Raw genomic sequence first — 288,358 nt, 5'->3', positions numbered from 1 at the left:
CCCATCCATTTTATATACAGGAATGTATATATGTCAATCCCAACACGCTAATTCCCGCCCCCAACCTCTGTTCTCCCTTTGGTAACCATAAGTTTGGTTTCAAAATCTTGGGAGTCTGCTTCTGTTTTGTAAGTTCTTTTGTATCATTTTTTATTAGATTCCACATGTAAGTGATATCATATGATAGTTGATTTTCTCTGACTTACTTCACTTAGTATGATAATCTCTAAGTGCACCCATGTTGCTGCAAATGGCATTATTTCATTCTTCTTAATGGATGAGTAATAGGCCCTCGTATATATGCTTTGATTCTGTCTCTCCTGACTTCTCAACCAATGCTCACACCTTTGGCCAATGCAATATTCTTGATTCTTCTTGCGTGACATTTTCCCATGAACTGTGCTAATGAATTCGGCATTCTTGTTGTTGAAACCCACGTTCCAAGACTTTAACTGTTTGTCCACTTTTACCCACTAATTCATGGTGCCTGGTGCAATGTCATAACCTCAAGAGCATGAACTCTGGGGCCAGATTGCCTGTGTTTGCTGTTTGCTGAGTCTGCTCAGCTGTTATTAGCCACACGACTTCAGGGCAAGCTGTTGGGCCTTTTTGTGCCTTGGATTTTTTTCTATAAGACAGGATTTCACGGTTCCATGAGTTAACATATGAGGTGGAGAAGCCCATAACCATGCCTGGCATTCATAAGGGTTAACAACCATTTGCATTATGCATTCAGAGTTCGAACAAGTTGTAACTTCTCAAACATAGCTTTGGTTAAGCCAGATGTTATTTCTATCTATATTTTCCCCCCAGCAAAAAATGTATGCATTCTTAAGATTTATAGTTGTTATTTATAGCTTAATTTTTAAATTGTGTATTCTGCGCTAAAATTAAATTCATGCTAGTGGCAGAAGACACTTATTAGATCATTTTATTTGCCCTCCTCCATGCATGAATCAGGCTTAGATGAAAAGAACTAAAGCAACAAAATATTTTTTTCTGGGAAATTAATTTACTCTGAAATGTTATGTAACTTTCCATTCCTCCCATCATTCAATTATTCTCAAAAACACTGTCTTCTCTCCCTTTGCTCCACCCCCCCCTTTAATAATAACTCCTACAGCTGTGAGTTGACAAGCCGATTCTGAAGCATGTTCTAAGCAGTGGCCCGCTGGAAGAACTTCACAAAAGCACAGTTTTGGTTAAATTTAAATTTGAGAACACCACTGAGTCAGGGACAATATATTCCACCACAAGGAAGGGCAGATTACAGCAAATAATACAAATTAATGCACTTAAGTCATTTATTCCTTACATTAATTTCTCCTTTCCAAGAACAGTAAAACTATTGATTAGCACAATGTATACTTTTTCCGCAAACAGCACAATCATTGATTATCCCAGTTTAATAATCTAAATCCTTTATCTCTTATATTCATTTCTTTTTTCCCCAAACCACCGTCACTTCCCCAGAGCCAGGAACCTTTGCTGCAAATCTTGGATTTGAACAAAGCGTAGAATATCTCATTCAAATTGGAAAATTACAATTCTATATGACCTCAAGCTGTAATGTGAGCCACACAAATCACTTTTAATTTCATAGTAGACACACTAAAGAACCAAAAAAGAAGCAGGTAAAAATTCATGTTCGCAATGTATTTTTACTTCAATCTTTGCCAAATACTATCATCTCAATATGTAATCAATACGAAAAACTATCAGTGAGATTGTTCACATTCTTTTTGTCATACCAAGTTTTTCAACTATGGTGCTTATTTTACGTGCCCAGTGCCTGTCAATTCTAATCGTATATTATTTTTGAAATTTCATGGATGTACTGAAATGCCTGTGAACAAAAAGGGGGCAAATACGGTAGACAAGTGTAAGAACAAGAGCAGAGAGGTTGAGACAGCAAATTCCGGTTGAACTGCCTTAGAACTTCATCAACAATTGTTACTTGGACATTTCAGAGATTTTATTCTCAATGTGTCTTTGTTCAACGATAAGTAGGAGTCAGATGCATTCCTGGTTCCACCACCAACCAGCTGTGGGACCCAGAGTGTCACTTATTTTTTTCTACCAGTCAGTTTTTTAGACCAGATTAAGAAGATCACATGCCACTTCATGAATATTCTTTACAGACACACACACACACACACACACACACACACACACACAGAGCCCTGCTCTGTCTGACACTTACCTATTCTCAAAGTAAAAGAATGTCTAAACTGTTCGTGTTGTACTTTCATCGCTAAGAAACCTTATGTTTTTACTTACTGAGTTTCTCCATTTTTTCTTTTTTTTCTCAAGAGTTGTGCATGGGTGGTGTCTTATATAAGTGATTAAAAATAGAAGTAAGCTCATTAAAATACTGCTTTGGCCAATCTCGGAACAGAATGAATTACTCATCATGTGTCCTTCATGTTGAGCATCTTTCAAAAGGTTAAATATGTTATATTTCGTAAAAAACATGTTCCATGTTCATGATCATTTCCTCCTAGCTCATGCTTCCTCTCTTCCCTTCAAACAAAGGCGGCAAGCAGCAGATGGATGGGAAGGAATTGGGGGGCTGTTCAGGGGCGGGTGGGTGGGTCGGCCATCCCTTTGCTTTTGTGCATTGAGGCCCTGGATACACGCCAGGGGTATTTGAGGGGAAAAAAGAGAGCAGAGCGATACAGGCTTTTAGGCAGAGTGCTCATTCATAATTAAGTTGCTTAGTTGCAAGGCCATCAAAGGAAAACTTCAAATACCCTGACAGCAGAGCCACCTGTGCTAAAAGCAGGCACCAGATCATGCAGGGGAGCGGCAGAGCCAAAGGCAGAGCTCAGGAGGTACTGAGCAAAGAGACCAGTTTGAAAAACAAAAGCAAGAGCCTGGGCTGTGGGTCCGAGGAACCTGGCCAGCCTTGTTAGGTCTGAGACTCAGACCCTGTTGCTGGGGCCCGTGCTAATGCACCAGAACCTTAAGCCTTTCTTTGTTCGCTGTGTTGCCTGAAACAGGAGAGTCTGATTGAAAAATAATAAGCCCATGACGTCATTCATGGCATATTTATTCTACATCCAGTATTGTGCCAGACACGACGAGTGCAATGTCTAATTTAATCCTTTCACCAAGTGCGTTGGTAGGTGTGTTTTACAGACAGGGAAACCCAAGCTTAGAGACGTTGAATGATTTGTCCTGCATCTCACAAGCAGTAAAGGGGCAGAGGCAAACTAAGCACAGATCTCTGTCCACTAAGCTTAAGGTTCTTTTGCTTTTTGCTTCATCCCCTCTCTATCCCGCACCCACCAAGGCTTGAGCCTCAGCAGATACGTTCCCACTGGAGGACAGTATCAGAGGGTCAGGGATCAAAAGTCCGTCTGTTCCAGTGACATGCACAGTGTGGGGAATGTGGTCGAGAGCTAAATAATATCTTTGTGGTGACATATTGTAACTGGACTTACGTATCGAAAAAAAAAATCACTATGTTGTGTAACAAGAACTAATGTAATATTGTAGGTCAATTCCACTCCAAAAAGAAACACACACACAAAATCAGAGAAAAAAGGGCTCAGATGTGCAGTTACCAGAGGTGGGGGTGGAGGTGGAGGGGGAATTGGAAGAAAAGGGTTGAAAGGTAAAAACTTCCAGTTATAAGATAAATAAGCACTAGGGATGAAATGTACAACACGGTAAATATAATTAACACTGCTATACGTTATATATGAAAATTGTTAACGGAGTAAATCCTGGAGTTCCCATTGTGGCTCAGTGGGTTAAGAACCCTATTAGTACCCGTGAGCATGTGGGTTTGGATCCGGCATTCACTCAATGGGTTAAGGATCTGGCATTGTCTCAGACTGCTAGTAGTTTGCAGATGTGGGGTGGATCTGGCATTACTGGGGCCTCAGCTACCACTCCAATTGACCCCTGGCCCGGGAATTCGCATACGTCACAGTGGAGTTTTACCCAAATTTTTGGATCATTTTCTTCTGCTCCTTACAATGCTATAAAATAGAGGTATGGGACCAGATGGCCTATATCACCATCCCAGAACCCAGGGCCACACTGATAGTAGAACAGGAGAGGCCCCCTAAAGATAACATAGTTGAAAAGCCTTGTTTCATACCTGAGAGGATCAGAGAGGTTAAGGCCACAAACCTAGGAAACAGCAAAGCAGGCCTGAAGCCCCCATCCTCCCCACCAAGGCAAATGGCTATGGGATAATTGCCCAACCCTTCCTGCCCCTCCACCTGCTCCCCCACTGCGCAGATGGTCAAGGTCAGACTAGACCCACTGGCCGTCTGGGCTAAGGTACCTACAGCACAGTGAGCCAGCACAGGTTCTGATAAACGTGGCCTACTCTTTCAAACAGCTAAGTACTACGGATGCCGCGTGCCTCGCCAGGGACAGAACCATCCCAGACGCATAGCATATGTGCCATATTGGCCCACTGGGTCATTCTAGGTGCGCAACACTTTTCCCAGTGTCCGTTCTCCAAAGAATTATAGCCCAGCAAACAGCATTTGGAGCAGCGTTCACACTGGCAAGGCATTTGGTATGCAGCCTTTAGATGGTGCTAATGTTCTACTATTAACACGGAGGCTGCAGGAACCCTTTAGGCTCAGAATCAAGGAGGTAGAGGGGCCCTCCAGAAGCAATTTCAAACCTCCTGTGCCAGGCCCTGGGAACACCCCCGCAAACGTGTTGGGAGGGATCTTGGTTAAAAACAAAACAAAACACAAAAACCCTTTCTGGGGCATTCATCGCTCTGGTAGGGTTTGGATAAGGTGAAATGTACTGTCCTGTTCTAGGCGGGGGTCTGATGCAATCTGGTCCATCAGTCACCACCTTAAACGTGAACACACATCCTCCGAATTCAGATTCGTCTTGTATCTGTGCGCCCTGCCTAGAGCTTGTGGCGATCTCGGTACATAATGCCTGATTGTGTCGCCAGATTGTGTGATGGGGGCCATTCATTTTGTGAGAGGGTTTTCCTCAGGAGAGCCTCATTCATTCCCTTCAGAAAGAACTGGTGAAACTTACCATCATTCATTTTTTTTCCGTCTTTGAAAAGAAGTCGGGGTCGGTGGCGGGGGGAGACCCACATCACACCATCGCAACCTCTCTTCAGCACGCTTTGATGTCTTATTTCTTCTCTTTTCCACACATTCTGAGTTCCTGAGGCACCATTGGTCTCATAGTCCTGCCAAAGGAAACCAGGCTTTGCTCTCTGTTTTTTTCTGTGTCAACGCAGCGGGTGACAGGCTGCGTCCCAGTCGCCTTGAGAAAACCTTTGACATTGTCGGGGGTGGGGGGTTATGCAGGGAAGAAAACAACTCCGTGTCCATCCCACGGACGGCTCTTGCACAGGCGGGAGCAGACAGAGGTTCCCAAAGTCAGATGCCACACTCATTATACACACAGGGTGCGCGCAAACACACAAACACAGGGTGTGTGTGTTTATATCTGCCCTGAGGGGAGGAGAAAGGAGGATTAGGAAGCAGGGAGGGATAAAGTTCAGGAAGGAGGTGCAGTTCCCATCCAGATGATCTGGTGAGAAAAAGTCGGGGAGCATCATGGTATCACCCGTCTGATGTCTGAAATGCCACTGGGGTGGGGCAAAAAAATCAGCTTATCCAGAAAGATTATGTAAAGGACAGAAGTAGATCCCAGGAGAGAAATCTTTGGGAGACAGAATTTAATTCAATGTCAGCAAGAACGTTTTTCCAGTTCTTAAAATTAAAAAAAAAAAAACAAAACACGACAACAACCCTCTAGCTTACAGAAGAGTTGCAAGAAAAGTACAAAGAACACTCATATGCTGTTTACCTAGATTGTTCCATTGTTAATATTTTACCACATTTGCTGTCTCTCTCATTCTTTCTCTCTCGTGTGTATTTTTCCGCTGAATCATTGGAAAGTAAATGGCATATAATATCCCTATATTCCTAGATAGTTCATCATGTGTTTGGTAAGAATAAGGACATTCTCTTACATGACCTGAGTAAAATTATACACTCCATACTCAAATTTCAGCATTTATCTCCATGGTATCCTTTATAACAATGTTTTTTTCCTCTGATCCAGGATCCACTAGGATACATTTCTGGCGATGTTAATAAGAATGAAGTTTTTAAGGAGGTCCCATCGTGGCTGAGTGGTTAACGAATCCGACTAGGAAGCATGAGGTTGCAGGTTCGATCCTTGGCCTTGCTCAGTGGGTTGGGGATCCAGCGTTGCCGTGAGCTGTGGTGTAGGTTGCAGACGCGGCTCAGATCCTGCATTGCTGTGGCTGTGGTTGTGGTGTAGGCTGGTGTCTATAGCTCTGACTCGACTCCTAGCCTGGGAATCTCCATATGCCACAGGTACAGCCCTAGAAAAGGCAAAAAGACCAAAAAAAAAAAAAAAAAAAAAGGAATGAAGTTTTTAAGAGTTAGGGTGTTCATAAATGAAAGGGGCTGATTTTGATATCAAATATCAAATGTCAAATATCAGCTTGGCAAGCATCTCATATAGCACTTACCAGTTTGGGGTGGGGGTAGCAGAATAAAAGACCTATTTAAACAAATAATCTAAACAACCAAAAACCTTTGTGGGTTAAGGCTTTTCATGTCCTGTGGATGAAATTTGCCTGCCCCCAAATGGTAAAAATATCCTCTTATGTCTTCTTCTGGAAGCTTTATAGTTCTAGATTTTTTTTTTCTTTTTAGGGCCATACCTGTGGCATAAGGAGGTTCCAAGCCTAGGGGTCCAATCGGAGCTACAGCTGCTGGCCTACACCATAGCCACAGCCACAGCCACAGCCACATCCATGCCAGATCCGAGCCTCATCTGCAACCTACACCGAAGCTTGTGGCAACACTGAATCCTGAATCTACTGAGTGAGGCCAGGGATCGAACTCACATCCTCATGGATACTAGTCATGTTCTTAACCCACTGAGCCACAACGTGAACTCCCATAGTTCTAGGTTTTACATTTAGGTTTATAATACATCTCCAAATAATTTGCATGTGTGTGAAAGGAGTGAAAGAAGAGTGAAGTTTCTCTTTTATTTGTTTTTTTGTTCTCTACACGATTGTACCAGTTCCATTTCTTTAAAACATCATGCCCCTGCCAATCATCAGATGTCTTTCACAGAGGAAGAGATTTGGCCCAAAGAAAGTTTGGGGAGAGGGGACATTACACTAGGAGGGTGTGGTCAAATGAGGGACCGGGGGATGGCATTCCCCTGCCTCAAGCTTCAGAGGCGGGGGATTAGTCCTGGGAGTCTGAAGTGTCACCTGTGGTCCTCGTGCTGAATTCCAGAAGACCAGACTTGCTTGAGGCTTCAGAAAACACCTATCGGGGACCTGGCCAAATGGTAAATTAGCACTTGGGGAAGATTGTTACTGCCCGAGAAGTAGCCCCTGAGAGTTTGGGGCTGCCCAGAGCAATTGATGCACAGGTGGGAATTCTAAGGGGGATGTTACTTGCCGAGTACAGAATACCGTCTGAGTCTGTTTCAGAGAGGGCTTGGAAGAGACATTCAAGCTGAGACTTGAAGGACGGGCGGGAGAGAGCCAAGGGGACAGGAAGGTTAAGACGGCACCAGCAGGAGTTCCTGTTGTGGCTCAGTGGGTGGAGGATATGGCATTGTCTCTATGAGGATGTGAGTTCGATCTCTGGCCTTGCTCGGTGGGTTAAGGATCCGGTGTTGCCACAAGCTGCAGCATAGGTCACAGGTGTGGCTCAGAGCTGGCATTGCTATGGCTGTGGCGTAGGCCCCAGCTGCAGCTCCAATTCAACCCCTAGCCCGGGAACTGCCTTATGCTGCAGGTGTGGCCGTGAAAACTAAAACAAACAAACAAACAAATAAATAAAGCACCAGCAGGTGTAGGGGGTAGGGGAGATATATGTATCACCAGCAGGTGGGGGAGTAGGGGAGCTGGCAGCCCCAGAGACTGGGTACCAGAAATGAGGCAGAGGGTGGAGGATTATGGGGATGCAAGGAAAGGGATGCAGTGGCTGACTTGTCTCTCCTGGAACTTTGCACTGTGCTAAGGATTTTAGACTTGATTTTAGGTGCCTGCGAAGCCTTTGGAAACTTTTAAGTGACTTTTCTGTCTATAGTCTCTTGTGTCTTACTATTTAATTTAATTTAATTTATCAAGGAATAAATATAAAAACCTATATTTCTAAGCCTTTAAGCTCAACTTATATTTATAACCTTAGTGATTTTTGTATGAGAAAGAGAACCATCACTTTAATTGGTTATTTGATTAATGGGCACTCATTTCATAAATTCGACATATCAAATTCTCCTCCATAATTTAACACCAGTTTCAACTTCAGTCGAATTACCTTACATATTTCAAACTACATTTACAAAGTTCATGCATCTGATTTTCTCACATTTACCAAGGCAGGGTCACAAATCTAAAGCGAAAAACTCTCCTAAAATTTCGTAGATCAAATTCTTTTCAGCATGTCAAGGACCTTGAAAAAAGAAAAGAGAAGCCTGCTTGGAGCAGCATAAGCCTTCAACATTTGCCAGTACACTTGTGCAAACACAATGTACCCAGTGTGTTCTTGTTTTTAATACTTTCCTTGTGTTTCTTAGTCAAGCAAAGGGAAGACATTCACCAGGTCAATTTGGCTGAGGTTTGTTAGAAATGCTGGGCTATGAAATTCTGACCAGAATTCACAGGCCCTGTATTTTAAAATGTGCTTAGGATTTGTTTAACATAAGTAAGATAAGACACCCAGTCATGGAAATAACCGCTGTGAAGAATTAAGTTTTTACCAACAGATTCCCTAGATGCAGGAGGCATGCCGCAACATGTAGGACCACATGGGGAAGCACCAGACTCAGGCAGGAACCAAAAAAGAGTGAGGGGGACATGTGAGAGCCTGTATTGTAGGGGTTTTTTTGTTGTTGTTGCTTTTTTTGTTTTGTTTTGTTTTTGTCTTTTTGCCTTTTCTAGGGCTGCTCCCATGGCATATGGAGGTTCCAAGGCTAGGGCTCGGCAATGCCAGATCCAAGCTGAGTCTGCGACCTACACCACGGCTCACGGCAATGCCAGATCCTTAACCTACTGAGCAAGGCCAGGGATCGAACCTGCAACCTCATGGTTCCTAGTTGGATTTGTTAACCACTGCGCCATGACGGGAACACCTGTATCGTGGTTTTTGTGGGAAGGAATGCGCGAGGCAGGGTAGGCAAACAGAGCAGGCTTAGGATGGGATAGTTTGAATAATTTTGGCAGGCCTGGGCTATAAGCATGGTCTCTAGTTGGCAGGCTCCCCTAAGGAAGTGATTTTTGAGATGTCGTTTGAAAGAAAGTTGCCAGCTGGAGAAAGGCAAGACAAGTCATCTAGCCCACATATGAGTACAGAGGCATGGATCATATTACAGTTTGGAAAAATAAGCCACATTCTTATCTTGTTTATCCCAGACGTGAAAGTCTGGGCACACAGTTGGCATTCAATAAACATTTGGCGGATCAAATTGTAATACGTAGGAACTCTCTCGATTTACCAATTTACTAATATTCTAGATAAGGGTTTCGCAAACTATGGCCCTAAGGCCAAATCCCACCCACTGCCTGTTTTTGTAAATAAAGTTTTGTTAAAACATTACCATACTGGAGTTCCCATCATGACGCAGCGGAAACAAATCTGACTAGGAACCATGAGGTTGTGGGTTCCATCCCTGGCCTCTCTCAGTGGGTTAAGGATCCAGCATTGCCGTGAGCTGTGGTGTAGGTCACAGATGCGGCTCGGATCTGGCATTGCTGTGACTGTGGTATAGGCCGGCAGCTGTAGTCCCGATTAGATCCCTTGCCTTGGAACCTCCATATGCCACCAGTGTGGCCCTAAAAAGACAGAAAAGATTCGTTTCTGCTGAGCCACGACGGGAACTCCAAGACTCATCTCTTAAGAGGTGAAATTATGGCTGTCAATTTGGTCCTCGCAAATTAGGAGTCTCTAAAGATAAAGAGATATATGATTATGATCAGGAGGAAGATTTCTGAAGGATGCCAAAAACTACTTGAGGGGGAGTTCCCGTCCTGGTGCACGAATCCGACTAGGAACCATGAGGTTGCAGGTTCGGTCCCTGCCCTTGCTCAGTGGGTTAAGGATCTGGCGTTGCCGTGAGCTGTGGTGTGGGTCACAGACGCGGCTCACATCCCACATTGCTATGACTCTGGCGTAGGCCGACGGCTACAGCTCTGATTTGACTCCTAGCCTGGGAACCTCCCTATGCCGCAGGCGCCGCCCTAGAAAAGACAAAAAAAAAAAAAAAAAAACTAATTGAGGAAAGCAGAGGAAGTCAAGGAGCACCAAAGACATAATTACTCCTTAAATATATAGTAGGATTTTCATGGGGATGAATTGGGTCATTTTTCTTTACCTCTTAGAAGACAAAAATACAGTAATCATTTTAAATTAAAACTGCAGTATCTTTAGATCTTCATTAGAAAGAAATTATTTTCTTTCAAGAGAAGAAAACAATGGAGGAGGTGTATAGTGGAAAGGGTAGGGATTTTCTACTAGGGAACATTGAGAAAGGAACAAGATAGCAATCTGAGAGAGGCTGAGACAATTTCCCAGCCTTGAAGTGAGAGCCAGGCAAGCTGGACGATTTCTTAGAATCTCTCTTAATTCAAATACGACATGATAAGGCTCTGAGACTCAAGAATATATCATCTGTCATGGTCCTAACTCAAACTGTCATTGTTTTTGAGCATCACTGGGTAACTTAGAAAACGCATTAGGAGTTCCTGTTGTGGCTCAGGGGTAATGAACCCGATTAGTATCCATGAGGACATGGGTTCAATCCCTGGCTACGCTCAGTGGGTTAAGGATCTGGTGTTGAGCTGCAGTGTAGGTCACAGACATGGCTCAGATCTGGCGTTGCTGTGGCTGTGGTGTAGGTCTAGCTCCGATTAGACCCCTAGCCTAGGAACTTTCATATGCCATGGTTGTGGCCCTAAAAAGACAAAAACACAAAAAAAAAGTAAAGAAAGGAAAGAAAGAGAAAGAAAGAAAGAAAGAAAGAAAGAAAGAAAGAAAGAAAGAAAGAAAAGAAAGAAAATGAAGAAAGAAAGAGAGAGAGAAAGAGGGAAAGAGAGAAAAGAAAGAAAGGAAAGAAAGAAAGAAAAAGAAAGAAAGAAAAAGAAAGAAAGAAAGAAAGAAAGAAAGAAAGAAAGAAAGAAAGAAAGAAAAGAATGAAAAAGAAAGAAAGAAAGGAAGGAAGGAAAAGAAAAAGAACGAAAGAAAGAAAGGAAGGAAGGAAAAGAAAAAGAAAGAAAACTTCATCAAACCAAAGTATAAAGGAAAGCTTAGATGTCAAACACTTGGAAAGTTGCCTCCTTAGGTAGGTTCATTCCTAGGTATTCTTTTTCATGTAAAATGCAATTCTTTCCTTAATTTTCTTTCTGATCTTTCATTGTAACTGTATAAGAATGCAAGAGATTTCTGTGTATTAATTTCGTATCCTGCACCTGTACCAAATCCATTGATGAGCTCTGATGGTTTTCTGGTAGCATCTTTAGGGTTTTCTGTGTATAGTATCCTGTCATCTGCAATCAGTAACGCTTTTACTTCTTTTCCAAATTGGATCCCTTATGTGCCCACCGACAGAGGAAAGGTAAAGAAGATGTGGCACATATATACAATGGAGTATCACTCGGCCGTAACAAGAAGGAAATAATGCCATTTGCAGGAGCGTATCCTACTAAGTGAGGTAAGTCAGACAGAGAAAGACAATTATCATATGATATCATTTATATGTGGAATCTGATTCTAAAAAGATACAAATGAACTTACTTATGAAACAGAAACAGACTCACAAACTTCGAAAACATACTTATGGTTACCAAAGGAGACAGGTGGAGGCTGAGGGTCCAATGAGGAGTTTGGGATTAATGCATACACACTACTATATATAAAATATATCACCAAAAAGGACCTACTGTATAGCACAGGGAACTCTACTCAATATTCTGTAATAAACTTTATGGGAAAAGGAGCTGAAAAAGAATGAGTATGGGTATGATGTAAAACTGAATCACTTTACCGTACACCAGAAATGAATACAACGTTGTAAAGCAACTATATTCCAATAAAATAAAATAAAATAAAATAAAATAAAAACCAAGAAAGTTAATCTGCTTCCTTGGAAGGAAGGAGACAGGATGATGGAAGAAACACCTGCATGACTTCTTCAGTCTTGGAGGAAGCAGTTGGAGTTGGCAAAGCGTATGTTGGGTTTTGACCCTGCTGAGTGACCTTCAATGGCCGCTCCATGGACTGAACCTGTCTGAACCTCCGTTTTCTAATCTGCAAAATAGACATGACAATAAACATGCCAAAGAGTTTTTAGGAAGACTAAATGAGGGCATGTGAGCTAAGTTCTTCAAGGCGGGCCTACAACATGACAGACACCCAGTTAATGCTATATGTTCCCTCCTCCATGCAAACCGTGAAACGGGGTGTGTTTAATTTGAGATGTTCTCATGCAGCCCTTCGCGGGCCCTCTTTGCCTACCCTTTCTCCCCTCCGCCATACTGACATCTACACCCCAAGTTTCCGTTTGAGTGGCTCGTCAACAGAGGCTGGGTAGATAAGAGATGCTCCTACTCTCAGGGACGAGGAGAAAACAGACCAGAAACCAGGAGACCTCTGAGCGTCATGAGGTGCTTGGCAAGACGGCAGGCAGGCAGTCTCAGCCATCAGCTGGCCTTTCTGCTGGCCTCGCTGTGCTTCGATGGGGCGGGCCTGGGGACAGCTGCCTCCCTATTGCTAAATCCAAAGAAGTGATTGGAATGGCGAAAGATAAGCTACTGGCACTGACCGATGCTTTTGCATTCTCAGGCTACCCTTCTTGGTCATTTAATACACCTAAGAGGCACAGGGTGGCTCTCTCTCCAGGGCCATCTGACTTCATCCTAGAAAGAAATCTTCCTAGAAATGTTGTGAATTCCAGCTATGCCAGCAGAGAGGGCACTCAAGCTCAGTGCAGTGAGCCTGGCTTTGCCTGGCTACCACGAACCCTAGCTATGTCTTGGCTCCTTAGTACATATTTCTGAAGATCATTTAGATAAGTGAGTTATGGTTGGCTGGGTGCAAAAGAGTCACAAGTGGCCACAAATTCTTCCCCTCCCACAGCGAGGCGTAGCCTATTTCTGCACCCGTTGATTTTGGGTCGGCCTTGTGATTTGCTTTAGATAATGGAGAGTTAGGCAACAGGCTGCAAACAGAAGCTTGAAAAGCACTCGATATTTCAGCTGGTGCCATTCTGGTCCAGCCAGTCCACAGCAGACAAGCGACTGACCCCAGACCATAGAGAGGTTGGCTGGACAGTTGCCTGTTTTTGTAAATAAAGTTTTATTGGAAAACAGCTAAGCTCATTCATTGACTACTATCTATGGCTTCCTCGTGCTATATTGGCAGGGTTGAGTCATTGGGGCAGAAATTGGATTGCTCCCCAAAACTAAAATATTTACATCTAGCCCTTTACAGAAAAAGTTGGCTCACCTTTGCCTTAGACAAATGAGGAAGTCCAGTCAAGACCAACAGAAGCACCCCCCTAGCTAGTCCCAGCCTAAATTGCCAATCCATCGACTTATGAATTAAACAATGGGGAGTTCCTGTTGTGGCTTGGTGTGTTAAGAACCTGACATAGTGTCCATGAGAACTGGGGTTCGACCCCTGGCCTCACTCAGTGGGTTAAGGATCTGGTGTTGCCGCAAGCTGTGGCATAGGTCTCAGATGCAGTTCAGATCCAGTGTTGCGGTGGCTGTGGTGTAGCCCTCAGCTGCAGCTCTGATTCGACCCCTAGCCCAGGAACTTCCATATGCCTCAGGTGTGTCCCTAAAAAGAAAAAAGGAGTTCCCGTTATAGAGCAGTGGAAACAAATCCGACTAGGAACCATGAGGTTGTGGATTCAATCCCTGGCCTCGCTCAGCGAGTTAAGGATCCGGTGTTGCCTTGAGCTGTGGTGTAGGTTGCAGACGCAGCTCTGATCTGGCGTTGCTGTGGCTGTGGTGTAGGCCGGCGGCTACAGCTCTGATTAGACCCCTAGTCTGGGACGCTCCATATGCCAAGGGTGCAGCCCTAAAAAGACCAAAAAAGAAAAAAAAAAAAGACAAAAAATTGGTGGCTTTGGAGTTCCCTAGTGGCCTAGTGGCTTAAGGATCCAACATTGTCACTGCTGTAGCTGAAGTCACTGCTATGGCATGGATTCTATCCCTGGCCCAGGAACTTCTGCATGCCACAGGCACAGCCAAAAACTACACAAACAAAAAACAATGGTGGTTTAAGCAACTTAATCTTGGAGTAATTTGTTGTGTAGCAAAAACGAACTTGTGCGGTCGCATGAAGTTTTCTTAAAGGAGTTTGAGAACTACGTGTAGCTAAAGGAAGCTTCTGAAATCAGATGAAGGTAGCAAGATAGCTAGGCAATATTTTTTGCCTTTAGATTATGACGGTGTTTTGGAAGAGGAAATTGGTTTATTTTCATAATATCCTTGCACATATATGAACAGGAAGCAGAGAAATTTGTCCCAAGAGTTATACATGGGATTCTACGCCGCTCAATCTCTCAGCATCTAGCAGTCACCTCTGTCCCGTGCTAGTAGCGATCGTAGACAGATTAAATAACTGGACGTCACGGATGCAAGAGACAACAGAGATTTGCAAATAAAGACCCTCGGATATTAAATTTTGACAAAACTTTTGTTAAAAACGGCGAGACGCTGCTTTTCTTGATAACTATAAATATGGATGTGTTGTCATTAACGTGGCTCACTTTCCCATCTGAATGCACTGAACCCCCAAGTTAAATAAAGGTTTTTGGTTTTTTTGTTTGTTTGTTTGTTTGTTTTAAGTCTGTGAAGAAGGCATCCTCTGTGTGGTAAGAAGAAGGAAGAATTTCTTTTTAAGCCCCAAAGAGCAGATGTGTTCTTTCTGTGGGAGCAATTGAAACTATATTTCCCCTGCCCCATGATTCCAAGCCTCCAAACTCTGGAACACAGAATGCTTTTTATTTTATTTTATTTTTAAATGTTTTGGCCGCACCTGGAGTATGTGGAAGTTTCTGGGCCAGGGATCAAACCTGTGCCACAACAGTAACCAGAGCCACAGAAGCGACCACACCAGGTCCTTAACCCACTGAGCTGCCAGGGAACTCCCCAGAATACCTTTGAGAAAGAGGAACACCTCATCATGTTTATATGCAAATTGCTTATTCTTAATTATTCTTTGTGTCTCGTTTGAAAAAGCTCACATAAACCAAGGGACCCCATGTGCCTAGAAGGCTCAAAAGAAAATATTTTTGATTGGTGGATTGCCAAGATTTATGTAAGAAAATAAGACATGGTGGTTCCTTCCACTGCGTGAAGGAACTAAAGCCAGAAATTACATAAAGCTATCCAATGAATCATCATTAAATCTAAATTTTGTGCACACAATTTCTTGGCACCCAAACCTCGCTCAAACTAAATCTTCACTCGCTCATAAACATTCCAAAAATTAAAACTGCGAAGATTTTTAGTCACTTATTATAGCCTGGGTTTCTATGGATATTTTTCTTCTGAAAACATATGATTCATATGATCATCACAGCCTTTTACTCTTGGAAGAAGTCGGAGATTAAATTTGCTTTGTTTCATCTGCTAGGTACCACCTTGCTCACTTTCTGATAAATTCTTAGCAAGTATTTTGCTGTTCTGATGAACGCAGGATATTTGAAATCACTGGATGATAATTCACATTCCATTTTTCAGACTCAATTTTAATTTAAATGGTCTCAAAGAAAAAGCCAGAAAGAAAACATCTTACCTTAAGAGACTTGGCCCAGAATCTTTTCCTTTGTCTGGAAAGAAAAAAAGAAAGATCCCTTCATAATTAAATATTTGCCACCAGGGCTTATATAAACAGTCACTGAAGATGGTCTATATTGGAAAAGAATCTGAAAAAGAATGGATATGTGTATATGTATAACTCACTTTGCTGTACAGCAAAAATCATCACAACATTGTAAAGCAACTGTACTTCAATAAACTTTTAAAAATCCAAAAAATATTCACCCGAATTACCGAGATAATACGTTGCATCTAAGTTATGAAGAAATTATTTGATGATGAAGTAAGACTTCTAATTTAAAAATTAAAAATCAGGAGTTCCCGTCGTGGCGCAATGGTTAACAAATCCGACTGGGAACCATGAGGTCGTGGGTTCGATCCCTGGCCTTGTTCAGTGGGTTAAGGATCTGGTGTTGCCAGGAGCTCTGGTGTAGGTCGCAGATGTGGCTCCCATCCAGCGTTGCTGTGGTTCTGGTGTAGGCCGGCGGCTACAGCTTCAATTAGACCCCTAGCCTGGGAACCTCCATATGCCGAGGGAGCGGCCCAAGAAATGGCAAAAAGACAAAAAAAATTTTAAAAATTTGAAAAAATAAAAATAAAATAAAATAAAATAAAAATTAAAAATCATCTATAACACCCCACAAAAGCACCTTGCTTCTGCAGGCCCCAATGTTTCTTGCCTAAATACTGGTAAATAGCGCATAAAAGGTACAGATATTTTTGCAGAGTCTTGGACATGTAAACGGGTAGGTTAAAAAAATAATAACTCTATTTGTAAAAGGGTCTTCAGCTAACACAAGTCTTTATCTGAGTACACAACTACTGATCTTTTCTTTCCCAGGTCATCGTTATCTTTGTGAAAGAGAGCAAACAGTAAAGCAAGAAATAAGTTAAACTGTAATCAACATCTTAAAAACAAATATACCCTGATTTGAGCCAAAGGCATATATCTTATCTTTGATGTAAATAATAAGTGGGCAGGCATCCAGTTAATTGGTGACATGGAATGGTCCAAAAGTGGCCTGCTTTCAGAACAAGCACATGCAGGTTAAAGCTGTTTATATGTACACAGGTGACCTGAGCTTCTTTGTGCTAGATGTGACGTGTCCTTGCAGGTCAAAATAAATATCTTGCTATATTTCAGTTGATGTGATTTATTATGTAAAAGTATGAGGAGGATTTTTTTTTTTTTTTTGCAATTTCATAGTCATTGAATCATGAAACCCCTGTTTTTCTACTTGCAACATCGGCATAAAGTGTTAGAGTTATTAAGTGTTATTATGTAATTTAAATACAATAATTAAGAAGATGAGGGTGAAAAGAAGGTATAAAGGGAGGACAATCCATTTGGATCAGCACTGAAATCTCCACGAACACGAGGAAGTTTTTCTAAACCCAACATACATGCACATATAACGCTGGTATTTTCCCTATGTTGTCTGCTGGTTTTTAATCAACCTTATTCTCTATCCTCTTCTACTGTATCCTTTGTTGATTCATCTTCCTGCTTCTTTCCTTTCTCCCATTTCTTCACTCATAAAAAATTTCCCCATGAAAAGGGCACAAATGACCAGGACCTGTTCTAATCAGCAAGAAGAATCAGTGCCAAAAACTGACTAATTACTTCATAAAAGGAATGAAATTGCCATGTATATTAGTTTGCTCAGGCTGCCACAGCAAAACACCACAGACTGGGTGGCTTAAACAACAGAAATTTACCATCTCACAGATCTGGAGGCTGGAAATCCAAGATCAAGGTATCTGCAGGTTTAGTTTCTTCTCAGGCCTCTCTCTTTGGCTTGCAGATGGCCACCTTCTCATTGTGTCCTCACATGATTGTCCCTTTGTCTGTGTAATCTGTGTCCTTACCTCCCTTTTTCTTTTTCTTTCCTTGTCCTTTTTTTTTTTTTTTTTTTGCTTTTTAGGGCTGCACTTGCAGCACATGGAGGTTGCCAGGCTAGGAGTCCAATCAGAGCTACAGCTGCTGGCCTACGCCACAGCCACAGCAATGCAGGATCTGAGCTGCGTCTGAGACCTACGCCCCAGCTCATGGCAACGCTGGATTCTTAACCCACTGAGTGAGACCAGGGATGGAACCTGCAACCTTGTGGTTCCTAGTTGGATTCATTCCTGCTGCACCACAACAGGAGCTCCTTTACCTCCCTTTTTATAAGGACACCAGTCGTATTAGATTAGGGCCTACTCTTGTGATCGCATTTTAATTTATTTACCTCTTTAAAAGCCTTGACTCCAAATAATGGCACATTCTCAGGTACTGCAATTTAGGACTTCAACATACAAATCTGGGGGACATAATTCAGCCCATAACACCGTGCTAGCATAAATCAGTGTCCCTCTGTAGAATAAGGTGAAGAGAAGACTTTATGCATATGCAGTACTTCTACTTAGCAGCAGCAGCATCACCACTGTGACCATCTTCCTTTTCTCTCACCTACTTATATTGAAATACAGCATCAGAGAATGTTAGACTAGAAACCACAAACCCTGATCTGGCTTCTGGTCCTGCCTCTGATGCTGTAACCTGGGGTGATTCCTTCAGCTTATTGGGTCTTGGTTTCCCTCTCTGAAGTGCTGGTGGCAAGGAATTCTAGATTTTGTGAAATGCACATCAAAACTACAATGAGGTATCACCTCACACTGGTCAGAATGGCCATCATTAACAAGTCAACAAATAACAAATGCTGGAGAGGAGGTGGAGAAAAGGGAACCCTTCTTCAAGTTCGGTGGGAATGTAAATTTGGTACAACCACTGTGGAAAACAGTACAGATGTTCCTCAGAAAACTAAATATAGAACTACCCTAAGATCCGGCAATCCCACTCCTGGGCATATATCCATATAAAACTTTTATTCCAAAAAAAAAGATACATGCACCCTATGTTATTGTAACACTATTCACAATAGCCAAGACAAGGAAACAACGTAAATATCCATTGACAGATGAATGGATTAAGAAGATGTAGTACATATATACTATGGAATACTACTCAGCCACAAAAAGGACAGAATAATGCATTTGCAGCAACATGGATACAACTAGAGATTACCATACTGAGTGAAGTAAATCAGAAAGAGAAAGACAAATACCACATGATAACACTTATATGTGGAATCTAAAATATGGCACAAACGATCCCATCTATAGAACAGAAACAGGTCATGGACAGGAAGAGCAGACTTGTGGTTGCCAAGGGAGGAGAGGGGAGGAAGTGGGATAGATGGGGAGTTTGGGGTTGGTAGATGCAAACTATTACATTTGGAATGATAAGCAATGGGGTCCTACTGTACCGCACAGGAAACTGTATCTGATCGCTTGGGATAGAACATGATGGAAGATAGCATGAGAAAAAGAATGTACATATAGGTATGACTGGGCCACTATGCTGGACAGCAGAAATTGACATAACACTGTAAATTAACTATAATAAAAAAAATTTGGTCTCTACCTGAAAGTTCATGTTTTCATTTTTTTTCTTTGTCTTTTTCTTTTTTTTTTTTTTTTTTTTTGCCTTTTCTAGGGCCGCTCCCCTGGCATATGGAGGTTCCCAGGCTAGGGGTCCAATCGGAGCTGTAGCCACTGGCCTACGCCAGAGCCACAGCAACTCGGGATCTGAGCTGCGTCTGCGACCTACGCCACAGCCCACAGCAACGCCAGATCCTTAACCCACTGAGCAAAGGCCACAGGGATCGAATCTGCACCTCATGGTTCCTAGTCAGATTCATTAACCCCTGAGCCACGACAGGAACTCCCTCATGTTTTCATTTTTATATTTATGGCCACCTCCATCGGCAAAGTAAGGAAGATTGAAAGTTATTCCAGGATGATTCCTGTTGCTCCCAAATCACGTCCTAGCTCACTTACTACACTATTAAATTGTGCTCTTAAAAATTCCTTCTCGCCGAATGAAACAAGCCAGACAAGGACAAACAAATTCTGCTCGATCTCATATGTGCAGTCTAAATTAATTAAACATGTAGAAACAGAGAATAGAATGGTGGTTGCCCAGGGCTGGGTGGAAGGAGAAGTGGGTAGTGTTGGTCAAATGGTACAAACTTTTAGTTACACAAAATAAGTTCTAGAGATCTGTTTTAAACATAGAGCAGGAGTTCCCATTATAGCTCCGAGGTAACGAATCCGACTAGTATCCGTGAGGATGCAGGTTTGATCCCTGGTCCTGCTCAGTGGGTGACGGATCCAGTGTTGCCATGAGCTGCAGCGTAGGTCACAGATTTGGCTCGGATCTGGCATTGCTGTGGCTGTGGCTATGGCTGTGGCCGGCAGCTGCAGCTCCAATTCAGTCCCTAGCCTGGGAACTTCCATATGCCGCGGTGTGGCCCTAAAGAGACACAAAAAGTAAATAAAAGAAGAAGAAGAAGAAGGTAGATTATATATGGAGTGCTCTTATAAAAAGAAAATAAAACACAAAGGGTGCAAGAGGAAACTTTCAGAGGTGGGTCATAGGTTTATGGCATTAATAATGATCATGATTTCACAGGTGTGTATTTTCCCCAAACACATTAAACTGTATATATTAAATATTTATACATTTTTGTATATTAGTCATACCTCTATAGGGTAATTTTTTAAAGTGCCTTCTTTGGGTGAAGATTTTGCCCCTCTAAGCATCTTGTTAAAAATAGTACTTTTAGGAGTTCCTGCCATGGCTCAGCAGTTAACGAATCTGACTGGTATCCATGAGGTTGCAGGTTCGATCCTGGGCCTCGCTCAGTGGGTGAAAGATCTGGCATTGCCATGAGCTGTGGTGTAGATCGCAGATGCAGCTCGGATCCTACCTTGCTGTGGCTCTGGTGTAGGCTCTAATTCGACTCCTAGCCTGGGAACCTCCTTATGCCACAGGTATGGCCCTAAAAAGACCCCCAAAAAAGTTAGTACTTTTAGAAGGAGCAAGAATGTAAATAATAATGCATAAATAAACATGTAAATAATAATGCAAATAATAATGCATAAATATGTAATGATGCAAATAATAACACATAAATAGCAATGCATCACTCAGCAACAAATGTCTATTTAGCCCTTACCCTACAAGCTATCACTACTAATAATTACAGTGAGAGCTAAAGTTCATTGACTACCCACTCCGTGATGGGTTTCCGTATCCCCTGGTTCTACCACTCAACAGTCCTAAGAAGTAGGTTTTATTATTTCCATTTTGTAGGTAAAAATCATGAGGCTCAGAGAAGTTTATTAGCTTTTCCGGATGTACACAGCTAGTAGATATAAATCATGGTCTCCTTGATAGCACTTTGTCTCTCTGTCATGCCTCGTTATTTCAGAACGGATTCTGACAAAGCTCGTACGCCTAGGACCTTGCAGATTAGGACATGAGCTAAAAGAATAGAAATGAAGTAGGACACGAAGGGGGCAGGAGGCAAGAACTCTACTGTCTTAGAAGCAGGTTGCTGCCCAAACATTATATCACTCATGAGGTTTTATCATCAGCTCCAGAAGGTGATGAAACTACTGACAATATTGACAGTCATGATGATTGCTAGATCAGAAAATCTGAAGAGTTTCAGGATCTCTATGACTACCCAGAGGACCCCAAGCATGAGATAATTTTAAAATAGACCTCGTAGGGAGTTCTTCTTGTGGCTCAGCGGTAATGAATCTGATTAGCATCCTTGAGGACGCGGGCTCAACCCCTGGCCTTCTCAGTGGGTTAAAGGATCTGGCGTGGCTGTGGCTGTGGTGTAGGCTGGCAGCTGCAGCTCTGATTTAATGCCTAGCCTGGGAGCTTGCATATGCCATGTGTGCTGCCCTAAAAAAAAAAAAAAAAAAAAAAAAAAAAAAAAAAAAAAAAAAAAGACCTCGCGAGAAATTTTAAATCCATCTTGAGGACTGGCCTTTTTAGTGCTAAGTTGTTGCTGTTTATAAAATTAATGTATAGTCATCATTGGAAATTTGGAAAGTACCGAAAAGTATGAGGAAGAAAATACAGTAGCCTGTATCCCTATTTTCAGTGATAATAAAGTATTTGTGAATGTCATTCTGGTTATTGGTTCCATGAAATTTTAACATTGGTTCCATGGAATTTTAACATATACTTACTATATGTTTGATTTTCTTCCTGCGTTTTAAACTTAAAAACGGTATTTTGTCTCTAAATTCCTTGTGAACATTATTAATGATTCGATACCCTTTTATTATTGAGATATATCATTTAGTTGACCAATGTTAGATTGCTTCCATTTTTCACGTACAAAGAGATGTTTGAATTTAGAATGATTACTGCGGAGGATACGTTCCCAGAATCAGAAGAGAGGAACATGCTTAAGACTGGTGGTAAATATTGCCAAATTGCTCTCACAAAGAGAAGTCTTATTTTTATTTCCACTGGCAATGTAGATAAACACTCATTCCCTTTTCTTGCCAGTTTGGGGTTTCATCGCTTCTCATCTTCTTTAATTTGATAGGAAAAAACAGATTCTAATTGTTACTTTTAGTTTGCAGTTATTAGATTACTATCGCAAGCGTACTTAGTAATCAAATTTAGAATTTTGAAGAATATATACTCATAACATGGACTCATTTAGGTTTTGAGGTCGTATTTCTTTTTGTGTTCCATTTCCATTTCTCCTTAATTTACAAAAATGTATCCACATGCTGTGTATAAATGTTTATTGAAAATAATTTTCTCAACTTGTCTCATTTGTATATAATGATTCTTGACATGCAGCTTTTTATTTCTATCAATCAGATCTGTGTTTCCAAGCATAGTTTTAAATTTAAACTTAGAAATTCTAAACATGGAGGGATTAAGTAAATATTTTTGTCTCATTTTTTGTATCTACTTTCTGTGTTTGTGTGTGTGTGTGTGTTTGCTTGGTTTTGATTTACAGTCATTCTTTATTCCAATTGAAATTTATTCCAAATGTTTGGGGTGGTAAAGATATAAACTGATTTTGTTCCCAAATAGCAGAGCAACTTTCCAGCCCATTTTAGTGATTAATTCCTCCTCTTGGCCACTGATTTATGACGCCACCTTTATTATACATTACATGACTACCTGTCAATGATGTACAGATGTATTGATCTGTTAAGGAATTCTTGCATCAGCTTAAAAAGGGGTTTTAATAATAGAACCTTTACAATGCATGCTAAGAAATTATTTTAGATTTCTGTGTCCATTCAAAAAGGAATCACAGGGACCTAAAACAATTTTTCGACAGGAAAAAATATATGAAGCAACAGTTTTCAAACACTGGACCTCAGGCAGTGGAGGCCTGAGAGAGGATAAACAAAAGAGTTGAGCAAGTTGGGCTTGCTGCTTAAAAAGAATTTCCTGGCAGCAATTCAGGGTGGGAGAACCCCGAGGAAGCTTGGTGATTTCCCTGAGTTGAGTTTTCAGGACATTTACTGAAGAGGAGCACGTCCAAAGAGAGCTTTTGAAGAGATCTGCGTAGGGGCCCCTCAACTCTTCAAATGAGAGGTGATCAGTGTATGTACATAAAAGAACTGCCAGAAATTCAATGGAACTACCCCAAAACAGCGGAAGGAACAATCTCTAGAACATGCACTAACTCATAGTCTGTGTTCCTAGTAGCCCGGGAGCAAAACCTCCCAATTCACAGGATATCCAAGAGCATAACAGCGTGGATATTGACTGAAGCGTGAAATAAAAATTAGACCTTCACTCAAGGCTGTTCAGATCTCATCTGACAAAACTGAAAACATAGCCTTAAAATAATCAAATTGTTTTCAAGTAGGTTAACTATATCTTAGAACAAAGCATGATTTTTTTTTTTTTTTTGCATTTTTAGGGCTGCACCTGCAGCATGTGGAAGTTCCCAGGCTAGGGGTTGAATCAGAGCTGCAGCTGCAGGCCACAGCCACAGGCACAGGGAAGCTAGATCAGAGCCACATCTCACGGCAATACCAGATCCTTAGGCTTAACCCACTGAGCAAGGCCAGGGATTGAACCTGCATCTTCATGGATACTAGTCAGGTTCGTAACCTGCTGAGCCAGAACAGGAACTCCTGAAATTTTTTTTTAGGAATACAAAAATATGCAACTACCCACAAGGTAAAATTCACAATGTCTAACAACCAATCCAAAATTATCAGGCTTGCTGGGACAATGAGGCAAGAATATACAATAGAGAAAAGACAGTCTCTTCTATAAGTGGTGCTGGGAAAACTGGACAGTTATATGTAAAAGAATGAAATTAGAATATTCTCTAACACCATCACAAAAATAAACTCAAAATGGATTAAAGACCTAGATGTAAGACTGGATGCTCTAAAACTCTTAGAGGAAAACATGGGCAGAACATTCTGACATCGCACCAAAATCTTTTTCTTTTTCTTTTTTTGCCACCCCACGGATTATGGCATTCCCAGGCCAAGGATCAGATCCGAGCCGCAGTTTTGATGTAGGCTGTAGCTGTGGCAATGCAGGATCCTTAACCCATTGTGCCGAGCCCAGGATAGCAATATCTTTTTTGGTCCACCTCCTAGAGTAGTGAAAATAAAAACCAAAGTAAACAAAATGGACTAATTAAACTTAAAAGCTTTTGCACCACAAAGGAAACCAAAACCAAAATGAAAAGACAATCTACAGAGTGGAAGAAAATATTTTCTTTTTTTTTTTTTTTGTCTTTTTGCCATTTCTTGGGCCACTCCTGCGGCATATGGAGGTTCCCAGGCTAGGGGTCAAATCGGAGCTTCAGCTGCCAGCCTACGCCAGAGCCATAGCAACGCAGGATCCGAGCTGCGTCTGCGACCTACACCACAGCTCATGGCAACGCCGGAACCTTGACCCACTGAGCAAGGGCAGGGATCGAACCCTCAACCTCATGGTTCCTAGTCAGATTCGTTAACCACTGCGCCACGACGGGAACTCCAAGAAAATATTTTCAAATAAGGATAACATCCCAAACAAAGGATTAACATCCAACATACCTCAATAGCAAGAAAACAAACAACCTTATTAAAAAAAAAATACAGGCAGAGAAACTGAATAGACACTTTTCCAAAAAGAAATGTGGATTGCCAAGAGGCACATAAAAATATGCTCAACATTACTGATCATCAGGGAAATGCAAATCAAAACCTCAATGAGATATTACCTCATACCTGTCAGAATGGCTGTCATCAAAAAGACTGCAAATAACAAAGTTGATGTGGATGTGAAGAAAAGGGAATCTTTTTACACCGTGAGTTGGAATGCAAATTGGTGCAGCCATTGTGGAAAACAGTATGGAGGTTTCTCAAAAAACTAAAAATAGAACTAATGTATGACCCAGCAATTCCATTCCAGAAAATATATCCAAAAAAGAGAAAAACACTAATTAAAAAAGATACATGGGAGTTCCCATTGTGGTGCAGCGGAAACGAATCCAACTAGGAACCATGAGGTTTGATCCCTGGCCTCGCTCAGTGGGTTAAGGATCCGGCGTTGCCGTGAGCTGTGGTGTAGGTCACAGACGCGGCTCGGATCCCCAATTGCTGTGGCTGTGGTGTAGGCCGGTGGCTACAGCTCTGATTGGACCCCTAGCCTAGGAACCTCCATGTGCCATGGGTATAGCCCTAAAAAGAACAAAAGGAAAAAACAAGCAAACAAACAAAACCCAAAAAGATACATGCACCCCAGTGTTCATAGCAGCATTATTTACGATTGCCAAGATGTGGAAGGAACCTAAGTGTACATCAAGAGATGAATGGATAAAGATGTTACACACACACACACACACACACACACACACACGCACACACACACAATGGAATACTAGTAAGCCATAAAAAGAACAAAATTTTGCTATTTATAACAATATAAATGGACTTAGAGGACATCATGCTAAGTGAAATAAGCCAGAAAAAGAAAGAGGAATACTGTATGATATTACTTTATGTGGAATTTTAAAAACATAACAAACTAATGAATATAACAAAAAAAGAGACTCAGAGATTTAGAGAACAAATGAGTGGTGACCTGTAGTGGGGACGGGCAACATAGGTGTGAAAGAATGGAAGAAAGAGAAAAAAATTAGAATGGTTGTCTTTTGTAGTATTAGTTATATATGGTTAAGACTAATAAACTATTTGGAATATTAAATAAATATTTGGTGATTTTTATAATACTAAAAAATGAATATGCAGAGTTTCCATTGTGATGCAATGGGATCAGTGGTGTCTCTGGAGCACTAGGGCCAAGGTTTGATCCCTGGGACCTGGCACAGTGGATTAAGGATCCGGCAGGTCGCAACTGCGGCTCAGATCTGTTCCCTGGCCAGAGAACTCCATGCGGTGTGGGGTTGTGAAAAAGAAAAAAAAATTTTTTTTAATGCACATGCTCTTTTTTAAACCTGAGTAATATTCCAGTGCAGATATATATACCACATCTTCTTAATCCATTCTTCTATTGATGGACACTTAGGTTGCTTCCATGTCTTGGCTATTGGAAACAGTGCTGCCATGAACACTGGGTACATGTATCTTTCTGAATACATGTTTTTGTTTTCTTTGGATACATAGCCAGGAATGGAATTGCTGGATCATATGGTAGTTTTATTTTTAGCTTTTTGAGGAAACTCCATACTGTTTTCCAAATTGGCTGTGCCAATTTACCTTCCCATCAGCAGTGTACGAGGGTTCCCTTTTCTCCACATCCTTGCCAATACTTGTCATTTGTGTTCTTCTTGATGACAGCCATTCTGACAGGTGTGAGGTGTTGTCTCATTGAGGTTTTGATTTGCATTTCCCTGATGATTAGCGGTGTTGAGCATGTTTTCACATATCGGCTGGCCATCTATATGTCTTTTTTGGAAAAACATCCATTCAGATCTTCTCCACATTTTTAATAGGGTTGTTTGTTTTTTTGATATTGAGTTAATGAGCTATTTATATATATATATAAACCTCCATATACTCCCTAATATTATAACCGTGGCATATGGAGGTTCCCAGGCTAGGAGTTGAATCTGAGCTGAAGCTGCCAGCCACAGCCACAGCCACAACCACAGCAACACCAGATCCAAGCCGTGTCTGCGACCTACATCACCGTTCACAGCAACAAGGGATCCTTAACCCACTGAACAAAGCCAGGGATTGCATTTGCATCCTCATGGATGCTACTCAGTTTCATTTCCGCTAAGCCACAATGGGAACTTCCACTGTTTATATATTTTGGATATTAACCTTTTATCAATCATATCATTCGAAAATATGTTCTCCCATTCAGTATGCTGTCTTTTTGTTTTGTCAACGATTTCCTTCTCCCTGCAAAAGTCCTTAGGTTTAATCGGGTCCCATTTGTTTATTTTTGCTTTTGCTTCCCTTGCATTAGGAGACAGGTCCAAAAAATATTACTACAGTTTCTGTCAAAGAGTGTTCTGCCTGTGTTTTCTTCTAGGAGTTTTATGGTTTCTAACCTTACATTTAGGTCTTTAATTTATTTTGAATTTATTTTTTATATGGTGTGAGAAAGTACTCTAAGGTCATTCTTTTACATATAGCAGTCCAGTTTTCCCAGCACCACTTACTGAAAAGACTGTCTCTTCTCCATTATCTGTTCTTGCCTTCTTTGTCATAGATTTTTTTTTTTTTTGCCTCTTTTGCTTTTTTTTTTTTTTTTTTTTTTTTGAGGGCCACATTCGTGGCATATGGAGGTTCCCAGGCTAGGGGTCAAATTGGAGCTGTAGCCACCAGCCTACACCACAGCCACAGCCACAGCCATGCCAGAACCTTAACCAGCTGAGCAAGGCCAGGGATTGAACCCACAACCTCATGGTTCCTAGTCGGATTCATTTCCCCTGCGCCACGAGGGGAACTCCCTTTGTCATAGATTAATTGACAATAAGTGTGTGTGTGCTTATTTATGAGCTCTTTATTCAGCTCCGTTGATCTGTGTATCTGTTTTTGTGCAAGTGCCATATCATTTTCATTACTGCAGCTTTCTAGAATTGTCTGAAGTCAATAAGTATGATTTCTCTATCTCTATTCTTCTTTCTTCCAATTGTTTTGGCTAATCAGGGTCTTTTGTGTTTCCATACATATTTTTAAAATATTTGTTCCAGTTCTGTGAAAAATGCCATTGGTATGTTGGTAGGGATCACATTGAAACTGTAGATGCTGTGTCTAGTATGATCATTTTAACAATATTAATTCTTCCAATCCACTCATGTATATATGTTTCCATTTTTTGTATTGTCTTCAATTTCTTTTATTAGCATCTTAGTTTTCTGATGATAGGTATTTTACCTCCTTAGATTTATTTCTTTGGTACTGTATTCTTTTTGATGCAATTGTAAATGGGATTGTTTCTTTAATTTCTCTTTCTGATAGTTTGTTGTTAGTGTATAGCAATGCAACATATTTCTGTGTATTAATTTTGCATCTTGCAACTTTACCAAATTGACTGATGAGCTCTAGTAGTTTTTTGGTGGTGTTTTTAGGGTGTTCTATGCCATGTTGTCAGCAAACAGTAACAGCTTTACTTCTTCCTTTTCAATTCGGAATAACGTTTTGTCATTTGCAACAACATGGATGGATCTGGAGGGTATTATGCTAAGTGAAATAAGCCAGCCAAAGACAGACAAATACTGTATGTTATCACTTGAATGTGGAATCTAAAAAAATAAAAGAAATGAATGAATATAACAAAACAGAAACATACTCACAGATATAGAGAAGCTAGTGGTTACCAGTGGGGAGAAGGCGGGGGGAGAGGCAAGATAGGGCTAGGGGATTAAGAGGTACAAACTAGTATATATAAACTCAATAAGCTACAAGGACATATAGTACAGTATAGGGAAATAGCCAATATTTTACCATAACTTTGGAGTATAATCTATAAAAATGTTGAAAAAAATGTTGTGCACTATAACTTGTACTGAAATTAATACAATATTGTAAAACAACTATATTGTAATAAAAATGCAAAAAAAAAGGCACATGCCCTTTGACTGTATGCCTGTCTTGGAGACCTCCTTCTTACAAATAAAATATAAATATAATATTTGTACCAAAATGCTTGTTGCTATGTGGTTCATAGAGATAGAGCACTAGAAACAAATGGAATCAAAGAGAGAATGGTTGACTGTGTTATGTCCATCAACTGTAGACTATTATCCCGTCATTAATAAAAAAGGTACCCCTTGATTTGAAGGGATTTTTATAGAAATGTTGAGAAAAAAGCTGCAAAAACCTGGTGTGTAATATGATCCACTTAACAAAAATAAACTATGACAAACACCCTGAGGTGTGTACGTATATATATGATTATGTAGCTTGGTAAGAAATGTGGAAGGATACATAGGAAGTAGTCAACATGGTGTGTGAGAGTGCACTTGCACGTGTGTGTGTGTGTGTGTGTGTGTGTTGAGAAGTGGTGTGGGTGATAGTGGAGCGAGGAGGTGGATGGAGGTGCCAAGCGAAAATGAGAAAGGGAGCAAAAAGTTTGCACTATTGAAATACATGTACATGAAAACATGTATGTTGTCACATAAAATGTGTAAAATACCATATGATAGCAATTATATCTGGAATCTAATGCAGCCCAAATAAACCTGTCCACAGAAAAGAAACTCATGGACTTGAAGAATAGTCTTGTGGTTGCCGAGGAGGAGGAGGGAGTGGGATGGACTGGGAGTTTGGCGTTAATAGATGCAGACTATTGCCTTTGGAAGGGATGAGCAATGAGATCCTGCTCTGTATCTAGTCACTTATGATGGAGCATGATAATGTGAGAAAAAGAGCGTATATATGTGTGTGTGACTGGGTCACTTTGCTTGTACAGTAGAAAATTGACAGGACATTGTAAACCAACTCTAATGGAAAAAATAAAAAACATTTAAAAATAAAATAAAATGTATTTTAAAAGAATATTATATGGAGTTCCTGTCGTGGTGCAGTGGAAACAAATCCGACTAGGAACCATGAGGGTGCGGGTTCGATCCCTGGCCTCGCTCAGTGCGTTGAGGATCTGGCGTGGCCGTGAGCTGGGGTGTAGGTGGCAGATGCGGCTCAGATCCTGTGTGGCTGTGGTTGTGGTGTAGGCTGGCAGGTGCAGCTCCGATTGGACACCTAGCCTGGGAACCTCCATATGCCGAGGGTGCGGCCCTAAAAGGACAAAAGCCAAAAAAAATTAAAAAATAAAAGAATGTTATAAATAAAGTTTTGTGTGCTTCATATCCAGACTTAAAACACCTTTGGAATGCGAAGCTGGCTCTTACAGATGTCTTTTGTTTTGAGAGCCCTGAGCTAAATAAAGGAAGAATTGTTTTCCTCTAGGAAGGAAGGATTTCAGGATCATTCATAACTTCTGATCTTACTGCCAAGAAAATATCAGAACCTCAATCTATGAAATCCATTCTTTTGTTTTATGTCTATATACACACGCCCCCTCTCCACTGCTTTATCTCAGGCATAGACATCTGAGCAACTTATTTTAAAATATTTGTTGTTATCATCAGAATTAGATATTTTACGGTTGTTACGGAAGCAACTAGAGGCAAATATAATAAAATTTGCCCCAGATAAAATTTTTTACTGCCTTGGATGGTTTGGGTCTGAGCAATTATCTTCAAAAATCAAATAAACAAGCTGTGTTTCCCCTAGAATTTAAATAACATCTACTTTTTTCTCAGGACAGTGGGTTCGAGCCTTGTCATATGCTATTTTACTATAAAGGGGTCCTAGATATCCAGCACCTTAGGAAAAACATGATTCAGAATGACTTAAAGGGCACCAGCTAATTGAAAAGTTGTGTCTCGAATCAGCGGATGGGCTCAATAGCACAGGAAAAAAATACAGGCAGTATTTAAGGCTGAAGCACACAGGATAATGGACAAGCTGCTGCTCCCTACCCCTAAAAATCAAGTGAACAAACAAGCAAAACCAGAAGGCTTCTTTTGGAGAAGCGACATTTTCTGGGGTACGTAAAAGAAATAGAGGGACTATCTTCGGTTGTTTTTATATGAAAATGAGAGAAGAATGTGGCCAAGAAAAATAAAAATATAGTTCAAGCACAAGTTTGAAAAAATCTAACAACCCTAGAAACTTGTTGCTGTTTGAAATTAACATGTATTTGAATCTCAGCCTCTAGGAATTTTATAGAAAGTTAACCTCAAGCTTAATTGTTTCTGATCATACTGTAGTGGATACCTTGCCTGCACAATCGAAATATGCGGGACGTCACCACTCAAAATATTAATTTTGTGAATTTGTTTCTAAGACCAAACTTGAATGTGTCTGGATTGTGTGTGTAAATGAACTGAGAAATTACATGCACTTGCTTCCTGGTGGGACACCTTGGTTTGTCTTTATGCTACCAACTGCACTTATGCTCAGAAAGAAGTGGATGTAATTGATCCCCAAAGAGGACATTTTGCGGGAAATGAACAGTTAAAAGCAAACTCTTTTTTTCTGTTTTGGTTCTTTTTTTGGGGTGGGCGCACCAGTGGCACATGGATGTTCCCAGGCTAGGGGTCGAATCTGAGATTGCAGCTACTAGTCTACAACACAGCCACAGCAATGCAGGATTCGAACAGCAGCTTCAACCTACACCACAGATCATGGCAATATGGGATCCTCAACCCACTGAGTGGGGCCAGGGATCCAACCCTCATCCTCAGAGTCAGGTGCGTTACGGTTGAGCCACAATGGGAACTCCCTAAAAGCAAACTCTTGAGTGAATGGAACCATCACTCAAAATGCTCCAAATTCTGGACATTCCAAGTAACTTATATTCCTTTTGATTTTTTTTCTTTTTTCTTTATTTTTATTATTATAGTTGATTTACAATGTTGTCAATTTCTGCTGTACAGCAAAATGACCCAGTCAAAGTGACATTCCTTTTTATATTCTTTTCCATCATGGTCTATCCCACGAAACTGAATATAGTTCCCTGTGCTGTACAGTAGGACCTCATTGCTGATCCATTCTAAATGGAATAGTTCGCATCTACTAACCCCAAACTCCCCGTCCATCCCACTTCTTCCCCCACCCACTTAGCAAGCGCAAGTCTGTTTTCCTTGTCTGTGAGTCTGTTTCTGTTATGCAGATAGGTTCATTTGTGTCATATTTTAAATTCCACCTATACGTGCTATCATATGCTCTTTGTCTTTCTGACTTACTTCACTTACTATCAGAATCTCTGGTTGCATCCTTTTGTTTTTAATTCTGTATAATTTTTTTGTTTTCTCCGAGACCATTCTAAATAGTAGTATTAAGTAAATTTTAGCTGGACCAATAAATGGGTCCCCTTTTGAGGCATCTGATGGTGTGACTCTGCTTTGATTCGGACCCCTCCACTCCTTTCCGGATGATGGAAATCCACAGTCTCTTGACAGTTTTAGGGTCCCCCAAATTCCATTAGGTGGCTGGAGTCAGCAAGATCAGTGTGAAATACAAATTCTTTTCCAGCTTAAGATTATTCAGTGGCTTCCCTTAATTTTTAGAATAGGTTTCAAATTCTTTGTCCTTGATATGCAAGGTGCAACACATTTATGCCCTTGTTCATCTCGCCACCTGCCCCTCCACCTCACCCTTCAGATTCCCTTCCTTTTGGGAACATTAAGACATCCTGAATATTGTGTTGCATCCATAGAACTACTGTACCCCTCTCGCACCATCTGAGTCTCCCCAAAAGATTCTACTCATCTCATAGACTCCTATTTCTTCAAAAAGTTTGTCTGTAACCTCCTCCAAAAGCCTTCCTAGTTAAAACTTAATTTAAAGTAACAGATACCTTTGAGAGGTAGGTCAAGGGAGAGGGGGATTTTTAATAAGGGCCCAGAAAAGGACGGGAAACAAACTACGAAACCATTTAAACCTCTAGGAGTCCAGGCATATTTTCACCTCTCCTTGCGTGTCTATCCTACTTCCTCCTTGCCAATTACTTCTTCCGTCTTTTCAGTCCTCGTGGAGCATGAAACATAATTTCTAAGTCCCAGTTTTTCAGCTGTAAAACGGGATAATAATAGTAGTTAACTCAAAGTGATACTGAAAGACATAAAGAAAATGATGCTTGTAAAGGGGTGAGCTCATTCTTTGGCACACCATAAATATTAGTTACTATATTATCTAGACAAATGGATTGTTAGAACACTAAGGTTCTGGATACATTCTAGTCAATTCCAAAGATATTATAAGAATGCTGTACTAAATTAAGCAACCCTCCAAAACAAGATGAGCAATGCATTTTTTACCAAAGTTTCCTTCGGGAAAAGAGTAGAACACTAAATTAATCTCTTTTAGAGTTGGAATAATGTTCCTGTTTTCCAAAGAGGAAGACAAGTAGGTTCTGGAAACCAGGGAAGAATGAACTTGAAGGAATTGCTCAGCAAAATTCTGAAACAGGGATGTTGCGGGGGCAGGGGCGGGCACACATAGAAGTTGTGGCCACTGTGTTGGAGTGAGTTTACCCATGACCAAGCCAAATCTGGTTTCCTTTGATGATCAGCATTAATGAAACTGATAGATAAGGGATTTTGTATGTCTAGTGAATCTTAAAATCAGCTAGGTATTTGACAAATCGTTTCATGACAACTTGGGTGGACAAAATCGTTGCATTAGTTGTTAATTAAACGGCTTTTAATCCATGGATGATGAACTAGTAAAAATAAATCAAAATACTTTGGTCAGCAAATCATCACCCAGGAGAGAGGTCTAGCTAAACTTTTAAGATAGGAGAGGGTTTAACTAGGAGAAAAGACACAAGCATTCTTAGGCAAGATGGAAAGGCCCAAGCAAAAATATTACAAGAGAAGGTTCTTATGCCAGCTTATGAACAGAAAGGTTTTGATATTTATTCTGTTCCCAGTATTACAGTTTAGGAGTTGATATTCATGCTTGCCCTCTTTAAGTTAAAGTATAGGCATCATGTACCTTTAAAGATTATTAAGTAAACCTATAAGGTAATGTCCTAAGAAGATAAGCTTGTGTTATTACAGGGTAATTAGAAACTTCGCAGATTAAAAATAAGGACAATACATACTAAAGAGGGGACAGGGAGATTAAGTAAAATGGATATTAGAAATGCAGCGAGAACTGGCCAAGAAGGAACTTTAGACTTCAGTTCCTTGAAATGTAATACACTTTGCTCTAGGTAAGATCTATGGCCTGTGTGTTTTATGGCTTTGCGTTCCTAGCAAAATACACCTAAGGCAAAGCAGAAGGATAACAAAGAGAATGCGTTTAAAGCCAGTCTTTGGCAAAGGAAGCCCTTCAAGGTGCTGAGCGCAGGAGATATTAGTGTCTAGTTACCAAGCAGAGGCCTTGGGACCTCAGCGGACTTAACCATGGATAGTGGTAAAACTATGTCATGATTTGAAGTAAGCTACATTATCGAGAACCAGCAATAAAAAGTCATTTTCTCCACCTTTTTTTTTTAACTTAAAAAAATGTAGTCATAAAATACATAGGGATGAATGAAAATGCACAGGGAGTAGTTCTTTTTTTTTTTTTTTTTTTGGTCTTTTTAGGGCGTCACCAGTGGCTTATGGAGGTTCCCAGGCTAGGGGTTGAATTGGAGCTGCAACCATCGGCCTATACCACAGCCACAGCAACGTGGGATCCGAGCCGCATCTGCGACCTACACCACAGCTCAGGGCAACGCCAGATCCTTAACCCAGTGAGCGAGGCCAGGGATCGAACCTGCCTCCTCCTGGATGCTAGTCAGATTAGTTTCCGTTGAGCCAGGACGGGAACTCCCAGAGAGTAGTTCTTCATCCCCAAACGGAGCAGGACCCTGCTAAAACGTCCCATCTATTCCATGCTTTTTATTGCAGGGCAGTTCTGAAGACCTAATAGCTCAAAGGAGAGTCATTTTGCCCAGGAGAACAAAGTCCATAATAAAAATGTTTTTATTTTTGCCTGAGAATGAAATGACCTGGGGGTCGACTAAATAGTACTTTAAATATACAAAGCACAGGTTGATGAGAGAGAAGTTTGTTTTTCTATTTCTTTGAAAGAGGAATCAAAGCAAGACTTGAAAAGAATGAAGGTCTTAGGTAAGATTGAAAGGAAAGAAAGACTTTTTGAGAATAAGGATTTGGTACACATTTGAATGGATTACTTAATGAGCTTGGAAATCTTCCATCCAAGTCTTCCGTAGACGAGAGTGCTGTGCTGGGGATCAAAAGATCTTTCATTACCCTTAGTCACTAATGAGTTCCATGACCCTGGGCAAGTTACTTAGATTCTCGGGATTGTAATTTCTTTATCTGTAAAACAACAGCTTTGGACTAATAAAGGACACTTTTTTTCTTATGACTGGGTCACTTTGCTGTTGGGTAGAAATTTGATTGAACACGGTAAATCAACTATAATGGAAAAAATAAAAATCATAAAATTTATATATATGTATGGAATATATATATTCTTTTTCTCATATTTTGATTCTTAGCTAGATTCTCTTCTTGGGGTGATGATTCCTTTCTCAAGTCAAAGAAATGGGCCTCTCTAGGCTAGCTAATGGCTTACCTCTTAATAATGCTTTTCCAGAGTTCCCTTGTAGTGAAGTGGGTTAAGGATCCAGCGTGTCACCTCTGTGGCTTGGGTCACTGCTGTGGGGTGCGTTCAGCCCCTGGCCTGGGAACTTCTGCATGTTGCAGACTTGGACAAAAAAAAAAAAAAATAATAGTAATGCTTTTCCTCTTTTTTTTTTTTTTCTTGTCTTTTTGCTATTTCTTGGGCCGCTCCCACGGCATATGGAGGTTCCCAGGCTAGGGGTCTAATCGGAGCTGTAGCCACCAGCCTATGCCAGAGCCACAGCAACGCAGGATCCGAGCCTCGTCTGCAACCTACACCACAGGTCACGACAACACCAGATCGTTAACCCACTGAGCAAGGGCAGGGATCAAACCCGCAACCTCATGGTTCCTAGTTGGATTCATTAACCACTGAGCCACAACGGGAACTCCCATAGCATCTTCACATTTTCTTATCATTTCATCAGCACTTGATGGACAAATGCAAAATATGCTTTTTTTTTTCCCTAAAGTTTCGTATCAAACATATACCTACACTGAAAAGTCAAAACTTCTATGTCGTTTGAGCTTTGATGCTTTGCAGAGTACTGTATGATTTCTTGGAGCTCTTTGCAAAAATTAACCCAGTACCAGAGACAATGTCACAAAAATGTTCTATATGCTATGACGGAAACACATATGTGAGCCCAGAGGTGCCCAGAAGAAGGTATTCAGGCCAACCATGGGTTCAGCGAAGGCTTCTTGGAGGCTAGGACATTTGAAATATATCCCAAAGAGTAAGAAAGTATTCTAGTTAGGGCGGCCAGGTATAATATAGATACACTGTTAAAGCTGAATTTCACACATATTTTTAGTATACTTTTAACACAAATACGTGCCAAATATTACATGGGGAACACTCACACTAAAAAAAAAAAATTATTTGTTGATTTGAAATTTAAATTTAATTGGGCATCCTGTAATCTTTATTTATTTATTTATTTATTTAATTTTTTTGTCTTTTGTCTTTTTAGGGCTACACCTGTGGCATATGGAGGTTCCCAGGCTAGGGGTTGAATCGGAGCTACAGCTGCTGGCCTATGCCACAGGTCACGGCAACGCCGGATCCTTAACCCACTGAGTGAGGCCAGGGATCGAACTGACAACCTCAGGGTTCCTGGTCGGATTTGCTTCCACTGCACCATGATGGGAACTCTTTTTTAAAAAATTATAGTTGATTTGCAATGTCGTGCCAATTTATGCCTACAGGAAAGTGACCCAGTCATACATCCGTTTTTTGTTTTGTTTTTTGGTTTTTTTTTTTTTTTTTGTCTTTCGTCTTTTTAGGGCTGCACCTGTGGCATCTGGAAGTTCCCAGGCTGGGGGTCGAATCAGAGCTAAAGCTGTCAGCTTACACCGCAGTCACAGGCACTCTCGATCTGAGCTGTGTCTGCAACCTACACCACAGCTCATGGCATTGCCGGCTCCTTAACCTACTGAGGGAGGCCAGGGATCGAACTCACATCCTCATGGATCCTAATTGGATCCTTTAAACACTGAGCCACGAAGGGAACTCTTAAATGGCCATATTCTTATTTGCTAAATCTGGCAACCTTAATTCCCAGCCTCTGTCAGCTCTTCTATGCCCCTGACCTACTGCATCACTCATCTCTCTTCAAGACAGATACCACTCAGCATCTGACCAGTGTGCGCGACTCCCGTTAAAGCTAATTACTCTCTATTTTGGGCCAACACCTTTCTTTAACATTAGTCTCTGTATAAAGACATTACACTGCATTGTAATTACTTATTTGGTATCTATGTGACTCTTAGAACCAAAGCATCTGGAGGACCATGTCTTATGCCTCTTGGTATATTCAGACCACTTGGGCGTAGATGAGATCTCTGTGAATATTGTTGCCTAAATGAACCTACAGACATAGGTATGAATGAAAGGTCCATGTAGCACTGATTTCCAAACTCATCAGAGAACAAATAGGAATGACACCTTGAAAAAGACTGTTTATATGTGTTTTTCAATTTTCTTCTGCAAGTCGAAGGTATCGGACATTTATCATAGAGTGGACACGTTTCTCCCTTTTGACTACCCACGATCTAAACTTCCTTCTTGCATTTGGGGACTCTGCTATCGAATAAACACAATGACATGGTGGGAGACAGGTCCTGGCATCTGAGGCGTGGTCATGCGACCCGAGCCCAGTCAATGAATACAGATTTTTGAATTCAGAATGCATTCAGGGCTTGGAAATTGGAACGAATGAATGATGAGGGGAATTTAGGCTTTACTCTGCCATTGCTAGTGGTGACCAGCAATGCCCAGGGGTGACGTGCTAACCTGGGAATTGTCCTTCTCCATGCCTGTGATAGTCCTGAGTGCTGCTTGTCATCAAGGAGTTCTTTCCTTCTTCTGGGAACATGGCACACTCTCATTTCTTGGCTGCCTTCTGGTTGAGTGGAACCGAACCATGTGACCGTTTATGGCCATTGAAGTGGGTTAGAAGTGATACCTGTTACTTCAGGGCTGAGAATTTAATTGGTTGAGGGAGACTCTCCAGAGTTATCTCTGCCCTCTAGTAGGGCCCCTGGCAAGGTTTCAGATGGGGGCTGTCGTATCAGCCCGGGGCTCTGAGTTGACCAGGCCCTCTGTTAACCCAAGAGGGATATGTGGATTGAGTCAGAAATAAGCCCTTATTGATTTAAGCTGCTAAACTTAACCTAGCCAACCCTGTAACTTTGGTTCCTGCTTATTTATTAGCCTAGTTCTTTCGTCTTCCCACCGATTCTGTTAGCCAGCCTCTATCTTTCCAACACGTTCTCTCTTTCATAAAATAGATCAACTTGATACCAGTTGTTTCCTCCCAGGAGTATGAAGTGGCCCACTGGCGATACGCTGACAGCTGTGACGGAGGATGGTCTTTGCAATGTCCTGCCTTTAATGGGCAAGAAGAAAGCTGTTTCGGCCTAAGAGCTCTTCTTGCAAATTGTTAGGACCGAGGAGTAGACTATTCAGGAGGAAAGAACACTGTCAGAAATCCTAACAGTCTATGACTTGGTGGCTAAGCCACCTCTGGAATGCAGCTACTACTTTTACTGTTTGAAATCTATTCCTCCAGGGTTGATGGGAAGGTCAAACAAGAAATGTCATGTGAAAATGTTCTGTAACTTTAGCAGGGTTGTACAAGTGCGACAGCTTATTCCTGACCCAAGCTGGGACTGAGCCAGTCTGGGCCATGGCGGATTTAGGGAGTCCCGTGGCAGGAACGCTGGAGACGGAATTATTAAGTAATTATGCAAAGAACAGATCACTGCAACGGCTGTGTAAATATGAAAGGAAATCAGGGACCCTGGGAAGGAAGAAACTCTAAGACGTCACCTGTAGCTTCAGCTGGGCTTGGGTACATGGCCTGTTAGAAGAACATCTGTCTGCCCACCCACATCGTCTCTGGGTTGAGGCCAGAAGGGCTGTAGGCTAACGGGAAAAGGGTTACATCCAACTGAGGTTTCACTTGAAAGCTTGTTTCTTATGATGAGGCAAATGCTTCTGTGCATTGCCTCGTGTCCTCCTAGCACAAATTTTTGGTGTACATTTTCTTTATTTTAAAAATATTTGTGGGGAGTTCTCCTCATGGTTCAGCAGTAATGAACCCAACTAGTATTCATGAGGACGTGAGTTCGATCCCTGGTCACGCTCAGTGGGTTAAGGATCCAGCATTGCCATAAGCTGCAGTGTAGGCCGCAGATGAGTCTTGGCTCCCGAGGTCCTGTGGCTGTGGCATAGGCTGGCAACTATAGCTCTGATTCGACCCCTAGCCTGGGAATATCCATATGCCCCTGGTGCAGCCCTAAAAAGACAAATACAATACAGTAAAATAAAAATTTGTCGGAGTTCCCATTGCGGCTTGGGGGGTTAAGAATCCAACATAGTTTCCATGAGGATGTCGGTTCGATCCCTGACCTTGCTCAATGCGTTAAGGATCCGGGGTTGCCCTAAACGTCAGCATAGGTACAAGATTTGGCACGGATCTGGTGTTGCTGGGGCTGTGGTGTAGGTCAGCAGCTGCAGCTTCAATTCTAACCCTAGCCCAGGAACTTCCATATACCGCAGGTTTTGCGGTAAAAAGAAAACAAAATTATTTGTGGCTTGGAATTTCTGGTTTTTTTTAATATTCTTACTACTTTTAGCCATTTTTAATTTTTTTTTCTATGAGTACCTTATTTTCTATTCCTTGATTCTCTAACATTTATGCTCTTAAAAATTCTTCCCTTCTCCCATCATGGCGCAGTGGTTAATGAATCCAACTAGGAACCATGATGTTTCGGGTTCGATTCCTGGCCTCACTCAGTGGGTTGAGGATCCGGCGTTGCTATGAGCTGTGGTGTAGGTCGCAGACTCAGCTCAGATCTGGCGTTGCTGTGGCTGTGGTGTAGGCCGGTGGCTGTGGCTCTGATTGGACCCCTAGCCTGGGAACCTCCATATGCCGTGGGTGTGGGCCTAAGAGGACAAAAGACAAAAGAGAAAAAAAAAATTCTTCCCTTTGATTAGCTCTTCATTTTACACAACGTTTTATTTTTAACATCATCTTTATAATATTTGCCTTCTTTTCTTTTTTACTTCCAATACACTAACAGACTCTTTTGATCTCAACTCCTTACATTTGTACCGTTTTATTTTTATTCACTTGTTTAATATAATAAATATCTTTCTGAATTATAAATCTTTAACTGTTACCTTGCCCCGTCATTTCTACCCTTCATTGTAACTATAACCTGCTGTTACAGTTTTTTTAGGAAGAAACCGTTTTGTTTTGTTTTTTTCACATCCAAATCCCACGCTGAGATTCGTTCTTTTTGTCCACCTTTCAGGCAGGTGGCTTGCATTCAATGAGCCCTTTCACGGACGCATTCCTTTTAGTGTTTGGGCTTCACCCAGCGGTCTCAGTTCCAACATCTCAGGCTGCATGAGTCCAAAGCACTGCCTCCTGTCCTGTGCTGCCCTTAAAAGCCAATTCCCTTGGTTCAGAACATCATCAAAGCCTCACTACAGCTATAGTTTCATGTTCGCTTACATTTCCATCTGCCTCATGATTTATATCACTTTTCTTCTTCTTCTTTTTTTTTTTTTTCCACTTTTTCAGCCGCCCCTGGGGCATATGGAAATCCCTGAGCTAGGGATCAAATCCAAGCCAGAGCTGCAAGCTATGCCACAGCTGCCGAAACAATGGATCCTTAACCCGACCCACTGCACTGAGCCAGGCATCCTTGATCCGGCGCCTCCATGAAGACAACACCAGGGACTTCACCCGCTGCGCCACATGGGGAACTCCCTCTATCCCATTTTTATTAACCTGGCCATACATTTAAAAAGATGTTTGTTATGTCTCTGTGTATTTTCTACCTACAGAGGTGACATTCGCATAACATGAAATTAGCCATTTAGAAGTGCACGATTCGGGGACATTTAGTACATTCACAATGTTGTTGTCTATCTATTTCCAAAATAGTTTCATCACCCCAAAGGGAGACCCTGCACCCAGTGGAAAGTTAATCCCACATTTCCCACCCCCAGCCCCTGGCAACCACTACGCCTGCTTTCTGTCTTTATGGATTTACCTATTCCGGGTATTTGATATAAATAGTAGCATCCAATATATGACCCTTTGTGTCTGGCTTCTTTGATTTAGCATAATGTGATGTTTGTTATATGTTATCTGGAGTTTATAGTTGTTTTGTATTAGGAGGATTTTCAGGACCTCTACTATATCATGTTGCTGGAAAAAGAAGTTCCATATCTTATTACCATGAATAGGAAATTAAGGGACTTTATTGGAAATCCCTTTGACTGATACTTATCTCTCGGAGTTCTGAAACTTTCATTCAATGTCTTAATTTTTTTTAAGTAAGGATAAGAGAGTTTTCTCTAATTTTTGGTCACTAATTCCCTAAAACTGTGGGCATTCAAAGTATAAATTCATTTTATCCATATTTTGAATCCACTAAATTTCACTCGATAAATGGTTATTGAAAGTGATTTTTCTCTACCTTCGCCGCAGGAAAAAAATAATTTTTTGAATCAGGAAAAACGCGTTGTGAATACATCTTCTTGCTTATTTCTCCCATAGGGATCAATTGGTTTTTTTCTTTTTAGGGCTGCACCTGTGGCATAAGGAAGTTCCCAGGCTAGGGGTCAAATCAGAGCTGCACCTGCCAACCTACACCACAACCACAGCCACACAGGATCTGAGCCGCATCTGCCACCTACACCACAGCTCACAGCAATGTCAGATCCTTAACTCACTGAGCGAGGCCAGGGATCGATCACGCATCCCCATGGATACTAGTTGGATTCGTTTCCACTGCGCCACAACAGGAACTCCCCATGAGGACGGATTCTTCATGAGCTTCCAAATAGTAGTTAGAAGTAGCGATTGTTTCTCAAAGTGATGAAATAAAGTCCCTAGGATAGGCTAGCCAGAGGCCAACAATAGGGCACCTACCTGTTTTGGTGGAATAATTTTGAATGTGCAGATTTTTCAAGCATTTTTGAACTGATAGAACACAGTGTTTATCTGCTGAGTCCCTCTTGGGAGGGACTCCAGATTTTCAAGAGTCTTTCTCCTCTTCCTTTATCATGGGCAATTTTTCTTCTCCCCCAAAACTGCAGATGCAGAACCATTTATTACAGGTAATCATCTCTATAATTAGCCAGTAATGATTTGCCCTTCACTGTCAGGTGTACTTATTTCTTTTTTTTTTTTTTTTTAGGTGTACTTATTTCAACGAGCGAATCTGATGAGGTCTACCCAGGACCACTGAAGTCCAGATCTTTGAAGTGAATTTCTATGATCTTAATGGATATAATTCATTATTTGCCTTTTTATCCTCTGGCATTCATGTCTAGCAGCCTTTATTCGTCTTAGAGATGGGCTTCTCAAATGCATAGGATTTATTTGCTCAAATTATCCCCTATTTGTCTCAGTTGGATAGGAAAAGAATTACAGCAGAGACTTCTTAGACATCTAATTCAACTGGTATGAAGTGCTTTCATCTATACTAGTGGTTCTCAGAGGGTTTTTTTGTTTTTTTTTTTTTCTCCCCTCCAGGAGATGTCTGGCAATGTCTGGAGACATTCTTGTTTGTCCCAAACAAATGGTGCAGGGGGTGTGCTGTAGTGGTGCTACTGGTATCCAGTGGGCGGAAGCCTGGTGTATCTTTTCGGGTTCTCCAGAGAAGCAGAACCAGTAGGATGGAGATACAAAGAGCGTGAGGAACTGGCTCACACAACTGTGAAGGCTGAGAGGGCCCACAATCTGCCATTTGCAAACTGGCAACCCAGGAAAAAAGCCAGGGGTAGAGTCAGTCCAAATCTGAAAGCCTGAGAACCAGGGAAAGCCAATGGTTTAAATTCCAGTCTGAGAGCCGGAGAAGGTCTGAGAGCTGGAGACAATCAGATGAGCTGTTGCAATTCAAGTGCGCAGGCAGGAAGCCCTCAGGGGATTGGATGGTTGGGGAGGGCACCCTTCATGGGGGAGGGCAATCTGCACAGATTCACATGCTAATTTCATCTGGAAATACTTTCACAGACACATCTAGAAATAGAATAAGGTTTAATCTGGGTACTTTGCAGCCAGTCAAATTGACACATAAAACTGATCTTTACACCAAGAGTACTGCTAAGCATCCTAAAATGCTCAGGGCAGCCCCCAAAACAAAGCGTCTTCCTGTCCAAAGTGTCCACTGCACGGAGGTTGAGAAATCTTGATCTAGCCTGAGGCGATTGCAGAATTTAAATCTTAGTCCTTCTTGGTCTCAAATGATTTTTTTTTTTCTTTTTGCAGTCACACCTGCGGCATATGGGAGTTCCCAGGCTAGGGGTTGGATTGGAGCTGCAGCTGAGGCCTATCCCACAGCAACACCGGATCCAAGCTGCATCTGCAACCTACGCCACAGCTTGTGTTAACGCTGGATCCTTAAACCGCTGAGTGAGACCCGGGATCAAACTTGCATCCTCACAGACACTATGTTGGGTTCTTAACCCACTGAGCCACAACGGGAACTCCTCTCTGCTATGCTTTATCTATATAGATCTTGGTCTTCCTTCTTGATCCACCTCTAGTTCCCTGACACTGATGGATGAATTCATTCATTTGTCCATTCATTACACACATTGAGAATCTGCAAAATACCACTACGAGTGTGCTAAGGGCTGAGGACATAGAAAAAGCTCCAAAGACAGAATTCCTTGAGTAGCTCACTGTTGGAGCAATTCTGACCTCTCTCCACCCTTCCTCTCCTTTGCACCGCACAATTTAATACTGAATTATATCCGGCTACTTATTATTCTCAAAATGACTTTTTTGGTGTGTCGACTTCTTCTGAACCAGAGCAAAACATCTACTCAGGCTAGGATTGTCAGATAAGCATGGCCCATCCAGTTAAGTTGGAATATTGCATCATCAATGTCTAATGTTTTCAGTATGAGTTTGTTGCAAATGTTGCATGGGATGCATTTCTACTTTCAAAGATTAGTCAAATGTAACTGGGCTTCCTGTGTCTTTATTTGCCTAATCTGGCAACTCTGTTTAGAGCCAGGGTTCCCTAATATTTTCCCTACATCTCTAAGGACACATGAGAAAGGCCTGAACGTGCAGTCAGCACCCAAAGAAGCAGTGGTCTCATCCCTTTGAGGAACACAGATAATTAGTCTTCCTCCAAAGGTAGGGACAATGCTTTATTTGTTGTAGTGGATATTTACATCATAGTTAAATCACTTGTGATCTGAAGGAGGAGCGGGGTTCCAGGAAATGATGGAGTTTAGGAAGCAACTTCTAAAATGTTAAATTAGGAGAGAAGAGGATCTGGGCCCTAGGGATTTTTTTCCCCCCAGGAAGATAGGGTGGCTAAGAGTCTGTCTTTTACTTCCATCCATTCCAGGGTGAGTTTGGCATACGGATGCTGCAGGAAACGACTTGTTTCAGTCTCAGTTCTTTGGCTAATTCCTCATGGAAATGTAACTGCAGATGGCATTTTTTTTTTCCAATCGAGCACTTTGCTATCAATGAACATGATGCTATTTCTTTCTTTCTTTCTTTTTTTTTTTTTTGAAGCACATGGATATTTGATTTTACTTTGTTTTATTTGTTGTCTTTTAGGGCCGCACCTGTGGGATTTGGAGGTTCCCAGGCTAGGGGTCAAATCAGAGCTGCAACGGCCTGCCTATGCCACAGCCACAGCCACAGCCACGTGGGATCTGAGCCTCATCTACCACCTACACCACACATGATGCTATTTCTATACGCAATGGTGTAACTGAAAATACCAGGAGCTATTCCTGAAACCTCAGCATGGATGACATGACCTGACTTCAATGCCCAGAAAGCAGAAACAGCCATTGCCAAAGAGCTTCCATTCCAAGCCCTGCAGGTCAGAGTTTCCATGTGCAACCCCAACTACAAGTATTGCTTTTTGGAGCCTGAAAATGCCCTGCTATGTGGAATTTGGCAGTAAATGCCACACACATAGCAGAGTATTATATAAACAGGAACTACTGTCACACAAAATGCCATGACAGCGTCACAATACGTGAGCTTGTTCATACTTGTTGTTTTATGGCCAGTGGTCCTGCATTCTAATCTTGGCTGTATAAATGGGTGCTGTTGTTTGCAGGAGGAAGCGGTGACACAGATGAAATTACTTCCTGTTCCTATGTAGAGCTTTCTCTCTGTCTCACTACCTCACTATTAAGGCCTAACTGATGCCAACCTTGCTCCTTGGTCGCAAAATTTTAGGTGGGCTGCTATAAGGGATGTGACAGTGGCGATATAGACCAAATAATTCCAAAGGTCTTTTCCAGCTCTGTGGCCCACAGCATCCTCTTAATATTAAAAGGTATTGGAGTTCCCTGGTGGCTTAGCCATTAAGGATCTGGCATTTTCAGTGCTATAGCTTGGGTTGCTGCTGTTGTGCAGGTTCGATCCTTGGCCCAGGAACTTCCCCATGCTGCAGGTGCAGCCAAAAAAAACCCCAGAAAAGTCAGACTGTGATTTAGAAGTCTGGAATAGAGAACTTCTCCCTAGTGAAACACAAGAACCAGAGTGAGAACATGGCCTTTGTCACATAACTTCTTTTAGAAAATGTGTGAAGGATTTACCTGAGCTTTGCTGACTCTGTTGTCCAGGTGTTTTAGTAACATTTGCCAATTGAAAACAAATACCCCCAAAATACTGTCTTATGTCAAGACTATCTATTAGATAAATCACGGTAAAAAAAAATTTTTTTTTTTGTCTTTTTGCCTTTTCTAGGGCCGCGCCTACGGCATATGGAGGTTCCCAGGCTAGGGGTCTCATCAGAGCTGTAGCCAGTGGCCTACGCCACAGCCACAGCAACACAGGATCCGAGCTGTGTCTGCAACCTACACCACAGCTCACGGCAACGCCAGATCCTTAACCCACTGAGCAAGGCCAGGGATCGAACCCGCAACCTCATGGTTCCTAGTCGGATTCGTTAACCACTGCACCATGAAGGGAACTCCCACGGTAAAATCTGAAGACATTTCTACTGCAGGATTTTTATGGGAATCAGGTATTTCAAGGAAGAGCTAATAGGTCATTTGATTCACTGAGACAGAAAAGATACCACTTCTGGTAGTATGGGAGGCTTCACCAAAGCAGTTAGGTAGGCTCGGGCAATTGGTTAAACCACATGGCAGGGGACCAAGAAGGAAAAAAAAAGCAAGCAGGGGTAACACAGAAGGTAGATGAGGCTTCAGCAAAGTGCCTCAGAAAGCATAGCATAAAATGGTAAAAAAAAAAAAAAAAAAAGGGAGTAGCTTGAGGAGGGTTAAGAGTAGAGGAGAAAAAAAAAATCCTGACATTGTGCCTTAATTTGCCATAACAAAATATCATAGACTGAGGTATGTATACATGTAACTGGGTTACTTTGCTGTACAGCAGAAATTGACAGAACACTGTAAATCACCTATGATACATTTTAAAAAACCCAAAATATCATAGACTGAGTGGCTTAAACAGCAGAAGTTCATTTCTCAGTTTTGGAGGCTTGGAAGTCTGAGATCAGAGTGCCAGCAAGGTTGGGGTCTGGTGAGGCTTCCTGGCCTGTACATAGTCACTTTCTCACTGTATCCTCATGTGGTAGAAGGGGTGAGAGAGAGAGAGAGAGAGAGAGAGAGAGAGAGAGAGAGAGAGAGAGAGAGAGGGAGCTCTGATGTCTTTCTAATAAGGGCACTAATCCTCTCATTAGGGCCTCACCCTCATGACCTCATCTGAACCTAATTACCCCCCAAAGGCCCTACCTCCATATAGCATCACACGGAAGAAAGGGCTTCAATATGACTTTCAGGAGGGACACGATTCAGTCCATAGCACACAGGAACCAAGGGGATGGAAAGGAATGAAAGGCGTATTCTATTCTTGCAAATCCCAACCTAGTGCCAATTGTCTCAAGACACGGGTGCCAGTCTTCTCTTGGGAAAAGCAAAGGCAGAAAGTATAATTAACAGTCTTCGTACCCCTGAATATGAAATATAACTTACTCATGCCTTGGATGGAGCAGGGAAAAGTGAAAGTGGTACTGTAAGAAGTATGATGCTGACTTATGTAAAGTACAGGAAAGCTCAAGAAAGGCAGGAAGGGAATTCCTGCTGTGGTGCAGTAGGTTAAGGATCCAGAGTTGTCTCTGCAGCAGCTCTCGGGTTGTGGGGGGTTTGATCCCTGGCCCGGCATAGTGGGTAAGGATCCAGAATTGCTGTCGCTGTGGCATAGGTTGCAACTGTGGCTCAAATTCGATCCCTGGCCCGGGAACTTCCATATTCCAAAAAAAAAAAAAGAGAGAGAGAGAGAGAGAGAAAGAAAGAAAGAAAGAAAGAAAGAAAGAAAGGAAGGAAGGAAGGAAGGAAGGAAGGAAGGAAGGAAGGAAGGAAGGAAAGAGAAAAAGAAGAAAGAAAGAGAGAGAGAGAGAGAAAGAAAAGAAGGAAGGAAGGAAGGAAGGAGGGAAGGAAGGAAAGAAAGAAAGAAAGAAAGAAAGAAAGAAAGAAAGAAAGGGAAGGAAGGAAATGAAGTCAGGAAGCTCTTTGGATTTTACAACTAGTTTGGGGTACAGATAAAGTTGCTGAACAACTGGATTCAGCAAATGGACTTAGCAAGCGGCTGAAAACTAGGTTGAAAGCTCTCTAAGCACGGGATCTAGGTCTCTCCATCATTACCGTCTTTAGCACTTAACAGAGCAGCTACCCTGTGAGGGGTACTCCATCCACACATGAATAAGTGAACTACTTTGTCCTCATGGCATTCAAGTGACATGTGCAATGGTTACTATACACCTGCCAGCTTGGCTATATCAGGAGGTATGAGGATGTGATGACCTGTTTCCTGCCCTCAAGGTAGACATGTACATCAACAAACAGAGTTTAAATGGAGTGATAGCATTGGTGTTTTAAGGATTCAGGGGAGGTAGAGGTGAAGCGAGCCCCCAGGGAGGTGAATGGGAGCAGAGAGACTGATCTAGACACTGCAGGAGAGGCAAGGGGCTTGGGGAAGCAGAGGGAAGACAGGGGAGTCTGGCGATGGGGTGGCAAAGACAGAGAATGGGGGGGAAGCTGAGGCTGGAATGAGCTTGGGTGATGGTGAGGAGGCTTGCTCGAAAGGATTTGCATGTGGAATTGTGGGAGGGCTGCTAAAGGCAGGGGGCCTAAGGTTAGCTCCAGGGAGGCCACGAAACCAGGTGAAGGGTCCTAGACATCACGTGACCACCACCAGGGCGAGGTCCACCGCAATTTCTCATCTTTTTCTCTTATATTTCTGCATTCAAGTCACTGTTGGGAAAGTTTCCCCTACTCCTGGTTTACAAAGGATTGCTTTCAGGGCTTGTAGCGTTTAAATCTTTTACTTTTACATTCCTGACCTTTTTGAATATATCTTGGTATTTCGGGTGAGACATGGATTCAATTTTATCTTCTGCTTTGGGGCTATCTAATTGTTTCAGTACCATTTATTAATAACTCCATCTGAGGGGGGATGGGTCAGAGAGATAAAGAAGTCAACTTAGAGGGGTACCCACTGGCCAAGTCACAGACAATTTTAGCATGGGAAAAAAATAAGGATAGTAATGGATTATAACCCACTGAATAAAATAAAGATCCAGGAGTTCATCTTGCTATAAATAATAAGTGAATACATTGAAGGTTTGATGAGGAATGAGATATTTACACAGTCAGAGTACCTCTCCACAAAACAGTTATTAAGCACAAAAGAAAAGAAATAACTTTGTAGAAGATGCCTGGAAGGTACCACTTTCACCAAGATAGCAACCTTCCCATCGCTAGTGTTACTAGCGATTTTAACAGGACCAGTTAAAATTGTCCCGGATAGGATGCAATTACGAGAACAGAGATAGACTTCTGTGGTATTTCTGCCAACGATGCATAAAATGAATCTAATCACAAGGAAACATCAGACAAACCCCAACTGAGGGACCTTCTGCGACCTTCCTTGACGAGGGTCTTCTAAAGTGTCAAGATCATGGAAGTCAAGGCAAGCTTGAAAACGGTTCCAGATCCAAAGAGTCTGAAGAGCCAGCACAACGAAATGCTGCATATGATTCAGGACTGAATCTTTTTGCCAGAAAGGACATCACTGGGACAACTGGCAAAGCTTGAATGGGGTCTGAGGATTAGATCGTAATTATTGACAGTATTACTCTTCTCATGTTAAAGGCTGTATTGCGGTTTTGCAGGAGAGGGACTTTGTTCCTGGCAGATACACACTAAACTATTTGGGGATGGGGGTCATGCGACATCATGGTAACAACTTATTTTCAAATGCTTCAAGGAATAAAATTTTCTTTATACGGTACTTGCCATTTTTCTGTAAGTTTGAGATTGTGTAAAACATGGTTACAGACAGAAACCAACCTCCATCTTTTCCTGACTTGAGATTCGCCTTTTATCACATGGTAAATTTCCACGGGTAATTGAATGAACATATGCCCTTGGGCTGTCTGCTCATGAATTAATGCCTTCTTAAGGCTGTCTACTCCTGAATTAATGCTGCTCTGTTTTAGTCACAAAAGCTGTTATAACTATTAAAAAACTTAATTCAATGAGTAAATTTAAAGATCTAATTGGCTTTATTCAATGATTCATGAATCAGGCGGGGTTCCATCCCAGCGAGCTGAAAGGAGCTCTGAGGAACTCTACAAAATAGAAGGAGGCAGGGGGTGAGGCAAGTGAATCATAAACAACAACAAAAAAAAAAATGAATTATTTCGGGCAAGGACACCTTCTTTTGGGTGAAGGCAGGGTCTATTAGGCAGACTTCCTCACTGGTGCTGACCAGGAAATCAGGACATTCAGTTGAGGTTACATTCCTGGAGAAGGTAGAAATTGCAGTTAGAACACTGTAAATCCACTATAATGGAAAAAATAAAAATCATTATTAAAAAAAAGAAATTGCAGTTAGGTTAGGTATTAAGTCTTGATTTGGTGATGTTGGCTAACACAAGTGACTCCATTTTGGGAGTGTTGTTTCTTTTCTTTTCTTTCTTTCTTTCTCTCTCTCTCTCTTTCTTTCTTTCTTTCTTTCTTTCTTTCTTTCTTTCTTTCTTTCTTTCTTTCTTTCTTCTTTCTTTCTTTTGTCTTTTTTTTGCTATTTCTTGGGCCGCCCCTGCGGCATATGGAGGTTCCCAGGCTAGGGGTTGAATCGGAGCCATAGCCACCGGCCTACGCCAGAGCCACAGCAACGCGGGATCCGAGCCGCGTCTGCAACCTACACCACAGCTCACGGCGACGCCGGATCGTTAACCCACTGAGCAAGGGCAGGGACCGAACCCGCAACCTCATGGTTCCTAGTCGGATTCATTAACCACTGCGCCACAACGGGAACTCCTCTTTTCTTTTTTTAAAATAGTACCTAGTAAGTTCAGCTCTCTGCTTCCCTTTATTTTCTTCTTTTTAAGGATTTTCCTAGCTATTCTGAGGTAACTCTCTCTATTTGCACATCCTTTGTGTAAAACTCAAATCAATAGAAAATTCTGCAAGTGACAAGAGATTTTAATAAAATAACAGGTTATTAAATATACAAACATGAAAGTCCTCCATTAAAAAAACAGTATTATATTCAAAGATGTAATGAAACAAAAGGCCTCATTCACAATAGGAAAAAAAAACACACACAAAGCATAAAATTAACAAAGTACATCCAAAACATATATGAGGAAAAATTATAAAACAGTTTGGAAATACACAGGAGTATCTTTGATCAAGTGGGAAAATATTTCATGTTCTTGGATAAAAAGGCAATACCATAAAATATATTGGTTTTTTCCAAGTTAATTTTATAAATTTAACAGATTCCAGTAAAATCTGTCAGCCCCCTTCAGGGCTTGCCTCAGCTGTTTGTTTGTTTGTTTGTTTGTTTGTTTTTAGGGCCACACCTGCAGCGTATGGAAATCAGAGCTGCAGCTGAGGCCTAAGACACAGCCACAGCTATGCCAGATCGGAGCCTGATCTGCAACCTACACCAAAGCTTGGGACCACGCCAGATTCTTAACCCACTGAGGGAGGCCAGGGATGGAACCCACATCCTCATGGATACCAGTCAGGTTCTTAACCCACTGAGCCCCAGTGGGAACTCCAGATTGCCTCAGCTTTAGAAAGTCAGGTCACTGTCCTGAGGTAGCCCACAGCCAATGAGGGGTTGAGGCAAGGGTCCAAAGGCCTTGGACCCTGTTGCAAGGAGGAATAAGTCTGCAGGGCCATTCCGGTCTCAGAACTCCCTGCACAGTTGGTTGCGCTTCCCATTAGGACTGAATTACAGGTCAACTTCTTCAACTTCCCATTTCCTTCCTTTCCCTTCTGGATCCTGTGAGCCCTCACTAATAAATCTCCTGTTCACCAATCACCCTTAAAGTCATTAAACACTCTGAGGCCTCGCTAGCCTACGTGAGCAAACCGAAACCTCGCCCAGTCCGTGCACTTGTGTCTGAGAAATAGAAATTTAAGAACAACCAATCACAAACAGCCAGCTAAGTTTCCCCAGGTTAAGTTCTAGCCAATCAAATAATTCCCTTGCTTTGCTTCCCTCTCCGCTCTGTCAAAGCCTTGCCCCTAGCTCCTGTCATCAGAGTGCCCCCAACCACTAGGCAGCTGCTTCATTCAAATGGATGTTTGCTCAATTACATTCCTGGAAATGTTCATGAACCTCAGTTTATCAGACTCTTTCAGAGTCTGTTTGGTGAGTACTCTAGACCTGGGCTCTTGGATTTGGCTTCATCCGCGAGCACAGAATCCTCGATCCTGTGGGATTAGAGACAGTACTCTCAGCTCCGGGCTTTAGGCATAAGGCTGCTCTCTACCCCTGAAGAAAATGACCTCAATGTCATTATGATACCGCTACTGTCCCTGAGAAATGGTAATTCCCACAGGGTCTCTAGTTTGTGCTCTCTTGTGGAATATTTCTCTTCCCTTAGAGACATGGATACCTGACTTAAAAAACTGTGATGCTATAAATCATCTGAAGAGGCCCCTTGCCATACTCGGCTGCTGGTCACAATCCTGGCTTTACCACCTCAGGCAAATGCGTCTCAGTGGGAGCTGCCAAAACCTGTAATTATATCATATGTTGTACATACTGAATATATTATTATATATTTTGCATGTTAAAATTATGTAATTAATATGGCATGTGTTAACATATGCATGTGTAATGTAGTTCTATCATATTCGATATCACTATGTCTTATATTTCAGAGGTATGCTCAGGATTTCTATTGTTTGTAATACATTTCAGGTTTTTGCAGTCTATTGCTCAAGTCCTACTTCACTTATTTTTACCGTTGTTCATAATTTAAAGCCCTAAGAGTCACACCATCTACAGTGAAGAGTAATTTTTTTCCTTCAACACCTTCATTTCCATCACCTGGTAGAAAGTCAATTTCTATTACTTAGAAGAGTTCAAGTCAGCTCGAGCCTCAGCGATCAGCATCGGTTTGCAATGTGTAAGCCTTCCCACCAGGAATATGTCTGGCCGTGGTAGCTGTCTATACACAGAGCTCCGCATCTTATAACCATGGTCGCCAGACACAACTGCAACTGCCATCTGGCATCTACATGACACAAATGTCTACTTATAAAGAAAACACGGAGGAGTTCCTCTTGTGGCGCAGTGAAAATGAATCTGATTAGTATCCATGAGGATTCGGGTTCGATCCCTGGCCCCGCTCCGTGGGTCTGGGATCCGGCGTGGCCATGAGCTCTGGGGTAGGTCGCAGACACGGCTCGGATCCCGCATTGCTGTGGCTGTGGCGTAGGCTGGCAGCTGCAGCTCTAATTTGATGCCAAGACGCCTAGCCTGGGAACTTCCATATGCTGCGGGTGTGGCCTTTAAAAAAAAAAAAAAAGAGAGAGAGGCCATGGAGAGCTTAACTCAAGACTACATAAAGTAACCCAAGGACTGATTCTGCATCTGTGACTTCACACCATGAAACAAGAATCATATAAATAAGAATAATTAGTTGAAAAGAACATTATTCCACAACCAATAATTAGTATACAGTGGAGCTCTAATATTAATTTCTAATTTCTTCTTCCCCAAAGAACTGGTAAAAACCCTTAACACAGTGCTCTGGGGAAATGTTCTGAGCTTTTCTTTTTTCTAAGCTGAATATTTTGCAGTTTGCCTTTCCTCTGTGTGTCCCATTGAGTCCTTGTCATGTCACCTGATACATCAGCCTTTGTTTAGGAAAACTTACTGTGATTTGTAGAAATGTTCTTAGTTTCATAGGGAACAGACTTGGGGTTGCCAAGGAGGAGGGGGAGGGAGTAGGATGGAGTTTGAAGTTAGTAGATGCAAACTATTACATTTAGAATGGATAAGTGGAGTTCCCATCGTGGCACAGTGGTTAACGAATCTGACTAGGAACTATGAGGTTGCAGGTTTGATCCCTGGCCTCGCTCAGTGGGTTCAGGATCCGGCATTGCCTTGCGCTGGGGTGTAGGTGGCAGACGCGGCTCGGATCCCGCGTTGCTGTGGCTGTGGTGTAGGCTGGCGGCTACAGCTCCAATTAGACCCCTAGCCTGGGAACCTCCATGTGCCACAGGTGCAGCCCTAAAAGGACAAAAAAAAAAAAAAAAGACTAAATAAATAAATAAATAGAATGGATAAGCAATGAGGTCCTGCTGTATAGCACAGGGAACTATACCCAACCTCCTGTGATTAGACCGTGATATAAAAGAATATAAAAAAAGAATGCATATGTATGACGGAGTCACTCTGCTGTACAGCAGAAACTGGCACAACATTCTAAATCAATTATACTTTAATTAAAAGATTTAAGAAAATAAAACTTTATTCTTAATGGTGTTTAAAAAAATATTCTTCATCTCAACATGAGTCATTGTAAAAAAAAAAAAATCACTTTGGGTCCAGTTGGTTTAGCACTTATGTTGCAAAAAAGATTTGTTTTGTTTCACCATGTTCTGGAACATGTCTAGGTATGACCTCTCTCCTTTTTTTTGATTTTGCTTGTTAGGACTGCACCTAAAAAGTTCCAGGTCAGGGACCAAGTTGGAATTACAGCCACTGGCCTACACCACAGCCACAGCAAGGCGGGATCTGAGCCGAGACTGCGACCTACACTACAGCTCACGGCAACACCGGATCCTTAACCCACTGAGCAAGGCCAGGGATTGACCCTACATCCTCGTGGATACTAGTCAGGCTCATTTCTGCTGGGAAATCTGACTTTTTTTTTTTTTTTTTTTTTTTTGGCTGTGCCTGTGTCATTCAGAAGTTCTCGGGCCAGGGATTGAACCCGTGTCACTGAAGTAATCAGAGCTACAGCAGTGATACCTGCTGAGCCACCAGGGAACTCCTGACCTCTATCTCCTGACCTCTGTCTTTCTGAAGCGTTGTGGCTTGGAGTTTTTGCTTGGAGTCACATGTTCTGGGGCCCTCCCTTCTGTGTTGTGTCCCTTGGTCCCCTTCCTGTCCTAGATGTGGCAATTAGGTTGTAAAGAGCCATCGTCTAGTTCTTTGGGAAGAAAGGATCACTTCTCTTCCATCTCCACCTTGTATCTATAAGCCAGCTCAGCACATCCACCTAGTTCTTGGCCTGTTAAGGCACGTCACCAAGGAAGTCTGCCTTGTCCCTATCAGCTCTTCCTTAATTCAGTTCCTGACCAGGCCCCTGGCCGTGGGGCGGGTCTTTCCTTTAGCATCCTAAAGCAGTCTATGGACTTCTGAGTCAGATCTCACGCTTCTAGCCCAATGTCCTATGAAGGGCTTTGACCTGGATTGAAGCTGGGTGCCCCCACCTCTTGAGGGCTGCTTGAGGATGTTATTTCCCTCTAAGCAAGTCCTTGAGGTCGAAAGTATGGACTTGGCCCTTTGAAAGGTCCCCTACTGGGATCCAAGCTGATGATGGATATTTCACCAGCCAGAACCCAAGGCTCTATAACATTGAGCACTTGTTAAGTTGTTAAAATTCCGATTTCACATTGTTAATGAGCTGTGATGGCTGAGATCCTTTCATTCTTTGATTCTTCAATGTATGTTTCAAAAAAAAAGATTCACAGAGGAGGTGGGCAAAAAGAAACTGGTAAATTAAGAATCTCATTTTAAAACCAATTTTCTATCCCCTGTCTTCCAGCGTTCAAAAGAGAAAAAGCAAAAGCAAATGTGCAACTTAGATAATATCTGGTGAACTCTGTTCTGCACAGCCTGCCTCTTTATTGAAACCTAAGAGACTCACCGAGATATCTGTTAATGAAAAGCTGGATGGCAAGAAAGAAGTAATAAGGCTATTTTATCTCTTTGGCAGTCTTCTAATAAAAAAAAATGAAAGGAAAGTAAGTTCATTTTAATTGAAGAAAGAAACAGGGATTTCATCACGTCGGAAAGGCAAACAAACACTGCTTGGGGCAAACAGCCTTCTTCTGTGCTTCTCAGTTGGAGATGTCGTCTATTGGAACATGAATTAGGTTCATGGGAATTGTTTTCGTATTTGGCTTTCCTAGGATGCGCATCATTTGTTACTGATAAGGGCATATTCCCAGCGATGAGTGCCCTGTCTGACACAGAACGAGTGCTCAATAAATCACTCTGGAGTGGATGAATAAATGCTAATGCATGGTCTCATCCTACAAGAATGTATTATCTACTTGGGAAGAGAAGCCACACACACACACACACACACACACACACACACACGATGTTCCCTATCATGTTATTCATTGTTACTATTTCACAATTATTATCTTATTATTCATGATTAGTCCTAAAGGTGGTCAAAATACATTCTTTGTACCCTGGACCATGTCTGGTTTTTCCGATGTTCCAGCCTCAAGCCTGCCTCCCACCTCTCCGCCTGGCGTGGGCTCGTCCGCCTTGACAGTTGATTAAGTTCATCCTTCAAGGCTCAGCCTAGCTGATGGTCCCTGAACGCTTGCATAACGAGCAGACATCATTCGGCTCACTTGAGACAGGTAAGGGGCTCTGGACCATGGAGCCGGTTCTGAAACTGATGGGGAACAGAGGCCTGGCGTAGAGGGAACTGTGTCCAAGGTGTGCGGGCCACAGACGGCCTCAGTGGCATCACCCGGAGCTTGTTGGAAATGCAGCTTCTCAGGCCCCACCCCAGACCTGGGTGGTTGGTACACACAGGCAAGTTTGCGAAGCACCGCTTTTAAGAGGCTTCATCTGGCTTCATGAGGCCAAGGGAGGGGAAGACAGACTTTGGGACTTAGCCCATCTCAGAGACGGAGGACCCCAAAACAGGCCTGGAACACGGCCTGGATGTGTCTCTAAAGACTCCTGTTTCCCCTACAAACTAAGGCTCGAGTTCGAATTCAACCCATTTTTGACCTCATAGAGCACAAGATAACGGCTTCCTTTTGTCTGGGGAAAAAAAATAAACACTGTGTGCCAGTGAGATTTCTCCGTAAACATCACGGAACTGTGGTTCTTCTCCTGCCTTTGTTGCCAGCTGGACATCAAGAAGGGACAGTCAGCCCGTGTTGGACTCAAAGCTTTATGTGCCCAGGCCTCTGGATGATTTTGCATGGCTGGAACCAAGCAAAGGACCTCCTGAGCAGATCTTACAAGTATCGGCTTCGCCCATCTCAGCCCACCCTCCTGGACATGTGATTCACTTGCAGGCTAGCTGAGGGGACAGAGTGTCACAGCTAAGGAGCCCGCAGCTTCAGGGACCTGTGGAGGTGAATGACTAGGACTTGAGGAGGCCAGCAGAGGCAGCCTGCTGGCTGAGGCAGTGGGGACGTGGGCTCGACATTCAAGTACCGGGGCTGTTTTATGCCAAAGCAGGAGAGATGCAAGCTCCTAGAACTCACCTTAGAGTTGGACCAAGACCTTCCCCTGTGACTTTTCAGTCACAGACACACCAAAACCCGCTTCTAATCTGAGGGCAGCAGAGGCTCAGAATTCTCTGGCAGCACGGGCTGGGGGGATGAGACGCAGGTTTACTTCAGGCTGTCATCAAGTCACCACACCCGGAGCCAGCCCCCGACCAGGCCCACTGCTTCCCTGGTCTGAACAGAAGCCCTTCACCCTATTACTTCTTGAAAAGCCATTGCTTCTTCCACTTGATTCTCAGAGCTGGCTTTCCTGGTGGTCTGAGGAAATACACCTCTGTTTTACTTGGAGCTGCCTCAGCTTAAACACCTGTTACGGTCTTGAATCACCCCTACGTTTGGCAGAGCCAAGGCCCTCTTCCCAGGGCCATAACTAGCTCCCCTTCCTGCTTGGGGGAGGCTCTGAATTCTGCCCTGCCCCTCCAAGGCCTCCGCCTGACAACACCCGTTCCCTGGATTCCTGCTTTGGCAGCTCACAGGGCAGACCCACTGAGCTGTTTTGACTCCTTGCAAACAGGAGGCTTTGTAAAATACTCTTTAGGTGTTGCATGGGCAATACCAGGCAAGAGCCTTCTTGAGCTCCCCGTGGGCATAGGGCAGGGAGCGTGGGGAAAGAAGTGGGTAATCGGAAGGCAGATGAGAGGGGGTGGGAAATGCCACTCAAGTATATGCCAAGATATTGGCAATACCGGGGAGGGTAGATCAAGGTGGGTCCTGGACTCTTCCTGGGTTTTTTTCTTTTGGCAATTATTATTTCTGGCTTTTTATCTTGCCTTTGTCCCTTTACCTCACTTTCCTCATCTGTAGAGTGGGTTGCCATAAGGTTGAATTGGAATCACGCATGTCAAATGCCCGGTACGGTGTGCCCGCTACCAGAAAAGCCCTCATTTACCGCTTGCTATTGTATTGCACCTTTCCAGGGAGGCACTGGGGTGCTGGAGGAAGACACCCCAATCTGCCACCCTCCCAGCCCCCAAGCTGAACAGCGCCTTAGGAAGCTGATGGGAAAATACCCTGCAGCGCAGAAGACCAGAGGGTGGTGGCCCTGGGGACGGCGTCTTGGAGGCCCCAGGTGATCTCTCTGTCCCTCGCGTCGCCCTCCCCAGGTTTTTGAGCTGCTGCGCTTCGGGCGGGGGCGGGGGCCGTGCGCTCCATCCGGCCAGCGCGTAGGCGGGCAGGCGGGGCTCCGCGACCTGACGCCCTGGGCGGGCAATATAGCCGCTCGGCGGAGGCGCGAGCGCGCGGGGGCAGCGCAGCGGGCAGGGGCCGAGATCCAGACACCCGAGCAGCTGGCCACCGGGGCGGCCCAGAGAAGGGCGAGCACCATGAGCAGCAAGTGCGACGTGGTCGTGGTAGGGGGCGGCATCTCAGGTCAGTGGCGGCCGCGCGCCCTCCTTCCTCCTCCCGGGCTCCGACAAGTGGCCGCCCCCGCGAGGTGCGCGGGGCGGCCGTGGGGGAGGGGAGCCCCTGGACTCTCGGTGCGCGGGCCGGGATCGAGGGGGTCTCCAGCGCCGCACACGGAATCCTCCCTCCGGGCAAGGATTTGGTGCGCACCCCGGTAGAAGCCGGCGGTTGCAAGTCTGCGGAAGGTCTGGGGCTAGACTTTGAACTTCTCCCCAGGACTGCGGCCAAGCCTGCCCTTGTTGGAATTTCTGAAGCGAGGAGGGGAGAAAGTGGGCAGGCGAGGGACTTTTGCCAGGGGGTGGCAGAAAGGGCAGTCATTTTGCCCCAACCTGACCTGAACACTACCGCCTCAGCTGGAACAGGTGTGCCTCGGTCCGTGTTGTTATTCTGGAGCCAGGAAAATGACCTTGAACAGCTCCCGGTTGAGAAAGAAGGAATTGGACCCGGGGGCAGTTGGTTACCGATGACCCCCCTGACCCCAGTTCTGACCCCAGTTCTGACCCCAGTTCTTTGTGGTTCCCTGATTGCCCTGGGTCCCCTTGGGGCTGCAGGGCCATCTTGTCAAATGCCCCTTCTCCTCTCATTCCCCTCCCCCCCCCCTCCACTCAGTGGAGGGTGACCCAGAAGCCCAGTAGGAATGGGGACAGAAACTGCCCTCTTAGACACGGGGAAGGTGGGGGAGGGGGGCTGGGCACACAGCAGGGCCCCCGAAACAGGAGCCAGAAGACAGATGGGGTCCGTGGGAGAACCCACCCGTTGGGGGAGGGGCCAGTGGAAATAAGCATTGCTTCCAGAACAGCCTGTTGAACAGACTCGTGGGGATGCCTTACTTAGCCCAACACCCCCCCCACCCCCCCTCCGGACCTCCTGGTGCTTGAGCCGTGATTAGGACACTTCCAAAACCCATGAATGTGTTGGCTAAAGATGTGCCCTAACCACATCTCAGGAGCAGGGCTGCACCTTGCTGCCTGTGAGGTGGGCAGGGCAGAGGTGCTCTGACTGGCTTGAGCCAGGTGAAGAAACCAAGATGTTGAATGTTGGATGCTGCCCTGGTTCTGGGATGCTCCCTCAATCTGGCCCTCCTCACCTTTGAGTCAGGCTGCCACTTCTGCCTACCCAGTCCTCCTGAGCTCACCAGTGCCAGGCTGTGTGCCCGGAGCTGTGGGCATGCGGATGCATAAGCACGACAGTGCACGGTGGCGGGCCAAGGCCATAGAGCTTCCATTTTTCTTTCAGTATTTTTGGCATCTTCATTCCTCGAGGAACTTGGATTTAAAAGCACATCTACCTCGCTGTTTTAGAAAATATTACGATGCTTCTCCATGCCCCCTTGCACCGCACGCCTTCTTATTGGAAGCTGAATTTTCTCTTTCCAGGCCTCAAATGTCCTTTTCTTGCCCAAAATATGTCTAATGGCTTCAGATTCTTCTATTTTCCCCTTCATTTTGGTCTTTCTGATTCGTACTCCAAACCTTCAAGCTCACTCAAATTATTCATGTTAGACTCATCTGGGAGGAAGGATAAGGGTTTAGCTATTTTCACAACAGTTGTGAATCTTGACTTTGCCCCCCCAAACTCTCCAAACAAGGAACTGATAAGTAGATCTGCCTTTTCTCCAGACTGTGATAGACATTGTTCTCAAAACCAAGAAAGCAGGGGTTTCAAGGCCTTACTCAGTTGTTTCATCTGGTACATGGGGATAGCACCAATTAGTCCCAGCTAGATGACAAGGTCCTTGCGGAAGGTAAGTGAAGCAATGTGTGTGAAAATGGCCTTGCAAAGTCTAACATAAGTATGACACAAGATCTTGACCAGAGTTTTGCTCATTTATTCAAACCATAGGCATGAGGGCAGGCTGCGGTAGAGGATGCAAAAATAGACCCCATTGTCCTTGTCATGGAAGATTTGTCCATCTGGGAAGGGAGATTGGGTATCCAAAGATAGTACTGGGTAGAAAGCGGTGGGTACCATAAGAGAGGTCTAGTCCTTAATTCATTATCCACTCATTCAATGAACCTGCGCTTCCGGTCCCACATTCTTAGCCCAAAGGGAAGGAAAGATGAATTACACAGAGCCATAGCCCCAAGCCGATGTGGGAGGCAGTTAGGAGCAACGAACAGTCCTGTTTGGGCAGGACGTGCAGAAAGTTCGAGGAAAGGTGAATGTCGAACTCTGCCTGAGAAAATCCGGGCAGGCTTCCAAGAGGAGGTGACATCTGAAGTAGGTCTTAAGGAATGGATATGAATTCACCAGGAGACTGGATGAAGAAAGTATCTGAAGCTGAGGAACAGCTTATATAGAATCACGATGAGTGTGTAGAAACGTGGTAGCATGCTTAGGAAACACAAAGAACTTCGGGGAGTTCCCGTCATGGCTCAGTGGTTAAGGAATCCGATTAGGAACGATGAGGTTGCGGGATCGGTCCCTGGCCTCGCTCAGTGGGTTAAGGATTCACTTTTGCCATGAGTTGGAGTGTAGGTTGCAGACGCAGCTCAGATCCCGCGTGGCTGTGGCTCTGGCGTAGGCCGGTGGCTACAGCTCCGATTCGACCCCTAGCCTGGGAACCTCCATATGCCGAGGGAGCAGCCCTATAAACGGCAAAAAGACAAAAAAAAAAAAAAAAAAAAAAAAGAAGAAGAACTTAGGTGTGGGGAGTTGGCTGGGGGGCTTGTCAGAAACCAAGCTACAAAGGCCTTGTATGTCATCCCCCAAAGATCTAGTTGCTTCTGTGGTCCAGGCACAGCCCCTGAGGGTTTTTCATTCACAGAGTAACGTGGGTCAAACGATGAGAATATGGGGATGCAAAGGAGGGGGCACGCAGCAGAAGAAGAGTAGGTTTGGGGGGAAGATGGAAGATGCCGAGAGGATGCCCAGGGAGAGGAGACTAGCAGCTGTTGATGTGAGGAAGAGGTTGGGCTTCCAGATTTGTGTGACAGAGAAGTTTTCGTGGAAGTCACTGAAGTCCATGCAATGACCCAAACCAAGAAGAGTGGGTGCCGAGGACTGAACTGAATGGGGAAGGGGGCGTGCTTACCTCCTCCACAGGGAGGAAGCTATTTCAGTCATTCTTTATGGTTTGATGAGAGCGATGAGGATACCGAGAAACTGAAAAACACGTCGTTAACCTCAGACCTTCGCTCAGATATCCTTCCCCGGGACAGCCCTCCTCGGTCCCTCCAGACGGGCTTAGACGCCTTTGTTTAATGCTCTTCTGCCGTCTTGTCCTCTTCCATGAGTTTTTAATTGTTCACCTATTAGTGTCATTTCTCATTCAATTATCTTTCTCCTCCACTAGGCTGTAAACCTCTGGAGCCCGGGGAGGTGTCTCTTTTTCTCCCTGAGAATCCCCACCCCCCCACCCCCCACCCCCGGCTCCAAAGTTCTGCCTGGCCCAGTTAGCACTCAATAAATGTGTTGCATTAATGAACTTCAACTTTACCCCAGCAAAGTAGCGAATGATTGCATCTGCAGTGCACATCCGTTCACCACCAGTCCTCTTGCATTTCCTGCCAAAACCATATGGAGAATGGGAAAAGCGGTAAAATCAGAATTTTAGCATTAGGAGGTGACTGGTGCAGTGGCTTTAAAAAGGTCTGAAGTAGACTCTGGATTTTGTTTTTTTAACTTTGTTAATTATTAAACTGGGGATATTCTAGTAATTCTCTGATAGTTTTTGAGGCTGTCAGCAAATTTTAATCGCTCCCTTCAGCATAAACAGAGATGTACTAGGGTATCAGCTGGTTAATATATAACTTTCTTTTTTAATCTTTGAAAAATTCCAAGGAAGCCGTAGAACAGCTTTTTTGGGGAAACGTGTGTGGTATATAAACGCACACCTATGGAAACCTCTTCACCCAAGGGGCAGGTCATCCCTGGCGACTTGGCAGCGTCATGGCATTTCCCACACGGAGCTTCTGTCCTGAGTCTCAGTTTTGATGTTTGGTTTGGTCGAACCATGGAGACTATCTTTTGCAGTTCTGGAATGGCTCTTGCCCAAGCCTCAGAATAAAAGCTAAAAAAGGGAGACTTGAAGCAGAAAGGAGGATATTTTTTTTCCAAGCTTAACAGAGGGGATCTGGCCATCTCAGAGTGGCAGGCGCTTGGCTAAGAGCCTGGAAGAGTGGGAACCGAACAGTCGCTAACACCTGGGAGGTGATCTGGGCAGCCAGGAGGCAAGCCTGCTGCAGGCTGGATCCAGAGTTAAGGGCCGCCGTAGGCGGATGTGGCCTCTCCCTCCTCGCCTTTGATGAAGAAAGATGGAGAACCTCCCTGGGCTCCTGTAACCCACCTGCAGGTGCTAAAAAGGAGTGATCGTCTGGAAACCCTTGGAAGTTTGTGTATCCCAGTCAGGGACAGGCTCTAGAGAGGCACTGTGACAGTGTGAAAACAGCACACATCCCGCATCAAACACACATGTTACGAATCCCACTTCCCACACTTAACCTATTGTGTCACCTTAAAATTTCCCTTCCCTTCCTGTCCTTCAGCTGCTTTATCTTTATTTCTTTTTATTTTTATTTTTTTGTCTTTTGAGGGCCGCACTCGCAGCATAGGGAGGTTCCCAGGCTAGGGGTCTAATCGGAGCTACAGCTGCCGGCCTACACCACAGCCACCAGCCTATGCCACAGCCACAGCAACGCGGGGTCCGAGCTGCGTCTGTGACCTACACCCCGGCTCACGGCAACGCCGGATCCTGAACCCACTGAGCAAGGCCAGGGATTGAACGTGCAACCTCAGCGTTCCTAGGCAGATTCGTTTCTGCTGCACCACGACAGGAACTCCCAGCTGCTTTATCTTTAAATGGAGACTCCTGGAGTTCCCTGGTGGCCTAGCCGTTAAGGATCCGGTGACTGTCCCACCTGTGACACGGGTTTGATCCCTGGCCTCCCGGGAACTGGTGCATGCGGTGGGCATGGCCAAAACAAATGAGACTCCCAATGCCTCTGTGGGCAGAGAGATCGTTGCGAGGATTAGAAAGAATGCACAGGAAAGGCTGTACACGGTGGTCATGGTGTCTTCAGCGTGTACCCTTTGGGACATAACAGCCATTTTCAGCTTATAGGGTTTTTCCATCTGGGGGAGCAGAGGCAGGCAGCTCTATGTAATCACTTCTACCTCTGTCCTAACCAGTGATTTTTCTTGCTGTGCAGCATTTAGAAGGCGGCAGCAGGATGCAAGGTATACGTGCGGGCATGGTTCTGGCCTCATCGTGCCCCATGCCATCCCTTTATTTACCCCCGACCCCCACCCTCCCAGAGAGGAGTCAGGGGAGCACAGGCTCTGTATTTCCTTACGACCCCAGCCTGGCTGCCGTTCTCATTCTGACCTCGTCCTCGTTTTAGCCACCTGCCTCCTGTCTTAATTATAAGAAATAATACATGGGACTATTATTTATTTCATTAATAATACTATTTCCTACTACTAATAAAAGAGCTAGCATTTTGAGTGTGGTGTCCATGCTAAATTGAGTGACAGCGAGGCGAGGCGACCCTGATATTAACATCTGCCAGGCACCAAATGCATTAGAAACCTTCACATAGAAATGGGTTCTGGATTTCGAATTTCTGATATGTTTCTCCCTTAAACATACACTCCCAAGAACTGGAGTTTAAGATTTGTCTTTCAGTTTAGCTGCTGACCTTCTTACATCATCTGTGTTAGTGAATCATATACAAGCTGAGAAAGTAGGGCTGTGAAGCAGCGTCTGTGTTATGAGATAATATTCCATGAGTGTGTGTGTGTGTGTGTGTGTGTGTGTACAGCCATTAGATACCTCCTTGACCCAAAGTTGGACCATGGAGTCAGTCGGCCGGCACACTGATACTTCAGATCCGTTTGTGCTTTGTGGCCATTTTGTCAACCTACTTAACAATAATGGTGAAAGTCCACTGTGTGCCTGCCAGATGCCAAACCCCATTTCAAGCCCTTTATATGCATCTTCTCTTTTAATCCTCTAACCCACTTTTGGAAGTAGATACCTTTATGATCCCTGTTTTCCAGATGAGAAAATTAAGGCTTGGAAAGATTACCAATTTAGCTTAAGGTGGCACAGCTAGTGGTGGAGCCAAGGTTAAACGCCATGCTCTTAATCTCCATGCTCTACCACCACTGGTTTCTTCTGTTCCCGGTGAAACTGGCACTGCAGGAGCAGTTGGTTCCAGTCTCTTGGCTTTTGCCCACTATCAGAGCAGCCATTTCCTCTGTAACAAGGACTTCGAATTTCTTTTGATATCATTTGCTCACACTGGAACAATGGGAAAAACATACACGTTGAGTAATGCCACTGATATGTGTGTCATCGAAGTTCGAAAATAAGCTGTTTTGTGGCTCGTTCAGCTTACTATCAAAAAAACACAAACAACCCAATCAAAAAAAGGAGAGAAGACCTAAGTAGACATTCCTCCAAAGAATACATACAGGTGGCCAACAGGCACATGAAAAGATGCTCAATATCACTAATTATTAGAGACATACAAATCAAAACTACAAGGAAGTATCGCTTCACCCCAGTCAGAAGGTCATCATTAAAAAATCTACAAGTAATAAATGCTGGAGAGGATGTGGAGAAAAGGGAAGCCTCTTACACTGTTGATGGGAATGTAAATTTGTGCAGCCACTATGGAACACACTATGGAGGTGGCTTAAAAAACTAAAACTAGAGTTATCATAGGATCCTGCAGTCCCACTCCTGGGCCTATATCCAGAAAAAAAAATCTAATTCAAAAAGATACACCTCAGTGTTCATAGGGGTGCTATTTACAATAGCCAAGACATGGAAACAACCTAAATGTCCATCGACAGAGGAATGGATCGAGACGATGTGGTACATATACACACTGGAATACTACTCAGCCATAAAAAAGATGAAATAATGCCATTTTGCAGCTACATGGATGGACCCAGATATTGTCATACTAAGTGAAGTAAGTCAGAAAAAAAAACACTATATGATATCACTTATGTGTGAAGTCTGAAAAAATGATACAAATGATTTACGGAAGAGAAATGGATTCACAAACAAAAACCCCCCAAAATTATGGTTACCAGAGGGGATAGTGGTATTGTGGGGGGGGGGGGGGAGATAAACTAGGAGTTTGGGATTAACACATACACACTACTATATACAAAATAGAAAAAAAAAACAAAAAACAAAACCCAAAAAATAGATAACAAACAAGGACCTACTGTATAGCACAGGGAACTATATTCAATATCTTATAATGGAAAATAATCTTAAAAAGAAAATATTTATACATATATACATACATATATATACATATAAAACTGAATCACTTTGCTCTACACATGAAACTAACACGACATTGTAAATTAACTATATTTCAATTACGAAAATGGTTACGAGAAAAAAAGAAAGAAGAAAGAATACACACAGATACACAGATTATCCCTGGGGAAAAAATCTGCTTTTAAATGAAACGGCAAGAAAAAAAAATCAGCTGTTTTAATGATTCCTGCATTAAATAAATACAACAAATACACAGGTGGCCTCTGGCTCAAATTTATCTTAAGAACTTTAAGAGATAATTTAGTTTCTAACTTATTTCTCTAATATTTTGAGTCTCAGGAGCATTTTTATGTTCTGTGGACATGGTCAAATCCATGTAATATTCCAGTGTCAAGTGTTTCTCCAGGGAGCAGTAATCACAACTAGTATTGCTATCACCAAATTCTAATGTTCCTACATTTCTTAATTCCCTTCAAGATTCAAACTCCATATGCATATGCACTTGACTGAAGTGCATTGAATTACAATGTCTGCCATTTAACTACCATTTAAAATTAGTGAGTAGAAGTTCCTCTTATGGTGCAATGGGTTAAGAATCTGACTGCATAGCTCGGGTCACTGTGGAGATGCTGGTTTGATCCCCTGCGTGGTGCAGTGGCTTAAGGATCTGGCATTGCCGGAACTGCGGTGTAGGTCGAAGCTGCAGCTCAGATGCACTCCCTGGCTTGGGAACTTCCATATGCCATGGGTGCAGCCATAAAAAAAATAAATTATTACAGGCGACAAGGTCATAATAGAACGGCAAACGTCAAGTCAGCACCTGAGACAAATGAAACTTGACTTTGTATCAGAACTACCACTAACTTTAGTTTCATCTTTGGATTTTATGGCCATTATACTTAGAGTCTTGGTAATGTTCCCTGTGTGTGTGTGTCTCTCTCTCCATCCCTAGACCTTATTTACCATATTTAATTTAAATTGCCTGTTTAAGCATCTGCGAGGCCTCACTTGATCATAGGCTCTCAAAATCAGGGACTTCATATAATATATCTCCCTTGCTCTGCAAAAAACCCAACTCACCCCAGCCCCCGGAGACTGAATTAAATTGATAGAATCCCTTGATCAAGATCATGGGTCCTCTCAGGCTTTGGACTGAGAGAAGATAAGCCTTAACAGCCAGAAATCTATTCAAACAGTGGGACTAACCTTTCACTTCCTGGAGGAAGCAGAATAACACAGAAGTTAATTAAACACAAGGACTCTGAGAGCCTAAGACTTGGGTTCAAATCGTACCTGTGTCCCTAGCTGTATAGCTTGGGCTAGTTCTTCAGATCTTCACTTATAAAGTGGAGTGGTGGTCCTGGGGCTAACTTCTGGAATGCTCGGTAAATGTTAACTCTGCTATTTTTACAAGTCAGCAGGCAATACTTAACTGAGGGATCCTGCAAATGTACAAAAATGAATACACTTCTAAGTCCAAAAAATGGGCCAAACTGAGGGGCTATGTTCAGAATGCGTATTTTTGTCTGCCTAACAGAGTACTTTGGAAGTTTGCTCAGGTTAAAAGTGCAGCGTTAAGGAGTTCCTGCTGTGGTGCAACAGGATCTGCGGCATCTCTGGAAAGCTGGGGTGCTGGTTTGATCCCCAGCCTAACACTGTTGCCTCAGCTGTGGCGTAGGTTGCAACTGCGGCTTGGATCTTGATCACCCCCGCCCCCGTGCTGCCCGGGAGCTCCATATGTGTCAAGGTGGCCCAACAAGTAGGAAGACAACGTGCAGCATTACCATTTTGCAGGGGCCCCGAGTTTGTTAGGCTTAGCTTTTCAGGAATGTCTCTGAATAAAAGGCATTATTTCTCTTGATAATGGTATAAAATTCTTTCCTGACTTTGAACCTCCAAATCCCATACATTTCTTCTGAGCTAAAAAAAAAAAAAAAAAAAAAAAAAAAAAGTATGCTCTCATATTGGTGACTGAAGATAGAAACATCTTTAGTTTTACCTGCTAGTAAGAATACCAGGTTTTCCAGCCAAGGAAAGCAGACCAAGAGAGGCCAAAGGGCTGGCTCTAGGCCTATAGCCACTTCTTTTGAATAAAATCACTGGCCTGGAGGATGAACCCTCAGCTTTAGGAAGAAGGGCAATTGGAAGAAGAACATGACCAAAGGATACTGAGTGGGAGATAAGCACTAATGTTTCAGATGCACTGTTTCTGCTTTCAAGTTCACAAAGTGGATCCATCTTCAACCTCTTCTGTTAACTCAGTAAAGTAACTACAGGAAACCAAGTCCCAGTAAGCAATGATCTCAAGTCAGCAAGTGTTGGTTTTCCATTTTATTTTATTTTATGTTCCTTTTTTCTTTTATTCCTTATGGAAGCTGCCAAGCTAGGGGTCCAATCAGAACTGCAGCTACAGCCTACGGCACAGCCACGGCAACACTGGATCCTTAACCCACCGAGTGAGGCCAGGGATCAAACCCATATCCTCAAGGAGACACTCTCGGGTCCTTAACTTGCTGAGCCACAACAGGAACTCCTTTTCTTTGTTTAAATTTTATGCTATTAAGGTATAGTTGACTTACAGCATGTTTTTGCAATCGGAGACACAAGACCAGCACATACAAGCAATAAGAAATGACTAGAAATAATGAATAATTGAGTTCTGTCCCATGGGACCCAAGGACTCAGGCAGAAGAAATCACTCAAGACCCTGGGAGTTGGAGAAATTCTCATTAAGGGAGTGGAATTCAAACAGGTCCTGAAGAACAGTCACAAAAAATAATATTTTCCCATTGAAGTTTTATATGTGAATTGAAGGACTTGAGTGTCTTTAAAATTTTCCTTAAAAAATAAAAGATCAAAGTGATGTTCTTTCTAAGGGTTGTGACCCAGCTTATGAAATGACAAACACACGCCTTAGGCAATCTCACTCACTAGTGGTTCATCCTATTTTGTAACATCGAAGTTGTCATTGAAACGTGTCGCTTTGGCAGAGGGCAGACTCAGAGGGCAACTCAGGTAGATTCAACCTTCCTGAGGTGAGTCATGTCGCCATAGTCTCCAGGTGATGGCATCTTAAATGTCGTATTCTAGTTAATTTCCACTTCAGGCCGGAAGGTTAAGCTCTTGACCTTATGTTAGTCACCCCTTATCTGGGCCGTTGTTCACGCTGGACCCGTTGTCATCATCGTCACCACTTAGCAGAATTGCACAATGTCAAAGGGGCCCTTCTAGATCCTTAGTTTTGTTTGCACTCGTTCCCGTCTAAATAATACCCCCTTTCTGTTTACCTTGCACACATCTCCCATGATTCTTTTAGAGTGAATTTTGAGTCCTGACTTCCTTCATCTTTTGGAGCTGGAGCTACTTTTTAGTCCTGTGATCCCAGTTGTGTTTCTATCTTAAATTGTGTCTTTATAATCATGTTTCATTCTATCTCATGTCTTTGGGTTGGTTTCCAGTTTTTCACATGATAGCAACAAGCTCTTTGGAAGAGTTTTGTTATCCAGCCGGGCCTCTTTTTCAGATAACTTAGGGTACAGTGAGGAATTAATAAGCAAATTAATGAACAACCACAGTGTCCTGGAAATTTTTAAGGAAGAAGGCCACTGCTGTAAATGAAAGATGAAATCACATTCTTTCTTGGTTATTTACAGGTTTTTTTTCTGGAGAGGTGGGAACTTTTTTTTAAAATGCGAATTGCAGAAATAATACATATTTATTGTGAAAAATCCGTAAATTATAAAATAAAGCAGAAAGAAAATTAAAATAATCTATAATGATCCCTACAAAAAAACCAGTCACTATTACTATATTACTATTGTCACACATGCATATATATATATGTATATATATATATATTTTTTTTTTTTTGCAAACCATCTACTGTATTTATCATACTCACTGGTAGTCTAACAGGTTATGCATGTTTAACCGTGTCTTAAATGCTCTTCTTTTTTTTTTTTTTTTTTTTTTTTTTTTTTTATTAAATTTTATTTTCCCACTGTACAGCAAGGGGGTCAGGTTATCCTTACATGTATACATTACAATTACAGTTTTTCCCCCACCATTTCTTCTGTTGCAACATGAGTATCTAGACATAGTTCTCAATGCTATTCAGCGGGATCTTCTTGTAAATCTATTCTACGTTGTGACTGATAAGCCCAAGCTCCCGATCCCTCCCACTCCCTCCCCCTCCCATCAGGCAACCACAAGTCTCTTCTCCAAGTCCATGATTGATTTTCTTTTCTGAGGAGATGTTCATTTGTGCTGGATATTAGATTCCAGTTATAAGTGATGTCATATGGTATTTGTCTTTGTCTTTCTGGCTCATTTCACTCAGTATGAGATTCTCTAGTTCCATCCATGTTGCTGCAAATGGCATGATGTCATCCTTTTTTATGGCTGAGTAGTATTCCATCGTGTATATATACCACATCTTCCGAATCCAATCCTCTGTCGATGGACATTTGGATTGTTTCCATGTCCTGGCTATTGTGAATAGTGCTGCAATGAACATGCGGGTGCATGTGTCTCTTTTAAGTAGAGCTTTGTCCGGATAGATGCCCAAGAGTGGGATTGCAGGGTCATATGGAAGTTCTATGTATATATTTCTAAGGTATCTCCAAACTGTTCTCCATAGTGGCTGTACCAGTTTACATTCCCACCAGCAGTGCAGGAGGGTTCCCTTTTCTCCACAGCCCCTCCAGCACTTGTTATTTGTGGATTTATTAATGATGGCCATTCTGACTGGTGTGAGGTGGTATCTCATGGTAGTTTTGATTTGCATTTCTCTTATAATCAGCGATGTTGAGCATTTTTTCATGTGTTTGTTGGCCATCTGTATATCTTCCTTGGAGAAATGTCTATTCAGGTCTTTTGCCCATTTTTCCATTGATTGATTGGTTTTTTTGCTGTTGAGTTGTATAAGTTGCTTGTATATTCTAGAGATTAAGCCCTTGTCAGTTGCATCATTTGAAACTATTTTCTCCCATTCTGTAAGTTGTCTTTTTGTTTTCTTTTGGGTTTCCTTTGCTGTGCAAAAGCTTTTCAGTTTGATGAGGTCCCATGGGTTTATTTTTGCTCTAATTTCTATTGCTTTGGGAGACTGACCTGAGAAAATATTCATGATGTTGATGTCAGAGAGTGTTTTGCCTATGTTTTCTTCTAGGAGTTTGATGGTGTCCTGTCGTATATTTAAGTCTTTCAGCCATTTGGAGTTTATTTTTGTGCATGGTGTGAGGGTGTGTTCTAGTTTCATTGCTTTGCATACAGCTGTCCAGGTTTCCCAGCAATGCTTGCTGAATAGACTTTCCTTTTCCCATTTGATGTTCTTGCCTCCCTTGTCAAAGATTAATTGACCATAGGTGTCAGGGTTAATTTCCAGATTCTCTATTCTGTTCCATTGGTCTGTCTGTCTGTTTTGATACCAGTACCACACTGTTTTGATGACTGTGGCTTTGTAGTATTTCTTGAAGTCTGGGAGAGTTATGCCTCCTGCTTGGTTTTTGTTTCTCAGGATTGCTTTGGCGATTCTGGGTCTTTTGTTGTTCCATATAAATGTTTGGATTGTTTGTTCTAGTTCTGTGAAAAATGTCCTGGGTAATTTGATAGGGATTGCATTGAATCTGTAGATTGCTTTGGGTAGGATGGCCATTTTCACAATATTGATTTTTCCAATCCAGGAACATGGAATATCTTTCCATTTTTTTACATCTTCTTTGATTTCTTTGATTAAGGTTTTATAGTTCTCGGCATATAGGTCCTTTACCTCTTTGGTTAGGTGTATTCCGAGGTATTTTATTTTGTGAGGTACAATTTTAAAAGGTATCGTATTTTTGTATTCCTTTTCTAATGCTTCATTGCTGGTATACAGAAATGCAACTGACTTCTGAATGTTAATCTTATATCCTGCCACTTTGCTGAATTTATTAATCAGTTCAAGGAGTTTTGGGGTTGAGTCCTTAGGGTTTTCTAGGTATAGAATCATGTCATCTGCATACAGTGACAGTTTGATCTCTTCTCTTCCTATATGGATGCCTTTGATTTCTTTTGTTTGTCTAATTGCTGTGGCTAAGACTTCCAAAACTATGTTGAAGAGCAGTGGTGAGAGTGGGCATCCCTGTCTTGTTCCAGATTTGAGTGAGAAGGCTTTCAGTTTTTCCCCATTGAGGATTATATTTGCTGTGGGTTTATCATAAATGGCTTTGATTATATTCAGGAATGTTCCCTCTATACCCACTTTGGCGAGGGTCTTGATCATGAATGGATGTTGAACTTTGTCAAATGCTTTTTCTGCATCTATTGAGATGATCATATGATTTTTGACTTTTTTTTTGTTAATGTGGTGTATGATGTTGATTGATTTGCGTATGTTGAACCATCCTTGTGAACCTGGGATGAACCCAACCTGGTCATGGTGTATAATTTTTTTGATATGTTGTTGGATTCGGTTGGCTAAGATTTTGTTGAGAAGTTTTGCATCTATATTCATCAATGATATTGGGCGATAGTTTTCTTTTTTGGTGGTATCTCTGCCTGGTTTTGGAATGAGGGTGATGGTGGCCTCATAGAATGTCTTTGGGAGTATTCCTTCTTCTTCAACCTTTTGAAAGAGTTTAAGGAGGATGGGCACCAATTCCTCTTTATATGTTTGATAGAATTCACCTGTGAAGCCATCTGGTCCTGGGCTTTTATTTGTAGGGAGTGATTTTATGACCTCTTCAATTTCATTTCTAGTGATCGGTCTGTTCAGTTGGTCTGTTTCTGCTTGATTCAGTTTTGGCAGGCTGTAAGATTCTAGAAAATTGTCCATTTCTTCCAGATTGTCAAACTTATTGCCATATAGTTGTTCATAGTATTCTCTTATGGTTTTTTGTATTTCTGCTGTATCCGTTGTGATTTCTCCTTTTTCATTTATAATTTTGGTGATTTGGGTTCTTTCTCTCCTCTTTTTAGTGAGTCTGGCCAGGGGTTTATCAATTTTGTTCACCTTTTCAAAGAACCAGCTCTTGGTTTTATTAATTTTCTCTATTGTTTTTTGAGTCTCTATTTTATTGATTTCTTCTTTGATCTTTACAATTTCCTTCCTTCTGCTGACTTTAGGACTTCTTTGTTCTTCTTTTTCTAATTCATTTAGGTGGAGGGTTAAGTTGTCAATTTGGGATCTTTCTTCTTTTTTGAGAAAGGCCTGGATTGCTATAAATTTCCCCCTGAGCACTGCTTTCGCAGCATCCCATAGATTTTGAGAGGTTGTGTCTTCATTATCATTTGTTTCAAGATAGTTTTTAATTTCCTTCTTGATTTCCTCATTGACCCATTGGTTTTTTAGTAGCATGTTGTTTAGTCTCCATGGAGTAGGTTTTTTCTCTTTCCTTTTCCCATGGTTGATTTCTAATTTCATGGCATTGTGGTCAGAGAAGATACTTGAGATAATTTCTATGCTCCTAAATTTATTGAGATTCGCTTTATGTCCCAATATGTGGTCGATTCTTGAGAATGTTCCATGAGCATTTGAGAAGAATGTGTATTCTGATTTTTTTGGATGTAGTGTCCTGAAGATATCAATTAAGTCTAACTTTTCTATTGTTTCCTTTAGGATCTCTGTTGCTTTATTGGTTTTCTGTCTAGAGGATCTGTCCATTGATGTGAGGGGGGTATTTAGGTCTCCTACTATGATTGTATTCTCATCAATATCTCCCTTTATGTCTGTTAATATTTGTTGTGTGTATCTGGGTGCTCCTGTATTTGGGGCATATATGTTGATGATAGTAACATCCTCTCCTTGGATGGATCCCTTAATCATTAAATAGTGTCCTTCTTTGTCTTTCTTTATGTCTTTTGTTTTAAAGTCTATTTTGTCTGATATGAGCGTTGCAACTCCTGCTTTTCTGTCATGTCTATTGGCATGAAATACTTTTCCCCAGCCTTTCACTTTCAATCTATATGTATCTTTTGTCCTAAGGTGAGTTTCTTGTAGGCAGCATATTGAAGGTTTTTGCCGTTTTATCCACTCAGCCATTCTGTGTCTTTTGATTGGGGCATTCAGTCCATTGACATTTAAGGTGATAATTGATAGATGATTATTTATTGCCATTTGATCCTCGTGTTCCAGTTGATTCTATGGTTCTCCATTCTTCTTTTTTTTTTTTTTTGGTTGGATGGTCTCCTGTTATTATCTGCTTGAGTGTATTTTTTTTTTCATTTTTTGCAAATGCAATATTTGGTTTTGGCTTGTGGTTGCCCTGTTTTTTAAGTATGCTAACCCCTTCCCATAATTGTGTGTTTTAGCCTGATGGTCCTGTAAGTTCAAACACTTCATTATTATATTAAAATTAAGAAGAGAGACATACATACAAACAAAAAGGATTATTTACCTCCTAACATCCCTTGCCCACATTTTATGGTTTTGATGACTCTTTTATTTTTTTCTTTTTAATTTTATTTTGTTTGAAGCATGTTCATGATTAAATCTGTATGCTGGCTTATTTGAGTGACTGCTCTCTGATTGTATCTTCCTCAGTCCTAGTTCTTCCTCTTCTTCTTCTTCTTCTTTTTTTTTTTTTCTTTTCTTTTTTCTTCCCTTTCCTTCCTTTCTTTTTGGTTTAGAGAAGCCCTTTCAATATTTCCTTTAACCTGGGTTTTGTGTTGCTGTATTCTTTAAGTTTTTGTTTATTGGGAAAAATTTTTATTTCCCCTTCTATTTTAAATGATATTCTTGCTGGATAAAGTATTCTAGGTTGCATATTTTTTCCTTTGAGCACTTTAAATATCTCTTGCCATTCCCTCCTGGCCTGTAGTGTTTCTGTAGAGAAATCAGCTGATATTCTTATGGGGGTTCCCTTGTAGGTAACATTCTGTTTTTCTCTTGCTGCCTTTAGGATCCTCTCTTTATCACTAACTTTTGCCATTTTTATTATGATGTGTCTTGGTGTGGGTCTGTTTGGGTTCAGTTTGTTTGGGGCCCTCTGTGCTTCTTGTATCTTGAATCCAGTATCCTTTAGATTTGGGAAGTTTCCAGCGATAATTTCTTCAAATATATTTTCCATTCCCTTATCTTTTTCTACTCCTTCTGGAATTCCTATTATGCGTAGATTGGCCCGTTTTATATTATCCCATAGGTCTCTTATATTGCTTTCCAGTTTTTTGATTCGGTTTTCTGTCTGTTGACCAGATTGAGTGATTTCCATTATTCTATCTTCCATATCACTGATTCGTTCTTCTGCATTATTCATTCTGGTTTTTACTGCCCCTAGTTCAGTTTGCATCTCTGCAAATGAATGTTCTAGTTTTTCTTGGCTCCTCCTTATATTTTCTAGCTCCTTTCTGAGGGTATCTGCATTGCTGTTCATATCTTCTCTTAATTCCTTCAGTATTTTCACTATTTCTCTTTTGAACTCCAGGTCTGTCAGACTGCAGAGATCAGTTTCATTGTTGACTGTTTTAGGTGAGTTCTCCTGTTGGTTTGACTGGGGGTGGTTTCTCAGCTTCTTCATCTTGCTTGTTGTCTTCTTTCTCCTGAGGGAGTTGTACTCTCCGTTATCGGGTAGTGTTTGCCTTGTCACTGCCCTGGAATATTTCCTGAGGGCTGTCGTTGTTGGTCAATCTTTTTTTGAGGCAGTGTGGCTTTTCTGGAGTGTTGATGGGACTAACAGTGTTTCTTTGAAGCAAAGGAGGACTTCCTGAGGGCAGACAGGACTGGGAGGTCCACCCCACGATGGTAGCAGATTTCACTTGGTTCTCAGCACCCCCTGGGGTCTTGGGCGGGTAGCAGGGCCCTTGGAGACTCAAGAGGTTCCTCCCCAGGGCAGCCCGACTCAGAAAGACCGTCTGAGATCTTTTCCCGATTCCGCCAGGCTTGTTGCAGCTTTTCTGGGCTGCAGGGGGTCCTGCCTGGAGCTGGCAGTCCTATGCAGCTGGTCCACTAGGTCTCAGCACCCCTTGGGGTCTTGGGCGGGTAGCAGGGCCTTTGGAGACTCAAGAGGCTCCTCCCCAGAACAGCCCGACTCAGAAAGACCGTCTGAGATCTTTTCCCAAGTCGGCCAGGCTTGTTGCAGCTTTTCTGGGCTGCAGGGGGTCCTGCCTGGAGCTGGCAGTCCTATGCAGCTGGTCCACTAGGTCTCAGCACCCCCTGGGGTCTTGGGCGGGTAGCAGGGCCCTTGGAGACTCAAGAGGCTCCTCCCCAGGACAGCCTGACTCAGAAAGACCGTCTGAGATCTTTTCCCAAGTCGGCCAGGCTTGTTGCAGCTTTTCTGGGCTGCAGGGGGTCCTGCCTGGAGCTGGCAGTCCTATGCAGCTGGTCCACTAGGTCTCAGCACCCCTTGGGGTCTTGGGCGGGTAGCAGGGCCCTTGGAGGCTCAAGAGAATGCTCTTCTTCTATATGATCTTGATAACTTTATATTATTTCATACAATTGTATTTATTTACCAATCCTGAAGATTTCTGCTGTTTCCAAATTTCTGCTATTTTAAACAAAACTATTATAAATATTCTTATGCCTAAATCTTTGCACATAGTTCTGATTTTTTCTTTAGGAAATTCCTAGAATTAAGTGTTGGGAACCCTTTGAGGGCATTTAGTAATGATTGGAAAATTGTCACTCCAAGAAAGTTTTATTAATTTAAGGTGGAATTTTCGTAATGGGCTTCTTCGGTACTTCAATAGGAAACCAGTATTTTTGCATCTCTGACACAATACAGAGAAAATCATGATTCTTCACTAGTTTGGAGCTGTAATTTAATGAAGTTGTAGGTACTAGTGGGTTTTTTTGTTTTTTGTTTTTTGGGTTTTTTTTGGTCTTTTTGTCTTTTTAGGGCTGCACCCGAGGCATATGGAGGTTCCCAGGCTAGGGGTCTAATCGAGCTACAACCACCAGCCCACACCACAGCCTATGCCACAGCCACGCCAGATCAGAGCTGAGTCTGCAACCTACACCACAGCTCACTGGAATGCCAGATCCTGAACCCACTGAACAAGGCCAGGGATTGAACCTGCAACCTCATGGTTCCCAGTCGGATACGTTTCCACTGCGCCACGATGGGAACTCCAGTAGGTACTCGTTTTTATAGACTGTCTTTAGTTGTGTAAAATTTCGGTGGTGCTAAGTCATTTTTGCTCTCTACAGTATGTAGGCGAACCCCTTTTGCAATTAATACTTTATGCCTACCGTCATTTACTAGGAACATATTTTTTAGCGTGCTTTAAAATTTTTTGAACACCATTTATCCTGTGCTTCCAGAAGTTTGACTCAGTGCAAAAGAGAAAAAAAGAATAGTCGTGTAGCAAACCATGCTTGAATTATTTTTACCCATCGAGATAAGACATGAATGTAGCCTTTGTCCGCCATCTATTGCAAAAGCTGTTCGATCAGCTGTTTCATGTTTTACATTTTAATTTCCTCTCTAGTTTGCATTCAAGTCCTATGACAGATCTGGGTTTCTTTAGGAGTCCTAGAAGATACAGTTGACTGTTTCAGAATAGCCCTTTTATGCTATGCCAGGTGAAGCAAAACAGCCCTTATTAAGTGCTGATAATAAGCACACATCAAGGCATATATTCAAATGGGTTGGCCTCACTTCATCAAATGTGTGCTCTTATTTTTTTTTGTTTCTGCAGGGGAGAAAAAGCAGTCAAGTTTGCTCATGCGTGGGTTCATTCATTCATTCCATAAACCGTTATCGTTATCGAGTGCCTTGTTTACCAAGCATTGGGCTAGGTGTGGGAATAAACAGATGGCTGCTATGTATTTCCATCTTTGAAGAGTACACCAAACAGAGGGAGGCACGTATGGCTATATACAGCTGAATGCTCTGAGGGGTGGTGGGTGTTGAGACAGAGATGGTTATTGGGTTCAGATGACCCAGAAGAGAGGAAGATGGCAGCTTCGCCTCAGGGCCTCAGAGGACCTGAAGGAAGACTTGGTGATAGGATTACTTGGAGGGATAATTAGCCAATGCAAATGTTCTTCCTTAAAATATAGCCTTATGTGGTTGAAACTTCAATCTGTTGTGTAATATACATGGGGCATTGAAATGTCAGTTTTGTTCCTCTTACCATTGACTCTGAAATGGAAATTACCCTTGACTGGAAGGAGCTGACTTCTCTGTAACAGATAATGAGGGTGTAGAGGCTTTGCCCCCTTGCTTCAATTCAGGTCAACTCTGAAGGGCCATCTCTGCTCTGGAGTGCCCTGTAGGATTTACTGGAGCCTCTGTTGTGACTGCATCTCAGTTCAGCTTCACCCTCTGCCCAATCCTTTTCTCCTTGCTTTTTTTTTAGTTCTGTTGAAGCTCCTAAAGCTTCTGTATGGAAGTCAGTCTCAGAAACTTCTTGCCAAGCATGGACCCTAAGCTAGACAGACCATGATTGAACAGCATCTTTGTTCTGCACATCACAGGGTGTTCTAACCACAAAGCTTCGGTCAGTTGGAGGTGGAAACCATTCAAGGACTTGGCCTTTTCCAGGATATAAGAAGCCAACAGGGCTGGGGAGGGTCCTGAGCCTCCTCAGTTCTGAATAACCTCTCTTAGGTGCCATGAGAGTCCTTGGACCAGGGGCGGAGGGTGGAGGCTGACCACGACACTGGCCCAAACACGCTCCGGGGAATTCAGTTCTTCTCCGACCACTCTGTGGGCCGATTTAGAGCTGGAACTCATAGCCTCTGATCTGGAATTGCTACAAAGACGGATTTCCTCCTTTAGTGGAGAAATGTGTGGCAGTGCAGCCAAGGGATACATTATGAAACAGACACCCCTCATCTGTGAAGACTGGATACAGGTCAGAAGCATCCCTCTAGTGTAGGCTACCATTTTGGATCCAGCTCAGATTCTGGGTTCTTGGCAACAGGGTACTGTTGGTGTCTACTGCTATTCCTCCCCTAATCCTACAACCATTCCATGCAGCTTCCTGTGGGATTTCTCCCAGAGAATTGAAGATAACCGAAGGCGATTATAAAAATGGTTGATGGAACGCCAGATGGACCAAGGAGAAAGTGAGGCCATGAGGAGAACTGTGGGTGGTATTTGAGTGGAGAGGTTAAGAGATTCAGGGTCCTTAGTTAAAGGACATTCATATCAGGTGGGTTTGAGCAAGTGACCTAGAAGAATAAAAGATCAGGATTCCAAGGGAGGCTGCTGTAGAGTTTTGACAGGTAACATTTTTTTTTATTTTTAAAAAGTTTGTATGAAGTATAGTTGATTTACAATGTTGTGTTAATTTCTCTGTACAGCAAAGTGTCTCGGTTATGCACACATATACATTCTTTTCCATTATGGTTCATCCCAGGATACAGAATATAATTCCCTGTGCTGTACAGTAGGACCTTATTGTTTATCCATTCTGTATATAATAACTTGCATGTGCTAAACCTAACCTCCCAATCCTTCCCTCCCCCACCCATCTCCCCCTTAGTCACCACAAGTCTCTTCTCTAAGTTTTGTATATAAGTTCATTTGCATCCTTTTTTAAGATTCCACATATAAATGATATCATATGGTATTTGGTTTTCTTTGTCTGACTTACTTTGCTTAGTATGGTAATCTCTAGTTGCTGCAAATGGCATGTTTTCATTCCTTTTTATGGCTGAGTAATATTCCATTGCGTGCATAACAGGAAAGCTTTTGATTGTACTTCTTGGAAATGATCATTAATGGCATTTAAATGAGTTGCACCATTTTGAATCAGCATGTCCAGAAATATGATTCTCTGTGTGATTTGACAAATGATTTCTTAAAAAAATTTTTGGCTTTTTAGGGCCACACCTGTGGCATATGGACGTTCCCAGGCTTGGGGTCAAATTGAAGCTACAGCTGCAGCCTACACCAGAGCCACAGCAATGAGGGCTCCTTTAACCCACTGAGCAAGGCCAGGGATCAAACCCACATCCTCATGGATACTAGTTGGGTTCGTTACCACTGAGCCACGATGGGAACTCCAGCAAATGATTTAAAAGCCAGAAAAATTAATGTCTTTTTTTTTTAATAGTAATCTGCTGTTGGTTTTATAGTTGGGTAGAGGAGACAACCATTCATTTAGTCTACGTTTAGGGATGACCAGAAGGCCCCTCTGCTGGAGGGAGAAAGATAGGAATCCTGTGCTTTGAATCCTGAGGGTTCTGAGTAGAGGCCTGTATTCACATTGCACGCACATCTCTGGAGGGATGACCCCTCAACTGCTGACTCATGTGTGACTGATGTACACAGAATGGGAAGGGGACCCAGAGCAAGGGACTCAGGGTTCATCAGTGAAGAGCAGCCAGGAAACACAGAACGACTTTCCCTAGCAGCTCTTTTTTTTTTTTTTTTTTTTTTTTTTTTTTTTAAAGATGATTGGAAAAGGGCAGAAAAAGGCAAGGTTAGTATTATATAAAGTCCAGTAGGGACAGCACGTTGTCCCATTCCATAGCAAAACAGAGAAAGGAGAGAGCCTGGCCTTCCCAAACCAAACGTTACAGACGTAGACTATTAATATGGTGATGGCTTTGAGGATTCTGTTCTCAGACTGAAAAAGACGAAGCATTATTACTTATGGAAATGTCTGTAAAAGGAATTGTGGGCTATTTTTTTGTGTGTCTTTTTAGGGCTGCACCCTCAGCATGTGGAAGTTCCCAGGCTAGGGGTCGAATCGGAGCTACAGCTGCTGGCCTACCCCACAGCCACAGCCACGCCAGATCCGAGCCGCATCTGCGACCTACACCACAGCTCACGGCAACCCCAGACCCTTAACCCACTGAGCAAGGCCAGGGATCAAACCCACATCCTCATGGATGCTAGTCGGATTCGTTTCCACTGCACCACGATGGGAACTCCATGGGCTAGTTTTCAATCCTGTGATCCAGCCTCTTATATTTACTATCTCCCAAAGCATCTTGGCTGGCAGCATGCCAGTCTGTCTCCGTCCATCTGCTGTTAGCCTTTGATCTGGAAAACATGAAGCGAGCAGCTTCTACGTGCCGTGTGCAAGGAATGAACAATTGAAATCAGGATACGGGTCCAGCTTAACATGGGCACACTCACGCACCAGGAACAATGTTCAGTTACATTTCTTGTGCCTATTTATTGTTGACGCAGGCACCAAAAAGTGTCCTTTTGGGGAGATAATTTAAATACTTTAATATTATCACATGTATGATTTTATTTCCCAAATCCAGTATTAATCCCATCAATTTCATTCCTTCTGTTGACTGTGTTTCACATCAGAATGTGGGAAAATTATATTCCACATCTGACCTGTGTCCTTTTTCCTCTTTTTCCCCTTATTTATCATTTTTAATTTCTTTTTTTAAGAGTTATTTTATTGGAGTTCAAGTCCCCTGCTAGCTTTTTAAAGGGCTTACTCATAGATGGCGTGACACATCTAGCCTTAGGAGTGGGTAAGGAGGACATCATAAATGCCTTTTCTGTCATCCGAAATTGGGTTGCATGCAGGAATGGTCACAATCGAAACAGAAATCACACAGTTCGCCCTCGTTGATAAAGGCAGAACATCCAAAATACGCTGCCTGCAATCTGCTTTTCTCTCCTTGTTCCTTTCTCTCTGATTTCACGAAGCGTATGTCCAGAGGGAAATGAGTTTTCTGTAGATCAATCCGCCTGCCAGTCCACAGTATGGAGCTTCCAGTGGACAGGTCTGAGAAATGGGGAAAAGTACAAAGAGGTTGAGCTGGCTGCGAGGTAGCGGAGGCAAAAACCCTGTGTGTGCAAAAGAAAAATCGTTTGGAGCTTGTGCTTGGTTTATTTCTGGGTTTTAGTTTGTGATCAGAATGCTATGAGAAGCCGATGGGAATGAGAGTGCCTTTTTTGTTCTCCTACGGTGTCCTTTTAAAGGTATGTTTCAGTACACAGATAAATCTTTTAAATCTGGCTTCCTTTCCCATAGATGAATTAATTCCTTTGGAAGGAGTTTGTAGATGTAAAGATTGCCTGAGAATACGTTGGAAACCAATTTTTAAAATTCAAAGCATTAGTGAACTTTAAATTTCCAGTGAATGTGTTAATATGTATGTGTAAGCTCTTTGAATAGTGTTTCTCTGAAAATAGGGACTGAAAAAGTACTAGCATTTAGAATTTAAAGCAGCCTTCAAAGCATGCATTCTATATATACATTCTTGGCATTTTTTCGCACTATTTTTGAAAATACAGTGGATGAAAACCTCCGTGACAGTGAAAAATGATGTCTGCAGTTTTCAAATTACAAGTAATTTGTAAAGTGAGAACTCATTCAATCTTGCTGTTGAAACCCTTGCAGCTATATGTGTGACGAACAAACAAAACGCATGTGCAAGAGATAGTAACAAAAACATCTGCCTGATATTTCTAAAGGACCTTGGTTACATATAATTCTGTATACACAAGAAAGGCAGTATTCGTTTTTTTTTTTTCCTCCGCAAATACATTCTTCCTGTAAGGTGGTGCGCGTAGTATATTGATTTGTATAGTTTTGCATGAAGTGGAAAGTCGGAGAGAGATACGGAGTGTGGAAACACATCAAAAGCTTTTATTTCTCTCACGCAGTTACTTGTCTAGTTGAATATTGTTTTCTACATTTTCGGCATCTGAGCCTCGTAGTACAGCCCAGCCTGAGGGGGGTTGGGTCCTATAAACTGTTATTTAACTTATGTTGTTTTCCATAGTTCCCACTGAGAAAAGGTTTTTCAGCTTGACACAAATGAACCTATTTACAAAACGAGGAGAACAGATTCCTGGTTGCCAAGGGGGAGAGGATTGGGGGGGGTGGGTGGAGTGGGAGGTTGGGGTTGGCAGATGTCAGCTATACCTGGAGGGTATGAACAAGGTACTACTGCATAGTACAGAGAACTGTATTCAATATCCTATGATAAACCATAGTGGAAGAGTTCCCTGGTGGCCAAGCAGTTAAGGATCCAGCATTGCAGTGGCTTGGGTCACTGCTGGGGCGCAGGTTCAGTCCCTGGCCTGGGAACTTCTGCATCCCGTGGGGGTGGCCAAAAAAAAAAAAAAAAAGGAAGTTCCCGTCGTGGCTTAGCAGAAACGAATCTGGCTAGCATCCGTGAGGACACAGGTTTGATCCCTGGCCCCGCGTGGTGGGTTAAGGATCCGGTGTTGCCTTGAGCTGTAGTATAGCTCACAGACAAGGCTCAGATCCTGTGTTGCTGTGGCTCTGGTGCAGGCCAGCAGCTACAGCTCCGATTCGACCCCTAGCCTGGAACTTCCATATGCTGCAGGTGCAGCCCTGAAAAAAAAATAATGGAAAGGAATATTTTTAAAAAGAGTCTATATATATATATATATATATATATATAACTGAATCACTTTGTTTTATAGCAAAAATGAACACAACATAGTAAATCAACTATACTTCAATTAAAAAAAAATTTTTTTTAGCTTCTAGTGCCATGTATTAACCAGGCATTGTAAAGCATCACTTCTTATCAGTTCCACGATCCCCCTGTTTCCTGCTTCCTTCCTATTTCTCTAGCTGGTCCTTCAGTCTCCTGTGCCCCCTCTACCTCCAGTGTCCCCTGTTTTGGGAATCAGAATCACTTTCAGACAAGTTTTCAAGCCAAGACCCTTGACATTGGGAGCAGTCGTCGGAGGGGTGCCAGCATCTCCCCTCGGCACCCATTCCCACGTTCAGGGACCTGTGGCTTCTGGCTGTTGCACGTTTTTGCCTGAGAGCTTTCCTTGGTCGCTGGAACCCATACGGGCTTCCACTCAGGACAGGCCAGCAGTGGGGTGGGGTTGATGCCCCCAGGAGCAACCGTCTTCCTAAGACTGACAAGATCAATCCGCTCTCATTTGGAATCCTCAAGGCGTGTTCCCAGTCTCCCAGAGGTCCCGAGTGGGAAGAGTCCTCAGTAGCCCACAGTGACAGCCTGCTGGATCCTGCACCTTCATTGCCTACCCTTTCCTTTCGCACCTCCCCAGAGCCCTCCCAGGGCTTCTGGAGGTCACCACCCCTATAAACTAGTGGCATCTGACTCCTCGTTTCAGGGTCTGCTTTAGGATAGTAGCTTCTTTCTTCTTTTCTTTCTTTTTTTTTTTTTCATTTTCTGTGTTTTTTACCCTTTATTTTTTCATTTTTTAAAGTTTTATTCAAGTATAGTTGATTTACACCGTAGTGATCATTTCTGCTGTACAACCAAGTGATCCACTTATGCGTGTACACACATCCCATCATTCTCTTTCAAGGCGCAGCTCGGATCCTACGTGGCAGCTGCAGCTCTGATTCAACCCCTAGCCTGGGAGCTTTCATAGGCTACAGGTGCAGCCCTAAAAAAAGAAAAAAAAAAGCCATTCTCTTTCAGATTCTCCTCCCATATGGGTTATCGCAGAATATTGGCTGGAGGTCCCCGTGCTGTACAGCTATTCATTCCACCCACCGTCTCTGCGCCGCTCTTGACCTGGGGTTCTGCTCGTAGACCGCTAGTTCTCAGCATCTGCTCATTTATGTCCTGACGTTTGGTCCAGCCCTTCTCCGATCCATTCTTTTGTCTTTATTACTGTGATAAAATATATCTAATGTAAAGGTCACCATTTTAACCATTTTAAGTGTCCCATTCAGTAGCATTAGGTACATCGACACTGTTGTGCCACCACCCATTGCCAGAGTGTTGTCATCGTCCTAAACTGAAAGTCTGTCCCCATTCAACACTAACCCCCTGTTCCTCTCTCCCCTCAGCCCCTGGTAACCACCATTCTCCTTCCCGCCTCTACAGATTTGACATTTCTGGAAACATTCTGGAAACCTCAGGGGGTGTGGAAGCCTAGAGGAGGTCTGAGAGTCAAGAAAGGGGGCCTTTTCAAGCCTGTTTCCACTCTGGGTGATGGGACCTCAATTCCGCCGGGCACCCCGGGGGAGACAGTGTGGGATGCTCCTCAGTTATCCCCCCTGCCTTGCGAGGCAGCTGGGGTACTTGATGGGCTTTGGTGGCACCTGCAGCCAGAAACAAGCCCTCGGGCAGAGTCAGTCAAGGGCTCAAGTAGATGTGAATGAGGACAGAGTTCCCGTCATGGCACATCGGTTAATGAGCTCGACTAGGATCCATGAGGACATGGGTTCGATCCCTGGCGTCGCTCAGTGGGTTGGGGATCTGGCGTTGCCATGAGCTGTGGTGTAGGTCCCAGACGCGGCTCAGATCCCACGTTGCTATGGCTGTGGTGTAGGCTGGCGGCTACAGCTCCGATTCAACCCCTAGCCTGGGAACCTCCATATGCCAAGGGTGTGGCCCTAAAAAGACAAAAAAAAAATGCGGATGAGGAGGCAATGTGGGTGGAGCATGGATAACACCTGCTGTATCAACTTTCATCAAAACCTCAAAATTGGAATTCCCATTGTGGCTCAACAGGTTTAAGAACCCGACATAGTCTCCATGAGGATGCAGGTTCGATCCCTGGCCTCGATCAGTGGGTTTAGGATCCAGCATTGCCTTGAGCTTCGGTGTAAGTCACAGACGTGGCTTGGATCCAGCATTGCTGTGGCTGTGGCATAGGCTGGCAGCTACAGCTCGGATTCAACTCCTAGCCTGGGAACTTCCATATGCCGCACGTGTGGCCATGAAAGGACTAGAAAACACCTCAAGATAACTTTTAAAAGTAATAATAATAATAAACCTTATTGAGTTCTAAAAATTCATCTTCTTAAGGTTTTTAACTAAGAGCTTCATTGATATATATAATTCACATGCCATACAAGTCACTCCCTTCAAGTGTACAATTTAATGGTTTTTAACACGTTCACAGCGTTGTGTAATCGTCACCCCAGTGTAACTTTATTTTTTTGTCTTTTTAGGGCTGCACCTGGCCCTGGGGCATACCGAGGTTCCCAGGCTAGGGGTCCAATCAGAGCTGCAGCTGCCGGCTTACACTATGCCCACAGCAATGCCAGATCCGAGCTGTGTCTGCGACCTACACCACAGCTCACGGCAACACCATATCCCTAACCCACTGAGTGAGGCCAGGGATCGAACCTGCATCCTCATGGATGCTAGTCAGATTCATTTCCGCTGAGCCACAGCAGGAAGTCCACCAGTTCCTGTTGAATGCCGCCCCCCCCCCCCCGCAAAGGAATCCCTGCACCCATTTGCAGCCATTCTTCTTTCCCACCACCCTCACCCCCACCACTACCCACCTCCCCCCAGCCCCTGGCAACCACTCATCTGCTTTCTGTCTCTAGATATTTGCTTGTTCTGGATATTTCATGGAAATGGAATCGTACCATGTATGACCTTTTGTGTTTTTTTTCTTCTTTCACTCAGTCACTCAGTTTTCATGTTCATCCACATTGTATCAGGTATGAGTCCTCCACTCCTTTTTCATGGCTAAATAATGTTCCATTGTATGATACACCGTATCAGTTTATCTCTTCATCAGTTGATGGACATTTGGATTGTTTCCACTTTTTAGCTATTGTAGATAGTGGTAGTGCTGCTGTGAACATTCATGTACAAATTTTTGTGGGGACGTATATTTTCATTTCTCTTGGGTAGATACCTAGGAGTAGAATGGCTAGGTCATATGCATCAATAGAACGCTACACTTTACCTTTTGAGAATCATCTTCCTAAGACTTTAAAATGTCACCTTCAGGGAGTTCCCTGGTGGTCTAGTGGTTAGGATTCCATGGTATCATGACTGCAGCCCTGGTTCAATCCCTTGTCTGGAAACTGAGATCCCATATCAAACTGATGCCTTCCACTCCCCCCAAAGTCATCTTAAGTGGTTTTCTGCATACCGCATAGTGTGGATGCACCTAGGAAGTTGGTATTTTGTGGTGCCTTCTGGGAAGAGAAGTTGACTGTGTTCATCAAGGCGATTGGAAGGAGATGGGGGGGCCTCTAGTTGTAATAAAGGCACGTGAGTAGAGGGTCCTGACCAGCCGGCCTGCCTGCTTCTCTCATATGCTTTTCCCAGATGGTTGGGGCTGGAAGAGATCCTTGGGGCAAAATGCCCCAACATTCACAGGAAAACCTGACCAAAGAAAATACTTACCGGGAGTTCCCATCGTGGCTCAGCAGAAATGAATCTGATGAGGAACCATGAGGTTGAAGGTTCGATCCCTGGCCTTGCTCCGTGGGTTAATGATCTGGCGTTGCCGTGAGCTGTGGTATAGGTCCCAGACAAGGCTCGGAACTGGTGTTGCTGTAGCAGTGGTGTAGACCAGCTGCTATAGATCCAATTCGACCCCTAGCCTGGGAACCTCCATATGCCGTGTTTGGGGCCCTAAAAAGAAAAAAAAAAAAAAAAGAAAATGCTTATCTGTGTGTGTAAGTATAAGCTTATATCTAAAATGTGTATATTTACATGAATATATTTATGTGTATGTTTAGGTATTATATTTAACACATAAAAAGTATTTTCCTTAGTTATAGTTTTCCTATAAACATTGGAGCATTTTAGTTGGCCCATGAGCCTGAAATATAGATCGTGGTGCCAAATTCAATCCCTTGATGGGTGAATGATAATTACATTGTGTTCTTCAGTTTAGGAAGCACAATATAAACAGTGTTATTAAGTTCCAAACTTTACAGGGTAATCTAATAAAGATGTATTGGTGGTGTTCAAAGAAAAAGCAATTAAGGGAAACAGCTCCTGAGCCTCGAAAAAAACCATGTACATCCTTCACTCCTTTCCCCAGTCTGATCATTAGGTTGTAATTGAAGTAAATTTCATAAAATATCAAGGCGTTGAGCTTATTTTTATTAGACTTTATATACAGTTGACCTTTGGGAAAGCAGTTCTATCAATTTACTTGTGGAGATTTTTTTTTTCTGAAACAGGGAGGGTTTAGTGGCAATATAAAGGCAGATAGACTGTGATTTATAGAGAAGTTTTGCAGTTATGTAACTCTAAGTTCTTAATTTTAGGTGTTTAAAAAGTATAAATTTAAAACAAAAAGTCAATCATGTGTATAATGAATCCTGGAAACAGTCCAATAAATGAAACTACTCATGTGGTATCATGACATACTTTTTTTTTTTTTTTTACTAATTTTGGATGACTTATTTTCATAAGTTCATTTTTAAGTCTTATCCGAAGACAGTGGCTTTTGACATTTAGGTATATTTTCTTTCGGCCTCGTTTCATGCACTTATTTGTTTTCTCTTCGTGTGTGTCGGGGGCACATTTATATTTATAGTTATAGTACAGACACAATTTTATATCTTTTCACCTTATATTAAAACATAAGCATTTTCCACATTACTACAGTCTTTATGAACACAGTTTATTTATTTTGTTTTTTAATTTTTTGTCTTTTTGTCATTTCTAGGGCCGCTCCCTCGGCACATGGAGGTTCCCAGGCTGGGGGTCGAATCAGATCTGTACCTGCCGGCCTAAACCACAGCCACAGTAACACCAGATCCGAGCCACGTCTGCGACCTACACCACAGCTCACGGCAACGCCGGATCTTTAACCCACTGAGCAAGGGCAGGGACCGAACCCGCAACCTCATGGTTCCTAGTTAGATTCGTTAACCACTGAGCCACGATGGGAACTCCATGAACACAGTTTAATATCAAATAAGCTTGCCATAGCTCTCTTAACTACTATGGCCATTATATATTATGTTTGTGTTGTTTAAATGACATTGCATTAAAGATCTTTACGAATAATATTTTCCCACATTTGATATTATTTCTTGGAATAGAATCATAAAGTAATAGTTTCCCATTTAAAGATATGGACACTTTAAAGGTTTTGACAGATACTGCCAAATTGCTCTTCGCAAATGTCTCACCAAGGATTATTCCAGTCAGCTTTGTTTCATCACATTGTTGGCAGCATTTAATATCGTCCTTTTCCCCCCACTCTTTCTCAAATTGAGAGGGAAAACGGTATTTCTCGGTTTCTCACATTGAGAGGTGAAAATTCTTGTTTTTAATTTTAATTACTAGCGACGTCGAACGTTTTTCTTGTGTCTATTATTCAATTACATTTTCTGGGAGTGCTATTTCTATTTCATGTTTTTCTTGACATGTGGTTAGACTATGGGGTGGGAGCTATTCTTTTTAGATAAACCAATATTTATATATAGTTTTTATGTATACTTATGTATCTAGACTGATAAGTATTTTAAACCAATATTTATATATAATATTCATGTAACTTATGTATCTAGACTGAAATATTTTAGCCAAGATGTTTCAAGGCTCCTTGAGGTGTTCCCTGGTGGCTCAGTGGGTTAAGGAGCTGGTGTTGTCAGTGGTGTGGCTGTGGTTACAGCTATGGCGTGGGTTGGATCCCTGGCCTGGGAACTTCTTCATGCGGTGTGCGGGGCCCCAAAAAATCAACCTGAAAAAAACATGCTCTTTGGGAACCCTTCTAATGCATGTAGCCTTCTCTGAGCCTCTCAGCCACTTCCAGTGTACAGATTTCACACTGGGGGTCTGGCCAGTAGCCACAGGATGATCCCGACACTGCAACTACAATGATTTAATCCAATGCCTAGACTTCCTTTGCAGGTTTTCCTGGTGGTACTCTTCTATGCCAAGTTTGCATTGTGATTCAACTTGCTTTCACATACTCCGAGGGAAAACATAGTGGTTTCAGACTTACCTATGCTAAGAGGTCTCTCCAAATTGCTCTGTGTTTTACCCCAAGTCAACAAGTGGGAAAATAAATAAATAACTATTGGCTTTGTAGTTGGGTCAGTTATGAGAGACAGAAGGAATTGCACTAAGGGGTATGGATGGACATAGTAAGACAGAGCCAAGAATGTACATGGAGACTCCCATGAAGATATGTTTACAGAGAGTAAAGGAACCCCAGAAAGAGACTCATTGGATCAAACAGAAATCCAGAGGGATGAAGGGGCACAGGAACATAAATCACAGTGTGACTTTTGAGACTTGGAATTTGGTTACTCAAGGCTGTTAAATGCATGTTTGCAACCGTGGGTGTAAGCGTTGACATCGGTGTTTTCAGCTCCATGTGCTCCTTTGTCCGGAGGAATTGGTCAAGGACGGCAGGACCCCCAGGTCTGGGTTATACCTCCTTTCAACAAGAGGCAACTGGCCTCTCCCTTTAAGTTTGTAATTAATCAGATATTTGGAACCGAAAATTTGAGGTTGGTATTTTTAAGGGCACTTGTGATCAAATGGTCACATTGAAATTAAGATAAGTTTTGTGAGGCGTTTTCTGGTGGTTCAGCAGGTTGAGGATCTGGCATTGTCACTGCTGTGGCTTGGGCCGCTGTTGTGGTGCAGGTTCGATCCCTAGTCTAGGAACTTCTGCAAGCCATGGGCACAGCAAAAAAAAAAAAAAAAAAAAAAAAAAAAAAAAGGTTTTGTGATACATCAGATTCTGAACAGAAATGCATTCCGATAAACCCACCAGAGTAATTTCATTACAAAATAAGCCCCTCTTCATCCTTTGCAGCTGAACTAATTGACTTGTCTGAGTTGTTTCATGCCAGCAGCAAATATTTATTGAGGATGTCTACATGTCAGATATCCTCTCGGGTCCTGGGGATAGAGCAGGAAACAAAACAAATAAGATCCCTGCCCTCACAGAGCTTGTCATCTAGTGAAGAAGGTCACATGATAAATAACCAGTAAATCAACCAAATGAATACTTGCCTACAGAGATTCCTTTCATCAATAACACAATCTGGGAGTTCCTGCTATGGTGCAGTGGGTTAAGGACCTGGTGTTGCCACAGCTGTGGTATAGGTCGCAGCTGCAGTTCAGATTCAGACCCTGACCCAGAGAACTTCCAAATGCTGTGGGTGTGGCCAAAAAAAAAAAAAAAAAAAAAAAACAAACCCACAATCTGGGCACTGATCAGAAAACTATTTCCTCGGCCGAAGCAAAGGTTACTTGAGCATCTGCTATTTTTAAGAGGTATTTTAAAGGCTTTCTTAGTTCTTCACTCCTCCGGGGCATTTAAATCCTAAACCCACACTGATAGACTGTGGAAGAGAAAGGTACCTGGTCTGTGTTGCACTAGCTACTTGTAGAAATTCCTTATACATTCAACGTGCTTTTAATATTATGCTCTAGCTGAAACTGTGCATGCACGTGTGTGTGTGTGTGTGTGTGTGTGTGTGTGTGTGTGTGTGTAAGTACCTTAAACAAACTCTCTGGACTCCCAAGCGTTGGGCATAGCCCCAATTGTCCTATCCATCTGCATTCCAAGTCAAAAGGTGAAGCCACCTCTAAAGGGAGAGGCCAGTTGCCTCTTGTTGAAAGGAGGTATAACCCAGACCTGGGGGTCCTGCCGTCCTTGACCAATTCCTCCGGACAAAGGAGCACATGGAGCTGAAAACACCGATGTCAACGCTTACACCCACGGTTGCAAACATGCATTTAACAGCCTTTAGTGACCAGGAATTGTCCTTGATTCGTCTTTCCTCTGGCCACTCCAGCCTCTAATCAATGCATCAGTAAGTCACCTCTGCCTGACTACAACCATTTCTTAGCACTGATACTGCTACTACCTAAGGTCTCCTTTGGGCTCTTGCAGTTGTCTTGCGGCTGCTTCCATTCTTGCTTCTCTGAGTTTTCAATATGCACAGGAAAGAATATCTTTTAAAGCAAAATCAAATTCACAACAGTACCCTGTTTCAAATCTTCCCATGACTTACCTGCAAAGAGGAGCTGCTACCTTATTACTTAACTTCCAGGGCCCTATATGAACTCACTCTTGCTTACATATCTTGCCTTACTACCCACGTCATCCCACTCCAGCCGTATTGATTTTCTTTCTGTTTCACGAACACATCAAAGTTGTGTTATGGGCAGCCATAAAAAAAAAAACAAAAAACATAGAGACGCAGAAGGAAGGAGTTGTGGCTGAAAGGAGATACTGAGCCACAGTTAAGTCTTTTGAAGATGGGAGATAACACTGCAGGTTTGTGAGCTGATGTCGGTGATCCAGGAGAGAGGGAGAAATTGATGCTGCAGGAGAGAAAGAATGGGATTAAAGGATCAAAGCCCTGGGTGGGGGGGCGGTGGACAGGATCCAAAGAGAACGAGGAGGGTTGGCTTCCTTAAAGAAGCCACTTCATTAAAGTCATAGGCGGTAAAGCAAAACATACAGGCGCAGGCGAAGGGACATTGCTGGATGTATTATGGAAAGATGAGCGAGTTCCTTCATTTTCTCAATAAAAAAATGAAGCAGAGTCATCAGATAAAGAGGGCTGGGGGGCAGGAAGTTTAAGAAGCAAGGGTATGAAACAGCCATTTTGGACAGTGGGCAATTACACACTAACATTCAAAAATGTTATTTATGTAACTGCAGGAAGGTATCAGTCAAATGCGGTGGTCTTAATTTTAGAAAAGAAGTAGGAAAAGGTTCTTTTTGAGGATCATTAATCCAAAGATATTGCTTAGGAGTTCCCGTCGTGGCGCAGTGGTTAACGAATCCGACTAGGAACCATGAGGTTGCGGGTTCGGTCCCTGCCCTTGCTCAGTGGGTTAATGATCCGGCGTTGCCGTGAGCTGTGGTGTAGGTTGCAGACGTGGCTCGGATCCCACGTTGCTGTGGCTCTGGCATAGGCCGGTGGCTGCAGCTCCGATTGGACCCCTAGCCTGGGAACCTCCATATGCCGCAGGAGCGGCCCAAAGAAATAGCAAAAAGCCAAAAAAAAAAAAAAAAAAAAAAATAACCTTTGGAGTTCCCGTCGTGGCGCAGTGGTTAACGAATCCGACTAGGAACCATGAGGTTGCGGGTTCGATCCCTGCCCTTGCTCAGTGGGTTAATGATCCGGCGTTGCCGTGAGCTGTGGTGTAGGTTGCAGACGCGGCTCGGATCCCGCGTTGCTGTGGCTCTGGTGTAGGCCGGTGGCCACAGCTCCGATTCGACCCCTAGTCTGGGAACCTCCATATGCCGCGGGAGCGGCCCAAAGAAATAGCAAAAAGACAAAAAAAAAAAAAAAAAACAAAGATATTGCTTAAAGCAATGAAGTCCTGCGGTACAGCACAGGGAACTATATCCGATCTCTTGGGATAGAACAGGATGGAAGATGATATGAGGAAAAGAATGTATGCATATCATATGACTGGGTCACCATGCTGTACAGCCGAGATTGACACAACATTCTAAGTCAACTATACTTTAATAAAAAAAAATGAAAACACACACACAAGATATTGCTTAGATGTTTCCACATCTGTGATGAAAATGTTATCAGCAGAGAAAGCATCACTTTAACCACTTGTCCGCTATGGTCGGTGGGCATTCGTCCAATCTGAGATCTAACACATCCATGTGTATTCTTATAGGTTAAAAAGAAGGTAGTTTAAGGAGTTCCTGTCGTGGTGCAGTGGAAACGAATCTGACTGGTATCCATGAGGACGTGGGTTCTATCCCTGGCCTCACTCAGTGGGTTAAGGATCTGGCGTTGCCACGACCTGTGGTGTAGGTCGCAGGTGTGGCTGGGATCCCGAGTTTTTGATTTGGGATGACTGAGTAGATGTCCTAGAGTGAATGGGGAAACCAGATCCCACCTACAGACCTCCTTGAAATAATTTGCCCAGACAGCAATAGATGTTTTGTTTCTCTGTAAATTTTATTTTATTTTATCTTATTTTAGAGTGTAGTTGATGTATAGTGTTGTGTCAATTTCTTTCTTTTCTTTTTTTTTTTTTTTTTGTCTTTTTGCCTTTTTCTAGGGCCGCCTCCCGAGGCATATGGAGGTTCCCAGGCTAGGGATCCAATTGGAGCTGTAGCCACCAGCCTATGCCACAGCACCGTGGGATCCGAGCCAAGTCTGCAACCTACACCACAGCTCACGGCAACGCCGGATCCTTAACCCACTGAGCAAGGCCAGGGATCGAACCCACAACCTCGTGGTTCCTAGTCAGATTCGTTAACCACTGAGCCACGATGGGAACTCCGTGTTGTGTCAATTTTCTGCTGTACAGCATAGTGACCCAGTCATACATAGATATACATGCTTTTTCCCATGCTATCTTCCACCATGCTTTAATCCCAAGGGACTGGATATAGTTCCCTTTGCTGTACAGCAGGACCTCATTGCTGATCCATCCTAGACGTGCTTCTCTGTAAATTTTTGCCTTAGTGTTCATTTTTGTGTGGTGGGTCCTCTTCTGATGCTAACCTGACGACTGAGTCCAGGGCCTCTCACTGAGATCTAGAGTTACCCTTTTTTATTTTTATTTTTGAGAGTATAATTTTCCCTAAAAGCATTAAACCTAATGAAGAATAGAAGTAATTTCAGCTGAGTTCCATTTGAGGCCTTGTCTTCCCAAACATTGCCGGCTTGTTTTGGCTTTCCGGAAGCCTTTTATCAAACCACAAGCTGGGTTTTGGCCAGACGGTGGAGAGCTTTCAGCCTATCTCCAAACTGTTGGTATGAAATAACAGGAAAAAGCCTCTTTCCAAAAATAATTTGAGTGAGAAGGTTAAAATGATAGGGCTCCCAAAATATTCTTGTGGATTTAGATGCGAAGTCTGCCTCTGTCTACCTTCTTCTGGCCCATCGTGGTTGCCTCATTCCTATTGGAGGGGGTCTAATATGCAGTAAGGTATTCATTGCTCTGAAAACCCTGACTCAGAGCTCTTCACACACCCTGGTGGAGGGTTATTAGGGCAAATCGTTTAGAGCTTGAGCTATATTTGAAGGGATGAGATGGGAATTAAGTAAAATCTTCCCAGCAGAACAAAAGCTTGGAAGCACTAAATGGTGTGAATACTGAAAGAACCACAGACCTATTTGACATTGATGGGGTATAAGGTGCAGGGTGGGGAGCAAAAGGATAAGGCTGTAAAAGGTGGCGGGGCTGAAGTCATGCTGGTTCTTGTAGGGCATTAAGGGCGAGATGGGACAAGGGAGCAGGACAATTCCCTGGATGAATTCCAGGTTTTAGACCTGAGCTCCTGGGCAAATGACTGGGTCCACGTTATGAGTCAGAAAGAAACCCTGAGAAAATGGATAGGATTTGATCATTCATTAGTTTCAGATTTGTCCATTATCCTTACATTGTAAATATGCTGAGAACTAGGGATTTCCTTACTGATTTGGCAAAGAGCCCTGCTTTGAAACAGGAAGAGCTGCCATCTTGGAAGCCATGCAAGGAACTGACCTTTCAGTGAGGACGCAGGAAAATGGTACCCTCTGCTGAAGCCACATCCCTGTTAATGAGATGAAACCCAGATATCAGCTTCTAAACTGGTAGCCCGTGGGACTTCCTGCTGTACTGCGTGTCTTAAGGGAAGAAAGAAGGAAAACTTCTGGTTTCTTTCTTGGCAGGACACTGTCTTTTTCCTTCTCGTTTCACCATTGTCCACTTTCTCTAACTTGGCTGAACTAAGTACACTTTCAGCCTCCCCAGGATGCTCCCTTTCCAAATACATTATGGTCACCCTCTTCCTACCCCTATGATGCCCCTCCTGTTAGGCTTTGCTCTCTTCTAGAAGCAAGTCAGACTTGGACATCAACTCCTTGATAATGTGCAGCCTAAGGGCAATGGTGTGGTTGAGAATGTTTGATTTGTGGGGGGAAGAGACGAGGGTTTTTTGTTGAGAGGTGGGGGGGGGTTAGTGATCCGTCCACCTCCAGTTGTAGCCCCATTGACCAAATGGACCGCTTGCTTTAAGGAGTGTTTCTCAAAATATGTAAGGAGACATTTCTGCCCTTGAGGAAATCACCTCCATCCCCTTGTCCCCCAATATAGAAACTAACACATTATGTCAGTAGTATAAATAATATCTTCTGATGGAGGTATACAATGCATTAATTAAAGGCTCTGAAAGTCCAGCTGAATAGAAACCAGTTTAACTTTTTATGTGTGTTTATTTTATCTTAGAGCAGCTTGGTAGCATATTACTAACCACCGTTGTCAATACAGAAAAGGTCAGCAAACATTTGAACATTTATATTTAAACAGTGCTTCATTCATCTTTAAGTTGGGTAAATCTTGAGTACTTTGCAAGTAAAATGTATATATAATCTAAGTAAATCCAACTATTTCAATTCCCAAATGGTCATCTTCATAATTTTGATTCTGTAGCAAATTTAAAAAAAAATTGAGATATAATTGACATATAACATTAGTTCCAGGTATACAACATAAAGATTCAATATTCGTGTATACTGTGACCTGATCACCACAGTGTGTCTAGTTAACATCCATCACCACACATGCTCATAAAAATTTTTTTCTTTTGATGAGAACTCTTCAGGTCTAGCAATTTTCCAACATATAATACAGTATTTTTTTTCAACTTGATCTAAATCATACTTATAAAACACTCCACAAGGGACTTCAAAATGTACGTGGGTTTAAAAGCACACATGAAACATATGACTGATCATAAAACAAGCCTCAATGAAATTAAAAGAAAAAACATATATATAATGCAGTATTATTATTATTATTATTTTATTTTTTTTGCCTTTTCTAGGGCCGCTCCCATGGCATATAGAGGTTCCCAGGCTAGGGGTCTAATCAGAGCTGTAGCCGCCGGCCTACACCACAGCCACAGCAACACCGGATCCTTAACCCACGGAGCAAGGCCAGGGGTCGAACCTGCAACCTCATGGTTCCTGGTCAGATTCGTTAATCATTGCGCCATGACGGGAACTCCCCAAATGTGGTATTATTAACTGTAGTCACCAGGCTGTACATTACGTCCCCAGGACTTATTTGTAACTGGAGGTTTGTACCTTTTGACCACCCGATTTAACTTTTTTCCCAGAATTTTCAAAGAGTTATTCAGTCAACACTCATATACCTACCAACTAGATTTGACAGTTAACATTTTGGCTAGATTTGCTTTATTCCATATTACCCCATGTATCCAGCCCTCTCTTTATCTATCAGTCCCTCTTATTTGGGGGCATGCATTTCAAGGGAAGTCATAGACATTAGGACCTGTTGTCTCTAATTCTCTTAGCACAGCTAAGGGTGCGGCCCTTTTATTTTCTTGCTTTTGTGTTTTAGGGCCGCACTCTTGGCATATGGAAGTTCCCAGGCTAGGGGTGGAATCAGAACTACAGCTGCTAGTTTACACCACAGCCACAAAAACACCAGATCTGAGCTGCATCTGTGACCTACACCACAGCTCACGGCAATGCCAGATCCTAATCCACTGAGGGAGGCCAGGGATTGAACCCGAGTCCTCATGGATACTCTTCAGATGCATTTCCACTGAGCCACGATGGGAACTACCAGCACAGCTATCCTTAATCAGCTTTCTCTGCGTCCGCATTTCCTTGTCCTACATGAGCACAAAAATCCCATGTCTTTTATTAAGATCTATAGATGTCACTCAAATTTCATGCTCCACAGGGTGGATTTGGGGCCACTGCTTTGGGGTCATGAAGACACACCTATGTGATGACAGCTCAGATTATTTAAAATTGTTGTCCTGTCTCATATAGATTAATCACAGAATGGAAGAGGGTTAATTTAATCTCCTCATCTTATAGATGGGAAAAGTGAGGCCCCAAAGGGTGAGGACTCTTGTCCAAGGTCAGACAGCCTATGAGCCCCAGGAAGCACAGAGCTTTCCTACAGAATGACAGTGCTCTGCCTTGACCTTGAATGACGCCGTTTTCCTTTCACTCTGGTCCTTGCACACCACTGACTGTCTTGGTCTACGGCTGACAAGGGTATTTCAGGAGCAAAGGAAAGCTCCTGGGCCGGGCTCTAAACGAGGCTCCCAAATGATAGCTTTGTGACTTCAGTTCTTCCAGTTACTTGTTGCCTCTCATCCAGATTTCTTTTCCTTGGCAGGGCCCACATTTATTTCTGTTCTTCTAGGGGTCCAAATTAATCACCTCATTTTTGGCGAGAGGGGATGTTTAAATGCACATGTCTTCAAAGCGTTCCACAGCAGGCCTCGGACCCTCTTCCAGATCTTTCAGAGACTAGGATCCAAGGAGTGGGTGGGCCAAAAGGCAAAGGGTATTTCTGTAATTTTATATTCTACCTTAAAGGTGTTTGTGAATTTCAAAATGGTGTTGGTCATCCATAGGACTACTGTCATGGCCATGAGAGATTTCACCCTTAAATCACAGTCAGGGAAACGATGGTGGCATCATATGATTCTTTTCGATACTTAAAAAAACAGTATTCTTGGAGCTCCCATTGTGGCTCAGTGGGTGGAGAATCTGACATAGTGTCTGTGAAGACGCAGCTTTGATCCCTGGCTTCGCTCAGTGGATGAAGGAACCAGCATTGCCCCACCCTGCAGTCTGGGTCGCAGACACAGCTCAGATCTGGCGTTGCTATGGCTGTGGCGGCTCCGATTCAACCCCTAGCCTGGTGGCTTCCATGGGCTGCAAGTGCGCCCTTAAAGTATATGTGTATATATGCATATGTATATATATTCTTACAAGAGTGTATTTATTTATTTATACATATTCCACTGACTTTCCAAAAGGATTTGCGGCAGGTGAATTAAAAGATTCATTTTACATCACAATTTTTAAAACGAGGATTAGCAACACACACTTTTGACAACAACAAAGCTGTAATTTCTGGGTCTGCCTCCTTTTTTCCCGGGAAGCCCATGTTGAGGTAAAGTGAAAACAAATTTTGGCGACCGCGATTATAATGCACAAAAGACCACCCACTCCCTTCACACAACAGAGAAAGACAAGAGCTTGGATGTGAAACAAGACTCATTATGACTGCTGACATTTTAGGAGAATGCAATTATTGACATATAAAGCCTGATGAAACCATTTTTATGGCCTTAGACATATTCTGAAAGGCCTTGCTTGGAAGGCAAGCTCATTGTTGTAGCTCAGAAGCAGCCGCATCTGGAGAAGGGTTTCTATGGCAACTCATGAAAGCTTGATGGTTTTTTTTTTTTTTTCCTCCTTTTCAAGAGTGTAAATCATCCCACAGCCTGAGGCTTCAGTAAAGGTCTCCTTTATTTTAGAAGCTATTGCCATTTGTTTTTGTGTTGTGTGTTCTGACCGTCTAAGAGAAAAACAGAGCAAAGGGCTCCCAGGAAAGCCTGAAGTCTCTCTTTTTCATATTTGGGGGCAAGATGTGAATGAAGCGTAATCCTAGACTTTGCTCCTTGATGATCAAAATGATGGTAAACATTTGGTATGTTTGGTTTATATCATGTGGTGTTTCAGTTTTTTCAAAAGTTGGGATGGGTGCGTTCACTGGAAAGAGGGGTCAGTCTGGACTTAAGGAGGAGGAACTGTTTGGCCAAAGCATCTCCTAATGAGTAGTTCAGTGGCGCTATCGTGGAGGGCAGTGCCATGCTCCAGATGCCTGCGGATCTTCCTGTAAAGGATGCGGTCCCAGGGTCTGGGGCATTGACTGACTGTAGGTGGTTTTTTTATCAATCTCTTCCTTCCAAGAAAGCAAATAAAGAAATAGTCTAATTTGAAAACTCATCATGCTTTGCGTTTTGTTTTGTTTTGTTTTTTTTTAAAAAAAAAAAAACAGCCTTGGCCTTTGTATATTATAGAAAGTGATGTGTCTGATGAAACACACATAGGACACAAAATAGAGCTGGATTTTTTTTTTTTTTCATTTCTGGCCACCCCACGGCAAATGGAATTCCCAGGCCAGGGATCAGATTCGAGCTGCAGTTGTGACCTATGCCGCAGGTGCGGCAACGCTGCCCGATCCTTTAACCCACTGTGTTGGGCAGGGGCTGGAACCTGCGTCCTGGTGCTGCAGAGATGCCACCGATCCCGTGGCGCCACAGTGGCAACGCCTAGATCTGGATTTTAGGACTCTGCCATCCATAGTTGTATGACACTGAACAAGCCCTTGAATCTGGAAAATCAAAATAACAATGCGAGCCTCAGAGGCTTGTCGTTAAAGAGTAAATGTGTGTGAATATTGGAAACTGCAGTGCTGCCCAGATAGAAGGTAGTGATTACTGTTGGTTGGCCAGCTTTCTTCCCATTTCCTTTTCTCTGAAAAAGTCAAAGAAATCCTTTACCATTGCCAGTGTGGCCAGGAGAAATTGGTTTCGGCGAGTGTAAATATTTTAGTTTCTTATACCGTCATTAAATATGTTTATAGTAGACCCCATTGCAGCCACTCATTTATTTCTGGACTAAGTAATTAAATGTCATCTTTGTTGAAAGGTATTAAATGAATCCATTCAACAAACATGTAAGTGCCAGCCGCGCACTAGCATATGGAGGACACAAAGAAGGGATAATTAAATTCTTATCGTCCAGGAAATAAGTTTTCAGAGTGTCAAGGCCACGGCATCCGCTGTTCAGGCTGATGCAGTGAAAGAGGAATTGCAATTCAGGGCACACTTTGCCAGCCAAGCAGCCATGTGAGCTGCATTCACCTGAAAGAAGATGCCTTTTTAAAATAAAATTTATTTTTTATTAGGGTACAGTTGATTTATAGTGTCGAGTCAGCTTCTGCTAGTGTGCGCCGCCTTCTAAAGGCATGGACCGTGCTAGCAGTGGCCCTGATGTTTGTATGCGGTTCGTGATGCTTTCAGTGCTTCACCGTTTGGTATGAGGAAGGCTGCTGGCCGGGTTTGTCATCTGGGGTCAGATCGCCTGCATTTGAACACTGGCTCTGCCATTTGCTAGCTGTGTGACCTTGGGGACATTGCTTGGCGTCTCTGTGCTTCACTTTCTACATCTGCCCACTTCACAGAGTTTTTGGGTGGATAAATACATTCTTACATGTAAAGAATAGAATAGAAGCTGGCAGAGTCAGTGCTCAAAATGTTAACTGTTTTCAATAACATCTTTCCTGCCCCTCTGCATTGAAGTGTTCAACAATCAACACCCAAATTCGACCTACAAATGCTGCTTTTGAGTAGTAATAATAATAAGTAAAAATGCTGCTTTCCTTTAATGAATTTAATCTCACCTTGGTGAGATTTTTCTTCTTAGCCCAGACCCCTTGTGTGTGTGTGTGTGTGTGTGTGTGTGTAGGCGTGTGTGAAATAACTAAAAGTCACTCTCTTAGAGACATCAAAGAATTCCAGTTCTTTGATCAGAAGGTCACTTAGTGGTTTTTATAATTTTCTCATAAAACTATAAAGTAACGGAGGTGATGAGGGCTATTTCCCTTTTTTCTTTTTTCTTTTTTTTTTTTTTTTTCTTTTTGGCCTCACCACGGCATATAGAAGTTCCTGGGCCAGGGGTTGAACCCGTGCCTCAGCAGCGACCTGAGCCTCAGCAGTGACCTGAGCCACTGCAGAGACAATATTAGATCCTTAACCCACTGTGCCACGAGGAAACTCTGAGGGCTATTTTTATATTTTTGGCTTTTATCCTTCCTGGGGGAATGTGTATATGGTTTACCAGGGTTATAAGGTTAGAGATGCTTTGAGGGACAGGGAATTTTTTTGGGTCAGTTTTGGTTAACATGGTACTTTTTTTTTTAGTAACTTTGAGAAAAAGTCCTTATGTAGTATTGAAGTACTGCTGTTTCATAATGTTTTCAAAACAATTAACTTGGCATTTTAAAACGCTGAAAAAATTCTGTTAAATATCAGATTTTAATATAAAGTACATGAGACAGATTGACAAAGCAAAGAGGGAGACAGATGGTGATTTCGATTTTTCCCCTCCCTCCAAATTCCAGCCTCTCCACTGTTCCTAAGACACTGAGAAGAGGCCCCTTCGCTACCTGCATGTGTGCTTTCCAACCTCCTACAGCATCTGACTCTCAGGCCATTTTCCGTGGCACAGAACTGCAAGCATGGAATGTTAATGATGCTGCAAACCACTGATTTCTAGGTATTTAAAATTGGATATCTCATCCAAATTGAAATATCCAAATAATTGAGATCGTCATCACTTCGATGAAATGTTTTCCAAGTGAACGAACTACCTGGGAAGGGAGATGCTGTGTTTTAATCATTTCATGGCATCAGGCTAGAGTCTGCTCTAAGGCGGATGTGCCACGCTAGGCTTATTTCTCCAAGGGAGACTCCTGGGGTCAAAATACTATGGATCCTGCACCATTTAGAGGCAACACATGAGATGATCTTCTGGGGACCTGTCAGGGACCCACAGGGGCTGCTTCTGCAAGTGCCAAGTGATCATTTATTTGTGAAATATGTGTTGATCCCGTGTGTCAAACTCAAGTTTAATTAGCTTGTTATAAGTACAAAGTGATTGTATGCTTTCTTCTAAATTGGTTGCAAAAATTAAATATCTGTTTAAGAGAGAAACTGATATTTTAAGATTCTTCTATTTAGATGGAGAGCAGAATGTTTTAAGAAACTTTGCATCAATCAGTGTACTGCATTTTAAAATTTTTCCTTTGTGGTCCAAGGGCGGTGGCTAACAGTTCAGGTTTGGGGCTCAACTCTGACCATACCATTCACTAACTGGATAATCTGTGGCAAGTCAGGGAATGTCTCTAAGCCTCCTTTTTTTTTCCTCTGTCCCTTTAAAATGAGGATAATACCATTCCGCACTGTGGGGCAAATCAGATGAGCTTTGTGTGTGCAACACCACTTCTTCATACAGAGCAAAGCAGAGCTCAATGCTTTATGATGATGGCCGGTATCATAGTGGATATTTTCTTTTTTTTTTTTTCAACTGTTACTGCATTGTGTCAGGAAATGATTGCCTAAGCATTTCAACAGCGCCAGTTATGTCGTCAAGCGTTTTCAGGGCAAATATAATTCTGCTTCTGTATGATTTTTTTTTTTTTGACAAGAGTATTGCATTTTAAAATTTCCAGTCTTCTTGGAGTTCCCATTGTGGCTCAGTGAAAACAAATCTGATTAGGATCCATGAGGACACAGGTTCGATCCCTCAAAGGGTTAAGGATCCAGCATTGCCATGAGCTGTGGTGTAGGTTGCAGATGCAGCTCGGATCTAGCATGGCTGTGGCTGTGGTGTAGGCCAGCAGCTGCAGTTCTGATTTGATGCTTAGCCTGGGAACTTCCATATGCCACAGGTGTGGCCCTCCAAAAAAAAAAGGACAAAAAAATTTTTTTTAATTAAAATGTCCGCTCTTCCCAGGGAATGCACCATCTCTCAGATTTTTGTTCTCTGGCAAAAATGTGTTAAAAGTTCCAAACGACTTGACGTAAACACAAACTCTTGGGAAACATCCCTGTTGCAAACGGGGTCAGCTCTGTATACTTAGTGGTTTGCTTATTCTTCGATTAATCAAACCATTGGTCCTTTTGCCAGTCATCACTGAAGAATCCATTGAGAGCTGCATCTTCCCAACCTTCATCACCTCCGGACCAGACTCCACCGTGTCAGTTTCTTTGGTACCCTATAGTTCCCTCTTCCTAAGCTGCAGGAGACTTCCTTCTGCCATGGATATTTGGGTCAATTATTTTTCAAATCAGTTTTTGTCAATTGAGGAAGTTCCCATTGTGGCTCAGTGGTAATGAACCCAACTAGTATCCATGAGGTTGCAGGTTCAATCCCTGGCTCTGCTCAGTGGGTTAAGGATCTGGCGTTGCTGTGAGCTATGGTGTAGGTCGCAGACACAGCTGGGATCCCCGCGTTGCTGTGGCTGTGCTGTAGGCCGGAAGCTGCAGCTCGCATTTGACCCCTAGCCTGGGAACTTCCATATGCTGCAGGTATGGCCATAAAAAGAAAAAAAAACATTTTGTCAGCTGATGTCTAGCAGACATTTTCTTTTTTTTTTTTTTTTTTTTTTTTTTTGTCTTTTGTCTTTTGTTGTTGTTGCTATTTCTTGGGCCGCTCCTGCGGCATATGGAGGTTCCCAGGCTAGGGGTTGAATCGGAGCTGTAGCCACCGGCCTACGCCAGAGCCACAGCAACGCAGGATCCGAGCCGCATCTGCAACCTACACCACAGCTCACGGCAACACCGGATCCTTAACCCACTGAGCAAGGGCAGGGATCGAACCTGCAACCTCATGGTTCCTAGTCGGATTCGTTAACCACTGCACCACGACGGGAACTCCTAGCAGACATTTTCAATATCAAACCCCTGCTCCATGAACATTAGTGAAACAAGTTGTGGTATTACCCTGTTTAAAGATACTTTGGGGAAGTTCCCGTCATGGCTCAGGGGAAGTGAATTTGACTAGTATCCATGAGGATGCAGGTTTGATCCCTGGCCTCGCTCAGTGGGTTAAGGATCGGGCATTGCTGTGAGCTGTGGTGTAGGTCACTGATGCTGCTCGGATCCTGTGTTGCCCTGGCTGTGGTATAGGCTGGCAGCTACAGCTCTGATTTAACCCCTAGCCTGGGAACCTCCATGTGCCGTGGGTGCAGCCCTAAAAAAAAAAAAAATAATAATAATCATTTAAAGATACTTTTGTAATTTCTGTTTATGCCTTTTTAAGGCACATGTGCGTAGAGGACTCTCTTCAGTGGTTTGATAAGACCCTGGCTTATTGTAGTAAATGTTTCTGTTCAGCATCAGATGCTATTGGGTAACTGCATTTTCCCAGTATATCTTTTGTGGAATATAAAATGCTAGTGTCTCTGAGTGATGTTGTGTTTCGTGCTGAGCCCTTTTGTTTAAGCCTCAACATGCTCAGCAAGTCTATCTGAATTCCCTGATAACAGCTATTACTATGGCTGCATGTTATTTCACAGGTCCTTTGTTCAAGTGATGCTTGATAAGAGAAATGGCCTGAAATTGTCTGCAAGTTTGACTCTAAATAGAAAGGTTTTCTTTTTTTGCTGTTGTTTCCTTAGGGAGGTAAAATTAGGGAACTGGAGTTAAAAATCCAAGGCCTGTATTTCTAAATTAGGGTTGTGCAACGCTTGTGCACACTGCCTGGGGGGCTGTGGACTTTGGGACCATCACCCCACCACCAACTGGAAGTCCCGGCCTTGCCCCCCAGGGCAGGGATCGGAAGATGGATGAACTCAAATAATGAAATGTCGTCACATCAGCCTCTAATGGGTGTCTTTTTTCAGGATGGCCCATCGAGGTCACAGCATAGCCTCAGCTTTTCATTAGCATGTTCACGGTGGGCTTATATCTTATTTTCTGCAGATTCTTATCCAACCACACAATACAAGTGTGTCTTAAAAATACGTTGATTCAAGAGTTCCCACTGTGGTGCAGTGAGTTAATAATACAGCTTGTCTCTGTGGCATTGCGGGTTCGATCCCTGGGCCCCTGGCCTGGGATCTGGCATAGGTTGCAGATGCATCTTGGATTCGATCCCTGGCCCGGGAACTTCCATGTGCTGTGGGGGGCGGCCGAAAAGGGGGAAAAATGCTTTTGATCCAAACAAAGTGAAAAATGCCTTTCGAAATGTAATGTCTCCCTGAAGCCAAATGGAGCCATGCGATCCATGAAAAGGATGGGGCCCCATAGAAAGCAGTACTTGTAGTGGTTACGCTGGAGTGAAACTGTCTGGCTTTACTGCTGGCTGGTTAGATGACCTGGGACACCTCTCTGTGCTTCAGTTTCCTCAGCCATAAAATGAAATATCAATAGTCCCTTTTTTTTATATTGGATTGCTGTGAGAATTCATGGAATTCATCGAAACGCTTAGTACAGCATCTCCTGTATACGGAGGGCTGTATGAATATTAGCTATTTTTTCAGTATTAACTATTTTTATAGGAATCTTTTTTTCACACTAGTGGGATATAAAAGCCCCAGAACTATTATTTTTAAAAGATGAGATGGTTTTATTTTTTTTGTCTTTTTGCCTTTTCTAGGACTGCTCCTGCGGCATATGGAGGTTCCAGGCTAGGGGTCTAATCCGAGCTGTAGCCACCAGCCTACACCACAGCCACAGCAATGCCGGATCCTTAACCCACTGAGCAAGGCCAGGGATCGAACCCACAACCTCATGGTTCCTAGTCAGATTCGTTAACCCCTGAGCCACGACAGGAACTCCCTAAAAAGATGAGACAGAAACAGTTTTATTTGTAAAGCCCAGCATCTTGGCATTTCCATGATTTTATTTGGTCTCCTAAAGCAAATGAGTAAGGTATTTGGAACTGAGAAAATTCAGTTCATCATGATCAGACACCAGAGTTATGTTGTCTGTGAGAACTGAATCTGTAAGTTACAGATGCAGAATTTTAAGATCTGTGAGGTCAAAAAAAACTACATCCAGGAATTTGCGTCGTGGCTCAGAGGAAACGAATCTGACTAGCATCCATAAGGACTTAGGTTTGACTACTGGCCTTGCTCAGTGGATTAAGGTTCTGGTGTTGCCGCGAGCTGTGGTATCGGTCCCAGACACGGCTCAGATCCCGAGTTGCTGTGGCTGTGGTGCAGGCTGGCAGCTACAACTCCGATTCAACCCCTAGCCTGGGAACCTCCATATGCCTCAGGAACGGCCCTAAAAAGACAAAACAACAACATCCAGGATGTGCTTATACCAAAAACTACATATTAGAACTCTACACTAAGCCTTATACTTGATCAAAACTTATTGAACTCATTGGGTAAAGTTTATTGTCTGTAAGTGTACCTCAATAAAACTTTTTTTTTTTTTTTTTGGTCTTTTTGCCTTTTCTAGGGCCACTACCGAGGCATATGTAGGTTCCCAGGCTAGGGATCAAATCAGAGCTACAGCTGCCAGCCTACACTACAGCTCACGGCAACGCTGGATCCTTAACCCACTGAGCAAGGCCAGGGATCGAACCCGCAACCTCATGGTTCCTAGTCAGATTCGTTAATCACTGAGCCATGACGGGAACTCCTAAAACTTTTTTAAAAGTTAAATTCATGGTGGTGAGAATGTAGAAGGCATTCAGCAAGTATTTTTGACTATATTAATAATTAAATGAAGGAATGGAGTCATTTCATTCTTCAGTGATGGATCATGTAGGGAATTAGGACAGTTAAGTGGGTTGAATATTATGTCCTTGGTTTTGAAACTTTACATCAACTTCCAAAAGTTGGTTGTAACAGTTAATCTTGGAGTTCCCGTTGTGGCGCAGTGGTTAACAAACCCGACTAGTATCCATGAGGACGTGGGTTCGATACTTGGCTTCACTCAGTGGGTTAAGGATCCAGCGTTGCTGTGAGCTGTGGTGCAGGTCCAAGCCACGGCTCGGATCCTGCGTGGCTGTGGCTGTGGTGTAGGCCGGCGGCTACAGCTCTGATTCAACCCCTAGCCTGGGAGCTTCCATATGCTGCAGGTACAGCTCTAAAAAGAAAAACAAACAAACGGACAGTTAATCTTAGGTCCTTTGACTTGTTTTGAAGGCCTACCCCCCAACCCCGCCCTGATTTACTGGATTTTCAGATTTGCCGTGAGAATGAAGTCCATGGCTCCATTTGGTCCTATGTTTGCTGGGATTCATGCATTTCTCTTTCATGTGACCTTGTGTTTTCTTTTGTGTTGTCACATAATCTTGTAATGTAGACATTTTGATAAAGTAACCAAAGATGTGTTTAAGATTTGAGATCTTGATCAAAAATGAAACTGCTTTCCTTCTTTCTGGAAATAGCAGTTGGTTTCTCAGACTTGGAATCTGGGTCTCTTTTGAGAAACCCTAGCACCTGTAAAGTGATTAAGCTGAATGTAATGATAAGCCACATGTATGAGCCAGCATGGATTTCTCATTTGCTGTTAGCTTGAAGAGCTTATCTGGAGTCCCTGGAAAGTGTTTGATGCTGATTTCTTCTCGTATCTTCTCCCAGGTATGGCAGCGGCCAAACTTCTGCATGACTCTGGCCTGAGTGTGATTGTTCTGGAAGCCCGGGACCGCGTGGGAGGCAGGACTTACACCGTCAGGGTAAGAGAATAAGCATGGGCTGGAGAAACAGGGCCTGGACGCTGAGTTTCTTTTTTCTTTCTGAAAGTCGTGAACTTCATTTGACTCTTTTTAAGAGTGATAATTACTTTGAACTGCTCTCTCTCAATTTGCTTCCTTTTCAACTCTTTCTTCTGTCCCTTCTCTCTTCCCACCTATGACACTTTGGCACCTGCCCAATAAATAGGTATTTGGAATACATTCGTGAATCAAACAGAGATCCCTGCCTTGTGAAATGTATGTTCCCCTTTTTTAGTGGGGGAGTATATAATAAACAAACTAACAAAAACAGCAAAAGAGGGCCTGCTCTCATGTCTCTGACTATTAGGTATCCAGTTAGGCTTTGGTCATGTCTAATCATAGGGAATTTTTCTAGTCACTTTTTCAAAGGTTGGTCCTTAATCGTTGCAAGTGAAGCTAATTTGTAACCATATAGAAAACTTTCTATTGAATGTAAGAGCAATTTCAAAGGTCGAATTAGGACCAGATATTCCCTAATGCTATTGTTCCAATGTCTGGATTAGCAAACCACATAATAAATATAGTAAGTGAAGTAAGTCGCACAGAGAAAGACAAACATCATCTGATATCACTTGTATTTGGAATCTAAAAAAATGATACAGGAGTTCCCATTGTGGTGCAGTGGAAATGAATCCAACAAGTATCCATGAGGATGAGGGTTCGATCCCTGGCCTCGCTCAGTAGGTCAGGGATCTGGTATTGCCGTGAGCTGTGGTGTAGGTCACAGACGTGGCTCGGATCCCTTGTTACTTGGCTGTGGTGTAGGCTGGCAGCTCTAGCTCCGATTCCACTGACCCCTAGCCTGGGAACTTCCATATGCCGCGAGTGCAGCCCTAAAAAAGCAAAAATAAATAAATAAATAAATAAATAAATAAGTGATACAAAAGAACTTATTTCCCAAACAGAAACAGATTCATAGACAGAGAAAACAACTTTATGGTTACCAAAGGGGAAAGGGGGTGGAGGAGGAATAAATTAGATCCACACTATGATATATAAAATAGATATAAAATAGATAAATGAAAAGGACCTACTGTATAGCACAAGGAACTCTACTCAGTATCTTATAATAACCTATAAAGGGAAAGAATGTGAAAAGATTAAAAGATTGTATATATATGTATATAATACATAAATATAAAGAACTGCTATATGCCTGAAATATTGTAAATCAACTATTGAAATATTGTGTTGTACAGGTACAATATTGTACTTCAATTTTTAAAAAGTGGTCATTTCCTTTCTTGCTTTTCCTCTAGCATTAGGTGCCTCAAAATTAGCCCGAAAGGCTAAGTCAAGAGAAATTCATCAACAATTCATAGCTTACAAGTTCAAGGCACTAAACCCCAAACCATGTTGTGATGTGTATGGAGAATAATGGAGTTCAGAGGGCTCTTGCCGGTTTCAAGTTCAATCAGTTTTGCTTTGTTTTTTTCAATTTTTTTTATTTTTTCTTTTTAGGGCCGCACCCAGGGCATGTGGAGGTTCCCAGGCTAGGGGTCAAATCGGAGCTACAGCTGCCAGCCTACACCACAGCCATAGCCACGCCGGATCCGAGCCACATCTGTGAGCTTCACCACAGCTCCGGGCAACGCCAGATCCTTAACCCACTGAGCAAGGCCAGGGATCGAACCACATCCTCATGGATACCAGTTGGATTTGTTTCTGCTGCGCCACAACGGGAACTCCCCAGTTTAGCTTTAAATTAAGGAATGATTCAATAACTGCTAAGTTGCTTGAATGAGGTAGAGTGAAGAACAGAATCCAGTTTTCCATGGACTCACCCCCAGGTGTGTCTATAACCTGTGAAATGCCAATTTGCTTATTTCCAGGCTTTTTTATCTTAGGAAAAGCATTTTCACAAATATGTATTTTTCTTTTTTTCCCATGGAAAAACAGAACCAACAAGTTAAATATGTGGACCTTGGAGGATCTTATGTTGGGCCAACTCAGAATCGCATCTTAAGATTGTCCAAGGAGCTAGGATTGGAGACCTACAAAGTGAATGAAGTGGAGCGTCTGATTCACTATGTAAAGGCAAGTAAGGCTGGACCAGCCTTTGAAGGTTTCTCTATGGGTATTTCGATCTGTGAAGTCCAGATCTTTTCCTCAGACAGTCCCTTCATTTTTAAATGGTGCTTATCTATTTTATAAGTATATTTCAACTATTCTGAGATTTTTTTTTTCTTTGTTTACTGTTATCAAAGGAGAATTCCAAACCTGTTTGGGAAAGGTATTGATGACACGGTAGTGCTCATTTGGTAAAAAGTTTAACAAAACCAATGCAGAAAAAAAAAATTGTGATTGATTTATTAAATACCTCTATTAAAATAACCAGGTAAAGCAAAGTGCAATCAAGCAAAAAAAAAAAAAAAACAACAAAAAAAAACCCCAAAAAACAACCTGGGGCTTTTTCATGTGATACAAAAACCTGTGTAGAGTTATGCAAATGCCACCCTAGACTTTACATTCTAAGAGTATTTACAATATCTCTAATGTAATATTTTGAAATTTGGTCATATTGTCCTATATATCTGCTAAACTCATTCTTTTTTGGAGATGTACATAAAATTAGCTCAAGTCTCGAATTCCATCTTCTGTGGGGAAGCTCCATCGATCTCCCCCAAATTTCTGTGGGCTTACTGGGTCTTCCATTCCCATGATTTTTGTGGCTCATGGTTCTGCTTCCATGACAGCTATGCTCATTCACACGTCATGGCCTGTGACTCTCTTTCCTTTGTTTTCTGTCAATCTGGATTCAAATTCACTTCCTTGTCTTGATTTTCTTCAGACCACCCCAAGCATTTGTTTTTCTGTGCATTGGTTTTGCTTTGCTGTTTTTTTTGTTTTTGTTTTTGTTTTTGTTTTCTTTTTTGGCCGCCCCAAGGCATATGGAAGTTCCCAGGCCAGGGATTGAATCTGAGCCACAGCTGTGATCCACGCCACAGCTGCGGCAATGCCAGATCCTTTGACCCACTGTGCCGGGCTGGGGATTGAACCTGCATCCTGGCATTGCAACAGCGGGAACTCCCAGACCACCCCAAACATTTGTGTGCCGCAGACTTGATGGAAGTTTTGAACAGTGGGGCGGAATGGGGGGGGGGGCGGTGAGAGGTTTAATTGCAGAAACATAAACTTCACATTGAATATTGGACAGTGATTCTAATAAGCTCTTCAATGTGCTCTGGGCATTTCTAACTGGGCTCATTTCTCTGCGGATTCCAGTCTCCTGTGTTTCTGTCTTCAGACTCCTCTCACATCGCCCTGATCCTTAGTTTCCCAGCATTGTCATCTGGGTCCAAAATGTCCCTGATGTTCTCTGACAAGCAAAGAGTCACCTACCCTGGTCCCCCCTCTGAAGTCCCAGAGAACCGACAGAGGTTTTGCACGGCAGTCTTTGCTCTCTCTTCCTCGCTTGCCTCTGTAAGTGGAGGCCACCAGCATAGAGACACATTTCTCACTGGAAGAAATCATCCCCTTAGGAGACAGAAGAAACCAGCCACAGTCCGTTTTGATTTGCGTAACAGTCTCGATGCTTGTATATTATTTGTGAGTGATAATATCAAGAAGGACAAATAATAGACTGTGCATTACGAAGCATTTAACAAAACAGGAAATAAGCATCAATCTAATTTGGTATAACGCGAGTAACATTTAGACGTCAGTTTGGTTGACCTTCAGATTTTGTTTCGTGAGCCTTTTCATCTTGCTTCCGAATGTGTCTAGCAGAAAAAGAGACACATGAATTAGAAAGGAAAACGTAGCATGGCGATAGAGCATGGTTTGTTGAACATTAATCAGCAACACTTAGTAAACGAGTTGCATTGCGTTCCTTGCTTTTAAATGTAGGTCATCTTGACTGATGTCTTCTGTCTTCCTTTTACTAACATTTAAGACTTAAGAGAACAGACTTGTGGTTGCCAAGGGGGAGGGGGAGGAAGTGGGGTGGACTGGGAGTTTGGGGTTGGTAGACGCAAACTACACTTAGGATGGATAAGCAGTGCGGTCCTGCTGTGCAGCTCAGGGAACTCTATCCAGTCTCTTGGGCTAAGGCATGATGGAAGATAATTTGAGAAAAAGAATGTATATCTATGTATGACTGGGTCACTATGCTGTGCAGCAGACATTGATACAACACTATAAAGCGACGATACTCTAATAAAAATTTTTTAAAAACTAGGAGTTGCAGAGACTGGCTTTCCCAGAACACCACGACCTCCAGACAAAGGAGATGACTAGTGATGATATTCACTTTCATGTCTTTGTGTGAGTGGGGTTTCTTGGCAGTCAGAAGCGATGTTCAGGACGTTTTGTCTTTCTGGAATTCTTATGGTGTCATGAAGTTCCTTGTTTGAAAGCGATTGCTCACAGTCATTAATTATGGAAACGAAGTTGTCCTTAAATCTTTCATAGTGGTGATCAAATATACTGCTTTCTTAGGGAGTTCCCGTTGTGGCTCAGCGGCCACGAATCCGACTGGTATCCATGCAGCTGTGGGTTTGATCCCTGGCCTTGATCAGTGGGTTAAGGATCCGCTGTTGCCATGAGCTGTGGTATAGGTCGCAGACGAGGCTCGGATCTGGCATCGGATCTGGCGTTGCTGTGGCTGTGGCGTGGGCTGGCAGCTACAACTCCGATTTGACCCCTAGCCTGGGAACTTCCATATGCTGCGGGGGAGGCCGTAAAAAAAAAAAAAATACTGTTGTCTTAGACTATGTCACATAATCGATGTGTAGCTAAGAAAATATTAGTAATTAAGCAGTATCTCTGGCTTGATACAGGATAAACACTTATGCCCACATGCCCGTGGCACGTAGAAGTTTCCAGGCCAGGGATCGAACTCGTGCCACACTTCGACCCGAGCCACTGCAGTGACAGATCCTGAATCCACTGTGCCACAAGGGAACACCTCTTCTTGGTCTTTATGAAATTCAAAATAACTGTTACTGCTTTTTCATTATTATAAAAGTAAAGCATAATTATTGTAAAAATGTAATAAGAAAATGTGAGTAGAGGAAAGCAATTTAAAAACTCCTCCAATAATCCTATCTGGAGAAAATCCCTCTAAAATATTCTTTTAGTAAACAGATTGTCATATTCCTGGATTGCTATTTTCTGACCTCTGCTGGAGGAAATGAGAAATATCAGTACAACTAAAAAATACTGTGCACGTATGAATATGCATCTGTGTGTATGTTCATTATACTTACTCTCTGATTCTCGTACTGAGACAATTAAAACACCACTGAATTTAAGATACAAAGTTTTTTTTTCAGTCTTGATAGACATGCTGATTTGACCCCTTTGTGCTCATATCCAGTGAAGAGTTACATGAAAATAAATAACAATGAAGACCTTACAAAATCACCATAACAAATGCAATCATAATGAAAACATTTGAAACAAAACCAAAAAAAGACCTTATAGCTAAGAAGTCCTCCCCAAACTGAATATTTGCTCTCCACCATCATCACCACCACGTCGTTGCTCCACTGTCACTTTTCTTATTTTGAACCTGTAAAAAGCATCTTAGAGGGCCTCATCCGTTGCTGGAACTATTCACCAGAATTCTGACATTCGATCTCCTACTACATTCCAAAGAATGTAGTTCAGAAATTCGTCTCCTCTGTCATGGTAGGCAGTACTTTGGCCATTTGGACATTTCTCTCTATTCCCCATTTTAAGAAGTACTTTTCCCAAGTGCCAACAATGGTTCATGCACATATCTGCTATATTTGTGCCTTATTTCTTCAGCGGACTTGCCCCTATTTCTGTACCCAAAGCCCTCGTGGCTCAGTGGTTAATGAACCCAACTAGGATCCATGAGGACACGGGTTCGATCCCTGGCCTTGCTCAGTGGGTTAAGGATCCAGTGTTGCCATGAGCTGTGGTGTAGGTGGCAGATGCGGCTCGGATCTAGTGTTGCTGTGGCTGTGGTGTAGGCTGGCGGCCACAGCTCTGATTCAGCCCCTAGCCTGGGCACCTCCATATGCCAAGGGTGCGGCCCTAAAAAGACAAAAAAAAAAAAAAAGAGTAGAAGAGTATCAAGTGTGCTACTTACCACATTGTCAGCTCCTATTATTCAAATCAGCCTGCTCAGGAATTCTCTTTTTTCCATTTCTTACACGGTCGTTAAAGGGAGACAGTTTTATGTGCAGCCTTAATAACAATAAGCTAAGGAATTTGGATGTGATGGTTGGAATAAACTGCTGAAATGGAGCTGCCCACAAAAGGGGGCCAAGGGTGGGGCTACAGCAGCCCATGATAGGCTAGCTGTCCAAAGGAAGGGTGTCTTTCCCAAGAAACGAGGACTCTGGGTATCGACAGTTCTCTCATACTTCTAGAAGAAATGGGTGGCCCCATAACAAGCATCCGTAAACACTTAGTGAGTGGGCTGTGATGTGCCGGGCCTTTTGCTGTCTGCCTCTGATTTGCTAGAAATGTTTCTATCTACTGAGTGGCAGTCATCCTCTTTTTTTTTTTTTTTTTTTGTCTTTTTAGGGCCACACCTGCGGCATATGGAAGTTCCTAGGCTAGGGGTGGAATCTGAGCTACAGTTGCTGGCCTATACCACAGCCACAGCAATGCCAGATCTGAGCCTTGTCTGCAACCTACACCACAGCTCAGGGCAACACTGGATCCTTAACCCACTGATCGAGGCCGGGGATCAAACCTGTGTCCTCATGAATACTAGTCAGATTCGTTACCGCCGAGCCATGATGAGAACTCCCATTCATTCTTAGTACTACAGTAGGTCTGTCTCATGTTGCTAAAATGTGATTTTCCAAAACCTTCTTGTGAGTCAAAGATGCAGTACTAAGGAGTTCCCGTCGTGGTGCATTGGAAACGAATCTGACTAGGAACCAGGAGGTTGTGGGTTCTATCCTTGGCCTTGCTCAGTGGGTTAAGGATCTGGCGTTGCTGTGGTTGTGGTGTAGGCCAGCGGCTACAGCTCTGATTGGACCCCTAGCCTGGGAACATCCATATGCCGAGGGTGCGGCCCCAGAAAGACAAAAAGACCAAAAAAAAAAAAAAAAAAAAAAAAAGATGCGATACCGAGCTGTATTGGGATTTAATTATCGGTGGGAAAAAGTGATCACTTCAGCTCAAATCTGTGTAATTTAGAAGGTGTTTTCCACACTTCTCAAATCAGTGGTGCAGTCCTTGGTGCTTCTCAATTATGGTTAAGCATCTGCTGAAGTTTTTAATCCATTTCACTAATAGTCATGCTAATTTCTGCTACGATAGTTTAGCAAGCAGCTGTTTACGAGTCTTGGAAGTAACTTGTAAAATTGCTCCCTTTTAGAGACTATCTCATAATAAAAAAGAAAAAGATAAAAAATTAAAACTCCTTAAAGAACCTTCTTATATTTTGACTTGTGCCTCTTCCTCTTTCATCGTGTGCATGGGAGTATCTGTGTGTGTGCATATGCTCACATGTGTGGTTGTTTTGTTGTTGCTTGTTTTATTCTTTGGCATTTTTACTTTGAAGAGTTGGAGAAAATCCTGAAGTTTGGGACAATTTAGGCTTGGCAAATGAAGTTCCTCTGTCTCGGAAGCTTTTATAAGTCTGAAATTTGGAACCAATGTCTAGTCAAAATATATGCATTGACTAACATAAAACTAACTCTGTGTTATCCACAGTTCTAGTCATTGTTAAGTTTATCCAGATGTGTGTGCTTGTGTGTTTGTGCATAGAGAATCTTTTTAATCATTTTAAACAGATTATTAAACAGATAGGCTTTAGGCCTAAAGGCTGAACTGTTAAGAGTTTGGTGGATGTGGAGTTCCCGTCGTGGCTCAGTGGTTCACGAATCCGACTAGGAACCATGAGGTTGTGGGTTCGGTCCCTGGCCTCACTCAGTGGGTGAAGGATCCCGCGTTGCTGTGAGCTGTGGTGTAGGTCGAAGACGAAGCTCAGATCTGGCGTTGCTGTGGCTGTGGCCTAGGCCGGCGGCTACAGCTCCAATTCGACCCCTAGCCTGGGAACCTCCATATGCCTCGAGTGTGGCCCTAGAAAAGCCAAAAAAAAAAAAAAGAGTTTGGTGGATGTTAAGACGTAGCATGACTTCAACTGAAGAGCCCAGCTTCATATGATCATTATTTCCAAATGTCAGCAGCTCTCTGGAGAAACAGGAAAAAAACCATGATGCTCTAGTCTTAGTCTGCTTCCCAGTGGGCTGAAGCCAAGTTCACTGTCAAAGTCTCTTTTGTGTTGTCCGTGGTCAACCTCAGTACTTATTAAAGAGGCATATGAGTGAGGAGTCATCTTGCAAATATATTGCCTACTTGTTGCTACCCCAATTGCTATTGCTCCAATAACCTCATGGTGGTCGTACCATTTGACACAGCCCCTCGGTTTGCTGAGAACTCTAAGAGCCAGTGGAAAATACAGCACACCCAAAGCACATAAAGCCACAGAGCAGCAACTAGATCTCTAGTGACAAGACCAGTCGAGTGAAATTCTTGGAAAGGATCACAAGGCGAAACTCACTCTCAGTATTGGGGAACAGCAACAGAACCAGAGGCAAAATGTTGGGAAGGAAACTGTTCAAATTTTGATTGCATTTGGCCAAAGGAAACCGTCCTGCCGTGATGGTCGTCTGCATCTCCCAGAAATCAGCAGCACCAGGAGCGTCCAGTCTTCTTTCAGCTCTTAAGATCCCCTTCTCCTGGCCTCTCCCTCCTCTCAGGTTCATCCAGAGAAGCCTAGATCAAAGTCCATGATGCTCTTGCTTCTCTCACGATGATAGACGTCTCCAGGAACAGGTTAGACAAACTCTTGTTTTTCCCCCAGGGATGGCTGCCCCCTTTCCCGTGAATGCCACGCATGCTGCCCAGAGCTCACTGGGTCTGAGCGTCCCCCCTGGCTGAGATGGGCTTCTCGAATCTCTTCTTCCATCTTCACCCCCACTCCATGTCATTTCTTATTCATGGGAAACAAATATGTCTTCTCATCATGGCAGATTCCCCCCCCTCCCGCCAAATATGTAGAATAGTAATTTCCTCTTCAGCAAGTGAAAGCCATTTGGCTAGTACTCATTCTGAAGCTGATGTTAAGTTATTCCGAAAATCAAAGGGCTCAATTCTGTTCTTTGGAAAACACAGGCAGATCTTCAACATGGAATAATTTGCTGGAAATTGTCCTTTCCCTGGCTGGATGTGGAGCAATATTTGGGTATGGGAGATGACTTATTCTAGGCCTTCCAGGTTTCCTTTTAGAATTTAAAATATGATAAAAATCGGAGCTCCCATTGTGGCGCAGTGGTTAACGAATCTGACGAGGAACCATGAGGTTGTGGGTTCGATCCCTGGCCTTGCTCAGTGGGTTAAGGATCTGGCGTTACCGTGAGCTGTGGTGTAGGTCACAGATGCGGCTCAGATTCCGCGTTGCTGTGGCTGTGGTGTAGGCTGGCGACTACAGCTCCGATTCGACCCCTTGCCTGGGAATCTCCATATGCCGCAGGAGAGGCCCTAGAAAAAGGCAAAAAGACACACACACAAAAAAAGATAAAATTATTAAAGAGATTCTCTATGCATAAATGCATAGGCACACACATCTGGATAAACTTAACAATGACCAGAGTTGTGGGTAACACAGAATTAGTTTTAAATTATACTGGGGGTGGAGGGTAAAGAATGTATAGAATTCAGTTATGATGGTGAAATTCATGAAGGGCAACAAGCCTGCAGCTTCAATCCTACATGAAATTGTATTGCATCTATATCATGTCATTATGGGTATGTGGCCAAATAAGTCCGAAGGAGATGGAATGACAGGGGCCCAGCTCATCAAAGGATGGTGACTGATAAGGGTGATCATAGACCAGGTCAAAGCTTCAGCAGCCTGTACGGATTGGCAGGAAGTACAAAGATGACCTAAAATGTGTTCGCCTACCTTGCCACGCTCAGAGCCCATGCCTTCCTGTTGGCCTCTGCTTCAACCAGTAAATAATAACAGTGGTACCATTACTCTGGTATGGACATCTAGAACCTTCCGAGTGCTTTCCACACATATCCTGTTTGGACCTCACAAGTGTGAGTCCCAAATAACTAGACATGATTTGGTTGTAAACTAGAAGTTTTGTCCCCATTTAACAGATGCGGATGGAAAGGCTAAAGAGATTGATTGCATATGGCAGGAAGCGTTGCAGACAGAGCATGAAGCGAGGTGCCAAGAATACATATTAAAGAACCCACTGTCCTCTGGATGGGAGGCTTTCTGTCACTTCCTTCTGAGCCCTAGCACCTGCCTTATCCCCCTGCCTTCCTGCCTTCCTGCCAAACGTATGCTCTCACATCGTGGAAAAATCCAGTTTAAGAACCTCCTTTCCTTAAAATTTTCTGCAATTGACTATGCTTATTCCACTGACTCCTTCCCAAGTCCTGCATCCTCCTCACTTTTTTTTTTTTTTTGTCTTTTTAGGCCCACACCCGCAGCATATGGAGGTTCCCAGGCCAGAGGTCGAATCAGAGCCGCAGCCGCAGCCACAGCACCACCAGCTCTGAGCCGCGTCTGCGACCTACACCACAGCTCACGGCAACGCCGGATCCTTAACCCACTGAGCGGGGCCAGGGATCCAACCTTCATCCTCACGAATACTAGTCAGATTCGTTTCTGCTGAGCCACGATGGGAACTCCTCTCCTCACTTTCTTGATTACATTTTGTAAAAACTTGTTTGGAAGGAGGAAGAAGTGTGTTATTTGTACTTTAATATTACACACACACACACACACCGCAGAGAACATATTTTGTTTATATTTGACATTTTGGGATCCTTATTTTTATATTTTCACATAACGAAAGTTTTTAGGTTTGATTTTTCACTTAGAAATAGTTCACAAATATTTTCTGATGTAATAAAATTTCTTCGAAGATATTTAAATAGAGATGTAATATTCTGTCATAAGAATATTCTGTAATATGGTGGATATTTTGCCAACTGGTTACTATTAATTAAGCTTCTACACTCTATTCAAATCATTTAACGTTTATTGCACATTTAATATAAGTTACTACTATGCAAGGCACAGGGCTCAATAATTGAATTTGAGACAATTTGGAGTAAAGTCAGTGTGGGATTTGTGGAATCAAAGATTCTTCTTATCTTTTATTTAGAGTATGGTTGATTTACAGTGTTGTATCAATTTCTGCTGTACAGCGTAGTGACCCAGTTATACATGTATATACTTTTTTTTTTCTTTTCTTGGAGATATATATATATATATATACACACATTCTTTTTCTCATACCATCCACCATCATGTTCTACCCAAGAGACTGGACCCAGTTCCCTGTGCTGAGAAGTAGGACCCCACTGCATATCCTTACCAAACGTAATAGTTTGCAAGAAATAAACCACAAAATGAAAAATGACTAAATAAAGAAAAAAAGATTCCCATGCCACAGTTAAACCAGGAAAAGTCAGCAGCCTTAGATCATAACATTTGAGAATCGATGGCAGGGAAAGGTTTCCAATCTTGGCGATTCAATCCCAAAGCTACTCCATTGCTGAAAGCAAATGTGTTATAAGGAAAAGCCAACAATCGCTAACACTCCAAGAGTTTCTCTTAGAGCTTCAAGGTTGATAAGTGCCTGGTCTACCTTTCTAAATCATCCAGGTGACAGCTTTGCCAATGCTTTTCCACTTCTCTACCTTTCAATCCTGGGACATCTCTTTTCTGGCCACTTTTGCATCCTGTCCACCAAGGTAATGGCATGCAATTTAAAATTTCGTCATGACACCACTTCGGTTCAAGGTATCATCAAAGGATGACTCAAAATAAAGAACTCAGGAATGAGTCAGCTTTGATGAAATTGGTGCCGAACATTATATAAATTGAAGCAAAGATTAAAAATATAAAGAATTGGAAGAAGAGTTCCCACTGTGGCACCGTGGGTTAAGGATCTGGCATTGCCACAGCTGTGGTTTAGGTTGCAGCTGCAGCTCAGATTTGATCCCTGGCCCAGGGAACTTCCATATGCTGTGGGTGTGGCCAAAAAGGAAAGAAAAAAGAATTGGAAGAATTATGATTGTAGTACAGGCTGTACTGTAGATCATTCTTTAAAAAATGCTTTAAGTGGTAAAAAAAATTATATAACCTATAAAATCAGAATGTAGGCAAGGTGAGAAGGGAAGAAGTATCAGAAAGGCGAGTGCTACTGAAATCTTCCTTCATAGCATGGAATAAGTATACACTAAAATTATACTTATATACCAAAGGCTCAAATCTCAATGATTTTTATGATCTTTTGACTATGCTACAGGGCTCTTTCAGAAACTATCTCTTGGGTTATGCAACATTTATTTAAAGTTTCATTCTTCCTTCAGTTCCCTTCAGTTTATGTTTCTTCTGATAAATTCAAGTACATTTATGTCATTAAAAAGAGCAAATATAATTTGACTCTCAGATATTTGTATTTCTTTTTTGCCCTTTCTTTCCTCCTTCCTTTCTTACTTTTTGGTTTCCAACTTCTTTCTCTCAATCATCTATTTATTCATTTGTCCATCCATCCCATCCATCCATCCATCCATCCCATCCATCCATCCATCCCATCCGTACCATCCATCCATCCCATCCGTACCATCCATCCATCCATCCATCCGTACCATCCATCCATCCCATCCATCCATCCATCCATCCCATCCATCCATCCCATCCATCTATCCATCCATCCATCCATCCATCCCATCCATCCATCCATCCATCCATCCCATCCATACATCCCATCCATCTATCCATCCATCCATCCATCCATCCCATCCATCCATCCATCCATCCCATCCATACATCCCATCCATCTATCCATCCATCCATCCATCCATCCCATCCATCCATCCCATCCATCTATCCATCCATCCATCCATCCATCCGTACCATCCATCCATCCCATCCATCTATCCATCCATCCGTACCATCCATCCATCCATCCATCCATCCATCCGTACCATCCATCCATCCCATCCATCCATCCATCCATCCGTACCATCCATCCATCCATCCATCCCATCCATCCATCCATCCATCCATCCATCCATCCATCCATCCGTACCATCTATCCATCCCATCCATCCATCCATCCATCCATCAATCCCATCTATTTATGTTGTAGATGCTTACAAAGACATCTGGAATGTCATGCACCAAATGTTATTTTTCTAAACCCGAACTGACACAGTTGGAGGAATTTGTTGCCTTCCTCATTGTATTTTTTTTAGTACTGCTCAAGCTTTTTATGAAGAGCTCTTCCCATTAAAAAAAAATTAGACAAAGATTCTATTTTTTTCATATTCTCTTTCATTTTAGCTTATTACAAGATACTGAATATAGTTCTCTGCGCTATAAGTAGATCCTTGTTGTGTATCTATTTTAGGTACAGTAGTGTGTATCTGCTAATCCCAAACTCCTACTCTCTCTTCTCCTTACCTTTAGGTAACCATAAGTTTCTTTTCTATGCACAGACTCTCCTTTTTTTAAATTACTCAATGAATTTTATTACATTTATAGTTGTACAGTGATCATCACAACCCAATTTTATAGCATTTCCATCCCAAACCCCCAGCCCATCCCCCACCCTTCAACCTGTCTCATTTGGAAACCGTAAGTTTTTCAAAGTGCAGACTCTACTTTCGAGAGCTCATGGTCTATGAGAGGCCTTAGGCCCAGTGTCTCTAGCAGATCTCTGTGACTCTCACCTGCCTGGGCAGCAGTCTCCTGGGTGACACATTTATTAACAATAACCAAACTGCTTCCAGCCAGGCTTAGTGACTGAGCTTCAGCCCTTTGAGTTTAGACAGTCTGGATCCCAAAGCAGCTGTTCAAATGCAGAACCTCAAAGGCTCTTATCCTGGGTATTACTGGGCTGCAGAATTTTCTCAGTGTCTGCCTCAGATACACACACACACACAGTTCATCATTGACTTTTTGTGTGCCCCTGGCCATGCTACTTAGGCTTTTGCACCTTCATTTCTCCATTTGCAAAAGATGGATATTTGCACCTGTCCTGCTTAGTGCTTTGAGATCTTAAAGGGAAAAGACAGAAGACAGTGATTCACATTTTTTTCTCCCAGAAGGCCGCTCTGATACGCTGAAGATACTAAGGATGTTTTGATAGAATCTGTTTCCTTTCCTTTCGAAAACAAACTTTTCTAAAAGGCTCTGAGGGTTCTTACTACCAAGTGAGAATTTAAATGGTGAGACATCAGATAGGATAAAGCTTTACAAATTCTTTTCAAAAGAGAATCAGGCCCATAAACTCATGCTGAAAATATTTTCATGGGCTCCTTACACACTGAAATATAATTTCTCCCTCTTTTAAATCCAGTCTTCTTGTTTATTTATTTCCCATATTACGAATAGGCCAGGACATCAGCGTTTGGCTGCATCTAGACTCATATTCAGACAGAGTAAATAGATAATAGAAAGGAGAAATTAAAATTTCTTTTTTTTTTTGTCTTTTGTCTTTTTAGGGCTGCACCGGCGGCATATGAAGGTTCCGAGGCTAGGGGTCCAATTGGAGCTGCAGCTGCCGGCCTACACCACAGCTCATGGCAATGTCGGATCCTTAGCCCACCGAGTGAGGCCAGGGATCAAACCCATGTCCTCATGGATGCTAGTCGGGTTCGTTAACCACTGAGCCACGACAGGAACTCCTAAAATTCCTTCTCAAGTTGTGTTATCTTCTGAATGTCCTTCAGCTCTACACTTATGTTTTCAGATCCTGGCATAAAGGACAGTGGTTATTACTATTTGGCTCAGTCGATACCCTTCCCTTTGTGTTACTAAATGGCAGTGCTGATGCTCTTATAGAGCTGTCAGGAGACAGTGGGCATGTCAAAGTTTACTAATCTCTAAATAACCTAAGTTCAGGGACTCAAAATACATGAATTTCCCCCTTTTTGACATATACATGACATCTGGGAATATTCATTAAAATAGATGAAAGAAGCACGGTCCAGTAGAAATATAAGATGTGCCCCATATGCCATTTAAGAATTTTCTAGTAACCATATCGAAAAGCAAAAAGAGGAGTTCCCTGGTGGCTCACTGGGTTAAGGTTCCAGTGTTGTCACTGCTGTGGTTCTGGTTACCGCTGTGACACAGGTCCGATCCCTGGCCCAAGAACTTCCACATGCCACAGGTGTGGCCAAAAAAAAAGTAAAAAGAAACAGATGAAATTAATTTTAATAACATTTTATTTAATCCAGTATATCCAAAATATTATTATTTGAACATGTATTCAACATAAAACATTGTGGATATTTTACGTTATTCTTTTATACTAAACTTTGGAAATTGGATGTGTGTTTTATACTTATAGCACATCTCAATTTAGACCAACCACATACTAAGTGCTTTGTAGCCACATATGGCTAGTGGCTGCTGTATTGGACAGCAGAGGCCTAAGAGATTAGTCTATGCATTTTTGCAAACATTTCTAACCCATCTTCAGTTTTTTAAAACCCTGTATAAAATGCATGTCTAAGATCTTACAACATAAACCCTACACTATGGCGCAGATTAATTTCACTTCCTCTGGCAACTCCAAATAGCTGGCATCACATGGAACTTGGAAGTAAACAGAGTGAAATTCCTTCTGTGCCCGTGGCTTCCTAAGGGCAAACCACCTTTGAATCCGTTTTGAAAAATCCTCCTAAGGTGCTCAGGAAGTCGCCATGTCCCTGAGATGCACGCATAAGGCAGTGAACACGTTGGCACTAAATGAGGTCCAGGTGGTCAGAGATGCTGCCCTAGAGAGCGCGCTGGACCCTTCTCAAAACCCTCGAAGGATATCGCTCAATAAATTGAAGGGACTAACTTTGCGGAGAGTATAACTGCTTTTCGTGGGCTGTCATTATTTTTAATGAAGTTGTTAAATTGTCTCTGACTGTGACCGACTCAGGAGGAACTGGTCCAGAGCATTATACGTGATTGCTGGCTGTGCATGTAGCTAAAAGGGATTGCTGTAAGGAATGCGTTCTAGAGAAGCTAAGGCTATAGTTCAGGGGAAGATGTTGATTCATTTCCCCTTTTAGCACGCATGTTCCATGCAAAACTGGGAGCGAAAGGGCTGCAAAGTGACCTGGAGCCTTTCACTGCTGACATTTACTGTTTTCTTTTTTTTTTTTAAGTTGGCAAATGTTAAGGGCAGCTGCTCCAGACAGCACGTAGTCACGTGCAAACCAGGAAAAGAAAACCACAATTCGTAATCGCCTAGAGTTGCGGCTCTCACACTGAACCAAACACACATGTGCGTTGTGGTTGCCAGAGACTCAGTTCAAAGTTGAATTTAATAACAACAATAGCCCACATCTTTTGAGGGTTCAGTATATGCAAAGCAGCATTCTAAGCATTGGATACGCATTATCTCAATGCTTAGAAATGCCGAATGGTTGTTATTATCTCTTGTTTACAAATGAGGGCATTGAAGCACAAAGCATCAAGAGCCCCAGTTAGTAAGTGATGGAGTGGAGACTTGAACCTCGATCCACCTCATTCCAGAGTTCTTATATGTGGTTCCTTAGATGAGGTGCTGACCGACACAGAAATCCTACTTAAGAGCTGGGAAGGTCTTGGAGTTCCCGTCGTGGCTCAGTGGTTAACAAATCCGACTAGAAGCCATGAGGTTGTGGGTTCGATCCCTGGCCTCGTTCAGTGGGTTAAGGATCCGGCGATGCCGTGAGCTGGGGTGTAGGTCGCAGATGCGGCTCAGATCCCTCATGGCTTCGGCTCTGGTGTAGACCGGCGGCCACAGCTCCGATTAGACCCCTAGCCTGGGAACAGCCAAGGGAGCAGCCCTAGAAAAGGCAAAAAGACAAAAAAAAAAAAAAAAAAAAAAAAAAAAGAGGGGAAACTCTCAAGAAAGGCAAGGAAAGGGGTGAGGGTATTGAAGACTGAACTGTGGGGTAGGACCTCAACTCTCCTCTTTGTTTTGTTCAGCTTCTTGTCCCCTCTGCTACATGTTTTGTGCCTTCTGCCTCACTGCTGATTTTTTTTTATCCCCACTTGACCTCCTGAGATCCCTCTGATCTCCTGGTGGTATTAAGGAGCCCACGGAGGCAACTGACATGAACTTTCCATTTGGTTAAATCACGGGCTTTGGAGAGACACTGAGCCATCTCAGTTCATTCTTAATCCAGGAATTTAAAAAAGTATTAAAGCTGCTCATTCTGGTAAGACTGCTGGAACTCTGTTACACCGGATAAATGAGAGCGCAGACGGCCATCCAGTACCTCACATTCGTTTCATTTTTCCATTGCGGGTTGTAAACGTAATACAGTGAGAAGAAGCATTGCTTTAGGTACAACCTCACGCTTAAACAGAAGAGAGAAGACGAAACTATGTCTTTAAGGGTGACTTATGCAGAGTAGATGCTTTGGCCCTTGAAGGAGGACATTCTGATACCTAATGACATTGATCCTTTGGATTAGAAAGGATGAGTGTCCATCGAAAAACAACAGGTTGTTTTAAGCTGCTACCTCTCTTTCTAAGGCCAGGATTGTTGTACTGCTGCTATTTTAGGGACCTCATATTCCTCCATGATTACTTCCAGGCATTTCTCCCAGATCATTGTTGATGTCTTATCTATGTATAAAGGCTAGAGCTAAGGTTTCTTGATTGGAGAACCCCAGAAGGAAAAAAAGAAAGCAATAAAAAATAAATTAGAAGAATGAATGAAACTAAAATTTGATGATGCCTACAAGTGCTTACCTGACCTCTTCCAACCTCCAGACCCAGCTCACTGTAGTCCAGGCACACTGGCTGCTCACGTGCCAAGTTGAATTCCTACCCCAGGACTTTTGCACGTGGAAGCAGATTAAAGATGGCCAAACACGGAATCTAAAAAAGCATGCAAATGAATTTTTTTACAAGACAGAAAGAGACTAATGGTCATAGAAAACAAATTTATGGTTACCAAAGAGGAAAGGCAGGGGAGGGATAAATTAGGAGTTTGGGATTAAAAGGTACACACTACGATATATAAAAGAGATAATCAACAAGGACCTGCTGTATAGCACAGGGAACTATGTTCAATATCCTGTAATAACCTATAATGGAAAAGAACCTGAAAGAGAATATATATATATATATTACAAATATGAGATGAAAAATAAAAAGAGTATAAAATATGGATGTTCTTAAAATGAATTTAATTCAGATGTACCAAAAATTCATATTTTCCTTTGTCTAAAACTTTAAAAAATGTTCATTTTTAATTTCACACTCTCAACTCTAATGGGTTATGTGAGTTGATTTTCACATACATTTTAGTGTTAAAAATTGGTTAACTGCCAAGTTGTGGAATTAGGCAAAAAGCTTTGGCTTTTAAAAATCCGTTACTTTTCCCATCTCAGGATTTAATAATTTCTACAAAGAGTTTGAACTTTTTAACCAGGTCTTCTAAATCTCCAGTATACATTAAAGCAATGTATAATCAAATATCAGCTCAGCCATATTTTTTAAAAATATAGTGTGCATATGTATATATACTATATATATATATATTATCAAAAAGTCTTGGAGTTCCCACTGTGGTGCAGTGGGTTAAAGATCCAGCCTTGCCTTTGTGGCAGCACAGGTTCGATCCAACCCAATGCAGTGGGTTAAGGATTTGGCATTGCCACAGCTGCAGCTGGGATTCGATCCCTGGCCCAGGAACATCCATATGCCGTGGGTTCAGCCAAAAAAAAAAGAAAGTCCCGAGTGCTACAAAGAGTGGGAGACGTGGGAGCATATGAGAAGGTGGGAACGAAGAGAATAATCAGGTAGGGTCTCATCGAGGAGGTGACATTTCAACAAAAACCTAAGTCTCATCTGTAGGGTTTGCATGGTGCAGATTTTTCACCGTGGCTCAGGTCATTCTGCCAACATATGGTTGATTATGCAGTGTTGGGCAGAGATGAGCACAGTCGGTTCTCCTGAGCCAGTAAGCACGAGCCCCAGCACCACTGGAAGGAAGGTCAGAGAGGTTCCACTAGATAGGCAGTTATAAGAACATTGGCTTTTAGTCTGGATGATACGGGAATCCATCGGGAGAGTTTTAAGTAGAGAAGTAGCATGATCTGACTTTTGTTTTAAAAATTGTATTCTACAGAAGTTCACTCATGAGCAAATAGATACTGTTTGGGGGGGCACGCATGCACGTATACATAATGAGCCATGGTTATGTGTATATTTCTTCTTCTTGGCTATCAATTCACCCAGCCACCACTCTCCTCTTTCCTTTGGGTAGACACAAAAGAAGAATACACATCCTTTTCTGTGAAGGGCTGATCCTCTTTCTTCATTGAGGCATTTAACCAAGAGCCTGCTGAAGTCAAAATGCCATATATTATCATGGCTTTTGAGAATATGTGGCTGGGGAGTTCCCGTGGAAGCACAGTGGAAACAAATCCAACTAGTGTCCATGAGGATGCGGGTTCAATCCCTGGCCTTGCTCAGTGGATTAAGGATCTGGCATTGCTGTGGCTGTGGGGTAGGCTGGCAGCGTCAGCTCTGATTCGACCCCTAGCCTGGGAACTTCCATATGCCGTGGGTGTGGCTCTAAAAAAAAAAATAGCAAGAAAAAAAGAATATGTTGCTTATCCAACCCTAGAGCTTCTCATAAAAATGAAATTCAGCAGAGGTTGTGAAGCTTTAAGTTGTCATCACAATTAGCCATATTACATCATCTCATTAACTGGTGATGAAAGTATTTTTAGGATCCTGTTCTGCCCTCCAACCCTCATGGCATTTTATTCAAGCTAATTTATGTACATTGAGGAAACAAGGGTTGTCAGCAGACATTCAATAATTTTGAAGGGGAGCATTTTGAAACTATTGTGCTGCATTTCTCATTACCCCCCGTCATCGTTTAAACCTACTGTGCACTGCTTTGGAATTTAAAGCAATTGTATGAGATGATACCCCTGAATGGAATTTTACAATTGAAGCTCTGTGTAAGACTGGTGCTAGAGGTATTTTAGGAGCCTTTTAAGTTAATAGATTAATTTCAAGTGAGTCTGAAGGATACGGATCAAAGAAAGAGAAAATATTTGTGTGGTGATAGACTTCCTGGGCATAAATGCATAGACTTGAAGATGAAAAAAGTGAGATGGTTGAAGATAATGTCCAGGAGTTCCTGTCGTGGCTCAGCAGAAAGGAATCTGACTAGGATCCATGAGGATGTGGGTTCGATCCCTGGCCTCGCTCGATGGGCTCAGGATCTGGCATTGCCGTGAGCTGTGGTGGAGGTTGCAGATGCGGCTCAGATCTGGCGTTGCTGTGGCTGTGGTGTAGGCCGGCGGCTACAGCTCCGATTTGACTCCTAGCCTGGGAACCTCCATACGCCACGGGTGTGGCCCTAAAAAGACAAAACGAACAAGAAAGAAAGAAAATAATTTCCAGAAGAAGAAAGAGGTAAATGCTTATAAACTTAACCATGAATACATCTGAAATATAGTGCGTCTTAAAGCGCTTCTCTCCTGGCTGTGAAAGACACAAACAGCCTTTGTCTCAGCGGTCTTTTGCTAATGTCTTCCACCAGCCTGAAGATGTGTCGGCAATATCAATACTAAAGTTCCTCATAGCCTTGAAAATATATGTTCTCAGTTGTATTTGGGGGGAAAGTCAAAAGATCAACCAACTAGCCCATCTGTAATAACATCAAGATTGGGGATCACAGGCTTCGAACCCAGAGGGCCTGGATTTGAATTTCCGACTCGCTGCTTCTTAGCTGTGTGATTCAAGGCAAGTTTCTTAACCTCTCTGTGCCTCTATTTCTTAATGTAAAAAATGAAGATAACGGTAACACCTTCCTCAGAGGGTTGTTGAGGGAGATAAATGAATCGGATCTGTAAGATCCTTGCAAGAATTCCTGGTACACAGCAAACGTACAGAACGTTCTAGCCATGCTGAGGATAATATGATAATGATGGCAGTGGTGGTGGCGATGGTAATTGTGATGTTTGCCTATCACAATCCTTATTTCTCTGACCCACCTTCTTCTTGCTCATCATGTCTTTGCAGTGGTGGTTTTTGTTTTTTTTTTTAAAGCATGGGGTGTTGATCAAAAAGTACCCATTCAGTGAATTGCTTTGAAAGCTCTTTCCTGCCTGAAAAGAATTCTTTCAAATAAGCACCTGCCTCTGGGATATTCCTTTCATCTCTGTCCAGTTGGTAAAGTTTGAATTCTCTAAAGTATCTTCAGGGTGTCTTGCATGTAAAATTCACAAGTTGCCTCTCGGCCAGACTTGCCTCTTCTTCATCTGAATCTCACTCCAGGTTTCTCTCACCATGTCCCTTCTCTGCTAGACCCCAGAATATTCCTCTAATTGGGATCTGCTCAGCATCCCTCTTTCTGCCTCAGCAAGTGAGCCCCTTAAATCAACACTCTTCCACCACCAGGGAATAGCTCACCAGCAGCAAGGCTCATTGTGTGATGGGTGGGGGAGGAAGAACCTTAAAGTCTCTTTTGATTTATTCCAAAGTGGAGTTCTTATTTCAAAATGTTGAATTTCTTTGGGGGTGGAGGGAGTCTTCTGACTCATCTAAGTGAATCATCGTTTTGGTCTGTCCCATTAAAGAAAGTAAACACTTTGCCCCATGCAGTTTATGGAGTGAAAAAGTTGACCTCTACTGGCATTAATCAAAGTGGTCAACTTTGGAACTGGGTCAATTATTCAGTGCAAAGTAGAATACAAGTCGTGTTGGATACATTCAAGGCTATGAATTTCCATGTTGTGAGGACGTCTCTGTAGAGCAAGGCCAACAAACTCTGAAGTCACTGCCCTTTGTTAAACTCCTGGGCTTTTGGTAAATTTGCTCTGGCCCCGGGGGCATGTAATGAATGGACTGCTAATTAGAAGCTGCAGTTCCTAGTTTGTAAAGTGGGACTATTAGTATTCACCTCCCAGTCTTGTCAGGAAAAAGTAAGTAAGATGATATATTTTGAAACTTCATCAGGGAGTTCCCATCGTGGCTCAGTGGTTAACGAATCCGACTAGGAACCTTGAGGTTGCGGGTTCAATCCCTGGCCTCGCTCAATGGGTGAAGGATCCGGTGTGGCCGTGAGCTGTGGTGTAGGTCGCAGACGTGGCTCGGATCTGGCATTGCTGTGGCTGTGGTGTAGGCTGGCGGCTACAGCTCCGATTCGACCCCTAGCCTGGGAACATCCATATGCCGCCGGAACGGCCCTTAAAAGGACAAAAAGACAAAAAAAAACAAAAAAAAACAAAAAAAAAAACACTTTCTCAATATTAGGTACTTTCATTATTTCAGAAACATGTGGTGGAGAAACCCTTCAGGAGGGAACAGTTTTTGGTCATTTGCTCTTTAGACACAGTTCTTCCAGACCTAGATCATCATGTATCTCCAGATTTCAAAATGACAGTCTGGTAACCCCAAGAGGATGGTAATTGTCATCTGAGGAAAAAAATCATTTATTTTTTTAACTTAATTTTTCTTTTATATTGGAATATACTTGATTTACACTGTCGTGTCAGTTTCAGGTGTACAGCAAAGGGATTCAGTTATACATGCGCACACTTCCATTCTTTTCCCCGAGTCTTTTCCCATGTAGGTTAGTAAGCAAAATCACTTCTTTCAGTCTCAATCTCTCCCTCGTTCTCTCTGTCCTTCCTCTTTTATATTGTTTGTGCCCAGTTACAAAGAGTGTTTTCATCTTCTCGTCACTCTTTATAGTTTGGGGACATCAAAAGCATTGGGATAATATCTCTGGAAGACTAGGGATGCACCTGTCATCTGGCACCTGTGACCGCAGTGAGGCTGCAGTTGGACTGGGAAAGGGGTGCAGTTGTTGGGGATTAACTGAGCTGCTCTCTGAGGCTAGAGTTCAGGGTCCAGATCTGGAGGTTCAGAGAGTACTTGACAGAGAAGGTGGCTGGATGAGCACCTTCCCTGACAAGGATGTTCTGGGATCAACAGTTAGAGACTGATTTTTTTTTTTTTCTGCCAGTAAATCCCAGCATGCTGAGTGATACGGTAAGGGCAGGCAGCTTGGCACCCTCTGCTGCAAAGACATCCCTGGGCTGACACAGTGGAATCCCCTTAGAGGGCCCGGAGAGCCTCCCACAGGAGGCTCAAGATGCGTTTGTAGAGGGACATTGTGGTATTTATTAAGATAATAATAGGAGATAATCAACAAGCACCTACTGCATAGCATAGTAGGTGTAATTACCTTTATGGGAAAAGAATCTGAAAAAGAATGCATGTGTGTGTATGTTGCCCCTTCCAGGGCCCAAGATTGGGCTCTCATCTGACACTTGCACATGAACTGTCCGAGGAAACACACGCACGTGCTGACAAAGCAAGAGTTTATTGGGCAGGGGCGCCCGGGCGGAGAGCAGGGTGAGGGAACCCAGGAGAACTGCTCTGCCCCGTGGCTCGCAGTCTCCAGGTTTATGGGAATGGGGCGAGTTCCCAGGTGGTCTCTGGCCAGTCGTCTTGCTCGGCCTGTACTTGGTCTGGCTCCGGGTCCTTCCTGGTGGCGCCTGAGGCTCTCAGCCCTGATGGATTCCAGAGCCAAGGATCCCGGGAAGTTGGTCATCTCCTCCTTACGATTGGCCCCTCCCCAGTCCTCCCGGTTAGGGTTCAGGGCAGCACGGAGTTCCCTATCAGGGCCTCCTGCTGTGAGACCACTCATGCAATCGGCTGCTGTCACACACGTGGCCAAGGAGGGCCGGTTCAGTCCGTGGTCCCCTAACATATATGTTTAACTGAATAACTTTGTTGTACACCTGAAACTAACACAAAATCGACAACACTCCAAAAAAAAAAAAAATGAAAAAAAGAATAACATCCTTCTGCGAACTCCACATACATGATCTCATTTAATCCTTGCTTCAGCTCTTGGAGGTAGTACTGTCCACATGTACAGCGCATCCCCTTCCACGACCTGGATGCATTCTAGTTCACCAATCCCGATGTTCTCTGAACTCTCCTTCTTAGGGGGTTTTATGGAGGTTTCATTCTGTAAGCACAATTGATGAAATCACCAGCGCTATCCCTTCCTAGAGGTCGGGAGGTGGGGCTGAAAGTTCACCCCCCCCCAACCACGTGGTTGGTTCCCTTGGCAACCGGCCCCCATCCGGAAGCTCCAGAGGGGCCCAAGAAGAGTCCCTTCATTAGCATTAACTCAGGTTTCCTTGAAAGGGGCTTGTGAGGAACAACAAAAGATACTCTTCTCACCCCCTCACTCAGGAATTTCCAGAGGATTCAGAAGCTCTTGTGTCAGGAACTTGGGATAAAGACCAAAGAGATATTATCACAGCATCACACCATTGAAGTAAAATTTTCCAAACCGTAACGTAGCTGTAAGAGCATGCAATTTTACAGCTCTTGAAGTGTGGTTCTTTTAATGAGCAGTTTGTCCATTTTTTTCTATGAAAAACCACAGTGTATGTATTCATTAAACACTTAGAGCTCGGAAAACTATCTTTCATATAGATTATTTATGGACGATTTTATGAAGTATTTAGTGAGACTAAAATAATCTGTTCTCTAATTTAAGATTCCATAGAGGTTAAGGCAGCGGGCAGAGCATGTTAAACATGCGTACAAGGGAAGAGCTCAATATTTAGACTTGTTTAAAATGTATTGGAACTTGAAGACCATGTGGATTTAACTCCAAGGTCCTTTCCTAAATAACTAAAACATATTGTAGGAATTATTTCTTTAAGGTCCTTGGAGGCTTTTTTTTTTTTTTTTTTTTTTTTTTTGCTTTTTAGGGCCATACCTATAGCATATGGAGGTTCCCAGCCTAGAGGTCTAATCGGAGCTACAGCTGCTGGCTTATGCCGCAGCCACAGCTACGCCAGATCCGAACCACATCTTCGACCTACACCACAGCTCACGGCAATGCTGGATCCTTAACCCCCTGAGCAAGGCCAGGGATGGAACCTGCAACCTCATGGTTCCCAGTCGGATTCGTTTCCTCTGTGCCACGATGGAAACTCCTCTTGGAGACATTTTTAAGATGGCAAATTCACTCTTGCTCCTGGCACAAACCTTTGTATGAGCATTAATGGGATTTTGACATTATGACCTAAGATGTAAAAGTGAGATGTGCTTTGTAGGCCCTAGATTTGATTATAAACTTTCTGTTCTCAATAGCCCCCATCAGTCTGTTCACCTATCAGAGTATGTCTGTAGCAGCTAAGGCCATATTCCTCACTGCCTTTAGCAAGTCTTGTTGCCAGAACTTGGCCTCTGTCCACCAGTGCTGAATAGAAATTCGGAGACTGAGTTTTGGATAAAGGAGAAAAGAACAGCTCTTATTGCTTCGCCGGGCAAAGGAGGCCACAGCAGGCTAATGCCTTAAAGACTGTGCCCTCCCTTGGGAAGGAGTTCCCTTATAGTAAAAAGGAGAAAAACAAGGTTCTGGCTAAGAATCAGGCTTGAGGGCAAATATGCATTCTTTTTCTTTGGGGGAATCTTTAGTCGATGAAGTTGGTGTCGTGAGAGCTCAGCATGATCCTCCTGGTCTTCTGGGTTCTTGTATCTCAGTTTTTCCTAAAATAAAAATACTCATGAAAAGGGCATGTTGATCAGAGATTAGGGCCATCTAGGGAAGTCCCCGAAAAATAGGCGTCATCAGAGTTCCCGTCGTGGCTCAGTGGTTAATGAATCCGACTAGGAACCGTGAGGTTGCAGGTTCAATCCCTGCCCTTACTCCTTGGGTTAAGGATCCGGCGTTGCCATGAGCTGTAGTGTAGGTCACAGACGCAGCTTGGATCCCGATGTGGCTGTGGCTGTGGCTGTGGCATAGGCCAGCGGCTACAGCTCCGAATGGACCCCTAGCCTGGGAACCTCCGTATGCCACGGGTGCGGCCCTAAAAGGACAAAAAAGAAAAAAAAAAGCATCATGTGCTTATAATCTTTGACCCACAGGCAATTGTGCTCCAGGTGCGTGATCTGTAGCTCTTGGGTGATTGTGTTTAAGCCAGGGAGAAGCACAAGGAAGCGCTCTAAGCTACTCATTTTTACACTAGTTGTTTCCGAAAGGAGCATAAGGAATGTAACTTTTCTCTTAGGTATATGAGGTGCCTGCATCACCAGGAACACTCCTAGCAGGTGAAGAAATACTCCCCTTACTTCTGAATGGGGAGCTGGGCAAGCTCATCGTGGTGTCCACCATGCTGAGCACTTGGGTAGACGCCTCTTCCCTTTAGCAGCTCTAGACTAAGCTTTACTTACTGGGGCTTTTGTAGACCTTGCCACGTGGCTCATGGAGAAGGATAGGGGTGTCTGGGGTAAGAGAGATACCGTCACGAATCCTGCTAACTGCACACACTCCATGAGCTCCCTTTGCCCAAAGACCGGGGGTTCCATCCAGGGGCTTTGCAATACTCAGCCATGTAGCCAGGTGATTCCGTGAAGCCAGCCACGCACCAGGTTATAGCAGTGGTGCTATATTTCTATCTCCGTGGACCTGCCTCTCCAGCTAGACTTTGGAGCTTCTTGAATGTGGCACTGTGCCTAATTTCATTTCTGTGTCTTTAGAGCATCCCGTGATGCCTGTCTCATTTCTGTGGTTAGCATGTTTTTACTGAATGAAAGAACTTGTCCAAGTGCTCGTAGCACTTAAAAGTATGATGCCTGGAGACTTTTCCCATCCAAGCCTGTCAGTAAAACAACCTTAATTCTCTTCATCATGTAGCTAAATACAGCGTCAGTTCTAATTTGATAGTTACCTTTTGCTTAGGGCTCTTATTTATTTGGGGGGGGCGCACCCACAGCATATGTAAGTTCCCGGGCCAGGGATCAAATCTGAGCTGCAGCTGTGGCAGCACCGGCTTCTTAACCCACATGCCACATCGGGAACTCCTTGCTCAGGGCCTTTAGTCACAAGTATATTTAAGCGGACAGAGTGTCATGGTGATGAGGTGGGCCATGTAGGTGCCAGCTATCAATGTGCACCGGTGACCATCCAGATCTTGGCTCTCCTGCTGCACGAGGGGTGGCAGGAACTGGGGAAACAGCTTGACATTATGCACGGCTGAATTTGAACCCCTCTCATTAGTCAGGTGATCCTGGGAAAGTTATTTATCCTAAGACTCAGTCTCCTCATCTGTAAAGTGGATTAATACACAAATACTCGTGCAGCATTTTCCTAATAGCCAAAAAGTGAAAACAACTCAAATGTCCACCAACGGATGAACGAACAAATAAAATGTAGTCTATCCATACAATGGAATATTATTCACCCTTCAAAAAGAATGAAATTCGGAGACATGTTACAGCATGGATAAGTCTGGGAAATATGCTAAGTGAAATAATTAAGATGCAAACTCCACTTGTATGAGGTCCCTAGAATAGGCAAATTCATAGAGACAGAAGGCAGAATGAGACGACCAGAGGCTAGTGGGAGGGAGAGATGAGGTGTTAGTATTTAACAGATAGGAAGTTTCTATTCAGGATGATGAAAAAGTTCTGAGCAGGGATAGTAGCAATGGCTGTACAACATCGTGGATGTGCTTCATGGCACCAAGTTGTACATTTAAAGATGGTTAAAATGGTAATTTTATGTTGTGTATATTTTACCGCAGTAAAAAAGAGTATTATAAACTATGAATTATATCTCAATAACGCCATTATTAAACAATAAGGTTAGGAGTCCTTGCCATGGTGCAGTGGGTTAAGAACCTGACTGCAGCGACTCCAGTTGCTATGGAGGCAAAGGTTCAATTCCTGGCCTGGCTGGGTGGGTTAAAGGATCCAGCATTGCCTCAGCTGTGGCTCACATTCAACCCCTGGCCTGGGAGCATCCATATGCTGCAGGTGCAGACATTAAAAAAAAAGAAGAAGAAGAAGAAGGTGGAGTTCCCATCGTGGCGCAGCGGAAACGAATCTGACTAGGAACCATGAGGTTGTGGGTTCAATCCCTGGCCTTGCTCGGCGGGTCAAGGATCTGGCGTTGCCGTGAGCTGTGGTGTAGGTTGCAGACGAGGCTCGGATCCCGCCTTGCTGTGGCTGTGGTGTAGGCCGGTGGCTACAGCTCCGATTCGACCCCTAGCCTGGGAAGCTCCATATGCCCGGGGGGTGCAGCCCTCAAAGGACAAAAAAAAAAAAAAAAAAAAAAAAAGAAGAAGGTTAGTAAGAGTACCTATTCCACAAAATATTTGTAAGGATTAAAAATTATATATGAAGGATTTCCTGGTGGCACAGCAGGTTAAGTGTCTGGTGTTGTCACTGCTGTGGCTTGGGTTCGGTTCCTGCCCTGGGACCTTCCACATACTGTGGGCACAGTCCCAAAAATAAATGATACATGAGAAGTACTATGCACACGGCATGGACTTACCAAAACATATGTTACTAAGCATGACCTAGAATTTAGGCATTTGTTTTATGCAAAGGACCTCATCATTCTAAAAGGCACCAATGCTTAAGGACTGGGGTGTGCAGCTCTTTTTCTGGCCTCACAATGCATGCAGGAGTCTTCTCCAATCGTAATCCATGTATGTGTATGCAGTTGGGTGAGATCTGTCCTTTCCCGGAGCAGTTACGATTCCCCTCTGCACCTTGCCCCCCTCTAACAGAGAGCATGTTTGACACTGGTCCCTGTGGTCGATGAAAACTTAATCAGTCCATCTAAGAAAGAATTGGAGGGAGTTCCCGTTGTGGTACAGCAGAAACAAGTCCTACTAGTATCCATGAGGATGTGGGTTTGATCTCTGGCCTCACTCAGTGGCTTAAGGAGCTGCCGTGAGCTGTGATATAGGTTGCAGACGTGGCTCAGATCCCACGTTGCTGTGGCTGTGGTTGTGGCCGGCAGCTGTAGCTCCTCAACCCCTAAAAAAGCATTGGGAAATTTTTTTCGAGCCCAATTTGAGGATGATCACCCAGGAAGAGCATCTCAGAAAGCGCTGAGAACTGTGCTGCCAGTTAGAAATCAAAGCACGGTCATGTACGTTTTTTGAGACAGAGGGCTGTACGTCAAATGACGTCTTCTTGACTATTTCCATAATCCAGATCTAAGCATCATCCTGGTGGGACATGTGACCCTTTACAAGAACAAGAAGGAATGCTGTCTTTTTTTTTTTTTTTCTTTTTATGACCCCACCTTTGACTTATGGAAGTTCCCAGGCTAGAGGTTGAATCAGAGCTGCAGCTGCCGGCCTACACCACAGCCACAGCAACGCTGGATCTGAGCAGCGTCTGTGATCTACACCACAGCTCACAGCAATGCAGGATCCTTGGCCCACTGAACGAGGCCAGGGATCAAACCTGCCTCCTCATGGACACTATGTCAGGTTCTTAACCCACTGAGCTACAATGGGAACTCCAGGAATGTTATCTTTTAAGGGGTTGTCTCATTGATGCTGGGAGTATGTTATCTTTAGGGTTGGAGAGGTATTCCTGCCGACAGGGAAGGTCTGGTCCATGTATAATGCAGATACACAGTGCACGGTGCAGGGACAGGGGTGACCAAAGGGCAGGGAAGAATCTTCATGTTCCAGTTTTTCTTGTCTTGCCATAAAACATGATTTTATTTCGCACGGCTCTTCCACTAGCCTGAGCCTCCCTATGGTCCATGGTAAATGTGGTCAAGACAGACTCAGTGGTATTTCAGTTCATCACCGTGGGACAGTGAGCTGACCTCACAAATGAAGCATGCATCATGAACACCTTCCAAATACATGATTAAAGAAGGACTACCCTCTTGGCATTGTTACTGTTTGTTATGAATCTTCTCTGGCTTCTAAACATGGTAAACACAGCATTAGATTTGTATTTGCGGGTAGCTGTAGATCATTCGTTATCATGGCTGTATAGTATTCCATTGTGGGGAGAGACCTTGATTTGTTTGTCCCTACTGCTGTTAATGGATGTTTAACATTCTTGTGCATGGGTTTGTAGAACATTTTCTTGAGCCTCTCCCTAGAAGTGGGTTGTAAGCTGTGTGCATATGCGTCTTTAGTAGATACTGCCAAAGAGTTTTCCAAAGTGGTGATACTGTGTCACACTCCCAGTAGCAAGATTTGTCAGTTCTGGTTGCTTTTTTTTTTTTTTTAATTTTATTGGCATATAGTTGGCTTACAATGTTGTGTTAGTTTCAGGTGCACAGCAAAGTTAATCATGTATCCATTCTTTACATATATATATATATATATATATATCCATTCTTTTTCAAATTCTTTTCTCATATTGATTATTACAAAATACTGAGGCGATTTCCCTGTGCTGTATAGTAGGTCTTTGTTGTTTATCTATTTTTATATATAGTAATGTGTATATGTGAATCCCAACCTCCTAATTGATCTCTCCCTGTCCACATTTCCCCTTCAGTAGCCATTGTTTTGGTTTCTAAATCTTTGAGTCTGTTTTTGTTTTGTAAGTGCTTGTGTATCATTTTTCTTAGATTCCACATACTAGTGAACTCATATGATATTTGTCTTTGTCTGACTTCCTTCACTTAATATGATAATTTCTAGGCATGCACCCCAGTGTTCATTGCAGCAGTATTTACGGTAGCCAAGACTTGCAAGCAACCTAAATGTCCATCGACAGAGGACTAAGTAAATAAGATGTGGTACATATATACGATGGAATATTACTCAGCCATAAAAAAGAAAGACATAATGCTCTTTGCACCAACATGGTTGCTTCTTAATCCCACCAACACTTGGTACTGCTGTCAGACTTTCTCAACCTGAAATTCATGACTCTTGGGAAAGGACCCAAGATAAGTTTGAGTTATACTCCCTGGTTTTATGTACAGAATTTACTGGAGAGATTACATGGTTGTCTATAGGACTCTAGAGGGCCCTTATCCTAGAGAAGGGCAAGGGCCACTGGTTCAAGTTTTTGGCTTTCTTATAATCCCTAATATCATGATGGTACAGCCTTTTATTGGAGCCAAGATTTCTCTTGGGAAAGTTACCACTGCCGGGGAGCTGTCTCTATTTTTGAAAAGCACATCATTGAAGGCCAGGGCACTCTGAAATTTTGCTGGTGCTGGTGCATGTTGGGTAATATGTTGGGAATGTTCAAAATTACATGCCCTAAAAAAAGGGTTGATATTTATTGGGCTATTTTAGATGCCTATGCTAATTCGATCAAATAAACATGTGTCTACAAATTGAATGAGTGAAAAAATTGGCACAGGAAAATAGATTTTTAGCTGTGGGCATTATTCTGCTTTGGAAACAACCTTTTTTATTTTTTTATTTTTTTAATTTTTTATTACTCAAATGAATTTATCACATCTGTAGAACAACCTCTTTTTTAAAGAAATTTTATTGGTATAAGTATAGTTGACTTATAAGGTTGTGTTAGTTACAGGTGTACAGCAGAGTGAGTCAGTTATACATCTATATCCATCCATCCCTTTTCAGATTCGTTTCCCATGTAGATCACTACAGAGTATTGAGTAGATTCCCCTGCGCTGTCTAGTAGGTCCTTGTTATTAATCCCTTCCATATGTGGTAGTATGTATACGTCAATCCCAACCTCCCATTTTATCCATTCCCCCAATGTGGAAACAGCCCCTGACGTCAGTGATGTGTCCTGATGGTTTGCAGTGTGCCACAGATGGAAATGGCTGCCACAAGCATCAGAGGATTAGGCAGCACAAAGTCCAGGTCCTACATCCTTCTTGACACTCTTATTCTTTGAGGTAAATATATGGGCTAATTTTGGAAACTCTCCCCTATGGCGGCCCCCTGCCTCCAATTCCAGGTGTATTTACAGCAGGTGATGATGGTGACGAGGGCCAAGATAGTGATTTAGTCTTTGGGGGGAAGGATGATGAATTTCAGCTTCCTAGTTGAAACACTTAGTTTAATTTGTTTCAAAAGAAATTCATTTTCATTGTGTCTAGAAAACATTCCATCTGACTTCTGTCTCAGACCCTGAAGAATTCCTCTTCTTCTTTTAATACCATTTGCCTTAGTCAGTTTGGGCTACTGAAAATATCACAGACTGGGTGACTTATAAACTACAGGAATTTATTTTTCACAGTTCTGGAGGCTGGGAAGTCCAAGATCAATGTCATTGGCAGATTTGGCGTTGCTGTCTGCTTGCTGTGTTTTCACTTAGCAGAAGCTCTTTCATAAGGGCACTGATCCCATTCACAAGGGCTCCACCCTCATGACCTAATCACCTCCCCCAGGCTCTTCCCCTCCAAATGCCATCACACTGGGGGTTAGGTTTCAACAAATGAAATTTAAGGGGAGGGGCGTGAACATTCAGACTAGAGCCCTGTTCATCCAGTCAATCGTTTATCTGTCCACCCAGTCATCAAACCGCTTGTCAAAAGTGATACCAGTTGTATATGTATCACTTTTTTTTTTTTGTCTTTTGTCTTTTTTAGGGCTGCACCTGAGGCATATGGAGGTTCCCAGGCTAGGGGTCCAACCGGAGTTGTAGCTGCCAGCCTACACCACAGCCACAGCCACGCCAGATCCGAGCCACGTCTGCAAACCGACACCACAGCTCACAGCAACGCCAGATCCTTAACCCACTGAGTGAGGCCAGAGGTCGAACCCACAACCTCATGGTTCCTAGTCGGATTCGCTTCCGCTGCACCATGATGGGAACTCCTGAATATGTATCACTCTTAAGCATTATGGGAGGAGGAAAATGATTGACTCTTTTCCTGAAGGAGCTGGAGAAAGAAGAGATACCCACGTGGAACACTTTGAAAATAATGTCAAGATGACCTGGGCTACAGATGTGATAAATTCATTTGAGTAATAAAATAAATAAATAAATAAATAAAACAGGTCCGCATCCTTAAAAAAAAAAAAAAATAAATAAATAAATAAATAAAAGATGACCTGGGCAAGTGTAAGCTGCTGTCGTAAGGACTCGAAATGGAGTGAACTTTAGGTTTGGGGCACTGATGGGGGATGAAGTGACTTTGGGAAGGCTTGAAGAAAGTGACTCTTGAGCTGGGCATAGAAAGACTGATCCTTGCCTGGGAACAGGAAGGAGAGCCACAGAAAGATCTCACTGGTCATTGAACCCATCTTGAGCTTCTACCTGGTTTGTAAAAATCTCAGGTGATTACTGGATCTAAAGGTCGTCCAGAGATCTTCTCCTTTTTTTTTTGTTTTTTTTCTTTTTTTGGTCTTTTTGTCTTTCTAGGCCCATACCCGTGGGGCATATGGAGGTTCCCAGGCTAGGGGTCAAATCGGAGCTGTAGCTGCTTGCCTATGCCAGAGCCACAGCAACGCCAGATCCTTAACCCACAGAGCGAGGCCAAGGATCAAACCCGAGTCCTCATGGATGCTAGTTGGGTTCGTTAATTGCTAAGCCACGACGAGAACTCCCAGAGATCTTCTTTAAACCAACTAAGAGTGGCTCACAGAGCAGAGATCTAAGTAAGAGCTAGAGCTCTGAATGCACAAACCTGAAGTTAAATTCTGCCTCTAAGCTGTGTGACCTTTGAACAAGTTACTCAACCTCTCTGTGCTTCAGACCTCACTTGTATCGTGAAACGTACAATTAGCAGCTTCCTCACTGGCTTGTTGTAAGAATTAAATAATTAAATTCAAGCCATCAGCCTGGGCGTTCCCGTCGTGGCTCAGTGGTTAACGAATCCAACCAGGAACCATGAGGTTGTGGGTTCGATCCCTGGCCTCGCTCAGTGGGTTAAGGATCCGGCGTTGCCGTGAACTGTGGTGTAGGTCACAGACGCAGTTCGGACCTGGCGTTGCTGTGGCTCTGGTGTAGGCCGGCAGCTGAAGCTCTGATTCGACCCCTAGCCTCGGAACCTCCATATGCCTCAGGTGCGGCCCTAAAAAAGACAAAAAAAAAACCGCACACACAAAGGTGTCTGACACATGAGGTTCAGTAATTATAATGAAGAAGCTGGAGCATTTCATGATCTAGGGCCTTTGAATATCTGAATTTCAATCCTGCTGCCCCTTAGTTATTGTGAGGCCTGGAGCAGATGATAATTATTTCACCTCTGTCCCAGCTTCTCCATCGGAAAGGGTGGCTGTGAAGATGAGTCAATAACACATGCCAAGTGTACAGAACGAGGCCCGAACTGCGGGTAACGCTCGCCCTTAGCTGTCGTCACTACTATGTGTTATTATTACTCTGGCAGGGCTTTGCCTAAATTTCTCAGCCACTCCCACCTCCATCCTCCCCATCTTCTCCCTACATGGACCGTCCCCAGGCCCTTCCCATGCTCTAGTGCTGCGGATAGGTTCCAAAAACATTGCCATTGTCTGCCCTTCCCCGCAGCTTTGCCCCTGCGGTGTTCTGGCAGGCAGAACACAGTGTTGATGCCAGGCTCCGGGATTCTTAGAAATGAGAACACAGAAACTGAGGAAGAAAGCCCTTTGCCTGAGAAGCCCTCCCTCCCCTCATCCCCCCCCCCCCCCCAAGATTACATTTCTTTTCTTGCAAACTGGAACTAGAGATCAAAAGTTAAGCTCGGTCCCCCTATTTGGTTTGTGGTCCAAGCATAGCCCTTGCCAGTAGCTGTAAAAATAATGGATTTCTCGAGGGCCGGGTGGCCTGCTCCAGCTCCCCTCGGCGAGAAAGGCGAAATTCCCATGAACGGCAGAGGAGATGCTGCGAGGGAAAGGTCGCTGCCGAGAAGCTGGATCTGAGAAAGACCAGGCCACCTGTTCCTACTGCAGAGGTTGGGGCATAAGGTGGCAGAAGGGCTTCCCAGATGGCACAGAAATCAGGCTGTGGGGTCTTTGCCTCCAGAGAACAAGGGTCGGGAAAAGAGCAGGATATCTGGAGCATCGAAGTTGACATGAGTGATGTGCCTGCTGCCAAGCCAACTGGGAGCCCTGGCCCACTCGTCGTGGGCAGGGATTGAGAAGGCAGATGTCAGATGCTTTTACTGAGCCTGCCGAGGCTCACAGGCTACACAGTAAGGCTCTGTGCGAATTGAGATGGTTGCTGGTTTTCAGCAAGTCCACTTTAAAAAGTCCAACATAAATCTTCATGCCCGGAATTCTGATTCCAGGAATTTACCCAGAGGAGATTAATCAAAAATGTGGACATGGATTGATGAGTTAGAGGTGGTTGTATAAACGATGGGATATTCATCATGATCCCAGAACGGGCAGCAACATCCATTTAGTGAGTTCATCTGGTTCGCTGTGTATGATTTTGGTTAATTTTTCCACCACCCCTGTGAGGTGGGTGCCATTATTCCAAGTCTAAAGATAAGAGAACACAAATGGTGAGCAGCTTGCCTGGAGTCACACAGCTGTCAAGTTTCAGAGCTCCTTTGAATCCGCTCTTTGACCTTTTGAAAGCCATCCTGAAGTTCCCTGGTGGCCTAGCAGTTAAGGATCCAGTGTTGTCCCTGCTGTGGCTCAGGTCCCTGCTGTGACGTGGGTTCTTTCCCTGGCCAGGAAACTTTTGCATGCCGAGGGCACAGCCAAAAAAAATAAAATTTTTTTAAAAAGCCATCTTTCATCCCTTCTCCTGTGGTTCTGTTCTAGCCCTTCTCGGATTTTTACAGTTTTGAAAATTATTGGGAACCTCAAGTAGCTTTGACCCAAGAGACTGTCTCCACTTGTATTTACTATATTAGGATGGAAGTGGAGACTCTTTAATGTCTATTAATTCACCTAAAATAACAATAATAACCCGTTAGAAGTTAACCTATTTTTTATGAAAAAATAGTTTCTAAAACAAACCCATGGATGAATGGCATTGATTTACATTTTTGCATCTCTCTTTCCCATCCAGCTTGAGGACAGACAGCTGGATTTCATACCTGCGATGACATTCAGTCTGCTGCCATATTTTTCTTTTTTTGGTTGAAATATATAAAGAAAATCTGCCTTCCCCCATGATTGGAAAAAGGAGACCCTCTGACTTTCCGAATGTATTTTTAGGAATTCATTGGGGGTCCTCAGATCACAGTTTGAGAATTGCTGGTCTATCCGTGGAATATTATGCAGTAATCAAGAAGAGTATGCCAGAGGTCCCATAGTGGCTCAGCAGGTTAAGAACCCAACATAGTGGGTTTGATCCTACTGACAGGTGGTAGCCTATCACTGGCTCAATGCCAGTGGCATCAGCCTCAAAATGTAAAAAGTCATTCCAAATTGCAGTCAGGGAGTAGATAAAGAATGACTACAGAAAAAGAAAAAGGAATTTGGAGTTCCCGTTGTGGCTCACTGGAAACAAATCAGACTAGTATCCGTGAGGTTGCTAGTTCAATCCCTGGCCTTGCTCAGTGGGTTAAGGATCCGGTGTTGCCTTGAGCTGTGGTCATAAACATGGCTCGGATCCCGCATTGCTGTGGCTGTGGTGTAGGCCAGCAGGTGCAGCTCTGATTTGACCCCTGGCCTGGGAACCTCCATATGTGACAGTGTGGCCCTAAAAAGGCCAAAAAAAAAAAAAGTTATATGTAATTAGACTTTGTAACTTGGGAGCACCCTGAGCTGGGTGCTGATGTCTTCTTGTGATTTCTTCAGAGGATTCTACAATAGCCAAATCTGAGGCACAAAACTCACAGTACCTTTGGTCCTGTCTTTTTAGGGCCACACCCGTGGCATATGGAGGTTCCCAGGCTAGAGGTCGAATCAGAGCTGTAGCTCCTGGCCTACACCATAGCCACAGCAATGCAGGATCCCAGCTGCGTCTGCAGCCTACACCATAGCTCACGGCAACGCCGGATCCTTAACCCACGGAGTGAGGCCAGGGATCCAACCTTCATCCTCATGGATGCTAGTCAGATTCATTTCCGCTGAACTGCAATGGGAATTCCATTGTCAAATAAATGTAGACATTCCCTCCCTCTGCTACTTATTCCCCAAACTTGAAGACTTGAGATTTTTATGGATCTAAGGATAGTTCTTTCCTGAGTGTATCAGAAGCTTTCCCTAATCTTATAAATTCACTTTCTTTTTTAAAATTTTTTCTATTAGAGTTGATTTACAGTGTTGAGTCACTTCTGCTATACAGCAAAGTGACCCAGTCATATATACATATACATTCTTTTTTAAATATTATTTTCCACCATGGTCTGTCCCAGGGGATTGGATATAGTGCTATACAGTAGGACCATTTTGTTTATTCTTTCTAAATGTAATAGTTTGCATCTACTAACCCCAAACTCCCCATCCATCCCACTGTCTCCTCCTCCCCTTGGCAACCACAAGTTTGTTCTCTATGTCTGTTAGTCTGTTTCTGTTTTGTAGGTAGGTTCATTTGTGCCATATTTTAGATTCCACATGGAAGTGATATAATATGACATTTGTCCTTCTCTATCATACTTCATTTAGTAGAGTTATATCCATGTTGCTGCAACTGGCAACATTTCCTTATTTTTTATGGCTGAGTACTATTCCATTGGTATATGTACCACATCTTCTTCATCCACTCATCTGTTGATAGACGTTTAGGTTGTTTCCATGTCTTGGCTATTGCAAATAGTGGTAGAAGTGTATTAGTTAATTTTATGTGTCAGCTTGGCCAGATATTTGATCAAACGCTATTCTAGATGCTTCTGTGAAGGTATTTTTTTAGATGAAATTAACATTCAAATTAGTAGACTTTTTTGTCTTTTTTTTTTTTTTTTTTGGCTCTGCCCATGGCATGTGTAATTTCCCAGGCCAGGAATCAGACCCACACCACAGCAGTAGCAATGCCATATCCCTAACCCTCTGAGCCACCAGGGAACTCCTAAATGAGCAGACTTTGAATAAAGCAAATTACCCTCCATAATGTGAGTGGGCCTCATTCAATCAGTTGAAGGCCTTTAATAGAAAAACACCAAGGTAGACAGAATTCTGTTAGCAGATGGCCTTTGGACTTGAACTGCAACTCTTCCCTGGATCTCCAGCTAGCCAACCTACCCGGTAGATTTTGGACTTACAACTGTCTGAGCTAATTCCCTAAAATTAATCTCCCTCTCACTAACCCACCCCTATCTATCTATCTATCTATCTATCTATCTATCTATCTATCTATCTATCTATCTATCTGTGTATCCAAGCACAAATACACGTGCATACACACACACACACATGTATACACACCCTATTAGGTCTGCTTCTCTGGAGAACCTTGACTAATACAAAAAGAAAAAAATAAGCCTGTTATAACTCTTCCCTGAGAACCTTAGGGCCTTGTTGGAGTGAGAAGAGCTGTGTGATCACAGAATTAATAGAAGAACAAACATGAAATCTGGTTTCATCTTACAGCTCCAGTTTCTGTACCTGCAGAATCAGTATGAGATGAATCTTTGCTGAATGACTGAGAGGGATGGTGAGATTGTAGTTGACTGTGAACCTGGAGTTAATCCAATTGGCTGGCAAGACGCTGTCAGAATGCACATCCTGACCTTGGACTCAGATTGTCTGATGGATCTAGAGTGGTTTTTGTGCATGTCCTGAACTGCCGTCAACAAGTTAAGCCTCCCAGAGATGACTTAGAGGCGGCCATATTAGTAATCTTTGGAAAAGTATGTGCCCTTATCTCTGTGTCAAGATGTCCCTGCCCTTCTGAGAGAAGCACATAGTACAGACATGTCTCCAGAGGAGCCTTGAGCTTGTCTTGTCTTTCTCCTTTGTCCTTGTTGATTCCTGGGAACTCCTGTATGGCCCTAGCACATCTGATGCCTTCGGAAAGCTGGCTGGCTCCTGTTCTGTGGCCCTTCCTGCAGATGCTTGCATTCCTGTCATTGGTTTGTCCTCCCCTTCTATCTCATATAGTATTTCGAGTTGTCATTTTCTGACCTTCTAGGCCGACAGGGTCTCCTCGCTGTGAGATATTTGCAAGTATCCTAGGCAAATGAGATGACGTGAAGTAACCCCACTTCTGTACTGGCATGTACATGCAACATGGTAAGGGTTCCAATTTCAGAGAGAAATTTTTCTCTTGTGCTTGGTGTGGCACCAAATTTATTTAGGTAACAGAATTTTGCCGGAACTCTTCATGCTAACACGTTAAGTTGGGTTCTGAGGACACAAGGAACCAAAACACTTGAGTATGCATCACACACCCTTAACATGATTTCGCTTGCAGGTGTTTTATTTTTTTCCCTTTTCGGCCACACCTGCAGCATATGGAAGTTCCTGGGCCAGGGATGCCATCCAGGCCACAGCCGCGACCCACGTCACAGCTGCAGCAATGCCTGATCTAAGGATCGGCCACTGCGGGAACTCTTGCCTGCAGATATTGAATAACGTGGCATATTTAACTACTTTTCCATTGTTGTAAATATTTCCTTTTAAAAATGTCTTGTATCTCACAGGGCAAATCCTACCCCTTCAGGGGCCCATTACCACCTGTGAGGAATCCGATTACCTTCCTAGATCTTAACAACCTTTGGAGGACGGTGGATGACATGGGACGAGAGGTAAAGCTTCCTAAAGCTTATTTGACTACGTCTGTATTCTGCATAAGAACTTTAGTCCTGGAATTCCCCTCGTGGCTCAGTAGTTAACGAATCCGACTAGGAAGCATGAGGTTGTGGGTTCGATCCCTGGCCTTGCTCAGTGGGTGAAGGATCCGGTGTTGCCGTGAGCTGTGGTGTAGGTCACAGACGTGGCTCAGATCTGGCGTGGCTGTGGCTGTGGTGTAGGCCGGCAGCTACAGCTCCAATTCGACCCCTAGCCTGGGAACCCCCATATGCCGCGGGTGCGGCCCTAGAAAAGACAAAAAGACCAAAAAAAAAAAAAAAACGTTGTTTAGTCCTTCAAAGAAAGAAGGTGACACGTCATGCACGCCTAGCATGCTGTGTAGTATATAGTGCCTCTCAGCAAAGATTTGTGAGATGAATGAATGAACTTATATTTTATTTTATTTTATTTTATTTTATTTTATTTTATTTTATAATGATGAACTTAGTTCTAACATCTTAAAGAACGAGATGTCCAACAGGCTTCTATTTGCATATTGCTAATGAGAGCGGGCAAGAGCTTACCTCATTCGGCCTTCCTGGGATGATGTTTCTAGTTTAGAAAATCCTCAGGACATAGCAAATAAGACCTCTGGGTCTTGGAGTCACCATCATGCTCAAACCTGCAGCTCCCAAGTAAAGCTCACTTAGCTTGACCTGCAAGTCCAACTTGGACATGGTTTGGTGAAGCTGCCTGACCCTCATTAAGGAGCTGAATGTCTGAATTGTTCTCTCTTAATGAGCAACTTAGTAGTTGGTATTTGGAAACACACCCAGTTACAACATAGCCTCCGTTTATGGTACAGGGATCAGTGGCATAAATTACATATGGATTGTCTGAATAGGAAAGCTACGCAGATAACATTGACTGTGCAGTAAAATCCACTATTGGTTGGGAGGGGTTGGAAACCTTGAATTGTCCTTCTTTGAGTTAGAGTTATTAATACTTTTGAAATTGTTACTTACCAAGGGAAATTCCATTTGTTTTTTCTCCTCGGAATTGTCATCTGGATGTAGATTCCCAGTGATGCCCCATGGAAGGCGCCCCTTGCAGAACAGTGGGACCAGATGACAATGAAGGAGCTGTTGGACAAGCTCTGCTGGACTGAGTAAGACTCGCCATTAGGATCAGGCATTGACCGTGACCTTTTCCAGTTGTATTTAGCTGCAAGACAGGTAGCTGCTTTGTGTCTAAAAACCACACCATTTGGCCAAGTGGAATGCTGAAAGATATTAGAACCGTGCCCTTCCCTAAAGATATCTGTACATCATACCTACTTCTTTGGAATGGTTTGGCATCACAGAGGTGGTATTACCCTATAAAGTCCTCAGGACAGACCAGGAATGTGCCACCTCCTTTACTTAGAACAGCTTAAAGGCCATCGGCTTAAAGATCTCATTTATCAGGTTGTTGATATAGGGATGCTTGGGTCCTCGTTAGTGGTCAGGTCTGGAGATAGTACATCAGTACATGCATTTGAAACGCCTACGGGATGGAGTGCAACTCTTCAAGGCTTTGAAGAGGAGCTTTTAGAGGCATTCTCTGCATAATTCACAACTGTCCAGGCAACAAGTATAACTGGACTGCTTCCCATTAGAGAGAAACACATAGCATTGAAAGAAAGCATTCAAGAGGCACGCATTACATTACAGTTGGCAGAGTTGGGAACTTAGAAATTGTGGATGCTATAGAGTCAGACAACATGGAGAGACCTCACAGCCCTTGGACAGCAGGGGAAAAGGAGAAGATTAGAAGAGTTCCATCTCAAGCACATGGTGAATTCGTGGTACGCAAAGGAAGAAAGTGGAATTGCAACGAGACTGTTCACCCATGCTCAACAGCATTAGTTGGAAATATGATTGGCTTTGGGGTTGGAGTCTCCATTCTCTAGACATTGAGGAGGGAAATTGGAGCACTGGCAACTAATAGTAAAAAGTGTTTAGGGATAGCTGAATCTAAGATAGGGAAATATCCAAATGACATAAACATGCATGTGCTTCTTAATATAGAAATTTAACTTCTTAGAATTTCCCTTAAAGGAGGAGAGAGAAAAAAAAGAGAGGGAGAAAATTATACAGAGAGGGAGAAAGGGAGAGAGAGAGAGGGAGAGTCAAACGTGATTTTTATTTCTTTTTAGAGTTTCTTTTCTATCATAGTTGATTTACAGTGTTTGTTGTGTTGGTTTCAGGTGTCCCGCAGAGTGATTCAGTTATACATATATCCATTCTTTTTCAGATTCTTTTCCTTTATAGGTTATTACAGAATATGAAAGCATTATCTTTAAAAGGACAATCTAAATGTCCCATAATAGAAGATGGGTTAAATGAATTATGGTGCATCTGAAAACTGGAATATTCTAAAATCTTTTAAAACCATGCTGTAGAAGAATACATAATGACTTGCAAAAATGATATTATTAAACACATAGAAAAGCAGGCCGTCATCAAGTATGTATGGTGTGAACTATGATCTCATTTCTATGAAGGAAATTGTGTGTGCACTGCAGGCAACGGACATCCATCAGAATGTTTTTTTAACATTTAATATTACCATGCAAACATTTATCCACAGCATTAAAATTCTTTATCAAACCTATTTGATGGTTGCGGAATATTCCATGGAAAGTGAATACCAAAATGTGTTTAGCTATTATCCTTGCACATTTTGGCTACCTCCAGTTTTTCATCGTTATTGTTATTATTATAAAATACTCTACGATAAACACGTGCTTCTCCTATGGCTTCAGCCTCTGAAAGCAAGCACGTTTGGAGGAGTGAAACCCTTTTATTGTCACGAAATCACGGCCTACTATTAATCACATCCTCTTCAACACTTGCCTGATGCTTTTCATCACTTATTTCGAGAATGTAGTTAGTAATACACAACTTAGATGTTTGTAAAACATTGCAATATTTACTTCTAAATTTTATACATGAGATTTTCAAAATACCGTGGGTTTTTCATTATATGCATTCATTTTATAACATCTGTTATAAAAACCTTTTAATAAATGCACTTAGATCTTCTCTCCCCAGAGAGCTTTGAAGCTTATTGAAGACAGGACTTTGGTCTCATGGAGATCTGACTTCTTCTGCTATAGTCCTTGGCCTAGTCCTCCCCTGAGTGAATAGTCTAGATTGTTGGCTGACAAAATAAAGTATTCTGAGATGTTAGGAGTATATAAGCACGAGGTAATTTTTTAACTTTCCTAAGCAAGATAAACATGCTATCATTTCCTGGTTTGAAAGGTCCGAAATATCCAACCTATCATGATTCAAACTAAAGCACAATCGTATATTCAAAAACTAACGTTGATGACTCTTTGTTATTATCATGTATAAAGTGCTTTTCAGAAACACACATTAAATTTGCGATGTGTTGGGAGTTCCAATCGTGGCACAGTGGAAATGAATCCGACTAGGAACTATGAGGTTGCAGGTTCGACCCCTGGCCTCGCTCAGTAGGTTAAGGATCCAGTGTTGCCCTGAACTGTGGTGTAGGTCGCAGACTCGGCTCGGATCTGGCATTGCTGTGGCTGTGGTGTAGACCGGCACCTGCAGCTCCGATTGGACCCCTAGCCTGGGAACCTCCATATGCTGTGCCCTAAAAAGACAAAAAATAAATAAGTACATACATACATACATACATACATACATAAATTTGCGATGTGGTCACACCTTTGTAAATACACTTTTTACAACCTATAACTAGAGAAAATGCACAAAATGAGTCTAGTGATTATCTTTGGCAGGAGGGGGTACAGAAATATGGAAGACACTCATTCTCTCTCCCTTTTATTTGATGAATTTTCCACACTTTATAGAATATGTATATATTTTTCAAGTAGCACACATAATAACATTTATCTTTTTAAAAGTCTGTGGGGCAAAGAACACAAAAATGTTGTTGCATTAGCTTCCTTGACCTTCCATCCCTCTGATAGTGTTCTTCTCATTTCTTTTCTCACTGAAGCTCCCAGAGTAAATGAAATAAACAATTAGGAGTGGCCTGGCCCTCCAGAGAGAATTACTTTTAGATCTCCCATGATTTCAAACCAGGGTTATTCCGCTCTCACCAAATTGACAACAGTAACGGCTGGAATCACTGCCCTATTTTTATGTTTGCTATTGGCTGTCTACCTGGGGCCACATTAGGTTTAGTTATTTATTACGCCCTTTACCTCACGCCATCCACATTCACCTAAAAAATAAAGAACATAGGAAACAGGACATCAGGAAATAGCAAAGGATGTTTTCACTTTGAAGTGGTATTTTAAACCAATGCTTGGATATTTGCTTGAGATACATGCCAAAAATGCCTCTGCAAAGAATGCATGAGTCAGCAATTTCTATCCCTTCAGTTATCAGGAGGAATCTTACAGAACTGACATGTCTGTGACACTATGTGCAGGCTTAATGGGGATTGTCCCAAAAGTGCTACCCGGGGGCCGGGGTGGGGGGGGGGGATGGTTGCAGCCATTGTCACAAGTAACTGGTATGTGTGTTAGTGTGATTCTACAACTTCCACTGGAGTACACCAGAGGGGTGTCCTTGGTAAGTAGCTGTACCTTCAAGGTTGTCAGCTGGTTAATTGTAACCTATGGTGACCAAAGCGGACAGATGGAGGGGGCAGAGGGATGGACTGGGGGTTTGGGACTGGCATATGCAGTGATGTATCTTGCATATATATATTGCATATATTAAGATAGGGAATGACTGGCCAACGGGGACCTGCTGTAGAGCGCAAGGAACTCTGCCCAATGTTCTGTGATCATCTATGTGGGAAAAGAATCTGAAACCGAATGGATGTGGGTGCATATGTCATGGAATCACTTTGATGTCCAGCAGAAATGATCACAACCTCGTAAATCAACTCTGCTTCAATAAAACTTTAGAAAATGGAAAAAAAAAAACTAAAGCACTTTGAAGTATGAAAAGCATGAGAGTTGGAGTTCCTGTCATGGTGCAGCAGAAACGAACCTGACTAGGAACCATGAGGTTGCGGGTTCGATCCCTGGCCTCGCTCAGTGGGTGAAGGATCCCGCGTTGCCGTGAACTGTGGTGTAGGTCACAGACACGGTTCGGATCCCGAGTTGCTGTGGCTGTGACATAGGCCAGCGGCTACAGCTCCGATTTGGCCCCTAGCCTGGGAACCTCCATATGCCATGGGTGTGGCCCTAAAAGGACAAAAGACCAAAACAAATTTTTATTTTTTAAAAAAAATAAAAGCATGGGAGTTGAATCAAGTATGATCTGGCTTGAAGTTGTACCATTTAGTGAGCTGTATGCTACATATTATTAATCTCCCTGAGACTCAGTTTTTGGGCTTGCAAACTGGGGAAAAATAATAACTTATTTTTATGACAAATTACTAAGACAATGGGTTTAAAAAAACATGAAATATGAAAGAGCTCAATAAATGGAAGACACTATTATTTATGCCACCCATTGTCAGCCTTACCAGGTGGCAAATTCTGCCTCATATCTAACCAGATTAAACTTTATGTCAAAGTCAAAAGGAGGGATTGATCCTAATTAAAGATACCCCAGAATCCACTTTACTATGCATGAATTTTAGGATCTGTTAGATTTCACTGAGTTGTTGGAATTGCATGAGGTAGGTCTTCCATTAGGTAGTGAATTAACTGAATAGCTAACTGTGACTAGTTCTGTGCTTGGTACAGTACCCAGCATATTCTTTGTGCATTATGGATCATTTAAAAATAATGTTTAGGAGTTCCCTGGTGGCCCGGTGGTTAATGATCTGGTGACGCCACTGCTGTGACTTGGGTCACTGCTGTGGCACAGGTTCAATCCCTGGCCTGGGAACTTTCATATGTCACAGGCAGGGCCAAATAAATAAACATAAGTTGATATTTCTTGATATTAAGAAATTAATATTGAAATTAATTTATCAAATTTAGTTGCTATTGCTCATCAACCATTTATTCATTCAGTCATCTAACAAGTAATTTATTAAGCGCTAACTATGTGCCAGACACTATTTTATTAACGAGGACACTATGGTGAACAAGCAAGTTAATCTAAGCTCCCTATCTCATTGGTTGTTATTCTGGGGAGGGGGGGGAGACCGCCAAAAAACATCATAAACCAATAATTAGGATAATTTAAGACAGAGTTTTAAAGATATTACACTATGGTAAAATAATAGAGACTTCCAGGGTGCCAGGAATGTGGGAGCTGGTGCTCATTTTCATAGCCATATAAAAGTTCATCTTTCTGAGCAGGTATCAGAATAAGTAGAGAAGGTACAGGATGAGATGGAGAAGCTGGGCCAGGGCTAGATCACTTAGGGCTTTGGAGGCCATGGTAAAAGAGCTGACTCTTATTCTGGTTTTGATAGGATGCCCCTGGAGAGTTTCAAGTGAGGGAATGACATAACTTGGTTTGTTCTTTAGAAAGAACATCACGGAGGGGAGGCCAATAAAAAGCTTTTGGCTTCAAGTGCAATACGTAGCTACCGGGAGGACAAGTAGAACCAAAGCGACTAGTCTAGAGGAAATCATTGCAATGATCCTGGCAAGAGCTGATGCCAAATTGGCAGTGATGAAGGTGGAGTGATGTGGTGAGAGACAGCAGGACTTCCTGATGGATTGGGTGGGGGGAGCGTTAGGAAAGGGAGAAATTAAGGTTGATTTCTAGAGTGTTGACCTCAGCAAGTAGGTGCATGGTGATGCCTTTTACTGAGATGGGGATGACTAGAAGAGTAGCAGGTGTCTGGGGACCAATCACGATAGCACGGATATTCAATACAAGCTGATTCTGAGTCAGGTATTTGGATTAAGGGGAAAATAAATCTCATATTCTCCAAATCTCTGATGCCGTGTTTCATATTAGATTCTAGTGACAATTTTTGGCAACTTGCGCACTTGTGCTCCACTTTGCCAAGTAAGTTTATTGCTTGAATAAATTCCCAGAGAATGAAGAAGGTGTTCACCTGTATTTGCCAATTTTGCTCTTGTTTCTTCCTGAGCAGATCTTCGAAGCAGCTGGCCACCCTTTTTGTGAACCTGTGTGTCACCGCGGAGACCCATGAGGTCTCTGCTCTCTGGTTCCTGTGGTATGTGAAGCAGTGTGGAGGCACCACCAGGATCATCTCAACAACTAACGGAGGGCAGGTACCCATTCATACCCCTGCTGTTCCAGAAGAAAAGCACCAACTGCCTAAATGAAAGATGGGCATCATCCTTCGATCATGAAGGGAGAAAGTGGGAGGCAGGCTGTGGGTTCGATCCCTGGCCTTGCTCAGTGGGTCAAAGATCCTGTGTTGCTGTGAGCTGTGGTGTAGGTCACAGATGTGGCTCAGATCCTGCTGTGGTATAGGCCAGCAGCTGAAGCTCTGATTTGACCCCTAGCCTGGGAACCTCCAAAAAAAAAAAAAAAAGAAAAAAAAAATGGAACCCAATGTGACAGCCCAGTGGCCAAGGTAATTTTAAGATTAGGCTTGTCTCAGAGTTCCCATCGTGGCTCAGTGGTTAATGAGTCCGAGGAACCATGAGGTTTCGGGTTTGATTCCTGCCCTTGCTAAATGGGTTAAGGATCTGGCGTTGCCATGAGCTGTGGTGTAGGTCGCAGACGCGGCTCAGATCCCGCGTTGCTGTGACTCTGGTGTGGGCTGGTGGCTACAGCTCTGATTAGACCTCCTAGCCTGGGAATTCCATGTGCCGCAGGAACGGCCCTAGAAAGAGCAAAAAAGAAAAAAAAGAAGAAAAAAAGATTAAGCTTGTCTCTTTTTATGCATTTTTGCACCTTTCCCTTTGGATAGACACCCAATTATTATTTGGTAAGTTTGTAAGAGACCATCTGATGAACACAACTTCTCAGAAAGCTCAACAGAGAAAGTCAGAAGTGCATTTTCAGGGAGTTCCCACTATGGCACAGCGGGTTAATGATCCGGCTTGTCTCTGTGGAAGCACCAGTTTGATTCCTGGCCTGGCACAGTGGGTTAAGGATCCAGTGTTGCTGCAGCTGTGGCATAGGTCGCAGCTCTGGCTTGGATTTAGTCCCTGGCCCGGGAACTTCCATGTGCTGTGGGAGTGGCTGAAAAAGGAAAAAAAAAATGTATTTTCAATTTAAAACCCACACCACTTGGAATTCATTCATTCGTTATCTATTTCCTGAGCCCTAGCCTTGTATAAGGCACTGTCCTAGGCACAGTAGGAAATGGGTTAGAATTCTTAGATAACCCGCTTGATAGTCATTCTCCTTTCCTCTCCCTCCTCTTCCTCCCCCTCCTCCTCCTCATCCCCCTCCTTCTGCCCCTCCCTTCTCTCTCACCTTCTCCATGACCTTCCTCTTCCTAGAACTGTTTGAAATAGTCTTTTTAAAAATGGCTCAGCAGTAATGAACCCGACTAGTATCCATGAAGACGCAGGTTCGATCCCTGGCCTCGCTCAGTGGGTTAAGGATCTGGTGTAGATTGCAGACACAGCTCGGATCCTGATTTGCTGTGGTGTAGGTCAGCAGCTATAGCTCCGAGTTGACCCCTAGCCTGGGAACCCCCATATGTCGCAGGTGCAGCCCTAAAAAAAAATAATAATTAATTTAAAAAAGTAAAAATCAACTGAACTGAAAATTGAGAAGGAGGCCGTCGGCTCCGCTGTATGCACAATCATGCAGAACATTTGGAAGCTTTAGCAGGGCTCTGGATAGGTAGGTGGAGTGAGGTGAAATGACCTTGGTGGCCACAGAAACAGCAGATACCTGGCCCTGGCGTGAGACAGACAGCCTGTAACAAGGACTAGGCTGGCCCCGGCGTTGAGGGGTGAGTGGATCAGCCAGGTTCTGAGCCTGGGTAGCGACAAAGGGGGAAATAAGCCTAGGTGTCCCCAGGCAAGTGGTGGCCCAGCAACTCAATCAAAGGTTGCAGGGAGGTCAGAGAGCCAGGGTAGTGGCCAGGCAGGTGGGACATGGGGGTCAGGCCGAAGATGTCCGGCTGACTTTGGGGCCTGGGGGTCCACGGGATTTAGCCTGGAAGGTGACTATTAGAAAACCTGTCATTTCATTGAAAGCCAGCAAGCACTAGTTAGCCAACAACAGTGCCGCCTACTGTTCACAAGAGCAAAATGACACTGCCTACCTCTCCCAGTAAAGATAGATGAGGAAAACCAGCAACGGAGCAATTTCTATCCATTCTTTTATTTCCTACCCACCTCTTGAGTCCTTTTTTTCTTTGCAGGAGAGGAAATTTGTGGGCGGATCTGGTCAAGTGACCGAGCGGATAAAGGACCTCCTTGGAGACCGAGTGAAGCTGGAGAGGCCTGTGGTCCACATTGACCAGACAGGAGAAAATGTCCTCGTGGAGACCCTAAACCACGAGGTGTACGAGGTAACCAAGAGCTTTAAACCAGGGGGAAGAGGCCAGCGTCCCAAAGATGAAGCAGACCTTAAATACAGCCAAGACTATTCCAGACTTCATAGATGATGCCTTTGCCAAACGTGAAAAAGCCGGGGAACTAGATCCAATCTCTTGGGGTAGACCATGATGGAAGACAATACGAGAAAAAGAGGAGTTCCTGTCGTGGCTCAGCAGAAACGAATCCGACTAGAAACCATGAGGTTGCGGGTTCGATCCCCGGCCTCGATCAGTGGGTTCAGGATCCAGCATTGCCATGAGCTATGGTGTAGGTCAGAGATGCTGCTCAGATCCTGAGTTGCTGTGGCTGTGGCGCAGGCCAGCAGCTGTAGCTCTGATTGGATTCCTAGCCTGGGAACCTCCATATGCCGCGGGTGCAGCCCTTAAAAAAAAAAGAGAAAAAAAAATATGAGAAAAAGAATGTATATATACGTATGACTGGGTCACTATTCTGTACAACAGAAGTTGACACGACACTGTAAATCAACTACACTCTAATAAAGAAAAAAGTGAAAAAGCTACCTCTATCCTTTCGGAAAGAACCAAAATATTTCTGCGTGTAAAGGAGGGTGGGGAAGATTTATAAAAAACATCTTATCACCGTCTGTATTGGGTTCCTACATAATTAGAAAACCAAAGAATGTATTTATTTGATAAATATCAAGTGCCTCCTATGTGCCTGGCATTATTCTGGGAGTTGGGAACATAGCAGTGAACAAAACAGATTAAATTCTCTCTGCCTCCATGTGGCTTAGATTCTAGTGAAGGAGAAAAGTTGTAATCAAATAGAGAGTCGAAAAACAGACTTAGGCCAGTTAGTGATAAATATTGTGGAAAAAGCCAAGCAGGGAAGTGGAGGGGGTGTACCGCCAGGTGGGGTAGGATGATTAGTTGTGCAATTTTATTTTTTTTCCTGTATTTGAAAGGTTTTATTTTTGAAAATCTTCCTTTTCTTCCTTCCTTCCATTTTTTTTTTTTTTTTTTTTTTTTTTTTTTTTGGCTTTTGAGGGCTGCACCCACAGCATGTGGAGGTTCCCAGGCTAGGGGTCGAATCGGAGCTATAGCCACCGACCTACGCCAGAGCCACAGCAACGCCGGATCCTGAACCCACTGAGTGAGGCCAGGGATCGAACCCGCAACCTCGTGGTTCCTAGTTGGATTCGTTTCTGCTGCGACATGACGGGAACTCCTCGGTTTTATTTTTTTTAATTCAATTTTATTGAAGTATAGTTGTCTTAACAATGTTGTATTAGTTTTGAATGTATAGCAAAGTCAATCAGTCATACATATAAATATATCCATTTTTTCCCCCATGTAGGTTATTACAAACTATTGAGTAGATTTCCCTGCGTTATCCAGTGGGTTCTCATTAATCCTCCTCCTCTATTTTATACAGTAGTGCGCATATGTTGTTCCCACCCTCCCAATTGTTCCCTCCCCCAACGGATAGTAACCATAATATTGGTTTTGAAATCTCTGAGTTTGTTTTATTAAATAGGTTCTTCTGTGTTATTTTTATTAGATTCCACATATAAATGGTATCATATGATATTTGTCTTTCTCTTTCTGACTTACTTCACTCAGTATGATAACCTCTACGTCCATCCTTGCTGCTGCAAATGGCATTTCATTCTTTTTTATGGCTGAGTAATATTCCGTTGTGTATATGTATCACATCTTTATCCACTCATCTGTCAGTGGACATTTAGGTTGCTTCCATGTCTTGGCTATTGTATATGGTACTGCTGTGAACATTGGGGTGCATGTATCTTTTTGAGGTATAATTTTCTCCGGATAGATTCCCAGGAGTGGGATTGCTGAATCATGTAGCAGCTCTATATTTAGTTTTTTAAGGAACCTCCACACTGTCCTCCATAGTGGTTGTACAAATTTACATTCCTACCAACAGTGTAGGAGGGTTCCCTTTTCTCCACACCCTCTCCAGCCTTTATTGTTTCTCGACTTTTTGATCATGGCCGTTCTGACTGGTGTGAGGTGATACTTCATTGTGGTTTTGACTCATGAAATTTTAAATAAGGTCATCTAACAGCAAAGTAGTCAAAATTGCAGAACTAGGAGGACTGAGGGGAAGAGTAACAGAAGATGGAGTCAGAGATGTCACAGGGGTCCCTTTCATGTATGACCTTGAAAGTGTCTGTGAGGAGATTGGCTTTGACTCCAGATATGATCAGAAGTCATTGGAGGTTTTGAACAAGAGATCAGTAAGAGCTCATTTTGATTGTAATGAGACCCTTCTAGTCTCTAGGAAGAGACTGAGTGGGGGACGAGGGTAAAGTGAGGGAGAAACATTAGAAAAAGAGGAAAAACAACCCAGCACCAATGTTTAACCATGCTCTTTTGCTTCCAGGCTAAGTATGTGATTAGCGCCATTCCTCCTGTCCTGGGCATGAAGATTCATTTCAGTCCCCCTCTGCCAATGATGAGAAACCAGCTCATCACTCGTGTACCTCTGGGCTCTGTCATCAAGTGTATAGTTTATTACAAAGAGCCCTTCTGGAGGCATAAGGGTGAGTACTTTTCTTTTTAGAAGGGCCAAGACATTTAGTGCAAAGTCACCCATTTGCATGTAACTGTTTTTCTTAGAATGCCAGGCATACAACATTCAGCCAGGCTCTAAGTACAATTCCATGGTACATCAGCACAAACTCATGGAATTAACTTCCTTTAGAATATGATCAACTCTTGGAGTTCCTGCTGTGGTTCAACAGGATCAATGGCGTTTCCGCAGCACCAGGACACGGGTTCGATCCCTGACCTGGCACAGAGGGTTAAGGATCCGACATTGTCACAACTATGGCATAGGTCGAAACTGCAGCTCAGATCTGATCCCTGGCCCAGGAACTTCATATCCTGTGAGGTGACCAAAAAAGAAAAAGGAATATGATCAACTCTTTTTATCATTCAACATAGTTTGCTTAACCCTTTCACAAGATCTTATGAAAACAGGTTATTAATATTTTCTAATACAACTTAACATATGAGTTTATAGAGCCATTCACAAAGGTGGGGATTCTGAAAATTTCCAGGCAACGTCTCGGTCTTATCAAGACTCTATAAAGAGTTCCCATTGTGGTGCAGCAGAAACGAATCCGACTGTTATCCATGAGGATGCGGGTTTGATCCCTGGCCTCGCTCAGTGGGTGAAGGATCCCGTGTTGCCCTGAGCTGTGGTGTAGGTCGCAGACGTGGCTCAGATGCCGCATGGCTGTGGCTGTGATGTAGGCCAGCAGCTGCAGCTCCTATTCAACACCTAGCCAGGGACCCTCCATATCCTGTGGGTGCAGCCCTAAAAAGAAAAAAAGAAAAAAGAAATTTAAAAAGAGAGAGACTCTATGAAATTCCATTTGTTTGTTCATTCATATATATTCAGTAAGTGTACTGCTGTCCTGGGTAGGGCATTACCAGGATGCCCGCTAACGTGCTGGGTTCTGCAGCGATGGAAATGTCCCAGCGTGGCTCTGTCCAGTACGGCAGCCGCTAGCCACGTGTGTGGGCATTGAACACTTGAGATGTAGCTAGTGAGAATGAAGACCTGGATTGTTCAATTTTACTTTATTTTAATTGCTTTACATTCAAATATATATAAAAAAAAATCACACATGGCTCGCGGCTACCCAATTGGATAGCACAACACCAGAGTCTTAGCGCATTTACTTTCATCGCATCTATTTTCTTCCAAGTGGAGGACGTAGGAGAACAGTATGCTTGGGACTGAGGGCAAAGGAAAGCATGGACTGAAGCAAGGAGCTAGATTGCAGAAGGGAGAGGAAGGTTTCGTTTTATTCCTACCTTAGGGCAGTTCTTCCTGTATCTATTCTTTCCCAACACATTGCAGCCTCCGAATTCTCCACCTTTGCAGGAAATTCTATTTAGGGCTATTATTGGGTTGGCACATCCGTTGAGCAAGTAATCTACCTTTTGCAAAGAACGGTGCAGTGACCCGCCATGACGAGGTTGCTGGCGCTAAGCTCAGGTCACCTGATTGATGGATAGATTTACGTATTTATTTAGTTTTGTCTTTTTAGGGCCGCACCCACGGCACATGGAGGTTCCCAGGTTAGGGGTCAAATCAGAGCCACAGCTGCCGGCCTACACCACAGCCACAGCAACTTGGGATCCGAGCCACATCTGCCACCTACACCACAGCCCAATGCAACACCGGATCCTTAACCCATTGATCGAGGCCAGGGACCGAACCTGCATCCTCATGGATACTAGTCTGATTCATTTCTGCTGAGCCACGATGGGAACTCCCCCAAAGCATTTTCAATTTCTTTTGTGTTACCGTATTTATCTGTTTTTTTCAACAGACCCCTATAGAGCGCCTATTGTATGACAGGTGCTGAGCTCAGTGTTGGGAATTCAAAGGCATGTTTCCTTACCAGGAAGATCCAGACTTGGGAGGAAGACAGTCTTGTAAACTGAGCACTGCATTACAGTGTATTGAGTACACTGTGGCTGTTACCTAGGCTATTATAGAACTATAGGGGAGGGCTCCAAAACTCACATCCGGTGTGATTCCGGTTCCGTTGATAAGTGATTCAATAACAATATTGTAAAAGGATTCTGCAAGGGAATAAAAGCCGAGGAGGTTAACTCATAACAGGGTCTTTGCTTTGCATCAGATTTTCAATGCCATCCCCAAAGACACTGTGGTGGTTAGGAGTTCCTGTTGTGGCTCAGGGGAAATGAACCTGGCTAGTGTCCATGAGGATGCAGGTTCCATCCCTGGCCTTGCTCAGTGAGTGAAGGATCCGGCGTGTGGCCATGAGCTGTGGTGTAGGTTGCGGATGTGGCTCGAATCTGGCCAGCAGCTACAGCTCCAGTTCAACCCCTAGCCTGGGAACTTCCACATGCTGTGGGTACAGCTTAAAAAGACATACATACATACATACATACATACATACATACATACATACATACATACATAAATACATACGTAAATAATATTTGTATGCAAATATAATTTAAATAAATGTTATATATTTTCCCCAAAGCATTATTTTTTCAAAAACACAATACATGTTATACTGAAATTTGCTCTTTCCCATTAATGGTATGTCATAGACATTTCTCCACATCAGTGCATTTAAATCAACCTCACTTTAACAACGATGAAACCGCATTTCACTGGATGGCTCTATCAAAAGGTACCCAGTAGGTATGCTGATGATAGGCATTTCGATTGTTTCCAAGTTTTTGCTATTACTCACTCGGCTGCAGTAAACAGCTTCCTTTGAATGGCTCTGAAGATTTGAATAGGAGCGTTTCTTTTTGATAAATTTATAAAAGTAGAATTATGAAGTCAATGGACTTGGGTAGACCAGCTAATACTATTTTTAACCTTCTGCCAATCAGTAGGGGAAAATATCCCACATCTATGATTTGTAAGTTTTATCATTAATAAGGCTTCACGGCTATGTTAAGTCGTTTTGTAAATTATCTGTTTATCCTGTGCTCTTTAATTTTTTTCTGGATGTGTTTCAAATTTTTAAAAATTTGTGTTCGTTTTTAAAAATTTGTTTATGATGGTTTCATCATACTATGAAATATATGCACATGGGGCTTTTCTGGACCAATATTTCTTTCCCACTGATCTTTGTTGCTGGGCTCCAAATATTTTTTTATAGCCCTGTATATTAAAAAAATGAAACATCATGGAGTTCCTGTTGTGACTCAGTGGATTAAGGACCCAACGTTATCTCTGTGAGAATGCGGGTTCCATCCCTGGCTTCACTCAGTGGGATCCAGTGTTGCCGCAAGCTCAGATCCGGTGTTGCTATGGCTGCTGTGTAGGCCGGCAGCTGCAGCTCCAATTCAACCCATAGCTTGGGAATTTCCATATGCCGCAGGTGCAGTCGTAAAAAGAAAAAAAAAATGAAACATGGACTACCACTGAATATATCTATTCCTAAGTTATGCACATAGAGTGCTGAAAAAATGAAGTATTTTTATTATAACATATACAGAGATAGAAAAAAGATGAAATTGAAATAAGAATTTCTGATATCTTTCTCCACTATCTAGGTGTGCACACTCCACTTGGGAGAACACAGATTTATGTGATCTAATCTCGTGGCAGTACTGTACTTTTTTTTTTTTTTTTTTTTTTTTTTTTGCTTTTTAGGGCCGCACCCATGGCATATGGAGGTTCCCAGGATAGGGGTTGAATAAGAGCTGCAGCTGCTGGCCTACACCACAGGCACAGCCATGTGGGATCTGAGCCTCATCTGTGACCACAGCTCATGGCAATGCTGGATCCTTAACCCACTCGGCGAGGCCAGGGATCGAACCCGAAACCTCATGGTTCCTAGTCGGATTCGTTACCCACTGCGCCACGACGGGAACTCCTCTCTTCTTACAACAAGGTGAGTTCTTAGCTAGTTCTCCTGTATACTTGAGTTCTGGGAGAGACTTTAAACATTTCTCCTTCCCATATTTCAGTTTTTCTCAATGTTTTTCCTAGCCCCAGGACATTTGAGGGGCGTGCAGGTGCACCGCAATCCCATGGCTGGCCAGGACATTGATTCTCAGGGATGCAAGGTGGGGAGGGTTCGGGGGGAGAGAGAGAGAAGCACGTGCAGGTGGAAAGGCTTACAGGTGTGTCACTCACACACAGATGCGGGCAGTGCATACCCTCGAAGTTCTTGTTCCGTTCTTTCCCATTTTGAAACCCTTTCATTGGATTTTTCTATACAACATTTGTTACAAGGCCTTTCATCTTGTTCAAACAACCTCGATTTGCAAGTAAATGCTGGAGCAGGAGGAGTGGTGCTCTGTAGCAGCCTCCTTCTTATAACATTTCAAATTCTGCCCTGACATTTCCAACATTGCTCTATCCTATGCTTTGGTAGAAATGACATATATTTAGTTCAAGAGGGGAATGAGAAAAGCACTTTTGTCCAGAATGAGGTGAAATTGTTTCCCACGTTGTTCTGGAAGTCCTCTTTGAAATGAGGGTTTAAGGAGTTCCCGTCGTGGCGCAGCCGAAACAAATCCGACTAGGAAGCATGAGGTTGTGGGTTCGATTTCTGGCCTCACTCATTGGGTTAAGGATCTGGCGTTGCCGTGAGCTGTGGTGTAGGTCGCAGATGCGGTTCGGATCCTGTGTGGCTGTGGCTATGGTGTAGGCTGGCGGCTACAGCTCTGATTGGACCCCTAGCCTGGGAACCTCCATATGCCGTGGGTGCGGCCGTAAAAAGACAAAAAGACAAAGAAAAAGAAATGAGGATTTAAGACTCAGTGCATTTAAAAAAAATTTTTTTTATTTTTATTTTTTCTTTGGCCGCTCCTGTGGCATATGGACGTTCCCAGGTCAGGGATCAAATCCAGGCTGCAGCTATGACCTAAGCCACGGCTGTGGCAATGCCAGACCCTTAACCCACTGCTCAGGGCAAAGCATTGAACCCGCGCCTCCACAGTAACTCAAGCTGCTGCAGTCGGATCCTTAACCTACTGGGCCACAGTGGGAACTCTGTTCTCTGTACATTTTAGTTATCCACATACTCTCTGCTCTGTCTCCAGATTATCAGGAACTAGTTAGCATTGAATAAGTGGCTTTTCATAAAATGCGAAATATTCAGGACCTTCTGTTTTACAGTAATGGACTAGCACTTCTTTTTTTTTTTTTTTTTTTTTGCTTTTTAGGGCCGCACCCACAGCATATGGAGGTTCCCAGGCTAGGGGTCCAATCGGAGCTGCAGCTGCCAGCCTACACCACAGCCACAGCAACAGAGGATCTGCAACCTACACCACAGCTCATGGCAGTGCCGGATCTCCGACCCACTGAGCGAGGCCAAGGCTCAAACCCACATCCTCATGGATACTAGTTGGATTCATTTCCACTGCACCATGATAGGAGGACCCTGTGGTGATTTTTCTTTTAAGTTTAATTTTATTGGAATGTAGTTGATTTATACTGTTGTATTCGTTTCAGGTGTACAGCAAAGTGAATCAGACATATAAACATATCCATTCTTTTTTCCATATAGGTTATTACAAACTATTGAGTAGATTTCCCTGTGCTCTATGTAGGTTCTTGTTAATCATGTATTTTAGGAGTTCCCGTCATGGCGCAGAGGAAATGAATCCGACTAGAAACCGTGAGGTTTCAGGTTCGATCCCTGGCCTTGCTCAGTGGGTTGGGAAATCCAGCATCATCATGAGCAGTGGTGTAGGTCACAGACAGGGCTCAGATCTGGTGTTGCTATGGCTGTGGCGTAGGCCGGTGGCTACAGCTCTGATTAGAGTCCCAGCCTGGGAACCTCCATATGCAGAAGGTGCAGCCCTAAAAAGACAAAAAGACAAAAAAAATCGTCTATTTTATACAATAATGTGTATGTGGTATTCCCACCCTCCCAATTCCTCCCTCCCCCCAATGGTTTCACCTATGATAACCATGGATTGGTTCTGAAATCTGTGAATTTGTTTCTGTTTTTATTTTTGTCTTTTTGCCTTTTCTAGGGCCACTTCCCATGGCATATGGAGGTTCCCAGGCTAGGGGTCTAATCGGAGCTGTAGCCGCTGACCTACACCACAGCTCACGGCAACGCCGGATCCTTAACCTACTCAGCGAGGCCAGGGATCGAACCTGCAACCTCGTGGTTCCTAGTCAGATTCGTTAACCACGACGGGAACTCTAAGGACTAGCATTTCTTTAACACATCCTTGGCTTTATCTGATTTCTTGTGAAAGAGGAAATAGGGGACACACGTGTTAACGGCAAGAAAAACAAGATTTCGTTAAATGATGGTCTGGATTAATTCATAATATCACGTTGCTTCTATGCAGAGGGGGCTTGCCGTTTGAATTGTCCACAAAATATTGGCTACCAGCCTCCGTATTGATATCTGTTTGGTTTGCCTTCATAGATTTAGAATATATCTTATTTTCAGCCTTTGGGCTTCTCAAGCTGCAGAAGGTGTGCTTCATTGTAATTGTGACAGATAGCTTGCTAGGGTAATGAATATCTTTTTTCCATTTTGCTCTACCCCAAGATTACTGTGGAAGCATGATTATTGAAGGAGAGGAAGCTCCAATCGCCTACACGTTGGATGATTCCAAGCCTGATGGCAGCTGTGCCGCCATCATAGGGTAAGGTGACCCGTGGCTGTGCAAGGACCTTCTGTGTTGACAGTGTGTTCCCATATTATTCATACATGTGCCCCAAACAGTGTTCAATAAAGTTTTACCCAATGTCACTCTTCTCCCCATTCAGCAGTAGAAAACATCTTATTGCTTTTTTCAAAATGTCTTCGCATAAATAAATATTGAGAAAGGAATTAGAATATCAATTTTTTTTTTGGTCTTTTTGCCTTTTCTAGGGCCGCGCCGGCGGCATATGGAGGTTCCCAGGCTAGGGGTCCAATCGGAGCTGTAGCTGCCAAGCCTACACCACAGCCACAGCAACTCGGGATCCGAGCCGCGTCTGCAACCTACACCCCAGCGCAAGGCAATGCCGGATCCTTAACCCCCTGAGCAAGGCCAGGGATCGAACCCGCAACCTCATGGTTCCTAGTCGGATTCGTGAACCACTTCGCCACAATGGGAACTCCAGAATATCAATATTTTAAATTTTGTTCTCCTCGTTTACTGCTTCTATTTAGTGATGGTTGATATGTTTAGGGTTGATCTATTCTGGTAAGCTATCTTTTGTGAACGCATGATATGAAGATTTGACTTGGGGTGTTTCACTAAGACAGCTTCTTGTGGAAGCTGTGTGGGCATCAGTGGTGTTCATGCCGGTTGCTAAGATTTTCCAAGCGCCACTAGGGAGGAGCCAAGACCAGCAAAAATGGGGATGTAATGGGGGCCAGGACCTGGCCCGAAGGATGGTTGCCTGGAAGAGCCAAAATTGAGATGGGCCTCCGGGTCAGAACAAGGAGATCAAAGCCAGTCGTTAAGTTGAAAACAATCATAGGGCTAGACGTGGAGGAAAATTCTAGAAGGCTCAGCACTAGGGAGACACCATCTCGAAAACAGAACCAAAGAACGAGGGCTTGGAGACCCAAAAAGTATTCCTGTTGACCACCAGCCATGTCGGAGGAGAAGGGTCAGTCATGGTATGACCCTAGGCAGAAATGATGGCCCGTCATCTGGTTTCAGTCCCTTTGAAACCCCAGAACGAGAAGGTGCCTTTTAGTGTCAGGAATGTACCATGTAACTAGGAAAACATCCAACATAAAATAAGGTAACGTAGAGTTGGTTTCTTCTGGTTCACTTTGAACTTGTACACTAAGTGCATGGGGAGCTATGGAAATGAGGCCAGGATGGAAGCAGCCATTCATTTGTCCCCTTTTTCTTCTTTGTATGTTTTAGATTTATCCTTGCCCACAAAGCCAGAAAACTGGCCCGTCTTACCAAAGAAGAAAGGTAAGCAAACATGTGCCTCTTGTTCCTTCCGTCCCTTCTTTCCCATGACCCCGTCTCCCTTTCTTTCCACCTTCTTCTTTCTACCTGTCATTTAACTTTTTCTTTTTTTGGCCACGCCCACGGCATGTGACAATTCCCAGGGTCAGGGATCAAACCCATACCACAGCAGTGACAACACCAGATCCTTAACCACGAGGCCACCAGGGAACTCCCGAGACCAAAGTTCTTAAGAGCTACCATTTATTGAGCATTTGTTATGTACCAGTCATTGATCTGGGAACTTCCTGTGCTTTATATCAGTGCTTCTCAAACTTAATCACCTGGAAGGTTTGTGAAAACACAGTTGCTGCCAGTACCATTTCTGCAGGATAGCAGGTCTGGGATGGGGTCTGAGAATTTGCCCTTCTAACAAGTTCCTGGGTGATGCTGCTGCTGTGGCTGCTGGTCCTGGGACCACGCTGTTTTACCATCGCTCGTGAAAAAAATCAGGCGCGTTTGCTGATCAGACTAAAAAAGTCCGAGAGCTTAAGTACCCTCAAGACCTCATAAGATGTAAGAGGCAGAAGCAGAATTCGAAACTTTTCCCATTCCCCTCTGCCCATTTCCTCTTAGTGGGATGGAGAAAAAGAGGAGGGTGAGCAAAAGTCATGTGTCGTTCCTCCCAGACTCTCCAGGGCTTTAGATATTGACAAGAGGTACACGATGTGTTCTTGAATGAATGAACAAATCGTCCTGTGTCCCCCGTGATGCTGGTCAATGCATCACTTCCTTTTCTTTAATACACAGTGACCTCGTAGATTCAAGATTTCCGAACTGGAGCCAAGTGCCTTGTCTTGAAAAATGAAAACCAAATGTCAAGTGGGAGCAATAGCTCAGAATCTTTTTGAATGACGAGAATAATAGGTACCTCTTTCCTGTTTTCTTCCTTCTTCATTTTCATTTTTGTCTTTTTCCCCCTCCTCCTAGGCTGAAGAAACTTTGCGACCTCTATGCAAAAGTTCTGGGTTCAAAAGAAGCTTTGAACGTAAGACTTCCCAACCCTTGCCTAAGGGAGAGAGAGCTTTCTTTGTTGGGGTGGGATTAGCAGGGATAGGCTCCTGCAGGTAGGGCTCTGGAGCTCATGTTTCTCCCCTGAGCCTCTTGGAGGCATCTACACGACAGAGTTGGTCACCTTATGAGTTGACCCAGAAGATGATGGGCCCTGGCTCTGCTGGTGGCAGCTTAGCAACCCTGCAGCCTTAATGTGTGTGCCCCTTGTCCCTGAGTTCAGAGCTCTTCATGCAGTTCCCGTCGTGGTGCAGTGGTTAACAAATCCGACTAGGAACCATGAGGTTTCGAGTTCGATCCCTGGCCTCGCTCAGTGGGTGAAGGATCCGGCGTTGCTGTGAGCTGGGGTGTAGGCCGGTGGCTACAGCTCCGATTCGGCCCCCTAGCCTGGGAACCTCCATATGCCACGGGTGCGGCTCAAGAAAAGGCAAAAAGACAAAAAAAAAAAAAAAAAAAAAAAAAAAGAAAGAAAGAAAGAAAGAAAAAAAAAGAGCTCTTCCTGGAGCAGGGAAGACGCTGATTGGCTCGATGTGAGCCCTGTCAGCTGGTTTTCCTAGACACCTTTGCAGGCAGCCCAAAGAAGCACAGATCTTCAAGTTCCACAGGTAGTTCCCACCAGGGGGCTTAAAGGCAGGATGAGACGGGGTAGCGAGGCAGGGCGGCAGGGGCATTTGATGATAGTCCAAGGGCCCAAGAGGCCCGTAACCAGTAGCCATAACCACCTCCCTCATCGATATTTAAAGCCATGAGTCGACGTTCTCGTTACATCCACCAGAGCGCTGGGTTTTTAATGTTTTGACATGGATTGAATCACCTTTTGAAAGCCATTATCAAATCCAGTTATCCATGAAGCATTTGAAGACAGTAGAAAACAAGGTACAAATGAGCAGTTAAAGCATGAGAAAAATCTGATGAAAGGGCTAAGAATGTTTAACTTGTTAAGCCTCTTAAATCCAAATCTTGGCAGAGCATGTCATGACCTAGTTGAGCAGCTACATGGCTTCATCTAATCCCCGGAACATTTATCTTGCTCGGCTTTGCAGCGGCTTGCCTCCTCCCAGTCAAAATGTGGCTTTTGAATTTGTCATTTTGGGGAGGGGGGCACGCCGCACCCGAGGCGTGAGGAAGTGGCCAGGCCAGTGATTGAACCCAAGCTACAGCAGTGACTGGAGCCACTGCAGTGACAATGCTGAATCCTTAACCTGCTGAGCCACCAGAAACCTCCAGAAAAATATTTTTTTAAAAATCTACAGTTTGAGAAGTTCCCGTCTGGCGCAGTGGTTAACGAATCCGACTAGGGACCATGAGGTCGCGATCCCTGGCCTTGCTCCGTGGGTTAAGGATGCAGTGTTGCCGTGATCTGTGGTGTAGGTCGCAGATGTGGCTCGGATCCTGCGTGGCTGTGGCTGTGGTGTAGACCGGTGGCTACAGCTCTGATTCGACCCCCAGCCTGGGAACCTCCATATGCCGCGGGAGCGGCCCTAGAAAAGGCAAAAAGACAAAAAACAAAAACAAACAAAAAACAAATGGCTATCCCAAGTCCCATCGATGACCGCAGATTTTTGAAACAAAGCATCTTTTCCAAATCTATTTTTACACTACCATTTTTCCCTTGACTTGCCATGTGGATTTTCTCTTTTCAAAATAACGCTTAATGATAACACTTATGTTTAGTTATTTTAATAAAGAGCTTGAACTTTGCAGAATCTCAGCTAATGTTTTGCCTGTTCATGGCAAAAACATATTTTTCAGACCCAGAGTTGCTTACAAGTCCTGCCATCCGCCGACGCGCCTACTTTCCACAAAAACATTAATTTTTCTGTCTAGCTTCTCTTAACAAAGCTCACTTGCACCCAGAACATAAACCTGGTCATTCATTTTTCTCAACAGGCATGGTTTTCTACTTTTTTCCTCCTCCAGCCATCCCAAGTAGGAATAAACCCTTTTGTAAACTTGTCTTAAAACCGCAAGACACTAAAGACTTCTTTAAATTGGTAAGGCCAGTTTAAACATGAAGCTAGACAATTGCGTTTATGAACAATATCTGAGACGTGAATGAGCCAAGTCAGAAAACTTTGATTATTTTTAATTTTATTTTATTTGGCTTTTTTAGGGCCACACCCGAGGCATATGCAAGTTCCCAGGCTAGGGATTGAATCAGAGCTGTAGCTGCCATCCTATGCTACAGCCACAGCAATGCCAGATCCGAGCCATGTCTGCGACCTATTTCACAGCTCTCGGCAACACCGGTCCTTAACCCACTGATCGAGACCAGGGATCGAACCTGCATCCTCATGGATACTAGTTGGGTTCGTTACCACTGAGCCATGATGGGAACTCCCCAGAAAACTTTCTACGTTGGGACTTTTAAGACATTTATTATCAAAAACATTCCCCTGCCCAAAGTCTTATCTCTACAGACCTCTGGATAAGACGACTCGATTTCAAGGCAAATATTGATTCACCCCTGTGAAGCCTCCTGGACTGTGTTTGATTTGTTCTAGACTGGATAGCTTCCTCTGAGTCTCCTTTGAGTTTTTGTCATTCTGTCTTGCAGCCCGTGCACTATGAAGAGAAGAACTGGTGCGAGGAGCAGTACTCGGCGGGCTGCTACACGACCTACTTCCCCCCTGGGATCATGACTCAGTATGGAAGGTAGAGTAACAGTGTGCTCAGTTCTAATGGAAGTTCGCTGAACCTGAGCCCAGAACTCTAAGCAGGTTCCTGTAGTTCTTCTCCCTTGTTTCTTGTAAATGCTGGGGAAGAAATCCCCACGTCTCCAGTTTCCCTTGTATCTTGTGAATCTCACTCAGGCAGTCATTGCAATTCTGCATCGGGGTGGTGCTTGTTACTCTTAATTCCTCTGAAGGAGCAATTCCCATCCATAGCGCCAAAGAAGGTTGCAGCGTGAGAATAGGAATTGAGAGAGAGGGTTCGCTTAGCAGGTCAGAAGTGTCTTTGTGCTTGGCTTAGAGCTCAGTGCAATGTCCGCAAATGGCACAGTGTAAGTGCCAACAGGTATGGCATGATAAACATTATACACGATGAATGGCTGAATTGGATGGCATGTGACCAAGTCGGTTATTGCTTGAACTCCTGGACACTTCTCCTGGTTCTCTGAACCACACTCGGTCTTTTTTTTAATTTATTATAGTTGATTTACTATATTTTGTCAATTTCTGCTGTACAGCACAGTGAGCCAGGCACACATACATTCTTTTTCTCACCTTATCCTCCATCATGTTCCATCACAAGTGATTAGATAGAGTTCCCTGTGCTCGACAGCAGGATCTCATAGCTTATCCACTCCAAGGGCAATAGTTTGCATCCATTAACCCCAAGCTCCCAGTCCGCCCCACTCCCCCTTGCCCCCCTGCAGAACCTCACCTTTAGCAGGTGTATGAGAAAGTACAAGATGGCACGCAGTAGGCAGTAATCAGTATGTTAATGAGCGCATAAGTTATTTTCAACATTTTTATTGAGCTATAATTATCTCATACCCTACAATTCACCCATGCAGTGTGTATGATTCAGTGGCTTTTAGTATTTACAGTGTTGTGCATCCAAGTGTGACTCATTGGTGTTTAGTTTATTGTACTCGATGACAACAAGGTATGAATTAATACTATAGCAGTAATTATTATGATCATTATAGTAATACTAAACCAAGCAATCATTTAATGCCAAGAGCTTGATCTAAACAAAATAGGAGAAATATAATAAGCCAAAAAAAAAAAAAAAAGGCTGTTGAGAGTATGCAGCCAAAAAAAAAAAAAAAGGGGGTGGCAAATGTCAACAGCTAATCAATCTGTCCTTGAAAACTAGTCAAAGGAGGATTAAAACCTGCTTGTGAGAAAATATCTGATGGTTTTGGTCAGCATTTTCCTGACCCCGAACACATGAAAGAAGCCAGATAAACCCCAGCCTAGCAGCCATTGGTGGTGACACCGATCGCACGTCCTTGAGTCTTTCCCAAGGGCATGTTTCAGGCTTCATATGACTAGCTTCGATTTACAGGGAAGGAACCAAGGCAGAGCGTGATTTAGTGACACAACGCTCAACCTGGGCAAGGACAACTGGCCCGCAGTCCTTCCTGTGACCCTTCAGGTCCATGACCTTTGGGATATACTGCAAGGAGTCTTACCTTCATGGCCCAGGAAGTACACGGCACATGTTCTGCTTCCGGGTGGAAGACAGAGGGCAGTGTTGACAGTACAACTTTAGTAAAAAGAACAAAACACACATTTCTTAAGGATTTTTTACTTTGAGAAATGTGTGTTTATTTCGTAGGCTGCAAAACTGTCACGATGAAGTAGTAAAACCCACAAGGAACTATTTTATTCCTCCAGGCCGCAAGCAATGTACACGGGAATATCCCATAGTGTCTGTTTATTCTCATGACCGAGAAGGAGCAGGAACTTTTCTTCCCTAGCTGTTGGGATTTTTTTTTTCCCTCCAAAGGAAGATTATTTCCACGTGACAAGTGGAGGGACAATATCTTTGCCTCTTTGAAATTAATTCTTGTAGTTTACATTTTTACATTTCAACTGTCAACATGATTAGTCTGCTAAGCCTTTATTCTCTCTTCTAATATTTAATTCTAGGATTTGGCCAGGCCCCCCAGGGGTTTCCAGTTTGGGTTCCCTCTGTTTGAAAACAATGCACAAGTAGTGTGGAAGAAGCACTGTTTAATGAATATGGAGGAAATAAATAATTTACCTTTTTTTTTTTTTTTTGGCTGCACCTGCAGCATGCAGAAGTTCCCAGGCCAGGGATGGAACCTGCACCTTATCAGTGACCTGAGCCACATCAGTGACAGTGTCAGGTCCTTAACGGCTAGGCCACCAGGGAACTCCTAAATTTACCTTCTTTTTCCAAAAACCCTTCCTTAATACCTTAGGCTCTCTAGCCCATGCTGGCTGTGGATAATTCCAGATTATGCCATGTATTATTATCAGCATTCTAGTATTCTTTAATTTATTCTATTTTCTTCCCCTTTTTCTCCTTTCTTAAAAATTTTTCTTTTCTTTTCTTTTTTTCTCTTTATGGACACACCTGCGGCATATGCAAGTTCCCCTGGGCTAGGGGTAGAATCAGAGCTGCTGCTGCTGGCCTCCGCCACAGCCATAGCAATGCCAGATCCAAGCTGCATCTGCGACCTGCACCACAGCTTGCAACAATGCTGGATCCTTAACTCGCTGAGCGTGACCAGGGATTGAACCTGCACCCTCAAGGAGACTATGTCGGGTTCTTAACCCGCTGAGCCACGACGGGAACTCCCCCTTTTATTTCTCGATGGCACCAATAAGAGTAAGTGAAGGAAAAGCCGCCAATTCAAGCCAGCTCGTTTGGTTTTCTGATAAAAGGCCCAGTGGGGTACAGTGTTGGCTAAGATAGAGCCTGGGTGTTAGCTGTGGACACCACATCTATTGTCTGATATAATGGAAACCTGAAATAGGATTAGTAATGACATGTTGATGGTACTTCCCTTACGGTATTTTTGTCATGGTAACAACAGACTGCCCCCGTAGAAGCCAAATGCTGTGGCACTTTTGTCCTTTTGTGTAGCTAAGTGCTCAGTGAATGGTAGTTTTGGAGTCATGGGTATATGCAGAGGTTTGTTACATGTTACTGAGAGAAAAGGTTTTAAAAATCATTGGGTAATCTGCAGATACTGTAAATACCCACACCATTTTAATAAAGCATGTACCGTAAACCAAAAAAAAAAAAAAATCATTAGGTAATGGGAGTTCCCATCATGCCTCAGTGGTAGCAAACCGGACTAGCATTCATGAGGACACAGGTTCAATCCCTGGCCTCGCTCGGGGAGTTAAGGATCTGGCGTTGCCGTGAGCTGCAGTGTAGGTTGCAGATGTGGCTTGTATCCCGTGTTGCTGTGGCTGTGGCTGCTGTAGGCTGGTGGCTACAGCTCCGATTGGACCCCTAGCCTGGGAACTCCATGTGCCACGGGTGCGGCCATAAGAAGCAAAAAGAAAAAAAGAAGAAGAAAATCACTGGATCATGCCCCTTAAGAGATGGGGAAGCCAGAGCTCAAGTGAGAGGAAGTGATCTGCCAAGTTCATTGCTGCAATGCCTGGGTGGGAAATTGGGTGCACATGTCTCCTTGCTCAAAGCTCCTGAACTCTAAAAGGAGCTATCTATGCCTGGGCACATATGGTCCTTGACGTGATGTACGCAAAGCAGGTACTTATTTTATCCCCACCGATGTGAGTCTCTTTACCCATAAGCACTTGGTGCAGGAGTGAACTTGGTCTTTTATTCCATTCTGCCTGTGACAAAGATTATGCAAGGAGCGGTTAACGAACCTGACTAGGAACCATGAGGATGTGGGTTCGATCCCTGGCCTGGATCAGTGGGTTAAGGATCCGGCATTGCCATGAGCTATGGGATAGGTCACAGATGCGGCTCAGATTCTGCGTGGCTGTGGCTGTGGCTGTGGTGTCGGCCGGCAGCCATAGGACCGATTGGACCCCTAGCCTGGGAACCTCCATATGTCGCAGGTGTGGCCCTAAAAGGCCAAAAAAAAAAAAAAAAAAAGAGAGAAGAAGATTATGCATGAACTGGAGGAACTGATGGACATTGTTCCAGAATTGCAGGTGTACTTCCAGACGTTTAGGGTCTGAGGACCCGCCCAGCCTTGGCCTTCACCGCAAGGCTCTCCTCTGGCTCTGAGAACTGACCGTTTCTCCCGCTTCGCTTGCATTTCCAGGGTTCTACGCCAGCCAGTCGGCAGGATTTATTTCGCCGGCACGGAGACTGCCACGCACTGGAGTGGCTACATGGAGGGGGCCGTGGAGGCCGGAGAGAGAGCGGCCCGAGAGGTAGGACCTGGGGTCATGGGCTGTGGGGGAGAAGGTAACGCTTGGGCCTGACCAGCAGGTCTGCGATGTCTCCGATCCTGGAGGCCGATTCCCCGTTAACCTCCAGGCGAAGGACCATGAAACCCTGTTTTAACAGTGGCCTCAGATGAAGTGAGGACCATAATCCAAAAGTAACAGTGAACAGAGAGTTCTGCTCTAGTCCGTGATAATCTAGATGGGGAACGAATCTGAAAAAGAATGGATCTATGTACGTATAGAACTGAATCACCTTGTTGTATGGCAGAAATTATCACAGCATTCTAAACCAACTCTACATCAATAAAACTTAAAAAAAAAAATTAGGAGTTCCTGTCATGGTGCAGTGGAATCAAATCCGGCTAGGAACCATGAGGTTGTGGGTTCGATCCCTGTCCTCACTCAGTGGGTTAAGGATTCAGCATTGCCGTGAGCTGTGGTGTAGGTCGCAGATGTGGCTCAGATCCAGCGTTGCTGTGGCTGTGGTGTAGGCTGGCGGCTGCAGCTCCAATTGGACCCCTAGCCTGGGAACCTCCAAATGCCACGGGAGTGGCCCTAGAAAAGGCAAAAAGACAAAAAAAAAAAAAAAAAAAAAAAGCAGATGAGGAGCAAGATGGTGTCATTTTTGTTAACTCACCAAGCTGCTCTTGCTTTGCAGATCCTGCATGCCATGGGAAAGATCCCAGAAGATGAAATCTGGCAGTCTGAACCAGAGTCCGTGGTGGGTTATGTTTTCTTTTCGTGAATTTAAATCTCTTTCCTCTGAAAACAACTATTTGCAAATTGCACGTGCTTGTCGATAGTCACATACCTTTCCCCAAGTGGTTCAACCCATGAAGGTTTAAAGAGATGCCACGGGTTAGGGCAGAGGTGAGAGCTTTAGAAGAACTTTGATCAATTTGTAGCTGCCACATCCATGGCAGATTATTAGGGGAAAAATTCTTTTTTTGGTCAGACGAGGCATTACTCAGAGAGTTCTAGACATTTGAAGGACTCAGTACATGCCTGCTCAGTAATCTCTAAGCCAGTGATGGGTGGGGGGAAATGAAAGGAAGATATGCCAGCATCCCCTGTCTGGCGGGCAGAGGAGCGGAATGAAACAGAACAGATTTAGATGTAAAATGCATTTGCAGTCTACCTATCATTTTGTAATAAAACCTCGGGAAATTTCCCTCAGAGGAAGGAAGGGACACGTGGAGGACAGAATGAAATGCATGATAGAGGACGAGGGTCCTGAAGGTCCAAGTTGTTCGTCTGGGTCAAGTGCGAAGTCAAAAAGCACAGCCCTGCCGCTGCGAAGTCATTCTCTTCGCGCTTCTGTCAGAGATGGGGCTGCACACTGAGTGGCCCAGAGATTCATTCACTCAGCAAACACTTGCTGTGCACCTGCTCAGCATTATTCGCTGGGATAATGGTACAGCGGTGCTTTCACAGAGCTCAGCATGTGCTGATGACCAAAAAGCACAAGTGTGATGATGATGACAGACTGAGAGTGTAAAAAGAAGGCGTCATGTGTTCCCGCTGTGGACAGTGGGTTAAGAATCTGACTGCAGGAGTTCCCGTTGTGGCTCAGTAGGTTAAGAACCTAACACAGTGTCCGTGAGGATGCAGGTTGGATCCCGAGCCTCGCTCAGTAGGTTAAGGATCCGGCGTTGCCTTGAGCTACAGCGTAGGTCGCAGACATGGCTCAGATCTGGCGTTGCTGTGGCTGTGATGGAGGCTGGCAGTGTCTTGGGTCACTACAGAAGTGCCAATTTTGATCTCCAGCCTGACACTCAGTGGGTTAAAGGATCTGGCATTGGGGCAGCTTTGATGTAGTCGCAGCTGCAGCTTGGATGCTGTCCCTGGCCCAGGAGCTTTCACAAAAAAAAAAAAAAAAAAAAAAAAGAGGGGTTCCTCTTAGCTTGGGGATCCCGGAAAGGCTCACGCAGGAAGTGAGGTATAAACTGAGACTCGAAGTTAGCGGTCAGAATTAGTTAGGTAAGGGTCCCAGTGGGGAATGGGGCTGAATGTCCTGAGCAAAGGGAATAGGATGGTTCATGGCCTAGAGGTTGGCAGGAGCGGGTCATGTTCCAAGACCTGGAGGAAATACAGACTTTGTGGAGCAAAGGGCACAAACCCTGTACTGACACCAAGTGTTCTCTGAACCCAGGATGTGCCTGCGAAGCCCATTACCACGACCTTCTTGGAGAGACACTTGCCCTCGGTGCCCGGCCTGCTGAGGCTGATTGGATTGACCGCCATCTTTTCAGCCACTGCTCTCGGCTACCTGGCCCACAAAAGGGGGCTACTCGTGCGGGTCTGAAGGGAGGGCCTCTGTAACCACACCCTCTCACCCTCCTCTCATTCTGTGTGGTGTGTGGGTTTGGGGAAGGAGTTGTAATAATGTTGCATGAAGACCCAAAGAATGTAGACTAAGGTGGGAGCGTGAGATGAGGCCGACTTCCGGTCGCAGGAAACCCCGTCTCTCATTCTCCATTTTGATTCCCGCGGAGTATCTCTTCCGTCGCTTAGCGCTGTCTCTCTCGTTCCCAGGTTTACTGGCCCGCGAATCTTTATAGTCGTTAAACAGGCTTGTTAAAGGTCCTTGCTCTCCTACAATATTCCTTGCTCATGCACAAAAATCTCCTTTTTTCCCACCCCTGTGGCTTTATGCTTACCCTTCCGCTTGGCTGTCGTGTCCACATCTTCCAAGTTCTGTGCATTGGTCCTTAGACTTCTGTGTTGTTACAGTTGCAAGACCTTAGAGACCACCTCGTCCTTTTTTCTATTTTAGAGTTGAGCCAACTGAAGCTGAGGGAGATGGAATGTAATTGCCCAGTGTCCACAATAAGCCGCTGGTACTTGGGGCCCTAGGTCATGGGTCCCTTGCTTTTCCCACCCCCCAGGATGAATTTCCCAATCACTTTCCTCCACTCCCTGCTGTGGTTGTTGGTGGTGTCCCCTTGCGTGGTTTGCTCTGTGCTAAATTGTTTTGGTTTATTCAGATGCGACTCTTTCCCTTTCTATCTCGTGTACTGTGTCTTCAGCTCATTTTAATTTGGGGGGTAGGAGGTTGGGTAAGAATCTTGTCTTTTCTTCCATTCGTGTTCTCCATTGTATCTGGATACAAAGGTTGGTATACATTTGGGTAATTAAAAATAAAGTTGATTCACCGGATGTCTGTTGTCTTTTCTTTTGGGGTAATAACTTGAAGGTTTGGACAGATCAAATCAAGAGCCAGTATTAGGTATATAATTGTGCCTTAAAAGCATTTGGTCAAAATGTCCTTAAAGCTCAAATGGTGTGTGCCTTTTGATTGTGTGATTCATCGTGGGTGTGAGCCCTTGCTAAATGGTTTATAATGATATGATAAGGACGCTAAAAGACGGAGCTCCTTGCTTCCCCCCTCCCCAAAGGCTGTCAAAATAATTGACATAGTAATAAGCAAGAGGCTTTAACCATTAAGATAATTATAATATTTTAGTCGACCTTTCATATTCCTTATCAGCGTAAAGCTTTTTACTAGGTACACTCAATTTTAAAACTATAGTTCCACAGTCCATTAAATCCCATTTGAACTCCTTTTTAAATCAGATCATCATTTCAAAGCACTCGTACCTCTCAACTCCCAAGGACAGTTTTTATCAGGATGTATTTTATATCCGTAAATGACCATTCTCACACGCTCCTTTAGAAAATGAAGGTTATTCTTCTTAGCTCAAGTGAAATTTAAGAAATCTCCCAAGATTAATCAGTAATAGTGTAGTTTCCCAATTTTACCGTGACATTTACATTCATGCATTTATAAGAACTTTAGAAACTAAATGAGGACCTTAAAGAACCAAGACTCCTGTAACCATTTTGGTTTGGGGATCTGTCTAGAAATATAATGCATGCTCCCCTCCAAGACATCCCCCCCAATCCCTGGAGTCATGATACTACTAATGCCAACACATCCATTAAGACAGGGTCAAAGAGATGAATGGATAAAAGGATGTGATACACACACACAATGAAATATCAGTCAGCCATGAAAAAGAATGAAATAATGCCATTTGCAGCAACATGGATGTAACTAGAGATTCTCATACTGAGTCAGACAGAGAAGGAAAAATATCATATGAGAAAACTTATATGTGGGATCTAAAATATGGCACAAATAAACCTATCCACACTCGCAGACATAGAAAACAAACTTACGGTTACCAGAGGGGAGGGGGGAGAGAGATAAATGGGGAGATTTAAACCAGCAGATTCCTCGGGAGTTCCCATTGTGGTGCAGTGGAAATGAATCTGACTAGTATCCATGAAGGCGCAGGTTCCATCCCTGGTCTCGCTCAGTGGGTTAAGGATCCGGTGTTGCCATGAGCTGTGGTGTAGGCCGCAGACACGGCTCAGATCCCCCTTTGCTGTGACTGTGGTGTAGGCTTGCAGCTGCAGCTCCGATTCAACCCCTAGCCTGGGAGTTTCCATACGCCACAGGCACCGTCCTAAAAAAAAGAAGAAATAGAGAATGGAGAGTGTATCTGTGGCCTCTTTTGCAGAGAGCTCATTTTCATTTCTCCTCATACTCATTTTGAAAACATCAACTGCCTGCTTGACCATATCTTCGTTGAGGCAGCACTAATAACTGGTTGAATCTGGTTTTCTTCTTGGGTAGGCAGTGAGTTTCAAACAGTGGTTTTCCACAGAGGGTACAGACCAGAATTACTGGGGAGCTTTGGAAAGACCCACATGTCTAAGCTTTACATGGAGAGTTGAATTTAGCTTGGGAAGAAAGCTAGTGTCTTAACCGACCTTCTCTGTGAAGGTCTTAGCCAAGGGCTAAGAATCCCTAGTTCAAAAGTACAACAGGGTTTGTTTTCATTTGTTGGGTTTTTTTGTTTGTTTTGTTTTTTTTGTCTTTTTAGGGCCTTGTCCGTGGCATATGGAGGTTCCCAGGCCAGGGGTCGAATCAGAGCTGTAGCCACCAGCCTACACCATGGCCACAGCAATGCCAGATCGGAGCCGTGTCTGCGACCTGCACCACAGCTCACGGCAACACAGGCTCCTCAGCCCACTGAGGGAGGCCAGGGATCGAACCCGCAACCTCATGGTTCCTAGTTGGATTCGTTTCCACTGCGCCACGACAGGAACTCCTACAACAGGGTTTGGACATGCAGAGTAGAGCCTTTCTCAGAGGCCTGCTGTTCTGCCTCCATTCTCTTTTAACTATCCAGCTATATGGGTGTGAAAAGAAGATGCTTATAAAATACTTGGAATAGGAGTTCCTGGTGGCCTAGTGGTTAAGAATCTGGCATTGTCACTGCTATGGCTTGGTCACTACTGTAACTCGGGTTTGATCCATGGCCTGGAACTTCTGCATGCCACGAGTGAGGCCAATAATAATGATAATAACAACAATAATAATAGTACAATAATTGGAATGAAGGGAAACAGTGTTCTCTTAAAGTTAATCATTAATTCAACAAATTAAAGAGTGAGCCATGTTTCTTGGATCATTAAGAACTGCTTGACTAAAGAAAGGCTGTGTCGTGGAGTTCCCATTGTGGCTCAGTGGTAACGAATCCAACTGGGATCCATGAGGATGCAGGTTCGATCCCTGGCCTCACACAGTGGGTTAAGGATCCAATGTTGCTGTGAGCTGTGGTGTAGGTTGAAGATGCAACTCAGATCCCGAATTGTTCTGGCTGTGTCATAGGCCAGCAGCTGTAGCTCTGATTCAACCCCTAGCCTGGGAACTTCCATATGCCGAAAGTGTGGCCCTTAAAATTATAAATAAATAAATAGAAGTTAAGCGCAATATGGCTTTTTTTGGGGGGGGGGGTCCAAGGGAGAGATTCTCAATCTTGGGGGAAAATATCTATGTGACACCTTTTAGTTATTGAAAAAAAAAAAAAAGCACATCCCAGAGTTCCTGCTGTGGCTCAGTGGGTTAATGATCTGGCTGGTGCCCATGGAGCTATTGGTTCTGTCCCCAGCCCAGCACAGTGAGTTAAGTATCTGCTGCAGCTGTGGTGTAGGTCACAGAAAAAGTTAAAAAAAAAATCCCAATTTGAGGTCTTTAAGGTTGCACGACTGAGTTGATTCTATCTATTGATGAGAGTTCATGCAAGAAAGATGTCTATGAAACACTGGGTGCTTTGCTTGCCATGCCTATGGTCTCCTTTTAAATAGAGTCAGATAGAGTTCCCTGGTGGCTTGGCAGGTTGAGGACCCGGCATTGTCACTGGTGTGGCTTGGGTTACTGCTGTGGCTCGAATTTGATCCCTAGCCCGGGAAATCCCATGTGCCTTGAGTGCGCCCCCAAAAAGAAAGAAAACTGTAACCAGAGGTGAAGCCTTGCAGATCGGTCACCTGCTCTTGTAATCCTACTATCTTGGCCACAACTTACTGGACTAGGGTTTAGTTCTGAGTCAAAGACAGAACTCTGTGAGTGGCCAGTGGCCCATGAGTTGGCCCGGCCCAGGGCCTTTCTGTGTAGTGGTCAAAATCAAATGGAGCAGTTCCCGTCGTGGCTCAGCAGTTAACGAACCCGATTAGGATCCATGGCTTTGCTCAGTGGGTTAAGGATCTGGGGTTGCCGTGAGCTGTGGGGTAGGTCACAGACGTGGCTCAGATCCCGAGTTGCTATGGCTGTGGTGTAGCCCGGCAGCTGTAGCTCCGATTCGACCCCTAGCGTGGGAATGTCCAGTGGAGTGGCTGCTGCGTCGCTTGATGTATTGAGGGATCACCATGGCCATGACCAACGTTCTGGGACATCGTAAGGCTCGACTGAACCCCTGTGGTCTGATCTCCCCTACTTCTTCCCTTCCCCGAGGTTTTCTATGGAAACTGATTGTACTAACTGAGAGGTCTTTCATCTGCCAACACTCACCTCCCTCCTATCTGCTTCCATTCAAACATCAACTCTGCTTGTCCCCAGTGACCTAGTCCTCTGTCACTGTACACCCTACAGGGATCTTGTCTCCTGGACCATCAGATAGGATCCCTTAACTTCCATTTTAGCCTAGCCTCCAAACTGAGAAGGACAAGTTCTCATTTCCACAGGAAATGAAATCTTTTTCTTTTTCCCTGTCGTTTTAGAGCCACACCCAGAGCATATGGAGGTTCCCAGGCTAGGGGTCTCATCGGAGCTGTGGCCACTGGCCTACACCACAGCCACATCAATGCAGGATCCGAGCCACGTCTGCAACCTACATCATAGCTCAGGGCGACGCCGGATCCTTAACCCATTGAGCGAGGCCAGGGACCGAACCTGCAACCTCATGGTTCCTAGTTGGATTCATTTCTGCTGCGCCACAACGGGAACTCCGAGGAAATGAAGTCTTGTAAGCAAATAGAATAGTCTAGAATGCTCTGTACTCCAGGCTAACGTGTAGATAACTTGGTGTAGTGTGGTGGTGGGTTTGTTGTTTGTTTTCCCATCAGTTGGTCTTTTCAGCGCTGAGGGAGCCTCATCTGAGTTGAAAAATCTTCCCGAAGAGGGATGGTAATGACATTTCAGCCTGGGGACACTAGAAGCCAAACTCCCGTATTGGCAAGAGCTGATCTAATTAGACGCTGCACTTACCCTGCAGCTGCCACTTTCTGATGTGATTGTCCTTGTCATTTCTGCTGAGCTCACGCGGTGAGTCGCGGCCAAGTCATATCCCAGCTCCAGCAAAGAGACATGTCAGCCTCTGGCCTCCATCCAGGATCCCTTCAGCCTCTTCTTTCACCTTTCTTTACCTCTCTCATCCTCAAGCATTTCTTCCCCAACCATTTTGGTTCCGTTTCTTCTCCTCGAAAGTCCATTTCCATGCAAAGCCGAATGCTGGCTGGTCCTGAGCGTGTGCCCTTGAACTTGACATGGCTGTCTTACCCCTAGGCCAGTTCACTGTAGTAGAGTTTCTTTCCCTGAACCTGCGGTCAAAATTTTTTTTTTTTCAATACCAAGAGTTCCCCTCATGGCTCAGTGGTAATGAACCTGACTAGCATCCATGAGGATGCAGGTTCAATCCCTGGCCTTGCTCAGTGGGTTCAGGATCCGGCGTTGCCGGGAGCTGTGGTGTAGGTCGCAGACGCGGCTCAGATCTGGCGTTGCTGTGGCTCTGGCGTAGGCTGGCAGCTACAGCTCCGATTCGACCCCTAGCCTGGAAATCCCACAGTGACCTACATGAAGCGGGTGATACATGATGCTCTTTGAAAGAAGACCATTCCAGGCAGGAGAAACAGACAGTGCGAAGCTCCAGGGGCAAGGGGATGGTTGGAGCCTTCAAGGAATAGCAAAGGGAAGCTCGCTGGTGGCTTAGAAGTTAAAGATTCAGCGTTGTCACTGCAGTGGCTCAGGTTCAATCTCTGGCCCTGGGAACATCTGCTGCGTGCTGTGGGCACAAGCAAAAAATAGATACATTTTAAAAATCTGGGGGAAAAAAGAATAGCAAAGGGGTCGGTATGGCAGGAGCAACGGTAGCAGAAATCTAGTGGTATATCCACACCCTGGGAGGGAGGGAAGGAAGCAGGAGGCTAGTTCAGAGGCCAGGGCAGTTGTCCAAGCCAGAGGCAATTCTGGTTTGGTCTAGTGCAGCAGCCTGGAACTCTCTAGTAGATATCCATGGACAGCCAAGTGGAGATGGGTTGTGTCTGTTATAGTGTAGGGGAGAGTTGGGGCTGGTGATGTAACTTGGGGAGCCATGGGATTGAGATGGACAGAGAAATGTCTGCGGACGGCCCCTCAAACATCCAAACATTACGTGGGAAATGTTCGGTATATATTTGCTCAAATGATCCCCAAAAGGAATATTTCTAAGGCCCTCACAATGTATCCACTCAGAAAAACTACTGTGGAGTTCCCACTGTGGCTCAGCAGGTTAAGAACCTGACTAGTATCCATGAGGACACAGGTTTGATCCCTGGCCTCCCTCAGTGGGTTAACGATCCAGAGTTGCCGTGAGCTACAGATGCAGCTCGGATCTGGCATTGTTGTGGCTGTGGCGTAGGCTGGCAGCTGTAGCTCCGATTCGACCCCTAGCCTGGGAACCTCCATACACTGCAGGTATGCAGGTATGGCCCTAAAAACTAAAAAAAAAAAAAAAAAGAAAGACTATTGTGACCATCCATTATAAGCTACATTATTACAGCTTTTCCTTGATTAGAATAACCTGATTTTAAAACTGAATTTTTTTTTTTTCAAACTCTCCCTTCCACACGTCAGTTCTGTATTTCCGGATTCAGACACCTGGTTAAACAATCTGTTGCTGTATTTATGTGTTTGTTGATTGTCTGCTACTTTCCAAAGAATTGGAGACAACATCCAGCAGTGCGTGTACATATAGAGGTAGTAAAACAAACGGAAACATCCAGAGCTATGCCACAAGGCGATGGTGGGGGCAGTTGAGTGGATGAAGGGGAGGCGGATGGGCGGCGGGACCTGGGGAACGCCAAGCGCTGCGTAGGTGGGGAATCTGAGGGACTTCAGCAGGGCCATGCCCACCCTGGCTTGAAATGTTGCTAGTTCATTGTGTCACACGGCTGACAGTGTCGGCCCGAAAGCCTCCTGGATCAGGGTTTCTCCAAATGCACCTTCAGTCCCCACGTGGATTGCTGGCACGTCTCACCCTGCTCGTGAATAAGCTTCGTCAAGTCGTGGTCAATAGGAACAGCATCTACCCTGAAAATGAATTTCTGGGCTTTGCCCACGCGAGGTGACTGCGAGATGCTGATAGACCCAATGAGTCCTGCTTCCCCAGGATTCTCTGGCCTTCTTTTTACTGCCCTCCTTCTCCACTGTCAGCTTTTCCTTGAGTTTCTCCTTGGCCTCCTCCTGGTGCCCTTTTAGCTGGCGACCTCCTCCTTTCCCAAGATCCTGCTGAGGCCCAGAAACGTACCCACGCACCTACGGTCAATTCATTGACAACGAAGGAGGCAAGAATATACAATGGAGAAAAGACAGTCTCTTCAATAGGTGGCGCTGGAACACCGGACCGCTACACATAAAAGGGTGAAATGAGGAGTTCCCATCGTGGCGCAGTGGTTAATGAATCCAACTAGGAACCATGAGGTTGTAGGTTCGATCCCTGGCCTTGCTCCGTGGGTTAAGGATCCGGCATTGCCGTGAGCTGTGGTGTAGGTTGCAGACGAGGCTCGGATCCCGAGTTGCTGTGGATCTGGCGTAGGCTGGTGGCTACAGCTCTGATTGGACCCCTAGCCTGGGAACCTACATATGCCGTAGAAGCAGCCCTAGAGATAGCAAAAAGACGGGGAAAAAAAAAAAAAAAAGGATGAAATGAGCCCCTTCTCTAACACCACGCACAAAAATAAACTCGAAATGGATAAAGACCTAATTGTCAGACAAGACACTCTAAGACTCTTAGAGGAAAACACAGGAAAGATACTTTTAGACAGAAATTGTGCCAAGATCCTGTTGATGGAGGGCAGAGGGTCCCACATGCATCCAGGGCTTCCCAGGGACCAGCACCGGGAGGGGAGTTTGCTAAAGGTTACGTTTCATGGCTTGACCCCAGAAAGATGGGCTCCTAGAGTTCCCATTGTGGTTCAGCTGGTTAAGAACCTCACATAATGTCTGCGAGGATCAGGCTTCGATCCCTGGCCTTGCTCAGTGGGTTATAAGGATCTGGTGATGCTGTGGCTGTAGCATAGATTTCTTTTCTTTTTTTATTTTTTTCCAGAGAAAACAGGTAAGTTTATTATATTTTTTATTTCCCCAATACATTATTTTTTTCCCCTACTGTACAGCATGGTGACCTAGTCACACATACATGTATACATTCTTTTTTCTCCCATTACCATGCTCCATCATAAGTGGCCAGACATAGTTCCCAGTGCTACACAGCAGGATCTCATTGCTAATCCATTCCAAAGGCAATAGACTGCATCTATTAACCCCAAATTCCCAACCTATCCCGCTCCCTCCCCCTTCCCCTTGGCAACCACGAATCTATTCTGCAAGTCCATGATTTTCTTTTCTGTGGAAAGGTTCATTTGTGCTGTATATGAGATTCCAGATATAAGTGATATCATATGGCATTTGTCTTTCTCTTTCTGACTTACTTCACTCAGGATGAGAGTCTCTAGTTCCATCCATGTTGCTGCAAATGGCATTCTTTTGTTATTTTTTATGGCTGAGTAGTATTCCATTGTGTATATATACCACATCTTCCTAATCCAATCATCTGTGGATGGACATTTAGGTTGTTTCCATGTCTTGGCTGTTGTGAATAGAGCTGCAACGAACATGCAGGTGCATGTGTCTTTTTTAAGGAAAGTTTTGTCCGGATATATGCAGCATAGGTTTTGGCTGCAGCTCCCATTCGACCCCTAGCCCTGAAACATCCATACACCATAGGTGCGGTCCTAGAAAGACAGAAACAAAAAAGAAAGAAAGAAACGAAGGAAGAAGAATGACAGGCTCCCTATTTGAAAGAGCGCTATGAAAAATTGGATGGGCAAGAGAACTAAAATAGAGATAGGTGAGGGGGGAAGGCTGCGGTGAGCCTGGTCTTTGGTCTCCCCAGCTGACTGTGGCCTGAGAACCTTCTCCTGGGACTTGGACCTTCAGGCAGTACTATTGCCTCTCGCTGTTGTCAGCTGGGAGCGTTGGTACATTCTGTCTTCAGTCACTCAGCTCCAGAATATCCTTCTTCAGGAAGCCAAGGGGAGGAGAGCCAGCTGGGTCCAGGGACGCTCTCCACCTCCCCCCACCCCAACCCATGGTGGGGGGGGTTGTCAGGTCAATCACACAGAACACCTGGCTGGGTAGGGTGACCTGGACATGTGAGGGGACAGACGCAAGATCTCAGGTGGGAGTGACAGGCAGGTGATTCAGTCGAGGCCCCAGGAGACCAGTGCAGGTGGATTTGGGGGCCCAGACCTCAGCAGGGGTCACATTTAGCGGGGGCTGGGGGCAGGGGGAAGGAGGTTGGCAACACCTGGGTTCCATCCAGACCCCCACCTCGCAGGGAGACGTGGGTGAGAGCAGGGTCAGGTGCTCAGTACAGACCACTGGCCTAGGACTGGGTCGCCGTCCCTGTTTTCTCACAGAAGGGCTGCCCGAGGGGACCAGACAGAGGCTCCATGACCAGGAGCTGTCAGCCGTCTCCTGGGAATGCTGTGCAAGGCCCAGCCTCTGCTCCTTGTGTGGGAACGTGAAAGTGTTGCCCAGGATTAAGATTTCCTGTTGTGAGAGGTCCCTGGTGGGCTAGTGGTTAAGGATCTGGCATTGTCACTGCTGTGACTCTGGTTACGGCTGTGGTGTTGGTTCAATCCCTGGCCCAGGAACCTCCGCATGCCTCAGGCTCAGCCAAAAAAAAAAAAAAAAAAAAAGATTTCAGATGTTCCCGTTGTGGCTCAGCAGGTAATGAACCCGACTAGCATCTGTGAAGATTCGGGTTTGATCCCTGGCCTCACTCATGGGTTAAGGATCCAGCATTGCTGTGGCTGTGGTGTAGGCCGGCAGCTATAGCTCTGATTGGACCCCTAGCCTGGGGACTTTCATATGCCACACGTGCAGCCCTTAAAAAAAAAAAAAAAAAGATATTCCTGTTGTTATTCCCTGCCCACCTCCTGAGACACCCTGAAAACCCAGACTAAGGACGGCTGGACCCTGGAATGGCTAGCCCACCTTTCTCCCCAAAGTCCCCTGGCCACCGAGACTGTCGTTTCCCTTTGCTTACCCTGGCCACCACGCCCTATGTTGCCTCTGCCCCAGGAGATGCGATTGCACCAGGCATGGGCTCCTTCTTTCTGGCTCAGATCCAGTTTTCCTGGACATTGATCCAGGAAGGATGGGGTCTGGCAAGCGCTTAGGAACACCCACCTGATGTTAAAACCTTCATATTCTCCCAATATCATCTTCTCTTAATGACACGTCTCTACTTTGGACAGATTCATGCATGTGCCTGGGAGCGGGGATGCCAAGGGTGCAGGAGAAAGTCGGTCCAGAGTTTCCATTGCAGCGCAGCGGAAATGAATCTGACTAGTATCCATGAGGATGCGGGTTTGATCCCTGGCCTCTGGGTCAGGGATCCTGTGTTACCGTGAGCTGTGGTGTAGGTTCCATATGTGGCTCAGACCCATGTGGCTGTGGCTGTGGTGTAGGCTGGCAGTGGCAGCTCCGATTCCACCCCTAGCATGGGAACTTCCATAGGCTGTGGGTGCGGCCCTAAAAAGCAAAAAAAAAAAAAAAAAAGAAGAAGAAGAAGAAGAAGAAGAAGAAGGTTGGCCCAACATTAAGAAGCCTGGGGCACCCTGCGTGGATGTGCCCCGTGCCCGTCCTAGTCCTTGACGTGAGCTGAGGCGAAGCCGGATTTGTTCCTTTCTGTGCTTGTTAATTTGTTAATTTTGTATTTCGGCCAGATACCCAGCTTCCCCTTAAGACTGGGCATGTCATAAATGATGTAGTGAAATAAATAATGAATAAATGCTTCTCTCTTGGATTCCAATTTAAATCCAAGGAGCCCTGGTGAGATCTGAGGACTGGTCTTGTCAATTATTTCTTCCAGACTGACCTCCAGTTACTAATTGGCTCATTTAAATTCCTGCTTTTGAGGGCATGTTACAATGGAAGTAAAATCATTAAAGAGCAGCAAACTCGAATTTGTGGTTGGATACGTTTGAAGCTGTGTCATTACCATTATGATACCGGGCACCATGTGAAATTGTGGTCCAGGGAGATGACAGTGGGTTTTAATTTTTCTCCTGCAAATGAGGTTTCCTAGCTGAATCTAAATATTAATGGTGATACTTGGTCCTGGCTTGCTTATCTCTGTGTGTACCCAAAAAATCCTAGCTTAAGGCAGGGCTTCCCAACCTTTTTCATCTATTGCACGAGAAAAAAATGATTGCCTTTGTATGGCGTATTTGGTAAATAAATTTACTCTGTGCCCCGGGGTTGAAGGGCTGGAGCTCCAGTCACACAAAACCCCATCTCTCTGCCCAGAGCACCGATGCTCTCCCACACATATAACCCTTTTGTGGAGGGTCCATATGTCTGGGGAGACATTAAACATTGTTTCAACAAATATGTAATTTTAAATCTTTATGAAGGTGTTCCCATCAGTTTTCGAGTACATCGAGGCCCACGTGGCAGGCTGAATACCAGCCCTAACAAAGATGTTCACGTCCTCACCCCAGAACCTATGAATATATTACTTTGATCGGGAAAAGGGATTTTGCAGGTGTGAGTAAGTGAAGGATAGTCACAGAGGGAGATTATCCTGGATTATCCGAGTAGACCCAAGGTAATGAGAAGTGTCCCATAGGAGAGAGGCAGGGGCATCAAAGTGAGAGGGGGGTAACAAGAGATTGGGCAATGTGGCCGTGAGCTAAGGAATGCTGGCAACCTCTAGACGCTGGAAGATGCAGGAAATGAATTCTCCTCTGGAGCCTCCAGAAGGAACCAGCTTTGTTGACACCTGTACGACTCATTTCAAACTTTTGACCTCCAGAACCATAAGATAATACACTTGTGGTTTTTGTTTTGTTTGGGGGGAGGTTTTTTTTTTTTAGAGCTGCACCGGTGGCATATGGAAGTTCGCAGGCTGTGGGTGGAATCTGAGCAAGCTGCAGCCGCCGACCACAGCCACAGCCACAGCAATACCAGATCCGAGCCTAGTCTGCAACCTACACCTCACAGATCCTTAACCCACTGAGCAAGGCCACGGATCGAACCCACATCCTCGTGGATACTAGCTGGATTTGTTAACTACTGAGCCATGACAAGAACTCCTACTCATTTTCTTAATAAAATCTAATTCTCAGCTAGACCTATTTGGTGTCTATACAGTCTGAGGTGCATGGTTTGTCAGCTTAGATACTGGTTTTCAGAGCAGAATGGCTGAGATTCTTTCTGTTTAGTTCCACTGAGATCCCATAAACTGAACCTACATGACTCTTAGGCATCATTCAAGATGTCAGGCACTATTGGCTCTATGTTCTCTGAGTTCATACAGCCCAGAATAATATAGGCTGTGGGGATCTCCAATTGGTCCCGGGACAATATAGTGCGTAGTCGCAGTTTTGACTCCCAGCACATAAAGAGTCGTTGTAGATTCTTTTTCTGTTTTTGCTTTTGGCCCCGCCTGCAGGAAGTTCCCCAGCCAGGGATCGATCGGGGGCTGGGGCTCGAACCCAGGTCCCTACAGCTGCAGAGACACCATCGATCCATTGCACCACAGCTGAAACTCCTGTCAAGGCAGGTTTTGAAGGCTCCTTATCTCCACCTGCACTCCATAGACCCTAGTTGATTTTTTGAAATTTTCTCTTGCTTCTGCTTTTTCCAGGTTAATTCCCTGTCCAATTTAAGGTAAAAACTCTCAGCTCCCACCAATATTCTTCCTCACCCATTACTGAGATGGACACAACAGAGGCTGAAAAACCAAGCAGTTCTAACAACAACAAAAAAATCTTACTAGGAGATTAGGGCAGTGGAAAGGCTGTGGATATTAGTCATTATGCTTTTTTTTCTTTTTAGGACCACACCTGCGACATTTGAAAGTTCCCAGGCTAGGGGTCGAATCAGAGCTGTAGCTTCTGGCCTAAGCCACAGCCACAGCCACAGCAATGCGGGATCCCAGCCGCATCTGCGACCTACACTGCAGCTCTTGGCAATGCTGGATCCCTGACCCACTGAGCAAGGCCAGGGGTTGAACCCTCATTCTCATGGATATTAGTCGGGTTCATTAATGCTGCCCCACAACGGGAACTCCTAGCCATTAATATTTTTGATGCACGTCACAACTGGAAAGTAAGACAGCCACAGGCAAAGGTGTTTGGAGGAAATTCTGGGTGGAGATAACACCTGTTCGTTTTAGGAAAGATGAACCATCGGAGGGAAGCTGCAGTGTTTGGCCAGAAGGTGGCACTCTTTTAAAACAATTTGGGTAGCTCCTTAGCAAGTGTGCTGGGGAGCCAGCGAGTCCTAGTTGATAAAGATCTGGGAGTGTGGAGAAGGGCTGGGTAGATGGGAACAGAAAATGACTGAAGGGGTGAACAGTGGTCAACGGGAGCCCACAGGGCTCAACATTCAACCCTTATTGATTCAGCTGGTTGTGGTTGTCTTTACTATTTACCCATCCCATCTGCTCCCGTCTGAATGTTTGTGTCCTTCCAATCCACGTTGAAATTTTAGCCCCAAGGTTGATGGTATTATGAGGTGGGGTCTTTGGACGTTTGGGAGGTGATTAGGTCATGAGGGTGGAACCTTCGTGATCAGGATTAGTGCCCTTACAAAGAGACCACACGGAGATCCTTCGATCTTTCCGCCATGTGAGGACACAGCTAGAAGTCTACAAACCAGAAATCAGGCCCTTAGCAGACACTGAAATCCACCAGTACCTTGATCTTGGACTTCCCAGCCTCCAGAACTGTGAGCGGTGAGTGATTGATGTTTATAAGCCAACCCAGTGTATGGCATTTTGTTACAGCTGCCCAAACAGAGTAAGATACTGTCTTATTATTGTTTGTTCCCTTTCTCTGCCCTGTGCGGTGTTCTAAGATGTGCCACACAGTGACGCTTATAGAGGTTTGAGGATAGGTCCTAGGTACCTCCTTTTAAATCTCATGTCCTTCTGGAAACTCCCCCTGCGTTCACAGTATCTCATGCTTTCCAGACAGAGCACCGACCAGAGCCACAGCGAATATATCGGTGTCTACAGGAAGCGCTGTGCTCCACAAAGTAGGCTCTCTGTCTTGCTCGCCCCTGGATACCAGCGTGGGCCTCCCAGCACACAATAGGTGCTCAATAAATGTGTGCCAAATGATTGCAAATGTTCAAGGCGGGAACTGCTCACACCATCTCAAAAGTGCCTTCTTTCTGTTTCTGTTCTAAAACGTTGATGGATAATGGCTAATACAGTCCATATCCATGGTTTCTGCATCTGGGGAATTCAAGCAACCAGAGGTTGAAAATATGTGAAACAATAATTCCAGAAAGCTCCAAAAAGCAAAACTTGAATTTGCCCCATACCAGCATTTGCACTGTATTTACAACTATTCACATAGCATTTACATTGGATTTAGTATTATAAGTAACTTTAAGATGATTTAAAGCACACGGAGGGTGGGGTGCATAGATTATAGGCAAACACTAGGCTATTTAATACACAGGACTCGGGCATCCGTGATTTTGGTATCTAGTGTGGGGTGGGGGGTTCCACTGGAACCGGGCCCCCATGGATACTGAGAGACACAGGTACTTATGGAGTGCTTGCTATGCTAAGCCCTTACCTGCATTATCTCACTTTTTCTTTCTTTCTTTCTTTCTTTCTTTTTTTTTTCTTTTTAGGGCCACACCCACAGCACACAGAAAGGTCAAATCAGAGCTGCAGGTGCCGGTCTACCCCCCATAGCTCACGGCAACGCCAGATCCTTAACCTACCGAGTGAGGCCAGGGATCGAACCTGCATCCTCATGGATACTAGTCAGGTTTGTTACCGCTAAACCACGACAGGAACTCCTTTCCCCATCAACCCTATAAGGCAGATACTCTGTCTGAGCCACAGAGTAAATGGCACAAGATCCAGGGACACCCTGTTCACTGCGGCGGTCTCAACCCATCTAAGATTCTCATCGTGTTGCTCTTTGGACCTTTAAGCACCGCCTGCGTTTCCCTTCTCTTATTTCTTGCTCTCCCCAACCCCACTCCCGCCTGTAGATCTTGGTGGTTCTTGGAAGCTGTCTGAGGCACATTAATATGAAAATGTGGTTCCCACTGAAGTGTGACGGTAAAGGGGTGTAAATAATAGTCTTGCGTGGGTCATACATGCACTGCGTGGAGCCTTGCTTGAGTGGTCCACCCCCCACCTTGAAGACACTCAAGCCAGTTTTTTCACAAGGCCCCTGAGCTGCCTTCGGAAGCCTGGCTCCAGACTAAGTTCACACTAGCTGTCCCTTTGGGACCTGCCATGCCTTGGAACTTCGAAGATAAAGGCCTTGGAGTTCCCATTATGACTCAGCAGAAATGAACCGGACTAATCCATGAAGATACTAATCCATGAAGTTGTGGGTTCAATTCCTGGCCTCACTCAGTGGGTTAAGGAGCCAGCGTTGCCGTGAGCTGCAGTGTAGGTCACAGACATGGCTCGGATACCACGTTGCCGTGGCTGTGGTGTAGGTTGGCGGCTATAGCTCCGATTAGACCCATAGCCTGGGGACTTCATATACCACAGGTACAAAAAGACAAAAAAAAAAAAAAAGATAATGGCCTTGGTCAAAGCAGGAAATGGAGCCCTAAACTCTGATGGAAGAAAAGAAATTATTAGTTCCCCAACACCTTCCTTTGCTCCCATCCTGTTCCTCTGATGTCTCCACCCCCTTCTCCAGGCAAAGGGCTGTCTTGCATTTTTACCACCCCCCTGGCATAAAGCTTGGACAGCGTGGTTTTAAAAACTTAATCTGTTCAGTGCTGATGTTATATCACAGTCAGAGATTAAATGCTGACAAAAGAGCTACGATTTCTGTTTTATAGTGAGGGTGTGGTTTGTTCCAATGAACTTTGACACTGCTCTTATCAATCATGACATTGACACAGCAAAAGATAAGAAGAGCTTTGAGTTGCCTTTTTTAGGGCTGCACCCCCCGGCATATGGAAGTTCCCAGGCTAGGGGTCAAATTGGAGCTGCAGCTACCAACCTACACCACAGCCAAGCCAGAGCCACGCGGGATCCAAGCCATGTCTGTGACCTACACCACAGCTCATGGCAATGCTGGATCCTTGACCCACTGAGCCAGGCCAGGGATTGAAACCCTCATCCTCATGGATACTAGTTGGATTCATTTCTGCTGCACCACAACAGGAACTCCGTGGAAGGGTTATTTCTTGAGGGAGATTTTTGACCTGAGAGGGCTTTTTCCTGTCTCCCCCACCCCATCATTTTGCTCTTAACCAGGCCTTTCCTATCCATTCCCAGTAGTTTTACAAAATGGTTGCTGATCTTGGTACGCATTTCTCAGAAAATCAAAAGCGTCCAAAGAGAATCTGTCACTTATGCGATGTAAACCAAACCTTGCATTTACTTATTAGAGACTTGAGAACAATTTAGACCGGAGAGCAAAGCCTGTTTATGTTTTGCTTGGTTAGGAATCTTTTAAGGGAATTTGAATGTAAATGTTCTTCTGAGGAGCTGATACTCCCCCAGGTTAGCCACAGTCCCTACTACTCCCTAATGTCTCATACTTGCTGCTGTTCATTTTTAGCTGCCTGACTCCTGAAGACATTAGATTTTGGCTTCCCGCTTGCAAATGTACACCCCTCCTCCTTTAATCTTGCTATTAGCAACCTGTAGAGGGGTCTCCTTCCTTGAATCATTTCCAGAGTAACTTCCAATTTTGATGGGATTTTTTTTTCTTCCACAGAAAGAATAGTACAGGAATACAACCTTCTAAAAGCAATTCCCTTACAGAGATAGCTCCATCCTATCTGCAATACTGAAGCTCAAGCCTGCTATCATCTTTTACATGACAAAGGGCCACTCTCTGTGGTTTTGGAGGGTGTAAAGTGGAGACTGTGGGTGTCCTTCCCTAGCTAGATTGCTAGAAAATTCAGGCTGATCTCAGTTCGCAGCTGCACTAACACTCTAAGCTAAGGCAACACCCCTTCCCAGGGGGCAGCTAATGAAGGGATACAGAAGCCAGATCCCTTGCCTCAATGGGGGACAATTCTGAAAGGCCGTCTCAGCTCCCCTTTAGGATGGGCTGAAGCCCTGGCTGCAAGCGCTTTGTAGGTCAAGTCCTGCCCAGTCCTGCCTTCTTCACCCTCTTCTGCATATTTCCTGAGAACCGTCCACAATACACTTTTCTGCCCTGACTCTGCATCTCTGCAGCCTGTTTCCCAAAAAGCCAACCTAAGACAAGGAGTGAACCAAGATACAGAAAGGCTGGAGCTCCGTCGTGGCTCAGTGGAAATGAATCCGACTGGCATCCACAAGGACACAGGTTCGATGCCTGGCCTCGCTCAGTGGGTTAAGGATCCCGTGTTGCCGTGAGCTGTGGTGTAGGTGCAGACGTGACTCAGATCTGGCATTGCTGTGGCTGTGGTGTAGGCCGGCAGCTGTAGCTCTGATTCGACCCCTAGCCTGGGAATCTCCATATGCCGTGGGTGTGGCCCTAAAAAGACGAAACAAAACAAAAAAACCAGAAAGGCTGAGTGACTTGCCCCTGCCATACTGATAGGCAAATATAGATAGAATTCTGACAACAAATGCATAAATCATGTACTGTCACCAGGAAAAGAAGCCTTAGAAGCCATCAAGTGCAACCCACTCTTTTCCAGATGGCAAGACAAAGCATTTGTTCAAGGAATGATAAAGCTAATTGCAAAAGCCCTGAATGCCTCATCTTCTAGGGCCCAGTCAGGCAGATAAGGTTCTAGCAGCATTTAATCAGCTTCCAGGAAACCTTGAAAAAATTGATGTCAAAGTGAACTTGGAGAATTGGGAGGGAACACCAGGACCCCATCCTCCGTAGACAGTGTCTCATTGTGACCTCCTGCTATAAGGAGCCGCTGCACCTTTGAAGCGTCACCTCAACAGAGGAGCCAGGTCTGAATCAGGGGTGAGAATGCACTTTGTTAACAGACGGTACCACACTGGCAACATGGCACTTGAATGGCAACGCATGCACGCGTGTCCTCCCACGTGGGGCACGTTTCCCACAGAACGCCAGGCATCGCGTTCTCAAACTACACACAGTTCACGATCCTTCAAAATTTTTTCTTCAGGCCAGTCTAAGTCCTTATTTAAGAGCTGTGACCAAAGGTTCACTTTTAAAATCTCATTCTCAACCTGACTGTGGCACGAGGCTGATGCAGCCGTCAGAACCGTGAAGCGGGTGACCGAACAGCGCCGGTCTCCATCAACTGCTTAAACCGACTTGAGTTTCTCTGGATGGATGACAAGACCTATGGCATCTTGATGTTGGACCACCTCACGTGATCTTGGGAGTTCTCCGCTCCAATTTCACATCTAGGTACACCTGGGCTGGCATTCATTTTTGATACCCAGTCTGTAGTTTAATAGGGTTGATCTAATGAGGATGAATTAATCGGTCTCCTAAAAAGTTTGAGAGGAGGGTAAATCCCATATTCCAGAGTCCTTCAACACCCAAAACTTGGATATGTTAACAACTTGATGACTGGGAAAAACCTGCCAAGTTAAGTTAGCCTTTCCCAAAAGGTGTGTCAGAACCGAGTTAATCAGTAACCCAACAGAAACAACTGAAATAGATCAGGGGTCTGGGTTCTCGAAGCCACTTGGTATAAAATGCAGCAACCCCTTATGTACTTGGAACAGATCCAAGACAATACTCCAAATTCCAAAGTTAGCTAAAAAACTCTTTTCAAGTGCAAGGTCAAGAGTGGCAGAAGAATGCTGCTCTTTGCTCTTAGGACTTAATCTGGGATTGACAATAAGGGTAATTATGTAATAAACTTGGGTTGGTGCCTCTGGGATCTTTAATTCCCATTTGATCCAAAAGAGAAAACAGATTAGGTTAAAAGTTATCAGGAGATAATGGGGATAGCAAGGATATGAAATAAAATACTGAATATGGGAGAAGATATAAGCAACAGTAGACTCATCAGCTATAAAACAATTGTGTGACATTAGGTAGGGGGCAAAACAATGGTATCACTCTATTAAAGTTGGTATCACTCTATTATAAAGGGTGTACTCTATTATAAAAGTATAAAACAATCAAGATGCATAATCATTGACCTGATAAATAAAACGAATGAATCTGAATGTAGCTTATGGAAAATGTGCGCAAGGAGGTCTGTCAAAAGGTTTATTTAAGAATTTTGGCACGTAAAAGAGTAAGCTTCAGCTATCTAGAAACTTCATTTAAAATGAAATGCTTCATTCGTCAATGATACAGACTTAAGGTATGACTGGGTACCTACCCCCTGTGTAGCTGAGTCCACAGAATGTTCTCAATGGCTTTATTTGATCTCATCTGTGTTAATTTTTCCCAGATACTTATTTAAAAAAAAATAGAAGTACTTTGTGGCTGAAACCTTTGGAAGGGGTTTTTAAGAGTCCGACAGCTTTTAAAATGGGAAAGACAAGAGGTGAGCACCATTCTGAGCCCACATTTGTCCTAAGATAGAGAACGTAGCCTTCGTTTCCAGAATCACTCAATTTCACGTCTTTTGTAAATCTTCATGAAAGCACGTGAGGTTAGAACAAGAGCCCAAATTTCCTTTCCATATTTGATGGCCTCAAGAAATAGCAGACATCTGTCACGTGTATTTCAGTGCTTATTTGAAAGAAATTGGCATGATGATATTTACTCGAAGGTAACCTGTTAAGACATATTTAAGTTAACAGATCTGCCCAATTTTACTGTGGCCATAGGAAAAATGAAAAAAAATAATGCCACGAAGGGGCCTTCAGAAGGCCAGGGTCTCCCTGAAAAGGCACCTGCTGCTTTTCTGGCACTGGCAGAGAATGTTCAGTGAGTGAAGTGATGTCTAGCCACCTTCCAGGAGGACAAGGACAAGCCTACGGCAGCCAGTGTGACGCGGAGCCAATCAGGAAGGCCTCCTGGGGGCACAGTCTGGCCACCCTTCACTCACCTGGGGAGCTCCACAAACATCCCAGCAAGTCATTTTAAATATCATACCTTGGTGAACATTGTCCTCTTTCAGAAGCAAAAGGGACAAAAATACCCACTAGCACGAAGCCTAGACATCTAGAAACCTCCCGGGAATTAGAAGCGGTCAGAAGATTCCTGAGGCGGCAGCCCACATGGTGTGGTCTGCCCCCCACCGGTCTGAGGGCCTGAGTCCCACCTCTACCGCTTTCTCCCATTGGAAGGGGAGCTGCTCGCCACAGGGAGCTGTGAGCCCATGGGTTCCCGAACGACGCTTGAGCCTTTAGCCAAGGACCCCAAAGGACCATCATGGGCCGGCCCTGAACCTACCCAACCTCTAGAGATGGAAAGTCCACTGCCTCCTTTGCACGATCCTCAGGCGTTTTATGTTAAACGGGAGAAAAACAGGACACAGAAACTGTTTCTTATGAGTACATCAACTTTAAGTTCTTGAAATGAAAAACTGATCACAAGGTTATTTCCTACCAATCAACACCAGTTGGTTTACAGACAAATCGCAAGGTGGAACTTGATCTTACTGAAATCAAGGAAGTGATACACTGAGATTAAACTGAGGAGTTAAATCGGTGCACTTAAAGGTGATCTGATGACACAGGTGTCAATTTGTCAACGTTTTGCTTTGGATGATACTGGGAAAGGATAAGCAGAAAGCATGAGGCCGAAACTTCAGGATCGGGTCAGCAGCCTGAATTTGTACACGGCAAGCCACAGGGCAGTTACCGAGGTGGAAAATCCGATGATCTTAAGCAGCCCGGTCACGGAAGGCAGGTTTCTCTCCCAGAAGGTGCGGGTGATCTCAAAAGCTGGAACATCCTGGATGAATGAACGCAGATCATTAGCAGAAAACCCTTGCACGGCCAAGGAGAGGCAAAACACGTCTCTACAATCAGCATGTGGATCTGCCCCGAAGAGTGGCATCTACAATGACATCAGGGCTAGAGGAAGAGAGATTTCTTTTTTGGGTCAAGCCACACAAGGTGTGCAGAAGTTTCAGGGCCAGGGATTGAACCTGTGCCACAGCAGTGACATTTCCAAATCCTTAACTGCTAGGCCATCAGGGAACTCCAGGTAAGAGATTTTTACAAGCAATGCATGGCTTATGGAGACGGAGCTCCCAAATTTACCTCTGATTCAGGTTCTCGAAGCCATATGTCTTTCTTTGACACCTTCCCCAAAGCATTCAAGATCTGAAAGAAAGTCACCATGGTCTTATGAGATGAGGTTCTGTAGGGGGCTTTTTTATTATCATTATTTTCACTTTATTTTGGGGCCTCGCCCAAAGCATGGACAAGTTTCCAGGCCAGGGACTGAACCCACACCACAGCAGTCACAACACTGGATCCTTAACCTGCTGAGCCACCAGGAAACTCCAAGGTTCTGTAGTTTTGACAGATTCAAGGCCCTGCTGGCCACAGATGAGCCCCAGGGGTGGGATGAGGGGCAGAGAGATGGACATACAGCTTATGGGCAGCAAGATCTGGAAAGATCAGGAAGTTCCCATTGTGGCTCAACAGTAACGAACGTGACTAGTAGGACATGGGGACACGGGTTCGATCCCTGGCCTCGCTCTGTGGGTTGGGAATCCAGCATGGCCGTGAGCTGTGGTGTAGTTTGCAGATGTGGCTCAGATCCCGAGTTGCTGTGGCTGTGGCCTAGACCGGCGGCTACAGCTCCGATTAGACCTCTAGCCTGGGAACTTCATATGCTGCAGGAGCGGCCCTAAAAAACAAACAAACAAACAAAAAAGATCTGGAAAGATGAGATGCCAGTTTTGGGGCCGGATTCAGGAGGGAGGGCAGCGCAGCTTTGTCTTACCTCTCTAGCCGCCCGTTCGCCGGCTTCTACTGCTCCTTCCATGTAACCGCTCCATTGTGTGGCAGTCTCGGTGCCAGCAAAGAATATCCTGCCTACGGGCTGGCGGATCACCCTTCAAGGGAACAGAGAGGTGGCAAAGAGTTACCCTGAAAGGTGCTGCGGGGAAATGAGCTAATCTCAGCCCTCATTTACTCCCCAGAGACAAGGAAAGTCAAATTGTTTCCAACCCTCCACCCACGCAACTCAGCCAAAAGCAAAAGGCTCCTCCTTGTTTCCTGGGCCCGTGCCCAAGGATCTAAACATCCAAGCCACAGACCATCAGTCACTACAGGTAATGCTGCCCTTTTGCTAGCCAGCCAGCATTAAAATATAAGAACATGCTTTAGGGAGTTCCCTTAGTGGCTCAGCAGTTAACGAACCCGACTAGGATCCGTGAGCCCTCAGGTTCGATCCCTTGGCCTTGCTCAGTGGGTTAAGGATCCGGCGTTGCCACGAGCTGTGGTGTGGGTCACAGACACAGCTTGGATCTGGTTTTGCTGTGGCTGTGGTGTAGGTCAGTGGCTACAGCTCCAATTAGACCCCTGGCCTGGGAACCTCCATATGCCGAGGGTGCAGCCCTAAAAGAACAAAAAAGAAAAGAGAAAAAGAGAAGAGAAGATGCTTTAAATCCACACCCAGATTTCTTTGCTGTGCGTTTCCTGTTTGCAGTCCACTGTGCTACCGATGGTAAGGGGGGTGTTCCTCAAACCCCAGCCACGAAGATACTCCCAGGGTGCTGGGGAGGAACCGTGGTGGCGAGTGGGAAGGCAGAGAGAGGAACTGATTTCTAGCAAAGGAGAGACCTGAGGGATTATATGTCTACCTTCTTAAAAAAAAAACAAAAACAAAAAAACACCTCTGGGAGTTCCCTCTGTGGCGTTAACTGGGTTAAGAATCTGGCTCGGGTTGCTGCAGAGATGCAGGTTCAATCCCTGGCCTGGCAACGTAACTTAAACGATCCAGCGTCACTCCAGCTGTGGCTTGGATTCAACCCCTGGGCCAAGAACTTCCATTTGCAGTGAGTGCGGCCATAAAAACAAAACAAAGCAAAACAAAAAAACTCTCTGTGAGGAGTTGCCGTCGTGGCGCAGTGGTTAACAAATACAACTAGGAACCATGAGGTTGCAGGTTAGATCCCTGGCCTTGCTCAGTGGGTCAAGGATCTGGTGTTGCCGTGAGCTGTGGTGTAGGTTGCAGACGCGGCTCGGATCCCGCGTTGCTGTGGCTGTGGTGTAGGCCGCGTTGCTGTGGCTGTGGTGTAGGCCGGTGGCTACAGCTCCGATTGGACCCCTAGCCTGGGAACCTCCATATGCTGCAGGTGCGGCTCAAGAAAAGGCAAAAAGACAAAAACAAAAACAAAAAAAACCACAACTCTCTGTGAAGTTAGCTTCTATGGATTTATCTAGAGACCAGCTGAGGGTGGCAAAATGGGTCTTCTCTTACAATGAGGTCTTGGTGAAGAGAACCATGGAAGGGCTGTGCTAAACGAACAACTGTCCCCTCCTACCTTCTGGTTTTTTATTTTTTTATTTTTTGTTTTTAGGGCCTCACCTGCAGCATATGCAGGTTCCCAGGCTAGGGGTCGAATCAGAGCCGCAACACCACAGCCACAGCAATGCCAGATCCCAGCCACGTCTGTGACTTACACCACAGCTCCTGGCAACGTCGGACCATTAACGCCCTGAGAAAGGCCAGGGATCAAACCCGAATCCTCATGGATACTAGTCTGGTTCGTTTGTGCTGAGCCACGACGGGAACTCCTGTCTCTCTCGTACCTTGTTGACTTTGATTCCTGCCATGTCTGCAGCCGCTTTCATGAAACCCCTCACTGCATACCTCCAGCCCAAAGGCCTTGCCCTCAACCCGCTGGCACGCCCTTTTCTAACTCAGGAATCCATGGCTTCATCTCTTCCTAATCCTACTCCTCTCTTCTAGACTTTTACCTTGACTCTAGAGCTATTCCAGTTAATCAATACTGTTATCACTAACAGCGGCTTTTCATCCTCAACTTGAGATATGACAGAAAGAGCCAACACTAATTGCCCTCTGGAAAAGGAACTGTAAAAAGCACCCAAGACCCAAATAGGTTTTCCCATGAATCATTTAATCTGCTATCGGATATTGATGACTTGCACTGAAATACTGCACGACTCTAAAACGATTGTTACATAAACAAAAATGGAACTAAAATCACTGTTTAATTAAGAATTCCATTAAGAAAAAAACAATCCTACTGTATAGCACTGGGAACTTTGACTAGTCACTTATGATGGAGCATGATAATGTGAGAAAGAAGAATGTATACATGTATGTGTGACTGGGCCTTGCTGTACAGTAGAAAATTGACAGAACACTGTAAACCAGCTATAATGGAAAAAATAAAAATCTTTATAAATGAAAAAAAAAGAAAAAAACAACCAAGGGAGTTCCCATGGTGGTGCAGTGGTAACAAACCCAACTAGTATCCATGAGGTTGTGGGTTCGATCCCTGGCCCTGCTCAGCGGGCTAAGGATCCAGTGTTGCTTTGAACTGTGGTGTAGGTCACAGATGCAGCTTGGATCCTGCATTGCTGTGGCTGTGGCGTAGGCTGGCAGCTGTAACTCCGATTCCCCCCAAGCCTGGGAACTTCCATATGCCTCGGGTGCAGCCCTAAAAAAAGCAAAAACGAAAACAAAACAAAACAAAAAAAGAAACAGGAATGTGGATTCCTATTTCTGAAATTCCCACTGAGGGCAGAAGATCTAAACAGATATTTCTCCAAAGAAGCAAGACTAATAGCCAGGAGGCACATGGAAAGATGCTCAACATCACTGATTATTAGAGAAATGCAAATCAAAACTAATATGAGGTACCACTTCACACTGATCAGAACGGCCATCATTAATAAGTCTTACAAATAACAAATGCTGGAGAGGGTGTGAAGAAAAAGGACCCTTCCTGCACTGTTGGTAGGAATGTAAGTTGGTACAATCACTGTGGAAAACAGTATGGAGATTCCTCAGAATGCTGAAAATAGAACTACCATATTCCTGGGGATATATCCAGATGAAACTATAATTCAGGAGTTCCCGTCATGGCTCAGTGGTTAACGAATCTGACTAGGAACCATGAGGTTGCAGGTTCTATCCCTGGCCTCGATCAGTAGGTTAAGGATCCGGCATTGCCATGAGCTGTGGTGTAGGTCGCAGACGTGGCTTGGATCTGGCGTTGCTGTGGCTCTGGTATAGGCTGGTGGCTACAGCTCCAATTAGACCCCTAGCCTGGGAACCTCCACATGCCATGGGTGCAGCCCCAGAAAAGACAGAAAGACCAAAAAAGAAAAAAAAGACAAAAAAAGAAACTATAATTCAAAAAGATACATGCACTTCTATGATCACTGCAGCAATGGGAACAACCTCAATGTCCATCAACAGAAGCTTGGATAAAGAAGAAGTGGTACATATATGCAACGGAATATTATTCGGCCATAAAAAAGAATGGAGTAATGCCATTTGCAGCAACATGGATGCGACTATAGATTATTATACTAAGTGAAGTAAGTCAGAAAGAGAAAGACAAATACCATATGCTATCACTCATATGTGGACTCTAAAATATGACACAAATGAACCTATCTACAGAACAGAAACAGACTCATGGACAAGGAGGACAGACTCATGGTTGCCAAGAGGGAGGGGCTTGGGGGAGGGGTGGAGTGGGAGAAAGAAATAAAACAAAAAATGAAGTAAAATTCCCATTGAGCTTTGCTTATCTATTAAGTTGGATGCAGGTCTTGAATCGATTGGTATGGTATCTGGGTTGTACCTTCCATACTGAGTCATGATCCCAGGGGGGAAGTAGGCAGTGTAGCAGCCCCCCGAGTACTGCTCCTCACACCAGTTCTTCTCTTCATAGTGCACGGGCTGCAAGACAGAGAGGAGAGAAAATTTCAAAGGGAAGACAAAGCTAAAATGCTACCAGTTGACAATAAAAAGATCTTCTGTGCTTTAACAAAAAGTTTTTACGTTAAAAAAAAAAAAATAAAGCAAGTTCCCATTGTGGTTCAGTGGAAATGAAGCTGACTAGCATCCATGAGGACGCAGGTTTGATCCTGGCCTTGCTCAGTGGGTTAAGGATCCGGCGTTGCTGTGAGCTGTGGTGTAGGTCGAAGACACGACTCAGATCTGGTGTTGCTCTGGCTGTGGTGTAGGCCAGCGGCTACAACTCCAATTAGAACCCTAGCCTGGGAACCTCCATATGCTGAGGGTGTGGCCCTAAAAAGACAAAAAAATAAATAAAAGCAGCCCTGTTTTTCTAACTGAAGGGGAAACACAACAGTACCAGGTAATGGCCTTTTGTGGTACCAACTGACAAAACATGTATCCTTGGACTTTTTCAACCTCTCGTCTAGGAGACACATACTCCACCATCTGGAAGAGGGCATCATCAGATTGCAAAAGACTTCGAAGTCTTTTTTTTTCTCCTCCTTTTTATAGCCACACCTGCGGCATATGGAAATTCCCAGGCTAGGGGTCAAATCGGAGCTGTAGCCGCTGGCCTACCCCACAGCCATATCAACACCAGATCCGAGCTGCATTTGTGACCTACACTGCAGCTTGTGGCAATGCCAGCTCCTTAACCCACTGAGCGAGGCCAGGGATCCAACCCCCATGCTCATGGACTCTATGTCAGGTTCTTAACCTGCTGAGCCATGTTGGGAACTTCAGATTCTAATGTCTTTAAGACCCCATCAACAATCAGGTTCTTGAAAGGTCTGCTTATATCTCTGCATTCTCTAAATAACAGACTCTACTTCTCCAACTACCAAGGCATTACTGCTGAAAAAAAGGGTGGAAGGGGGGAGGGAAAAGCTAAGCAGGGTGTCTAAGAAAAAAGCTTTTTTTCAGAACCACTTCTCTCAGCTGGAGATGCGAAGAATGGGAATGCTGCTAAACAGAGGATAATTAAAGATGAAACATGTTTCCCAAGGGACTTGAGAGAACCTTCTCTGATTTCCCTAACACATTCTGCAAGTTTATTCCTTGAACAGTTCAGAGATAATCCCCTGGAAGAGCCTCCCAGCTATCTTGGTTGGATGTTCAAAAAGAATTTCAGTCTCATAATCGCTTTTGAATTCCTCAATGAACTGTGAACTGAATCTGCAGATGGAAAAACAAATTAGTATGACTTCGACCCAGGCAGAGAGTCCAGATTCAGTCTATCTTATCAAGTAAGGACCACTGTGCCTTCAGCCACAAATGATGATAGAGTTGGGATTTTATTTTGCAGCACTTGGATGACCTGGCCAGGCAGGCAGGACCTGTGTTCTGGGAACTGACCTCACCCAGCCTGGAGATAATACTCGAAGCCCTAGGCTCTCATGACCACTGGCTGCCAGTTGTCCAGTGAACATTTAAACAGCCCAAGGAGCTGCTGCATCAGAAACTGCCTGCACCGGCAGCAGCTTTTAATGGCCTTTTGTGATTGCTGAAGTTAATCCTCCGGCAAGCTTATCCCTTTATACTCTCTTCACAAGACTGTCAGGAAACCAGAATCTGCTTTGCTTTACCACTTAGAGCAAACAGAGCAGAACCTGCTAGGAAGGAAAGCTAGGGATTTCTTACATGTAAAGCTTCTTGAGATCCTAGCACTTTGGCGTAGAGCTCACAGATTTTCCGCTTTCTATAAAAAAAGAACGAAAAAAAAAGTTAAGGAAGAAATAACTGATGAGCATGGAATAAACACAATGAGTTCTGGGGCTCTTGCCAATGAACCAGATTTGTTAAGGGAAAAATGAAAATCAATGGTCTTCTGTGACTACACACGATGAACAGTGCCATGAATCTCTGCACTCAGATTAACCTTCTTTTCCTCAACACAGTCACGTGACTTGAAGATTCAACAGAATTTTTCTTCTCTTTTACAGTTTGGCCCCTTCTGGTACCTAATACCATATCTATTCAAGATGAAAATGTGGAAAATGAGTCTAAATTAAATTCCGTTTTAGGAATCGATTCTAAATCACTTTTCTGGAATATGTAAAATTCTAAAATAATTGGAGTTCCTGTTGTGGCGCAGCAGAAACGAATCCGACTAGCAACTGTGAGGTTTCAGGTTTGATCCCTGCCCTCGCTCAGTGGGTTAAGGATCCGGTGTTGCTATGAGCTGTGGTGTAGGTCATAGATGTGGCTCAGATCTGGCATTGCTGTGTCTGTGGTGTAGGCCGGCAGCTGTAGCTCTGATTCGACCCCTAGCCTGGGAACCTCCATATGCAGCAGATGCGGCCCTAAAAAAAAAAAAAAAAAAATTCTAAAACAATCCGTTTCATCAGTCTGCAATAAGTATGATGGTGTCTTTTGCTACTTATATTTTAAAGATCAATGAATACATGAAGCACATTCAGTCTTTAAAATATAAAATATGCTACACTAGGAGAGGCCTATAGTTATTCCAGGCTAGTGATCTGTTATTTGACAGAATGGTCTGTGGACAGAGAACTGAGCCCAAAGGGCATCTTCGTCAGGGTGGGGGTGGGCATGATGCACTAGGTCATGTTACTTCAAGCCCAGGGTTTGGTCATCCTCATAATTCATTATGTAAAGGACCAGCACTGAACACAGCACATATTATACCTTAAAAATAAAGAGCTTAATTTATCTAAGTACTTCTTGAAACAGATACATTTTTTTCTTTTTTGACCACACCCTCAGCATTTGGAAGTTCACACGCCAGGGATCGAATCTGAGCTGCAGCTGTGACCTATGACACAGCTGCAGCAATGCCAGATCCTTAACCCATCGTGCCAGGCCAGGGATCAAACCCGCAAGCTCAGCAGCCAACGGGAGCTGCTGCAGAGACAATGCCGGATCCTTAACTTGCTGCACCAGTGGGTAAGGATCTCCTTGAAACAGATATATTTTAAACTCACAACCACTCTTGGTGAAATTAGAAGTTTTAATTTACTAAAATCATCCATTTTAGAAATGAATGGTTCTATTTCGGGAATTGTTTGAAGAAGTTCACACAGATTCAGTTATACACTTTAAGTTTTACCTTATTTAGTCTTCATATAGTTTAAAGTGCTCCAGAGTATTTTTTTTACAGACTAACAAGCAATTGGAAAAAATGTGGCAAAGGGTTCACATCTATAAGACTTAAGTTTTAAAAGCTAAAGAGACAAATGGCAAAAAAAAAATAGGTTGAAGGAGGGAAGCAAAGGTTATACGTACAATAAATAGATTTTAAAAGATAATTATTTAATGTCGCAATTATATTAGAAAATATTTTGAAAATGTGGTCTCTTTGGGAGTTCCCTGGTGGTACAGCAGGTTAAAGACCTGGTGTTGTCTCTGCAGTGGTTCTGGTCACTGCAGTGTCGATCCCTAGCCCAAGAACTTCTGCATGTCACAGGTGCGGCCAAAAAAAGAGTGTCCCCTCTGAATAATGAACTGAAAAATGTAACTTTATAAATGTATCTAAATGCTCATACTTACACCATTTATATACCTCCCAGATTCTCCTGCTCATGGCTATTTAGCGTTAAGTCAAGAGGAGGAGGTAGAATTAAAAATGTTGTTTACTGATACCATTTCACCATGGAAGGTTTTAAGGGAAGTACAAATGTCACTCCCGAGGTGATGTAACACGACATTAGGTGGCCATTTAAGCTCCAGTACAGACAGGCAAGGTTTGGTTTCCTTTAAGGAACTGTTTCTACTACAGATCAATCATGATCAAGGAAAGGCAGAACCAGAAGTCTCAAGACTACTGTCCACCTGTCTGTCTCTGTCTAATTGAAGGCCTTCATTTCAGACATGAGGAGGCTGAGGCTCAGTGCACTGAAGAGACTGGCTCAACATCGCTCAGCTAATTAATGGCAGGGCAGAGGGTCCACTCTCCTGAGCATCCTGCCTGTAGTAAGTGCTCAATAAAAATTGATCGAATCAAAATCCATCCTCAGTCCAGCGTGGTACCCTCTTTTCTACTCTGTGATGAGACTGATTCTTACCTACTTCACTTGAGTGTCCCAGGAAAGAATTTTGACATTTTGAGTCAATTAGAAAACCAAAAAGTATTGACAATCATTATTCTGAAAAGTGTACTAATGCTTAACTTATTTTCGGTACAAGTCATAATAGAAATAGAAGTCATTATTGACTGTATTTCACATTATTAAAAGAGTCAAGGATAAGTTCATACAAACACATCAGGAGATTATCTTCCCATCCCTTCCTCCCCTTAAAATTAAACATTTTTTGAAAAAAGTTATATAATTATCCAAGGATGTTGGAGCAATGCAGTAATTGATTAGGTGGGCTCTAAAAATAAAGAACATACCTTTTTATTTATTTATTTTTTTGCTTTGTAGGGCCACACCTGTGGCATATGGAAGTTCCCAGGCTAGGGGTCGAATCAGAGCTGCAGCTTCCAGCCTACACCACAGCCACAGCAACACGGGATCCAAGCCGTGTCTGCGACCTACGCCACAGCTCACGGCAATGCTGGATCCTTAACCCATTGAGCAAGGTCAGGGATCAAACCCGCATCCTCATGAATACTAGTTGGAGTTGTTTCCACTGAGCCACAATGGGAACTCCAAAACATACTTTAAATGATGGCCAAAAGAGGTCATTCTGCCAGCTGAATTTAGCCATGGTTTCTAAATCTGGCTGTTCATCATAATCACGCAAAAGTTTTGTTAAAAAATAAGTACTCAGGCCCCACCCCTAACCTACCAAATCATAATCTACCAGCCTCAGAAAAATATATTTTCCAAACATTCTTTGGGGGATTTTGATGCAGTTGGTTCTGGGAACCATTACTTCAGTCAATGACATTCAAAGTACTATGGGTGGGAATTCCCGTGAGGGCCCAGCGGAAAAGAATCTGACTAATATCCATGAGGATGCAAGTTCGATCCCTCGCCTTGCTCAGCGGGTTAAGGATCTGGCGTTGCTGTGGCTGTGGTGTAGGCCAGCAGCTGTAGCTCTGATTCAACCCCTAGCCTGGGAACTTCCATGTGCCGCGGGTTCGGCCCTGAAAGAAAAAAAAAAGTACTAAGGGCTTTGCTTTACAAAAACTTTTAAGAAGTTCAGTCACTATGTGGAATCATAACCAAATGGCTACATCCAGGCTGGTATTTATTTTACTATTAAGAAGGAGGGAAAGCAGGAAATCCAAAAGAAAATGTCAAGCTTAGTGTGGCATGATGGAAAAAAGTACACATTAGATGCTATTCTTGACTTTGTCACAAGCCAGCTGTGGAGTCTTGAACCAATCATTCCCCATCGCTAGACCCCAAATCCTTACCCTAGTGAGTGAGTAGGTGGACACTAAAATAGTTCCCTTTCTGACATCAAATCTCTTGGTTGCTCAAATAAACAAATACGTGTGCAAATGCAGGAACTCCTGCAGCTTTTCCCTGACTCGCAAAGTCATCAAAATAAACTCAAAGCAAGGCCTACTAGTGGATTTGCTGCTTAATGTTTACAGTAAATGCAGAGAAGAGTTTCCGCCATGGTGCAACAGGATGGGTGGCATCTCTGCAGCATCAGGATGCAAGTTCAATCCCTGGCTCAGCACAGTGGGTTAAAGGATCTGGCTGGGCTTGGATCCTGGCCGGGGAACTCCATATGCCATGGAGTGGCCAAAAAAGAAAGAAAAAATAAAGAAATAAAGTAAATGCAAGGAGTTCCCGTCGTGGTTCAGTGCTAACAAACCCGACTAGGATCCATGAGGGTGTGGGTTCAATCCCTGGCCTCGCTCAGGGGGTTAAGGATCCAGTGTTGCCATGAGCTGTGGCGTAGGTTGCAGACATGGTTCTGATCCCGCGTATGTCATGGATGTGGCTTGGATCCTATGTGGCTGTGGCATAGGCTGGCAGCTGTAGCTCTGATTCCACCCCTAGCCTGGGAATCTCCATATGCCAAGTGCATGGCCCTAAAAAGAAAAAATAATAATACAAAAATAAAAATAAAAATAAAATAAATGCAGAGAAAAGTATACATTTGCATGTATACTGGCTCTCTTCAAAAGCTAACAGAGGATTTAGGGCTACTCTAAAGAAGGGGAGCCCAAAAATGTCCAGCAGCAGCCCCCACACAGCCTAGCGAGTGTTTCCAGGTGAGAGTTCCAGGTAAGATGTTATGTGAACAAAAGGATTCCAAAGCAAAACAAACTATAACAAGGCAGAAAGAAAGGGAGCAAAAAAAAAAAAAAAAAAAAAAAAAAAAAAAGAGAGAGAGAGAGAGAGAAGCCATTGTTCTCAAATAATTGTTCTAGACTAGGAAGCTCGTGGGAGAAAACCTCAGAGCTGTGTTGTGTCCTCGATAATCAAAGGAGAATCAAGTTGCAATAAGGTGGAGCACCAATGTATGGATTTACTTTTCAGAAAAAAGTACATGTCACAGAACCTTGGAAAAGGGAGAATGGTGTCTTACAAGGTGATGGGGACTTGACCTCTAAAGTTTTTTTTTTTTTTCACAGCTAACATTCTCTGTGAATTTTCTCTATTCATCTTACTGGGAAACCCTACCTCGAAACCAGTGTAAATGGACACATATGTGTAACAGTAAATTAATACATGCATATGGGTAAGGGCTGAGTTGGCGGGAATACAAAGGGGTTGATTTGGGGGGTTTTGAGAATATTAATGAATTACTGCATTTTTCATAATGCGCTTATACTGTTGTTCATGCAACAAGCACAATAGAAAGCTAACCTTTTTTTATGTGTTTCAGATGGACATTCTTACCTTATTTCTTTATGAACCTTAGCAAGGCGGTCAGCTTTTCGAGCAAGGATGAAGCTGGAGAGAAAGAAAGGTTCCATGTGAATGATTAGGTGACAGTGGTTTATCTTTTTTTTTTTTTGTCTTTTTAGGGCTGCAGCTGTAGCATATGGAAGTTCCTGGGCTAGGAGTTGAATGAGAGCTGCAGCTGCCGGCCTACGCCACAGCCACAGCAATGCCAGATCCGAGCCACCTCTGAGACCTACACCATAGCTCACGGCAATGCCAGATCCTTAACCCACTGATTGAGTCCAGGGATCGGACTTGCAACCTTATGGATACTGGTCGGGCTCTTAACCCACTGAGCCATAACGGGAACTCCTATTTATTCATTTTTATGGCCACACCCATGGCACATGGACGTTCTTAGGCTAGGGATTGAATCCAACCTGCAGCTGTGACCTCTGCCTCGGCCTCAGCTGCAGCGACGCCAGATCCTTTAACCCACAGTGGTTTATCTTCCGACAGTGGTTTATCTTAAGAGTTGCCACTTCTCTGTAAAATGTTCTTGCCTCCACCTACTCCGCATTATTAAACTCTCCCTCATCCTCCCATTATTTCCGTCTATTGGAGCAAATGTTCTGCTGTCTTCACCTGCCTCTATATCCAAAACCCCTGCTGGGCTGTGGGCTTCTAAAAGGCAGGTCTACTTCTACTTGATATTTTACCCCCAAAGTCTGGCACAGTTGCTGGCATATAGGAAATGGAATGTTAGATGAATTAATGTTGAGTTAAGTGATTACCCCGGTAATGACCATTGCCACAGGCCAAGTACTGGATAAAAGCTGGAAAAACAAGTATCATTAAGTGCCTGCTGTGGGTGCCACAGTGATAGGGATGGAGTACAGGTGGTTGTGGGGGGGCCCAGTGGGGTACCTTGGATAGCGAGGGGGGCCTGGGGAGCTTTGGGAGATCACTGTGCCTTGGTGACCGCTTGGGAGGGCCATCAGAATGAGGCAGGTTTGCTTGACTATCGGGGAGGTGAGCTATGCCTCAGGTCATTGGGTGGGGGGTGGGGGGAGGCCTGCATTCAGGGTCACACCAAGGGCAGGAGTTTTAGGACCACCCTTCTGCTGATTTGAATAAGCTACCAAGACAGACCTAGTTTGACCTTAGTACGTCAAATATTCCCTTACCGGATACCAAGGAGGAGCTATGACTCAAAGAAAGAGGAAGAGGCGACCCCCACTCCCCTTGGGTTATAAAACTGTAGCCCACCTGATCCTCAAGGTACAGCCTCCTTGCCTGCCCGCTTGCATCTCTCACAAGCGTCCTATCTTAATAAATCTATTTCTTGCCTATCACTTTGTCTCTCGCTGAATTCCTTCTGCGTTGGGGCACAAAGAACCTGAATCTCAGTAAGTCCAGATACCGAATGAGTGATTCTAATTTAAAAACTGTGGGTTGGAGTTCCCGTCATGGCTCAGCGGTTAGCAAACCTGACTAGCCTCCATGAGGACACGGGTTCGATCCCTGGCCTTACTCAGTGGGTTAAGGATCCTTGCCATGAGCTGTGGTGTAGGTCACAGGCGCAGCTGGATCCTGCGTTGCTGTGGCTGTGGTGTAGGCCAGTGGTTACAGCTCCGATTCAACCCCTAGCCTGGGAACCTCCATATGCCAAGGGTTCGGCCCTAAAAAGACAAAAAATAAATAAATAAAATAAAATAAAAATTAAAACTGTGGGTTCAATTCCCAATCCAGATTTAGGCTGGGTTTGAGCCCCAGCACATGGGTTCAAGTCCCAATCTGGGTTCTGGCTCGGTTCATGTCATAAGCTCAGTTTCAATAGTGGGCCTCCCAGTTCCCCCTTTAGGACCAAACACTCATTAAGCCTCAGCTCACAGTTGAGCTCTTCCCTAGCAATTGCATTCAGCAGCAGGGGACTGCCTGGCGCAGGGTCTCAACCCCCTCCCAGAATGACTGGCTCCAGGGGTCTAGCCCCTCGCCTCAGTGCAAGGTAATCCCAGCTCCAGAGTCTCCCACGGGATGACTGAGGCCTCTGTTGAGGCAAAATTGGGCCCAACCTCTCCCTCTGCCCAATCCCGATTCCTTCCCTTCCCCACGGGAAGTGCTCCCCAGAGCAATTCCAGATAAACTTCCTGCACCCACATTTCCATCCCTGAGTTGGCTTCCTGGAAAACTGGCCTAGCACAGTCCTCAAATTCAGTGACTCAATTAAACTCAGTTATAATCTGTCTGCTTCCCTTTAATGAAATAGATTCTATTTATTATGCTGATATTACTAATTGCACGTATACTTTAAAGAATTGAATTGTGACAAGAAATCCTTAGTTATACTTTTATTAGAGAGCTTTCAAAAAACCCAAATGAAATTATTTCTCCATTTAAAAAAAGTTTTAAAATTGTATTTTTATTGTTGCTGTTGTAGACCAAAAGGACAAGTAGATCAGGACTGAAAATTCAAGGGCTGAAAACAAATATTTTGTCCTCTCCCTCAACCGCCCAATTAAACTGTTCCTCAATTTGATTGGCAATTCCTTTAGAGTTGTTATTCAAGATCATTCTGGGAAGCAAAGATATAAAATGTATTTGTGTTAACCCAGAATTTCAGAGGAAGCTATGGAGTGTTTAAGAAAACTGCACCACTGAAGTTTATGGAATATAATCATGATTGTGCTTGATTTAACTACCACTATATGCTGTGACTTGCCAGTGATGATTTTAGTTAAGTTTTAGTTTTATGGAAGAACCAATCATTTTAGACTTAGGCAGTGGAAATCCCCCAAATCTGATAAAAGACTAAATGATTTATCTGAAAACCTTTTTCTAAAGGGTAGTCAGCGTTGGCTATTTCTGTCAAACCTCAAGTCAAGAGCGAAATAACCTCTTTGATCTAATTGTCACTATAGACAACATTTAACTTTCTTCGGTGTTTTATTGGGGAAATCAAACACCTGGGCTTTGGGCTGGGAACATTTCACAGCTCCAAAGTACAAGGTCCTTTCTAGTTTCCAAAAGGCACTAGGTATCACAGACAGTACTGGGCAACTACAGCACCCCTATCTTCAAGGCTTTCATTGCCTAGAGCAAAGAGCAGGGTGGATGCCATTTGGCTTCAAGGCAACAACAGGGCAGAAGCTATCGTCCAGATAAAATAGATTAGAATATCATTTTTTAAGGTGCTGGCTAAAAAAACCCATTGCCATCTAGAAGGCTTCTGCAATACCTGTCCTTGTTAATAAAGCTAAAGGAAGCCCAGAAGAGCAGACACCACACTATTTCATTCCCAGAGCCAAAACATCAATGTTCTTTCATTTACAGTTGGATTGGTCTTGACCCAGACTCTCCTGAAACCTCGACCTGTTTTTCTTTGGCACATAGAAGGGGATGGCAAAGTGCCCAAACAATCTAGTAGGGTTAGACATGAAGAGGGTGCAACGTCCCTATAGTCATTAGATTGTGAGCACCTGCCCTTACCAGGGAGGCCGGTGCCATCTCTTATCTCTTAACAGCCTGAAAAGGGCTTAGAAAATAGCTTGTTAGCAGTCCAGTAGCACGGCCTGCTTGCTAAGTCCCTAGGGTCATGGGTCTGCTCCTTTGGATTCTGTAATCTCCCTGCAATAATGCAATGTGCAGGAGCTCAACTCTCCTACGGGTGAAAGGGAAAACCACGGGTCTCTAAAAGTCACTCAAGTGCTATGGAAGCTGGGCTCTTTTATTGCAGTGTGGTAGAATAAATAGCCCTTTTATTTGGATAGCTTTGAAGCAGACTAAAAGGCACGGCAACTGGGAGGCTACGGCACTCCTAAGAAATTTCTATCGGAAAGAAACAGAGCCCCGATTCCCTCTCCAGACCCCTAGTCTCTAGAGGACAGAGCAGCTGTGTGAGGGGATGGTCGGAAAGCGAAAGAGCTCTTCTCTTCCAGACACAGAACCCTGCCCTGGACCATCCCTGGTAAAGGACAGCCATGGAGAGACCTACTGGAAAAAGGCCGAACATTCAAGACCTCACTCTGCCTCGAGCTGCCTTGCCTAATTGGTCAACCATCTTACATCCCGGGGTAACAATGAACATACTAACATTTGCTACATAGTGATATCTGGGATGGAGAACAGAATCAAGCCCCGAAAACATAACTTTGGAAGGTTTTACAGGATAAAATAGTTCTCATTCTCGAATGGCTGTCAACATTCCATTAGGCAAGGTTGTCTAGACCTGCACTTTTCGCTCTGTCCTCAACATGTACGTTTTATGGGGGAAAGATATATGGGCACTAGTTCAAGGTGATGTTCACTTTAGTAAAGTTTCCCAGTGTTCTCATGCCGCATACTCTATTGCTTTAATATTTTAATACATGGAAACATGATATATCGTCTGTAGGGTTATTTATCATTGCTTGAGCTCCATTCCAAAACAACATGCTCTGCCAGCACCCACACTGATAGAGCAAATGCACACAATACCCCACACTAACTTACCCCATGATGGCGGGCAGCGATCCATCTGGCTTGGTGTCATCTAGAGTTATTGAAATCGGAGCTTCCTCATCTTCGATGATCATACAGCCACAGTAATCTTCACCAGGAGAAAATCAATGGGAGATTGACCTCGTCAGATTGGGGGGGGGGCATTTTTGTGTATATATATATAAAAAACTATTTCGCTAAGAGGAAGGTACATCTTAAGCTATTAGTCTCTGCCCCAACCTTAGAAGTTATTTCCTATGAAATACACACACTGACTATACACAGATGTTTGTTCGCCCAGACACATTAGAAAATGATCTACCTCAATGACCTTTACATCGAGGTCAGGTATGATCAATGCATGACCAATGACTTAGTCACAACAGCCACCATATCTGCCCAGACTCTGCCTCATTTAATCTTTGCAAAATCTTCACAGGAGGTGCTCACTGCTACCGGTTTTGGTTTGGTTTGGTTTTGGTCTGGTTTGGCTTTGGTCATGCCCACGGCATGCGGAAGTTCCCGGGCCAGGGATCGAACCGTGCCACAGCAGTGACAATGCCGGATCCTTAACCTGCTGAGCCACCAGGGAAGTCACTCCCTCACTGTTAGCATTTTACACAGAGGCTGATGTTGAGACAGATGAAGTGTCACAGCCGAGGCCACAAAGCCAGAAAGCAGGTGAAGCCCAGGAATGTGTGACTTTGAAGCAGCGTGCTTTCCACGGTGCTCCTTTGTCTCACTCTGCTCGAGAAGAGTAAGTGTCAAGACACATGCTAGGGGCCAGGTCTATGTGGTCCCATAACGGGAGGGACCTTTTCTTTCCCTCTCACTGCCATCAAGTGCTCTTGGGGCATTTTGTGTGGCCGGGACTATAAGGAGATGAACAGACGGAGATTTCTGATGCTTTCTCTACCAATTTAAAACATGTATCTCTCTCTTTTTTTTTTTTTTTTTTTTTGGCTGCCTCACAACATATGGAATTCCCGAGCCGGCGACCAGATCCAAGCTGCAATTGCGACCTATGCCACAGGTGCAGCAATGCCGGATCCTTTAATCCACAGTGCCAGGCCAGGGATTGTGCTTGTGTCCTGATGCTGCAGAGATGCTGCCAATTACATTCCACCACAGCAGGAAATCCAAAACACTTTTTTTTCTTCCTTTTTAGGGCCACACATGTGGCATATGGAAGTTCCTGGGCTAGGGGTCGAATCAGAGCTGCAGCTGCCAGCCTATGCCACAGCCACAGCAGTGCCGGATCCGAGCTTCGTCTGCAACCTACACCACAGCTTGCGGCAACACCAGATCCTTAACCCTCTGTGTGAGGCCAGGGATCGAACCCGAATCCTCATGGATGCTAGTCGGGTTCTTTTTTTTTTTTTGTCTTCTGTCTTTTTAGGGCTGCAGCCGTGGCATATGGAGGCTCCCAGGCTAGGGGTTGAATTGGAGCTGTAGCTGCCAGCCTACACCACAGCCACAGCAACTTGGGATCCGAGCCTCATCTGCGACCTACACCACAGCTCATGGCAACGCCAAATCCTTAACCCACTGGGCGAGGCCAGGGATGGAACCCACAATCTCATGGTTCCTAGTCGGCTTCGTTAACCACTGAGCCACGACGGGAACTCCCACAACACTTTTTTCTGCTCAGTGTGTAGTACACAATGTTCCCCCAAAGAGTGTGGTCCCGTCACTTAATACAACTGAAACATGAATAAGTGCAACCTACTCTTCTTCTTCCAAAAGGCCTCCTTGTAATACATCATGCACTTAATGATAGCCCCCATCGGAAGACGCTGAATTAACTGGTTTCTTTCTGACGGAAGCTCCGGTCTGAAGTGTATCTTGGCAGTCAGAGTTGGAGGGATGGCACTAATTACGTATTGGCACTAAAACACAGAGACACAAAATACCATCTCAAATGTGAGTTGCATTCTTTGCAGAGGGCATGAAACATCACATTTATCATTTTGAATGACACGGAGCGGTAACAATGTGCAGAATGAAGCCACTGTGAGGCAACAAAACAGAACAAGGCAGGTCAACCAAGGCTGGTGATTCGGAAGACTGAGTCAGAAATATGCCAGCCTTAATTACACCACTGCTTGGAACACATTCGGTTAAAAGCTGAAGACGACAGAAGACCCACTTAATATTCGCTCCTTTTGACAAATCTGAATTACCTCATAAAGTTCATGATTCAATGTCTCTACGATGATGTTGTCACCTGACTGGTCAACATAGGTGACAGGACACCTCAGCTTCACTCTGTCCCCGAGGAGGTGCATTATCCGTTCGCTTACTTGACCAGATCCGCCTACAAACTTCCGTTCCTGCAGGAGAAGGCAGGCAGGAAAGGAAATACTATAAAAACCTAAGGAAGGACAATCCTATTTGCCACTGATTAGAAACCTCCAGAAAATCACGGGCCATACCTCCACACTCTACTCTTTTTTTAGGGCCACACCCTCGGCATATGGAGGGTCCCAGGCTAGGGGTCAAATCAAAGCTGTAGCTGCTGGCCTACGCCACAGCCACAGCAATGCCAGATCCGAGCCGCACCTGCGACCTACACCACAGCTCACGGCAATGCCAGATCCTTAACCCACTGAGCAAGGCCAGGGATTGAACCTGAGTCCTCATGGATACTAGTCGACTTCATTACCACTGAGCCACGATGGGAACTCCTCGCCCTCTGCATTCTTAACTGTTGGAAGAACGCATTAGGACAGAAGCAACGTCTACCCAAACACCTCAGTCCTCATGCTCTTCGCAGCTTCTGGCAACAAAAAGCTGTCACCAGTTTATAAAATCAAAGAATCAGAAGGAAGATTCCCCTATTCCAGGGGCATCTCGAGTGAATGCAAATATCAGCAAGTCCATGAGCTTCAAATGTCCTGAGAGTGCAGTGCATGGCTACAGCCCTGGGACAGGGAGGGCGCTGTGCTTTTCTCAGGGCACACCGTTTTGGGTGTTTTTTTTGTTTGTTTTTTTGCTTTTGCTTTTTAGGGCTGCATTTGTGGCATATGGAGGTTCCCAGGCTGGGGGTCAAATCGGAGCTGCAGCTGCCAGCCTACACCACAGTTCACGGCAACGCCAGATCCCTGACCCACTGAGCAAGCGAGGCCAGGGATCGAACCCAAATCCTCATGGATACTAGGATTTGTTTCTGCTGCGCCACAACGGGAACTCCTCTTTTTTAAAATTAATTATTTTTTTTCTAGTTTCATTGAGCTGGGGATGCAGGTTCTACATCCCCTTGGTTTCTTCTTTTTCTTTTTGGCCACATCCGAGGCATGCGGAAGTTCCTGGGTCAGGGATCAAACCCTCGCCACAACAGTGACCTGAGTCACAGCAGTGACAATGTCAGATCCTTAACTGCTAGGCCACCAGGGAACTCCCCCACCTTGGTTTCTTAAAGCCCCAGCCAAGGGTTGTCTAGGCAAAACAGGTTCATGGTGCTCTTAAGGATCATGTGATCAGCACCAAATGATGTCTTAAGAAGCTAAATCACAGATGCAAAAATGTCTGGAAGTTTCACTGTGGGGGCAGAAGGGTGAAGGCCAGGTGCCTGCCTGTTCCCCCAGACATCGTTAAATGGTTCCCTTGAGCATCGGTCTGTAAGACCACAAGTGCTCTGCCCTGCTGCGATCCGCTACACTCACCACAGAAATGCTTTCAGCTCAACCTAAGGTCAGTCTTTCATACAGTGGCCTCTTGTAGAAATGTTTTTAGCCTGCTGTAGCAGATTCTTTGAATGGGTAGAAGTCCATGTAGGTAGACTGAGGCACGGGCCAACATTTGACAATTAGGTACCCTAATCACATTCCTCCAGAAAACCTGCATCTGCAACTGGTTATTGTTTTAATGATACCACCAAAGCTCTTCATAAAAATATTCCAAGAGTTTAAACCTAAATTCATGATCCACCCTTCCTCAGGAAACCTGGATCATTTAATTTATAATTTGACCTCTATTTTCCAAGAGTTACTTTGAATTTTAGTAGAGTGGAAAGACCAGGAACTATTTCCATCTTGCTCACTGTCCATTCTTCCATGTCTAGTATTTGTTGAACTAAACTGTTTTGGGGTTTTTTTTGGCTGTGCCGGAAAAGTTCCTGGGCCAGGGATCAATTGAACCCGCACCACAGCAATGACAACGCCAGATCCTTAACCCACTGAGCCCAACTGGGGAACTCCTAGACTAAACTATTAAAGGATAAATCTAAGTTCTCTGAAAAGATATTTGATAATGCTTTGAGATTCATAATCTGAATTATGCCCTCCAAAAGGTCATGTGGAGTTTGCCTACAAGTATCTTGGCTCCCCTGAATGAGGGATATAAATATAAAATATAAGTCAAGTACCTCAGAAAGTAAAACACAAGTTAAAAGGAGTGATGTGGGGGAGTTCCCGTCGTGGCTCAGTGGTAAGGAACCTGACTAGTATCCATGAAGACATGGGTTCAATCCCTGGCCTCGCTCAGTGGGTTAAGGATCTGACGTTGCCATGAGCTGTGATGTAGGTTGCAGATGCAGCTTGGACCCCAGGTTTCTGTGGCTGTGGTGTAGGCTGGCAGCTACAGCTCTGGTTTGACCCCTAGCCTGGGAACCTCCATATGCCGCGGGTGCATCCCTAAAAAGACAAAAGAAAAAAAAATTGACTGCCTTTGCTTTGCTAAAGCTAGGGGTTAAATGGGAACAACTCTTGGGACCACAACTTAGGGACTTCTGGAGATCTCCCATTTAGATGATAAAAACTCTATACCTTGCACTATGAGTAAACTGCTCCTAATTAAACCTCATCCATCAAGGCATCAAATTCCTAGAAAAGAGATACCATTTTCTTATGACAAGGGAGGGCCCCGAAACAAAGAATCTCAAAGTCTGGAAAATCAGGGAATCAGGAATCTGGCTTCACCACTGGTTTGTGGTGTGTCCAGCCAATAAGCCAAATGAGTTCCTCATCAGTAACGGAAGTGGCATGGAAGCTGGGCAAATGCTAGTGGGGAGCAAAAATTTAGAAGCCAACCTGTAGAATTTACTATTAAAAAAGTGACCATAAATCACTTGAATTAGAAGGAAGAACAGTCACTTCTATTCTATAGCAGTTAACATAAAATAGTAACTCTGAGACACAGAATGGGACAAAAAAAGCCTCATGTCTGGAACAGAGATGACTTTCAGTACAACAATTTTACAAGTACTAGAAGTTTTTGGAAATTAGTTGATTTTGTAATTTAGCTCTTCCTACATAGTCTAATCCTAACCTACCTGCAAATGCAAGGAACTGAATTCCCCAAAGCAAATTAACTCAAAATGAAATATTCTTCAGCTGTGAACTTATTTTCAGGAATGAGAGAAGGAAGTGAGAATTTTGTTTTCAGGAACAGTTTTTGGAGGTCGTTTCTAAAATTCATGTTTCCAATGCACTCATGTTTCAAAACAAGGAAGCAATTATTCAGATACTGCACTGGGTGAGGGCAAAATCACAAATGAAGTTTAGCATGAGAATGGACACTCCATACCTGGCCCCCGTTGGTAACAGAGAATATCCGGGTGGTGCCTCCACACTGCTTCACATACCACAAAAACCACAGGGCAGACACTTCGTGGGGTTCGGAGGTCACATTGATATTTACAAAGAGAGATGCAAACCGTTTAGCAGTCCTGGTCACAGAATAAGAGCGGAAGTCAGGAGTAAATACCTACCTGCTTCATAGGACGTTATCTTTTTAAAACACAATCGAGTATGGTTAGAAAGCATTTTGATGGCTTTGGAAAACAAAAATTCATGGACTCAATTTTTGAAGGAATGCATACTGTGGCTCTTGGGGAGAATTCACTTTTCCCTTACTTTTAGGAAATTATGGGTTAACTCCAAACATGCCAATCCCACTCCAGTTTAACAAGTCAAGATGCTTGTCAGGGTTCATTAAGGGGATATTATTTTCATTTATTTGAACAAACGTCCTCTCCTCTCCGTGTCCACTGCCCTACCCTGGTCCAGGCGACCACTGTTGCTCACCTGGGTTAAACAATGGTGTCTGCTCTTGGGCATCCTACCTGGTCATAAGACTACATACCCTCACGAATACTTCTCTACACTACAGCCAATTAAGTCTCTTAACAGTCCAGAAAAGAAAAAGCAAAACCACTCTGCTTAAACCCCTCGACAGCATTCATGGCAAAAGGCAAAAATCTTGGATATGGCCAATGTATCTTGCACCATCAGCCTCTCAACAAATTCTCCAAACTCCCCTCCCACCACTTCCTCATGGCATCTTTATGGTACGGGCATACTGTACACTCATTGCTAAAACTTGTCAGTCTTCCCATCTCAGGGCCTCCATAAGCTGTTCCCTGTTCTCTATACTGGAAAACACACACACACACATTTCTCACACTATTCAACCTTCCCATCTCCCATCATTATTTGTGGCTAATTACTGAAAGATACCACGCCTCAACCATTCATCCTTCCAGTCGGACCCCATCCACTGTGACTCATTCCTGAAAGAAACCATCCCTCCCTTCACAATTTTCCCGGTCTACCATGGCTCACTACTGGAGCATCATCCCCCTCACCAACCATAGCTCCTCTCTCCTCGCTCCACTACGACCCATTTCTGAAAGATACCATTCACCGCATCATCCATCTTCCCTGTCTCCCCATCACTGTGGCTCACTTCCGCAAGATACCAACAACCCACACCATCCACTGGGTCTGTTTTATCCAATTCATTGTAACTCCTTCCTGGAACATATACCCTCCCCATACCCGCATGTCCCATCTCCACTCACCTGCTGTGCTCATTCATGGAAGATATATCACCCCCCAACACCATCCATCAGTCCTGTATCCCTCGTCACCTGGCTCAGTCCCTTAAGATAGCATCCACTCTTCCTGTCTCTTCCAACAATTGGTTCATCATTAGATGATAACATCCCCCTCACCATCCACCCTTCCTGTCAGCCCACTCACCATTAATTGAAGGTCATCTCCTGGAATATACCATCCCCCATATCACTTACCTATGTTGTGTACAGCCTATCCACTGTGGCTCATTCCTTCTTGATACCCTGCACTCACATCATGCACCCTACCTGCCTCCCTTCACAATCACTGTAGTTCATTCCTGATGATACTACCTCCTCCCACCATCTACTCTTCCTGTAATATCCCCCCTCCAAGCACTGTGGTTTCTTCCTGGAAGATACTATCACACCAACGGTTTCCTGTTGCCTCCTAGCCACCGTATCTCATTCTGGAAGATAACATTCCCTCACTATATTACTCCTGTTATATTCCCCATCACTGTGGTTCATTCCTGGAATATGCCGTCTCTCCACACAATCACACCATCTAATCTCCCTGTTGACACCCCTGCATAACTGGTGCATTCCTGGAAGATACCACCCATGCACCCTATCCACCATTCTTCTGTCCCCTCATGCACTATGGTTCATTCCTGGACAATACCATATGCTCACACTATCCACTATTCCTGTCTATCCCATCAACTGGCTCGTTCTTGGAAGATAGCATCTTAATATACATCAACCCTTCTGTTTTTCCCCATTTTACTATGGCTTATTCCTAGACTATATCATCTGCTCACACTGTCACTCTTCTAGTCTCCCCCCACATACTATGGCTCATTCCTGGTACAGAGCTTCCAAACATCCTCCATCCTTCCTGCCTTCCCCATCCACAGTAACTCATTCCTGGTGGATACCATTCCCCCAAAGCCATCCACTCTTCTTGTCCTCCCCATCCACTATGGTTTTAATCCTGGACACACCATTCCCCTACATCATCCATCTTTCCTGTCTCTCTCTACCCAAGGTGGCTCACTCCTGGAAGATGTGGTGAATGGTGTCTTCCAGAAATGAGCCACAGTGATGGTGGGGAAGACAGAAAAGATGAACGGAAAGGTAGGTGATGAGGGATGATAAGCACCAGGAAGGAGCCATAGTAAGTGGGAGAAGAAAAGAAGAGTGGATGATGTGAGGGGGTGGTATGGCCCAGGAATGAGCCATAGCAGAAAGGGGGTAGATAAGAAGGGTTCATTGTATGTTAGTATGGTATCTTCCCAGAACGAGCCAGCTGATGGGGGAGACAGTGTGGTTTTGTGAAGCGGTGGTATTTTGCAGGAGTGAGCCACTGTGTATGGCAGAATACCAGGGGGTGGAGGTCATCGAGTGGGAAGGTTGCTATCTTCCAGGAATGAACCACAGTGACTGGGAAGGGGGTCAACAGTAAAGTTAAATGGTGTGTTGGTGTGAGGGGATGGTATCTTTCAGGAATCATATCCGTTAACTGGAGGGAGTTAGGAAGGATGGATGATGAGGTGAAAGTTTTCTTCCAGTGATGAATCACTGTTGGGAGAGACAGAAAGAGTAGATGGTATCTTCCAGGAATGAGCTAGTTGATGGGTAGAGACAGGGCATGTGGATATATATGTTCCAGGAATGAATTACAATGTAAGGAGTCAAACAGGAAGAATGGATGGTGTAGGATGTTGGTATCTTCCAGGAGTGAGCCACAGGGGTCGGGGGAGACAGGATATCTTCCATCCGACATGTCTCCCCTCACAATAACTATCACTCATTCCTGGATGATACCATCTCCTCATACTCTTCCTGCCTTCCCCATCCACTATGGCTCATTACTGGAAGATATCACCCCATCCCCTACCCATCCACCTCTCTGTCTCCCTCAATCCACTGTGGCTCATTCCTGGAAGACACTATATCTTCATATGATGCACTATTCTTTAAACTTTCCAGTTCATACTCCCACTCCCCCACCACTGTGATTCACTCCTGGAAAATACCATTCTCCACACCCACCATCCACCTGCCTGTCTACCCTCAATCACTGCAGTTCATTTCTGGACGATAGCATCCCCTCACACCATCCATACTTTAGCACCAACCCAGCACCGTGGTTCCTGCCTGGAAGATACCATTTCCACAACATCCATCCCTCTTGTCACCCACCACCACTATGGTTTAATCCTGGAATTACCATCCCTTCCCACCATCTACCCTTCTTGTATCCCTTTATCCACTGTGGCTCATTCCTTAAAGATACCATCCCACCCACCTACCTTCCTATCTCCCCACCCACTCCGGCTCATCCCTGAAGATATCATCACCTCACGTCATCCTCTCTCCCTTTATCCCCAGTCAACTGTCTCATTTTTGGGAGATGCCATCTGCACACACCGTCCATCTTTCATGTCTCCTTCCATCCACTGCAGCTCATTCCTAAAAGACCCATCCTCTCAGAACACCCATTTTCTTATATCCTCCCACTACTAGCTCATTCCTGGAATATACCATCTCTCCACATCATCCACTCTTCCTATCTTCTCCATCCACTGTTACTCATCTTGCAAGGTACCATTTCTCCACACAAAACACCCTTCCCGTCTTCACCCATCCACTATGGATCCTCCTACGAACATTCCTAATTCCCACACCCCATCCTATCCTTCCCCTCCCCATCTATTATAGCCCATTCATGGCAGATGTCATCCGCTCACACCATCTGTCTTTCCTGCCTCTCCTATCCATTAAGGTGTATTCCTGGAAGATACCTTGCACAGATACCATCCACCTTTCCCTGACACCACCCATCCCCTGTGACTCTTTTTTTTTTTTTTTTAATTTTATGGCAGCACCTGTGGCATACAGAAGTTCCTGGGGCTGGGACTGAATCCGAGCCACATCTGCGACCTACGCCACAGCTGCGGCAATGCCATATCCACTAACCCTCTGCACCGGGCCGGGGATCCAACTCACACCTCCACAGTGACGCTTGCCACTGCGGTCAGATTCTTAACCCACTGCGCCATGGTGGGAACTCCTTTGACTCATTTTAAATTGATGTAGTAACGCCTTTGTTTCCATTTAAAGATCGCTTCAACAAGGAATCTCTCCTTTACCCTCAGACAGGTCAGGTTCCCTGTTTCAATCTCCCCTAGAATCACGGAATATGTATACAGTGTCAGTCTTGCCTGCTGAAAATATATCAACTCCTTGAGGTTAGGGGCCAAGCCTAACAAGTTCACCACCACTCCTCAATGCTTTTTTTCTGTACCTTCACAAAGAAGCCCCCAAATGCTGACTGAATGATGTGTAAGTAACTCAGCTAATAACACAGATTCTCACTGAAAACCTATAGTTTCTATTTTTCATTGGACTGGCTTTCCTCTGGTTCTTCTATGTTTATATGAAATTACTTTTTAATTAATCTTTCCAAATGGCTTCTACACCTGACCTCTAAACTCTCTGAAAACACGATTGCTCTTTTATTACAAATTACACAAGCCTTTCCTTAAAAAAACAAAAGCTCAACTTCATTCATCTACTTTTCTTCTTATGTTTTAGATTCACTTTATGTTCAATCCGGCTCTGAGTGTCTAAAGTGCCCTCCAAGGTTCTACTGATGGAAAGATCCTTAAGCTCCCTCTTAACTTGCTTCTTGTAACTTATTAAGAAAAGACTGCAGTTCAAGATAGGATAGGAAAGATCCGAAAGGAAGATGAAAAATACATTTTAAATAGTCAAGATTACTTTGTCCAACAGATTTTATCGATGAGATCTTTCATGGTCATCTTATCCCATTCCTCTGCATGCGGAGACTCCCATGGTGCATCAGCTGGAATCTGCAGAGAAAGAAGGGCCCACATTTGGGTCTGAGGATTACTAACCACTGCCCTTCCAGGAGGCCCTCAGGAGAACCTCTGAAAACTGATTTCTCTGTCTATGTTGGAATGTGGGATTGACGCAGAATCCTATGCATAGATAGTTGTGGGTCTGGGATGGATAGCTCTTTGGATTCTATGCCTAATGCTGTTGTCAAAATAATAATAATAATAATAATAATAATAATAATAATAAATATATGTATAAATGAATATGTAATTATTATGACCATCATCCTAATTACTACTGAAAACTAGCACCCATTTTAAATCCCCCAAATTAAGTTTGAGAGGGTGATGTTACAGAGCCTGATACTAAGTTTAAAAAAGAAAAAAAAAAAACCTTGGGCATTCCCATCGTGGCTCAGCATAAAAGAATCTGACTAGCATCCATGAAGATGCAGGTTCGATCCCTGGCCTCGCTCAGTGGGTTAAGGATCTGGCGTTGCCGTGAGCTGTGGTGTAGGTTGCAGACACAGCTCAGATCCCACGTTGCTATGGCTGTGGTGTAGGACGGCAGTTGTAGCTCCGATTGGACCCCTAGCCTGGGAACCCCCATATACCACAGGTGTGGCCCTAATAAAATAAAACAAAATAAAATATATAAATAAAAACTTTGGGGAAACAAATCCTTCTCTCTTTTACTATCTAATGTGGCATCACACATGGATAAGACAACTCTCAGTAGGATTCCTGGCAAAAATATGTCACATAAATTCTTGGTGGCATAGAGTTGAAAACACACAGGCACACACATCAGTATCAAAGACAGGTGAGTTTGACTCCTGGCTCCCTTGTTGTGTGTGGCCCTAGCAAACGATGTATCCCCTTGGCACTGATTTTCTTCATTTGAAAAGCAGAAATATTACCAACTTGGCAAAGTTGTTGGGTATGTTGGAAATGACATGCATCAATGTCTAGAGCACTGTTCCATGCACTGTGGAAGGATATTAAACATCTGCTACTGATAATGCGGTATCGGGTCATGTGCAAACTGTACACACACTTTACCTTCTTTCCCATGTCATCCATTGTCCGCCACAGGTTGTTGTAATCCAGATAGGCAATGGGATTCCAGACTGGAGGGAAGGCACCCCGAAATGGATAAGATTTCCCCTATAACATTTACAAACAGAGGATAATATCTTCCATTAGAATGGCCTTTTAAAGATCCAAAACCAATCCACCTAATCCAGCCACTTTCAAAGAAACAGGATCCTCTACTGTGTCAAAAGCATCACCTTTGAAGGACAGTAAATATATTTTACCTATACACACCCCAAATTTCAGTTAGATTAGAAAAAATTCCCTGATGTCATATTAGCCTTTTTTTTTTTTTTTTTTTGGTCTTTTTAGGGCCACACCTGCAGCATATGGAAGTTCCCAGGCTAGGGGTCGAATTGGAGCTGTAGCTGCCTGCCTACACCACAGCCACAGCAATGCAGGATCCGAGCTGCATCTGTGACCTACCCCATAGCTCATGGTAATGCCTGATCCTTAACCCACTGAGCGAGGCCAGAGATCGAACCCGCATCTTCATGGATCCTAGTTGGGTTTGTTACCACTGAGCCACTACGGGAACTCCTAGCCATTTTTCTTTTACGGGAAATAATAGCCTTGACCTTATTTCTGCTTCTATAGATTAAATAAACAAAGAAATAAATAAAGGTATCTCATCCTAGTATCTAATGTTGATGCCATAATATTCTCAGCTCTTTGGAAGGATGTTCCCACTGAGAGCAGGATGATGACATGGAAGACTGTCTTTGGACCACATACAGGACTGGAATAACAAAGTGGAGTATCTCAAACTATGTCTTAAGGTTCACACAGGCTACATAAAGACTGACTGGACTATGGACGTGCCCAAAGTCAAGAATCAAAATATTAGAAACATTAAACTATTTGCCATTTGGGGTTGCCCAGCATAGTTCCCCTTTTCTAGTAGCACTTTGGTTTCTTCTTGGGAAACTGCATCTTCTGCTCTATGGATAGAAAGCAGTCCTGGATACCATCTCCCATTACGAAAGGTGATGAGTTTGATCCTTTCTTTCCCCTTGGCCAGGCTGTGAGCCTATGATATGAATTTGACCAATCACACATTCTCAGAGGACTCTGACCCTGCAACTGGGTCACCAAGGACAGAAAAGTTGACACTGGGTTCTCCTTCCCCATGGCAGCATGCTGAGCAGATGCTTTCTGCTATAAAGACCAGGGTCTTGGTTCCTGCCCCTAAACTGTCAGAGTTCCCCTGGCCTCTGGCCATTCTCAAGCATAGCCCTTTAGCTTCCCATTGATTTTGTGGGCCCCTAATATCCTTTCAGTTAAATGCATTCTTGTGAACCTGAGTTGGTTTCTATTGCTTGCTACCAAGACCTCTAACACAAAGACAGCTAATTATTAGCCACCGCTGACTTCATTTCAGTTGGGTGACAGGCACTGTGCTACTGTGAGGGGAGGGCGAATCCTTAGGAAAAGAGCAGGTCTAGAGCATTTCTAAGGCTTAATTTCCTAATTTAATTCCTTTTTCTCTAAAATATCTTGTCAGTCTTCACAAGGTCAAAAGATTGTCTAGTCCTACTGTTTAGCACAGGGAACTATATCCAATCACTTGTGATAAAACATGATGGAAGATGATGTGAGGAAAAGAATGTATATAGATGCATAGCTGGGTGACTTTGCTGTACGGTAGGAATTGACAGCATACTGTAAATCAACTATAATAAAAATTTTTAAAGATTGTCTATTAATACAATTTTGCATGAGATTTTGGTTTCATCGACTAGAAACACATTCACTTATTTGTAGAAAGCCTACTGTGTGCATTGACTAATATTTAGAGCTGGGTTGGATGTTTTAATAGGGCTAAAGCAAAACACCTAACCACCAAGGCAGGGACACGAGACATAAAAGCGTCTGCATTCAGGTACACACACTCACACACACACTCCCACTGGGTAAGAATATATGGTAGCCATTAAGAGACAAAGGAGTAATTTCCCCTTCCACAGCAGCAAATGCAAATAACCTTGGCAGATTATGTGATGTGATTTCTCATCTGAAAGCGCTATGTCATAATGCTGCAATACAATTTTTTTTTTTTGGCTGCGTCCATGGTATGCAAAAGTTCCCAAGCTAGGGATTGAACCTGAGCCATAGCAGTGATCCAAGCTACAGCAGTGACAATGCCAGATCCTTAACCCACTAGTCCACCAGGGAACTCCAGCAATACAACTTTTTATGACTCCAAATCCTTTATCATCACCACCACCATTACCACCATTATTACTAACATTTATTAAGATCATTTTCCACGCCTGGCACTGGCCTAAACTCTTCATATGCATTATCTCATGTAAGGCACACCCCAACCCTGTAAAGGCAAGAACTATTAACATTCCCATTTTATAAATGAGGAAACTAAAGCCCAGGGATATTAGCTAGAAAACAGCAGGATGGAAATTTCCTGTTCCACAAAGCTTTGCTCAGAAAACATTAAGCTTTCTGGCTTCCTATATGGTTAATGAAATATTGAGATACTTTTGTTCAAGAGACATCTTAAACTTCCCAACTAAAACAAAGAAAAGTTGGAAATGCGAAGCTTATAAATTTTCCAAAGATCTTTTGTGTTTCTGAGGAATAAACATGGAGACTAAGAAACTCCAGGTTACATAAGATGACTGCTGAGAAAACTGGGTCAACTTTGGACAACACCAAAGCAGCTCAGAGCAACGCCAGATCCTCAACCCACTGAGCGAGGCCAGGGATCAAACTCGCAACCTCATGGTTCCTAGTCGGGTTCCTTACTGCTGAGCCACAATGGGAACTCGGAGACATGAAATATTTTAAAAGGTCATAAAGGCCCACCATGACATTAATTTTCATCCTGCTGACGGGGGCACCAAGTTGATAAAGGGATTTCACAAGTTTCACTCTTAGCAGTTTTTGGATTCTCTGCTCTTATTCCACAGAAAATCTAAATTTGCTAAAGAAATGCATCTATGTGGGAACAGGCACCCACCTCTTTCTTTCCCATAAGCCTCTAGGAGGCTTACTTCCTCTATGGTCTGCTTCAAAACTAGACAACTCAAAACTACTTTCTGCATGTGTGAATTCCTAAGGTGGTACAGAGGGAGGGCCTGGAGATGGCTCTTGGTTGAGTGAGAACCGCTTGGGAACGGACCTTCTCAGAATTTTAAATGTTCTTCTATAGTTTCCTCACAAAATGTCAAAAAAAAAAAAAAAGAAGAAGGAAAAAAAAGAGTTCCCCCTGTACCCACTGTGGCTCAGCAGGTTACAAACCCAACCAGTATCCATGAAGATGTGGGTTCGATTCCTGGCCTCACTCTGTGTTATTGCCGTGAGCTGTGGCACACGCTGCAGACGTGGCTTGGATCTGGCATTGCTGTGACTGTGGTGTAGGCCGGCAACTGCAGCTCCGATTCAACACCTAGCCTGAGAACTTCCATATGCTGCAGGTGCAGCCCTAAAAAGACAAAGAAAAAAGTGTCAGCTGTTTCTCAATCCTAAACCACTTCTTGGCAAGAAAATATGACCTAAGACTGTGAGGCGGGATCTCCAGGAATACTTCTAAATGGCTATTGCTCTTTAAAAAAAATATATATATATATATATTGGGTAAAGGTCAAGTTCATTTTGTGCCCATACTATGAATCTTTCCTAGCCTTGCAAATTGGCCTCTGCTCTCTAAAGGATAGTCTCTTGGACGCAGCAGAAGTGGTGAGGAAGAGTAGAACACGATGTCCTTGGAACCGTGCCCAAAATACTTAAGTCCCTTTGAGAAACCACAGCTTCAATCCACCAACGTTCATAATAAACGGAGATTATTGCCAGGAGAGGACTTTTTAAAAAAATTTCTCTTTTTTGGGCTGCTCTCGTGACATGTGGAAGTTCCTGGGCCAGGGATCGAATCCCCGCCACCGCAGCAACCCAACGCAAGCCACAGCAGTGACAATGCCAAGTCCAACCTGCTGAGCCATGAGGGAACTCCTTTTTCTTTACATTTTTCATTTTACTATGCCTGGATTCCATGTCTGATTTCTCTTGCTCCAAGGTAAAATCTTGTGATCATAATAAGTGATTTATTACAGGGTAATAAATTTGGGCAGCTTTTGATCATTTTAGCAAGTTCACTATGTCTCTGGAGGTATTCAGAGGTCACATTATATATGTATTAAATTTTTAATACAGATATATGTATAGAACAGGCAGCCCTTGTTTTATGGTGCTTCACTTTACTGCGCTTCAAAGAGGCTGTTTTTGTTTTTGTTTTTACAAACTGAAGGTTCGTGGCAACTCTGTGTTGTCAGATGATAACTTTTTTTCCCAAAAACTATATATATATGGCTGCACTTGTGGCATATGAAAGTTCCCAGGCCAGGGACTGAATCCAAGCCACAGCTGTGACCTATGCCACAGCTGTGGCAACGCCAGGTCCTTTAACCCCCTGTGCTGGGCCAGGGATCTAACGTGAGCTTCCACAGAGGCTCTGCAGTTGGATTCTTAACCCAATGCACCACAGTGGGAACTCCAATAAAAGTATTTTTAAATTAAGGCACATACATTTTTTTAGACATAATACTCTTGCACACTTAAGAGACTACAGTATAGTGTAAACATAAGTCTTATATGCACTAGGAAACAAATTTGTATAGCTCAGTTCATTGCAATATTTGCTTTATTGCAGTGGTCTAGAACTGAACCCGCAATATCTCTGAGGAAGGTATGCCTCTGTGTGTGTGTGTGTGTGTGTGTCCGTGTGTCTAATTTGTATAAACCTAGCTGATACTGAGCAGAGGCAGAACCAGAGTTCATGTCTCTAGGCCTTTGGTTCAGACTCCCCTGGCCCGACCTGTGTGCCTTAGTCTCCATGTCAGAAAGATTGGACCTGCAGCGCCACTGAGCTGAAGGCTCCTGGAGGTCACGGGCACGAGTGAATGCTGATCTTGAGAGAGACATGGTCCCAAAGATTGACTGAACTGCCTAAGTCATAAACCTCTTCAGCTTCCTCTGACAGACTAGAGCCCTTAGCCATTTTCTGCAATGCATTAAACTGAATTATGTACATGTCTTACCTTCTGGACTAGTCTCAATACACACATAAGAAAGACTATGCTTCACTGTGTATCTCCTACATTGCCTTGCAAATACCAAAGTCCTATGAAATGCTTGTTAAATGAAGGAATAAAAGAATAAAAGGAGTGGAATTCCTTTTCTTTCTTTCTTTCTTTTTTTTTTTTTTTTTTTTTTTTTTTTTTGGTCTTTTTAGGGCCAAATCTGTGGCATATGGAAGTTCCCAGGCTAGGGGTCAAATCAGAGCTGCAGCTGCAAACCTACACCACAGCCACAGCAATGTGGGTTCTGAGCTTCAACTGCGACCTACACCATAGCTCACAGCAATGCTGGACCCTTAACACGTTGAGTGAGGCCAGGGATTGAACCCACATCCTCATGGATCCCAGTCGGGTTCGTTACCACTGAGCCATGATGGGAACTCTGAATTCCTACTTTTTTTATAGACCAACCCCTATCACACCCAGCTTCCTGAGGCCCCAGAAAGGGTCCACTCTCTTTCTAGGCAAATAACCCCTCCTTTTCCCACCTCAGACAAGACCTTCTAAGAAATGTCAATTTTGTACTGACTTTTCATTGTTGATTCCACATGCACACCTTTTCGAAAATAGCCATAATCAATATTACCATCAAATTTACCAGAACTCTCTATGTGTAAGGTGCTGAAAGCGAAGAGAAAGATGAAAGACTTACTTTCTTAGGGAACCTAAATCCCTGAAAACATGTCCTATGCTAGCATTCATTTCTCACTCTGATCTTTATGGATGCAATACGAAAACGAGTGCCAAGGTCATAAATCTTGGGAATCCTGGCTTAAATAGCTTTTTGCCTTTTTAACTGCCAGTCCTTATAAGACTCCTAATCTGCTAATAGACATCTTGGCTCCCAAAAAGTAGGGAGAGGAATATGGAGAACTTCCAAAATTTATCTGACCAACAAACCCCCGTCTTTCGTAAACACTTTTGGGATTAATGTTGCTTGGGAAATATTCCCTCAGGCATGTTTTCTTTTTTCTGACTGGCACTGGTGGGGGCCTGAGAAAACAGAGGAAAACGCAGGCTAGAAAGAAGACTACAATAACCAGAAATTTTTTTCCCCCAAATGCCACGAATGGGAATACATTCTCATGCATACCTCCCCCGCACAAAAGGGCACATCATCCCACAACACTGAGTCCAACAGGAGAAATAAAATGAAATCACTTGTACATCTTGCCAAAACCGCAAGTGCTCCGTGCCAAGTCTCAGGTCTGGGCCTCTACCCCCTTGGAACAGGGCAGTACAGAGAGGAAGTACATCAGTTCGAGAAGGGCAAGGGCAAAGAGCTTCTTGCCAGATGGGCTGTTAATGGAGTGCATCCACTTTGTGTACCCCAGGGACCAGAGAGACTCAGCCCAACCCCTCTCTTGGATGGAACTCCATCAGTGATGGCTCCTGCGATCTTGATGGCAGAGATGTGATGAGGGCTTGTGGTGGGAGGGCGGGTGGACCAGGACCCACCAGATTCTCGGCACAGTCTTCCCAAAATTTGGGCATCAGAAAAAAAATTTTTTTGGCCATGCACAAGGCATGTAGAAGTTCCAAGGCCAGGGATGGAACCGACACCACGGCAGTGACAACACCAGATCCTTGACCCGCTGAGCCACCAGAAAATTTCAGAAAAAAAATTTTTTTAATCTACAGATGAGGGGAAAGTCATGGATGCTCAGGACTTCATTAGTGGGTGCCCAAATAATTATGTAGATTAGTGAGTAACTGTACCAACGTCTGGGCCCCAGGGTATACATTCATCACCAGGCCAAGAAGCTTGAACCAATGGTGACTTCTTCCCATGTGTCTAGAGCCTGATGGTTTTTTTTCGGAGACGTTTATCTGCTGGATACGGCTGTGGAAACTAGGCCACTGGGTACTTTGGCAAACACACAAAATTAAATCTCAGCCTGAGGTTCACTGTGTACCATTCGAGTCTGACAAATTACATGAGAGCTATGGGAATGAAAGGAAATGGACTAATAGTTCTGTAATTGTTTTGTTTGAAAAACCTGACAGGAGAAAAGTCTTTTAAATGAAAAGGACTCAGTTCAACAGCTTTTGGGATCAAAGTGCTCATTACATTTAACTCTAATTAACACTGTGATTTTCTGTGATTTCACCTGGAATTTTCTTCTTCCAGTTAACATTAAACCCAAGCACAAGGCAAAAACATAACATAAAATGAAGTGCTATGAAAACAATACTGGGCTGTTCAAATATAAAGTATCTCTCCCAAGACTAAACCAAGATGAAATAGAAAAGATGAATGGACCAATCACGAGAACTGAAATTGAAACTGTGATTAAAAAACTTCCAACAAACAAAAGTCCAGGACCAGATGGCTTCACAGGCGAATTCTATCAAACATTTAGAGAAGAGCTAACACCTATCCTTCTGAAACTATTTCAAAAAATTGCAGAGGAAGGTATACTCCCAAACTCATTCTATGAGGCCATCACCCTGATACCAAAATCAGACAAAGATACCACAAAAAAGAAAACTACAGGCCAATTTCACTGATGAATATTGATGCAAAAATCCTCAACAAAATACTAGCAAACCGCATCCAACAATACATTAAAAGGATTGTACATCATGATCAACTGGGATTTATCCCAGGGATGCAAGGGTTCTTCAATATCTGCAAATGCATCAGTGTGATACACCACATTAACAAACTGAAAAATAAAAACCATATGATCCTCTCAGTAGATGCAGAAAAAGCCTTTGAAAAAACCCAATACCCATTTTTGATAAAAACCCTTCAGAAAGTGGGCATAGCGGGAACCTACCTCAACATAATAAAGGCCATATGTGACAACAACATATATGGCCACAGCGAACATCATTCTCAATGGTGAAAAGCTGAAAGAATTCCCACTGAGATCAGGAACAAGACAAGGTTGTCCACTCTCGCCACTACTCTTCAACATAGTTCTGGAAGTCCTAGCCACAGTGATCAGAGAAGTAAAAGAAATAAAAGGAATCCAAATTGGAAAGGAAGAAGTAAAACTATCACTATTTGCAGATGACATGATACTATACATAGAGAATCCTAAAGACTCTACCAGAAAACTGTTAGAACTCATCCATGAATTTGGCAAAGTCTCAGGATACAAAATTAATATGCAGAAATCGATGGCATTTCTATACACTAACAATGAAAGAGCAGAGAGAGAAATTAGGGAAGCAATCCCATTTACCATTGCATCCAGAAGAAAAAAATACCTAGGAGTAAACCTACCTAAAGAGACAAAAGACCTGTACTCTGAAAACTATAAGACACTGATAAAAGAAATCAAAGATGACACAAATAGATGGAAAGATACACCATGCTCGTGGATTGGAAAAGTTAATATTTTCAAAATGACTATACTACCTAAGGCAATATACAGATTCAATGCAATCCCTATCAAATTACCAAGGACATTTTTCACAGAACTTGAACAAAATATGTTAAAGTTTCTTTGGAAGCACAACAGACCCAGAATAGCCAAAGACATCCTGAAAAAGAAAAATGGAGCTGGAGGAATCAGGCTCCCAGACTTCAGACTATACTACAAAGCAACAGTCATCAAAACCGTATGGTATTGGCACAAAGACAGAAATATAGATCAGTGGAACAGGATAGAAAGCCCAGAATTAAACCCACACACCTACAGCCAACTCATCTATGACAAAGGAGGAAAGAATATACAATGGAGAAAGGACAGCTTGTTCAATAAGTGGTGCTAGGAAAACTGGACAGCCACATGGAAAAGAATGAAATTAGAACACTCCCTAACACCACACACAAAAATAAACTCCAAATGGATGAAAGACCTAGATACAAGACTAGACACTATAAAACTCTTAGAGGAAAACACAGGCCAAATACTCTCTGACATAAACGACAGCAGCATCTTCTCAGATCCACCTCTCAGAGTATTGACAGTAAAAACAAAAATAAACAAATGGGACCTAATCAAACTTCAAAGTTTCTGCACTGCAAAGGAAACCCTAAACAAAACGAAAAGACAACCCACAGAATGGGAGAAAATCTTTGCAAATCAACTGACAAGGGATTCATCTCCAAAATTTATAAACACCTTCTGCAGCTCCATGCCAAAAAAACAAACAACCCCATCAAAAAATGGTCAAAAGATCTAAACAGATGATTCTCCATAGAAGACATACAGATGGCCAAAAAACACATGAAAAGATGTTCAACATCACTCATTATTAGAGAAATGCAAATCAAAACCATTCTGAGGTACCACCTTACACCAGCCAGAATGGCCATCATCAAAAAGTCTACAAACAATAAGAGCTGGAGAGGGTGTGGAGAAAAAGGAACTCCAGTACACTGTTGGTGGGATTGTAAATTGGTGCAACCACTGTGGAAAATAGTATGGAGATTCCTCAGAAAACTAAACATAGAACTACCATTTGATCCAGCAATCCCACTCCTGCGCATCTATCCAGAGAAAACCACGACTCGCAAAGACACATGTACTCCAATGTTCATTGCAGCACTATTTGCAATAGCCAAGACATGGAAACAACCTCAATGTCCATCAACAGGGGCGTGGACCAAGAAGATGTGGTACATATACACAATGGAATATTACTCAGCCATTAAAAGGAACGAAATACTGGCATTTTTAGCAACATGGATGGACCTAGAAATTATCATACTAAGTGAAGTCAGCCATACAATGAGACACCAACATCAAATGCTTTCACTGACATGTGGAATCTGAAAAAAGGACAGACTGAACTTCTTTGCAGAACAGATGCTGACTCACAGACATTGAAAAACTTATGGTCTCCAGAGGAGACAGTTTGGGGTGGGGAGATGTGCTTGGGTTATGGGATGGAAATCCTGTGAAATTGGATTGTTATGATCATTATACAACTACAGATGTGATAAATTCATTTGAGTAATTAAAAAAACAAATATAAAGTATCAACATTATCATCATTTGTCTCTTTTCAGTTTCAAGTTCTGTGTTTGCTAAGGTTAATTATCAACTAGGCTTTCACATCTGTTTTTGGGTTTTTTTTGGGTTTTTGGTTGGGTTTTTTGTTTTTTTGTTTTTTTGGGCCGCACACGCAGCATATGTAGGTTCCCAGGCTAGGGGTCAAATTGGAGCTACAGCTGCTGGCCTACACCACAGCTCACAGCAACACAGGATCCTTAACCCACTGAGGAAGGCCAGGGATCAAACCTGCAACCTCATGGTTCTTATTTCACATCTGTTTTGTCTGTCCCTCTCTCACTCACTTCTATAGGACCTTGAACCAAATACTTGCATTCTGACAACTTTCTCCTATCTTGAAAGTAAGGTAACCATCTTTTACTAAAATTCTGAGATCCATTCAGTTTTCAAAAGGTATTCATGGAGCTCCCGTCATGGCTGAGCAGTAACGAACCCGACTAGTAACCCTGAGGATTCGGGTTCAATCTCTGGCCTTGCTCAGTGGGTTGAGGATCCGGCGTTGCCTCAAGCTGCAGGGTAGGTCACAGACGTGGCTCAGATCTGGTGTTGCTGTGGCTGTGGTGTAGGCCAGCAGCTGTAGCTCTGATTCAACCCCTAGCCTGGGAACTTCCAAATGCCGCAGGTGTGGCCCTAAAAGGCAACAACAACAAAAAAGTATTTGTTCATCGAGTTTGATACACAAGTGAAAAAGCTCGGAGTCCACCCCAGAGACACAGGGCTATAGAGCGGCATGGATCCAGTTAAGTGGCAGGACAGAGCAGTGACAGAAAAGACTTTCTGGCTGGATCAGTGGAATAAGAGAACTTCCCTTCTTCAGAAGGCCCAGAATGTACAAGATCTGGGGTTTAAAACTGAGCAGAACCCTGTGGGGTCCTCTTGGGTACAAATCCTTTCCTGTACCCTGATTTTAGTTTGTAAGATATAGGCTTCATTCAGCCGCCCTGACCTTCCCTGAGTTCCAAAAGGCAGATTCAAACAGTTGCTCATCAGGGAAGGGAGGGGATGTTGAAACAAAGGAGAGCAATTAAGAAACAATAGCGCAGCGATTAAAGCTGGGTCCTGGTTCCCCCTCAAGGAATATATATGACAATATCTTTGAGTTCTTCAGCAGGAACTAAGGCCCCCACCGAGGTGGAGGATTGTAACTTCCCGCTAAAGGCAAGGTTCCTGGAGCACCGCCCACTTACCTCACCACCCACCAATCAGAAGAAAGATACACACCCTGCAGCCCTCTATCCAAATTTTGCCGATAAAAACGTCTCCCCCTAAACCATAGGGGAGCTACAGTTTTTTGAGCAGAAGTCACCCATCCTCCTGGCTCAACCCTGCAATAAACCTTTCTCTGCTTCAAACTCTGATGTTTCAGTTTAGTTGGCCTCACTGTGCATAGGGCACATGAACTTGTGTTCAGTGATAGATGCATAGGACATCAGAGGGTGTTTAAGGTTTCAACTATTAGAAGACTACTCTGCAAAAGCTTAACAATTCAGGACTGATGATCAAGGCTTTTGGTTGGCATATTTGATGTGTGTTCTGGGGAGGGGGAGGGGCTCCTGAGGGGGGAAGGAGAGAGGAAGTAAAAAGCAAGGAGCAGGGAGAAAGGAGCAACCGCATTCTAACCTGAAAGGTCAGAATCTCCAGGAGATGGGTTATTATGGAGACTGGTGCGGTTTCTCCCGAGGAAGCTGCTTATGTAATGTTTCATTCTTTTCTCCATTAACCAAAATGCCAGGGCCCCACTTGAGGTGATTGAATTGCCACAGCCTCAGTGAGAGAAATCCTTTGTGTCTGACTTAACCCCCTTTCTATGCTGCCAGTGAAGGCCAGTCCGGGGCAGGAGTCTGACTCGACTACTTCTCAATGAATGGCTAGAAAATGATGTCATTTTTTTCCTTTTTATTTGGCATGCGGCAGCTTGATGTGGGATCTCAGTTCCCAGACCAGGGAGTGAACCTGGGCTGCAGCAGTGAAAGTGCAGAATCCTAACCACTAGACTACCACAGAACTCCCTAGAAAACGATTTCTGTAGTGAATTACTTCCTATTAAAAATGAACGAAAGGAAGACGAAAAGCATTCTGTGGATGAATAATGGTAGTACAACAATGTGAATGTACTTAATGAAAGTAAAGTATGGTCATACACCTAAGGATCGTTAAGTGAAAAACTGTATATCTAAGTACAGTTAAGTGATAAATGTTGTGTCTATTTTATCCAAAAAAATGTTAATGAAAGGAAAAAAAATCTAATAAATAACCTGGCTTTGCTATATGTTGGGCTGTCATGTCAACTGAGTAGAAACTTTATTGTCTAGAAACTAGATCTGAGATTTAGCTCTGAAAGTTTACAGGAAAAAGAAAGGAGGCTTTAAGAGAAAATGGCTGATGCTTATCTGGCTTCCTAAACAGTACAACGCTTGACGAGTAAGTTCTGTCATTAGCTTTCCTATGACCCACAAGAAGTAAATGAAGTCTTAAACATGGAGAGGAAAACAAAGAATGGCAGCTCCGAACCATTACTTTTTACAAGCTACGTCCCTATACCTTTACACTGAATACTTGATACATCAGAGTGAAAATAAGTAAATATTTTTACATATGTTTTTAAAGTCTGTGTATAATTGTAATTTAGAGAAGGAAATAATCCCTCTTGTACTACCTCATCTCTGTTATCGAAACGGAATTTCTTATCATGAACACAGGCCTGTCCTTACCTAATTACCTAATTATATTTTTTCGTCTTCTACTCTGACTTATACAAATTACTTTAAATCTTTTTTTAAAAAAACAGACAGTATAATGGCATAAAATGAAATATTCTTATCTTGATCATACTTTGACTAATAACTTTATATAAGTCACTTATGAAAAACAATATATAGCCAACAATTCCAAACCTTGCCTCAGACTTCCAGCCTTAGTATGTTAAGACATTAATAGAATCCATCTTTCTTAGCCTGCTGAGCCTAACTGGGGTGGCCTAGGGGTTTCTCAGGAGTCAGGTGCTCAATGAGGGCCAGAGGGCAACAAAATCTATGGCTCAGGGTGCAAAAGAAGAGGCCACCCTGGTGAACAGAGTCCCATGTGACTCCTATGCATAGCCATTCTCCACCAACCCCTAGAGTCCACAGGAGACCTTACTGCCAAAGGCACAACTTAAGACTTCAAAGCTTGTGGGGGTAAGGTGATTTCTGTCACATCTTGAAGCAGTTTATTAAAGGGGTTCACAAATTAACTCTCTGCCAACAGATTAAGGAACAATGTGATGTAACCCATAGAACCTGGGCTCAAGAGATGGAAAGCATCACTTTGGCTCCTAACATCTCTGAGCCTCAGTATTCTCATCTGTAAGATGGGAAAAATAATGCTTATTACCTCAAAAGGAGGTAACACAGGTAACACAGGTATAGGCATATTACAGATGCACAGTAACACCAATGCACAGAGCCAGGAGGGACAAATTTAGGTGATTAAAAGAAATGAGGTGAAGACCGGACAATCAACAGACCTACAGGAATCTAACACCTTTGGCTTCTTGAGTTTCCTACTGAAAGGGGTTGAAAGTAAAAGTATAACTTTCCTTGAAGACCAAAGAAAAGACTTCTATGAGTTGGTATGGACAGGTGTTAAAAGCAGCAAAAGTATATGTCCCTAATCCAAAAGAAACACCCTAGTAGAAGCGAGGGGTCAAAGACGAACTTATATCTGGCAAGCAAGCATTAAGACAAACTGATAAAAAAATACATCCTCTTTTTTCAACACAGCCTACTGGCTAAAACAAAGTTCACCTCTTAGCAGTAACAACAAAAAATTACTTAGTATTCCAGAACACACACATTCTGAAAAGCCTTTGAGTTCAGTTGTTGGCATAAAAACCTGGAGTAAATGTCTGTGGGAAGAACAGAACCAATACTTAGAAAAATTGCTTGCTGAGCTGTTACTATCTGGAAAGTCTACTTTGTTTTAAATAAATTTTTATCAGGCCATTCTCCAAAAACAAAAGTATTTAGAGTCTCTATTTTTATCTTGAGAGCATCTAGAAAGCAGGGAGAAAGTGAGAATGCATGAAAATGTCAATTTCTTCTGTTTTTTTAAAAAAAAAAACATTTTTTTTTTTTTATGGCCGAATCCATGGTGCGTAGAAGTTCCTGGGCCAGGCACTGAATCTGAGCCACAGCTTCGACCCACACCACAGTTGCAGCAACACCAGATCCTTAACCGACTGCCCCAGGCCGAGGATCAAACCTGTGCCTCAACAGCAACCCGAGCCACTGCAGGGACAATGCCAGATCCTGAACCCACTGCACTGCAAGGGAACTCTTATTTGCTGTCATTCTTTCCTTGTCTCCTCCATTGAGCAGAAACTATTACCATGTACCCATCACTATATTTCCAGCCTAGAACAATATCTGACACCGAGTAGATTGTCTAGTAAGTACTTATCAAACCAACGAATGAATTTAGCAGAACCATGTGAACCTTCTAAAAATGAAGCAGATAGACTTAGTCTCTTGGGGAAGGGACAGGGTGGAAAATGCCACTGAACATCTATCCCCAGTGCTCGGTTCGAAGGCTCAGGCTTGGAACTCCACATTGTCATGGCAAAACTTGCCCGGTAAATCCAAACTAGCAAAGGTCGGGAACAGTTCTCTGGTGAATACTAAAAATCACGCTGGAGGAGGCTGACACTGGATGCAGTCTGCTGACAAGAAACAAGTGAGGCATTCTTTAAGGCTGCCCATCAGGAAAATTTAACCACTGAAGCAATCTGGATCATAAAGAATATGGCTTGGGTTCACTAGACAGGGGCAATCTTCCAGTCATTCACCCACTTCATTTCAGTGTTATTTACTGAAAAGAATACACCGTATTTAGATTATAGAAGCCTGTGTCATGCAGACTGTCACAAAGATCATTTGCATTATTAACCCCATACACTATTATGCTGGGAAAAAGTCCACTTTTTTTTTCCTCTAGAAGCAAACAGAAGAGTGAAAGCTGAGATAGTCTTTTTTTTTTTTTTTCCTTTTTAGGGCTGCACTTGTGGCATATGAAAGTTCCCAGGCTAGAGGTTGAATCAGAGCTGCAGCTGCCGACCTACACCACAGCCACAGCAATGCAGGATCCGAGCCTCGTCTTCCACCTACACCACAGCTCCAGGCAACGCCAGATCCTTAACCCACTGAGTGAGGCCAGGGATCCAACCCATCCTCATGGATACTAGTTGGGTTCCTAACCCACTGAGCCATAACGGGAACTCCTGAGATATTCTTAAGTGAAATTATTTTTTGCTCTAAGTATACTATCAATCTTACCTGCAATACTTAAATGAACATCTTCCTGCTTTTTCCCGAATCCAGCCTCCTCACTTGTGTTTCCTGGTCATTATAAAAACATCTACTACCCTGAGTATGTCTCATTGCAGAAATGATATGATTTATTAGAAACATGAGCAGAAAGGCACTCATTCAGATAAAATAAATGAACCCCCAACAGATGCACCACTTTTTTGCCTTAACATTGCTGTCTACCTTGGGTGAAAATATGTGTTTTTTGGCAACTCAAAGTATGTGAGGGGATGGTTTAATGGTAAGTATTTCTATTTGCCATCTTTTCGTTAGATGACAGTGTCTTAAATAAAAAGAACAGTGTTTAGCATCTTAATTTTGTGCTTATTTGTAAGGAAATCCTAAAATTCATCATGAGGAGCACAAGCTCGGGGGTAGGCAGACTATTACTGGTTTTAGAGCTTTGTCAAGTCACTGTACGTCGCTGAACCTCAGTTTTCTCCTCTGTAAAATGGAGCATAAGTCTGCTCAGATTCCACGATGCTCATCAGATTCATCTGCCTCCCAGTGGGACTAGAGCATGACTTTCTTTACATAACTGTTTAATTATCAGTTGAGTGCAAAAGATTTGCTCTCTTTCCCTGCATTAAACAGGATACTACACTTCAAAGTGCTCAATAAATGTTAGTTGCTATTGTTTACTTACTGGCTGAGGTAAACACCATGCTGTGCAGAGAAGACAAAGTGGGGAAGCCGTTTTTTCTTTTTGATCATGGCCTATTGAAGCCAGTGTTCACAAACACTTTGTATAATTTGTTTGAATTATTTTTTTTTATTAAAGCATAGTTAATTTACACTGTTGTGTCAATTTCTGCTGTACAGCATAGTGAACCAGGCATACATATATATATTCTTTTTTCTCATATTATCTTCCATCACGGTCTATCCCAAGGATTGGATCTAGTTCCCTGTTTTAATTTTTTTTTTTTTTTTGTCTTTTTGGGGCCACACCCGCGGCATAAGGAGATTCCCAGGCTAGGGGTCGAATCAGAGCTATAGCCGCCGGCCTACGCCATAGCCACAGCAATGCCAGATCCGAGCCGTGTCTGCAACCTACACCACATTTCACGGCAACGTAACCCACTGAGCGAGGCCAGAGATCAAACCTGCGTCCTCATGGATACTAGTCAGATTCGTCTCCGCTGAGCAACGACAGGAACTCCGATTTCTTTTTGTTGTTGGTTAATTTCGTTTTATACTTTCTCTATGCCTCACTTGACAGCTGAACCCAGTTTTTCTAAAGGTTACTGCTGTTTTCTCCTGTCTCACTGCCAGGTCTCCCAAGCATCCCAGAGGAACCCAAACCATCTGCCAGAGCTTCCCAAGATGCCTGAGCTCCCTGATTGCACATTGACATGCAGACGCCTCAAGTCTCCTTAATTCCCTGCTCGGAAAGGCCCTGAAGATGCCACATGATTGCTGGGGGGGGGGGGTAAATGTGTCTGTTGAAAAGTGATGTAGTTACTTGGTGTGGGGATCATGGCGTGAGAATGAGATAAACCACCCCTGTCCTGGCGACACTAAGGTTCCAGGAAGCGGCGGCAATGTCAGATCGGAAACTTGATTTCTCAAGGCGCCTTTCCAGTCTCCAGCTGCTCCATGTTTGGCTTCAGGAAGAAAGAATAACATTGGCAACAGCTGCTGTTTCTTGAGTGGATATCAGCACTAAGAGTTTAAACAATGTCTTGTTTAAACAGGAGGAAACTGCGCAACTGAGCTAGACTTCCCGAGAGTCATTGCGGGGTGCAGAGGAAATTATCAAAGTGTGCAAAGAAATGGTAGGTGTGAATGAGGAGGAAGAACCGTTCAAAGTCTCAAGAAGTGGCTTCAAACTACCGTGTTCCTTGAGGCCTTAGAATTGCCTCATAGGTGCTTCAGGAGCTGCTTGGGTTGTGTGTGTGGGGGGGGGATGTTTGTACGTGTGTGTGTACATGTGCTCGCGCGCGCGCGCGCAAACACACACACACACACACACACACACAGGAGCCTCCTCGATCCCTAAAGGAAGTGGAGGGAAGGAAGTTAAGAGCCTCCCACCCCTACTCCAGCTGGACTGGAGATGGGTGTGTAGCCTTCGAGGGTCACAGTGGGTGATGTGGAGGAGGATCGAGCTGAAGCATGACCACTTGGAGTGATTCCAGGAGCCCACAGGATTTTTTTTTTCTTTCTTTCTACAGCTCTGCCTGAAGATTATGGAAATTCCCGGGCCAGGGGTCCAATTGGAGCTGCATCTGCGACCGATGCCACAGCTTATAGAAATGCCTGATCCTTAACCCACTGAGTGAGGCCAGGGATTGAACCTGCATCCTCACAGAAACAACATTTGGTCCTTAACCTGCTGAACCACAGTGGAAACTCCCACAGGGATTTAAAAAAAAGAAAGAAAGAAAAAGAAAAAAAAAGGCAGGGAGTTCCCTGGTAGCCTAGAAAATAAGGATTCCACCACATCATTGCTGTGATGTGGGTTTGATCCCTGGCCTAGGAACTTCTGCATGATGAGGGCACAGCCAAAAAAAAAGGTAGAAGAATACTACTTTAAAGCTGAGAACCTACTTTAATGATTGCTTTGAGAAAAAAACAACTAAAAACCCAACCAAATGTTTTCCCAAATAAAATGCCCTCCCATCAGTCACATGAGTAAAACACCAGGCTTACCTTGACATACTGAACGAGACACTCATTTACATTCACTTTGTAAGTTTCTAAACCCAGTTCCTTAGATAACCTTAAGATCCTATTCTGGGTCGGTCCGACATAAGCCCCACCAACGTCCACGTAATCAACATTTTCGTTCTGTAGAAAAAGAAAAAGTGGCCAGAAAACTTTAGTTAGACCTTTAAAAAAAATAAGTTTCTTATGTCATTAAAAAAACCTTGTTTATTTTTTACATCTCTTTTATACTGTGAAACTGAAAATAGAAATCCTTTCTCCTCCACTCAAGAACTGAGCACAACCCTATGTGACACAGCACTGAGTAATCCCATTTGCCTAGTTACTGGTGAGGCCAATTCAGCAATAACATGCATAAAGGATGAACACTATAGTACACCCTGCTGATCTGGATCCTTTTCAAAGCACTTAGGTTCGTATGTATGCTTTTCATTGGGGTTGTTGCTGAAGGGGCCACCCAGAGATTTATTAGGCATAATTCTCTGATTTCCAGCAGATGAAATCTTCATCAGCCCACACTGCTGGGCTCATGATTCTATTTTAACACACCTGCAGGGGAGAATGCCTCATAGGACAAGAGTACAAAAAGGCATACAAAGATTCATATACCTAAAAAAATTTATACATGCAAAACTTCTTTCATAAACTGGAATTTACTCCCTCCTCCTTTTTTCTTTATTTTTTTTCTGGGGCCAGAGATCAAATCTGAGCTTCAGCTGTGACCTATGTCACAGCTGTGGCAACCTTGGATCCTTAACCCTCTGCACCAGGCTGGGGATCGAATCCACGCCTCAGAGACAATGCTGGATCGTCCCCTGCACCACAGCGGGAACTCCTACCTTCCCCTTCTTAAATGCAGTTCTACATTTCCCCGGGCTTTTTTAGTAACACATTTCCCCCAGGATTTAATAAATAGAGCATTGGTGTGTCTGTAATAACATCTTACGGGTCTGTTTCTATGTTGTTTATACCAGCTCTAATTCATGTTGTCTTTCCTCCTTGTTGGCTTGATTATTTCTTATTGTGTGCCACTCACTGAATTTGAGAAAATATAGAAATAATCTGAACCCCAGGAGGATTTTATCTTTCTCGAGAGGCCCTCTGTCTGCTTCTGCCCAGCACTGGGGAACGCTAATGATACTAGATAAGTTGATTATATTTCCTCTGCCTGAGATGATTTGAAACCGGGTTGAAATGCAAATATGGCCTAGTCCTTCTGCTGTTCACCCTTAGGGCCAGGATGCAGTCCAACCCAAAGCACAAGGCGTTTACCAACACTATCCTCCATACACACACATTTTGGTGGGCTCGAGACTTGACCTTCAGTTGCCCTAGCTTTTTAAGACTTTTGCAAGTACTGCTCAACCTCTCACTTGCTTCTTCTTCAAACTCCCATCTCCCCAGCCCTAGGGGAAGAGCAGGTCAATCTTTTCTGGGGGTATGTTGGCCCAGAGACTCTTCACTACCTTGTTAGCATCTCTGATGCTTTGAAGATTTGTGTGCGAGTGTGTGTGTGTGTACAGTTCAAATTGTCTAGTCTCTTGTATTTAGTGAAAGGGTTGGGATGATTTACCTAATCTGTTGTTTCCAGAAAATTGATTGTCTAGAATATGCAACCTTGCCTTCCTAGAGTAACCTAGCCTGATATTATCTTTCCATTTCAGGATATGCTTTGTTACTAGTTTGTTCCGAATTTTTTATCTGTGTTCATAAGTGGACTAGAGATTGCCCTGTGATTTGCCTTTCTTTTACAGCCCTTGTCTGTTTTCTTGCATTAGAGTATTGGGTTTTTTTTGTTTTGTTTTGTTTTGTTTTAGGTCTTTTTGTCTTTCTAAGGCCGCACCCGAGGCATACAGAGGTTCCCAGGCTAGGGGTCTAATCTGAGCTGTAGCCACCAGCCTATGCCAGAGCCACAGCAACTCGGGATCACAGCAACTTGGGATCCGAGCCACGACTGCCACCTACACCGCAGCTCACAGCAATGCTGGATCCTTAAACCAGTGAGCGAGGCCAGGGATCGAACCCGAAACCTCATGGTTCCTAGTTGGATTCGTTAACCACTGAGCCACGATGGGAACTCCGAGTATTGGGTTTTTTGGTTTTGTTTTTTGGGGGTTTTGGCTGCACCCTTGGTATGCAGAAGTTATCGAGCCAGGGATTGAACCAGAGCCACAGCAGTGACTTGAGCCACAATAGTGACAATGCTGGATCCTTAACCGTTAGGCCACCAGGGAAGTCCAGTTTTGCTGTTTCAATTTCTACAACTGGAAAGGTTGGTTTTTGTTTTTTTGTTTTTTTTTTAGCTATCTTTGTCATAACTGCATTGTGAGCAAAGAATATGGATTATATGATATTAATCCTTGAAGCTCACTTTATATCACATGGTTGATTTTCAAAGATGTTCCATTTCCATTTAAAAAGAACACAGTCATATTAAGTAATAGGCATGTTTTACACAAGTCTATTAGAAAATGATTAATTTGCAATTATTTTTGTTTCCTTCATTTATTACTAACCTAGAAAAGCATGTTAAAAATCCCCTTTTCTGTTGGGCATTTATCTTTGATTCCTGTCAATTTCTGCTTTATATTTTAAGGTTACGTTATTCAGTATATACAAGTTTAGAATTGCTCAATATTCTGGGTCTTTTATCATTATGTACTGATACTTAATGAAACAGTTTGTGTTTAAAGTTTATTTTATCTAATATTAATATAGCTAAAACCGCTTCCATTAGTATTTGTATACTATCTTTTTCTATCTTTCAGTTCCAGTTTTCTTTATTCTGACATTTCCCTCCTTTTAATTAAGTTTAGCTCATTTATTAGTATTATTTTGGTTTTTTTTTGTCTTTTTTTTTTTTTTTTTTTTTTTTGCTATTTCTTGGGCCGCTCCCGTGGCATATGGAAGTTCCCAGGCTAGGGGTCCAGTCGGAGCTGTAGCCGCCGGCCTACACCAGAGCCACAGCAACGTGGGATCTGAGCTGCGTCTGCGACCTACACCACAGCTCACGGCAACGCCAGATCATCAACCCACTGAGCAAGGGCAGGGATCGAACCCGCAACCTCATGGTTCGTAGTTGGATTCGTTAACCACTGCGCCACGACGGGAACTCCTATTATTTGTTTTTAAATGTCTTTTTTTTTTTTTTTTTTTTGGCTGTGCCCCACAGCATGTGGAAGTTCCCAGGCCAGGAATAAAACCCTTGCCAGAGCAGTGGCAATGCCAGATCCTTAACCATTAGGCCACCAGGGAACTTCTCTTTTAAAATGTCTTAACTTGGAGTTCCCATTGTGGCTCAGCAGGTTAAGAACCCAGCTGGTGTCCATGAGAATGTGGGTTCAATCACTGGCCTCGCTCAGTGGGTTAAGAGTCTGGTGTTGCTGCAAGCTTTGGCATAGGTCTCAGATGTGGCTAGGATCTGGCATTGCTGTTACTATGGCTCTGGCGTAGGCCAGAGGCTGCAGCTGTGATTCAACCCCTCGCCCAGAAACTTCCATATGCCATAGGTGCAGCCCTGAAAAAAAATAAAAAATAATAAAATAAAATGTCTTATTTTATTATGGCTTTCCATTTGTCCCACATTAATAGTTTCCTCCCTGATTCTTTCTTTCTTTTGGATTAAGGGTCTTCCTTTTCTTTTCAAGTTTTTTCTTCTACTTGTTTGGAAATTATACAATCAGGCCTATTCCTTTGGACATTCTCCTAGCTATAACAGGCATACTTAATATAGTCTGAAGTTTATCAATATATTATCTTTCTATGGAAAAATACAAAAATCCTCATGCATCAACTGTGATCATACTTCCAATCTGTAAACTATAAAAGTACTTTGTTTCAGGTTTGTTTTCCAACAAATTTGACATTACTTTGTTTTATTCTGTTGTTGATGTTGCTAAATTTTATATAAATATTTACCGATATCTTTGCTCACTGGCCCCTCTTAGATATCAGACCTTTTACTTGTTATCAGTTTCCTCCTTCTTAAAACACATTCCTTACAATTTCCTCCAATCTGGGTCCTAAACTCTCTATTTTTGTCAGTTTGATAAAAAGATAGCCCGAGCAAATAACAAATTCTGGTTACTTTCTCTTTCTTAGAACAGCAAAGGCATTGTTTCCCTATCTTTTGGCATCTGTTTTTGCTATTGAAGAGTCACTCAAAAGTCAAATTACTGATTTTTTTTAGAGTATGCACGATTTGCTTTTTTTGTTTCTAAAAAAGTTACTTTTAGACCTAAAAAAATGTTAGATCCTTTCTCTGATATACTGTAGCTTTCATGTCTGGGTAAGAATTTCTTTTCCTTTTTCTTTTTCCAATGGCTATCATCACCTTTTTTTTCATATTTTAAAGTGTTATCAAAGTATAATTGATTTACAAGGTTGTGATCATTTCTGCTGGACACCAAAGTGATTCAGTTCTACACGTACACGCATCCATCCTCTTTCAGATTCTTTTCCCACAGAGATGATCACAGAATATTGGGTGGAGTCCTCTCTGCTCTACAGCAGGTCCCTGTTGGCCAATCATTCCCTATCTTAATATATGCAATATATATATGCAAGATACATCACTGCATATGCCAGTCCCAAACCCCCAGTCCATCCCTCTGCCCCCTCCATCTGTCCACTTTGGTCACCATAAATCTTTTCCCTTCACATGCTGTGGACATGTGAAGACACCAAGGACCAATGCAGGAAAATCCTCAGCCATTATTTTATACCATCATAACACTATCTCATAACACTATCCTTCATGTCTTAGCTGCCCCTACCCTTGCTTGCCATAACATTTTCCAATCTTTATCTCTGAATTGCATTCTAGATAATTTCACTCACTTCACTTCAGCTGTGTCTAATATACTGTTTAACCTGTTCCTGAGTTTTTCATTTTAAGTGTGTTTTCATTTCTACAAATTATTTTTTAAACTACTTAATCATTTTCTTTTTAGTTTCTTTCCCCTGCTCCTAGTTTTAAGCACTTCTTTTCTTGAAAACAAGCTAAACAGTTTATTTTTTTTTATCCTCGTATGACTCAACCGTTATAAAATTCTTCTGGATCATTTTCTTCTACTTTGTTCTCTTTCAGTGCCTTGTTTCCTTGTATGTTTTGTCACTGTGGTCTATGAGTTCCTCATTTTCCTTTGAACTTTTTCTATGTAAGTTATTTGAGGCCTGGGTGGAAAGGATTTGCGTTTATTTCCGCCAGCCACTTTGACATTTAAACCAAATGTTCTGTGCAAGGTTTCTCACCTTGGCAGTATAAATTTAGATGGAAACCATGGATGAAGGCAAGCTTTATTTTCTCCACTTTTTGAACGGTAAGGTTTATTTCGCTTTTACTTTGATATACAGAGTATAGCATAAGGGATTCCAATTTGGAGTGTTTCCTATCAAAATTCCCTACCTACAACAGGTTCTGGATTTTACCTCCTGTTCCCTGCATGCCATATGGCCAGCATAGTGCAACTGCAAAGTCTTTAAGTTTCAGTAGGCATTCAAGATGAAAGTCAAATTTTGACCTCATTTAACCCCTAGGCTTCATGTTGTTACTTTGCTTTGGGGATTCATTCAACAACTATACCTTGAGCTCCTACAAGATGCCAGATACTGTTCAAGAAGCTTCTGTTACATCAATGAACAAAATAAAGATCCCTGCACACAAGGAGCTTTCATTTAGTAGGAAGAGACAGAAAATGAACCACAATCACAATAAACAAGTACCTTAGAAGTGGATAACAGTGAAAAAGAAAAAGAAAAAAAAAAGCTAGAATAGGACAAGGCAGATTGAAACTGCAGAGGAGAGAAGGAAAGATTTCAGCTTAAAATTCAAGGGACACGTAGGCCTTAAGACAAGGTGATATTTGCATAAAGACTTGAAGGAGGTGAGGGAGTTACCCATGTGCCTATCTGGGACAAAAGCATTCCCAGCAGAAGAAAAGAGCCAGTGCCAAGATTCTAAGGCAGAAATGTGCCTGGTATGGTCAAGAAACACAGGCCCGTGTGTCTAGCTCACTCCAGAACAGAGCAAAGAAAAGAGAATTAGAGATGAGATTAGCGAAGTTCCTGAAGGCAGATCATGGAAATCCTCACAAGGCATCAAGTAAAAGGACACTGGCTTTTACTCTGAGTGAGAAGGGGAGTCTCTGGAAGGTTTTAAGCAGAGAAGTGTCACGATCTGACTTCTATGGGAAAGGCTCGTTCTGGCTGTGGCATGAAGATTAGATTACACGGAGTGAGGGTATAAGTAGGGAAATGAGGTAAAAGGCTAGGGCAGAAATCTGCCCTAGAGAGGATGGTGGCTCCCACCAGGAGGCAGACATGGAAGTGGAAGGGTGGGTTCTGGATATATTCTGAAGGCAGAGCCAAAAATACTTCCTGACGGAATGAATATGGGGCCTCACAATGTTTGTGTGGAGCTGCCATCCTCCCTTAGGGGGAAGGCTGCTAGAAGAGTGTTCTTTTTCTTCTTCTTTTTTTCCCCTCTTTTTAGGGCTGCACCTGCAGCGTATGGAAGTTCCCAGGCTAGGGACTGAATCAGAGCTGTAGCCGCTGGCCTACACCACAGCCACAGCAACACCAGATCCGAGCTACTTCTGCGACCTACACCACAGCTCACAGCAACGCCGGATCCTTAACCCACTGAGCAAGGCCAGGGATGGAACCCACATTCTCATGGACGCTAGTCGGGTTCGTTACCACTGAGCCACAATGGGAACTCCTGGAAGAGTGTCCTTGATGAGGAAGATAAGAAATTCAGTTTGGATGGGCTAAGTTCAAGATGTCTGTTCAGCAGCCAGATCATCTGCTCATTTAAAACTTCTGTGTCAGAATATTTTATTTAGCATTCTACTGACTTCAAAAGGGAGAGTCAATCAGGGTTTCCATTCTGCTATAATACCAGAAATGGAGCGTTCCCCTGACCACTTTCATCTGGCCCCTATACAATCCTGATGTTCCCTTTTCCTAATTATTGGTGTTGTCCTCCAAACCTTCTCTAATCTATAACATCTTTTTGAAGATATGGAGAACACAACTGGAGTCAGTACTCCAATAAATTTAACAAAGACGGCAAGAGAACTCTTAGGAGTTGCCAAGTATGATGTTTTTGGAACACTGACTCTATTTAAAGTAAGTGAAGTAGTAAAAAGCATGAGGCAGTTTACAGAATGTTTCTGTCGAAACATTTGAAAGGAAGTGCCCCAGGCTCAGCAGGAAGATACTAGAACTGCAACACCATATTCTAGTATGTTGCCCCTCGGTCTCGAGGATCTTGATTTTGATCTCATTACTTCGCCTTTGAAGAGCTCACAAGATGCAACCCCATTAGGAAACAGATATGACATCTTGTGGTAGCCCTGCAGGCATCTCAGCTTCATTTAGGGGGTCCTGCAGAACGATGGAGAACATTGGGAAGGTCGGAACTAATAGAAGATCCACCTAAATAGCTGTCAAGCGACAATATCAGGATTCGAACTCTCGGTCCTTAAAGATCCAGAGTAATTTTTATGGCATCTCCTCCCCCCAGTTATTCTAATTGATTATGCTAGTAGAAGCAATTATAACAATATTTAATTTCTGATTAAATACCACTTCTGTCCCTGCTTCATTAAGCTCTTTTTTTTCTCTTTCTATTCATTTGACATCTTATAGATGCCAAGTCCTCCTTTCTAAGTACTTCAGAGTTCCTTTCTCACACACCAGAAAGGGCATTTTATTTATTTATTTATTTATCTTTTTAGGGCTGCACCCTCAGGTATGGAAGTTCCCAGGTGAGGGGTCAAATCCGAGCTGCGTCTGCGACCTACACCACAGCTCACGGCAATGCTGGATCCTTAACCCACTGAGCAAGGCCAGGGATCGAACCTGCGTCCTCATGGATACTAGTTGGGTTCATTATCACTGAGCTACGATGGGAACTCCCAAAGGGCATTTTAATAGTATGCTCAATACACAGTAGTTCCTGTATGAAGCTGACAAATGATGCAGCATGAAAAAGCAGCCAGGGTGATCACATAGATGGGGAGAAGCATGTTGGAATTTTCATTTCCCTTATACAAAGAAACTTGTTCTTAACTGCAAAATCTGCAACATGACTGATGCTCCCTATTTAATAACCAGAAGGTTTTAAAGATAAGAAAAGTAGGGCGGAGGGACAACTTAATAACTATCTCCAAAATGAAGGAGTATTTTTCAGAAAATGACAGGGGGACTGTATCTCACAAAGTGGTACAGGCAGCATTTGCAATCCTTCTCTTGCACCACAGCGCCCTGCCTTCAATTAGAAGTTGAACTTGGAGGGACCATCAAGTACATTCAGACGATATCTCACTGCCCGGGTGAGAAAGCTGAGATGTAAAGTGCTAAGAGTACTTACCCAAGGTAAGACAGCAGGTCAGGCCAGCACAGGAACCAGAATCCCAGTCTCCTTACTCCCAGGCCCCACAGCTTCCCATGGACTACGTCTGAGGAAGTACTCAGAAATTCTCCATATGCAATTCATCTGGGTTTATATAATTTTTTAGGGCCTCACCTGTGGCATATGGAAGTTCCCAGGCTAGGGGTCGAATTGGAGCTGCAGCTGCTAGCCTATGCCACAATCACAGCAACACCAGATCCAGGCCATGTCTGAGACCTACGCCACAGCCTGCAGCAATGCCAGATCCTTAACCCATTGAGTGAGGCCAGGGATCGAACCCACATTTCACAGACACTATGTTGGGTTCCTAACCTGCTGAGCTACAGCAGGAACTCCCTGGATTTATATAAATGTAAAGCAAGCAAGCAAACACATGCCAAAGAACAGCCCTTCTGTATCATCCCTTAGGGATCTTGTCAAAATGCAGAGTCAGATACAGCAGGTCTGGGACAGGGCTTGAGATTCTGCCTTTCTATCCAGCTCCATAGTGATTCCGAGGCTGTTGGCCCACAGGATATTAGCAAGGCTGTAGGGTACTCTCAGAGCAAAGTGAAGACAGGCCTAGGATACATTCCTGTACATCTAGAAAGGCAGGAAAGTGAATGACAGCAGGGGACCTTGGCTTGATGTGACTGAAAGAGCTGGTATAATATCCTAGTTCAGGGAGTTCCCTGGTGGATCAGCAGGTTAAGGATTCCGTGTTGTCACTGCTGTGGTGTGGGTTTGATCCCTGACCAAGGAACTTCTGCATGCCATGGACGTGCCCCCCCCCAAAATATTGTAGTTCAGATGTTCTTGGTTGGCTATTTCATATCCATATATATTCCCTTTTCCATGCCTGCTTCTATTATGCAGCCTAGAAATGTTAAAGACTTGCTTTCCCAGGCTCCTTAGCAGCTAAGGGTAGCTAGGTACCCAGGCACTGGCCAATGAGACCAAAGCAAATGTCTGCTGGGTCTTCCACCAGAGGACAAGCTTCACTGCAGATGAGACTGGGGCCGCCTCTGCACACTGTTTCCTGCCTTGAATGAGGACACGATACTGAGAGATGCTATAGCCACCTATCACTAGGCAATAAGCCTATTCATCACCCCTCCCTCTTTCCTCTACTAATTTTCGCAGTACTGCTCCGATCTGCTCTTCTTCCTCTGCTTGCCCTGCTTCTCTCTGGTTCCTCTGCCTCTACCCTCCCCTTAAATCAGCACGTTCCCCTAGCCTCCATCTTTGTCGCTAGTTCCTTCCCACCCCAAATCCTTCCCTGCATCCTTTCATCAGTTCAGGTTCGACAACCTGCAACCATTTTTTTTTTTAAATTTTATGGCCATACCCACAGCATATGGAAGTTCCCCAGCCAGGGAATGAATCTGACCCACAGCTGCCTGATCCTTTAACCCACTGGGCCAGGATAGGGATCGAACCCACACCTCCACAGCGACCCAGGCTACTACTGTTGGATCCTTAATCCACTGTGTCACGGAGGGAACTCCAGCATTTCTTTAAATGGCAGTCAACGCTAGCTTGCATGCATCTTTCCAGAAGGTGATGTAAGCCCAAATATCAAAAGGCAGCGATGTAGCAAGAACTGGGCTGCCATCTAATGCCTAGCTGACCCCATCTGAGTGAAGAGTGCCTCTGGCAGCAGCACACCTCTTAGGGTGCAAGGACTACAGGAAAAGTTGCACAGAAATATGCCTCTGTTTACCGTAGTCATGATTGGTCATGCTTCCTCTAAGTTGTGTATCCCTGGATAAATAAACAAGGAACTTATACTAAGTGTGTGTATGTGTGTGAGAGAGGGAGAGAGAGAGCATGTGTGTATGTGTGTGTGTTGTGCGTGCATGGTCACTTTGAGTCCAGATGAACCATAATCCCACCTGAGATACGACATAATCTATTTAAGTCTCTCATATGGAAATTATGACGCTGTATTGGAGTTCTTTAATTGCATTTGTTTTCTTTACTAGAATATCAGCTACTGAAGGTCAGAAGCTATCACTTTTTGGTGGGTGTTTGTTGAAAAGAACAGACACATTTAACGCAATAGTTCAGGGCTACGGAGGACAAATGGCTTAACCGTAAAAACTCCTGAGATTTCCTCTAGCTCAGTGACTTCTAGTGACCCCACTTCTAGTTTGTGTGAAATTTTATATGTAAATATTAAAATCATTTACCCTCACTGTGTATGTTCTTCCTCCAACTCTGTCCCGGGCTTCTAAAACCAAAACATTAATTCCATATTCATTTAAGAGTTTGGCAGCAGATAATCCTAAAAGGAAAAAAAAAAGGAAAACAAAGTCGAGGAACATATTAACATCCACATGTGAAACAACAAAGATTTAACCAGGTCTACATATAATATAAATGCAGGCATCGTCCACAATTCATAGATTTTGCTGCCCATCTAATAAATTCTGACCACACTGTGATGAACTGAACCACCAACCTGAACCACCACTTTTATAATCTAGCATATATTACTTTATCGTAATTTAATTTTATTATGTATCATAAAGCTGGCTGAAATGCAATAATATATATATATGATTTGGTGACAAATCATATTTAAGAGAATCTGTTGAACCCTTAAATCAACCCTAATCATGCCCCTCTTCTAGAAATCCAGATCACATAGACAGAAGTGTGTTTTCCTGGAAACTCTCCCTAGCTACACCAGCCCCCAGTATAGCTGTGCTTTTCTCATTTTAAAACTTCCCTATAATGATCTATTATTTATATCTGGATTACATGCTTGCTAGATCTTTTTTCCCCACTAGATTCAAAGTTACCAAAGGCAGGAACCATGCTTGATACTTTATTTATTGGCTCAAAGCTGGGCACAGGCTTTCATCCATAAATAAAAACTTTCATAAAAGATAGATTTTTAAATTTAGTATGGTAATGCCAGAAAAAGTAGAGGAAAATGTTGTGGGTTAACTTTATATCAAGGGTGCATGACTTATCAATGATATTAATCTCTTTTTTTTTTTTTTTTTTTTGCTTTTTAGGGCCACACCTGCCGCATATGGAGGGTCCCAGGCTAGGGGTCCAATCAGAGATACAGCTGCCGGCCTGTGCCATAGCCACAGCAACGGGGGATCTGAGTTGCATCTTCAACCTACACCATAGCTCACAGCAACACCGGATCCTTAACCCACTGATCGAGGCCAGGGATCAAACCCGCAACGTCATGGATCCTAGTCAGAGTCGTTCACTGAGCCACTATAGGAACGCCACTGACGTTAATCTTGATTACCTGGCTGAGTTGGTGTTTGCCAGGTTGCTCCACGGTATTTCCCCCCCACCCCAGCTTCCATCGCTTCCATGTTATACTCTTTGGGCTTTTTTTTTTCCTCTTCTCATTTTTGGCTGTCCCGCAGCATGTGGAGTTCCCAAACCAGGGATCAGATCTGAGCCACAATTGCAACCTATGCCACAGCTGCAGCAACACTGGATCCTTTAACCCGCTGTGCCGGGCCAGGGATCGAACCTGCGTCCCAGCCCTGCAGAGACATTGCCGGCCGATTCCCTTGCACCACACTGAGGACTGCCCCCTGCTATACTCTTTGGAAGGAAGTCTATGTACAGCCACAGTTAAGGAGTAGGGAGTTATGTCCTACTTCCTTGAGGGTGGAGTATCAACGTAAATTATTTGAAATTCATCTGCACAGAAGAGTTGTCTCTTCTCCCCCATTTCTTTATTTAGTCGATCATTTATTTATATCCCTATGGACTCAGAGATAGCTGCTTTATATTGGGGGTTTTAATCCAATACTATGTTATTTACTTTGTTGCTCAGATTGTCTCAGTTTGGGTCACTAGGAGCCCCTTCAACTGGCTCCTATGTCCCCTTGACATGCCTTTGTCATTGTGTTGGTATGTGTGTGTTTATGAGCCCTTCCTTACTTTCTAGTATTACTAGATATTCCAGGCTCATCTTGTCTTTCTCTGCCCAGCGCTACAATCAGCTATGTCTTCAGTGAGCCTTGGTTCCTTTTATTGAAGAAGGGTATTCGAAACCAAGATCTGGGCTCTAGGTGTGCCCGTTGCTACTGGGGTATCATTGTTTCTGGGACCTCCCAGCTCACAGAGGAAGGAAATAAACGTGTTTACACACATTTTTAAATCTATGTTTTTTGGTACATAGAGTGCTGTCTTACACCTACTTATCTTTATACTCCTCTATTACAAAAAGTAAGAACCAGACTACAGAGGTAAACATACTTCAGGGAGGAAAGAAAAAGAATATTAGAGTGAAAGAGAAATAAGAATGAAACCAGGGATAAGATTAGTAAAATGATAGAAATGATACCTAAATATGGATACGAGTGGTTGAGAAGAGGATCTATTCTAAGTGATGTTATTTTTTTTATTTGTTTTGTCTTTTTAGGGCTGCACTTGAAGCATATGGAGGTTCCCAGGCTAGGAGTTGAATCGGAGCTGTAGCTGCTGGCCTACACCACAGCCGCAGCCACAGCCACAGCAATGCAATGGCTTAAATCCACTCATAATAATACTAAACAAATAAAAACTCTCATTGGTTGGTTACCTTTGGGGAATGCTAAGGAACCAACTTATCAGTAAAAAAAAAAAAAAAAAAAAAAAAGATTTTGGCATTCTTCCTACCCTCCCCATTTGTTCCAAAACTTGAAGCAACTAAATAGCTAACAAGGGGCAGTTTCACCGTATAGAAGTACGCTAATAAGCGAAGGCAGAAATAATGAGAACATCAGCACTGTGCAACCCCTCATGAATTAATAGACGTAGTACAAGGATCCTCAACAGCTATTAACACGACAAAAAAAGAGAGAACCAGACTTTACCTGCCTCCTCATGGAAGCACATATCCTAATGTATTTAGTAGTATTTAGTGGTGAGGATGTATTTAGCAGTTAGGAAGGAAGGGAAGAGAAAGGGAAGGAGCAAACAAACTGAATTCTAATGTGATCAGGTCTCTAGATCTGATACTTAGGGGCCAGAAGAACATGTTAATACCACTGGGATGCAGTCAACAAAGTCTGGATTGTAGATAGTTACACAGGAGTACCCTGGTTTATTTTAGTTTATCTTATTTATTTATTTGCAGCACCCATGGCATGCAGAAGTTCCAGGGCCAGGGATGGAACCCATGCCACAAGCAATGACCAGAGCTGTAGCAGTGACAGTGCCGGATCCTTAAGCTGCTGAGCCACCAGGGAGCTCCTATTTTATTTATTTTTTAATAACTTGCCTACTCCTGCTCTCTCCTCTTTATCCTTCACCAGCTTTTCCTCTTACATGGCTAACTCTGTCTTGATGTCTGCTCTCAGAGGACCCAGACTGACACAGTATTTTGTTCATATACAGAATGGTATTAAATATACATAGCCAGAATCAAGGATGAGTTTGGGTCTATAAGATCTAAAATGCAAGGAGGCTAAACCATAATATCCAGCACTGCTACCTCTAATGTTTGTATGCACTTTTGACTCCTTCAAGTACAATGTACCCTTACATTGCTGATATCCATCCAAGATTTAGGTATGCAACGAATCTTTGGAATCTGCTCACAAAGGCATCCCAGGACAGTTTAAATGCAAACCAATGTCCACAAATCTTGGTGCAATGTGTTTTCTGGGACAGAGCCAAAGACTTCTTATGCTGACCATCATTTAAAAAAGGATGAAGGTGTGATGAGAAAGATGTTTATGAATTGTGTGGTTATATCTATTTCTGCAGGATTAAGTCCTAGAAGGAAGATTACTAGGTCAAAAGACATGAACATGTTCGGACTCCATATTTAAAAGCAGAGAGGAGGTTCCGCTGTGGCATAGTAGGTTAAGAATCCGATTGCAGCGACTCAGGCAGCTGCAGAAGTGCAGGTTTGATCCTGGGCTGGTGTAGTGGGTTAAAGGATCTGGCATTACAGCAGCTGTAGCGTAGGTCACAGCTTCAGCTTGAATGCAATCCCTGGCCCAGGAACTTCCATATACTGTGGTGCAGCCATAAAAATCTTTTTAAAATAAAAGTGGAGAAACTCAGATGCAAAAAGTTTAATTTCTTCCCAGTTCCCCTTAATCAATCCAACCATAAATGAATCAGATAGATAAAAACACCCTTGGGTTTACTAAAATTACTTGAATAGTACCTCTTTTTTTTTTTTTTTTTTTTTTTGCTTGTTTTTTAGGACTGCATCCGAGGCATATGGAAGTTCCCAGGCTAGGGGCTGAATTGGAGCAGTAGTTGCTGGCCTACGCCACAGCCACAGCAACGCAGGATCTGAGCCGTGTGTGCGACCTACACCACAGCTCAAGGCAATGCAGGATCCTTAACCCCCTGAGTAAGGCCAGGGATCGAACCCACGTCCTCATGGATGCTAGCGAGATTCGTTAACCGCTGAGCCACGAAGGGAACTCCTAGCTCCTCTTTGAAGGGAGGAGGAACTTGGCCTCTGTATGCTGCCTCAGGAGAAGCAGAGGTGGCTCTGAACTCCAACAGCAGCAGGACCTGCAGTGGTCCTGCCCTCTGACTTCACATCCTACAGATCAACCTCAGGTGCCTTTCTTGTGGCCTCTTACAACCGCCCTTCAGAATAGACTTCATCATCCTTATATTCTGGATGAGAAAACCAAGTGCCCGATATGCCCACAACAAAGTCTCCTGAAAAGTGAAAAATGTTACTTCTTACACTCTCACTTTAGAAGGCTGCAGTCTTACTAAAATTGAATCTAACGTGCAAATTAAAATTCTAAACAAGTTTGGTGAGTGGGGCTCAGTGCCAATAGCAAATAAAACACTCCCTCGGAGGTGAAAGGGGTGGGAGAAGCAGCTGAGTCAGGACAAATGACCATACCAGTAACAAAGGTCATTTTGCACTTGGGCATTTAAGGATATAAACAAAATCAAAAAGCTGAAAAAGTGGTTGTTTCTGCATTACAGGCAAATGATTGACCTTGTCTCAGGAAAGAAAATTTAAGCTCCTAGTTCGAGAAATAAGGAAAATGTTTAAAACATTTAAAAGGGATTTCAGAAAAATGGTTTCAAAAAGGTCTTGGGATTTGAAAGGAGGAAGATTTAAGTCACTGAGAAAAATATTCCTTCTAAGATGCTGAATGAATGGGGCAGGGCTAATATTTCAGTTTGTGTGTTTATTGTGAAGAAGGCTCCGATAAGGAATTTCCATAAAAAGTTAAAAAATACAGAATAAGGAAATACAATCAAGATGCCATTAGAAAAAGTTATTATTTTTGAGTAACTAATAACTGATTTTGAATAAATAACTCAGTAAGTCATAAAGACAAACACATGTGGTCCAGAAAGGCTTTTTTCTAATATATTGACTGTGGCTATTTATTAATTTGAATGGGGAAAAAAAACTAAGATAATGCCTGCTTCAAGATGGAAGTCCTGAATTATACTCCTTAATTCTTTTTTGGTTTTTTGAGGGAAGAGGCTTTGCCCACAGCATGCAGAAGTTCCCAAGCCAGGGATGGAACCCGTAACACAGCAGTGACGCAAGTCACAGCAGTGACAATGCTGGATGGACCCTTAACCCCCTGAACCACCAGGGAACTCCTGTTCTTATCCTGTGTATCACTATGCCTTCTACCCTCCCCCTCATCACTACAAAATTCAGTAATCACTTACGGAAAAAAAAATCGTATCTCAACGTCAACTCCACAGGTTAGTTTAAGGGCTTCTGACATTTACTTCAAAATAAAGAAATAAAAACCTTTTCTTTTTGGTAAATGGAATAAAACTGTTAGAAAAGAAGAGATTTTTAAGTGTGAAGTCACTAAATATAATGTAGCTACTAAAAAACAAATTCTATTATGTTTCATATTTGTTAAAAAAAGAGAAAAATCTCAATTTAAACCTTTTTCATCTTGTTCCAGAGAAATACAGATTAGCCAAACCTAAGGGCACTGTGCATTACAGCTCTTCCTGTCACTCCATTTCTATCATTTAATGGCCACCTGGCATCTAGGGCAACACAAGAAGCCTGCTTCCCACCTACCTCTCCTGGTACCCGCTTCCCCAGCTCCAAGATAGGGACAGGGTTTAGCATAATGGTATGCTGGTAAATGGTTAACCCCCATCCCTGGCCTTGGGGGACGGGAGAACACCTGATTTGCAGCATTTGGATTTCCATGCTGTCTACACATTCTCATCACGGCTAAACGACCAGTGTGATTACAAGCTACCAATGTGACAGCACTAAAAGTGAAACTGGCAAGAGACATGTTCCATCAGGATCAGTCCTTTCAAGACAGTACAAGCTGGAGTTTCCTGGTGGCTCAGTGAGCTAGGGATCTGGTGTTGTCACTGTTGTAGCTCGGGTTGCTGCTCTGGCACAGGCAGGTTCGATTCTTGGCCTGGGAAATTCTGCATGCTGCAGGAGGGGGCAAAAATGAATTTTTTAAAAAAAATACAGTAGAAAAACTATTGCCTTTGGAATGGATAAGCAATGAGATTCTGCTGTACAGCACTGGGAACTATATCTAGTCACTTATGATGGATCATGATAGTGTGAGAAAAAGAATGTATATATGAATGTGTGACTGGGTCACTTTGCTTGCTGTACAGTAGAAAACTGACAGAACACTGTAAACCAGCTATGACGGAAAAAATAAAAATCATTTTAAAAAGAAAAAATAAAAATAAAAATACAGTAGTAGAAGCTGGCTCCACCACCCTGTTAAACCCATTAGACCTACAGACTCTTGGGCTCAGGTCAGAGAGGGTAAGAATAAACAGGTTTGGGAGAGAAAGGGTCTAGTGAATCGGCAAGTGTCTGAGATCCGCTGGGTTGTAGAGGATGAAGGGCTACCCTGGAAAGGCATCCTAGCCTCTCCAGTGGGTGTGTTTGAAGGAAGACGCCTAAGTGAGCACCAGCGAAATCTCCCTGCACTTGAACCGGGAACTCTTCCTAGCCCAAATTATAGCAAACTGAGCTCACTAGGAGGAAAAGAGCCCTATACTCCCAAATGGCCCATGGTTTCCTGTGACAGTAGAGGGCCCGGAGAAGCTACATTCGCAAAGAGTTTAAAGCCCTATTGTGTAAATAAGAATCTGATCACTTTCAAAACACATAAACCTGAAAAAGGGGCAATAGCAGATCAGGGCACAAGCAAATCTTCAATCACTTTGCAATTAAATGTTTTAAATAGGGATGATGAGTTGAAAACAATGTAATTCCTCTTGTGGTTGCTCTCTCTTCAACCATTTGGGTTTTACAGAAACCAAAATAAAATAGGTTAATGGATTTCTTAGAGAGGTTCAAAAAAAAAAAAAAAAACAAAAAAAAACCCAAGTCAAAAGCAGACCTCATTTGAGAATTCAGGCAATTGTTAATCCTGGCTATTGGATCTGGAGAGCCTGGGTGAGATGATGTATGCAGCCAGCATCAGCATTGCCATGGCAACCTCAAACCAAAGGCCAGCTTCTTAAAGCCACTGCCCATGGAAACTGTGTTTCCACAGATTCTGCAGTGCTTCCAATGACGGCTACATCCCCACAGAAAGGGAAGGGGAAATGATTTAAGCCACCCAGCACACCTGCAGAAGGAATTAATTATATCTGCAACAAAGCCTTTGAGGAAATGGTCCTTTGCTTCCTGGGCTACAAACCTGTTACTGCGGAACTTAGCTTCATAGTAACCCCTGCCTTCTCTGCCTCGACAAGGGCCCTTTGCTTTATCTTATTTCTTCAAGGCCATTCACATCACTCTATTTTAGGGGAAAAAGAAATGTATCCATTTGATTTGTGCTACCCTTTCCAGTTCAATTACCGATTTTCTTTCTACAACCAATGATTTGGTGTCTCCCCTTCCCCATTAGAACCTTAAAATGGACTGTATTCCCCACAAAAGATGTCCAATGATCTCACTTTCAATATAGACAAGTGATAAAAATCACCTGTCAGAGTCTGCCTGTTACCCTGCTGTATTTTTACTTCTTAGCGCACATCACCACATGGCACTCTCTATGTATCTGCTGCTTCCCACCACTGCAATCATAGCCACTCCTGTCCAAACCATTGTGGCCTTTTGCCCTTGTCCAAGGCAACATGCCCTCTTGCCCAGAGAGCTGCCTCTTAACTAGTATGCTATATGTGTTATTCATCTTGGCATCCCTAGAATAGAGGCTGCCACGTTGCAGGTGCTCAAACGCTTGTTGTAATGAACAGAGGAACCACACACCAAGAAAACAAAACCATGGTCACCTGGATGAGGGCAATGGAGAAGTTTCTAATGCTACTGAGATGATATTTATCTCAAGCAACTAAGAAAAGATTGAAAAGGATAGGGTGCCCTGTCGTTTAAACTTTTGTGCCCAAGTAAGTCAGCAGATTCCAAATACTACTAGTACATTTCCTGGTCTTTGAACCAGTACTATGCTTTTTGAGCAAAAAAGAGTAAAGATCATTGATGTGCACACAAACTTGTCCCCGATACATACAGACATACATACAATACAATCATTCCTATTATCTAATCTATCTATTATTGATTGATTATTTGGCTAGCTAGCTGGCTAGCTAGCTACCCATCTAGCTAACTAGCTTCCTGTCTCTATCTACCTGTATTTGGTGCTTCCTTTCAGAGAAATAATTACCTGCTTTTGAAAATGCCAAAACTTCTAATCCCTTTGATAAGCTAAAAAGACAGTATTGTCTCAAATGATAAATAGGTGAAAGCTAACAATTAACTTCAATTTGCCCTGAATTCAACAGACTGGTTGTCTAGACAGTCCTAATTTATTTGATTATTGTTCAGCATTCATCTTCATTGTAGATAAATGGATTTTACCCAACTTAGGGAATGCAATTACCCATCAATTCATTATTTGCCCCATTCTTTCACTGAAATTGAACATACACTGAGGGCGCTCCACCCTGCTGTGCTCAGATTCTACACACCAGCTAGAATCTAGTGGTTAGGCAGTCATTTCCAAAATATTTTATGGAATACTAGTCCTCAAGACGCTCTGAGGAAAAGTATCAGTGTTCATGGAAGTTGGAACATGTGTTGTTTCTCCTGGGAAATGTACGGGGCACACTGGTATATTAAAGGCTCTGATAAGTTCTGCAGTGAAGAGACGTGTTTAACTTAGCATTTTTCCGACCTTTTGCCTTCAAAAAAAATTACACCTCAAAAAATACACTTTGGGAAAGTTGTTTTCATCTCTTAAAAGGTTGTCAAATATTTAAGTAATAAACTCACCTGGGCAGGGTCCCAAGTGAAAACGCCTAGAGCACAAGCTAAGTGCTGAAGCAAAGCTTTACTGTAGCTATGGTTTATGCCTGTTGGCTCTCCTAGTTCTTCCTGTTTATTTCTTAAAAGTGGCCATTTTTCTTCAGCTTTGATGTTCATCACCACCTATGAATGTGTATAGTGTACATCACATATTAAATATTTTAAGTTAATTTTCTATTATTCAGTGAATTGATCTCTGACCAACAGAATTCTTACATAAGGGGGGTGGGGGGATGTGCCTGGGCTGTGAGATGGAAATCCTGTGAAATCAGATTGTTGTGATCATTATACAAAAAAAAAAAAAGAATTCTTACATAACTGCACACTTGGACTCTTGGACTGAATACTCTGAAGAAAATAAAAAGTACAATCAAACATCAGTTCATACTAAAGTTTTAGAAGCGATGTTTCCAAAGCAGAAAAAAAAAAGCAAAACCGTAAGTTTTGCTCAAACCACATAGTGAGTGCTCAATCAACAAAGAGAATGGGAGCTCTCGTCGTGGCTCAGTGGAAAGGAAACTGACTAGTATCCATGAGGACACAAGTCTGATCCCTGGCATCGCTCGGTGGGTTAAGGATCCGGTGTTGCCATGAGCTGTGGTGTAGGTCACAGACGAGGCTCGGACCCCGCGTTGCTGTGGCAGTGGCGTAGGCCTGCAGCTTTAGCTCCGATTAGACCCCTAGCCTAGGAACCTCCATATGCCGTGGGCATGGCTCCAAAAAGACAAAAAAAAAACCCAGATAGAATGAATAAATAAATGAATGAAGAATGCATGCAGACATGCAAGAAAAAAGGGCTTTAAACTTAAGCCACAACTCAGTCAACTCATTTAATCTGAAAAAAAAGTCACCTTAAAGGTCATCCTTGTTACATTTCAGAATTTATACAAAATCCACAGCACTTCTGTCAAGCATTATTCCCTCCATGAAATCTCTTCCTATCTGTCATTTCCTTCTCCCTTCTGTGCATCACTGAACCCCTGAACCAACCTCGAACACCAAGAGCACTTCAAGTTCATACCTGTTAACCCCCCCACTTCCTACATAGAGGGGTCCTAGGCCTCACATAGTCACTGGAGAGACAAGTGGACTAACAGATAAATTAAAGAATTTAACTCTTCCATTTGGGTCTGAATTTTGTCAGATGCCTTCAATGACCAATGACCTTTATACATCTTTGCAAATGAGTATTAAATCAGAAAGGTGTATTTAACATCAACGGCTTCACTTCAGTATGTAAAATTTGTAAACATCAATCCTTTTTTTTTTCTTTCTTTTTTTTTTTTTTTTGCCTTTTTAGGGCCTTGCCCACCGCCTATGGAGGTTCCCGGGCTAGGGGTCGAACCGGAGTCATAGCTGCCAGCCTACACCACAGCCACAGCCACAGCAACGCCAGATCCGAGCCGCGTCCCCGACCTACACCACAGCTCACGGCAATGCCAGATCCTTAACCCACTGAGTGAGGCCAAGGATCAAACCCAAAACCTCATGGTTCCTAGTTGGATTCGTTTCCACTGCACCACAACAGGAACTCCTGTAAACATCAATCTTAGAAATCTACTTTAAAAAAATTACATCAACAACCACAGACTTCCATTTTCTTCACCCATGTTGTCTCTCCCAATTGTTTCTGTTCAAAACATGGCAGGTTTACTGTTTTATTTATCAGGATTTTTTTTTTTTGTCTTTTTGCTATTTCATGGGCCGCTCTCGCGGCATATGGAGGTTCCCAGGCCAGGGGTCGAATCGGAGCTATAGCTGCCAGCCTATGCCAGAGCCACAGCAACGCAGGATCCGAGCCGCGTCTGCGACCTACACCACAGCTCACAGCAACGCCGGATCGTTAACCCACTGAGCAAGGGCAGGGATCGAACCCGAAACCTCATGGTTCCTAGTCGGATTCGTTAACCACTGCGGCACGACGGGAACTCCTATTTATCAGGATCTTAATGGAGGAAGTATAGGTGCCTTATTTTTCAGACTACAGGTGTTTTACTTTTTATTCTTGTCTATTTACATATTAACAACTAGTAACTGTTTAATGACCTAATGTATCTTTTGAATTCTTATTTTTCAACACTTCTGTTAAGTCTCAATATCAGCCCAAAGTCTACACTACAGGAACAGTGACAATTGAGAGGTTTCCAAAACATCAGATGTTGGCCTGGCAACAAGGGGAAAAAGTTTTTGTGTAAAAACATGCTTTTTTTTTTTTTTTTTTTTTGGTGAAAAGGTCCAATAGCTTTCATCAAATAATCAAAGGACATTTGATCCAAAAAGTCAACAACCACTAATCTAAACTATTCAAACAATTGCTCCACATTGTCCTAATCACACTAGGAATGGACTTTTCAAAAAGGAAATACATTTTTCACATAAAAGTCATCTGATCTAATAGGGTGCCTAATATTTTTAAATTTAAATGTTCATGGAATAGTAACACGCCATATAATATATTCTAAAATATAAATTACTGTGAAACAACAGTCACTAGGTCTTAGAGTGTCAAGCCTCGAAGAAAAGCAGCAATAAAGGTTAATGCAGTTATATGAATGAGCCTATAAAGCAAACCTAGTGAGGCGGGGTAGGGTCCAAGGTCAAGTTATGCCTCTAAGAATTTTGTGGTGTTTGTGAATTCACTTGACCCTCCTGAGCCTACATTTTGGTCCCTTCGAGCTCTTAGGGGTTATAGTTCTGTGACCCTTGAACATGGTGAATATGCAATTATCTCAACTCTCAAAGCTTATCATCTGGCTTTCATGTTCTTATTGACAGTCTTACCTAATAAATCAATTAAATGCTGCTATAAAGTGGGGTTTATTTACTTTGGCCTAGCAACAACTAGAAAAGGACTTTTAAACTAAGGTGCAGAGGAACCATGGAGAAAGTGTGAAAAAGCACCTGTAAGAGAGACCTAGATCCTGATTTTAGTGCCGGATGTCCTATGACAGATGATGAAAACCATTTCCAGAACACAACATGGGAGAAAAAAATGTTGAGGAGGAGTCCAAAAGAGAAAGCAGGGAGTTCGCATCGTGGCACAAGGGAAAGGAATCTGACTAGTATCCATGAGGATGCAGGTTTGATCCGTGGCCTCGCTCAGAGGCTTAAGGATCTGGTGTTGCCGTGAGCTGTGGCCTAAGTCACAGATGAGGTTCGGATCTGGTGCTGTTGTGGCTGTGGTATTGGCCAGCAGCTGTAGCTCTGACTAAACCCCTAGCCTGGGACCTTCTATACGCCGCAGGTGTGGCCCTAAAAAAACAAAAATAAAAAAATAAGAAAGAGAGAGAGAAAGCGGAAGAGACAGACCTTTAGGAAGCCAACTAATTACTGAAAAAGATACTGGATGATAGCTCACGTATAACTTAATCTAACGTCTAACTGTACAGATATCAGAGCTTCAGTTCAAAGATTTCAAGCTGCCCAAATTCATAGGGCTGGCAACATAATAAAGGATAGATCATCCAAAGGAAAATACAAATTGCTGGTAAAAGTGTAAAACATTTTTCAAATAAAAGGACAAAGCAGTCCTAACAATCAACTTGTCTCCAACTGCTTACAATATTTAAAAATGTAACCAGACTTCTTTGGATTGATTCTGTGCAATTTGAATCACCCAGATTTAAAATGCAAAAACTGTCATTATGAAATCTATCTCATACATGCAAGTGTAGTTTTTGAACCCGTGCTGACTGGACGTCTACACTCTTGTAAATCCCTGTGTGTGATATGAAGCTACAACATCAACTCAGTCCTTTGGGGCTCTCACCTGCATCCGATCTGTCCAACATCCAAGATCTGTCGTATGTAAAATATGTCTATGTCATACCTGCACAGAGACTGTATGACCCAATATTCGCCCAAAACAGGCTTCCACATTTCTTCTCAACTGTTGGTCTCTGTGATCCAATTATACTATAGTTATAATATACTTACATAATTACGCTATACTTGATCTATTGTTAAATAGGTTTTTTCACATTAGCTGAGGATTATGTATAGATTCAAATCCATCTGTAAAGGCCAAAGGCTAAAACGGCCCATTAACCGTCAGATAAACCCCAAAGCTCAATCATGAAGATATCAAAAACTCAGAACCCAAATAAATGTAATTCTTATATTTTTGCCCAACATTAAAAGTTAATAAAGTAAGAGTCCTAGCTTATTTTTGAGGGAAAAAGCACTTAAAAGAAAAAAAAAAGATGCAGTATGTGCTGCCAAGTTCTGGGTTAAAATGCCTAAAACACTCCCAGCAGAAATGCTTCTTCAGGGCGAAGTGATGTATTAGAGCAAAAAAAAAAGGAAACTGTGGTATGTTGTGGACTTGCTGGCAGGATTCAGACCATGAGTCAACCTTCTTGCGAAACGGCTTTTCTGTCTCAGATGATGAGATTCAAACCCTGCTGCTCTTACCCAGCACGGCATTCTGGCCGGCTGTGCTCTTGGTTCTTTTAGGGGAGCTCAGCTCAGATCCCGCGTTGCTGTGGCTGTGGTGTAGGCCGGCGGCTGTAGCTCCGATTTGACCCCTAGCCTGGGAACCTCCATATGCTGTGGGTGCAGCCCAAAAAGACAAACACACACACACAGGTGGCAAAAGTCTAATCCCCCAGGACTAGCCAGTGAGTGTTTTATAAGTGTTGTCCCCGTGCTAGTGCTGAGTGTTGGGCAGATGTGGCATGCTGCTGGGGTGATCTCAGTCACTTCCAGGATCTCCTGGCTAGAGGCACTGGAGGCAGCTGTTTTCCCTTCCTGGGAACTCCTGTCATGGGTTTAAATTAAACCACTGCTCACACATAACTGAGGGCCTCCTGACTCTGCATCTGTACTCCTCTTGGTCCCTCCTGTTCCTTTTGCTTTTTTATTTTCCACCCTCTTTATCTCTACCTGTTAAAATCCTACTTATCTCTCAAGGTCTGGGCATTTTGGGTTCAGATTCATAATATTAACATTTCTCTCATTGTATGAATGTCCATGATCTTCTCACTTGATTGCTTCCTGCAAGAGGATGGGGCACCTTGTGGGCAGGGACACTGCTTAACTGCTCTTGATATACCTCTTTCCCCGTGATTTAGCAACTGCCTGGCATATGGCAGGCATATGCCAGCCTGGGCACCAAAGCCCCTTCTGCCTATAATGAGTTGCATTGAGGGGTACAGCGTTCTCTTTCCCTGGATGCGTTCAGAGCTACAGCCAGATAATTACCAAGGAGATGTGGTCTTGAGGATTAAAATCTTTCAGTGATTGGACTAGACTGTATTTTAAAAACTCCTTTGGCCCGAGACTCTGAATTATACATTGTCCATTGGAGGTGGGCTTTTTTTTGCCCCTCTCCCTAAAGAGAGCTGATTCAGAAGTTCTCAGGAGCAGATTTTAAAACCCTCCACCACTGGGTTTTGGACATTTGCTGTATTGGTATCAGCTCATGAGTAAGAACGAGGCAGGTAAAATCATGAGACTCAACTGCTATACTTAAAAGAACATCAAGAAATATAGACACAAAGTAAGTTCAAGTTGTCGGATATAGCATACAAGCTCTACAAGAAGGGAGGGAAATCAAGAGAGCCAGAGCATCAGGAAAAGATTCAGAGAGAACTTTTTTTTTTTTTTTTTTTGGCCACACCTGCGGCGTGTGCAAGTTCCAGGGCCAGGGCTGGAACCTGAGCCACAGCAGTGACAACTCCTAGATCCTTAACCCGCTGAGCCACCAAGGAACCCCAAGAGGCACTTCTGTGTTAAGAAAGAAAAACAGGGAAGGAATGGAGGGACGAAATAAACTTGATGCAGCACAGTGGACAAAAGAGCAGTGTGCCTACAGCCATGTTAGGGACGGTAGGAAGTGCTACTTGTCCAACAAAGTGAGGATAGATACGTGGTGGGGGGCGGGGAGGGAGCTTGAGAGGCTGGCAAATGACCATTGAGCATCCTGAGCAGAACAAAGTGATCAAAACAATGTTTAAAAAAATCAAGTCTGGAGTTCCCGTCCTGGCTCAGTGATTAACGAATCCGGCTAGGAACCATGAGGTTGTGGGTTCGATCCCTGGCCTCACTCAGTGGGTTGAGGATCTGGCGTTGCCGGGAGCTGTGGTATAGGTCACAGACGAGGCTCGGATCTGGCGATCTGGCGTGGCTGTGGCTGTGGCGTAGGCCGGCGGCTACATCTCCGATTCGACCCCAAGCCTGGGAACCTCCATATGCCGTGGGAGGGGCCCTAGAAAAGACAAAAGACAGAAAAAAAAATCAAGTCTGGGAGAACACTGCAGGGTGGACATAAAGGGCCACTGGGAAGATGGTCATAACCTGGCGAGCTGAAGGGGTGAAGGGACTGTTCTGGGGTGGGGGAGACACCGGAAAACAGAGAGAGGGAACAGCCCAAAGGGAAGGTTAGAAGGATCTACTGACTGGTTGTAGAAGATTAAACAAAAGGATGTGTCAAAAATGATGGAAACGGTGGTGGTGCCAAGAACAGAGTCAAGGAAGTGAGGCAAAGAAGCTGGGTTGGAGGGCAAGGAGCCTTTCCAAATGTTGAATATGAAGTAAGAATAAGACATTCGAGTGTGAAATAACCGAGAGCAGATAAGCTACAAGACAGATGTTCAGAGGACGTATTATAGGAGTCAAACTAGAGACTTAAGAATTTTCTATAAATAAGAGAAAGGTGAAGTCCTAGAATGAAAAAGAGGGAGAGAGTGCATAAGAAAACCCCAAAGTGATGAATAGCTGAGCCCCGAGGCCATTTCAAAACTAGAAGTTCCCAGGAATATGGGCACAATGAAAGGAACAGAAAAGGAGCAACCAGTGTGGAATAAAAATTCAGGATCCAATAGTGTCACAGGAAGCACAAAAGAAGTTTCAAAAAGGACTTGAAATGGATGATGGATGATGGATGATGGATAAGGGCCAGGGCATGTTGAAGATACCTTTACAAATGAGTAGGGGGTTTTCGCATCTGAAGTATTAATGGAGTACATAAAATTATTTAATTGGTGAGCGGGCAGAAAAGGGCTGTAAAATATGGCTCTGTTTTACAATTTTTAATGACAAAAGAGAGATAAAGGAAGATGCTGCTATTCTTTGTGCAGAGATAGTTATAAAAAAATGAAAGATAAGTGTTAAATGTGCCTTGTTTTTGAGGAAGGTCATTCTGAATGTGTACTCTTCTGGGAGCTATTTTGTTGTATAATATAAGTAACATTGCAGATGCTAAGCACTGGCCATATCTTATAAGTATACGGGTAACATATTAAAATGTGCAAATCCTGACAAAAGTTCTAAGAGGTCTCCAAAAGTATTTAAAACTGATATGGGGACTATTAAGTAACTCCTGGGGTACTGTCAAGCACACACAAAGCTGCTATCTTTCTGAGTCCTCAAGAACCCTTGGGAAGCAATGCCTCTCACCTGCTTCTGAAACGCCAGTCTGTGTACCAGGGCTGATCCTGAACCAGATTTGCATCTACTTTTAATTGTGAACCATCTGGCAAGACATCATGGCCAGAAAGCAGTGGTTCTGGTCACTTTGGGTGTTCAAATCAAATCTGACTGATAAGAGATGGTATTAAAGGAATCCCAGGGCCTTTTCCACTGTCGCTGAAGAAGTAGAAGCTGAGTTCTGGACTAGGAGTGTGAACTACTGTGCAAAAAATGCTCCCTTCCTCCCCCCACATGGAAATGAACAAATCAATAGTGAATAGTGATCATGGAAAGATCCAGGTTTTGAGGGGCCTGAAGCCTATGTAATTTGGGTGACCTCTTTAAGAAGAATGCCAATTTACAAATGCAAGATTCAGTATGAAACTGGTTATCTATTTAGAATGAGAACCGGAAGGGCCCTGGAGCTGTCAGGCCACAGAGCATCAAGACCATCAGCTACATGGTAAATCCAGCTCTGCTCACAACCAACTACTTGGAGTAAAGTGTGGAAAGGGAGAAAGAGCCAGTGATAAGGCAGAGGAAAAATATAAAGACAAAATGCTCCTTAAGGAATAGTGACAAGAATAAAATCCCAGAAAGAACCCCGAATTGTGAAATACGGATGGTATGGAGATGGGAAAGAGGCAGAACTCCCAATCAATTGACACAAGACATTATCATCGTATTTCTTTTCCAGTGATGAAGAGTCATGCTGCTTCTAGGAGGCTTGCATACCAGAACCAGTCTTTTAGAAACACCAGTCCACTTCATTGCAGGCACTCAACAAGTGTTTGGTGAACAAATCGAATAAGCTAATGAATGAAAGGAGGGAAACGAGAGAAATACTTCTTTTTCCTCCTCTCTACCAGCACCTGCTTTTCTGATGCTCCGACGACATACCTGCATGGTTTTGCTCTAAGTGGCTGGAGTTGTCAAAGCAACAGCTCCTGCCAATCTCTTCTCTGGTGATTAAGACTGTTAGCCTGAATGGGCCAAGTCAAAAGCTTTCTCCACCCAAATTACTCTGTAAGCATGTTCAGAGTCTCCTCAAAAGACTTCTCCATAAAAATGGCTACTTTGGGGCACCCTCCTTACTCCCTCTCACCTGCTTTCTCCCTTTCTAAATCAGATCCTGCCAGTGCATTTCAGAATTGCTTAACATTCTTCCAGGTCGTGGACAGATGAGTGTGGGACTCTAGCTGGAGCTGAAACACAGTTCCTCACTTTAAGCCATTTTACCAATTATGACAACAAACCTAAGTGACAATTTAATATATGAGTCATGATGAGGTTTCCAGGAAGATCCGAGAGAAGCCTCAGGCAGCATTCAATTGGTCAGCTACACACCCAAACCAGGACGGGGTGGGGGGAAACAAGGTGGCCAGCTGGCTCATCACAGGACAAGATTCAGGCGGTGGAGAAGGAGATGAAAAGGGCATTCCCTTACCTGCCCTCAGCCGGTTTCACAGAGGGATTCTCTCCGGGCAATAAAAAGCCCTACACTTTCTGCAAGTTCCAAAAACCAACCAACCAACCAACCAAAAAAACAAAACAAAACAAAACAAAACAAAAAAAACACCCAGGCAAGGGGTAGGTTGAAACTAAGAGCCCCCCCCCCTTAAACCTTTTCCTAAATGATTCCTCTCCTTTCCAGTTACCAAATTTTCTAAGGAAAACAGGTGTAAGAAGATCGGGACTTGAGTTAACACTATGACTACCTCCATACTACAAAAATCTGTATAGTGACTGTCTGTTTAGGGCAAAGGAGGAGAAATCAAGCAAAGCAACTGCCTCAGGAATCAGGAGTGGGGGTCTTAAAGGGGAGAAAATCATTGTCCCTTCCCAGGTAGGTGATCCGAACTCTGGACAGTTACCTCAGTTTCTAGGTTTTGCGAAACTGGGACGCACAGAGTACCCACCTCGCAGGACTGCTGAGGATTGAGAAAATCCACGTAAACCGCTAAATACGACTGCACGGCAAGAGCTAGTTAAATGTTAGTATTTCATAGTAGTAGTAAAATGACTGTTCCTGCCTCCCCCCGGTTCACACCGCCAGCGAAATCGGCTCAACCCCACTCCCTCCTGGCAGGATCCGGGGCCCGGCCACGGTGGCACTCTCGCGTGCACAAGAGAGGACCCCCCCAAAAATAAACCCGCCACCCTGCGACTGCAGGTCCCCCACCCCGGGCCGGCCAGGGTCCCTCGGGGCTATCGATGCAGTCCACACTGACCTGAGATGCCGCCTCCTATCACGACTACGTCGACCATGTGGCCCGCGTTGTTCGCCTTCTCCTGACGCTCCATGCTCTGGCCGAGGCTCTCCCGGGGCGTGGGGATAGGAGTGGGGCTGGCCAAGGGCGGAGCGGACTTTTCTACCGACTCTCGGGGGGAGCCCGAGGGCGGAGCCGATTCTTCCATCGATACCCGGGTGGAGTCGGGCGCTGAGGGCGGAGCGGGCCCTGGTACTGGTACTCCCGGAGAACCCGGGGGCGGAGCCCATCCTTCCACCGCTGTTAGGGGGTAACTTAACCCTAAGAGCTGGGTGGACTCTTGGGTCGACACTTGGGAGTTCATGGGTGTTAGAGGTCCTGGTATCGAACTCCGGGGCGTGCTGAGCACTGAGGGCGGGGGAGACCCTTGGATCGACACTATGGAGGAGTCGGAGAGCGGGACAGATGCCTGCACCGAACTCCCGGAGAGGCCGAACACCAAGGGCGGGGCAGACCCTCTTACCACCTCATGGGACGGTTCCAAGAGCGGGGTGGATCTTTGTTCAGATAGTCGGTGGGAGTCGGGTACTGAGGCCTGGCTGGACTGTTGTACTGACAGTCGGGGGGAGTTATAAGGTGTGGGGGGTACCTGCACCGAACCCCAGGGGGAGCCCTGTACTGAGAGCAAGGATAATCCAAGTACTGACGCTTCGGGAGTGTTAGTGGGTGGTGGAGGTGCTGGTACCGATATTCTGAGGAAACCGGGCATCGAGGGCGAGATGGATCCTTGTACCGGCCCTCGGAGGAAGTTATTGGGTCTAAGAGTTTCTGGGACTGATTCCCCAGGGGAGGCGGACACGGAGGGTGGGGTGGGCTCTTGGGGGGACAACTGGGGGGAGGCTGAGGGCGGGACAGATCCCTGAACAGATTCTGGGGGGTTGCTGGTGTTCAGGTTAGAGGCTGGGGCGGCCCCATCTGAGGTGGTCGAGCGGGGGTCAGACATGGGGATCCGGTTGCTCAGGCCGCGGGCGCCAAAGCCCCAGAGGCCAATCTTGATGTCCTTGTCAGTTATCGGGCCAGGACTGGAGCCGAGTCGCGAGGGCGCGCTGAAGCTTCGGGAGTGTGTTACGTCTGGTGAGGACGCGTTCGACGGGGAGCTGGAAAACGGACGGGAGGCAGTCCGCCACTCAGAATGGATGCTCCATGCGGATGTGGAGGACGTGGCCGCGCCCAAGGTGGAGGCCGGGTCGGAGATCCGGGCGGTTACCGGGTCCTGGGCTCTGGACGCGCGCTCTCCCTGCCGCCCGCTCCCGCCGCCGCCAGTGGAAGCCTCTGAGTAGGGAGCGCTCATTGTTCTGGAGCGCGCGGGTGGAGGGCGGGGCTGAGGGCGAGGTTCTGGTCTCCTCCGCCCCTCCCTCACAGGCGCGCTCCTCACCCGCCCAAGCGGTGCCTGATCCGCCCTCTCGGAGGCCCGCCGCCGGAGCCAGGCTCACTCGGGGGCGGGGAAACGAGGCGCTGAAGCGGCCTGGCTCCGCCTTCCCCGTCTGTACCGGGCGCGCGCGCGCGCGGGAAGCCCTCCCGCCTGGTGTGGCCCGGCAACGCCTCTAAAGTGGGGGGGTGTGGCCAGAGAGCGTGGGCGTGGCCACGTGGGGCTTTCAACCTGGTGCTTTCATTGTTACGCTGAAAGGCGGGGGGTAACTGGGCTGGTGCCCGGGGGGAGGGGCTGGTGCTTAGAGCAGCGCGTACTGAAGGAAGCGGACCTGGAAGGTGTGATGGCAGGGCCCCCCCCAACCTGGTCTTGCTCCTTTGTGACGTCACAAGTGGCCGTTGAGGTCTGCGCAGTCGCGTCTCGCGAGGGGGCGGGGTGAAGTGGGCACTGTGCCCAGAGCGGCACTTGGCGGTTATTTGTTCTCCGATGGGGGTTTTTTTCAAGCTGATGTTGTTGTTGTTTTTTTAAGCTGATGTTCTTAACCAAAATCAAAGCAAGTAGGAGACAAAATTAAGAACTCAGCTACCACGGATGAAGTGAGACCTGAAGTTTAAAAGCGAAGGTTGAAAACAAGCAAACGAACATGTGTTAAAAAAGGGCTATTTAATGCATATGTTTTATTGTGCAGTCAGCCTCTTGTCTTGCTAGTTTTATCCCTTCCTTAAATTTCCTCCTTATCCTCCTAAAGCTGAATTTGTCATCGTTAGAACCCTCAAAAGATGTCATTTTGACAGGAATTCAAAGTGATGAGAACTCTAGGAGTTTCACTAATATCCATTCCCACTTACAAACATTTCTCTTGCCTGCCTGCCTGCCTGCCCGCCTCCCCTACCTCCAATCTGTATCAAATAATATCTTGTTGAGGAAACCGTACATAAATACAGATTTAGCTTTTTCCTTATCCGATTTTAATAGCTTTTACTTTCTAGCAAAGGAGTTGAGACTTTTGACTATAAATTGGTATACGTTTTTAGACTTTGAAGCAGAGAGAGGAAATAATAGATATAAAGAATTCAGCCCTTTTTTAAAAAAATGATCTTTACTCTTTCCATCATAGCTTGTTTACAGCGTTCTGTCAATTTTCTACTGTACCGCAAGGTGACCCAGTCACACATACACATATACATTCTTTTTCTCACACTATCATGCTCCCTCATAAGTGACTAGATAGAGTTCCCAGTGCTATACAGCAGAATCTCATTGCTTATCCATTCCAAAGGCAATAGTTTGCATCTATTGAATTCAGCCCTTTCTAATGTGACTCTTTCTCCTCAGTCCCACTGCTTTGATTTCTTTTCATTCACGTATTTAATTTCATACTATGTGCTAGGCTCAGGGCAGGATACTTGGGATATACTGGGGATGCAAGTCAGTTGGAGATTTTCATTGAACACGCAGAGGAGCTGTGGAGGAAGTAACTTGGTGTGTCAAGTCAAACGCTGAGAAATACTATTTTGGAACTATCCATAGTGATAAAGTGTTAGGGTGTCCCAACCATTCTGGAGGTTATCTTGGGGGGGGGGTATGTAAAAATGTCCTAGAGAGAACAATGTGGGTGAGAGGCCCTGTGGTAGAAGCATGGTTCATTGGAGCAGCTGAAAGCCAGCCAGTGAAGCTCCGGCAAGGGGAGAAGCCAGGAGACAAAGCTGCTGAGGTCAGCTGAGCCAAAGTAAGATCTTTCATCTAAACCAGTGGAAGCCACTGAAAGATTTTAAGCGAGGAACAATATGATAGACTGAATTTTGAAAAGATCCCTTTGTCTGCCATGTGAATGATGGGTCAAAGGGGCCAAGAGTGGATAGATACAGGGAGACTATAGTTTGGAATTCTTCAAAGAGATTATGGCATCTTGGACTAAGGTCAGTGGTGGCGGTGGAGCTGGAGACCTGTGGACATATTAGAGACATTTATACGTAAAAAGTGACAGCGCTTGGTTGTGACTAGGATTTGGAAGATCATAAGCATGTTTTTGGGCATGTTGAGTTTCAGATGCCTCTGCAGCATCCAAATGATGATCCTATATAGTAGGAAATTGATTATAAAGCCTGAGATTCAAAGTGGGAGTTCAGCTGGAAATAAAAATGGAGGAATCTTACTATATAAATAGTGGGTGGAAGAGATGGGCAGAAATAGGAGTATTGTTCTCTCTTCACTTTACTTGTTTGAATTGTATATTTAGTTTACCTTTTGTAATAAAGAAATAAAAGTTATTTTAAGGTAGCTAAATAGGAGTTCCCGTTGTGGCGCAGTGGTTAATGAATCCGACTAGGAACCATGAGGTTTCGGGTTCGATCCCTGGCCTTGCTCAGTGGGTTAAGGATCTGGCGTTGCCGTGAGCTGTGGTGTAGGTCACAGACTAGGCTCGGATCCGGTATTGCTGTGGCTATGGTGTAGGCCGGCGGCTACAGCTCTGATTCGACCCCTAGCCTGGGAACCTCCATATGCCGCGGGTGCCGCCCTAGAAAAGACAGAAAAAAAAAAGATAACTACATAAATAATTGTGACATATCCTGCAAGTATTATTTCCTTCCTTTGTGACCTTGGGCAAATTGCTTAACTTCTCCTCAACCCATCTCCTCAACCGTGGACTTTCTTAAGTTGTTGTATAGAGTTTCTGCAAGATTCCAGCAGAAAACAGCAAACTTCAATCATATCATTTGAAGACAGTATCCTAAAGAAAGTATTTTAAAAGATGTGGGAAGGAGTTCTCCTGTGGCTCAGCGGGTTAAGGATCCAGTGTTGTCACTGCCGCAGCTTGGTGCAGGTTCAATCTCTGGCCTGGGAAGTTCCACATGCTTCGGGCAAGGCTGTAAACAAAACCAAAAAGAAACAAAATCTACAGCTACTCTCTAAGTGTTGGGAGTCAAAATTGCGACTACACACTGTATTGTACTGGGACCAATTAGAGGGCCCCTAAACAGCCTATATTATTCTGTATATGAATTCAGAGAACATATAGCCAATAGTGCCTAACACATATATTTTCTTTTTACAGCCGCACTGCAGCGTATGGAAGTTCCTGGGCTAAGGGTCGACTGGAGCTGCACCTGCCAGCCTATGCCACAGCCACAGCAACATGGGATCCGAGCCTCATCTTTGCCCTGTGCTGAAGCTTGTGGCAGTGCTGGATCCTTAACCCATTGAGTGAGGCAAGGGATCAAACCAGCATCCTCAAGGACAATATGTTGGGTTCTTAACCCTCTGAGCCACAATGGGAACTCTGTGTCTGACATCTTGAATGATGCCTAAGAGTCATATAGGTTCAGTTTATGGGATCTCAGTGGAATTAAACAGAAAAAAACCTCAGCCATTCTGCCCTGAAAAGACCAACATCTAAGCTGACAAACCGTGCACACATGTCACTTCTGGGCAGAGAGGCCTTTCTCTCACTTGCTCTTTTTGGAGCAGGGGTGGGGGGCATGCCCGCAGCATGTGAAAGTTCCTGCACCAGGGATCAAACCCATGCCACAGCAGTAACCAGAGCCATAGCAGCAACAACACCAGATCCTTAACCTGCTGAGTCACCAGGGAACACAGAGGGTCCTTTCTTGAAAGGGGAAATGAGTGGCACGTGCCTTCCGCAGCACCCAGGGCAGGCTTCTCAATAATTAGCTTTGAACTTGTGTTTTGTTAGGCGAAGCCCAATGAGACCATGGAGCAGGCCCGGGGACAGAGGAGAAAAACACAAAATGCATGTACTCTGTTCTTTATTGCCTCATTTGCATGTAGCGTTCATGGTTCCTGTTTTGAACAAGGGGCTTTGCGTTTGCCTTTTGCACTGGGCCGTGCGAAATATGATCCTGGCCCTGACAGCAGCCCTCCTTGACTAGGCTCCAATTCTGAATAAATGTCTCTTCTCTTAGCCTACTGTGAGTAATACATCTTCTACCGTATGTAGTATAAATACATTAACGTCACCCGGTCATATATCTATTGCCACATTATGGGGTACTGATTTTCTTTTACTACTTTTTCTACTTTTTTTTTTTGCTTTTCAGGGCCGCACCCACGGCATGTGCAGGTTCCCAGGCTAGGGGTCTAATCAGAGCAGTAGTCACCAGCCTACGCCACAGCCACAGCAACACCAGATCCCAGCTGTGTCTGCGACCTACACCACAGCTCATGGCAACACCAGATCCTTAACCCACTGAGCGAGGCCAGGGATTCAACCCGCAACCTCATGGTTCGTAGTCGGATTCATTAACCACTGCGCCACAACGGGAACTCCTGTTCTACTCTTAAAAAGAGCATAAATGCTGAGAATTTATGCTTATTTCTGTTCTTTTATCTGTCTTTCTTCCTCTAATTTTCTACCCATCCACTACTCCATTGTAAATGATTACAAAACAAAATTCAACTTAGGAAAATTTTAAGATCTTGGCTTTATTCAACAATCCATGAATCAGGCAGCATCTGATCTAGCAAATAGAAAGGAGCTCCAAGGTGCTGTACAAAATGAAAGACTTTTTTTTTGGCCATCCACGGTATATGGAGTTCCCGGGCCAGGGATCAGATCCGAACCTTGTCTGCGACCTACACCACAGCTCATGGCAATGCTGGATCTTTAACCCACGGAGCGAGGCCAGGGATCGAACCTGCGTCCCAGTGCTCCCAAGATGCTGCCCATCCCATTGTGCCACAGCAGGAACTCCCCAAATGAAAGACTTTTATAGGCAGAAGAGAACAGGAAAAGGAGAGCTATACTGGGCAAAAAAGCACATTTGTGGAGTTCCTGTCGTGGCTCACTGGTTAACGAATCCGACTAGGAACCATGAGGTTGCAGGTTCGATCCCTGGCCTCGCTCCATGGGTTAAAGATCCAGCATTGCCATGAGCTGTGGTGTAGGTCGCAGACAAGGTTCAGATCCCGTGTTGCTGCTGCTGTGGCTGTGGTGTAGGCCAGTGGCTACAGCTCCAATTAGACCCCTAGCCTGGGAACCTCCATATGCCGTGGGAGCAGCGCTAGAAAAGGCAAAAAGACAAAAAAAAAAAAAAAAAAAAAAAAGCATATTTGTGATATCGAGGTTACTTTCCCGTAAGGGGTGATAGGAGTCTATCTAGCTAACCCAACTAGTCCTTATCAAGCAATTCCTGATTGACTAGTTTAAGATTCCATTTCTAGGAGAGGTGAAATTGTAGTTAAACCTCAGTATGATGATGTGGGGCTTAGCATAAGTGACCCCATTTTGGACTTGTTGTCTTGTTTGTAACAAAATGAAAGAAGATGACTGTGATTATCTTTGTGGAAGAGACAGCTATCCCCAATACCTGTTTTCCATTTCTCCCTTAGGAATAGAACCCACACTTTTTGCAGCTCAGAATAAAGCCTATAATTTCCCAACCTCTCTTGTAGCTAAATGTGACTAAATTCCGGAAAATACATACAATTGGAACTATCATGTGAAACTCCCAGGAAGTTTTCTTAAAGGAATGGATTGCCCCCTCATCTTCCCTTTCTGTTACCTGGAATATAGGCATGAAGTTTGGAATTCATGCTGCTGTTTGGGACCATGAGATAAAAGAAGGCTGGCAGAGTAATAAACTAGAAGGAATATGCTTACATTTGTAGACATTTCTAGACTTCTTTTACATAAAAGATACACTTCTTTTTGTTTGAGTCACTATTATTTGGAGTTTTCAGTCACAAGCAGCTGAACTTCATCCTTCTGATATAGTTCTTTAAATCAATGTAGAACAGTAAATGTGCATCTACTGTTGCCCTGCTCAAAAAGTACACTCCCAACTGTTCTTTTTAGTTCCACCTTACCAGGGGCTAAGAATCTCCTTTCTTGCCTCTCATCCCTATTTTTTTGGTCAAGGATGGGTTGGGGAAGGAGACTTACGAATGTCTAATATTGTTGAAAGGTGGCTGTGCAGAGGTCCAGTTGGCCAGAAGAGAGAGAGGGGAATCCCTTTAACTCAGCACTCTGGTTTCTGTAACAGAAAACTCATCCCTCCCATTCTTCAGTCCTTCCATTTAAGCCTCTCCTTTGCCATCTCTTCCCACTTGACCTAAACTCTGTCTCATCTCATCTCTGGGAAAGGAAAAGCTGTCACACACATTTCTGAGACCCTTCATTTGACATAAGAGTCAGAATTTTCTTTAAATATTTTTTTCCTGTATATTTTTTTCTTTTCAGCCACACCTGCAGCCTATGGAGGTTCCGAGGCTAAGGGTTGAATTGGAGCTGCAGCTGCCGGCCTATGCCACAGCCACAGCAACACCAGATCCGAACTGTGTCTGCGACCTACACCCGAGTCCTCATGGATACTAGTTGGGTTCTTAGCCCACTGAGCCACAATGGGAACTCCACAGATGGAATGTTTAAGTTGCAGTCTATGTGTATAATTTAGAAGTAAATATATTCAGTGGGAGTTGTTTTTTTTACAGCTGCACCTGCGGCCTACAGAGGTTCCCAGGCTAGGTGTTGAATCCGAGCCATAGTTGCAGCAATGCTGGATCATTTAACCCACTGCGCCTGACTGGGGATTGAACCGGCACCTCCACAGCGACCTGAGCCCCTGAAGTCAGATTCTTAACCCACCGAGCCACAGCAGGAAACTCCTTTATTTTGTCTTTTTTGTTGTTGTTGTCTTTTCTAGGGCCGCTCCCTTGGCATGTGGAGGTTCCCAGGCTGGGGGTCTAATCGGAGCTGTAGCTGCCAGCCTACGCCACAGCCACAGCAACGCAGGATCCTAGCCACATCTGCAACCTACACCACAGCTCACAGCAACCCCAGATCCTTAACCCACGGAGCAAGGCCAGGGGTCGAACCTGCAACCTCATGGTTCTTAGTTGGATTTGTTAACCACGGAGCCATGATGGGAACTCCTATTTTGTCTTTCATGTGGACTCTGGAGGAGTGAAATTTGCCTTCAGTGTATCAGTGAGAGCAGAGAGGGCAGGGAAAAGCATAGAACACAACCAGAATAATACTCGCGATATGGCCCCATGGTGAGAAGGAATCACACTGATTGTCACTGATAGTATAGCCGAGATAGGACGTATATGGACCATATTAAATTCTCCAAAGAGTGTACCACCTACAAAAAGAAATATAAATGTTTACAGTTGAGTGTCTTAATTCGTAGAGCGGTGAGGTAGGAATTAACTACATCAGCTCAGCGGGTCAATGGCTTAAGTTTCTATGCTCAGAACACAAGAGCTGCTGGCCCCTTTAAAGAGGTCCTTGTGTGTGGTTGGTGACAGGGGATCAGGGAGAAGTAAGGCTTTTCCAAGCACATCCTCATCACTTCTTTCCCAGACTTCTGGTCAGCAAGGATATTGGATAATTTTTTTAATGCGGTCTCTGGCTGTCTACATCAATAGCCTCTAGAGGGGCCGTGTCTGACATTTATAAACGTGTTTACTCTTCTCTTCACCTAAATAGACGAGAATCGGACAACCCTGTGAATCATGTGGCTCCGGGCAATTTGAAGTCCAGGCTCTTTAAATCATCCCTTTAACTTTCAATATTTCAAGACATAATTTGAACAACAAGTACGATTTAAAAAAAAAAAAAAAAAAAAAAAAAAAAAAAACAACCCAAAATAGGCAGTGCTCTCCTTTGAGTAGATAAACAATTAAGCTCGAATCAGCCTCATTTAAGAGATGCAGCTCCAGGCCTTCCTACCACCGGGGGACCAGGAAGGCAATGGAAAATGGTAAGGTAAACACACAATTAGCTACACAATTTGATCAATATGGAGCTGGAACCACAGGCAAAGAAGACCTTCCTTAAAAGCCTCATCTTAAGAGGGCCTTGAATTATACACCAGATAACTGATTTCCATTTCCTCCACTTGTTTTTGTATAAATACGCTTCAAAAAAAGCTGAGGGCCAGGGTGGGCTCTTCTCCATTTCTCCCACATTGATTTTTCTACCTTTCTCTGCCCTGCGCTGACTCCCATGGAACACAGAAGCTCCAACACCCTGGCCGTTTAGCTTCCAGTTGGGTTGGGCCATGGGGGTAGGGGTTGCCAAGAGATCGAAGGGCAGGAGAGAAAGGTCAGGGTGTTTATGCTGTCACCATCACTTTCGCTCCCCGCCCCCGTCCCACCCCCACCCCCAGCAGTTGTATGAAGTCCTGGCCGTGGTTGCTTCCGGCTAATGTCGCTGACCTGCCATCTTCCACACCTCCAACAGAAACAAATCCGACTAGGAACCATGAGGTTGCAGGTTCAATCCCTGGACTTGCTCAGTGGGTTAGGATCCAGCGTTGCAACGAATCATGGTGTAGGCTGGCGGCTACAGCTCCGATTCGACCCCTAGCCTGGGAACCTCCATATGCCGCAAAGGTGCGGCCCTAAAAAGACAAAAAAAAAAAAAAAAAAAAAAAAAGACGAAAAAAAAAGTCTATTTAAAAAGCCCTGGAGTTCCCATTGTGGCTCAGCAGGTAAAGAACCCAACTAGCATCAATGAGGAAGCGGGTTCAATCCCTGGCCTTGCTCAGTGGGTTAAGGATCTGGCCTTGCCTCAAGCTGCGGTGTAAGTCACAGATGCCGCTCAGATCTGGCGTTGCTGTGGTTGTGGCTGTGGCTGGCGGCTACAGATCCGATTCGACCCCTAGCCTGGGAACCTCCTTATGCTGAGGGTGGGGCCCTAAAAAGAAAGAAAAAAATGAATAAAAAGCCCAGTGTTTCTGATCATGAGATCCTGATTAATGATCAACTGCATCAATATGACCCTCTGATAAGCAAGACCTTGGAGCTATGTTTACCTTCTATGCTCTATTTTTGAAAAAAATCCCTTAAAACTATTTCAGAAAATGAGGCTGTAATCCCAGTGGATAGGCATGGGGAATATAACATTCTAAATTTGCTGAGCTGGGAAAGAATGTTTATCAGTCACCACTATCCTTTGCCTGGGGGTGAAAGTTCTTTAGAACAGTTTGAACTACTAAGTATGAGCATGAGTCAGCCACATTATTTTCAACTGTTTCATGTTCCAAGTTAAAAAAAAAAATTGGAGCTATCAGCTCTGGCTGCAAGGACAGAGGCCCTGTGTCCATAGAAATGCTTCCAGTTTACATCTGTGATACACTAAAATAAAATTTTGTTTGTTTGTTTTTGGGGCCGCACCCGTGGTACATGGAGGTTCCTAGGAAAGGGGTCAAATCAGAGCCCTAGCCGCTGGCCTACACCAAAGCCCCAGCAACGCCAGATCCTAGCATTTGTGACCTACACCACAGCTCACGGCAACGCCGGATCCTTAACCCACCGAGCAAGGTCAGGGATAGGACCTGTGCCCTCATGGATGCTAGTTAGACTCGCCTCTGCTGAGCCACAACGGCAACTCCAAGATAAAATTTTTTAAAATTCCTGAGGAAACTGAAATCAGAAATCATGGTTATAATGATAAATTTTTTTAAAAAAATGGGAGTAACATAGGGACATCATAGACAGGGCAAGTTGAGTGAGTTATGGATAAAAAGTCATGAACAGGAGTTTCCTGGTGGCTAAGTGGGTTAAGGATCTGGTGGTGTCACTGCTGTAGCTCTGGTTACTGAAGTCACACAGGTTCAATCCCTGGCCTGGGAACTTCTGCATGTCGTGGGCATGGCCCAAAAAAGTCATGAGCATATTCTATGTAAGTAGTAAAGCTGGCAGACACTGTACAGTCTTCTGACCACTCCTATATGATTTGAAGAGGGGAGGGGTCTACAAAGCCTTGGATATTGTCTCTGAGCACGTAGTTTGGTATATAATGGGGATTTTCTCAGGATTTACTAGCGGGTCCAGTATGGGCAGTATACAGTAAGACTACGAATTTTTAGAACAGGGGTTCTTCACTGAGGGCCTCCTAATAAAATTCAGGGAGACCTATAATCTCGAAAAGGGAAAATCTACATCTTCACTGTCACTAGTCTCTAACTGAAATTAGCATTTCTTTCCATTTTGAATTGAATTGAATACTACCAGGGTAAGAAACCCTAGTAGTATGAACAGTACCTGTGACTTTGTCACAAACAAAAATCACAAGCATTGTTACATGATATTGTATTCCTTGCAGCTATCTTGAAAATCCTTTATTTCTTGCAGCTATCTTGAAAATCCTTTATCTTCACCACAATATTTCAAAATTAGTCACAAAGCCTACTGCTAGAGTTTGCTATTTCATGCACTAATAAAAAGTCACATGGGGAGTTCCTGTTGTGGCTTCGTGGTTAACGAATCCAACTAGGAACCATGAGGTTGTAGATTTGGTCCCAGGCCTCACTCAGTGGGTTAAGGATCCGGTGTTGCCATGAGCTGTGGTGTAGGTTGCAGACGCGGCTCATATCTGGCATTGCTGTGGCTGTGGTGTAGGCCGGCGGCTATAGCTCTGATTCGACCCCTAGCCTGGGAACCTCCATATGCTGCGGGGGTGGCCCTAAAAGGACTAGGAAAAAAAAAAGTTACATGGAATTCCCTGATGGCCTAGCAGTTAAGGACTCGGCATTGTCACTGCTGTGGCCTGGGTTACTGCTGTGGCGTGAGGTCAATCCCTGGCCCAGGAACTCCCACATGGCTGTTGGAAAGGCAGAATGCCACATATTACTGTATTATAAAGTTTTTAGTACTTTGATCATTGTGATCCTTTGTAATCTTAGATCATTTACTTTTTAATTTAGAAAAATTATTATCCAGACTGCTGAAAGGGCCATGAGACAAAAATTGTTAAGATCATCTGCCTTAGTCAACCAGCTCTGACTTAGAAATCAATGGAAGTTTTCTAGTCTTCATTGGTTTTTAGGTCTCAATGAGCAGTTCTGTCTACCTTCTGAATGGTCAGAACAGGAGGGAATAACTTCCATGGATAACACTCCCAGGAACAACATTCTCCATTACTTTTTCTTTCTTTCTTTCTTTCTTTCTTTTGCTTTTTGGGGCTGCACTCACATTATATGGAGGTTCCAGGCTCGGGGTCAAATCAGAGCTGTAGCCCCTGGCCTACACCATAGCCACAGCAATGCCAGATATGAGCCACGTCTGCAACCTACACCACAGCTCATGGCAAAGCCGGATCCTTAACCCACCGAGAGAGGCCACGGATCGAACCTGCATCCTCATGGATGCTAGTCAGATTTGTTTCCACTGAGCCACGATGGGAAGTCCCCATTCTCTATTACTTTTCTTGTTCCCATTGAAGGATAACAATACACCTCACCAAAAATATCACTTTGGCATAAAGATTACTTTGAACTAGAGACCGATGAGAATCAACAGGAGCAAACTGAAGCCTTCCAGAGCTTTTCTTATCTAAATAAAAGCATACACTTCTGAGAAATGAGGACTGCCACAAATCCCCTCTCCCAGGCAAGTTTTTTGGCCATGAAGAAGATGGAGTTAACACCAAAATGGACCTGCACAAATAAGCCTTACTTCCCATTAGTTTCTGTCCTCTATTTACCTTCCCACAGCTTGCTGCTCTCGGAAGCCTAAAACATTGTCTTATCAAATCTCTGCAAGTTTATTGTTTTGTTGTTAAGATACTATATAAGCCCAAGTTTTAATAGCTTCTCTGAGTCACTCATCACTGAGTTCTCTCATGTGTATGCATGATGCACAGGTTAATACATTTCTGCTTGCTTTTTTCTTTTTCATCTGTCTTCTGTTAGTCTAATTTATAGGCCCTACCCATCTGGAGAACCCAAGATGGGTAGGGAAAAAGAGTCTTATCCTTCCCTAAACCGTTTTGTAAACATCACTTGTCCATACGTGAGGAGCAAAGGACAAAACTACCCAGTTTGATAGGTCAAAGTCATGGTTGGCTTATAAATACCTGACATCCCGGCAGAAGCAGCAAATGGCCCCTTGAACATTTAGACGAAAAATTTTTTCTGCCCTATTATCTTTGGGCTACGTGGACTCACCACTGCAAGCAGGCTTCCAGTTGTTTCAACAGGAATACTTCCCCCTTGAACTTTTTTTTCCTTGGGCCACACTTACATAGAGCATGTGGAAATTCCTGGGCCAGGGCTCAAACCCACACCATAGCAGTGATCCAAGCCACAGCAATGACAACACTAGATCCTTAACCTGCTGAACCACCAGGGAACTCCTTCATGTTGAATTTTTGTTAACGACTTAGATTGTGTGTTCATTTCTATTGCACTGTCAATTGGATTGCACACTTCCATATGACAGGGCCGTGTCTGTGTTTCATGCCAGGAAATATACTTAATATAGATTGGTACCTGCTCACCATCATCACTGAAGCTCTTTCTAAATGATAGTCCACATAAACCATTAGCAATCATCCTTGACTCATATACGTATCACTACTGAAATGTTAACACTTCAATTTTCAAAATATTGTTGTTTGGGAAAATCCAAGCCAGATCGGTAGTCTAGTTAATCGTATTGCCAAAGTCATTTTCCCGTTTGGCCCTCTACTCTCCTACTGCACTCCCCGCCTCCCACACCTACATTCTATGAACCAGCAAGAGCAGCACCATGTTTTAAAATATCACCCCTTAGGAGTTCCTGTCGTGGCTCAGTTGTTAATGAGTCTGACTAGCATCCATGAGGTCGCAGGTTCGATCCCTGGCCTCACTCAGTGGATTAAGGATCCGGAGTTGCTGTGAGCTGTGGTGGAGGTCACAGACATGGCTTGGATCCAGCGTTGCTGTGGCTGTGGTATAGGTCAGCAGCTACAACTCCGATTCAACCCCTATCCTGGGAACCTCCAAATGCCATGGGTGTGGCCTTAAAAAGCAAAAATACAATAAAATGAAATAAATCACCCCTTCATTTGTGCTGCATCCTGGGCTTCATTCTCCCTCTATATGAATTTCTGCCTGGAGGATCTCTGTTTGTGCTTCTAGGCTACATTACATTTACTGTACCTCTCAGTAAATCCTGTGGAGTCCCACTTGTTTCAAGGGTCTGGCTTCCTAATCAATCTACTTTCTTTCCCTCCTCCCCACTCCCAAATAAGTAAACTGAGGGTTTTTCTTGCCCTCCTCTCATCTCATTCTGCCATCTTTGTCTTTCTCCTCGCCTTCTTGCCCGCTTCACCCTTGTCTCATCCCTACACTTGGCGCCGTCCGTGTCAGAACTTTTAGATATGAACCTATTCTTTGTTTACAGGAAGGCCATTCAAAACAGGATCATTTTCATTTCATCATGTTATCCTAAAGCCATTTGCCAGAAGGATCCAGAGAAGATTCAGAGCAAGAACATCAGTTCCATAGCAGCCTCGGAGGGAAGATATATTCAATATGATTAATCCCTTGCTTCGAGGAAGAAGACAGATCCAATATTCCTAACTTGTTTAAGCTATCTGCTTCCCAGGCTGGCACATTGAATCAGGGATAGCAGACCCCCAGGCCTCCGGCTTTTCTATGCTCTTGCTTTCTCTCTCTCTCATTTTTTTCTCTCTTTCTACTCAGCTCCTACCTAAGTGAAATGTAAAATGTTTCAACTATTTAAATTTTATGTTACTATTTTATTTTATTTGTTTTTTTTAGTGCTGCACCCGTGGCATATGGAGGTTCCCAGGCTAGGGGTCAAATCAGAGCTGCAGCTGCCAGCCTACACCACAGCCACAGAGATGCAGGATCCAAGCCTTGTCTGCGACCTACACCACAGCTCATGGCAACACTGGATCCTTAACCCACTGAGTGAAGCCAGGGATCGAAGGAGCGTCCTCATGGACACTAGTTGGGTTTGTTACCCCGGAGCCACAATAGGAACTCCCTCAACTGTGTTTAAATTTTAAATATGAGTAGATAGATGCTTGGGGAAATTTGCCATAGGTAGAGGGTGGAGTTTGAGTAAAACACGGGATTCTGCAGTTATATGTCCTCCCGGGCACTTCCTAACCACTTTTTCTTGTTTACAGAATAGGCTGCCATTTGTCAAGTGAGTGCTTGCTGTATAGTCTAGGGGCCTTTTAATTTTTTGTATCCCTCTCTCTTGGATGGAGGAACTTTATATTTGAGCCAGGATTTTATTTGCTCAGCACTCTACTTTGCTCTCCCCAAATCTCGGAGGGTTATAGTTTTATCGGTGATATTTTAATAGAGTATTTCCATGTTTCCCAGGGAGATTATTACGTAGCTGATGACCTAGTGACTAGAAAGTCACTAAGTCCCTTCCATAAGATTCTTTCAGTTCTACCGCTAGTCCTTTTGTAGCTTTCCAAGCAGTTCTTGTACAATTGGCACAACACTGTAAATCAACTATACTTTAAT

General features: G+C 43.7%; 3 protein-coding genes and 1 long non-coding RNA gene across 7 annotated transcripts; 1 reads left to right on the top strand and 3 right to left on the bottom strand.

The window, feature by feature from the left end:
• Positions 1–56,667: 56,667 nt before the first annotated feature.
• Positions 56,668–60,716, bottom strand: LOC106506951 (uncharacterized). Its single transcript, XM_085007843.1, has 2 exons — positions 57,703–60,716; positions 56,668–56,776 (listed from the first exon to the last, which is right to left on the bottom strand). Exons 1-2 carry the CDS (start codon positions 58,409–58,411, stop codon positions 56,754–56,756), a joined length of 732 nt encoding a protein of 243 aa, XP_084863969.1. The 5' UTR covers positions 58,412–60,716; the 3' UTR covers positions 56,668–56,753.
• On the top strand, positions 57,144–177,097 carry MAOB (monoamine oxidase B). 2 transcript variants are annotated; one of them, XM_085006370.1, is made up of 16 exons: positions 57,144–57,251; positions 57,610–57,761; positions 106,798–106,892; positions 108,831–108,968; positions 146,120–146,224; positions 147,284–147,375; positions 153,264–153,405; positions 155,466–155,615; positions 158,011–158,170; positions 164,660–164,756; positions 165,981–166,034; positions 167,001–167,058; positions 169,639–169,736; positions 173,812–173,923; positions 174,597–174,659; positions 176,091–177,097. In XM_085006370.1, exons 3-16 carry the CDS (start codon positions 106,800–106,802, stop codon positions 176,241–176,243), a joined length of 1,515 nt encoding a protein of 504 aa, XP_084862496.1. In that variant the 5' UTR covers positions 57,144–57,251; positions 57,610–57,761; positions 106,798–106,799; the 3' UTR covers positions 176,244–177,097.
• LOC146394566 (uncharacterized) lies at positions 109,820–114,273 on the bottom strand. The gene is made up of 2 exons (XR_014835356.1): positions 113,567–114,273; positions 109,820–112,774 (listed from the first exon to the last, which is right to left on the bottom strand). It is a non-coding gene; the product is annotated as an uncharacterized LOC146394566 (long non-coding RNA).
• Positions 177,098–196,928: 19,831 nt separating the features above from the next.
• MAOA (monoamine oxidase A) lies at positions 196,929–274,059 on the bottom strand. Of its 3 annotated transcripts, none has more exons than XR_014834590.1 (15): positions 272,711–274,059; positions 254,008–254,102; positions 243,403–243,540; positions 225,307–225,411; positions 224,165–224,256; positions 219,106–219,247; positions 215,763–215,912; positions 215,309–215,468; positions 213,592–213,688; positions 209,116–209,169; positions 203,987–204,044; positions 201,674–202,285; positions 198,344–199,957; positions 197,653–197,715; positions 196,929–197,341 (listed from the first exon to the last, which is right to left on the bottom strand). XR_014834590.1 is itself a non-coding variant. In NM_001001640.1 (15 exon segments), coding segments are annotated over 15 exon segments (1,584 nt in total). In that variant the 5' UTR covers positions 272,784–272,822; the 3' UTR covers positions 197,073–197,194.
• Between the last annotated feature and the right edge of the window lie 14,299 nt (positions 274,060–288,358).

The sequence above is a fragment of the Sus scrofa genome, chromosome X (assembly GCF_054392235.1).
Source record: "Sus scrofa isolate SSC_HxYL_T2T_F1_AM1 chromosome X, Sscrofa_HxYL_maternal_Yorkshire_Landrace_v2.0, whole genome shotgun sequence".
NCBI classification, from domain to species: domain Eukaryota; kingdom Metazoa; phylum Chordata; class Mammalia; order Artiodactyla; family Suidae; genus Sus; species Sus scrofa.
This window is presented reverse-complemented; position numbering and strand designations above follow the sequence as displayed.

Bases quoted from the DNA above. Each gene is read 5' to 3' on its own strand.
- MAOB (XM_085006370.1), top strand. From the start codon at position 106,800: ATGGCAGCGGCCAAACTTCTGCATGACTCTGGCCTGAGTGTGATTGTT. The intron at 106,893-108,830 runs GTAAGAGAATAA...ATGGAAAAACAG, and splicing joins GCAGGACTTACACCGTCAGG to AACCAACAAGTTAAATATGT. The intron at 153,406-155,465 runs GTACCCATTCAT...TTTTCTTTGCAG, and splicing joins CAACAACTAACGGAGGGCAG to GAGAGGAAATTTGTGGGCGG.
- LOC106506951 (XM_085007843.1), bottom strand. From the start codon at position 58,411: ATGACTGCCCTTTCTGCCACCCCCTGGCAAAAGTCCCTCGCCTGCCCA. The intron at 56,777-57,702 runs GTATTTTCCCAT...TCATCCCCCCAG, and splicing joins CTGGTCTTCTGCGCTGCAGG to CCCGTGCTGCCAGAGAATTC.